The following is a 250165-nucleotide window of genomic DNA, read 5'->3' as shown; positions in this document are numbered from 1 at the left end:
TTGTCACGCTTGTATTATGGAATTTTCTACTTGTTGTGGTGGTATTCATCAGCTAGATGTGCACATGGCCATGAAGCAAAGTGGAGCAGCTGCGCTCCTCTGGCTCCACCCTTTGTGGGCGGAACTGCTCACCTCTAAAGATGATGAGCTTTCAGGGATAAACGCTGAAGAGGATAAAAAATCTAGGCCGAAGCAGAGCAGAGAAAAGATCCAAGAAAAGGTCTGCCATGCTTTTTACTCATAGCAGAAATCAGCTAGTTCCACTGTCTGTGGGTGGGACCAATCTCTTCTGGAGAAGATGATCCCTCAGGGAAGAATGCCGAAGAGGATCAAAACTTCAGGCTGAAGCAGAGCAGAGAAAAGGCCCAAGATGTCTGCCATGCTTCTGACACTGTATTTTATTGTTATTGTCATTTTTCAGTCATCATGGATGTCTTCAGGGATTAGTTTTGGCTTCATGCTCAGGATTACTTCTGTGACAGTGCTCACAGGACCATATGTGATATCAAACTATAGTCAGTGTGTCCATGTCAAGTGCTTATTTGTTCAAGAGACTGAACCTCTTTTGTATGTCATCATTGTACAGGTATTCCAAATTTACTATATGTGCTGCCAAGTGAATACTTATGTACTTTTAAAGCATACAAATTTATCCCCAGTTTTTTTCACTTTTATTGTGCTTGGGAATAAACCCAGGATCTTTTACACTGTGTTTCTAAAAATCTGCCTGGCCTTTATTCTCTAGAATTTTCTTTAATTTGGTTGCAAATTCTAAGAATGTGTGAATACTGTGGCTCTTTCCATCAAGTCTGGCCGGGGATTTGTCATGTAGACCATGTGTAACATAGGTAAAGTTTGACTGAGCTTGTGTGAATGAGTGTGAGACTTTGATAGGCAGAACTCAAAGAGGCAATGAAAGTGTAAGGGGTTTTTCACAGCTATTAACTCTGGACTGGCTTCCCCTAGGAAGCTTTGTGCTCTTTGCCACTAACTATCTGGTGATATTCTGAAATACTGACTTGCCACTCTTCTCAATGGGCTTGTTGTTGAGTGAAAGAACCCTGATTAAGGTAAATATCTTGTTGGAACTGTGTTGCAACATGTCATTTGTTCTTTCTTCTTTGCTCCTTATAATCTGGTGTGTATGTCAATTAGTTTTTCTAGATATTCCTTCAACTTTCCATTCCTGGGTAGAGATACTTAGTAAAGGAGTCTTTTTAAGATTCTATTAAGGCCAAGACCAGAACTGTAGTTGATTTATACATTTATCAGTAAAGCAAAAATCTAAATTGGGCTTGGGATACCACAGCTTATCTTGATTGTTATTTGACATGCCAGCAAATTTCAGGGGTACTATTAGGATTCCATAATGACTCCTACAAAAACAAAGGGGATAGGCAGATCTTAAATATAATGACTCAGCCCTTCTTTGCATTGTTTTGTCTTCCGTCCCCATCTTAGCTGTATCTTCTTAGAAAGGGACTTTTTGATTCTTCTTGTCAACCAGGACCCTTAACAATCTGAACTTAAAATGGGCCTGTTATATTGTCAAGCTGGGAAGAGGAAGGGAAGAGGTATGGGTTGTGCCTGGGGAACAACTATAAAAGGAAGTGTTTGATGGGATAGATGATGGGATAGGCCCTGATTCAATGTATGTCTGAAATCAAAGTATGAAGAGCTATGTAAATCACAATGGTTTATTAAATAAAATAAAATTTAAAAAGTGAGATAAATAATATTCACAAAATCAAGAAAGATAAATACATTGGCTCCATTTTCAGTTGTCTTCTGACTTAAGATTGGTACCTACAGAAACAGTATAGTTTCAGAAAAGTATCATTAGTTCCCATTAAGTTCAGTACACTAGTATCCTCACTAGGGTACAAAGCCTAGTCCCAACTCTAACTACATGTGATTGCATCCCTGTGTGGGTCAAGGAAATCAGTCATAGACCTGTGTAAATAGTGTTCCCTGATATTCCCTGATATTGCATATTACCTTAAGTATGTATATGTCTGGAAAAAGCATCTTTTTATTTTCAGTCTCTGGACAGAGAAGAGTCATCTTCCCTGGTTATACCATTCTTACTCCATTTTCCTTCACAGCTTTTGAAGACTCATGTACTCTTCTGCAGTGACAACTACATACTTAACATTCAACCTCATGAGTTCCTGGTCCATGGATGCTTTGCTAACTTTTGTACAGAGGCCACAGGCTTCTCTAATTTCTTTCCTGGTATCACCCCATATGTTCTCACTCTTGAACCATTTTTTTTTCCTTTATGCAGAAACTACAGCTACAGGTTATTTGGCTCTTAGTTTATAAAGCCAAAGGAAAAATGACTGTGATGGTGGATGGTTGACAGTAAGGGCAGGTCTGTGATTTACTCTAGTCTTATAAAGGTACTGTAAATATTTGACTGGTTTAAAGCTTTCCACTTCTTTGAGAAGGTAGGTAGGAAAATTAGAATTAAAAACTGGCCAATGATCTTTCAGCTTTTTTTTTGCCTACCAGGGCTCTGCTCTGTAAGCTAAAAATAGATTTTCTGCTTACCCAGAAAGGTACAGGAAATACGTTGACTGTAATCATTGGTGGCCTGCCTGAATGTAAATACAGCATTCCAGGCTCTACCACCATATTTTTAAAATTATTTAAACACCATTGTTACAAGAGTTGTTCATAATAGAGTTGTTTTTCACAGATACAAAGGTGTTTATAATTGAGTTTCAGTAATGCAATGTCTATTACCTTTCACCAATGCACATTTCCCACCACAAATATCCCAGTTTTCTCCCATCCTATTCCCTGACTCTGGAGCAGACATGTTCTTCTTTATTCTCTCTTTCACTCTTTTCCTTTCTTTTGTCCTTTTAAACAATATGGTGTACAATATTTTTACTGAAGGGGAGTCATGGCTGTTTATTTCATTTCAGAACCCAGTTCTTGTTCAAAGTGATAATTTACAACTATTATTGCCATAGTGGTCCTTTTCTGACCTCACTGCACTGCACTCCACTATTTATGGCAAGCTTCCTACCATGGACTGGTCCTCCTAGCCCTCATCTTTATTGTCTCTGAATTTTATTACCATACAGTCTGATTTTTATATCCTGCAAATAAGTGTGATTATTTTAAATTTATACCTCCCCCTCTAAATCATTTTGCTAAGCATAATATTCTCCATATCAATCCACGTGTAAGAAAATTTTATGACTTCACTTTTTCTTATAGATGCATAGTATTTCATTGAGTAGATTTACCACAGTCCTTTTAGCCACTCATCTGTTATCAGGCACTTGGGTTGTTTCCATATTTGGCTATTTGGAATTCCAATTGAATTTTCAAATAGTGCTGTGTTAAATAATTAACGATGGATCTGGATGGATAGGGATGGATGGATTTTTCTCTGCCATCCCAGGCCACGTGGCTCCGCAATCCCCATTCAGCTGGCGGATCCCAGGTTTAGGTGAATGGCGGAATCAGACTCATCCAGAGACAGGCATCAGGAGGCATCAACTTTATTCATGCCCTATTCACCACATGTGTCACCTATATCATAACCTTTTAAGCATTTGCTATTCTTAGCTAGCCCTGCATCTTAACTCCTTTCAGCCATCTTCCATTTGACCTCCATGCTGGCCAAAGACCAAAAAGGGCGAGAAAAGCCCTAATCCCCTGGGTCAAAGGCCTTATATAACCTTTCAAGACCACTCCCCAGAATGGAAGGGTCTCAGGTAGGTACACCTACATCCAGAGTGGAGTTACATCTTCCCCTTCTCTGAAATATAAAAGAACCTTTTGTAATCCTGACTCCACCTTTAGCCAAAGGTGGGTTAATATTTTAATAGCAACAACGTAATAAAGTGAAAATTAACATACCAGCCCTTTTCAAAAACATAACATTTTTGCAAAATATACTATACACCTGTAACTTAAAATTTTCTTAATGCTTTTTACCAAGCACTATTCCGGAACTTTCATGTTCTTATACTTTTAAACTATATTGGGGGAACTTTCTGTTCCTATTAACCTTCCCTACACACAAGTACTAAAGCATAAATACATAACATACATTTTAAAAACAGGCTAAGTACATTAAAATGCACACAGTAGTACATTTTGCAATTGACAATATTAACTATGGAAAACAAAACACAAATTATAAAGAAAATGACTTAATCAAGACAAAGATGCAGGCGGTTAGAAATCAGATCTTTAAATGGGCTAAGCTGTTATTACTCCTTTTTTAATTTTTTACACTACTACCTAATTTTTTTTTCATTACCAACACCAATTGTGAAATTCCTTCACCTAAAACCAAATGTCCAGATGATTAATTTGTCCCACGCTGTTCTCACCACATGGTTTACTTCCATAGTTCCAGGCCCTGCAGAGGTTTGCTCATGCTGTTGTTGACCATGTGGTCCCAGGTTCTGCAGCCGGTTTGCTTGCTGTTTCACCTTTCTGATTTGTAGGGCGGATCCCAGGCTCGCTGCTTTGAACCGAATCAGGCACTTTTTGCAGCTTTTCTGCCACAGGTTTGGAGTTCTTGGCTGATTACAGCTGCCGTTTTTCCCCTCTGAGCGGCACTTTGCAAGCTGCCGCAATACAACTTATTTGCAGCTTTTTTTCCAAAGGGCATGTCTGGCTGTTGAGTTCAAACTAAAAGTCCAGTCCGAAATTTTCAAAGTCGAAATCCAAATTCAAGCCAAAGGTCATACTCAGAAAATCAGTCTGCTTGTAGAAGCTTTTTCTTTCTGAACCTTTTTCAATTAAGGCCCTCCATCAGTATCTGAGGAGGCCGAGGTTTTTGGAAAAAGGATTTTCGGCAACAAAGTGTCAGTCCTGAGTCTTGGATGGGAGTGATACAAGTTTTCAACTTTCCTGTTTTACTGATATTTTTGCCCCTAGAAGTGGTCCCAGCCATCTTTGAACATGGTTTCACGTGGCCAAACACTTTGGGCTGACTCCATCTGAAAAGAGCCAAAATGAAACAGAAGAGCAGAAATCTCACCATATTCGCTGTTTCCTTGGGTCCAGGTTTCAGGTCAGAGTTCAGAGCGCCAGATGTTGCGTTAAATAATTAACGATGGATCTGGATGGAGAGGGATGGATGGATTTTTCTCTGCCATCCCAGGCCACATGGCTCCGCAATCCCCATTCAGCTGGCGGGTCCCAGGTTTAGGTGAAGGGTGGAATCAGACTCATTCAGAGACAGGCATCAGGAAGCATCAACTGCCTGGGATGGGAGAGAAAAATCCATCCATCCACCTCCATCCGGCACCATCGTTAATTATTTAATACAAAATAGCTATTTGAATTTTTAATAGTTGTGAATAGTACTGCAATTCCTATGTTCATAAGAATGCAGAGGGCTTCTCTACATTGTGATTTGGAGCTATTAGGGTATATTTTTAGTAGTGATCTTTCTAGGTCTATGGAAGCTCACTGTCTGTTTAGTTGATGAATATCCATGTTGTTTTCCAAAAATGCTGTAACAATTTGCAATACCATCAGCAGTGAATGAGAGTACCTTTCTCATCCACACCAGCACTGGTTGTTTTGTTCTTTTTGAGGTGTGCCAGACTTTGTGGTGTAAGGTAATATCTTTTTGTTGTTTTGATTTGCATCTTACCCATTATTAATAATGTAGAGTGTTTTTAATGTCTTTTGGTTATCTGTATTTATTCTTTGAAGAAATGATATTTAAATGAGCTTAACATCACAATATTCTTGAAGAACCAGCTTTGCTTTATATGCCAAGCCCTCAGTGTAGGTAAGACTTGGTATTATTAATTGAAGCAATTGATTACAAAAACACAACAGGTTAGAAGAAAGGGGTTTTATGGAAAGGCTACCTCAAAAGGGAGATAAAACCTGCTCTGTGTCACAGAAGAACTTGTGTCAGAAAATTCAGGCATTTCTGCTCATGAAGAAAGCCTGTTCTCACAAATATTTACCTATCATTTGGGCAAACCCTTCTAGAAAATATTATTTGGCTACAATCCCAACTAAGGGAGAGCATAAGTTACACTCTGAGTTAAAGGGAGTATAAATAAATGGTATATCCCTTGGATTTTTTTTTATCTTCCTGTGTTTTATACCTTTTGACTTTACAAGAGGGCAACTTGCTCTACTAGTTTGTTTCTTTGATTCCATAGGCAGCCTGGGGTAGAGCATGGAGTCCTCATATTCTACATGGATCTAAGTACATCAAGTTGATGAATATATTACTATTTGCAGTTTATTCTCACTCTATAGAGTCCCTAATGTTCTGGCAATTCAAAATTATGCCTTTCCTCTTCAGGATGGCTCTAATACCAACTTATTTCTTTGGGGAGACAAATCTCACTATTCAGCACAATTATTTTCTTCTGAGGGTTTGATAATTTGCTTCCAGAAATGGGTCCATAGTATGCTATATATCTACCTTGTGCTCTCTACAGGAATGGCCTCACAGAGAACTCCCAGGTCTTTTTTGTTTGTTTGGTTTGGTTTTTTGGGTCACACCCGGCAGTGCTCAGGGGTTACTCCTGGCTCTACACTCAGAAATCGCTCCTGGCAGGCTCGGGGGACCATATGAGATGCCAGGATTCAAACCACTGTCCTTCTGCATGCAAGGCAAATGCCCTAACTCCATGCTATCTCTCCGACCCCAGAACTCCCAGGTCTTTTGCTCTATACTGACCTGCTACTAGAGTAGGTGAGTGAGTCCTTTTGCTGGAAATCTCATATAAGATGTAGGATCCAGTTTGAGGCTGAACCTCATTTCAGAGTGACTAGCTAGGCAGAGTCAGAGAAAGAGTTCTGCCAGGGTTTGAGAGTTGATACCCATTCTGAGAAGTGAGCTGGAAGGAACAATGTTGTTATTATGTCAATTGTTGAATGCTAGGTTGAGCCTTCCAAGTCCCCAGAGAGGAAAGGAGAATTCCATGCCCCCTATTCTGGTAGGATAGGAGAAGTTGGTCAGGTAGCAATCCCCTGCAATAAATAATCCACACAGATATGAAGGTTTTAGCAGGCAAGAAACTCACACTGAAAGTTGTCACCCACAAGACAGTTGCTCCACCACGTGGAACCACAGGTCTAGGTGGCAGCTCAAAGCTCAGGTCTCCTGAGTAGCATTTATTGAGGTAAAAAACAAAGCCTCACCCCAAGGGGAGGTGAAAAGTCAGATGAAAAGGCAATGGGGAAACAAAACCAACAGAAACCAATTGAGATACATATAAGCATAAATTTAAAGGCCTCTAGTTTGTGCAACTTGTAACTAGGTGTTTATGGAATAAAGGCGAATGGGGAAAAAGTTTTCCTTGTAGTATACATGATACAGCCAGTTTTCGGAGATCCGATAAATTATGTAGATCTTGTGAAGCAATCTGAGTGTCACAAGGTAATTTTCAGATAGAGATCTTAGGTAGTGCTGTAAGGAAGTTCGCCTTGCAGGCAAGATGAAGATAATTTCCAGTCATAACCAGGAGGGCAAGAAAGCCCACTTTAGGGCAAGAAACTATCACAGTTTTGAGCCTGTTTCTGGAAGTTATTTGATTCCTGGAAAAAGTGCAGGGAACCATGACAGATCTGAAAATAAGGTACAAGGTTCGGCTGATATGTGAGTGATGAGAGCCTAAGTTAAATTACCAAGACAAGATGTTTCAGGTGGAAAAACCTCCCTGTTTCAAGAAAAATTTGAGGTTACGTCCTTAATGGATAGAAACACCTTTCTGTGCCTTCAATTTTTCCAATTTAGTGCACCCACACAAAAATCCTGCCATAAAATACAAAGGAGACTAAATGGGAAAATGATGATAAATCAACAAAATCAATATATTAGTTTCAACAAAAAACATGCAAGAAAGTGCTATCTAAAGTAAATTCCTATAAGTGAAATTAAAAATTGGGGGAGAACTATAATTACATAAGAAAATAGGACATAGGGGCCGGAGAGATAGCACAGTGTTAAGGTGTTTGCCTTAGACATAGAAGGACGGTGGTTTGAATCCCGGCATCCCATATGGTCCCTGGAACCTGCCAGGAGTGATATCTGAGCATAGAGCCAGGAGTAACCCCTGAGTGCTGCTGGGTGTGACCCAAAAACCAAAAAAAAAAAAAAGAAAAAAAGAAAAAAAAAGAAAATAGGACATAAAGGCATATACAAGTAGAAGAAACACACCTATAGGTTAATATCTTTGAGTCCATTTTAAAAATACCTGGAAAAAAGAATCTGGGAAGCTGTTTAAGCCAACAATGGAGACTTGAGGAGTCCAAACAAATGGTTCATAACTGTCACCGGTAAGCATCACTCTGAAAGTTGTGAGTCTCTTCAAAAAGCCAAAACCAGAAGCTTGTATCAGTCCATGGAGATGATGACTGGAGAAGAGGGCATTTCTGCATAAAGAAAGTTCATGGGTGGAGAAACTGGAGAAATGCTTTCTAATTTCTCCAATATTTGCTGTACCTATGCAAAACAAAACAAAACAAAACAGAAAACCCTTGTCACACCAGCCCTCCTTCCTTTTTCTTTTATTTATTTATTTTTTGTTCTCGTGGTTATTGTTTGGTTGTTGTATTTGTTGCTGTGGTGTTTTTTTGGGTAGGATTTTTGTCTTTTGTTTGATTTTTGTTTTTTGTTATTTGGTGTTTGTTTTGTTTTTTGTTGTTTTTCTTTGTTCCCTTTCTTATATTTAAATTGATATTATAACCTCTCCAGTGATCCTCAAACTATGGCCCGTGGGCCACATATTGTATTTGTATCTGTTTTGTTTCTTCATTGCAAAATAAGATATATGCAGTGTGCATAAGAATTCGTTCATAAGTTTTGTTTTTACTATAGTCAGACCCTCCAATGGTCTGAGGGACAGTGAACTGGCCCCCTGTTTAAAAAGTTTGAGGACCCCTGCAGACGGACTCCTCCCAGTTTTTTGTTTATTTGTTTATTTTTCTTTTTCTTCAAACAGAACCACATAATTTGAATCATCTTGTTCTGCCTCATAAATTCAAGGGGAAATGGATGATACAAGAACCAAACAGTTCTATGAACATTGAGTAGAATTAAAAAATGATCACACCTAAACACCAAACCCAAAGTCAACGACAACAGAATCGATACTCAATGTTCAACAAGCTATATACAGAAGGGACACACACACACACACACACACACACATATATATATATATATATATGTGTGTGTGTGTGTTTCTTCTACTTGTATATGTCTTTATGTCTTATATATAGATGTGTTTCTTCTACTTGTATATGTCTTTATGTCATATATATATATATATATATATATATATATATATATATATATATATATATATATAATAGCTGGCAAGCCAGGTGGAAAAATTATTTCAAATCACGAAAAAATGATCCAAGAGTGGAACATACCTGGAAGAGAATTTTATGAGCATAACAAGCATGGAATATACTTTTAACAATAGTGAAAAGTAAATCTATAATACTTTGAATAATGACAAAGAGCACTGAAGGAATCTATATCAAGAAGTATTGAATCACCAAAATTGTGCCTCTAGATTCCATCCTGAAAACAACCGAAAATAAAGAAATAAAATATATTAGTAGGTTACAATAGATTAAAACTGAATAGCATAATACACACGTAGGCTGGACATTGGAACAACAGTCTATTAAATGCAGAAGCCTTTTCCCGATATCTCTGTGGAGGAAAAACTGTATTTTGCTGTAGACATAATTAAATGCAACATGAATAATATATAAAACGTGTTAGAAAATTACCACAAGAGCCACTGTAGTGGGAGTCCAGAGTTTTCAAACTAATTCTGCAGCTGTTTTTGTGAATAAAACAGACACTGAAAAAGAAAGGGAGTAGTTATCTGGGAACCTGAAAAAAACTAAATTGTTGAATCAGACTTTGTAGGTCTCTGTGAAATATAAAAAAAGAATATAAGCTGCTGAAGATTTCACTGATGAATTGGAGATGTCTATAACTTTCCAGTCAACAAATTTCATCCAACATTGTCTTGCAGCATTTTTACAATAGGATGTACAGTGAATGGTATTAAGTTAACCATAGTGGTTTGAAACTGATGACTAAATTATACTTCTCAGATTTTCTTTTAACTCATTGGTGGTCTGTGACAAACTGACGTCTTCTAAAGGAAAGTCCACATAAATTTGTAGCTTTTTACATTCACTTTCTATCATAGGAAAAGCATATCAAATGTATTAACAGCACAAGTGGCAATTATATATATATATGATTTTTTTTTCAAAAAAAATCCCTCTTTTTGTTGCAAAAATTGCAATAAACCTTATTATTATCTCTCAGATCCTATTTGAAAAATAAAGGCTATCCTGTAATGTAAATTTATCTGTAGATGTTACAGGTAAAGACAAATGAGTAAACACCTCAAAAATCCAAGATTCTTGGTGGCAAGTGAAGCATTGAAATATGGATTTGAACTGACCTTGAAAAAGTGCATAAATAACAGACTCATAAAAAAGTTTGTGTTCCTGTCTGGATTATTTTGAATTCTCACTGTCATAGAGTGATCAGCACTTCCTCCAAAGATCTTTCTTGCCTAGTAACTTTTATCAAATTCTGTGTAGTCCATCTATTAGAAATATTAATATTTCATGAGAATCTTGTTTATTGTGTCCAGCAACCTAGTTATTAAGCTGACCAATAGCTATTTTAAAGTCTTTAGAATTGATATACCTGTGATGTTCATCTCACAAGGTTTTGATAATCTTGCCTAATTTTTCTGCTAATTTGCCTTTATGTCCCAAAGGATTTATCCTGCTAATGTCCTTCTTATAATAGTTATGATAAAAACAATATGCCAAATTTGGAATATCATACAGGAATTACAGTATTACAGTATTGAGTTCATTTAGCAAGAGTTTCCCAAATATTGAAGTCCAGTTAGAGGAGGTTCTACTTCCATATTCTGCACCAAGGTTCGGGAACTGTTCATTATTAACAGTCTCAGTCATATTGTAAGGCGTGAGTTCAGTGTCTCTGTTACCTTTTCTGAACTTCAGAAATTTTACTGTTGCTTTCATTCTCTTGGTCTGAGTTAGATCTGAGGGAGGCATGCAGTTACAGTCTGAGTTTCCTCATTTGTGAATACCCAATTCCTAACTAGGTATAGTGGAACCCAGAATTTTTTGGCAGAGATGTAATCAGTGGAAACATGAGCATATCCTCTTCCTCTGATAAAGAAATTACTAGCAATCCATTTATCATCAGCTTTAATCCAAATAGGAATATGAAATGTATTTTGCACCTGAGCGTCCTCTTTAAAGTATCTCTCAACAGCTGTGTAAGATTCTCCCTGGGATGATTTCAAGTAGTTTAATATAAATAAAGTTAATGGTAAAGGTCTGTCGATGTCAAGCCTCTTTTTCTTTATTTTAATTGAGTTTTTAGAGTCCTGTGTGTCCTTTCTACTATGCCTTGTCTTAAACAATTATGGGAAATGCCCTTGATGAGTTTAATTGCCATTCCTTAAAAAAGACCCCAAAAGTTTTACTGGCGTAGGCAGGGCTATTATTTGTTTTAATGCAATATGAAAGCCCCATCACACACACACAAAAACCTGCTACAATAAAAAGGTAAAAAGTGCATTAACTCTCTACGATTACATATGGGCCATTTATATGGCCCATATAAATCAAGAATATGTGTCCACAACCACCGGGAGTCAGGGTTTCTTTGGAAAAAAATCAGTAGGAGTAAGATTCATTTGCCAAACCAGCTACAGGTTTTTTATGTAAAGGTGCATAAATGGTAAATTTCTTTACAATTTGCCTAGCTTGCTCCCATGGAATATGATAATTCACATGTAGGCAGTGGGCATTTGTATGAAGATATGTATGCTCTTCAGAAGGTGTTTAAATATAGCCATTGTCAATTAATCTGCAGTCTTAATCCTTTGAGCCATTAGTCCTGGAAGACCTGAATGAGCTCTTATGTGGGTGATAAAGATGGGCTCAGAATGTTTCTGGAGAATACACTACAATTGTTTGAGTAAATCCTGTATTTTCTAGTTATTGGCATTGAGAGTGGCTGTAAGTATACCAGGGAATAATCCAACTACATAAGTTGAGTCACTTAGAATGTTACATGGTTCTGTTATGAAATAAATCAGGGTGGCAGTTTCACCTATTGAGGAGACTTGTAATTTATAAAACCTCTTTGTTTTTAGTTAAGATCCAGTTACATTTCCCTATCCCAATGATAATCCATTGATATAAAACACTGGAGCATCAGGTATTGGTGAGGACTGTATAATTAAGGAAATCACAAAATGAGATTTTCTGGGAAAAAAAATATCCCATGCCTCTCCTGATGATAATGGGAAGACATTTCTCCTGAAAAGTCTGAAAAAGTTCTTTGAAGAGGCTTATGGAAGTGTAAGATTGATTCAATTCTTTTTTAGATATTGGCAGTGCTATTTTGTCTGGACCAAAACCCAATAAAGAAAATGCTCTGTGTCTTGCTTGGATGATAAAGGTAGAAATCAGTTCTAAATAGGGCACCACAGTACGAGATTGCTTATTAAATAAATAAACCCATTCCAAGACCCAGGCAGCTGAGTGATAGCATCTGTAAGAGAGACAAGAGTCAAAAATACCAAAAGCCTACCCTGTTCTCTAGGTATAAGCCTGGAAAGATAGGACTTTTGAGTCTAAGAAAAATATCAATTCTTTCAGAGTTACTGGATTTAAGTACCTCAGACTATTCAAAGCGGGGTCTTCCTTCAGGGTTTGGTAAAGATTAGCCGGCTCAGAATATGAGATACCAAGGAAAGAGTGGACTGAATTCAAGTCCCCCAGGAGTTTCTGAAAATCATTGAGTTCTGAGGTTTTTCTGGTTTTTGGAGATCTTTTGAGGGTATACAGATGTTTGATCTAATATAAAACCCAAATATTGGAATGGAGGCATGATCTGGATTTTTCTGTTGCTATTTTAAACCCTGAAGCTTGTAAACAGTAACAAAGGAATACAAATCTTCCTGGGCCTGGAGAGATAGCCCAGCGGCGTTTGCCTTGCTAGCAGCCGATCCAGGACCAAAGGTGGTTGGTTTGAATCCCGGTGTCCCATATGGTCCCCCATGCCTGCCAGGAGCTATTTCTGAGCAGACAGCCAGGAGTAACGCCTGAGCACTGCCGGGTGTGGCCCAAAAAACCCCCAAAAAACAAAAACAAAAACAAAAAATCTTCCAAGTCTCTCTGATTAGATAGGGATAACAAGATGTCATCAGTGTAATGATTTATTAGTGCCTGAGGGAACTTTTCAGGAGCAGGGCTTAGGATCTTATTCACAAAAACCTGACACATTGTTGGGGAATTGCTCATTCCCTGAGGAAGCACTTTCCATTGATTATGGTGAGTTGGGTCATGATTATTGTAAGAAGGAACAGAAAAGGCAAATCTTTTTCTGTCATCTGGATGTATGAGAATATGGTAAAAGCTGTCTTTTAAATCTATTATTATCAAAGGCCAATTCTTTGGGATGACTACAGGTGAAGGTAGGCCAATCTGCAGTTTACTAATGGGGATCATAAATAAATGCACAGCTCTAAGGTCCATTAAAAGTCACCATTTCTCTGTTTTTTTTTATTACAAATATAGGCGAGTTCCACTGAGAAAAGTTTTATATATGTCCCAATTTTAACTGTTCATCTACTAAGTTTTTTTTTTATCTCCTTTAACTTATCTGCTTTTAGGGTCCATATTGGGTTATTAGATCTCCATTCTATCTTTATTGGTGCTGTATCTTTAATGGTAGTGGCCCTTAGTAAAATTTTTGAGTCTCTAAATTAGAGGGTAGATTGGGAGTTGCTGGAGAAAGGGGAAAATGAAATTCTGCACACCACTGCTTCTGCAGGTCATGGCTACATAAGGTTAAAGGAAATGGGCCCACATGTCATTTGATTATTGTTCCTCAGGGTTTTTGCATTACCATGAATCTGGGACTTTGCTCAAAATTCTGCTTCCTTCCTCCAAAGAATATGGGATTTCTTGAAGAGGTCAGTTATGGGCCTCTTTTTTAGAGAAATTATGGTAACTGGTGCTTCCGAAACTAGAAGACCATTAGTATAAGATTCTCATCCTTTAATTTAGTAGTTAATGCTACTAAGGGATTAGTCAATGCTCAGGGGTTAGTATTACCAAAAGGGCCTATTTATTTTCTTTCTGTTTTTCCAGGCATAATAACTGGGCAATTGCTTCTCCCCTATTGAAAGTCCAAGTTACTGGCACCGTTAAAACAGCAATAATCTCTCCGAGAGATTCTGAGTCTATTATTTTATTATTAATCTATTAATTAATCTATTATTATTATTAGATGAACAATAATGCCTTTAATAGTTAGACTACTTCTTATCAAATCAACTGTGCTTGGGTCCCGTTATTCCCGTTTTCATCTTATAAAGACATTGGCTTGGAGTGACAGTTATATCTTCAGGGCAAATAATTTCAAGGGCACTACTGCCAGAGGTAGTATGGTTGAGATAATTTATGAAGTACTGTTTTCTTGGGCTAGACTGGGAAGCATAATTGTTGATGGTAGGGGTACCTTATTTTGATAGGCTTGAGACCAAACCCTTTTCCAATGTCCCTGCATAGAAGGTTTCGGCCCCAAGGGAACAGAATTTAAAAATAATCTTAAGTTTCTAAGTAAATGTCCAGGCTTTCCACAAAGAAAACAGAGAATCTGATTCCAGGGGGCTGTGTTTTGACTGTTCACTTGTAATTTGCAAAACGATTTACAGGTAAAAAAATATCTGGCCCAATGAAATCTTCTGCCACGTATGGGGCAAAATACAGGTTTCCTCACTCTACCTCATTCCCTTGGTACTTGATTCGTGGCTGCAAAAGTCATCACAGGGTTTGTGGGGGAAGGGAACTGAGAAGTCACGGACAAATTCCTACATGCCTTAAGGAAGCCCATTATTTCTTCTATCTCCCTGATGGGCCGCACAATTACCAGCAGGTTTTATTTGCATTTTCAAACACCAGAGACTTTTCAATACCTTTCCTAGCAAGGTAATCTTTCATTTGTATTTTAAGAGCCTCCTGAAGCCTCCCTATAAATTCCACATAAGGCTCAGAATTATCCTGGGTCATTTTGATGTAAATTTTTGCATATTCTTCTATTGTATCTATTCATTCCCAATCCATTAGCACAATGTTCTTTATAATATTCAAAACAGCACAGGATAATGCTTCCTGTTTCTGTGCAGTAGAGAACTCATTTTTCCCCACCTGCATCTTAGAAGATAAAGTAACTTTAATAACTTCTTTTTAGTTTATCTGAACTAAAGAGCTTGGCTTTAACCCCTTCTTCATAAAACATTTACCATTGAACATGCTCAGGTGTTGTCAAGCATAAATTAACAACTGTCTGAAAACATGGAGAGTTTAAGCCAATTTTTCATACCAAAACTGAAGTAGCTGAATACAATACATTGAAATTGGGCCATATTTCAAACATGCCTTTTTAAATTGGGTTGCACAATCCATATCTAGAGGTATATAGGTTGGTTCTTTGTTCGTAAGGAAGAGAACTGAGTCCTGTTCACCAATATTATTCCTGTGAGGGCTCTGTGGGTACAGGGAAAGTGAGGGTGGTAATTCATCCTCTGACTCAGCCCCAGAATGTAAGACAATTAATTTGCCACCACTAATGGACTTTGGACTAACCTGTGGCTTTAGTAATGGTGGCTGTGAGCCAGTAGTAAAAATTGGAGGTGAATTTCCATTTTCTAAACCTTTGGCTTGGGCCTGTGTTTCTACAGGATAAATACCTTTATATTCCAAAATGAGAGGTGTCACAGAACTCTTATTATTTTTATCCTTTAATGCCCAGCCTTTACATATGCCTTACAGGTCAATGTTCACAAATATTGAACTCCAGCAATGATTATGAACATAGGAAGGAAAAGGTAATAATATAACTGTATAATTTCATTGGCATTTTGGACTACAGCCAACTTTAAGCAAAAGCTCTATACCAAAGAGAACCAATCTTTCTACAAAAAGGTGGAATTATCCACAAAATTATCTATACCATCCCTCCAAAAAAAAAACAGATGAGATATTACAGAGAGATATTTCACTCATATATGGTGAAGTCCCTGTTTGGGCACCAGTTGTTGAATGGTAGGCTGAGCTTTACACAGTCCCAAGAGTGGAACAGGGAATACCATGCCCCTATCTGAGTAGGATAGGAGAAGCTGGTCAGGTAGCAATAAATAATTCACACAGATATGAAGGTTTTAGCAGGCAAGAAACTCAAACTGAAAGCTGTTCATCCACAAGTCACTCACTACACCACGTGAAACCACAAGCCTAGATGGCAGCTCACAGCTCAGGTCCCCTGACTAGTATTTGTTGAGATCAAAACAAAGCCCCCACAACGGGAGGGGGAAAAGCCAGACGAAAAGACAATGGGGAAACAAAACCAATGGAAGCCAATTGAGATACATATGAGGATTAATTCAAAGACCTCTATTTACCATCAATGAGTCTAGGGTTATAAAAAATAGCATTACCATGTTACATGTTAATAAATATGCAAACTGAGCTTAGATATCTATTTGCCAATAAGAACTTTCTTTCAGGGGCGAAGAGATAGCATGGAGGTGTTTGCCTTGCATGAAGAAGGACGGTGGTTTGAATCCTGGCATCCCATATAGTCCCCTGAGCCTGCCAGGAGAGATTTCTGAGCGTAGAGCCAAGAGTAACCCCTGAGCACTGCCAGGTGTGACCCCAAAACAAAACAAAACAAACAAAAAACCAAAACAAAACTTTATTACCTATCTGGACTTTATTCTTTCACTAATTGTTTTGATTTGCTTTCTGTTACTTATTGCTTCCTGCCTCATGAGCTTTGCCAAGATCTGCTTAAGGGAAATGTCATGTATGATGGTGCATCAGTTTAACAAACTGAGTTATGAGCCCCTCTTTCCTCAAGCACCTGAATATTTACATCTCCAATAAAAGAGGGGAATATGTAGCTGGGGCCCTTCAAAGACAGTTGTGGAACCCAATTAAGATTGCCACTCTAACAGGGCAGATTATGCCCACTGAATAAAGCTCTGAAAGGATGCATCCTGTAGGCCAAGACTCTGCTCCCCTGCTGAAAGGAGAGGGAAATGAGTGCCGGTTAGAGCAAACACTGGCATGTCACAATGGCGCCTACATCCTGTGTTTCTCCTGGTCACATAAGTCTGATGTTCTAAGACCTGGCATGTTGCATATACTCCTGAACAGTAAGGCCCTCCTTTTTTCTTTGTTCCAGCTTCGCAAGCAGGTCAATCCTATTGACTGTGTAATTGTTTAAATACTCTTTCTCACCTGCTAATAAAGCAAGTGGTCTAACTTCAGTTGCTCCTGGAGGCCTTTCTCTGGACACCTCTGATCCCTATTTTCCACCCTGTACTAAGTCCACCAATCGAGGTCCTGAACTTGCTCAAGATCTCACACCACTGTCCCCAGCTTTTACAGTGATAAGACTTGAGTGTATGCTCTGGTGCACATGGAATATGGGATGTTCTGACAGGAAATTAGACTCCTTCTCTCTGTTGTCCCTTCTCTGGAAGAAATACCTAATTGGTAGGAAGGACTCAAGCAAGTTCAAGAATGGGGAAAAACCTTTATTTGCAAAGAATAGACCATTAATTTACACAAACTTACATCCCATTTTATATACATTATGTATAGTTTATATACACAAATGGATGTTAATTCCCAAAGCAGCACTGGGCTTGCTTCAATTCATATTTATAACAAAGCTCACCTCACCTCCATCCCATCTAAAATTTTTGAGTAAAGAAATGACACAGCCCAGGTCTTTTTGGAGAGAGTCTTGAAATGGTTTAAAAGAAAAAATTCTTCTGTTTTCACTTAGAAACCTCCAGACAGGTATGAGATATAAGGCATTACCAGTGTGGCCTCAGGACTTCCTGATATCAGACTAGTACAAAGGCAGGAGTTGGAAGAGGTTCTGATGAAGGCAGCTGCTTCTTTCTTCCTGCTTGGTAAGGCTTCTGACAGAGACCAAACACTTCTACTGCTTTCACTCTACAGGTTTCAAGTGGAAAAATGGAACCATGAGAACAGGGATTACTCCAGCATCTTACAGCCTGGTATGGAGGTCAACTTGCTCAACTATCTCTGACAGGTTACTTTACCCTTTGAGGAAGGTGTTTCAGTCTCTACTTAAATAATGCAGATCAAAATGTAGTATGAGTTAGAGACCTTATAAGGGCCTTATTAGCTCTAGATTTCTTGGATTTTATTTGAAGGCCTGACCTATTAAATAAAACATAGGTATTCATATGTGGGCCAAAGTCTTTGTTATTTTCTAAGTTCTTTCAAGCTCAGTAAAAAAAAAATATGTCAGAATGAATGACAGTGGCAGTAAGAAAAAACCACAAGAAACAGGGCAAAGACTACAAGAAAATAGCTGCTGAGAAACCCTCCCAAACATCTGTCCTTTGGCCTCATTTGGCTTTTGAAGCCTAAGCTTGTGAAGTTCCCATACTATGCAATTCATCAAACCTTTGTCACTCACTGGCTCACAGATATCCTAGTCATAATCTCCTTGTTAGTCCTGGACCTCTGGTCAGTTTACATCAGCAGAATTTCACACTTTAAATCTATTTCCAAATTCTCTTAGGAGAGAATTTCTTTACCCTTTGCCAGTGCCTTGACTGTCCACAGCGCTTCCAGGTTTACTATTGCTTCCTTCGTCATACCACTCTCCAGCAGGTTCTATTTAAGGATTTATAATGGAATATAATGTACTGTGCGAATCCTATTTCCTCTTTGAATAGGATGGGTCTTAGAATATACTTTAGAAACACTTTTATGAAGCCTTTTCTTTCCCTTTCATTTTAACCATTTGGCTTTAGGACCAGTTTTCTATTAGATTTTCCCTCCATCCTTGAAAATTACTGGTAGTAAAAAAATTCTTAAGGTTGGTACTTATAATTGCTATTGAGAGGATTCTTTTGACTTAAAGTGCTCTAGTATTGGTGCAATCACCCAAATAATTAGTGTTTTCTTTTATTATTTAGTCCTGGTAGCCAATAGGACAGGCATTACAATCAAGAAATGACAATAAGATACTTGGTGGCCAGAGCAATAGCACAGTAGGTAAGCCTTGCATGTGGCTGACCCATGTTCAATCTCTGGCATCCCATATGGTCCCATGAGATGCCAAAAGTGATTTCTGAGTAAGAGCCAGGAGTAACGCCAGGTGTGGCTCAAAAGAAAAAGAAAAGAAAAAAGAAAATGTTCTTAGTTTCTTAAGGATTCTGAGTGCATATTACCACTATTATTTGTATTCTCCAGATTCTGAATTCAATACAATTATTCAGTATAATAGAAAAGGTTTAAAGTCAGACCTGGCAGAAGGCCTAGGTCTGTAATTTAAGTTGGGTAAAGCACTTAATCTCACTGAGTCTCATCTAAACTATAAGATTTGCAATATTATCAATGTGAATGTGTATAATAAGGGATAGTACTTTTTAAACTTTAAGAAGAGTTCTCATCAGTTTCTGTTACAACTAAGGACTATACGGGGTACTATATAGTATTTGTGGCCAAGGATGTCATCAGCAATAAATAAGACAATGGTGGCATAGCACCTGCTCTGTAATTTGATTTCTGGAAGACCAAGCAGTACAATTTCTTTAAAAAGAAAGAAAAATTAGGAAATGAGTATCTATTGTTTTTGATGGATGCTAGCAGCCTGGAAAAACACATCCCCTAGGATTTTAAAAAATTATAGGAGCAGGTAGCTGACTGTAAAAAACCTGGCCCTTTTAGCTTTGGTTAAACCTAGTAGTCAGAAGCCAGGCTTATCCCAGACAGTTGGAATTTCAGCTCTTGAATGGTGTTATTGGAAAGACTGACATAAGGAGTAATGGTACTTTGGAGCTGATTAGAGGCCAGAGCCCTGACCAATGTCCACACAGTGCTTTCTTCTGAAGTTGTATTCAGTGGATCCTATGATGATTTTGCTCTGATATGGCTTTCTAAACCCTAGTGAAGAGATGAACAGCTGGATGAACAGCTTTTATATAATTTATGGGTTGCAGAAAACTTGGAGAAAAATTCCCCCCTATTTCCTCACCTGACTTTCATAGGTCAGGCAGAAAATGTCTACCTTGCCAATTCACATATTCAGTCTAAAGTTCAGGACTGCAATAGACTCTAATAGCCTAAATAATTCAAACTTTAAAAGACTTTCAACACTTTTCCCCTAGAAAAAAATTTAACTGGATTAAAATGTTTGCTTATTAATAAATGAAAAATAATTTGTTCATAGGATAACTGAAAATTATTCTGGTAAACACAGGTCTCAGGTCAGGCATTTTCCTAACATAGCTATACTCTGTGGACAAAGTTTATAATCTGACATGGGGGCAATAGGGGTGGGTTACATAGAGTGTTCTGAGCATGTGCCAAGTAAGGCTTCCTATAATTCACTCAAGTTATAGCCATTCCCTGTTGCTACTCTAAATAAACCAAACTTTCTTTCTCTGAAGAAAGCTTAGCAAGTTTTTGAGACATGGTTTTTAATTTGAATGGGATGAGCCTTCTGGCCCTCTGAGAGACTAAAATAGAGAGTAATGAGGATGCTTCTATTGTTAAGGACACTGATTGATAGCTTTGTCCCTTGATTTCTGTGGTAAATACCTTTTACATAACTTCCTGACTTATTCTTAAGCTACAATGTTTACCTCTCTAACTTCCCCTTTCCCAAGAGAGGAGCAGAAGCCCCCTGGGTAACTGATGTTTACCCTCAGCGTCTGGAGAACATCTTGGATTCCTCCTCACTGTTGCTTTGAACCCTCATTGTATTTCAACACATGATAGCTTTGACCACTGGAATCTTGTAGCAAAACATCTATGACACAGCCAGTCAACATGAAGATGTAGAAGGAGGCTTTGTTTATGTATAGTTCATCAACTGTCCAGTGTACTCAAGGCCATTCTGGAAAAGTCAAGTAAGCCTTGTCTTCCTGGTCACAAGGAATAAATAGCACAGGGCAGATGGGAAGTTTTCTCCCTGTAGTTGCAATACCAATGTGCCTCCTTCACAGCAGCACTTTAATATTCTGGAAGTTCTAGCTCCTAAAATGAGTGGCATGTGCATAGTCAGAGGCACAATGGGAAATCTATGATGCAGGGGCCTCACCCAGCCTGATGGCCCCAAAGAAGGTGGTATGTTTGCTCATATTGATTGAGATGTCAGCATGTACCATCTTCACAGCAATCTTCTGCCGGGCTTTGAGGAGGCAGACACCGGCAGTATAACAAGTGTTGTAGTTGGTCTTGCCTGTCTCAATGCTGCGGGTACACTGTAGGAAGGGCTTCTCATCCACCACCACCTCATAACTGGCAAAGTCAGTAAAGTTGATGTAGTAGACCTGGGTGAGAGATAACAAGAAGGGATTGGGGAAGAGAGAAATGAAAGGGTGTGGCCCTCCCCTATGATGAATAGACAAGAGTTTTTAGATAAGCTGCCAGTACACCTTATGAAGTGGAAAGTGCCATTTGAGGGTACTCTAGTTAGCAAACAGGAAAGGCAGAATAATAAACATGTTCACCTTACTGTCACTATTCCATGAGGTTTAGGTCACTGAGCTAATCTTTCCTTCAACAGCCTACTGATTGTAAACTCTCAGAGTAAGCACCATGACTTATTTGACTCCTTGCTTCCTTATATACCCCCATTTACCCACCTGCTTCACTTCTTGACCCTGGCATGCAATGCACACATTAGATGCTCAATCAGTGCTAAAGACTCAAGTGATTACAAATTAACTATCAATTTCAAGCCATAAGGAATATTTATAAATAAATGTAGAAGTCAGTGATTCCCCTGGAGGGCACAGTAATATAACCTGACAGTTTTTAAACTCTCTAATCATTACTTCAGTTTGTAGTATCCACTCCTCTGCAAATACATTTTTCTCCTGATTCTCACAGTGCTCCTTGGCCCTCTCATTTGAAGATTGAGGAAGCAGATCCAGATATATGGAGAGCTGTCTATAACAAATGAGATAAAGAATTTGGAAGGGCAAAAACTAGGTCCCTATCACTATTTTTTGGACCGAAGGAAGCACAAATTTCTGCTCAAACCCTACTCACAAGGGGATTTTACCAGTTTGCATGGTGCTTAAGGCCTGAGATGACTTCAAGTTGTGTCCTTGGCACATTCTATCCTTTATTGCCCTAACCTATTACATTCCACCTGCCAAATGGAGTTCAGAGGACATTGCAATGACACTCATATGCATCTTAGAAATATTGCTTTCATCTATCATCCTGAATCACTTTATGAAAAGTTAGGATCTTAAGGAAAGAGCAGTGTATTCAGGTGACACATTTTTTTGTGGTTTTTGGGTCACACCTGGCAGTGCTCAGGGGTTATTCCTGGCTCCAGGCTCAGAAATTGCTCCTGGCAATCCCTGGGACTGATGACCTCCTGCATGAAAGGCAAACGCCTTACTTCCATGCTATCTCTCTAGCCCCAACATTTTTTGATATTTACAGGGACCCAATATGCCCAGATGACTTACAAATAAATGTTCATTTATCTGCCTCCACATGAGAATCATCTCCTTGCTCTATAGTTTTTGCATTTATGTGGTTGATATCCGCCTGCTCCACAGAATCCCCAACCTCAATATTCATCTTTTTCTTTTTCTTTTTCTTTTTTTGAGTCACACCTGGCAGTGTTCAGGGGTTACTCCTGGCTCTATGCTCAAGAATTGCTCCTGGCAGGTTTGGGGGACCATATGGGATGCCAAGATTTGAACCACCGTCCTTCTGCATGCAAGGCAAACACTCTAACTCCATGCTATCTCTCCAGCCCCAATGTTCATCTATTTCTAAAGACACTCCAATAGAGCCAAATAATAGGGTGGAAGAAAATGGGTAGTGGCACACCTAGGGAGGGGGCACATGGCAGAATAAGAATTAAAAGTAGTGAAAGAAAAGGGCTGGGAAAATGTCAACTGAAAGGAAGCAAGAATGATAAAGAAATAGAAAAGCTGGAAACATGGGGAGTGGGGAGAAGAGGAATGAAAGACTGTCAAATCTTTGTGAGATGGATAGAAATTTCAAAGGAGTGCTATTCATTGTAATGCCCAACCTAGCAGTATTGGGAAAAGGAAAAATAGTGGAACTGACTTTCAAAGAATATATTGATACAAAGTTCAATTTTGGCAGTAGAATCAAATAATTCCATTTGGGAACAAGAGGATGGACCCTGTTGAAGGTAATCAGATGTAAGATATGTAAGGAACCTCTTTTCATGTTTTGTGATAACTGTCTAGGGAAAAACAAATGAGTCCCAGATTCTCTATTCTCTTTTCAATTTCCTCACCACCCAAAGCATAAAGTTAGCCATAGAATCTTGGCTGTCTCCACAGTGCCCCTATGTGGCCTGCATCAGATCTGCATTCTGGATATAAGAAGAGTTAGGCCTAACCGTACTCACTTCTACCTGACTATAGATGAAGTAGGTGCCGTCCACCAGTACCTCCAGCTCCCCACTTCGGGGATGCAGCTTAAACACTTTGGGGTTCATAATGATGCGAGACCAGTCATTGAGAACTCCACCTGAAAGATCTCAGTATGAGAGAAGGGCAGTCACTCAGTACATGTCAGAATGATCTGGGCAATAATAGAAATGAGAAATATATCAAACAATATACACTCCCCTTTCCCAATAAAGGCTAGATAGATCAGAAGGCTAGCTTTGAGAAAAGCATCTGGAAGCATATAAGTGGTTTGTAGTTATAAACAGCTACCAGACATGCCTTAGGCCACTGCAGTATGCTTCTTCCTTTCGAGAACCAATTCATCTGAAAGGGTCCTTAACTAGCATCTTCTAGATGGATTTGGGAGTGGCGAAGGAAGGAGAGTGGAGATGTTATCCTATTTATTATTTTGGGTTCTGCATAGGCAAAATGCAGACATTGAGTAGAAGGCTTGATTCTTGTTATTGCTTTATTTCTCCCGTCATAACTCCTATTTCCCTATTTCAGATGTTCATGTTTCTTTACTTCCTCTTTAAGAGATCATTTTTTTGGTTATTTTGGGGTTATTCCCAGAAATGCTGGAAGGAGGGTGTAAAAACTCTTTGCATTTCTTAGGGGACCATGCAGTGCCAGGGATTAAATCCAGGCCTCCAAGATGCAAAGCACATGGACTAGCCTTTTGAGTTCACTCTCTGGCCAAAACAAGTTCATTTTAATTGTTCTTTTTTACACCATTCCATTCTGGGAAGAACCCCAGTAAATCAGGAAACTAAAGAAATTGGCCCCTGGAGAACCTTAGGGATTAGAAGTCAGCTGAGGCAATGATTCCTTGAACAAGGCACTACTGGAAAAGAGATGCTCATGAGTCTGAGACTAACAAACTGCATTTGAACTGGCCATGGGCTGGCAAAGCTGTTTGGGAGTGGAGACCTCCTTGAGAAATTATCCAGCTCTCAATCCCACCATAGTCATGGCTACTCTCCCTCGACTGGACAGAGGAAGCCAGCAAATAAGAAAGAGGAAGTTGTAGAGATTTTACTCTCTAGCCCAGGGGTCCTCAAACTTTTAAACAGGGGGCCAGTTCACTGTCCGTCAGATTGTTGGAGGGCCAGATTATAGTAAAAACAAAAATTATGAACAAATTTCTATGCACACTGCATATATCTTATTTAGAAGTGAAGAAACAAAATGGGAATAAATACAATATGTGGCCCATGGGCCGTAGTTTGAGGACCATTGCAGAAATTTTCCTTACCATCATTAGAGAAGAGGGAGTCCAACCTCCCTGCTCTAAGCCCATTCATTGTTTAATCAAGAAATGACATTTTGAATATTTATTCTTGGCTAGTTTCAGGAGGACTGCCTTAGAGATTGCCTCTGAGAAAGCCTCCAGCTTTCTGGGAAAAAAGTCATTTTTGCTTGAGATGATAAATAACCATGAGTTTGATGGATGTTAATTGTTAGTGGTTCCTTGGAGACTGACTCAAGATTGCCATCCTTCATTTTCTGACTCCCTCACTCTGCTTGTGGTGAAACTAGAGGTAAATATAGAATGTTACAGGGGCTTAAACCATAGGGATTGGAATAAGTCTAGTTATGTGGTAGTAAGAACAAAACAAGGAACTCCATGCACAAATTAATTCTGTGACTTCCCATCTAAACATCCTAAGTAACTCTATATTCTGCTTGTCTCATTCCTCCCTGGACAGCTAATAATCATGGCCCACTCCAGATTCTTGTTTCCAAGGTACCTTGACCCCAGTTGCATTTTAGGGATATTATGTTCCTATTTATTATTTCTAAAGCTGTTAATACTGGTGTCAGGTTAGGTTGTAATTAAGCCAATCATTAAGGAAACTCAGTACAGTCAATTCAGACTCACTGGGCTCATAAGCTATTCTCAGGCAGCAGGGTTATTAAACTTGATTCACTGCTTCTCATAGCCCATCCTCTCCAAACTTGGTAAGCCTTTGGTATTTTGGCCAGACTGTTGCTTCACAAGGCTCTTAGAGCTTTGTGCATTTTAGAATTTGTATAACCTGGAGACTGAATATACTTAAAAGGGTTGATCTTTAATGAATGCTCAATTCTCTCTTTGGGAGAAGGGAATGAGCAGAATACTTTAGTGCAGAGTATACATATTTCACTAAAGTTACATAGTACAGAGAAAGAACAAGACAGACATAATTTTGAATCCCAGGTTCTATACTTACATATAATTTGAGGCCAGTTAATTAGCTTTGTGACAGGTTAGGTTGTGGCTAAGCCAGTTATTAGGGAAACTCTTTAAAAAGTATTCTGTCCCTATAAACCCTACCTTACAAGATTGTTGTTAGAACCAGTTAAGAGACAAACATCGAGTGTTATAGACAAAATAGTATGATTTATTAAAGTATTATCTAATCTGTCTGGGACTGTTTCACATCTTTTAAATGTAGGAATTATATTAAATAAGTATCGCTTAACATAAATAAACCTATTCCCCATTTTACTGACATTAGTATTGCAGACATTCTGAAGTATCTAACTTAATTCCACCTACTGGGGAGAAACACCCTTTCCAAGAAATATATACATTATTGAATTTTTACCATAAAAATGTTTCTCATAATACATATAACTTTATGGGAAATTTGATATAGTCTCCATTTCCCAAGAGTCTAGATCAGTGGTTTTCAAACATCTTATCAGTAAAAACAAGAGAAATAAATGTACTTTGAGCTGCTAATAAGAAAAATGACTGCATTTTGTATTTTACTTTAAAAATGTAGCATTACAAAATAAAATATGTAGTTATTTAAGTGGTTTACCTTCTTTTTATTATTAAAGTTTAGGTAAATGTCATGATCATATTAACATTTATGGTTTTGATTACACCTCATATTATCAAATTTTCCCAAATATTTAAATATTTAAAAATATTTTTAGTTATTAAAATTTTAAATAAGCAGAAAGGCAAGAAATCTCTTTATCAGTATCAGATCACAAATTGGTTGTTGAAAAATCACTGGTTTAGATAATGTTTCATGTCTCTTTTAGCTTCCTGGTGCTTCTAAATGTAAGTTAAAAATGAGAGCAATGGGATTTATAAAAGAAATTACTGGGTCAGCCAACAGAGGGCAAAATGGATTAGAAAATGGGTCCCTACTCCCAAGGTTACCTTAGGGGGCTAGAAAAAAAGAATGTTGGGGATTATATTAATACTGAGAGTAAAGAGAAAGAAGATTCTCTTAGGAAGAGAGCCTACATTGATTGACTCTTACCATTCTTGACTTGAATTGCTGACCCCTGACCCTGTAGATGCACCACAGCTGGCTGGGAGAATAAGGACAGAGAAAGTAGTCATTATGAGAAATGCCTGCTTAGTCACTATTTTCCATTATTATATCTCTGACTTGTAGTCTTCTTTCATATTCCAATTCTGATTCCCCATACCCTGTTGCAGAATTCTAAATACTACATTTGTGTTAGAAGGAAATATGATTTTGTAGCTTTGCCACTTTCTAGTTCCATGATTTCAACCAAATGCCTCAGATTCATTTATCTAACTATAATGTGAGGATTACAAGAATTTCTATTTGGTATCTCTTACGGAGTTGTTTAAAGACTAATGAAGCGATAGGTATACAAATGTCCTACAAACCATCAAGCACCATTTAGTAGTATAGATTTATCACTGTATTCCAATGGTTGTACTGAAAGAAACTGAAGAGAAACAAAGCAAGGCAGTAGAGACTGTCAAAAGAGACATTAGGAACCACAAAGCTTAAAGAGAAAGACTTTCTTCTGGTCATTAAAGCAGAAATCCAAGCGTGGCTGGATTGGGGCTAATTGGCTAATGTTCCAGGACACACTCTTAAACTTTCAAGTTCCTGATCCCAGGTGCTTAGAATGCTGACTAGTGTCTGGGTGGATGGGGAGTTGGAGACTCAAGTGAATAGACTTTACTAATAGCAGATTGAATACAGGTATTTTGTGGAGCAAAGAAAAGAAAACTTGCCTGGCAACACTCAGTTTCCTTAGCTAAATTCAGGTCCTGGGCAAAGTTCATAGAAAATGAAGGGAGATATGGAAGGTTGGGGAGTGAAATTAGAACCTCAGGGTATCCTCTCAAAATAAAACCAATAAATTTAATAGGGAGTAAACTCAAAGGTAGTGTGTCCCTCCCTTTCCCCCAGTAGCAGAGCAATTCCCAGCCAACCTGGTTTACTCTAGTTCCAGATTTATCAGCAGCACCTGCAAAACAGGACAAAAAAATCAGGCCATATGATCTTTCTACTTCACTTTCTCCTTACTTAGGCAGTCAGTGGCAATGAGTGAGACTTGCACCTAAAAGTTAAGTACTGTCTGAATTTTTTTCTGCAGAACTAAAGCTCCAAGGAGACTCAATGCAGTGCCATGGGAAGGGAGAGACTATTTCTCCCCCATCACTTCTTAAGACCAGTATCTTCAATGGGTCCAGGATCCAGCAAGGAATTTGCCTACTTGTCAAGGTAAGTCACACTAAACATATCCATCTGTCCATATGAGTGGGCCTTCCATTTTTGTGTAACCTTGAGACAATGGTATTAGTAATTATCCAAATAAAACCAATTTGGACCTTTGATCTCTTTAATTTTATTCACAGAAACCACTAATTAAATTTTTTATTCCTTTTTCCACTATTGTTGTAATGACTAGACACTTAGTTGTGGTGCTTGCACACTTGGTCTTAGGGGATGTCACACATCTTATTATGTTACTTCCACATTTTAATGATGTAGTCACTAGGGGAGCACTCTTTAGTTGCAATGGTCACATACAGTTGAGTGTGTTGTGTCAGAGAACACACACTTTGCTGTATGGGCTAGAAATCCCAAATGGCAGTGCCACTAGGATTATGCTTAGCATATGTGTGGTAATTGCATTGAATAGATTCATGGCTTAATGCTTGCAAGCAGGAACTGTGTTATTCCTGGGGCTTGAACCAATAATCTTTATAATATGTTGCTTTCTTATATCCTTTATTAAAAGAGATTTAACTCTAGGAAATAAATATTATGAGAAAACTTTTCAGCATCTAGATTTAGACAGTAAAGTGTGTAGAAAGCAAGCTCTCCCTCTGCTCAGGTAGCTTTTGTGGAATATTTGGATAAAACTATAACTGTAGCTCTGTGGTATTAGTAACACTGTTGGCCATGTTTGAATTGTGAGTCAAATAATTTTAGTCCTTATATAGAAGTTAAATGTGGAGAATTAACCACAGAAAATCTACTATGTTTTAAGAAAGAAGTACCATGAGAGAAGAAAGGTGCAGGTAAAGGAAATAACAGCTGAATTGACTCCTGATAAATCTTGCTAACTCCAATTAGGCAGTTTGAATTCTGTATTTGTACCTTTTGGATAAACTTCTGCCTCAAGAGAAATGTCAAAAGAAATTTCAACGAGCAATCTGATGATAGTAAGTATCTAGTGCAGAAATGCTTGTTTCCTTCACAAGATGATAGAAGGTACAAAGGTTTGCTTCTTTGAAAGTTTGATCAATTTCTAATGATTGATCATCTTCAGTAATTTGTTAAATTTTCACTTTATAGTTCATGGGAAGAGACTGTTTTAAGTATCATATCCAGATGCCAATATTTCTAACCATAGTATACTTCCAATCGAATATCACCATATATAGTTGAGAATAAGAGCAGAAAAATTCCATGTACAGTCAACAGGTTGACAGGAAGACAGGAATCCCACTACGTTTTCAAATCTTTTTTTCTTTGCCTCCTATGAGTTAACCGGCCCACTATAGGGATATGTAGAGTCAGAACCATTTTTTAATAACTTATGTTTATTTTCTAACATACATCAATTATTAGAGTATTGCTTTGCATGTTAAGGCCCAGGGTTTCATCTCTGGCACCACAAAATATTAGTTATAATAAAAATAAAATGCTCTGTCATTCTTTAAGATATCTGTGCAAAGTTCGACAACAACTTGAAATGTACAAGAAAGTTATTTTTTTCTTAAAAATGTTGATTTGAACAAATACTGTGCCAGTTAAGGCCCCGAACTTATATATTTTGGGAGTACCTCTTTATTATTTTATTTTATTAAAACCAATGTAATTTAGAAAGTTCGTCATAGTTGGGTTTCTGAAATATAATAAACAGAGCCAATCCAACCACCAGTGTCAACCTCCTTCCACCTATGTTCCCCAAGTGCATCCCATACTACCATCCCTGCCCCCCAGCCTACTAGTATAACAGGCCAATTTTAAGTTTAGGTTGCTAAGGTTTGGAACTTTTGATTCCATTGTTGTTGACTTTGACTTGGATATTTAGATCTGTCCTTTTTTAACACCACCAATAAACCTGATACTGCTTGGCCCTGGTCTGCATCTTTTTATATTTGTTTTTCTCCTCTTCCACTCAATTTCTTTCCTTCTCCTTGCTATACTCTGGGGACAAGGGTGTTAGAGACAACTCCCATTTAGACCATTTCATTTTTTCATGCAGTTATTCTAAATACCACATATAAGTGATATCATTTTGCATTTATACTTCTTCTAGGTTACTTCATTTAACATAATATCTTCCTGTTTTATTCATGTTGTAGCAAATTGCATGATTGCATTATTCCTTACAACTACATAGTATTCCATTGCAGTATTCTATCTTCATGATCCACTCATCTGTTGTTAGACATCTAGGTTAATTCTAAGTCTTAGCTATTTTACTGAGTACTGCAATGAACATTGGTGTGCATGCATCCTTTTGAATAAAATTTTTTTCTGTCCTGAGATAGATACCCAAAAGTGTCATTATAGGGTCATATGGCAGCTCAATTTTGAGTTTACTGAGAACTGTCCAACTGCTTTCCACAGGGCTTAGACCAGGCAGCATTCCCAACAGTAGTGGAAGATAGAGTCAAAATAATTTTTGATGGAAGTGAAAGAAAGGGTAAGACTAGATTGCCTTCCATGACAGGTTAGTATAAACAAGAAGTTAGAGCATATTAGACACACTGGATACTTAAATATTTAACTCTCCATTTTGCTAGACTTACTGGATATTATCTATTGAGCTCCAATTTCATTACCATCCTTTGAAACTTCTCTTAATATCTTATTTGCCATATTTAAGTACTTATATGGATCAGAGAGTTAGAAATAGAGAGGAACTCACCAGAAGGTCCCTGAAGTCCAGGTGGTCCTTGAGGACCAGGAGGACCTGGAGGACCAGGTGGTCCCATTACAGTTGTTCCTGGAATCCCAGGGATACCTGGAATCCCTGGTGGTCCCTGAGGTCCTGGAGGTCCTGGAGGTCCTGGAGGGCCATTGGGTCGAGGAGGTCCTGCCTTCTTTCCTGAAAAAATAGAAGGTTTGGTGTTGTTTAAAGTTTTGGAAGGAGAATGTATTGTTAAGAGTTCTATTGACTATTGCTGACACAAGGCTAATACTTTGAGAGTTTCTACTGTTAAATGAGATGCATGGCTGCTTTCATAAGTAATCAAAGTTATGTTGGAAGATACCGAAATAAATGGCCCCATGTTCTTTTCAGTGAGGAAATAGACATAGTGATAGGACAGTATTAGTGGTAAGGAAAAAATGCTTATAAGGTTGACAAAGGTATTTAAAAATAGATTACATTTTAATTGGCTCCAAAGATTCAAAATTACCAAGTAGTTGCACTTGGACCTAAGGACAGTATTGATGTCATGTTTCCCACAGTTTAGTGTACTAGATGCATTTTGCTTGTTCCATTTTGTACCACAGTTTCTGGTACATAGGAGGTATTCCTGACTCTGTGGAATGCTCTGGAAATGCTCAGACCACCATACATAAATCCAGGGATCAAACCTGGATGATGGCATATAAGGCAAGTATCTAATTTCCTGTGCTATCTCTCTGGACTTTAAAAAACTAACTTAGTTGTAGCATATGAAAAAGTTTCCATAAGATGATTCTTGGAATTGTTGTATATAAAAGTGTTTTCTTAGGATTGTTCTGTGACTATTGCCCCACCTAGCCCTTCCAGGTGGGGCGCTGTGGAGTTGGCAATAAATAGCTTGATGGACAGGGGAGAGGGGTCCTTCTGTGAAAGCTGCTGGCTGCAGGAGGATTCTCTGGCTCTCCTTGCCCGATCTTTTAAACCGTATCCTTCTTGTCTGTGTGGATTATTATTTGCTGCAGATAAATATTACCAAGGTCTTCCCCCGAAAGGGGACAAGGGGGTGGGAAGTAATTTCTCATTCTGGGGACTGTTCTTGGATTCACAAATACCCAGCAAAGTTAACAGCGAAGATACATTGCACTTAGTATTATATATTTGCCACTTTAAGCCATGACAGGCAGTGCTCAGGAGTTCTATGCGGTAGTGCTTATGAAATCACATGTAATGTCAGGGATTGAACTGGGGTTGGTGGCATGCAATGCAAATGCCTTGCCCCTGTATAGCCCCTGAGGACTTAATGTGAGTGAGATGAAGGAGCTAGAAGTATAGCCTGACTCTAAGGTTGTAACTGATCTAAATTATGTCATCAGTTACAGAAAAGTTTCCTGTTGGAGTCAGGATGTACAAGAAATAGAAGAGGGACTTAATGAAGGTGATATAAGTTGAGAATGAGGAACAGAAAGATATTTAAGATAAGAAAAGGAGGGATAGGGAAGGAGTAGGAGAGGCTAGTAGTAGTAGTGCTAGGAATTAAACACAGAGCATTGACAATCTAGATATATATTCTACTTGTGCTCTCCCAGACAAATATATTATTTATGAAGACTACCAATTCCTCCACGTTTATCTCATTGTTCTTCCAGAACAGTCTTAGCTCTCAAATTTTCCATTCTGGTTGCTTCAATATTCATACCTGGATGCAGCTATGTTAACTTTAGTTGAAAATTTTAGTTTCCAAGCATTGCAGACAGTTGTCTCCTCCCACGCCTTCACTAATTTTTCAGAATGCTAAAGAAGTTCCAGTAATATGTCTCTTACCAAACTATATCAAAGTTATATATATATAAAAGTGTCTTTTACTTTATTATATATATATAATATGTCTCTTACCAAACTATATCAAAGTTATATATATAAAAGTGTCTTTTAATTTATTACATTTTTGATTTTTAAGTATAGCACTCTGAAATCTTAAACACCTACTAATTGTGACTCCCCTTTCTCCAATTCTTTAGTGAAAGAATCATGTTTTGATTTTAAGAACACAATCCCTATGGTAACACCACCAAAAAGTGCATTTTTATGTTTAATCACATTTGTGTTTGGACTAGAACAACAGAATCATTATGGGGCCAATTTTAAAGGGAAAATGTTAGGAAGGAGGTTCAGAGAGTATCTCTCCCAGACAATGTCCTTGTAGCCTTAACAATTGCAGAAAGAAACTTGCATTTTTCCTGCACTTGAAAGCAAAAGATCGAATCTGCTCAAATTCAAGATGCTAAACAGGAAAGTTTCCAAATCAGGCTTATTCAATACCCACTTCTTAATTCCAGGTAGTGTAGTGGAAAGACCACAGAATGTGTAGGCCCAGATCGTCCATGGTTGTATTTTGGAAAAATCTCTTCTTTTGTTTAGCCTTAGTTTCTCTATCTGTAAAATGAGGAGCTTGCCCTTGATGATTTATCTACGTTTTCTCTGAACACTAAAGTTTTGTAAGGGGAAAAACTAATACCTGGAGGCCATACAATTTTAAAGATTTGCTTTTCTCTCAGGTCTCTGAATATCAGAAATACAAAGAACAGAGATTATGTGGTTGTTCAATGTCCAAGTGTTTCCAGCAGTGATTTTTGAAATGACAGTGTTCTAAAGGTAGCACAAACTTCAGTGTCAAGACTTTGAGGGGCTGGCGAGGTGGCACTAGAGATAAGGTGTCTGCCATGCAAGCGCTAGCCAAGGAAAGGACCACGGTTTGATCCCCCAGCGTCCCATATGGTCCCCCCAAGCCAGGGGCAATTTCTGAGTGCGTAGCCAGGAGTAACCCCTGAACATCAAATGGGTGTAGCCTGAAAAAACAAAAACAAAAACAAAAAAAAAGACTTTGTATCTCCTGTGAGAGCTAGTGTAGTTCTGGAGGAATTATTGCCAGAAACTTTTCTAGTCAAAGAGAATAATGGTTGCAATATAACCAGAATATTCACTTATGAAAAAGTTAATGGTATTTTGGGAAAAGCTCCTACTGTGGTCTAATTCAGCTCTTTGGTGCTCTACAACAAGGCATAGGCAAGTGTGTTTCTCATACTTGCATACTCATAGAAAATGGCCCAAGAGAAGTATGATGCCGGGACCAAGTTTATACAGGATTGAATTTATTCTCAATTTCCTTACTTCCACAGATTATTTTATAATATGAAAGCATAAAAACATTTGTACTAGGGAAAGAGAAATAGCACAGCGGTAGGGTGTTTACTTTGCACGTGGCCAACACAGGACAGAACTGAGTTTGATTCCTGGCATTTTTGTTTGTTTGTTTTTGGGTCACACCCAGCAGCGCTCAGGGGTTATTTTTGACTCTACGCTCAGAAATCGCTCCTGGCAGGCTCAGGGGACCATATGGGATACCAGAATATAAACCGCCATTCCTCTGCATGAAAGGTAAATGCACTACCTCCATACTATCTCTCTGGTCTCATAATTCCTGACATTTTGTATGATTCCCTGAGCCTGCCAGGAGTGTATTTTGAGACAGAGTCAGGAGTAACCTCTGAGCACTGCCAGGAGTGGTCCAGAAACAAAAACAACCACAAAATCTTTTGTGCTTAGAAAGTAATGTAGTGATTTTTTGTGTGTACTCTTTTAAATTAGAAAAATTTTGTACTTAGAACCCTGTGCAGTCTTCTATTTACCAATGACAGGAACTGAATTCAGAGCCTCACACATGCAAGAGGTGCACTTTATAACTGGCCACTCTAAATGATTAGTTGAACAAATATACATTTTTTCAAAGCTGAAGTTTCAAAGAGTATATTCATTAATCTCCTAAATAAAGGCATTGAAAACACATCTAAAAGTGAGAAAACATAATATATATAATATATTATCATATATATCACATATTTTATATATATATTTTTTTCAAAGCTGAAGTTTTAAAAAGTATATTCATTAATCTCCTAAATAAAGGCATTGAAAACACATCTAAAAGTGAGAAAACATAATATATATAATATATTATCATATATCACACACACACACACACACACACACATATATATATATATATATATATACCTCAGCGGTACTCCAAAGTTACTCCTTGCTCTGCTCTCAGAAGTCACTTCTGGAAGTAAGACTGAGTCTGTGAGTGAAAACCGGCTATCAGTGGTAACTTGCAGAAAGGCAGTCCCTTTGTCTATGAAGTCAGGCCAAAGGAATCTGCCCCTGCTCTGTGATTACCAATTGGGAGAGACAGTGCATGTCACCTGTGCATTTTTCTCTATTGTTCTGTGTCCTGATCCTCACTTGAGTGGGCCAAGAAGGGCCCAGCAAAATCACTCTCCTAGGGGCTCTAGAAGAGCATGGCTGCTCCATTTTGCGGCCGCATGCTATTTCTAATGAATGAACCTCACCACAGCATGCAGAAAAAGTCACACTACAAGCGTGACAATGGGGAATCATCACAGGCAAACACCATGCACAGAGAATAAAAATAATAGCTCTGATGAACCAAAAATACCAACCAACTGATCAATCTATCAGATAGTAAGTTTAGAATAGAAATATGGAGGATCCTCATGGAAATCAAAGAAAACATAGCTTTAGCTGAACAGAATACAAACAGAAATCAAAAAACTCCAAACTGAAATAACAGAACTGAAAAACACAGTAGCTCAACTGAAAAACTCAATGGAAAGACTCTCCAGCAGGGTAACAGCAGCCAAGGACAGAATCAGTGAACTGTAAGGTGAAATGCAGAATAACTCCATACAGTAGAAGAGATTGGAAAAAAAACCTTAAGGCAAATGATCATACAATGGAAAAAGTACCCAAAGACTGTGAAAAGATGAAAACAGAAGTCTTTGATAAACTCAAAAGAAACAACATAAGAATCACTGGAGTCCAAGAGGCCCAGGAAGACTCATCAGTCAAAGAAATCATCACAGAGAAACTCTCAGAGCTAAAGACTGCATCCAATCAAATCTTTCATGCCTGAAGAGTACCAGCTAAAAGGGACCCCCCCCAATAAAACACCCCAGGACTCATCCAAGTTACAATGATGAATCCTACAGATAGAGATAGAGCGTCTTTGATCGTCTCTGGCATTCATCCTCTGAGGGCATGCTTAGGCTGAGGTGAGACTTCCTGGGCCAGAGACTGTGGATAAAGCTCACTCTGCTGGGCCCCTTAAGCATGGTAGACATTTTGAGGCTTCCACATCTTGCTTCAGCCTGGGAACTTTCATTGTCTCTGGCATTCATCCCCTGAGGGCTTGCTTCCGCTGAGGTTAGTCTTCCAAGGAAGGAGACTGTGGATAAACCTGACTCTGCTGGGCCCCTTAAGCCCACCTCTTAAGGAGTCAAAGAAGAGGAGCATGGCCAGTCTGCTTCACTTCACGGCCTCGCACTCCCTCTAGCCAATGAATACCACCACAGCATGTAGAAAAACCTACAATACAAGCGTGACAATGAGGAAACTATGCAGACCAAGATCAGGCACAGAGAATGAAGATGGCAACTCTGATGACCCAAAAACGGCCAACCACCTAGTTAGTCTTTCAGTTATGGAGTTTAGAGAAGAAATATGGAGGATGTTCACAGGACTCAAAGAAAGTATAGAACAGAACACTAATAAGAATCAAGAGAGTATGAAGATAGAAATCAGAAAACTCCAAACTGAAATATCAGGTCAAATAATAGGTCTGAAAAAACTCAGTAGACGAATTGAAAGACTCAATGGATAAGCTCTCCCACAGGGTAACAGCAGCTTAGGATAGAATTAGTATGCTAGAAGAGGAGATGCAAAACAATTCCATACAGCAGAAGCAATTGGGAAAAAGCCTTAAAGCAAATGATCAGACAATGGAAAAATTACTCAAAGAATATAAACAGATGAAAATATAAGTCTTTGATAAGTTCAACAGAAACAACTTCAGAATTATTGGAGTCCCAGAGATCAAAGAAGAAAATCTCCTGGAAGAATCAACAGTCAAGAACATCATCACAGAGAAACTACCAGAGCTAAAGAATACATGTGACCAAATCCTGCATGCCTGAAGAGTACCAGCTAAAAGAGACCCCAGAATAAACACCCAAAGACACATCCTAGTCACAATGATGAATCCCACAGATAGAGATAGAATACTGAAAGCATCAAAATCAAAAAGAGAAATTTCATTCAAGGCCAGAAGGCAGTGGAGGGATATAGTGACTAAACTCAATAAAATAAATGCTTCGCCTAGAATACTGCACCCAGCAAAACTCACTTTCAGATTTGAAGGAAGTATACATAGCTTCATAGATAAACAGCAGCTAAGAAACTTTACAGACTCAAAACCAACCTTAAAAGAAAAACTGAAAGGTCTAATTTAAAAACAAGACAGACCAACAAACACACCAAACTTCTACATAAAGATGGCAACAAATCCCATGGCAATTAACTCTATCAATGTCAATAGACTAAATGCACCTGTTAAGAGACACAGAGTGGGGAAATGGATCAAAAAACGGAACCCAACCTTCAGCTGCCTACAAAAAACACACCTGAATAGTCAGAAGAAACAAAGACTCAAAATCAAAGGCTGGAGGAAAATCATCCAAGCAAACAACACCCTTAAAAAAGCTGGAGTGGCCATACTAATATCAGATGATACAAACTTTATACTCAGAAAAGTTGTAAGGAACAAACTTTTCTGTTTGTTAATTTTCTGTTTGTTAATCCTGCAAATCCATTAAAAGGGTATGTGTTTCCATTTCATAGTGTTCTCTCTTATTTCTTGAAGCAGGTGGAGATTTTGTACTAATCAAGGGATATATACAGCAGGAAGAAATCACACTACTAAACATGTATGCACCCAATGAGGGACCAGCAAAAGTATTTAATACAATTGTTGACATCTGAAAAAGGATATCAATAATAACACAATGATTGTAGGAGACCTCAACTCAGGCCTGTCAACACTTGATAGGTCAACCAAAATGAAACCGAACAAAAATATACTAGACCTGAAAAGAGAAATGGAAGAAAAAGGCCTAGTAGATATATATAGGACATTCCATCCCCAGAAACCTGGATACACATTCCTCTCCAATGTACATGGACCATTCTCCAGGATTGACCACATGCTGGCACATAAAACATACTTCCATAAAATTAAGAGGATAAAAATTTTGCAGGCCACCTTTGCTGACGACAAGGCTCTAAAATTAGATGTGAACTACAAAGGAACACAGAGAAGAATGTTAACAACTGGAAATTAAACACCCTGCTACTGAACAACAAGTTGGTCTGAGATAAAATAAAAGAGGAAACCAAATATTTCCTGGAAACAAATGACAATGAAAAAAAAAACTATCAGAATCTATAAGACACAGCAAAGGCAGTACTGAGAGGAAATTTTACAACTGTGCAAGCACACATCAGGAAGGGTGAAGGGGCATATAAATAGCCTAATGACACAGATCATAAAATTAGAAAATGATCAACAAAAGGATCCAAAAATGAGACAGAAGGAAATAACAAAGCTTAGATCAGAAATCAATGAAGTGGAAACCCAAAAAACAATCAGAAAGATCAATGAAAGCAGAAATTCATTCTTTAAAAAAATAAATAAGATTGATAGACCATTGGCCAAACTCACAAAAAGAGAGAAAATTGATAACCCGTATCAGAAATAAAAAATGGGAGATCACTACAGACATTGCAGAGTTTCAATGGGTAATCAGAGACTACTTTGAGAAACTGTATGCCAACAAATATGAGAATCTGGAATAAATGGATGAATTCTTGGACTTCTATAACTTTCCACAGTTGAATAAGGAAGATGTAGCATATCTAAACAACCCCATTACCATCAAGGAAATTAAAACAGTAATCAAATTTCTGCCCCAAAAGAAAAAAGTCCCAGATGGATTCACTAATGAATTCTTACAAAACTTTCAAGAGGAACTACTACCAATCCTGGCCAGGCTCTTTCATAAAATTGAAAAAAGGGTACACTTCCATATAGCTTTTGTGAAGCTAACATCACCTTGATACCAAAAGCAGACAGATGGTGCCAGAAAGAAAATTACAGACCAATATCCCTGATGACCACAGATGCAAAGACGCTCCACAAAATCCTGGTAAGTAGAATCCAATGCCTCATCAAGAAGATCATTCACTACTATCAAATAGGTTTCATCTGAGGAATGCAAAAATGGTTTAACATCTGTAAATCTATCAACATAATACACAACATCAACAACAAGAAAACTAAAAATCACATGATCATATTAATAGACACAGAGAAAGCATTTGATAAAGTCCAACTCCATTCTTGATAAAAACTCTCACCAAGATGAGAATAAAAAGAACATAATATAGTTAAGGACATCTACCACAACCCAGTGGCAAATATCATCCTCAATAGAGAAAAACTAAAAACCTTTCCACTAAATTCTGGTACAAGACAAGGCTGTCCTCTCACCATTGCTATTCAACATAGTACTGGGAGTACTTGCTATAGCAATTAGGCAAGAAAAAGATATCAAGGGAATCCAGATAGGAACAGAAGAAGTCAAGCTCTCACTGTTGCAGATGACATGATACGATACTCTACATAGAAAACACAAAAGAGTCTACCAAAAAGCTTCTAGAAACAATAGATTTATATAGCAAGATGACAAGCTACAAAATTAACACACAAAAGTCAATAGCCATCTTATACACCAATAATGATAGGGAAGAAGTGGACATCAAGAGTAACCCCTGAGCACTGCCAGGTGTAACCCAAAAGCCAAACCCCCCCCCGAAAAAAGGAAAAAAGAAAACAACCCCATTTACATTAGTGCCACACAAACTCAAATATCTTGGAGTCAACCTGACTAAAGACGTGAAGCACCTATACACAGAAAACTATAAAACACTGCTTCAAGAAATAAGAGAGAACACTATGAAATGAAAACACATACCCTTTTAATGGATTTGCAGGATTAACATCATTAAAATGGCAATACTCCCCAAAGCTTTGTACAGATTTAATGCGATTCCTCTAAAAAAAACCCATGACATTCTTCAAAGAAGTGGATCAAACACTTCTAAAATTCATTTGGAACAATAAACACCCTCAAATAGTTAAAGCAATCATTAGAAAAGAATATAAGAGGCATTACTTTCCCCAACTTTTAACTCTATTACAAAGCAATAGTTATCAAAACAGCATAGTATTCGAATAAAGAGAGCCTCAGATCAGTGGAATAGGCTTGAGTAATCAGAGAATGTTCCCCAGACATACAATCACCTAATTTTTGATAATGGAGCAAGAAATCCTAAATGGAACAAGGAAAGCTTCTTTAACAGGTGGTGTTGTCACAACTGGTTAGCCACTTGCAAAAAAAGCGAACTCAGACCCCCAGCTAACACGATGTACAAAGATAAAATCCAAATGGATTAAAGACCTTGATATCAGACCTGAAACCGTAAGGTATATAGAACAATATGTAGGTAAAACACTTCATGACATTGAGACTAAAGGTATCTTTAAGGAGGAATATGCACTCTATAAACAAGTGGAAGCAGAGATAAACATATGGGACCATATTAAGCTTAGAAGCTTCCGCACTTCCAAGGAAATAGTGCCCAGAATACCAGAGCAACCCACTGAGTGGGAGAAACTATTCACCCAATACCTATCAGATAAGGGGCTAATATCAAAAATATACAAGTCACTGACAGAATTTTACAAGAAAAAAATCTAATCTCATCAAAAAATGGGGAGAAGAAATAAACACACTATGATAAAGAAGAAATACAAATGGCCAAAAGTCACATGAAAAATGCTCCACATCACTAATTGTTGCCCCATTTGTGGGGTCCAGTTTACTTCTTTGTTGGGTTTTTGTGTATCCTTAAATATTTTGGAAGTACAAATCTGATTGCTGCCCACAATTCACTGGTGGCCCTGGTTACTACATTGAAATTCACGTTAGTGCTCCAAAGTAAGTATTTAAGGTCTATGTACCTTTCCTTCCCAATAATGTTTTATACTGAATATGCAAGGCAAAGCAGTGATCTGAATCCCTGGCAGTGACACTGCAATTTCTGAGTTATAGTTCCAAATAGTTTAGCTATGCAATTTACTTTCATTTAATACAGCAGAGTGTTCACTCAGTGGTCATTTGTTGAATATATAACACTGAAACTGGCTATTACTCATAGTCACAGACATACTCTACGTTCTGGTAAATGACCATCATATTTATTGTTGCTCCAAATATGACATGCTTTTAAATTCCTTTGATTGATTTAAATATAATAGACGGATATCTGAAATGTCCCCTGCTCTCTTATTTTCTTATACTTCTAATTTCAGCTTAAATAATGATTTTTGGGTGATGTTCACCCAAAGACAACTACTTGTTTTTTTTCTGTGCTAATTTATACCTTTATAAATTTTAATGAAAACATTATTTATTTTACACTTGACAATGATGATTTGAATGACTTCCACACTTCAAATGATAATAGGGCACTCATGAGGACAGAAACCATTAATTCTTGATCTTTGTATATGTATTTATAGAAAACATAGAACTGTTTTTCACTATTTAGTGAATGAGTGAAAAGGACAGAACCCTAGTATAAGTAATTATACAATACTCTCAAATGAGAAAGACGAAAGGAAAGAAAATAAAGGAAGCATGAATAGGTGAACAAGAATTAAAGGGGTAAGTTTCAGAAGCCTTAGGCACATAGGAAGTACAGAGGTGATATATATATACATACATATATATATATATATTTGGATCTCTGGTATATATATACCGTATTATTGGATCTCTGGTATATATATGGTGTATATATATATATATATATATATATATATATGGTGTATATATATACCAGAGATCCAATAATACGGTAAGCATGAAACACAAGCTACAGCTACAAAACTAATATGTGCGTGTAAAGGAGTGGCTCAGGAGTGGAATAAAAACTGGAGGCATTGGTCAAGAGGAGTTTACACTGGTAGTGGAATTGGTGTTAGAATAATGTATGACTGTAATTGTAACATAAACAGCTTTGTAAAATATGGTGTCTTAAAATATGAATAAATAAATAAAAATAAGAAGCACCTTCAAGCTCACCTAGTAAGAGAAGAATTTATAATCCTGAGTTCCAGACAAGTACCAACTAAAAGTAACCTGAAGAAACGCAACCCCAAGACACATCCTAGGCACAATGATGAATCCCATAGATAGGAATACAATACTAAAAGCATGAAGACAAAAAGGGGGATATAATTCAAAGGAGCACCCTTAAGATTTACAGCAGACCTGTCACAAGAAACACCATACAAAGCAAACTACAAAACCGTGATTCTAGAAATAAAACTGGACACAAGGAAATGGAGACAATACCCTGTTCATGAATTGTGAGGATTAACATAATTAAAATGACAATATTACTCAAAGCATTTTACAGATTGAATGCAATCCCTCTAAAAATACCCATGGCATTATTCAATGAAGTAGACCAAACTCTCCTGAAAATCATTTCGAACAATAAACACCCATGAATAGCTAACACTTCAGAATAGGCATATGGGAAGCATCATTTCCCTTAACTTTAACATGTATTACAAAGTTATAGTCATTAAAATAGCATAATATTGAAATAAGGACAGACCCTCAGATCAGTAAAATAGACTTGAGTGTTCAGAGAATGTTCCCCAGACATACAATCAAATAATCTTTGATAAAAAGGCAATAAATGCAAAACAGAGCAAGGAAAGCCTCTTCAACAAGTGGTGTTGGGACAACTGGTCATCTACTTGCAAAATAGGAAATTCAGACCTTCATCTACCACCATGCACAAAGGTCAAATACAAATGGATTTTAAAGACCTTGATATCAGATTTGAAACCATAAGGTATATACAACAACACGTAGGTAAAACACTCCATGAAATTTAGACTAAAGGCCTCTTCAAAGATGAAACAGCACTCTCCAAACAAGTGGAAGCAGAGATAAACAGAATGAGACTATTAAGCTGAGAATCTTCTGCACCTCAAGGAAATAGTACATAGGATACAAATGCCACCTACAGAATGGGAGTACCTATTCACACAATACCCATCAGACAAGAGACTAATATTGAAGATATGTAAAGTACTGACAGAACTTAACAAGAAAAATAATTTAACCCCATCAAAAAATGGGGAGAAGAAATGAACAGACACTTCCTCAAAGAAGAAATACAAATGGCCAAGACATATGAAAAAATGCTCCACATCACTAATCATCAGGGAGATGCAAATCAAAATAACAATGAGGTACCATCTCACACCACAAAGACTGGCACACATCACAAAGACCAAGAACAATCAGTGCTGGCAGGGATTTGGGGAGAAAGGAACAGTCATTCATTGCTGGTAGGAATGTCATCTAGTCCAGCCTTTATGGACAACAATATGGAGATTCCTCAAAAAACTGGAAATTGAGCTTCCATATGATCCAGCTATACCACTCCTAGGGATATACTTTAGGAACATAAAAAATGCAATAAAAAATTCCTTCCTCACACTATATTCATTGCAGCGCTATTTACAATAGCCAGACTCTGGAAACAACCAAGATGCCCTTCAACAGATGAATGGCTAAAGAAACTGTGGTACATATACACAATGAAATATTATGCAGCCATCAGGAGAGATTAAGTCATGAAATTTTCCTATACGTGGATGTACATGCAACCTACTATGCTGATTGAAATAAGTCAGAGTGATACAGAGACATAGAACAGTCTCACTCACCTTTGAGTTTTAAGAAAAATAAAAGTCACTATTTTAATAAGGCCCAGAAATTAGTGCCAGAATGGTTGGCTCACGATATGATGCTTACCATAAAAAGTGGTGAGTGCAGTTATAGAAATAACTACACCAACAACTACCACGACAATGTTAATAATTGAGAGAATTAAAATGCCTTTCTTGAATGCAGGCAAGGGTTAGAGGAGGAGGGAGATGGGGGCATTGGTGGTATGAATATTGCACTGGTAAAGGGGGTGTTCTTTTTATGACTGAAACCCAACTACAATCATGTTGTAATCAAGGTTTTAAAATAAAAATATTATTAAAATAGGTGAATTTATCTTTTTGGTGTCCTTGTCCAAGTGAGGTGAACCTCTTCAGTTTAAATAATTTGTCAGAATTTTGTATACATGTATGTGATGAGTTAAAATCTACATGCCTGAGGATTAGAGATTGTATAAGAGGTAAGGCACACTTGCCTTGAGTTAAGCCTTTGGTTGACCCTGATTCATCTCTAGCACCATCTAGGTCCCCCAAGCACTGCCATAGAATAGAGCCAGAAATTGCTCTTAAGAACTGAATGATGTGTCTACAAAACCAATAAAAACAAAACAAAAAATGCAAGCAAAAACCAACCAACCAAACAAAAAACAAAACAAAACAAAAACTCCTACCTACTTAACTGTACAATTTACATTTTTGTGTGCCAAAGATAATACATGGGATAAGGCCTTTCATGTAACCGAGTCTGGTTTAATTTCCAGCAGTGCCATGTGTCTGTCTAAGCACAAAGCCTGGAATATGCCGTGAACATTGCTGGGTGTGACCATTGCCTCAAAAAAAAAATCCAAGTTTCTTTGTTATAAGACAGACTGTCTTTGAAAATGGCTAGTCCCTACAGAGTAACTTTTCCTCATTAACTGATTTTCTGTCTGTTTTCCAACATTTTTAGGAGGCTAGGTTTATCTTTTTATCAAAGCACCTCAAACTATTATATTTTCTTGCACAGGGAAGTGGCTGGTGATGTCTGATGTAGTTATTTTAAAATATAATATGAGGTTGATAATATATTCTATGATACACCAGAAATCTAAACAGAATCAATTCAGTTAAAGCATTTTCAAGAAAAATAGTCAAATTTACTCTTTTATTCCCAGGTCATAAATCAGAAACAACTGGCTATTTAACCAAGTTTTAAAGCATTTTCTTTCAGTTTTAAGAAGTCAAACATATTGCCTGGTATGGCAATGCCTTTAAATGCCTTTTAAAACATGTTCTCTCTTTGAATTCTATTCTTCATATAAGTAAGTACTTATACAAGCTCTTGGACTATTAGAAATACATTGGGTAGTTTTCCTCACCCTTCCCCAAGCTCTAGGGTGGGAAGGGCACAGGGTGTAGGGCGGGCAGATCCTGACTTCTGGCTCTCTATCGATCCTCTCTTGAGCTGGAGGCTAGCTCTAGCTGGCATGGGGTTTGGGGAGACCCCATGTGGAAGGCCTTCTCCCTAACTTGGGTGCGCTGGGAGCCTTGATAGGCCCCCAGCCTTCCCCTCTTCTGCCCCCGGCCTCCAGGCCTTCTGGGGTGGCAGCCCAGGTGGCCAGACAAGGTGGGTGTGGGGGGTCCCTCCTGGATGGGGTCCCAAGCTTTCCCCGCCCTTCCCCCAGCTCTAGGGTGGGATGGGCACAGGGTGTAGGGCAAGCAGATCCTGGCTTCTGGCTCTCTATCGATCCTCTCTTGAGATGGAGGCTAGCTCTAGCTTGGGTGCACTGGGAGCCTTGATACGCCCCCAGCCTTCCCCTCTTCTGCCCCTGGCCTCCAGGTCTTCTGGAATTCCAGCCCAGGAGGCCAGAAATGGTGGGTCCTAACTTGGGGTGTGCTGAGATTTGCTCGGTTGCACTGTTTGTCACTGGCAATTTCTGACCAGTCTACATATGGAAAACATATGGAAAAAAAGCACTGCATTTATTAAGAGTATTCCTTATCTTTATGTTATGTTTTGCGTATCCAGAATGTCCATTTTGTATTCTGCCCTTTTCCACACCCCTACAAAGCTCACTTTTACTCCTAAACTCTCTCACCCCCCCCAAACATCACTAACCCACATTACTCTTTTTAACTTCAGTACTGCACAATCCTAATCACAGACCAAAGCTATGCATTGGGTGTAACAACCCCAAACTGTTTCAAAAGACATAAAATGGACACGTATTTCTTTAGAATATTTTGTGTTTTTTTCTCTGACAGCTATAAGTCTTACTAAATATTCTCTTATACAGTGACGATTCTAACCACTTTTTATCTTCTCTTTATGAGCTGCGCAACAAGGAATTTTGGTGAAAGAGTCCCCCAGTTTAATGCTTATGATTGAACCATATCATGGGGATTGTTGGACTTGTTCTTATGGCCCTCATATGCGCCAATAACGCCACGTGGCATTGCTCCTTTTTTGCATGGGCACATTAAAATGAGAAAATACTATACATACAAATAAGATCCTATCTAATAGAGATTGGAACACACAAGTCTTGTAGTGCAAAGGGCCTTACACCCTGAACATTGACATAACGACTTGGCACAGGCCTCAGAAGAAAGGGCATTATCCATTCACCCCTGAACCAGGGAAGCCATCCACGAAACATCCAGGTTTGTCTATAACATCACCTGGAAGCAATCCTCTACCAGGGAAGACCCTACCACTGCTCAGACATCGACTTGCTCAAAAGAGACTTCCCTTAACACTGAGAAGACTTAACAACAACAACGACCTGCTTACAGGACAGGGCTCCCTGCATTGCCCTTTAATGGTGAGGTGAAATGAGAGGACGCTTCACATCCTGACTTCAATGTAGGATATGCAGATTCCAGGATCTTTAATACAGAAACATGATACCAACAACAGAGACTTTGTGAAAAATAAAAGTGTGTTGGCGCTACAGATAATGTCTTGGATTGGACGATCTAGCTTGCCTGGAGCCTAGAGTTGTTCTTATGCCAGGAAACTTCAGGGGTAGGGTCTCTTTGTATTTAGGCCAAGGTTATTTCCTTCCGTGCCCCTCATATTTTGTGGGCCTATGCAAACAACAATTGCCACTCTAACACCGTTTTTACTGTGCTCCTTTGACTCTAATTCTTAAAAACACCCACTTAAAATTTGAGGTTAACTTAAGCTAATATGCATGTACATGGAAATGTAAAAAATACTATGCCTCTAATGTTTAAGGAGTTACATAAGTTTTATGGCTTTAGATTGCCTTGTGTGCTGTTAAGAAATAGTATAATGTGTTACAATCTGGGGACTTGAGGGACAAAGTAATTGTACATGGATTCTGTTTTATTTATCTTAATGTTCTTTGGCTGAAAGTTCAAAGTTAAGATATCAGCAAGGGAACTTCTTCTGAGAATTATGTTATGGGTGATTGTCCTTCCACTGTAACTTTACCTTGTCCTCTTTCTTTGCATCTTTGTTCTCATAATTAAAAATAAAAAAATTAAAAAAAAACAAATACACTGGGTACTTTCTGACCCATTATTGGCACAATAGAACCACTCAACAAGATGTCTCCTTGAAAAGACTAAAGGTTAAGGGCAATATTTAGCCTAGTTTTTTCATCACAGAGAGAATTATATTGAAAACTCAAAACAAGAAATATATTTTCATCTGAAAATAGAATTGAAACACCTTTTTGGTCAAACAGTAGAGTACTAGTCTCTTAGGTGTCAGTATACTAATCTCATAAGCTATCTCAGACCTTCATCCATACATTATCTTTGACTTTATAAAAGACAAAAACAGTATGAATCACAAGAGAAGGGAAAAAGGTTACAAAGAATGAAGGGAAAAATAAATGTAATTTTATGAAGAGGAAGAAGGATAGAAAGAATATCAGTTTATACATGTTGCAGAAAAACAACTTAGTCTTCTGCGGTTCATCACTGGAAAATATCTATTTACTTTTGCTTGGAAACTACAGTATTAATGGAGAGCATTCGTATAACAATAAACATCAGTATTAAAAATATAATATAAATGCGTATAAATATATGTGAAAGATATGAGATCAATTTATAAAAGCAGTAATTTAACTTACCCTTTTTCTTGTTTTTAACTGGACCTGTCAAAAAATAAAATGCAAAATCAATTCATGGGAAATTGAAAGTGCTTATACTCTGTAGTGGTCAAAAAGAACTCTCAGGACACTGCAAGTCAGAGAGAACCCTATGTCAAAATTAAGATTACTGACTAGGTTAATTCCAAACTATCATGTATTATCAGTCTTTTTTTTAAAAATAATATCTTTATTTAAACACCTTAATTACAAACATGATTACAGTTGGGTTTCAATCATAAAAAGAACACCCCCTTTTACCAGTGCAACCTTCCCATCAGAAATGTCCCCAATTCCTCTTTCCCCCACCTCCTGCCTATATTCGTGTAGACTTTCTACATCCCTCACTCACTGACATTGTTATGAGAGTTCTCAGCATAATTATTTCCCCAATGCACACACCACTCTTTGTGGTGAGCTTCATACCTTGATCCGGTTCTTCTGGTCCTCATCTCTGGGAATTATTTTAATGTCTTTTATTTTTCTTAAAACCCATAGATGAGTGAGACTAGTCTGTATGTCTCTCACCCTCTGACTTATTTCACTCAGCATAATAGATAATGTGTAAATATACATGTATAGGAAAATTTCAATACTTCATCTCTACTGATGGCTGCATAATATTCTATTGTGTATATGTGCCACAATTTCCTTAGCCAATCATCTTTTGAAGGACCTCTTGATTGTTTCCAGAGTCTGGGTATTGTAAATAGTGCTGCAATGAATATAGGTATGAGGAAGAGATTTTTGTATTGTAGTTTTGAGTTTCTAGGGCAGGAGTCTGCAACCTTTAAGATATAAGGAGCCACTTGGACTCGTTTCTGAAGGAAAAAAAACCTGGGAGATGTAAAACCATTGCAATGTTTAAACCAATAAAGCACTACATATATTGTTTCTTATCTTATGCTATATACAGGATCATGCAGTTAGTCGTCGATCTGAAGACAAAAAGAACTTTTTCACTTAACAATGTAAAATATATTTGTGCAAATTAATAGCTAATTAAAATATTAAATTTACGACTGAACTCTGCTGGATCTCAGATGCCAACACCACTATCTGCCTCTCTTCTGTGCTGTGCTGCATTTTTGGCCTGATTTTATCCTGTGTGTGTGGCTCATCTGCGGACAGCCCACCCTCCCTGGAGCATTCTGTGGAGGTGAGTCGACACGCCCAGAAAGGGAGGAGCCAGAGGAGCACAGCCACTCCGCTTCGCAGCCGAGCACATCATTTAGCCAATGAATACAACCACAACACGTAGAAAAATCCACAATACAAGTGTGACAATGGGGAAACGACTCAGGCCAGCCCAGACATAGAGAATGATGATAGCAACTCTGATGACTTGAACATGACCAACCAACTAGTCAGTCTCTCAGATAAGAAGTTTAGAATCACAATATGGAAGATGTTCAAAGAACTCAAAGAAAGTATAGAAGAGAACACTAATAAGAATCAAGAGAATATGAAGATAGAAATTAGAAAACTCCAAACTGAATTTTCAGGTGAAATAACAGGTCTGAAAAACTCAGTAGATGAATTGAAGAAAATCATGGTTGAGCTTTCCCATGGGTTAACAGCAGCTGAGGATAGAATTAGTACACTGGAAGATGACATGAATAACAATTCCATACAGGAGAAGAAATTGGAAAAAAGCCTCAAAGCAAATGATCAAACAATGGAAAAATTACTCAAAGAATGGGAACAGATGAAAATAGAAGTCTATGGTAAGCTCAACAGAAACAACTTAAGAATCATTGGAGTCCCAGAGACCCAGGAAGAAAATCTCCAGGAAGAATCAATGGTCAAGAACATCATTAAAGAGAAACTACTAGAGCTAAAGAATACATGCGATCAAATCCTGTATGCCCGAAGAGTACCAACTAAAAGAGACCCCAGAAAAAAAACCCCAAGAAACAGCCTAGTCACAATGATGAATCCCAGAGATGAAGACAGAATTCTGAAAGCAGCAAGATTGAAAAGAGAAATTACATTCAAGTGAACATCCTTGAGATTTACTGCAGACCTGTCACCGGAAGCACTCAAGGCCAGAAGGCAGTGGTGGGACATAATGACAAAACTCAATGAAATAAATGCTTCGCCTAGAATACTGCACCCAGCAAAACTCACTTTCAGGTTTGAAGGAACAATACATGGTTTTGCAGACAAACAACAGCTCAGAAACTTTACAGACTCAAAACCATTCTTAAAAGAAAAACTGGACGGCCTACTTTAAGACAATACTGACCAACAGACACACCAAACTTCGATATAAAGATGGCACTAACTCCCAGGACAATTCTTTTTCTTAATGTCAATGGACAAAATGCACCAGTTAAGAGACACAGAGTGGCTAAATGGATCAAAAAACTCAATCCAACCTTCTGCTGTCTACAAGAAATGCACCTAAATAGTCAGAAAAAACATAGACTCAAAATAAAAGGCTGGAGGAAAATCATCCAAAAAAACAACACCCATATAAAAGCTGGAGTGGCCATACTAATATCAGATGATGTAAACTTTATACTTTGGAAAGTTGTAAGGACAAAGATGGACATTTTGTATTAATCAAGTGATATGTACAGCAGGAAGAAATCACTCTCCTAAACATATATGCATTGAATGAGGGGCCAGCAAAATATTTAATACAATTGTTGACAAATCTGAAAAATAATATCAATAATAACACAGTAATTGTGGGAGACCTCAACACGGCATTGACAACACTTGACAGGTCAACCAGACTGAAACCCAACAAGAATATACTAGACCTGAAAAGAGAAATGGAAGAAAGAGGCCTAGTACATATATACAGGACACTCCACCCCCAGAAGCCTGGATACACATTCTTCTCTAATATACATGGGACATTCTCCAGGATGAACTACATGCTAGCACATAAAACATAACTCCATACTATCAAGATGATAGAAATTTTGCAGGCTACCTTTGCTGACCACAAGGCCCTGAAATTATATGTGAACTACAAAGGGACACAGAAGAAAAACTTTAATACCTGGAAGTTAAACAGCCTAATACTGAATAACCAGTGGGTCCGAGATGAGATCAAAGAGGAAATCAAAACCTTCCTGAAAACAAATAACAATGGAGACACAAACAATCAGAACCTGTGGGGCACAGCAAAAGCAGCACTGAGAGGAAAATTCATAGCTTTGCAAGCACACATCAGGAAAGAAGAAGGGGCATACCTGAATAGCTTAATGACGCAGCTCATAGAATTAGAAAGTACTCAACAAAAGGACCCAAAAATTGGGAGGCAGAAGGAAATTACAAAGATGAGAGCAGAAATCAATGAATTGGAAACCCGAAAAACAATCCAAAAGATCAACAAAACCAAAAGTTGTTTCTTTGAAAAAAATAAACAAGATTGATAGACCACTGGCAAAACTAACAAAGAAAGAAAGAGAGAGAAACTTGATAACTCGTATTAGGAATGAAAAAGAAGAGATCACTACTGATATGATAGAGATTCAAAGGGTAATCAGAAACTATTTTGAGAAACTCTATGCCACTAAAAATGAAAACCTGGAAGAAATGGATAAATTCTTGGACTCATAATCTTCCACGGTTGAAGGAAGAGGATATAGCATATCTAAACACACCCATCACTATTGAGGAAATTAAGACAGTAATCAAATGTCTGCCTAAAAACAAAACCCCAGGCCCAGATGGATTTACTAATGAATTCTTTCAAAACTTTCAAGAAAACTTCTACCAACACTGGCAAGACTCTTCCATGAAATCGAAAAAACAGGAAAACTTCCAAATAGCTTTTATGAAGCCAATATCACGTTGATACCTAAACCAGACAGATATGCTACAAAAAAAAAGAAAATTACAGACCAATATTACTGATGAATACAGATGCAAAGATCCTCAACTAAATCCTGCAAAATAGGATTCAATGCCTCATTAAGAAGATCATCCACTACGATCAAGTAGGTTTCATCCCAGGAATGCAAGGCTGGTTTAACATCCATAAATCTATCAACATAATACACAACATCAACAACAAGAAAAATAAAAATCATATGATCATATCAATAGATGCAGAGAAAGCATATGATAAGGTCCAACACCCATTCTTGATCAAAGTTCTCAGCAAGATTGAAATGGAAGGAACCTTTCTCAATATAGTTAAGGCCATCTACCACAAGCCAGAGGCAAATATTATCCTCAGTGGAGAAAAACTGAAAGCCTTTTCTCTAAATTCTGGCACAAGACAAGGCTATCCTCTCTTACCACTCCTATTCAACATAGCACTGGAAGTACTTGCTATAGCAATTAGGCAAGAAAAAGATATCAAGGTAATCCAGATAGGAAAGGAAAAAATCAAGCTCTCGCTGTTTGCAGAGGACATGATACTTTACCTAAAAAACCCTAATTTCTCTATGAAAAAGTTTCTAGAAACAATAGACTCATATAGCAAGGTGGCAGGCTACAAAACCAACACACAAAAATCATTGGCTTTTCTATACACCAATAATAATAAGGAAGAAATGGACATTAAAATAATAACCCCATTCACAATAGTGCCACACAAACTCAAATATCTTGGAATCAACTTGACTCAAAATGTGAAGGACCTATACAAAGAAAACTATAAAACTCTGCTGCAAAAAATAAGAGAGGACACACGGAAATGGAAGCACATACCCTGCTCATGGAGTGACAGGATGAACATCATCAAAATGGCAATAATCCCCAAGGCATTATACAGATTTAATGTGATCCCTCTAAAGATACCCATGACATTCTTCAAAGAAGTGGATCCGGCACTTTTGAAATTTATTTGGAACAATAAACACCCTAGAATATCTAAAGCAATCATTAGGAAAAAGAATATGGGAGGAATTACTTTCCCTAACTTTAAACTGTACTACAAAGCAATAGTTATCAAGACAGCATGGTGTTGGAATAAAGACAGGCCCGCAGATCAGTGGAATAGGCTTGAATACTCAGAGAATGTTCTCCAGACATACAATCACCTAATTTTTGATGAAGGAGCAAGAAATCCTAAATGGAGCAAAGAAAGCCTCTTCAACAAGTGGTGTTGGCACAACTGGCTAGCCACTGGCAAAAAATTGAACTTAGACCCCCAGCTAACATCATGTACGACGGTTAAATCCAAATGGATGAAAGACCTCGAAATCAGACCCGAAACCATAAGATATATAGAACAACATGTAGGTAAAACACTCCAGGACATTGAGACTAAAGGCATATTCAAGGAGGAAACTCCACTCTCCAAGCAATGAAAGCAGAAATTAACAGATGGGAATATATTAAACTGAGAAGCTTCTGCACCTCAAAAGAAATAGTGCCTAGAATACAAGAGCCCCCCACTGAGTGGGAGAAACTGTTCACCCAATATCGATCAAATAAGGGGCTAGTCTTCAAAATATACAAGGCACTGACAGAAATTTACAAGAAAAAATATCTAGTCCCATAAAAAATGGGCAGAAGAAATAGATGACACTTTGACAAAGAAGAAATAGAAATGGTCAAAAGACACATGAAGAAATGGTCCACATCATTAATCATCAGGGAGATGCAAATCAAAACAACTATGAGTTATCACCTCACACCCCAGATATTGGCACACATCACAAAGAATGAGAACAAGCAGTGTTGGTGGGGATTTGGAGAGAAAGGAACTCTTATCCACTGCTGATGGGAATGCTGTCTAGTTCAACCTTTATGGAAAGCAATATGGAGATTCCTCCAAAAACTGGAAATTGAGCTCCCATACGACCCAGCTATACCATTCCTAGGAATATATCTTAGGAACACAAAAATACAATACAAAAATCTCTTCCTTACACCTATATTAATTGCAGCACTATTTACCATAGCAAGACTCTGGAAACAGCTAAGATACCCTTCAACAGATGAATGGCTAAAGAAACTGTGGTACATATACACAATGGAATATTATGCAGCTGTCAGGAGAGATGAAGTCATGAAATTTTCCTATACATGGATGTACACGGAATCTATTATGCTGAGTGAAATAAGTCAGAGTGAGAGATAGAAAGATGCAGAATGGTCTCACTCATCTATTGTTTTTAAGAAAAATGAAAGACATTCTTGCAATAATAATTTTCAGACACAAAAGAGAAAAGAGCTCAAAGTTACAGCTCACCTCATGAAGCTCACCGCAAACAGGGGTGAGTTTAGTTAGAGAAATAACTACTTTTTGAACTATCCTAATAATGAAAATGTATGAGGAAAATAGAAAGTCTGTCTGAAGTACAGGCGGGGGTTGGGTGGGGATGAGGGAGATTTGGGACATTGGTGATGGGAATGTTGCACTGGGTATGGGTGGTGTTCTCTACATGACTGAAACCCAAATACAATCATGTATGTAATAAAGTTGGTTAAATAAAGAATTTTTCCAAATTGCTGAATCTAAAATTGGATTTGTGGGCCAAAGAGATAGTGGATAGTGAATATCCAAATGTTGATAGACCATTTGCCTTTCCTGTGGCTGACCTAGTATCACATGGTCCCATGTGTTCTACAAGGAACGATCCCTGAGCACAGATTCAGGAGGAAACCCTGAGAATTACTGGTTCAAAAATAAAAAACAAAGCAAAATCAAAACAAAAAAGCAAAAAATAAATAAATTTACGTGTTTACTGAGATTTTTGCTCCCGAAGATCAGTCCACAATGTCTGCACATCAGGGCTGTAAGACTTTACCTTCATTTTCACACAGGCTTGTAAGCTATCATCTGCGAGGCGTGATCAATGTTTGTTTTTTTATATAGTTAATGTTGAAGAAGATCTTCTTACATACTTATGTCAAGCCAAAGTTTGGCAAGACTCCAAGTACACTCTTTTTCATGTTTATATAAGTATTTGGGGTGGAATTCCATGTTTCAAATATAAGTTTGTACTGTTTGGGAAGGTTTCATTATTACCCCATTTATAATTTTGAAACAGAATGGCCTTCTGACGTGCAACATCTTCAAGAGTAGCAGTCAAGCATTTGAACTTGGACACCCATACTTCTTTGCCAGTTCCATCTCAAGATCAGGTTGCCTTACACCTGCAAATGCAGTCATATTCAATAAGGATGAATAGATCACCAGGGGAGTAACAGGAAAAGATAATGTTGTTTTTCCTCTCCGAACTCACAGAACAAACGAATTTTGCATTGTGGTGATAGCAGACTTGAAATAATCCAGATTTATCATATTATGACTTTGTTTGAACTCTCTCAAAGAGGGAAAGTGAGACAGGGTACCTCTCTGTAAATCTTTGACAAGCACTCTCAACTTGTGCTTGAATACCAAAACCTCATCCAGCATATGCAGGGCTGTGTTTCCTTTTCCCTGAAGGGTTGTATTTAATGTGTAGATGTGCTGTCATGTCTACCACAAAATGCAATTTTCCCAACCACTTTGGTTGTTCCAGCTCAGCAAAAGTGAGCTTTTTGCTGTCCAGGAAAGTTTTTACTTCTAAACATGCAACAAAGCGTTTTAGCATCTCGCGTCTGGACAGTCACTGGACCTTGTTGTGGAGCAGGCGGTCAGAATATATGCTGTCCACTTCATCCAATAGCAAATGGAAATGGTGGTGGTTTAAACTCTTTACCATTATCTTATTAACTATCTGAATATCTACATCCATCACTTTTGTGCATTCCTGGGGAAATGTTTGAGCACACAATGCCTCTTGGTGCAGGATGCAATGGAATGACAGCAGCGTTCTACCCAAAGCCTTCTGCAGTAGAGCAACAACACCCTTCTGTGCTCCTCTCATGCTCATTCCTATCAGTAACTACTGAGACCAGGTGGTTGGTGTTTATTTTTTAGCACTTAAATAGTCCAAGACAGTCTCACAGATATCCTCACCCTTTGGTGTTTTAGTGGTATTGCTCAATCAGTTCTTCTTGTGGCCCCAAGGAGTTCACATATCAGCAGAACAGAGCTATTCAATATCACCTTTATCTTTGCACTCATCACAGGTGATGGAGTATGCCACAGCTGAATTGATGTCTTGAATTTGCTGTTTGCTAATGTTTTCTGCCATTTTAATGTTCTGTATTTGACAGTCTTAGCAGAAAGAGGCATGTCTTTAATTTTCTGCACAATTTCCTTCTTGTTTTTGAAGTCCTTGTAAAGATGCTATGAAACCTTAACAAATGCTTCTTTTATATACTCTCCATCTGTGAATGACTTCCTGTGTTTGACTATTGCCTGAGTGGCCACAAAAGTAGCATATGTTGTGGAATTTAAAGACTTCATTCACTTCTTGAAATTATTTTTGCTCCTACCAACCTTCCTCATAAGTCCTGCAATGGATTTTTGTCTTTCATCTCCATATGGATATTTTTCAGCAAAGGCTGAAAATGTCTTGCAACATTCAACTTTTTATTATGTGCAAATTTCTCACTACATATTAAGCATACTGGTAAACCAATCTAGTCAGTAGAGAATGCAAATGATTCAGTCCATATATTATTAAACACTCTGTTTTCTTCAGAAATTTTTTTCTTCTTGCCTTTATCCATGGCTGGCATACCGGGGGGGGGGGGCAAAAAGAGAGATGTAATAAGAAATCATAAAATTAACCAGGGCCCCAGTGTGCCATAAATCACAATCAGTGCTTGATGTAAATAATAATGAGGGCCCAATGTCATCCTCAGAGTTATAAAAATAATTTTGCCAAGTTTTAATTATTTCTTTGTTTGACCTCCTCAGAATTACTCCTCATAGAAATAAACAATAAATTAAAAAGTCACCTTTTTAAAAAAAAAACAATTCTTCAGGCCCCCAAATTTTGTAAATTAATTAGTGAGCCATGCATGCCACAAAATGTATCAGGTTCCCCAATATTCTGTAAATTAAATTAAATAAATTGAATATAAAATGTAAACAATAATTTAATTTTATTTAAATATTTTTTATATAATAGCCACAAATGTTCTTCAGTGTCACCTTACAAAAGGACCTGTCTCCCATGCCTAACCAACAAGAAAAATTAGTATCTGTTAATTTTTTTCTCTTTCTGTTTTTTCTCTTTCAGACTTTTGTTCTGTACTCACTGTACTGGCCTGACTCACAGTAACAATCACATTGCAAGCCTTCTGTTTCTCTTACTCCAGTCCTTATTGTCTTCTTTTTCCTTCTCCTTTTTTTCTTGTTATTGCTTTTTTAAAATTATTTATTGGTGTCCTCTCTGTCAGCACTTCTCTTTTCCCTCACAGCAGTCTCTTCCTTCTCAGTGCAGAGTTGCATGCTTAGCGTGCCCTCAGTGACATCATATGCTGTGATGTGAGGGAGGATGCTGTGCCAGGACAGGGATCTTGTGGTGTCTAGTGATGCCAAATTGATGACAAACTGCCAGACAGAGCATCAGAAGGTTGCAGAGGTAAGTGATACCACCCCCCCCCCGTGCTATCTGTCCTGCTGTCAGAGCTTTGGCAAAAAAGAGCTATTTGAGGTTCTGGAGTCAAAGGTTGCCAAAACCCATCCTAGGGTATGTCCCTAGGATGGTATAGTTGGATCAAATGAGAGCTCAATTTCCAGTTTTATGAGAAATCTCCATATTCTTTTTCATAGGGCTGAACTAAATGGCATTCCCACCAGCAGTGAATGAGAGTTCCTTTCTTTCCACATCTCCACCAGCACTGATTATTCTTGGTCTTTGTGATGTGTGCCAGTCTCTGTGGTGTGAGATGGTACCTCATTGTTGTTTTGATGTGCATCTCCCTGATGATTAGTGATGTGGAGGATTTATTCATGTGCCTTTTGGCCATTTGTATTTCTTCTTTGAGAATTTTTTCATTTCTTCTCCCCATTTTTGATGGGTTATATATTTTTTTCTGTCAGTAACTTGTAGAAGTTCTGTCAGTACCTTGTATATATTAGATATTAGCCCCTTATCTGATGGGTATTGGGTGAAGAGTTTCTTCCATTCTTTGGGTGGCTTTTGTATCCTAGGCATTATTTTCTTTGAGGTGCAGAATCTTCTCAGCTTAATATTTTTGGGCCACACCTCGTGATGCTCAGGGGCTAATCCTGGCTATGCACTCAGAAATCACTCCTGGCTTGGGGGACCAAATGGGATGCCAGGGGATTGAACTGTGATATGTCCCAGGTCAGCTGCATGCAAAGCAAATGCCCTAATACTGTGCCATCGCTCTGTCCCCCAGTCTGTTTTTTGTCTGTTTTTAGCAAGACAGTGTAACAAGAAATAGTCTTCCACTGGATGATCTAATTAATTGGTGAAACATAGAGAGACAAAGCAAGGAAATACCATATCAAACAATGATAACAAAAAACAAAAAAAATATTGTGCTTGTATTACAAAATTGATTAACATATACTGGGGGGAGTTGAGGGAATAAAAATAATACCAGAGGTGATATAGTGACAGTGGTGGAGGGTTGTGGCCTCTTTGGTGGTAGGGAGAATATATAACTTTGGGCATGAATACAATAGACTTCAACATTATTGCAGGCATATTACCTAAGATATTTTAAAAAGAAAAAAGGAATAGTCTTTCTAAAAAAATTTATTTCATGCCCAATCTATTTACAAAGGTAAATAAAATCATCTGTCTTCTTTTGTCTTTTTAAAAATCATTTGTCTTCTGACTTACTTCACTTAATATGATAACCTCCAGTTCAATCCAATTTGCAGTGAATTGTGTAATTTAATCCTTGAAGCTGCTTTATATTTATTTGTGTATATATAAACACCTTTATTTTTTAATTATTTATTTTAATTATGAAAACAATGATGCAAAGAAAGAGGACAAGGTAAAGTTATCATGGAAGGACAATTACCAATAAACAGAGTTCTCAGAAGAAATCCCCTTGATGACACCTTAATTTTGAACATAAAGTCAAGGAACATTAAGATGAAATAAAACAGAACCCATGTACAATTACTTTGTCCCTCAAGTCTCCAGATATACATTATAACATTTCTTAGTGGTACACAAGGCAATTTAAAGCCATACTATTTTTGTAACTCCTGAAACATTGAAGGCATAGTATTTTTTACATTTCCATGCATATGCATATTAGTTTTTGTTAACTTCAAAACTGTAAGTAGTTTTTTTAAGTATAAACACCTTTATTAACCACTCCTCTGTCTTTGATTATTTATGATTATATACCCCAATTATTGTGATAAACACTACAACAAAAATGATGTACATCCATCTTTTTGAATGAATATTTGTATGTCCTAGAAGAAGTAGAATTGCTAGACAGATCTAATATTGTCTTTCAGAATAATATCCATACTATTTTTATAAAGGGTGAGCCAGACCACTTTCTCACTTGTAGTGGATGAGAATTGCTCTTTCAGCACATCGCCCAACAACACATTTTGCTCCTATGAATTTTTCTGGTATGTGTCATTTTCACAGATGCAAGATAATACCGTATTGTTGTCTTGGTTTGGGTTTTCCTGATAACAGGTTATAGAGTCAACATTTTCATGTGCATATTGGCTACTTGTCTTCTTCAAATATGTGCCTAACACATACTTTAAAAAAGTATCAGTAGTTTTTTTTTTCTTTTTGGGTCACACCCGGCAGTGCTCAGGGGTCACTTCTGGCTCCATGCTCAGAAATCGCTCCTGGCAGGCTCAGGGGACCATATGGGATGCCGGGTTTCGAACCACCAACCTTCTGCACACAAAGTGCAAGGCGAATGCCTTACCTCCATGCTATCTCTCCGGCCCCAAGTAGTTTTGATAGAAAAACTATAAGCATTTTCTTAGAAATTATTTCTAAAGAAAACAGTTTCTAATAAATTGAGACACATTGGAAAATGAGGTCTTTTCTCATACAGTTAAGTGTAATAACTCCACATAAATGCATAGTGTAGGTATCTCTTAGATGTTTTCCCTTATGAAAATTCAATTTTCTTGAATCTATAGATGGAATTGACTTTAAGTAGTTATTTAAAATATGCCCTGAAATCCTAGCAAGATACTGTTCAATATATTTAACCACTTGCAGTACCCTTTGGAGCTTAGAAAGAGATTCAAGCTATTGTATATTATTGTATAGCATATAAAACATATTTTAAACTGTAATTTCATTTTATCCCTCAACAAATAACTACTTATTGAGTAGTCTCTATCAGAAGTTTTATCTGAGCAAGTTCAGTCTGAATGAAAGACTTAGTAATGTTTCTAATGTGGAGGGCTACAGTAAGGACATGGTGGATTGTGTAGGTCCTTGGAAAAAACACTGTATGTAGACTTACCTGGCAAAGTAGTTTTATTTGCAGCAGCAAATATTATTAAATGCGAGGGATGCTCAGGTTAGATTTAGCAACTTAGTGCACTTAATGTTCCAAATCTCCATATCTCATCCTCATTTATCTTTCTTCTTTCCTCCCAGTCTTTTGCTTACCTTTTCTTTCCTGGCTATCCATTATCTTTATTATTAGCATTGAGAATGTGGTTGGAGGTTCTGCTCTACTTTCCTAAGCATAGAAACATATATATTACTGACCAAGTTTAAGGAACTCAACTTGAGAAGTTCTACCTGCTTCAGTAATAAATGTATCTGGGGAAGGAGTTATGTAGAAAAGTCCATCCCAAATAGTGAGCTTCCAGGCCTGGGAGATTGATGATTGTTACTGAAGCCAAATGCCCTCATCTAGAAGTTTCGCCAGGCCTATTTAGGGTTTCTGCCCCTTTAACCTGATTTATCTGTTACATCTGACATATTTCAAGAAATCAGACCATCAACAGGCAACATGTCATAATGGAGCACTACAATAGAAATGTAACATAATAAATAATAAAACACAACTCTATTTTAAAGAAGTTACAACTGGATGGCAAAATATTGCTGAATAGACTAAAGAAATTATATGGGGTAGGGGCCAGAGTTGTGGCACAAGCAGTAAAGTGTCTGCCTTGCCCGTGCTAGGACGAACAGCAGTTGGTTCCCCCAATGTCCCGTATGGTCCCCAAATCCAGGAACGATTTCTGAGCACATAGTCAGGAGTAACCCCTGAGCACCACAGGGATGTGGCCCCAAAACCAAGAAAAAATAATTATATGGGGTAGATGATAAAATAATATGCACACCAAAATTTCTGGAAGAAATTTGACCTAAATAAATCAAAAGTTAAAAAGAAAAAGGGAAGTTTTAGAAAGTTTAACTTCTATTTTATTTCAGAAATACTAATATTTACATTTATGTAAATGCATGCCTGTATAAATGTACAATTGCTGCATTTTACAAACTAAGATCAAATAAAATGAGAAATTTGTTCCATGCCAATATTTATATTTCTATATTACCAAGTAAAATAAAATTTTATTATTGGCATTCAGGGTTTGCTGCTGGTTACGCATTTAGAAATCACTTCTAGTAGGCTCAGGGACCACATGGGATGCATAGGTTTTTACCTGGGTCCACTGGGTGCAAGGCACTGTGCTATCACTCTAGCCCATTATTATTTGATTTTTATATTTAATAAATATGGTATATATTTATTTGATTTGTATTAATTTTTTTGACTCCACTTTTTATTCATTTTTTTTATTTAAACACCTTGATTACATACATGATTGTGTTTGGGTTAATTTTTAAAGTTTTTTTAAACTATTGTGATTTACCAAATTATTCATAGTTGGGTTTCACACAATGTTTCAGGACCAATCCCACCGCCAGGGTCAACCTCCCTCTACTAATGTTCCCAGAGTTCATCACATGCCTCCATTCCCTCACACCAACCTGCCATCATAACGGAACATTTTTAATTTTGTTTGTTAGATATTAATTCTAATGTTTTAATTGTTGTTGATTCTGGTTTGCATATTTATTTCTATACTTCCTTAAGAACACCAATAATCCTGAGACCCCTAAGCCCCTGTCCCCCATCCTTTCATATTTGTATTTCTTCTCCTCCACTCAGTTTCTTTTCTTCTCCTCACTATATGCTGGGGCCTAGAATGTTCTCAACAACCCCTGTTCAAGAATCTGGTATTTGTTTTATAGTTCGACAAGAAAGTAAATTTTTTATTTTATTTTTCAAAATCACCATGGCATCAAAAGCTTCAAAAGCTGTTATACCTTCAACTTTTTCTTATGTCACAGAAGGATACTTACAGACCTTCTACTCAGTGAACAATTGGCATATCCTTTGGGGAAAATGAGGATGAAAAAGTATAGACAAAGATGTCATTGGAATGTATCACATTATCCACAACTGAAAGTCAGCACATTATCTCTTCAATATAGGTATTCCATCTTATTTAATACATCTCAGTATGACCAGTAAATATTTCTTATTTACTTTATATGATAGACATAGAGTAAGGTACTTAGCTTCTTTTGCTTTAGGTCATTATAATTATTAGTTTCTAAACAGAAAATGAATCCTATTCTCAATAGAAATTATTGGTTCAGAGAAAAAATAAAAATGGCTGCTGAGTTCTAGAAACATATATAGATTTAAGTTTCTATTGGGGATGGAGAGATCTTTATAGAATTAATTTTTATATTGGTTTACTACCACTGTCACATTCATGTTTCCATAGTAACAGGCTATATTTCTTTATCATTAAAATCCAAAATGTTTGTATCCATCTTATTTTCTACAAACACTAGCCACAATGCATCAGAATGCTGTGTAGCACCTTTGACTAATGTATAAGAACTAAAATTAATATATGGCAGATTTTTATCACTGTGGACAGGAAATTTTCTGATAACTATGAAAAGGTATCTTGGGGCCAGAGTGGGTAGGATGCTTGCCTTGCAAACAGCTGATTAAGGATCAATCTCAGGCACTGCATATAGTCTCATAAAATTGCTAGATGTGACCCCTAAGTGCATAACCAGGAGGAAGTACTACCTAGTGTACCACACCCCAGCCCCCCAAATAACATAAAGAAGATTTATTAGGGCCATGAGTGCCAGCAGAACCTTAGTCAAATTTGAGTCTCGACTCAACTAAAAGTTGAACATTAGCCCAGAAACTACTTGTCCCTTAATAGTTTATTTGTTAAATTAGAGAACATTATGTACTTTGTACAAAAAATGGGTATTGAGATGAATAACACAATAACTAAAGCTAACAATTAGTAAATATATGTGAACCCCACTTTGTACTAGTTGCTTTACAAAATGTATTTAGATCTTACAACATTCTAGCAGAGTTATTATAATAATTAATATATATTAACTACATCTAATATATTATATTATTATATAATATAGCTATATTATATATAATATAACTTATTATATTATTTATAATATATTTATAATATAATATAATATAATTTATTATAATATATAGCGATATATAATATAATATCATAATAAATTATATTATCATAATATATTACATATTTAATAATTGATATAGATTGATTATATAATATAGTTATTATATAATTAATCTATATTAATTATTATAATTCTAGCTATTATTATGCTTATTTTACATGTAAAGAGATAAATTGTATATGCTTCACCTGACTATACAATATATACATATTGAGAGGTTAGCAGAAACTTCATAAAAATTCATGTGTATTCTCATATTTATATTAGCACTCCAAATTTTTTATTTGATGTATAAAGATTGGAAGCTATCATTCCACACTCAACATAACAAAATAACTTACAAACTAAACTCAGCACTCCTAAAATCTATCAAATAATTAAGTTCATATGGCAAACCAAGATTCTGAAAAAAGAGACAGACATGTGAATACATAGAATCAGAGCTTACCAGGAATAGTACCATGACGATGAAGCCAGTATTAGTAAGAATAGCTTTCAAATACAGAGTGCTAAAAATATGGAAACAAACAAAAATAGAGGAAAATTAGTGTTCTCACATATTATAAAGTAAAAATTATGGAAGAATCGAAAAAAAAACATTTAAAAAATAAAAATGAGAATATAAATATTTATTTTCATGGCAGTGGTATTAAAGCAAAGTATGAACACAAATAGCCAGAGTCAAAAAAGGACAAGCAGTTAAAAAATTATTCCCTTTTTGTTGCATTACCAGTTGAAAGGACTACAACCAAAACTGCAATCCAAGAAGATATTATGCTTCAACAAATCTTAAGAAAGAGTATAGTCTGCACCAGTAGTAATTGATGGTTCAGATTTTATTCTATTTAATTTTGTTTTAAGTTTTTGGGGTTTTTGGGGGGTCACACCCAGTGGTGTTCAGGGGTTACTCCTGGCTCTGCACTCAGAAATCACTCCTGGCAGGTTTGGGGAACCACATGGGATATCGGTAACTAAACTGATGTCAGTTCTGTGTTCACCACGTGCAACGCAACTGTGCTATCACTCTTGCCCTGATGATTCAAATTTTAAAGGAAAGTATGGAAAGTTATAAGCAGTTAACGTAAAAATCTAAGATACAATTATTTACAAAAATCTGGCTCATCAAGCCACTGAAGGCATCATAGTGGTTCTAGAATCAAGGATTATTACTTACATAGAGACAGTGACATTCTTGGAAAGCAAATAGAATAAAATAAATAACTATTAAAATAAAATTATATGAAGTTAAAAATTATATGAAGCTAGCTATTCTGCAAATCTTGAGATATCTTTCATAATGGAAACAGCCTAGATGTCCCTCAATAGATGAATAGCTAAAGAAACTATGGTACATATATACAATGGAATATTATGCAGCCATCAGAAGAGATGAAGTCATGAAATTTTCCTATACATGGATGTATATGGAATTTATTATGCTGAGTGAAATAAATCAGAGGGAGAGAGATAAACACAGAATGGTCACACTTATCTAAGGTTTTTGAGAAAAATAAAAGACATTTGTGTAATGATTCTAAAAAAAGGAACAGCAGCTGAGGACAGAATTAGTGAGCTGGAAGATGAGATGCATAACAACTCCATACATCAGAAGAGATTTGGAAGACCTTAATGCAAATGAACATGACCATTAACTTTCTCAATGTAAATGGACTAAAAGCACCAGTTAGAGACACATAGCGGCAAATTGGATTAAAAAAAAAAAAGGAACCCAACATTCTGCTGCCTACAAGAAAAATCTGAACAGTCAGAACAAACACAGACTCAAAAACAAAGAATGGAGGACAATCATCCAAGCGAACAACTCCCTTAAAAAAGCTGAAGTGTCCATATTAATATTAGATAACACAAACCATCAGAATTTTTGGGACACTGCAAAAGCAGTACTAAGAGGAAAATTTATAGCTCTACAAGCAAACAAACATCAGGAAGAAGGGGCCTTTATAAATAACTTAATGACCCAACATATAAAATTAGAAAGTGATCAACAAAATGAACCAAAATAGGTAGGCATAAGGAAATAACAAAACTTAGAGCAGAAATTAATAAAGTGGAAATGTAAAGAATAATTTAAAAAATCAATAAAAGCTAAAAGTGGTTCTTTGAAAAACAAAAACATTGTTAAACCACTAGCAAATCTCAGAAAAAAAAGAGAGAGAAACTTAATAAACCAAATTAGGAATGAAAGGGGGGCATCACTACAGATACTACTGAGATTCAAAGGGTAATCAGAGAATATTTTGAAAAACTCTATGTCACAGGAGATCTTGGAAAAATGGGTAAATTCTTGGACTCTTATAATTTTCGAACTTTTAACCAGAATTATTTAACATATTTATACAGGCCCATCACTGCTGAAGACATTAAAATGGTAATCAAAATTCTTCTCAAAAGCAAAAACCCAGTCCCAGATGGTTGAGGCTCTTCCAGGAAATTAAAGAATCAGGCACATTCCAAAATAGTTCTTTTTTTTTTTTTTTTTTTTTTTGGTTTTTGGGCCACACCCGGTAACGCTCAGGTCAGGGGTTACTCCTGGCTATGCGCTCAGAAGTTGCTCCTGGCTTGGGGGACCATATGGGACGCCGGGGGATCGAACCACGGTCCATCCTAGGCTAGTGCAGGCAAGGCAGGCACCTTACCTCTAGCGCCACCGCCTGGCCCCCCAAAATAGTTTTTATGAAGCTAAAATCACCTGATACCAAAATCAGACAGAGATGAAGCAAAAGAGAAATCTACATATGAATATCCCTGATGAACACAAAGACCTCAACAAAATATTAGTAAATAGGATCCAATGCCTCACCAAGAAGGTCATACACCATGACCCAGTAGATTTTATTCCAGAGATGCAAGGACAGTTTAATATACACAAATAAATCAATAGAATAAAATGTCAACAAAAGAATATATAAAACCATAAGTTCATAACAATAGACGCAGAGGATGCATTTAATAAGGTCCAACGCCCTTTCATGATAAAAACTCTCAACAAGATGAGAATGAAAGTAACCATTTCTAATATAGTAAAGGTTATTTACCAAAAGCCAATGGAAATATTATACTCAATCGAGATAAAATAAAGCCTTTTCCCTAAAATCTCATACAAGACAATGCTGCCCCATTCATCATTCCTATTTAATATAGTTCTGGAAGTACATTAATAACAATCAAGCAAAATGTGTGATATCTCATCAAGCCACAGATACAAATACACATAAAAAGATCAAGTGTTGCATCATGACGAGAGAAATTTTAAAATTTCCAAAGGAATATTTCACCAGAAGGCCCACTGAGATGTTTCCTCCTTGTGTTGATTACTGTCTTGAATATTCCCAAGGATTATTCAACCAGAAGGCCCTCTGGATGTTTCTCCACCGCATGGATCATTGGTTTATTTCTTTAGAAAAAATTTTGAGATTCGTGTTCTGGTACTGACATTATATTTTTTCACATCTAATTGCCAATAATTAATTCTCCCTTTTGCTGTGTGTATTACAAGAAAAATATAACCTTAATTAAATTCCCTTTACCTGGATAATTTCAGCACAAATTTAAAAACACTTAGAAACAATATTTTTCTCTGTCTTCAAATTGCCCTTGCAGTTTCTGCTTCTGGGAATCAAAAAGAGTTTGGCCAGGAAATTTCAGCTGTTGAACTCTTACCAGAAATAATAATTGAATTTCCTTAGATATAGCTTGACTCCTTCATTTTGACCTTTAAACAATGAAACCTATATCCTTAGAATAGGAATTTGACAGATAATTCCTCCCCCACTCTGCTTCTCATTAATCCCCTAGCTGGCCTGCCAGGAACTGCTTTGAAATGTTAAAATTAACCTTCTCCTTTGTAACTTAGGACTCTTAATTCTTATCCCCTAACCAGGTGAATTGTTTGTTATATATATCAAACAAAGCTACTGTTAATGTTTCTGTGTATTTACAATAACCAGACTCTGGAAACAACCAAGAGGCCATTCAGCAGATGAATGGCTAAAGAAACTGTGGTACATATACACAATAAATATTATGCAGCCATCAGGAGAGATGAAGTCATGAGATTTTCCTATATGTGGATGTACATGGAATCTATTTTGGTGAGTGAAATATGTCAGAGAGATATAGACATACAATAGTCTCACTCATCTATGGGCTTTAAGAAAAATTAAGGACATTATTTCCCTAACTGCACCACTACTCTTTGTGATGAGCTTCACATTGTGCAGTTAGGAAAATAACTACACTAGCAACTATTATGATAATCTTAATGAGAGGTATAATGCCTGTCTCAAATACAGGCAAAAGTTAGGAAGGGGGAGCATTGGTGGTAGAAATGATACACTGTTAAAGAGGAGCGTTCTGTTTATGACTGAAACTCAACTACAATTATGCTTGTAATCATGGTGCTTAAATATAGATTCATATATAAAAATAAATAAATATAGAAAAAGGAAAAAGAAAATGCAGTACATATCCTCAGTGGAATATTATGCAGCTGTCAGGAGTGATAAAGTCATGAAGTTTTCTTGTATATGGATGAACATGGAAACTATTATGCTAAGTGAAATAAGTCAGAGGGAGAGAGATAGACCCAGAATAGTCCACTTATGTATGGGTTTTAAGAAAAATAAAACTATTGTAATAATGCCCAGAGACAATAGAGATGAGGACTGGAAGGCCTGGCTCACGATATGAAGCTCACCACAAAGAATGGTGAGTGCAGTTAGAGAAATAACTGCACTAACAATTATCATGACAATGGTAATGAGTGAGAGAAGTAGAATGCCTGTCTCAAATACAGACAAGGGGTGGAGAAGGAGGGAGGTGGGGGTCATTGGTGGTGGGTATGTGGCACTTTTGAAGGAGGAGTGTTCTTTTTCTGACTGAAATTCAACTACAAACATGTTTGTAATCATGGTGCTTAAACACAGATATTAGTTTAAAAAAAGAACACATAGGTTAACGGATTGGATAAGGTAACAAAACCCAGACATTTGCTGCTCGTAGGAAACACACTTAAAATCTCAGGATAGGGGCCAGAGAGATAGCATGGAGGTAAGGTGTTTGCCTTTCATGCAGAAGGTCGGTGGTTCGAATCCCGGCATCCCATATGGTCCCCTGAGCCTGCCAGGAGTGATTTCTTAGCATAGAGCCAGGAGTAATTCGTGAACGCTACCGGGTGTGACCCAAAAACAAAAACAAACAAACAAAATCTCAGGATAAACACAAGTCATAGGAAAAGGATGGAAAATAATTATATAAGCTACTGGAAACCAGAAAAAATGCTTGTAAAGCCATCTTTATCTCAACAAATTGCATTAAGATCAGGAAATATTTAAAGACAAAGATGGGCACTACTTATTGATCAGGGAACAGTAGATCAAGAACTACTAACTTTAGTCAATAAATATGCATCAAATATGAAATGAGCAAAGTCTGTAAGGTATTTGCTCAAAAATCTAGAGAAACAAATGGACAGTAACTTGATATAGTAGAAGGTTTTAAAACACTATTTAAAATATTGAATAGATCCACTAGACAGAACATTATCAAGGGTTTAATAACTTTAAATGAGAGTCTAGAATAGCTGGGACTAATGGACCTGGACAGGGCCTTTCACTATCAAAAAGGTAAATATACAATCTTCTCAAGTGTACAACAATGATTTTCTATAATAGATCACATAATGTTTATACCAAGCACTCTAACATACCACAATTCCACCGAGATCAAGATTGATTGTACAAAGAAGATGTGGAGAAAATCTAACACCTGGAAACTGAACAACATGCTGCTCACAATAGATGAATCAAAGAGGAACTCAAGGATGATGTAAAGAGATTCCTTGAGATTAATATTATGGATGAAAAAAATTACCAGAAGCTATGGGACATAGCAAAAGCAATAATTAGGGGAAACTCATAATAATACAGGACTACATAAGGAGAAAATTAGAAGACAAAATCGACCACCTACATGCTTATCTTAAATATCCGAAAAACCAATACCAAAAGAACACAAACACAAGCAGATGAAAAAAATAAATAAAAACCAGAATTCAATCGCCAATATAAAAATAAGGAAAACAATACAAATAATCTTCAAAACCAGGAGCTCTTTTTTAAAGAATAAACAAAATAACTTCAGGGGTAAGGTCTCCTTATTTAGGCCAAGTCTTTTCCTTCCCATGTCCCCTATATTTTGCTGGGCCTATGCAAACAATGGTCACACTAACATCATATTTGCTGTACTCCTTTGACTCATCCTTAATGAAATGATGTATTATGATCATCTGTGTCAACAATGCTATTGCCTTAATGTTAAAGGAGTTACATAGATTTTGTGGCTTTGGATTGCTTTGTGTACTGCTAGGAAATGTTGTAGTGTACTACAATCTGGGAACTTGAGGGACAAAGTAAATATGCACATGTTTTGTTTTATTTTTATTAATGTTTTTGGCGGAAAATTCAAAATCAAGGTGTCAGCAAGGGGATTTCTTTTGAGAATTCTGTTTATGGGTGATTGCCTTCCCACTGTAACCTCACCTTGTCCTTTCTTTGCAACTTTGTCTTCAAATAAAACAAAACAAAACAAAACAAAACAAAGTACAAATGACAACTCTTGCATTTATTCCAAGGATTGATTTAACATTTGTTTATTATTTTACTTCATTCAATGTAGTCTCACTTTTGAGGTTTTGTTGGAAGCCATAAGACTTAGAGAGCAAAATGGAGTCTCTGATGCCTGAGAAACCAAAGGCCTGCGTACCTGACAGGCTGTACTGTGGCATTTCCCCCATGGGCCTAAAGGAAAGAACAGCCACATAGTTCAGTTAGCAATAGCCACAAGATGCTCCAATAAACCTCCTGAGTTGATAAGATATAGATCACATCCTGTTAAGCTACCATTGTGAAAGAATGTCTGTATGATCTAAGGGTATGCTGTAAAACTGGAAAGTCCGTCCTGTACGACCCCCCTACTTTTCTATAGACACCATGGAAAAGTACTGACTGTTACTTCCGTATTTTGCTTAACTATAAAAGCTAGCCCCCTTTCAATAAACCTTAGCTCTTGATCAGCCCGCTTGACTTGAGCTCATTTCTTTCTCAGCCTCTTTCCTCCATTTCAGGTCGGATCCTGCTCATGACCCACGAATTACTCCGTGATCCTCATTCTCACACCCCCGCGGGTCGGGGGTCCCCCATTGGGGGTCACAAGTGGCGCCCATACGAGGGGCACGAGACACGGACCACCGACCGGACGGCAACGCGTGAGCGAATCTCGAGAGCCTGATCGTAAGACGCAGGTAAGACCCAAATTTGGGCGGAGTGCAGATAGGTTAGCCTAACAGTTGCAACTAAACAGAGCCGTCCCATAGTCCCAGAAAAATGGGGACCACTATAAGTAAAGATATATATAGTCCCTTTGAAGATAGGGACCACTATAAGTAAAGAGGAAGCCTTTGTAAAAAACATTAAAAAGGCACTGGCTGAAAAAAATGTTAAAATCAAAAAGATCTCATAAAATTTTGGTAAAGAATTAGCAGACTATTTTGAAAAATATGGAAAAGAAGAGGAGAAGAAGGTCATGCAGTTCTATTGGAATATTTTAGGACAAATAATCACTGATGCAGATTCTGACCCCTTTAAAAAAAGATATAATTCAAAAAATAGAGGCGCATATTGAGGCTGCATCATGAAGCCAGTCCAGTGCAAGTAGCCTAGCAAAAATAGACCCTAAAAAATAATCTCCTAATAATCTCTTATTGGATAATTGTCAGGACTCCAAAAGCCTTTCCAAAGGTTTCTACCCCATTCTTGCTAATGCCCTTCCCACTGATGATCACAGGCAGTACCCTGCTAGGGCAGCCCCTCCTCCTATAATGAGGATTTGACCCCTAAACTCCCCCAAAATATTTCCTGTCCACCGTCCAATATAGACCTTGATTCAAAAAAAAAAAAAAAAAAAGGGGAGTTGGAGGATCGCCTGCTAAAACTAGAAACAATCAAAAAATTACATTTTCAAGTCTCCCAGCTTCAAGCTGGCCTAAAGGGTTGTAAGCTCCAATTCCCAATGTTTGCTTCCCAGGCACCAGTCCCCCCAGATGAACAGGCTGCCGCTGGTGCCACAGGCAACTCAGCTGGGGAAGCCTAACCGGCTAATCCCCCAAACCCAGATAACAGACCCATAATGAGAGCAATTCTCTTTCATGCTGTACGAACTTATGGCATCCAAGCTCCTTTCACCTTGTCCTGCCTTGATGCAGTCAGGAAGGGAGGAGAACTGCTCCCACATGAATGGAGAGAAATTGCTAAAGCCACCCTCGCCCTTTATAATAACCATTTACATAGGGCCGACTCATGCCAATCTAAGACAGACATTGCTGGCAACCCCCTTCCACCCTCACAGGGAAACGAGTGAGGGCCCAGGCCTCGGGCTGACTATGAACAGACAAATGAGGGACACTCAGGATGGCACAGCCCTTTGTGGCTCCTGCCCAAAGCCAATCAAACGCCTAGCCCAAGCACTCCCGCTCCCTCTTAACAGCACTCTTCCAGCACTGTCAGCTACTAGAGGTACCTCCTCCCCTGGGTCCTCTGAAGTTTTTTGGATAAAAGCCATTAGTAAAATTAGACCTTCACTAACTATTACTATCAATGGTCAATCTTTTACTGGATTATTGAATTCTGTGGCTGATACTACATGTATGAGTCCCCAATTTTGGCCCAACTCCTGGCCAGCCCATCCAACCTTAGACAGTGTTTCTGGAGTAGCAGGCACCGTTAAACAGGTCCTTTTAAGCTCTCAACCATTAACCTGGGTAGATATGGAAGGAGACATGGAAACCATAACCCCATACATAATACCTGACCTCCCCATTAACTTATGGGGAAGAGATCTCATGGAACAGATGGGTCTTTATCTAATAAAATGCAAAAACCCTGAAGTAATACAACAAATGCTAGCTCAAGGCTATGATTTACACAAAGGATTAGGAAAATCGTTACAAGGCAAAATTGAGCCTATAAAAACCAAACCCAAATTAGACAGGCATGGATTAGCATTCTCTCCAGAAAAATTACCTTCAAAAATTCACCTTTTTAGTGGCGACCACTTGCACTCCTGCTACCCAAGCGGACAAAATAACCTGGATTTCTAACACTCCCGTATGGGTTGGCCAGTGGCCGCTTTCCTTGAAAAAACTCACTGCTGCCCGACAGTTAGTGCAGGAGCAGTTGGCAGCTGAACACTTAAAGCCCTCCAGTTCTCCTTGAAACACACCTATTTTTGTTATTAAAAAGAAGTCAGAAAAATGGAGATTGTTGCATGACCTTAGATGTGTAGCACAGGTAATAAATTTTGTAAAAAATATTTTGAAAATAAACCTAATTATCCTATTCAACCTTAAAATAAAACAGCATATTAATTGGCTGATGCAAAATACAAATAATTGGCCTTTGGCATGTGCCTCTTTTAAGGAAAAAATTGATATTCATTATCCAGCAAATAAGTTTATACAGTTTTTTAAAAAGATGCATGTGAAGAGAAAAAGAGTCGTAACAAGTGACAACAACAACAACAACAAAAAGAGCTATCTCCAGCGGAGACGGTACTCCCTACCTCCAGGTCTTAAAAGTTCTCATTTTGAATATCAAAACCTCAGGTCAGCACAAACAGAGAAAGATAAAGTCCTGGCCCCCTCAAGGGAAGAGCCATATACCCCCAACTCACTCAAGGTCTATTTTTCTTTAAGATCCCTTAGGGTAGATCCCTTAGGGTAGGAATGCAGCCCTAACTTCCCTTAGGTTTTTATGGTTGTCTCTCTGTTGTGACAAATGTTCCTTTCTCCTGAGTTAGGATGCCTGAGTTAAAATGTTTTTCTAAGATAAAGACCACAGTTGGTAAAATTATAAGGTTTTAAAAGTGTTCAAAAATGTCATAATAAGCCCCTTAATCTATGCAGAGGTAGTGTATATGTGGCATATTCTATACCTGTATTTGAGACAGTAAATTTCTGTGTAGTCAAAATGCAGACAAAAGTTTTGGAGAAAAAATATCACTTCTCTCTTAAAGTTGGTAAATTTGGCTTAAGTTCAGCAGAAATAATGCTAGCCTGTGTGTGTCTTTGTGTTTACAAGTTTGATTGCTCTGCTAAATATGGCAGAGTGTGGCGGGGGTAGAAGTAAAAAGATTCAGGAACTGTTCATGTGAAATTTATAGTGAGAATTATTATCAAAATTTTGTTGTGTCTCATAAGAGGCCTCAAATAATTGTAAAGTTTGTGAATTAAATTATGTGGCATACGTGTGCCTTTTCTAAAAGCATTTGTGTAATTAAGTTTTGTGCATTGGGTGTTGTAAAGTAATTATTAAAACATTGGAAATTAGAAAACCTTTTAAGTTCAGGTCTGTAAGGGTTAAAAAAAATTCTCTAAACAGAAAAAGCAACAGGGAAATAAATGCACTAAACTTTCCTGTTTATGCCTCAGGAATTTTTACAACAAAAAACAAACAAACAAAAAAAACTTTTGGTGTTTTAAAATTCCAAAGGACACAAAAATGTTAAGAATTTGAATCTTTTATATTTATTAAAAATTATTTTTGATCTTAAGAGTATATGAAAAATGTTGTGGTTAGCCTTTTTAAAATAATATTGTTAATTAATATTATAAAAGTAACTAAGTTTTATAAGCAGGACAACTAGCATCAAATATAATTTTGGTCTTAAGCTCTAGGTGTGGAAATGCATCACATGTCTTTAACTATATTTTATAATGATCTAAACATTTTGTTGATTTGGTATATACTATTTTTTTTACAAATTATTCACTTGAAATCTTCAAATTAGGAACAGTTGTTTGTTTTTTTTCAGTTTTTTATACCTTTAATAATCATAGTTCATGCTCTTGTGTTTGATCATAAAAATTTTAACACTTTATTGCAGCTGTCTTACTGTTCTACTGTGAAACTAATTTAAAGAAAACCTGTTCATTTACAGCAAATGATATCATTCGTCAGAGTGGAGACTCCTACAGTGCTCATTAACCATTTTACTTAACAAATTTTTTTAACTGCTTACATTTTACTTAATGTTTTAAACTTCAAATTAGAATTGTTTTAAAAATGTTTTGTGTTAAATCTGAACCTTAAAATTTATTTTCAGCAAAGTTCCACTCCAGCTACATTAAGTACTTCTAAAAATTAAAAGTTTTTCTACAAAAAAATTTTTTTTTCTTACAAACATGCTGGCTAAATATTTAAAAGCGCTTGTCAATTTTTCTAATGCAAGTTTTAAGTCAATCCTTTTGTCTGTTCATGTGTGTGTTGTAATGAATGAAAGTGGCCACAATGTTGTGTTTAGTGTTGTTTTGTTTTGTCTGTTTATTTGTTATTTCTACATTTCATGATAAATACAATTTTTAAAGCCTTATCCATTTTTAAAATTTCAATTAATTTTTTTTCAACCTGGTTCAGTCTGGTCATCTGACAGACTGTGACATCCTGCTAAAAATCATGTGTTAAAAATTATGTGTTAAGCTAGCTTTGTCCTTCTGAGAACATGGCAGAAGTTGTAGGGGATGGTAAACCCCAGATTTCTCAATGGCCATCGGGGATTATTTTTCCCTGGAGAATTTCTGGACTTTGCAATCACCCAGCTTTCCTGCTATGTGTAAATTAAGGCCAAAAGAATATGGATATGTGGCTAGAGAAAGAAGCATCTAGCTTTAAGATAATAACTAAGAAGTTTAAGAAAAATCATTTAGGTTCAGTTTAAAAGTTTTTGAAAAATTGGCGATTGTTAATTATAAAATTTTTTGAATGCTGAAGTCTGACAGAAGTCAGGAGGCATTCCCGTGGCATTCAAAAATAATTTGTGTAATATAAATTGCTAATGTTTTCTGCCTGTAAACCAAGGCCAGAAGACTAAGTAAATTCCTATTTTTTATATGAAGAATTAAATTCATGGAAAATTTTATTGTAAAAAAAAAACAAAAAAAACAAGTAACCATTTTGCCTCCTGCCAAGCAGTTTTCTTATAAACCTCCTGCAGCCTCCCGCAGTCCTGTCTTCATCCACTTCAAAAGAGCCTGTCACCCCTCCTGCTAGCCCACCATTTCTGCCAGACCTGTTTCTGACTGACTCTGCCTAAGGGGAATGCTGGATAATACTCTGCCTGGCAGCCCTTCTATAAACCTTCAGCATGCCCACTGCTACCAACGACCCTGCTGACCTCCACTGGGGAGCTGAGACTCATCAAGGCATACCTTTGACACAGGTCATGGGCATGGGACCTTGCTTACTCGGACCATATATGCGCCCCCCCCTGTCCAACTATCAGACATTTGCAATCAAACCATTGTGGTTAACAACACTTCCATCTTCATTGAAGCCCCCAACTCCACTGGACATTCTCCCCATATTGTTACTGAAATGTTTCTTGCTTATCATGACTATTAGCTTTGTTAATGCCTAGATTAACCATCAAACCTGTTGGTCCAGTTTCCACCTCGAACCTCATCCTGCAAATGGTCAACGCCTCCACCATCACCGACCCTGCCTATCTGCTATTCATCTCAACCACCCTTCTGCTTTGGCGACCCCCTGCCTGTCTCTGACCCCTTCGCTCTGCGATCCAGCCCTGAGCCTCACTTTGGCATCACCTTGGGACAGGTGGTGGGACTTGAACTTTGCCTTTTGGTACCCAATATGCTTCCCCCTATTCCCCTTATTGAAAATTGTAATCAAACGCTTGTTGTTAATTCCTCCTTTCAGTTTATAATTGCCCCCAATTTGACGTTTTTTGCCTGTTCTACTGGTTTATCTCCCCACATTGTTTCACATTTGTTTCTTGAGTCCAAGGACTACTGTGTTTTGGTTGTTTTAATGCCTAAATTAACTGTTAAACCAGTCACTGCTCTTACCCTAGCCTTATTGTTAGGCCTGGGTGTTATTGGTGCGGGCACAGGAATTAATTCATTGGTTTATACTCAAAAATCTGTTAATGCCTTAACTAGAACTGTTGTTAGAGATGTTGAGGAACTTAAAAGATGTTTAGATTATTTGAAACAAACTGTTGGCTCTTTAGAAAAGGTAGTACAGCAAAATTGCTGTGGCTTAAATCTTGTCTTTCTGCAGTAGGGGGGTATGTGCTTTATAGGAAGAATGTTGTTTTTTTAAAGATAAATTAGGTTTAGTCAGAGATAGTATTAGAAGAGTAGAACAAAGCTTGGAAGAAACAAAAAGAAAGATAGATAAAGATGAATCTTGGTACAAAAACTGGTTTTCAACCTCTCCCTAGTTGTCAACATTGTTGCCTAGTTTGCTGGGACCGTTTGTAGGATTTCTCTTGCTCATTTCTTTTGGTCCATGGGCATTTTTCCATTTTACCAGTTTTGTTAAAAATCAGGTGGACGAGGCTACCAAACGCTCGGTCAGAGTCCACTATCTACAGCTCACCCAGCATGAACCCCGCTCTCTAGAATACGATCCTCTAGGAGATGGTGAATCCCACCACCTAGACTTTAAGGAGTTTGAGCACATTGCTAAACGCAAAAAGTTGCTCCTCTCTCGGCTGTGGAAGTGCTTAAGACGGGGATAGCTTGGCGCCAGTGTTTGGGGTCTAACATGACCTACTAATACCCTTTTCTGGACAGAACAATTCGGAATTTACCTTGTCATGTCCAAACCTGGAGGCACGTCAAGTAACCTAAGACAGGCACCCCACCCATCCTCTTCTTTTGTCTATTTTAGAGAAACGGGGGAATTGTTGGAAGCCATAAGACTTAGAGAGCAAAATGGAGTCTCTGATGCCTGAGAAACCAAAGGCCTGCGTACCTGACAGGCTGTACTGTGGCATTTCCCCCATGGGCCTAAAGGAAAGAACAGCCACATAGTTCAGTTAGCAATAGCCACAAGATGCTCCAATAAACCTCCTGAGTTGATAAGATATAGATCACATCCTGTTAAGCTACCATTGTGAAAGAATGTCTGTATGATCTAAGGGTATGCTGTAAAACTGGAAAGTCCGTCCTGTACGACCCCCCTACTTTTCTATAGACACCATGGAAAAGTACTGACTGTTACTTCCGTATTTTGCTTAACTATAAAAGCTAGCCCCCTTTCAATAAACCTTAGCTCTTGATCAGCCCGCTTGACTTGAGCTCATTTCTTTCTCAGCCTCTTTCCTCCATTTCAGGTCGGATCCTGCTCGTGACCCACGAATTACTCCGTGATCCTCATTCTCACACCCCCGCGGGTCGGGAGTCCCCCATTGGGGGTCACAAGGTTTGTGTATTTTGTGTCATGTCCAAAACATGGCAAAAAAAAAGAATAAACAAAATAGACAGCTATTGGCAATACTTACAAAAAAAAAAGGAAAATGCTAAAAAATCAGATCAGAAATGACAGAGGAGAAATTAGAACATAACCTCCATAAATCCAAGTCATCATAAGAGCTTATTAGGAACAACTGTACTTTGTTAAGCTAGAGAACCTATAAGAAATGGACATATTTCTGGAAACATATAATCTCCTAAAACAAGTAAGGAGAAAATAGAAATCCTTTTTTTTTCGGGCCACACCCATTTGATGCTCAGGGGTTACTCCTGGCTAAGTGCTCAGAAATCGCCCCTGGCTTGGGGGGACCATATGAGACACCAGGGAATTGAACCGCGGTCCTTCCTTGGCTAGCTCTTGCAAGGCAGACACCTTACCTCTAGCACCACCTCACCGGCCCCAGAAAATAGAAATCCTAAACAGGCCAATGACAATTGAGGAAATTGAAATAGTAATTAAGAAATTCGCCAAGATAAAAAACAAACAATGTAGGTTTATTGGTGAGTTTTTATCAAACATTTTGAGAATATTTACTACCTTTGATCCTTAGACATTCCAAAATGTTGAAGTAATTGGAAGTCTCCCAAATACCTTCTATGATGCTAAAATTATTCTCATTCCCAAAGCTGGCTGAGATACTACCAAGAAAGTAATATAAAGGCAAATCTCGCTGATGAATATTGATGCAAAAATCCTTAATAAAATCTTAGCAAACTGAATCCAACAATACATCAAAAAGATCATACATCATGAGCAACTGGTTTTCAACTCAAGAATGTAAGAATGGTTCAATATATTCAAATCAATCAACAATAATATAGAACATCAGTGAAAGAAGTGTTAAAGTACATGATCATATCAATCAAAGCATAGAAAGCATTTGACAAGATCTAATACCAATTCACTATTAAAACTGTCAGCAAAATAGGTGTGGAAATAACCTTCCTCAAGATAATAACAGCTATCTATAAAAAGTCCATAGCTAAAATAATTCATTTTTGTTTTATTTTTATATTTTTACAAGTCTTTCACAGTTATATTAAAGGTACAACGTGACAGTGAGTAAGGTTCATTCCCACCACCAGTATTGACATTCCTCGGCCACTGTTCCCAGCGTGCATCCCATACCACTACTCTTAGCCCCCTGGACTGCTAGTGTAACAGGTCCCTTTTGTGTATAGCTTGTTGTAGTTTGCATCTCTTGGTTCTATTGTCATTGACTTTGGGTTGTGTGTTTACGTCTGATTATTTTTTATTTCCACTCAATGCTCATGAGACAGTTTTGTCCTGGTATCATCCACCTTTTTTTCAAATTTATAGAAAGACATAAACATATGAGGCAGAACAAGATGATTCATGTTCTATGATTCTGTTAAAAAAGAAAGAAAATAAGTTGTAGGCCCTATCTAGAAGGTATAAATATAAAATTTAAAGAAGAAAACAATAATATGGCAAGTTTTTTTTGTTTGCATAGGCATAGTAAGTATTGGGGAAATTAGAAAGAAAATTCCCTTGGCCTAAGAGATAGTGTTACTTCACCCTTGAGCATACTGCCATGAGACCAACTATAGGTCCGGACATGTTCATTGTCAAACCCCACGGTCTTTCTTTATGGTGCCAGGAAATGTTCTGCTCAGTTGTAGTTGTCAAAGTCAGTCTTCTGTAATTAGAGATCTTGGTGTTAGTGCAGATCCTAGGACAAAGTCTAAGATAGAGTCTTTCTTTATGGTCCCAGGAGAAGTTTTGCTCAATGGCTGAGATTGTAGTCAGTCTTCTGTAATCAGTGATCTTGGTTTTTGCACAGATTCTAGGACAGAGAACCCTCACAGTTATGTGAAGAGGTAGGGCAACCTGTGCTTAGATCAAGTTGTTGCTGTTTTCTCATCGTCAGAATGTTGTAGGAACTTAGCCTGGCACAAGTTGATGCCAGAGCGGTATTAGGGAATCCCCCAGGGGAAGTTTGATCCCTAGTGCTGTTGCAGGAAAGTGTGCAGATCTAAGGCTGGAATCTTGGGTTTGCAGTTAGACTGTCGATATGCGATCACACAAAGTCTAAGTCGAGTCCCCATGACAAATGTTCAGGGTAAAAGGCACATTTGTATTATAAAATTTTTGGTTTCTTATCCCTGGTAGATAAGAACTTGTGTCTATACATAAAATTTCTCCATTTTAGTGTGCCTATGCAAAAAAGGAATGCTGGCATATTGTATTATTGGTGCATTTGGGGGGAAATGATAAGCTATACAATCTCTTTGCCCTGGTTTTGAGCTGAGCTTTTATACCACACAAGACTTTTCTACTGGAATTTTGTACTAAGTGGAACCAAAACAAGGAAAAAAAGGGACAGAGGGGGCTACCTTTACATTTGAAAATAAACACACTAAAAGGTATAACAATTAAAGATTAAACATTAAAAGAAAATATAGATATACCCATTAAATCTCTTAGGATAGTATGGGGGGGATAAGATTCAGTGCACATTTTTATCTGACACTGTGATCTTATTGAGTCTGAGAAATAGTTTGCAGCAGTAAGCAATAAGGTAGTGTCCTCGAGCTGTGGGTCCCTCTGGAGCTGAATCCTGTAGCATGCAACAATCCATTTTGGGAGTGAGTGGGAGAAAAAGCACTGAATAGAATAAATCAGCAGGAGTGGGGGCTGCAGCTCTTTGCTGGAGCGAGAGACTTTAGAACGGGGTCTCAAACTTGTCACCACGGGCCATTTGCGGCCCTCCATTCAACATTTTGTGGCCCGAGGCCGGCCTTCAAATATTGCAGTATTAACGATTATTCGGCCGGCCTTCAAATATCGCAGTATTCACGATTATTCACCTACTGAATAATTGCAATAAAAATCGCATTAGTAAGAAAAAATCACAAAAACATTTGCATACCCGAGCAGTTCTGTTCGGGGGTATGCAAATGTTTAATGTGATTTTTTGCGATTTTTTTCTTACTAATGTGATTTTTTATTGCGAATATTTGGTAAATGAATAATCGCAAATACTTTGTGCCTAGCGCAGATGTCATTTCCGCTGCTCCTGTCCACTGTCCCTTGCATTATCGGAGGCCTAAGGGAGAGAAGGGAGAGAAGTTTATTACAGAATTAGATTTTGTCATACCTTCATCATGACTTCATCAAAGCCTGCAGTGAAGAGAAAGATTGGTGATGAGCACAGACAATTTGAGGAAAAGTGGGAGATGCAGTATTTCTTTGTTGAGCACAGTGGCATCCACACATGTCTTATTTGCTCAGAGAAAGTTGCAGTGCGCAAGGAATACAACTTGAAACACCATTATTTAAATAAACATGCTGAGGAATGTGCAAAATATCAAGGAAATGAGAGAGCCAAGCGGGTTGCCAGTTTTAAAGCATGCCTAATGAGGCAACAAGATTTCTTCAAGAAAGCAACCAAAGAGAAAGTTGCATCAGATGAAGCTAGTTACATGGTTAGTGAGATGATTGCTAAGGCAGGAAACCATTCACAGAAGGAGAGTTTATTAAAAAATGCATGTTACAGACTGCAAGTATTATCTGTCCAGAAGAAATGAAAGTTCTGACCTTATGGGATGGGTTAGAATGCTAAAAAAATAATTAAATTAAAAATTAAATAAAATGTATATTTAAAAAAGAAAAAGAAATAAATTGGGCCAGCACATCAGAGGGGAAATGTTTTTCAATTTCTTGGCACTTCATCAATGGCGGGGGTGAACTTTACTAAGTGAAACTTTTGGGGTAGATAGTGCATGGAGCATTTTACAATAAACATATTTTTCACTTCTAGAGTACTAAGCAACATGGTAATGAACACTATAAGAGGAGTCTACCCTATGTAGTATCATCAACCATGTCTTTTGCATCAAGGTTCATTTCCTGAAAGAAAACTGACAGTGTGAGAATTATAATAGTAACATAGCTTGAATTGACAAATAAGGGAAAAAGGAGAAATGGGGAAAAAAGGAAAAAAGAAAGGATAATAGAAATTTTTAAAAACATACTCAATGAGTGGGACTTATAACAAAAGTCTATGGTGTGTAGTAGCCTATTTTAGTGGTCTCTATGATATGTTTTAGGTCATAGTAGAAAACATAATCAAGAGGAAATGGATAAATTGGACTTCTTTCAAGACATTTTTATAATGAGCACTGTATATTGAGTCTAATATGATAGAGCACCAAATTGCAAAATTAGTGTGTCCAACCAATATCTCCAATAACCTCTATGGACAAAAAGTTGAGGAGTTATTTTATACATAATAAAATTTAGGCACTAAAACATACTGATAGTGAGCACTGCAGCAGGAGTCCCTGGCATCTAATCATATTCTGCACTAGATTCTGTGGATAAAAACATTAGGATATTATTATAAGCCTTTGTAGTGAGAGGTTGATAGAACGCCTGTTTGATCTTAACAGCTGTTTCTGTTGTTGCAGGTTTCTTTGTATAAAAAAGATTAAAGGTTTTGTGTTTCTCCTCTTCCTCTTGATTTGATTCCTTCTCCTCGCTATACCCTGGCACTTATGGTGTTCAGAGTATTACCATTGAGATGATTGTGTTTCCTCGTGGAGTTATTCTAAATACCAAATATAAGTGATATTTTATATTTATTTTTCTTCTGGCTTATTTCATTTAACATAATATTTTCTAGTTCCATCCATGTTACTGCAAATTGCATGACTGTATCTTAACGCTATGTAATGTTCAATTGTGTATATCTACCACATATTCATGATCCACTCATCTTTTGTTGGACATCTAGGTTGATTCTAATTCTTGGCTATTGTACTGAATAGTGGTGTGCATACATACTTTTAGATGAATGTCTTTATATCCTGGGGATAGATCCCAAGAGAGGAATTGCTGGGTCATATGGCAGCTCAATTCTGTTTACTTAGAACCATCCATTCTGTTTTCCACAGGGCTTGGACCAGGTAGCTTCCACCAGCCATTGTTGAGAGTTCCTTTCTTACCATATCCCCACCAACAGAGATTGGCCCCATTTTTTTTGATATGTGCTATTCTCACGGTTGTAAGCTGGTAGTTCATTGTTGTCTTGATTTGTATTTCCCTAATGTTAAGTGATAATGAATATGTTTCCATATATCTGCTGTCTATGTGTTGATCTTCCTCATAGAATTGTCTGTTCATTTCTTCTCACACTTTTTCAATTTTTTGTTAAGGTTTAGTGGATCTAACCTTTGTGAGTGCTTTGTGTATCTTAGATATCAAGCCTTTATCTGAGGTGTTGATTGCAAAATTTATTCCCATTCCGTTAGCTATCTTCTGGATTTAGCCCATGTTTTTTTTTTTTGTTTTGTTTTTTTTTTTTGCCATACAGAAACCTTTTAGTTTGATGTAGTTCCTTTTATTTAGGTTTGATGCTATAGTTCTTGCCATTGGCATTCTATCATCAAAGACATTTTTTTAGGTATCAGTCTTTGAGTGTTCTGCCTATGTTTTCCTCAGTGAACTTTATAGCTTCAGGCCAGATTTCAAGATCTTTAATACATTTTGATTTGACTTTTGTGTAAGGTGTGAGGTATGGATCAATCTTTAATTTCTTACACATGGATATCCAGTTGTTCCAACAGCATTTGTTGAAAAGACTGTCTTTGTTCCATTTCAAATTCTTGGGTCCTTTGTCAAATGTTAGTTGACCATATATGTGGGGGGATGTCACTGAATATTCTATTCTGACCCGTTGGTCTGAGAGTCTATATTTGTTCCAGTATCATGCTGTTTTGATCACTATGTATGTATAGGAAAGCTTCAGATTAAGTAAAAAAATGCAACCCAATTTCTTTTTTTAATATGGATTTGGTTAACCTAAAGATTTTTTGGTTTTACAAGAACTTTATTTTTTATTTTTTATCATTCTCCCCTTTAAACTTGCTTGCTATATTTATTTTCCAGAAGCATTTTATTTATGATACAGTCACTTCTGACAGCAGTGCTCAAAAGCTGCTTCTTATAGTGCTCAGTGAGATCTGTGGTGATGGGCATCCAACCCTGGGCTTCCTGTGTGCAAAAAAAGATACTCTACCACCAACCCCTGGAAGAGAGAAAAAAGGGGAGAGAGACAGAGAGAGATAGACAGAGAGATAAAGAGACAGACAGAGAGAAAGGAGAGAGAGACAGAGAGAGAGCAGACCTGGACAAAGAGTCAATCAGGTCAATCAGAGAGAGGATTAGAGGAGAGGGTATAGGCAGCAGCAAGGTAACTGAAACAGCGAGTTCAGCCAATAGGTTTTCCAGCGACTCCATCTATGAAATGCAGTCAAAGTCTAGGAAAAACAGGCAGGAAAAGCAGCCATCTTCCCCATTTTACTCCCCTTCTCTAGCAGGGGGACATATACCCCCTTAGCCTCTGGGTCTTTTCTTTTTTTTCTTTTTTTAATATATATTTTATTTAAACACCTTGATTACATACATGATTGTGTTTGGGTTTCAGTCATGTAAAGAACACCACCGATCACCAGTGCAACATTCACATCACCAATGTCCCAAATCTCCCTCCTCCCCAACTGACCCCCGCCTGTACTCTAGACAGGCTTTCCATTTCCCTCATACATTCTCATTATTAGGACAGTTCAAAATGTAGTTATTTCTCTAACTAAACTCATCACTCTTTGTGGTGAGCTTCCTGAGGTGAGCTGGAACTTCCAGCTCTTTTCTCTTTTGTGTCTGAAAATTATTATTGCAAGAATGTCTTTCATTTTTCTTAAAACCCATAGATGAGTGAGACCATTCTGCATTTTTCTCTCTCTCTGACTTATTTCACTCAGCATAATAGATTCCATGTACATCCATGTATAGAAAAATTTCATGACTTCATCTCTCCTGACAGCTGCATAATATTCCATTGTGTATATGTACCACAGTTTCTTTAGCCATTCGTCAGTTGAAGGGCATCTTGATTGTTTCCAGAGTCTTGCTATGGTAAATAGTGCTGCAATGAATATAGGTGTAAGGAAGGGGTTTTCGTATTGTATTTTTGTGTTCCTAAGGTATATTCCTAGGAGTGGTATAGCTGGGTCGTATGGGAGCTCGATTTCCAGTTTTTGGAGGAATCTCCATATTGCTTTCCATAAAGGTTGAACTAGACGGCATTCCCACCAGCAGTGGATAAGAGTTCCTTTCTCTCCACATCCCCGCCAACACTGTTTATTCTCATTCTTTGTGATGTGTGCCATTCTCTGGGGGTGTGAGGTGGTATCTCATCGTTGTTTTGATTTGCATCTCCCTGGTGATTAGTGATGTGGAGCATTTTTTCATGTGCCTTTTGGCCATTTGTATTTCTTCTTTGTCAAAGTGTCTGTTCATTTCTTCTCCCCATTTATTGATGGGATTAGCAGTACTGAGAGGAAAATTTATAGCTTTGCAAGTACACATCAGGAAGGAAGAAGGAGCTTACCTGAGTAGCTTAATGACACAGCTAATATAACTAGAAAGTGCTCAACAAAAGGACCAATAAATAGGGAGACAGAAGGAAATAACAAAGCTGAGAGCAGAAATCAACAAAGTGGAAACCTAAAAAACAATCTGAAAGATAAACGAAAGCAGTAGTGGGTTCTTTGAAAAATTAAACAAGATTGATAGACCACTGGCCAAGCTAACCAAGAAAGAGAGAAACCAAGAGAGAGAAACTTGATAACTCGTATTAGGAATGAAAAAGGAGAGATCACTATTGATATGACAGAGATTCAAATGGTAATCAGAAACTACTTTGAGAAACTCTACACCACTAAAAATGAGAACCTGGAAGAAATGGATAAATTCTTGGACTCTTATAATCTTCCATGGTTGAAGGAAGAGGATGTAGCATATCTAAACACTCCCATCAGCATTGATGAAATTAAAACGGTAATCAAATGTCTGTGCAAAAAGAAAAGCCCAGGCCCAGATGGATTCACTAATGAATTCTTTCAAACTTTCCAAGAGAAACTACTACCAATTCTGGCAAGACTCTTTCATGAAATTGAACAAACGGAAACACTTCCAAATAGCTTTTATGAAGCCAACATCACCTTGATACCTAAACCAGACAGAGATGCTACGATAAAAGAAAATTACAGACCAATATCGCTGATGAACGCAGATGCAAAGATCCTCAACAAAATCCTGGCAAATAGGATTCATTGCCTCATTAAGAAGATCATCCAACATGATCAACTTGGTTTCATCCCAGGAATGCAAGGATGGTTTAATATCAGTAAATCTATCAACATAATACACAACATCAACAACAAGAAAAATAAAAACTACAAGAACTTTATAATTGATTGTTCTAAGTCTTAAAAAAGCATGTGTAAATTTGGATAGAGATTGAATTAAATCTATATAGTAGTTTAGGTAAGATGGTTATTTTCATGATGTTGAATCTTCCTACCCACAAGCTGGGATGTTCTTCCAATTCTTTAGATCCTCTTCAATTTCTTTCTGAAGTGTTTTGAAATTTTTATGGTATAGGTCTTTCACCTCTCTTGTAAGGTTGATTCTTAGGTACTTGATATTTATAGATACTATTTTAAATGAGATGAAATACTTTATCTCTTTCTCCTTTGCTTCATTTTTTTGCATAAAGGCATGCTACACTCTTTTTTGCATTGATTTTGTAGCTGGCCACTTTGCTGTATTGGTTTATGCCAACATTATTTTTTTGGTTTTGTGTCACATCTAGCAGTGCTCAGTTGTTACTCCTGGCTCTGTGCTGAGAAATCGCTCCTGGCAGGCTTGGGGGACCTTTATGTTTCTAGGAATTGAATCCCAGTCAGTCCTTGGTCAGCTGCAATCAAGGCAAATGCCATACCACTGTGCTATCTCTCTGGACCCATTATTCCTAATGGCAAAAAACTGATAGCATTTCTACTAATGTCAGGCACTAGGCAAGAATGTAATTTGTCTCCTGTCTTATTATAGTATTAGAAGTCCTAGCAATATCAGTTAGGCAAGAGAAAGAAACCAAAAGTATCCAAATTAAAAAAGAGTAAATAAAATGATCTGTATTTGAAGATGACATGATGAAGGCCCTAAAGGATCCACAAAAATGTTGCTAGAAATAAAAAACCAATAAAAGTGGCTGTCTACAAAATCAATACACAAAAGAGAGTTTCACTCCTTTATACAAATAATGACTTGGAGAAAAAGGCAAACGAAAAATCTATCCCATTTAAATAGTGTCCAAAATTATCAAGTACCTAGGCTTCAATCTAACGAGAGAGGTTAGAGAACTATACCAAGAGAACCTTAAAACACTTAAAAAAGTAATTGAAGGGGCCGGCGAGATGGCGCTAGAGGTAAGGTGTCTGCCTTGCAAGCGCTAGCCAAGGAAGGACCGCAGTTCGATACCCCGGTGTTCCATATGGTCCCCCCAAGCCAGGGGCAATTTTTGAGTGCTTAGCCAGGAGTAACCCCTGAGCATCAAATGGGTGTGGCCCGAAAACAAAAACAAACAAAAACAAAACAAAACAAGAAAAGAAATTGAAGTAGACCTAAGAAAATAGAAAAACATTCTGTGCTCATGGATTGGAAGAATCAATATTATCAAAGTGACCATCTCACTCAAACTACTACATAAATTCAATGCAATCACAATCCAAATTCAGAGAATATTTAGCAAAACCCAATTTGCTGTGAAGTTCTCAGAGTTGAAGAATGCATGCACCCACATCTTTGGACACCGGAAGAATACAACTAAAAGAGACTCAAATTAAAGCACCTCAAGGCACGTCTTAGTAACAATGATAAAAACCTCAGATAGAAATGGAATACTAAAAATTGCAAGACCAAAATGTGAAATTACATACAAATAAGCAAAATTACTATTTACAGCAGATTTTTTACAAACGAATTCCTAGTTCAAAATTCAGTGGTAAGATATAGTGAAAAAATTTAATGAAATGAAAGCATCACCAAGAACACTTCACCCAATCAGGCTTTCACTCATATTTTAATAAATGATATTCAGCTTCTTAAATAGATAGCACCTCAAAACTTTATAGACTCAATGCCAACTTAAAAGAATTGATGAATATATTTTAAGGCAAGACAGATCCTACAAACTCACCAAATTTCTAAAAGTGGATGGCACAAAATCAAATTTAATTATCTCTCTCCATGTCAATGAACAAAATGTACCAGTTTAGAGTCACAGATTGGTAAAAATGGATCAGAAAATTGAATCTAATATTTTGCCTCCTGCAAGAAACACACAAAGTTTATGATACTGATGTTTTCTAAAATCATTAATGAATATGTATATCTAGATTATCTAGAAGAAATCACATTTTTTCTGTTTTGTTTTTGGGTCACATCCAATGTCATTCCAAGGTTACTCCTGGCTATGTGCTCAGCAATCAGTCCTGGTTTGGGAGACCATATTGGAGACTGGGGATGGAACCCAGGTCCATCCTGGATCAGCCATGTGCAAGGCAAATGCCCTACTGCTGTGCTATCACTCCAGCCCCGAAATCACATTCTTAAACATACAAACAGCCAATAAGGGCCAGAAAAAATATTTAAAATTACCGCTAATAGAATTGCATCAATAGCAAAATTAGAGGAAAAAGCAAAATACTTAAAACCACTGAAAATAGAAAGAAATTATTAACAGCACAATAACAGTGGGAGGTTTCAACACTGTTCTGTGATTTCTTGATAGATCAACCATACTAAGATTTAATAATGATATGCTGGCTGTACTTAGGGCTTACTCTTGGCTCTCTACTCAGGAATTACTTCTGTTTTGTTTTTTATTTTGGGCCACTCCTGGCGATGCTCCAAGGTTACTCCTAATACTGCACACAGGAATCACTCCTGTCAGGTGCAGGGGACCATAAGGGATGCTGGGGATTGAACCTGGGTTGGCTACATGCAAGACAAGCGCCCACCCTGCTGTGCTATTGTTCTGGCTGTACTCAGGAATTACTTCTGTTGGTGCATGGGGGAACATATGGGATGCCTGGGATTGAACTTGGGTTGGCTGTGTGCAAGGCAAGTGCCCATCCAACTGTACTATCTCTTCAGCATGCAAAACCACAAATAGTGATGAGTTTAGTTAGAGAAATAACTACATTTTGAACTGTCCTAATAATGAGAATGTATGAGGGAAATGGAGAGCCTGTTTAGAGTACAGACGGGGGTCGGGTGGGGAGGAGGGAGACTTGGGACATTGGTGATGGGAATGTTGCACTGGTGAGGGGGGGTGTTCTTTACATGACTGAAACCCAAACACAATCATGTATGTAATCAAGGTGTTTAAATAAAATAAAAAATAAAAACAAGTTAGAAAAAAATAATCTTATCAAGAATATACAAAAGATAATTTTACATATAATATATATAATTATAATAGGTCAATACACTAATGCATTTGACTTACTAGTTAAAATCTAAAAATAATATGGCATGTCTAGATATTTTCACTGCTGCATTTTACCAAATGTTTATTGAGGAAATGTACCAATTTTCTACAACCTGTTCCAGAAAAATAAAATCAGATATAACACATTAAAACTAATTGCATTACTTTAACATCAAAATTAAAGGCACTAAAAGAATGGAAAGCTATATCAAAATCTCTCTTTAAAATAGCTGCAAAATCTTCAATAAATATAAGTCACATTCAATAGTGTATTAAAATTTTATAACACAAGCCAGTGTATTTCTAGTAAACAAAGTTGTTTCAACATTCAAAAATCAAATGATCCATTTTATAACAGGCTAAAAATCATGTCAATTCATTTCACATAATACAACATCAATTTATTTCATGAACTATTTAAATTGTGATTAGAAGGAAATATAAAAATTTTATTTTTAAAATGTAAAAATTTTTGTTTTAAAATATTTATCTAATAATTTATTTAATGATGATAAATTATAAGCCCAGAAATGTAACTAAGTGGGAGAATGTTAGCCTTGCACCATAAAGGTATGAGTTCAATCCCAGCACTGCCATACATAGATGAGTGAGCTCTCAATGGCACTGTCATTGATATCCCAGGCATAAGTGTGTAATCTCTATAACCAAGTGTCTAAACCCCCAGACAATACCACAACCTAGTGTGAGTTTCACGAACAAATGTTTAAACTCTGCAACCCCTGAGCAGTGCAACAACAATAATAACAATGGGAAGGAAAGGGGGAAAATGATTTATTGGTGTCAATATACATCCTTTTCTTTTAAGATTGGAAACAGGACTAGGTTGTCCCCTTTTGCTACTGCTGTTCAACATAACACTGGAGTTTCTAATGTAGAAAACCACGTAAATTGTAAGTAAAAAGAAGTAAACAAATTGTGAAGAAAGGAACAAATCTATGTTTATGGATGATGTAATTTTTTTCTTTTCTTTTCATGAAGTAAAGTTGATGTATTTAAAGAAATTTACATAGAGAAATGTGAGGGGAGAGTAGGAGCTTCATTTGTTTATGAAAAATATAGGCTTCTCTACAATGTGGAAAGTCTAGATGATATGATTTTCTAAGTAAAAAAAGACACAAAAATAAAAATCCAAAGAACTGACAAGCAAGTTCCTGGAAATAAACAAATGTAAGTGAGGTTGTGGAATATGAATCTACAATACAATTAAATTGCTTTCCTTGATATCAGCAAAGAACAACAGTAATATGAAACAGAAAAGTATGTTTTACATTATCATTAAAAAGGGAGAAATATTTAAGTATAATTGAAACAACACATGTGTAAGATCTGTATGAAAAAATGATAAAACTCTAATGAAAGAAATATATTATCTAAATAAATAAAAACATATTTTATTTTATGGGTAGAAAGGCACAATATTATTATAAAGTTATTTTCTATAAGTTCTCTAACTTACTTTTAATTAAATAAATTAAAGTTATTTAATTTATATTTTATTTATTTATTTATTTTTGGTTTTTTGCCACACCCAGTGATGCTCAGTGGTTACTTACTCCTGGCTATGCGCTCAGAAATCGCTCCTGGCTTGGGGTACCATATGGGATGCTGGGGAATCAAACCATGGTCCGTCCTAGACTAGCATGTGTAAGACAGACGCCTTACCCCCTTGTGCCACCGCTCTGGCCTCTAATTTATATTTTAATGCAATACTAGTAAAAATCACAGCAGGTTAAAATGTGTTATTAAAGTAATAATGGGCTTATTATTACTAGACTAGAGAATATTGGTAAAGGTCTATAGAAATAGTTAAATTATTTTTGACAAAGAAGCAAATGCAATCCAATGAAGAAACATTAGTTTTTCAACAAATGATACTAGAACAAGAAGACACAACATGCAGAAACAAATAAATCCAGACACTACCTGTATACTGTTTACAAAAAACATCTCAAAATGGAAAATGTACCTAATCTAAATGTAAAACATAAAACTTAGGTTTGGCAATTTTCTTTTAAGGTTGAACCATAAAATCACACTTCCTGAAAAAAAAACAATTTAGCTGCTTTCTATTAAAATTAAAAAATGTGTGCCTTGGGGCCAGAGTGATATCAGTGTAGGGCATTTGCCTTGCATAAGACCAACCTATATTTGATCCCCTGCATCCCATATGGTCCCCTGAGCCTGACAGGAGTGATTTCTGAGCTCAGAGACAGAAGTAACTTTTGAGAGTCACCAACTGTGGTCCATAAAACAAAGAAAAACAAAACGAAACAAAGAAACAAAAACATGTGCCTTGACAAAGTTAAGGGAATATAAAGACACCTGACAAGGAGAAAAATACAAAAAAATAAGATGGTAAAATACTGATCTGAATTGTACATAATATAAAGAACTCAAACTCAGCAATGGGTGGGTGAGATAGGAGTGCATGCCTTGTAAGGGCAAGGAACTGAGTTTGATCCCTGATACCATTTGCAATTGCAAGCACTGCTTAATATAGGCAGGTGAACCTGAGTACTCCTGGGTCCAAGCAATATTGTATCACTGGGATTTAGCAATGCACCTGGTTGGCCAAGAAATATAGGAGTGATCTGTGCCCATCCTCTCCAAGGTTGTTTGATGGGACCTTTCTTAAAAACAAGAAAAAACCATTAACAAATAGGTAAAAATATTAAATAGATTGTAAATAAATATGATGCTCATTGTTATATAAAATGAATAAATGCAAATTAATAAGAGATAGCAGTATATGCATATTTGTCCTGAAAAAATCCAAAATACCAACACGAAATTTTGCAAGGCTTACAGCAAAAAGAATATATTTTCATTGGTAATTCAAAATGGTAATCCACATTTTATGTTCTAGTAAAATTTTGCACAGATCCAGTAATATTTCTCCTATTTGATTGTTTCATTTGCAGGACTGTAACTCCTTGAAAACAATGGCTATGCCTCAGTGATATATCTATTTTGAGCAACTTCTGTAGTAAGTCTTCAATAAACTGTTCATTGAATAAATGACTAAAAGAAGCAGTAAACTTGGAGTTTGAACAAAAATTTTACTAAATCATAGTCATACTAAGAACAGCAGTAAAAATAGCATAAACCTATTCCAAAATGTACATAACTATAACAATTTGCAACCATTTCACAATGAAAATGATGTGCTTGTGTGGGTACATAATAAAAATATATTTTTATTTGTTCATTAGTTATGCAGGTTGTAGTGATCTAATGTTATACAGAAAGGTACATCAGAAGACTTGGTATTTTAAATATTTTTATTACTATAGTGAAGCTATAAGGAAAAGTATTAGCAAGAGGAAAAGCTCTTAAATTTTTATAGGTGTTCCCCAGTGGTGCACAGAAGTTGGGGGTGTAGGAAGACAACTCTCAGTGATTTTAACCTGGTGCTATGAGCCTGAAAATTTTATACAATAAGGATAATGGTTGGAAGATAAAGAGGTAAAATACTTGAAATTTCTCTAGAGGGGTTACTTTAAAATTTTTGGAAGACAGTTGAAATAGGTGGAGGAGTGTGGGAGTTACCAGGGTTAAACTCAATGGTTCTGGCAAAGGTATGTGATACTGTATATCAAACACGGCCTTGTACATGTTAGGCATGTCCTCTACTCTTCCTAGTTCTGAAAATTTCATTAAGGAAAAAATAAAAATCATTCAATATAATTTGTATCACCAAACATCACAACCTTAAATGTTTCTTTCATATTCTACCTCACACTATTATAACTGTAAACAGAGAAAATGCACAAAATATACCTGTCAAGTTCAATATGTTTAAATAACACAGAAGTCATTAGCATCAAGTAAGAGTGAGAATTTTGAATGTAAACCACATAAAAACCCATGTTTATAGTCCATATTACAGTTTCAACATCTGCTGTAATTATGACAGAAAGGCAAGTAAAGGTAGAGTTGTACAGGTTCATTCTTACCCCATCCCACCCCACCCCATTCTAATCTCAATTGTATTTCCAGTTTGACAGCGCTTGGATTCCTTATGCAAGTATTCCATAGCTGGAAAATATTCTGGTTTAGTTCTGGTTTTGTTGGGGAAAGACAACAAAGGTCATCAAGTTCAGGGGAAAATAAAAGATGTGTCACTACTAATAATATTTCCAAACTTTAACTCAATATTCTGTTATATATTCCTAATATATTCCTAAGTAATATATTCTTAATGTAATAGATTGTGTTCCTGACAATAAAATATCATGAAACAGTAAATCTTTAATCACTTAACTACTGAGGATAAAAAAATGGCATTAATAGGAGTAGTTTCTGCAGGGGATTAGAAAGATAAATGGAATTAGTCTGGTCTAATTCAGTGTTTTTCATACTATCTTTTATGGTGCAAAAAAATCCGATGTAATATCACCAAATGTTAGGCAAAGAACTTTTATAATTTTTTTTTTTGGGTTTTTGGGTCACACCCGGCAGCACTCAGAGATTACACCTGGCTCTATGCTCAGAAATCACCCCTGGCAGGCACCAGGCCATATGGGAAGCTGGTATTCGAACCACTGTCCTTCTGCATGCAAGGCAAACACCTTACCTCCATGCTATCTCTCTGGCCCTGAAAAAGAACTTCTTGATTAGAAAGTATGCAGTACACAAAGTTATGAAGAAACGCCATATTTATTTACAGCACATATGTCTATTTTTTTGGTGGTGCTCAGGCTTACTATTAACTCTGTATTCAGAGATCCCATCTAGTGGGGCTCAGGGTTCTGTATGTGGTGCAAGTAACCTACTCTCATTGTACTGTCACTCCTGTTCCTTTATATTTAAATTTTAACAAATAAAAACTAATTTTTCAAAACACAATATGAAATTCAGCATTTCTCCAAAAATTGGCCATAAAAGTTCCTTCTCAAGAAATACCTATTTATTGGTAGGTCCAAAAGCCAAGATCGCGATTTACAGATGACTGGCTGCTAGAACCACGACCAGACTGTATACATCTTGGGACCAATAAAAAAGCCCTAGTTTAGGGTTTGAACTATGACCTGCACAATAAACATGATCCCCAGTCCTAAAGGTCCGGCGGAGACAATTGTAATGGAATGGGGCTTCTGGAAGCACAAAGAAAGACGCTATCCTAGGTGCCATCCTAGGTTCAGTGCAAAGACCAAGATCACCAACCACAGAAGATGGATTAAAATGACACTGAGGGAACAGAACCTCTAGAACCACAAAGACTGACTTCATCATAAGTCCCACCTCAGGATCTGTGCAGATACTGAGACCTCTAAACACAGAGCTCTGATTGTATCACCCTGGACAGAGCAGAAGTCTTCCACACAACACAAAAACACCACCGGGAGAGTAAATGATCCTGAGCAATGTCTAGAGTTGATCCCATGACAATATACTCCAAGGACAGAGAAACCCCATATTTCTTAGGCCAAGTGAATTCCTTTTCGAATGACCCCAATATTTACTGTGCCAGGGCAGGAGGGAAAAAACAAAAATACAAAAAGCACAAAACCTTGGTTATTTATATATATTTTTACCTTCATTTATTATTATTATTATTATTATTATTATTATTATTATTATTTACCTATCTATTTTGGTCGATTTCTCTGTTTGGGTGCAATTATTGAAATTGTTGTCCCCAGTTATACTTATTTTTTCTCTCCCTTTCTTTTCTTTCGTTATGTGCTATGCCATGTTTCTTATTTCAAGACCATGGTGTATTTTTGTTTGTTTGTTTTTGTTTGTTTGTTTTGTTTTGTTTCTTGTTTGTTTTTTGTGGTGATTATCGATATAGCTGGAGTCCTCACTGGATATTTGACACTCCTTTTGGTACTGGTGGATTGTTTCACCTTCTTTTTCTCCTTCATCTCCCAAATCGATGATGAGAGTCTCTAGAGGGATTCCGCCCATTTTGGGGGTATTAGATTCTTACCCCAGTTTATTACTTTTCTCTTTTTCAGGCAAAACCAAGCAACTTGAACTAGCTAGTCCTGCCTCCAGTTAGAGGGGAAAATAAGGGAGGCATCAAGACCAAACAGGTGCAAGACTACTAAGTAGTAGGTTAGATACAGAGGGGACCACATATTCTAGCCGCCCTGGGAGTGAGGGAAGAGGAAATGGGAGGTAAGACAAAAACGGAGGTGTAGGGAGGACAATTTGGTGATGGGAATCCCCCCTGATTTTATGTAAATATGTACCTAAAATATTATTGTCAACAATATGTAAGCCACTATGATCAAAATAAAAATGATATTAAAAAATAAAAATTATATTAAAAAAACAAAAAACAAAAAACAAATTAGATATGAAAAAAAAAGAAATACCTATTTATTGTTAAATATCATCCTAGATTATACTAGTTGAGAAATACTGAGGTGAATCTTCATTATTCTTTCAGAATGGGATTTGAATTCTAGTTCTCTCATTCAATAACTGTGACTTTGGGAAAGTTACTTCACTTCTCTGGATATATATCTTCACTAATGAAAACTGGAGGAGTAATACTGACCTATTGAAGAGGGAAGCCAGAAAGATTAAATGAGATAGTATCATGTTCACTATTCATCACTATTAACTTTTTTTGGGGGGGTCACACTCGGCAGCGCTGAGGGGTTACTCCTGGCTTTATGCTCAGAAATCACTCCTGGCAGGCTCAGGGGACCATATGGGATTCTGGGAATCGAACCATCGACCTTCTGCATGCAAGGCAAATGCTTTACCTCCATGCTATTTCTCCAGCCCCCACCACTAGTAACTTTTAAACTAACTTTTCCTAATTGATTTGACAAATAGCTTCAAAATAGATTGGGCATAATGATTCAAATGGCTATATTTTTTTTGCTGCTTTGAGAAATTAGTTGAGGGAGAAAAGAATAGTGCAAGTTGCACAGAGATTCTCTGACTTATAATTCTATCATATATTTTCTGTGTGAACTTGACTGAATCACTTTACTGTTTTGAATCTATATCTTCTTTTGCCAAATATAGGTATGAAGTAGTTGACTTCACTGTAAAATTTTGTGATATTCAGACTAAGATACTACATATATGATTTGTTTTTTGTTGAAGAATTCTGTGGTACAGGTTAAAGCCTATTAAGAAGGATTAAGAAGGATGCTTTTTGGTATTGGAATAAAGACTGACCCTCAGGTCAGTGGAATAGGCTTAAGTATTCAAAGAATGTTCCCCAGACATACAATCACCTAATGTTTGATAAAGGAGCAAGAAATTCTAAATGGAACAAGGAAAGCCTCTTCAACAAGTGGTGTTGGCACAACTAGTTAGCCACTTGCAAAAAAGTGAACTCATAACCCTAGGTAACATCATGTACGAAGGTAAAATCCTTTTTTTTTTTTTTTGATTTTTGGGGTCACACACGGCAGTGCTCAGGGGTTACTTCTGGCTCCACATTCAGAAATCGTTCCTGGCAGGCACGGGGGACCATATGGGATGCCAGGATTTGAACTAATGACCTTCTGCATGGAAGGCAAACGCCTTACCTCCATTCTATCTCTCTGGCCCCACGAAGGTAAAATCCAAATGGATTAAAGACCTTGATATCAGACCTAAAACCATAAGGTATATAGAACAACATGTAGGTAAACACTCCATGACATTGAAACTAAAGACATCTATTTTTAATATCTTTATTTAAACATCTTTATTACAAATATGATTGTAGTTGGGTTTCAATCATGTAAAAAAACACCCTTCACCAGTGCAACATTCCCATTACCAATGTACCAAATCTACCTCCTCCCCACCCCCTCTCTGCCTGTACTCTAGACAAACTTTCTACTTCCCTCATTCATTCACATTGTTATGATAGTTCTCAGTGTAGTTATTTCTGTAACTGCACTCATCACTCTTCGTAGTGAGCTTCATGTCATAAGCTGGACTTTCCAGCCCTCCTCTCTTTTGTCTCTGAGAATTATTGCAAAAATGTCTTTTGTTTTTCTTAAAACCCATAGATGAGTGAGACTATTCTATGTCTATCTCTCTACCTCTGACTTATTATATATACATATGTGGGGAGCCGAACTATTGGAACCTAGAAAAAAGGTGCCTCAGAAATCCCTGACCTTGTTACCCACGTGACCAGAGGCACACATGCCCTGAGGACAAAGGAAATAGACAAACACTAAAGTAAATTCAAAGCAGCCCAATACATCCAGCCAGAAAGAAAATTATAGAGCAACTTGCCTTTTTGTTAGCAAAAGATTAATATGTTTACAGATGAGGGTTTTTTTATGCTTGCTGAGTAAAATTTATAAGATCCTGTTTGGATCTTGTGCTTTCAGTATAAACATGTGCTCAGGTCTACCTCTTTACCCCTCCCTATTACCTGCCCCCAGCTTATGCTAATGAGTGCTTGCAATTGTAATTGGTGGAAACCTGTAACACCCTCTGACGTATTTCACCCTTAAAAGCTGATCTCCCAGAGGGACTTCAGAGCATAAAAACCGGCTAACATTTGCAAAAGCTGGCTCCCTGTGTGTGACACCAGGCGGGGAAAATCCGCGAAAGTACACCGGCCCAGTGGGGCTCAGCTGTGAAAGACTGTGAGTGTGACCTGTCTATGTCTGTCTACTGTCCTCTTGCGTGAAACTCTTGCGAGTGGGGCAAAAAGAGCCTCCAGAAACCTCGCTCGCCCAGACGCCATTTTCAGGGAGGGACTTCAGAGCATAAAAACCGGCTAACCTTTGCAAAAGCTGGCTCCCTGTGTGTGACACCAGGCGGGGAAAATCCGCGAAAGTACACTGGCCCAGTGGGGCTCAGCTGTGAAAGACTGTGAGTGTGACCTGTCTATGTCTGTCTACTGTCCTCTTGCGTGAAACTCTTGCGAGTGGGGCAAAAAGAGCCTCCAGAAACCTCGCTTGCCCAGACGCCATTTTCAGGGAGGGACTTCAGAGCATAAAAACCGGCTAACCTTTGCAAAAGCTGGCTCCCTGTGTGTGACACCAGGCGGGGAAAATCCGCGAAAGTACACCGGCCCAGTGGGGCTCAGCTGTGAAAGACTGTGAGTGTGACCTGTCTATGTTTGTCTACTGTCCTCTTGCGTGAAACTCTTGCGAGTGGGGCAAAAAGAGCCTCCAGAAACCTCGCTCGCCCAGACGCCATTTTCAGGGAGGGACTTCAGAGCATAAAAACCGGCTAACCTTTGCAAAAGCTGGCTCCCTGTGTGTGACACCAGGCGGGGAAAATCCGCGAAAGTACACCGGCCCAGTGGGGCTCAGCTGTGAAAGACTGTGAGTGTGACCTGTCTATGTCTGTCTACTGTCCTCTTGCGTGAAACTCTTGCGAGTGGGGCAAAAAGAGCCTCCAGAAACCTCGCTCGCCCAGACGCCATTTTCAGGGAGGGACTTCAGAGCATAAAAACCGGCTAACCTTTGCAAAAGCTGGCTCCCTGTGTGTGACACCAGGCGGGGAAAATCCGCGAAAGTACACCGGCCCAGTGGGGCTCAGCTGTGAAAGACTGTGAGTGTGACCTGTCTATGTCTGTCTTCTGTCCTCTTGCGTGAAACTCTTGCGAGTGGGGCAAAAAGAGCCTCCAGAAACCTCGCTCGCCCAGACGCCATTTTCAGGGAGGGACTTCAGAGCATAAAAACCGGCTAACCTTTGCAAAAGCTGGCTCCCTGTGTGTGACACCAGGCGGGGAAAATCCGCGAAAGTACACCGGCCCAGTGGGGCTCAGCTGTGAAAGACTGTGAGTGTGACCTGTCTATGTCTGTCTTCTGTCCTCTTGCGTGAAACTCTTGCGAGTGGGGCAAAAAGAGGCTCAGAGGAGCACGTCCGCTCCGCTTCGCTACGCGGCCGTGCACTCTTTCTAAGGAAAGAACACCATTGCAACAAGAAGGAAAAATCACACTAAGAACGGCGCTATATCACAGAAGCAAACATTTCTCTCTGGACTGTCTTCTCTGTTGCATGCTCGGGCCTAAGATTTGAACCAGTGTGAGGCTTCATCCACGGAGGACTCCCCTCCCTTAGAGGCAAGTCAGCCCATCCAGAAAGGGAGGAGCCAGAGGAGTGTGCTGCCTACATCATATAGACAATGAATACCACCACAACACGTAGAAAAACCCACAATACAAGTGTGACAATGGGGAAACAACGCAGGCCAGCATCAGACATAGAGAATGAAGATGACAATTCTGAGGACCAGATAATGACTGAACAACTAATCAACCTCTCAGATAAGGACTTTAGACTAGCAATATGGAAGGTGCTCAACAGACTCCAAGAAACCATGGATCGAGTTGAACAGAACACTAATAAGAACCAAGAAAATATGAAGGCAGAAATGACAAAACTCCAAACTGAAATAACATGTCAACTAACAGGACTGAAAAAGTCAGTAAACGAAGTGAATGACAAAATGGATAAGCTCTGGGACAGGGTATCAGAAGCTGAGAATAGACTTGGTGCTGTGGAAGATGAGATACATAACAATTCCATACAGCAGGAGAGATTGGACAAAAAACTTAAAGCAAATGAGCAGACAATGGAAAAAATTAGTCAAAGAATGGGAACAGACGAAAATAGAAGTCTATGATAAGATCAACAGAAACAACTTAAGAATCATTGGAGTCCCAGAGACCCAGGAAGAAAATTTCCAGGAAGAATCAATGGTCAAGAACATCATTAAAGAGAAACTTCCAGAGCTAAAGAATATACGTGATCAAATCCTGCATGCCCGAAGAGTACCAACCAAAAGAGACCCCAGAAAAACCACCCCAAGACACATCCTAGTCACAATGACAAATCCCACAGATAGAGACAGAATTCTGAAAACAGCAAGATCAAAAGGGGAAATCATGTTCAAGCAAGCTTCCCTGAGATTTACAGCAGACCTGTCACCAGAAACGCTCAATGCCAGAAAGCAGTGGTGGGATATTGTGACAAGACTGAATGAAATGAATGCTTCACCCAGAATACTATACCCAGCAAAACTCACTTTCCGGTTTGATGGAAGAATACATGGTTTCACAGACAAAAAACAGCTCAGAAACTTCACAGACACAAAACCAGTCTTAAGAGAAAAACTGAAAGACCTAATCTAAGACAAGACTACCCAAAAGGCACACCAAATTTTGAAATAAAGATGGCGTTAAATCCCAGGACAATTCTTTCTCTCAACGTCAATGGACTAAATGCACCAGTTAAGAGACACAGAGTGGCTAAATGGATCAAAAAACTCAATCCAACCTTCTGCTGCCTACAAGAAACGCACCTGAATAGTCAGAACAAACATAGACTCAAAATAAAAGGCTGGAGAAAAGTTATCCAAGCAAACAACACCCATAAAAAAGCTGGAGTGGCCATACTAATATCAGATAATGCAAACTTTATACTCAGGAAGGTTGTAAGGGACAAAGACGGACATTTTATATTAATAAAGGGGTACGTAGATCAGGAAGAATTCACTCTCCTAAACATATATGCACCGAATGAGGGGCCAGCAAAATATTTAATACAACTGTTGACAAATCTGAAAAATAATATCAACAACAACGCAATAATTGTGGGGGACCTTAACACGGCTTTGTCAACACTGGACAGGTCAACCAGACTGAAACCCAACAAGAATATACTAGACCTGAGGAGAGAAATGGAAGAAAGAGGCCTAGTGGATATATATAGGACACTCCATCCCCAGAAACCTGGATACACATTCTTCTCCAATGTACATGGGACATTCTCCAGGATAGACTACATGCTGGCACATAAAACATACCTCCATAAGATCAAGAGGATAGAAATTTTGCAGACTACCTTCGCTGACCACAAGGCTCTGAAATTATTTGTGAACTCCAAAGGGACTCAGAAGAAACACTTTAACACCTGGAAGTTAAACAGCCTCATGCTCAATAACCAGTGGGTCCGAGATGAAATCAAGGAGGAAATCAAAAGGTTCCTGGAAACAAATGACAATAAAGACACAAACTCTCAGAACTTATGGGACACAGCAAAAACAGTACTGAGAGGAAAATTTATAGCTTTGCAAGCACACATCAGGAAGGAAGAAGGAGCTTACCTGAGTAGCTTAATGACACAGCTAATAGAACTAGAAAATGCTCAACAAAAGGACCCAAGAATAGGAAGACAGAAGGAAATAACAAAGCTGAGAGCAGAAATCAACGAAGTGGAAACTCAAAAAACAATCCGAAAGATCAACGAAAGCAGAAGTTGGTTCTTTGAAAAAATAAACAAGATTGATAGACCACTGGCAAACCTAACAAAGAAAGAGAGAGAGAGAAACTTGATAACTCGTATCAGGAATGAAAAAGGAGAGATCACTACTGATATGACAGAGATTCAAAGGGTAATCAGAAACTACTTTGAAAAACTCTACGCCACTAAAAATGAGAACCTGGAAGAAATGGATAAATTCTTGGACTCTTATAATCTTCCACGGTTGAAGGAAGAGGATGTAGCATATCTAAACACCCCCATCACCATTGATGAAATTAAAACAGTAATCAAATGTCTGCCGAAAAACAAAAGCCCAGGTCCAGATGGATTCACTAATGAATTCTATCAAACTTTCCAAGAGGAACTACTGCCAATCTTGGCAAGACTCTTTCATGAAATTGAACAAACAGAAACACTTCCAAATAGCTTTTATGAAGCCAACATCACCTTGATACCTAAACCAGACAGAGACGCTACCAAAAAAGAAAATTACAGACCAATATCACTGATGAATGCAGATGCAAAGATCCTCAACAAAATCCTGGCAAATAGGATTCAATGCCTCGTTAAGAAGATCATCCACTACGATCAAGTAGGTTTCATCCCAGGAATGCAAGGCTGGTTTAACATCCGTAAATCTATCAACATAATACACAACATCAATAACAAGAAAAATAAAAACCACATGATCATATCAATAGATGCAGAGAAAGCATTTGATAAGGTCCAACACCCATTCTTGATCAAAACTCTCAGCAAGATGGGAATGGAGGGAACCTTTCTCAATATAGTGAAGGCCATCTACCACAAGCCAGTGGCAAATATTATCCTCAATGGAGAAAAACTGAAAGCCTTCCCTCTAAATTCTGGCACAAGACAAGGCTGTCCTCTCTCACCACTCCTATTCAACATAGCACTGGAAGTACTTGCTATAGCGATTAGGCAAGAAAAGGATATCAAGGGAATCCAGATAGGAAAGGAAGAAGTCAAGCTCTCACTGTTTGCAGATGACATGATACTCTACTTAGAAAACCCTAAAGACTCTATCAAAAAGCTTCTAGAAACAATAGACTCATATAGCAAGGTGGCAGGCTACAAAATTAACACACAAAAATCAATGGCCTTTCTATACACCAACAGTAATAAAGAAGAAATGGACATTAAGAAAACAACCCCATTCACAATAGTACCACACAAACTCAAATATCTTGGAATCAACTTGACTAAATATGTGAAGGACCTATACAAAGAAAACTATAAAACTCTGCTCCAAGAAATAAGAGAGGACACACGGAAATGGAAACACATACCCTGCTCATGGATTGGCAGGATTAACATCATCAAAATGTCAATACTCCCCAAGGCATTATACAGATTTAATGCCATCCCTCTAAAGATACCCATGACATTCTTCAAAGAAGTGGATCAGACACTTTTGAAATTCATTTGGAACAATAAACACCCTCGAATAGCTAAAGCAATCATTGGGAAAAAGAATATGGGAGGAATTACTTTTCCCAACTTTAAACTGTACTACAAAGCAACAGTTATCAAAACAGCATGGTATTGGAATAAGGATAGGTCCTCAGATCAGTGGAATAGGCTTGAATACTCAGAAAATGTTCCCCAGACGTACAACCATCTAATTTTTGATAAAGGAGCAGGAAATCCTAAATGGAGCAGGGAAAGCCTCTTCAACAAGTGGTGTTGGCACAATTGGATAGCCACTTGCAAAAAATTAAACTTAGACCCCCAGCTAACATCATGTACAAAGGTAAAATCCAAATGGATTAAAGACCTCGATATCAGCCCCAAAACCATAAGATATATAGAACAGCACATAGGCAAAACACTACAGGACATTACAGGCATCTTCAAGGAGGAAACTGCACTCTCCAAGCAAGTGAAAGCAGAGATTAACAGATGGGAATATATTAAGCTGAGAAGCTTCTGCACCTCAAAGGAAATAGTGCCCAGGATACAAGAGCCACCCACTGAGTGGGAGAAACTATTCACCCAATACCCATCAGATAAGGGGCTAATCTCCAAAATATACAAGGCACTGACAGAACTTTACAAGAAAAAAACATCTAACCCCATCAAAAAATGGGGAGAAGAAATGAACAGACACTTTGACAAAGAAGAAATACAAATGGCCAAAAGACACATGAAAAAATGTTCCACATCACTAATCATCAGGGAGATGCAAATCAAAACAACGATGAGATACCACCTCACACCCCAGAGAATGGCACACATCACAAAGAATGAGAATAAACAGTGTTGGCGGGGATGTGGAGAGAAAGGAACTCTTATCCACTGCTGGTGGGAATGCTGTCTAGTTCAACCTTTATGGAAAGCGATATGGAGATTCCTCCAAAAACTGGAAATCGAGCTCCCATACGATCCAGCTATACCACTCCTAGGAATATACCCTAGGAACACAAAAATACAATACAAAAACCCCTTCCTTACACCTATATTCATTGCAGCTCTATTTACCATAGCAAGACTCTGGAAACAACCAAGATGCCCTTCAACAGATGAATGGCTAAAGAAACTGTGGTACATATACACAATGGAATATTATGCAGCTGTCAGGAGAGATGAAGTCATGAAATTTTCCTATACATGGATGTACATGGAATCTATTATGCTGAGTGAAATAAGTCAGAGAGAGAGAGAAAAACGCAGAATGGTCTCACTCATCTATGAGTTTTAAGAAAAATGAAAGACACCCTTGTAATAATAATTTTCAGACACAAAAGAGAAAAGAGCTGGAAGTTCCAGCTCACCTCAGGAAGCTCACCACAAAGAGTGATGAGTTTAGTTAGAGAAATAACTACATTTTGAACTGTCCTAATATTGAGAATGTATGAGGGAAATGTAGAGCCTGTTTAGGGTACAGGCTGGGGTTGGGTGGGGAGGAGGGTGATTTGGGACTTGGGTGATGGGAATGTTGCACTGGTGATGGGTGGTGTTCCTTTTATGACTGAAACCCAAACACAATCATGTATGTAATCAAGGTGTTTAAATAAAAAAAAATTAAAAAAAAAAAAAAAAAAAAAAAAAGATACCCATGACATTCTTCAAAGAAGTGGATCAGACACTTTTGAAATTCATTTGGAACAATAAACACCCTCGAATAGCTAAAGCAATCATTGGGAAAAAGAATATGGGAGGAATTACTTTTCCCAACTTTAAACTGTACTCCAAAGCAACAGTTATCAAAACAGCATGGTATTGGAATAAGGATAGGTCCTCAGATCAGTGGAATAGGCTTGAATACTCAGAAAATGTTCCCCAGAGATACAACCATCTAATTTTTGATAAAGGAGCAGGAAATCCTAAATGGAGCAGGGAAAGCCTCTTCAACAAGTGGTGTTGGCACAATTGGATAGCCACTTGCAAAAAATTAAACTTAGACCCCCAGCTAACATCATGTACAAAGGTAAAATCCAAATGGATTAAAGACCTCGATATCAGCCCCAAAACCATAAGATATATAGAACAGCACATAGGCAAAACACTACAGGACATTACAGGCATCTTCAAGGAGGAAACTGCACTCTCCAAGCAAGTGAAAGCAGAGATTAACAGATGGGAATATATTAAGCTGAGAAGCTTCTGCACCTCAAAGGAAATAGTGCCCAGGATACAAGAGCCACCCACTGAGTGGGAGAAACTATTCACCCAATACCCATCAGATAAGGGGCTAATCTCCAAAATATACAAGGCACTGACAGAACTTTACAAGAAAAAAACATCTAACCCCATCAAAAAATGGGGAGAAGAAATGAACAGACACTTTGACAAAGAAGAAATACAAATGGCCAAAAGACACATGAAAAAATGTTCCACATCACTAATCATCAGGGAGATGCAAATCAAAACAACAATGAGATACCACCTCACACCCCAGAGAATGGCACACATCACAAAGAATGAGAATAAACAGTGTTGGCGGGGATGTGGAGAGAAAGGAACTCTTATCCACTGCTGGTGGGAATGCTGTCTAGTTCAACCTTTATGGAAAGCGATATGGAGATTCCTCCAAAAACTGGAAATCGAGCTCCCATATGATCCAGCTATACCACTCCTAGGAATATACCCTAGGAACACAAAAATACAATACAAAAACCCCTTCCTTACACCTATATTCATTGCAGCACTATTTACCATAGCAAGACTCTGGAAACAACCAAGATGCCCTTCAACAGACGAATGGCTAAAGAAACTGTGGTACATATACACAATGGAATATTATGCAGCTGTCAGGAGAGATGAAGTCATGAAATTTTCCTATACATGGATGTACATGGAATCTATTATGCTGAGTGAAATAAGTCAGAGAGAGAGAGAAAAACGCAGAATGGTCTCACTCATCTATGGGTTTTAAGAAAAATGAAAGACACCCTTGTAATAATAATTTTCAGACACAAAAGAGAAAAGAGCTGGAAGTTCCAGCTCACCTCAGGAAGCTCACCACAAAGAGTGATGAGTTTAGTTAGAGAAATAACTACATTTTGAACTGTCCTAATATTGAGAATGTATGAGGGAAATGTTGAGCCTGTTTAGGGTACAGGTGGGGGTTGGGTGGGGAGGAGGGAGATTTGGGACTTGGGTGATGGGAATGTTGCACTGGTGATGGGTGGTGTTCCTTTTATGACTGAAACCCAAACACAATCATGTATGTAATCAAGGTGTTTAAATAAAAAAAAATTAAAAAAAAAAAAAAAAAAGCTGATCTCCCCAGGCAGTAAACCCCTTTGGAACAGTGTGAGTTATCTTGAGGGTCTTTCTTACTAACTTCTTAAGTTTTCTTCACAGATCAGACCTGCTCGAGTAAACCCACAAATTACTACCGACCCTAGTTTCCACACCCCTGAGGGTCGGGGGTCCCCCACCGAGGGTTGCATACATATATATAGGGGCATATACACTATAGACATGGATCATTTACAATATAGGTTTGGTAGGCAAAGAGGAGTCCACTGTATACAAACTTACACCCACATACAGACACACATTAGACTTCTATTCATAAGTTGTTGTGGGGAGCCGAGCTGATAGAACCTAGAACAAAAGGGTGTCTCAGAAGTCCCTGACCTTGTCACCCACATGACAAGAGGCACTCGTGCCCTGAGGACAAAGGAAATTTAGAACAGCCCAAACACCCAGCCAGAGGAAAGTTACCCATATAGAACAACTTGCCTTTGTGTTAGCAAAAGATTAATGTGTTTACAGCTGATGTTTTATTTATGCTTGCTGAGTAAAATTTATAGATCCTGTTTGGTAACGTTTTATACGACTCGTGCTTTCAGTACAAACAAGATGATGATTAGCATTTTACATGTGCTCAAGCCTACCTCTTTACCCATCCCTATTTCCTGCCCCCAGCTTATGCTGTTAAGCGCTTGCAAGCTGTAATTGGTGGAAAATTGAGTGACGTACTTGTAACACCCCCATGATGTATTTTGCCTTTAAATGCCAGTCTCCCCGAGCAATAAATCCTTTTGAACAGTGTGAGATGTCTTAAGCTCTCTCCTTACTAACCTCTCAAGTTTACTTCACAGATCGGCTCTGCTCGAGGAACCCACAAATTACTAGCAACCTTCATTCCCACACCCCCGCGGGTCGGGGGTCCCCTATCGGGGGTCGCAAGTTGTTGGAACTGACTCTCATAGAGTCATAGAATGGGTCTGTGCAGTTAAGAAATAATTGAATTAAAAGAAAATAAATAGCTAAAACATAGATTAGGAGAGAAAGAAAGGGAAAAAGATAAGAGGGAAGAAAAAAGAGAAAAAGTAAGTTAAAATTGTGCTGGTACCTGAGAGTTGAAAGGTTTTCAAATTTCTGGGCACTTCATCAATGACAGGGGTGATCTTTGCTAAATGAAGGTTTTAGGTTTAGATAGTGGCTTGAACACTTTACCATAAGCATATTTTTCACGTCTAGAGTACTAAGCAAAGTGGTAGGGAGGACTATACTACTCTATGCTATGTAGTATCATTTGCTGCATCTTATGCAACGAGTTCTTTGAACTTTATAGTTTTGGGTCTGATTTCAAGGTCTTTAATCGAATTTGAATTGCCTTTGGTATAAGGTGTGAGGTATGGATCTATCTTTAATTTCTTACACATGTATATCCAGTTGTTCCAACACCATTTGTTGAAGAGATTGTCTTTGTTTCATGCCAAATTCTTGGGTTCTTTGTCAAATATTATTTGACCATATATGTGGGGGGTATGTCACTGGATTTCTATTCTGACCCATTGGTCTGAGACTGTCGTTATTCCAGTACCATGCTGTTTTAATCACTATGCATTTATAGGAAAGTTTCAGGTTAGATAAAGAGATTCCACTCAGTTTCTTGTTTGTAAGTATAAATTTGGCTAACCTGAATCTTTTTTTTGTTCCATATGAACTTTATAATTTATTTTTCTAAGTTCTTAAAAATGATGTCTGAATTTGGATAGGCATTGCTTTGAATACAGTAGATTCCATCTTCAAGGAGGAAACAATACTGTCCAAACAAATGGAATCAAAGATAAACATATGGGACTATATTAAACTGAAAAATTTCTGCACCTCAAAGAAAACAGTGGCTATAGTAAAAAGTTCACCCACAAAATGGGAGAAACTATTCACACAACATCCATCAGATAAGGTGTTAACATCTGAGATATACAAGTTTCTGACAACTTAACAAAAAATTCTAACCCCATCAATAAATTGGGAGAAGAAATGAACAGACAATTCCTCAACAAAGAAATACAGGTGGCTAAAAGGCACAAGAAAAATGCTTCACACCACTAGTCATCAGGGATATGCAAATCAAAACAACAATGAGGTACAATCTCATGACACAGAGACTGATACACATTACAAAGAACAAGAACAATCAGTGCTGGAGGGGATGTGGGGAGATGCCCTCTAGTCCAGCCCATATAGAAAACAATATGGAGTTTCCTCAAAAATTGAAAATTGATGGGGCCAGAGTGGTGGCACAAGCATTATGCATCTGCCTTGCCTGCTCTACATAGGATGGACTGCAGTTCGATCTCTCGGTGTCCCATAGGTCCCCAAGCCAGGAGCAATTTCTGAGCGCATAGCCAGGAGTGACCCCTGAGTGTCACCAGGTGTGGCCCAAACACCAACCAACCAACCAAAAAAAAAACCTGGAAATTAAGCTCCCATATGATTCAACTATACCACTTCTATACCACTTCTAGCAAGGTATATAACCTAGGAACACAAAAACACAAAACAAAAATGCCTTCTACACACTTATATTCATTTTAACTCTATTTACAATAGCCAGAATCTAAAAAAAAAAACAACAACCAGATACCCCAAAACAGATGAGTGGTTAAAGAAACTATGGTACATATACATATACAGAACAATATAATGGAAACTTTTATGGTGAGTGAAATGTGTCAGAGGGAGAGAAATAGACACAGAATAGTCTCAGTCATCTGTGGGAGCTAAGGAAAATAAAATACAGTATTGTTATAATACCCAGACATAATGAAAATGAAAGCTGGAAGCACTGGCCCACAATATAAAGTTTACCACAAAGGGTGGTGAGTTCAGTTAGATAAATAAGTACACTAACAACTATCATGACTATGGTAGTAAATGAAAAATATAGAATGCCTGTCTCAAATACAGGCAGGGCGTGGGGGAGAAGAGAGATCGGGGACATTGATTGTGATAAAGGTTGCACTAGTGAAGGGGATGTTATATTTTTTATAACTGAAACCCAATTACAAACATGTTTTTAACCATGGTGATTAAATAAATATATTAATAAAAAGAAAAGTAAATGATTCATGATCTCTTACTCTTTTCTAGGTTTAGCACATCAGTTATCAATATTATTTCCCCTACAGGCATTACATGTGGATGGGAAAGATTATAGATGAAATGTGTAAGGAAGAATTATAATGCATATAAGCAAGGGTGAAATGAAGTCTCATAGATTTAGTTTGAAAAGGTTTGTTTATGATAAGGATGAAGTTTAAAGAGCTCTTTGGAAAACTTGGAATAGGATATGAAAATTACCCACGGAATGGGATAAAATATTTACACAATAGCCATCTGATAAGGAGTTAATATCTAAGAATCATAAAGCACTGGTGTAATTTAGCAAGAAAAATACATCTAATATCATCCCAAAATGAAAAAAGTGAACATACCTTTTCTCAAAGAAGAAATACAGAAGGTCAAAAGACACATGAAAAAATGTTCCAAATTATTAATCATCAAGAAGATGCATATCGGGGCTGGAGAGATAGCATAGAGGTAAGGCGTTTGCCTTTCATGCAGAAGGTCATTGGTTTGAATCCCTGCATCTCATCTGGCTCCCCGAGTCTGCCAGGAGCAATTTTTGAGCTTGGAGCCAGGAGTAACCCCTGGGCGTTGCCGGGTGTGATACCAAAAAACCCCCCAAAACAAACAAAACAAAACAAAACAAAGAAGATGCATATCAAAACAACAATGGAATATCACCTCGCACCACAGAAAATGGCACACATCACATAGAATAAGAACAACCAGTGCTGGTGTGGGTGCCTGGAGAAAGAGACTCTCATTAAATGATGGTGGGAATATAGACTGGCCCTGGCTTTTGGGAAAACCATATGGATATTCCTTAGAAAAGTAAAGCTTCCATATTATCCAGTAATATGATTCCTAGGAATAGAACCTAGGGGCCCAAAACACAGTGGAGAAAAGCTCTCTGCATTACTATGTTCTGCAACACTATTCACAATAGTCAGAATCTGGAAACAACCCAAGTGACCACGAAAAGATGAGTGGATAAAGAAATTGTTCTTTCTATACAATGGATACTGCAAGTTATTGGGAAAATGAAGTCATTAATTTGCTTATATATGTATGGATATGGCAAGTATTATGATGAGCCAAGTGAATCAGAGGAAGAATAGACATAGAATAATGATGTGATATAATAATAGTATAATAATATCCAGGGACAATAGAGATGAGGGTCGGAGGGACTAATCCATGGTAGAAAACTTGCCACAAGTAATGGGGGAGTGTATAATTTATAGCAATATCTCCTCTATTTATAAGTAGAGACACTGTCTACTCTTTATTTAATTTAAGCACCATGATTACAAATATGATTGTAGTTGAGTTTCAGTCATAAAGAAACATCCCCCCTTCATGAGTGCAACATTCCCACACTATGTACTCTTAATTTATGAGATGGATTACATTTTTGTAATAAACCAGGTGTTCAAAATTTTCAGATTGCTGTAGAATACATACACACAGAGGGTAAATTCTATTTGACAGATGCATTGTTTAAAACTGTACTTTAGGTATGTAGGAAGTCATTTTTTCAGTTCTGTTTGCAAATTCAGAGCATTAGCAGGGATTTTTCTTTCCAAAAAGATGATTAAAGCACTGCTTTTTATAAAATTTTGACATTGTTTATAATCTTAATATTTTTAAATGAGCAAGACCAATTAATCTGTTAGCCACCAACTAAATTCTGGTCTAGTTGCATCTGTTCTCACTTTATTGATACTGTGCAGAATTTTCAATTGAAACCTATTTTGGTGTTATTCATTGTCTAGCATTCCTATTGACTAAGGCTTTACAAAGAAAAAACTTAAAAATTGTGAGTATTTTAAAAGGCAAATCAATGCTTTTTGATAAATTTGACCAGACTCTGTTCATGAGGGTTTATGATGTGACTGAAATAAAAAAATTGTAAAGGATTTATTTATTTTTTTGGTGAGGACCACATCCAGTGCTACTCATCAGCCACTCCTGGCTTTGTAATTATAGGCCACACTGGGCTCTATGCTCAGTGGCTATTTCTGGCAGTGCTTTGTAGTTGAGAAAATTAGGAAAAGCTGGTTTATAATCCGTTTCTCTAATCAGCGTTATCCCCAAAGTCCACACAGTATTTCTGGTATAAAATAGAAATTGATTTTGCTACCATTTAAACTCATTGCACAAATAAAAAACTGAGTCTTCAAAATCACTCCATTTGGAATGAAAAATAGCCATGGAATGTCACATCTTTATGGTTTTATATACTCCAGCTCATTCCTGTTCTCTGCATGAACAAGATCTCTATTATTTTAGTGATATAAAGACCTCTTTGCTCGATTTTCTTTAACAATCATTTTCTGTATATCATACAGAGTCTCAAATGTAGTTATTTCTCTAACTGCACTCATCACTCTTCGTGGTGAGCTTCTTGTAGTGAGCTGTAGTGAACTGGAACTTTCAGCCCTCCTCTCTTTTGTCTCTGAGAATTATTGCAAGAATGTCATTTATTTTTTTAAAACTCATAGATGAGTGAGATAATTCTATGTCTATCTCTCTCCCTTTGACTTCTTTCACTCAGCATAATAGATTCCATGTCCATCCATATATAGAAAAATATCATGACTTCATCTCTCCTAACAGTTGCATAATATTCCATAGTGTATATGTACCATAGTTTCTTTAGCCATTCATCTGTTGAAGGGCAACTTGGTTGTTTCCACAGTCTGCCTATTGTAAATAGCTCTACAATGAATGTAGGTGTGAGGAAGGGATTTTTGTATTGTATGTTTGTGTTCCTAGGGTATATCCCTAGGAGTGGCATAGCTGGACCATATGGGAGCTCAATTTCCAGTTTTTTTGAGGAATCTCCATATAGCTTTCCATAAAGGTTGGATTAGACAGCATTCCCACCAGCAGTGAATTAGAATTCCTTTCTCTCCACATCCCTGCCAGCACTGCTTGTTCTCATTCTTTGTGATAAGTGCCAATCTCTGTGGCATGAGATGGTACCTCATAGTTGTTTTTATTTGCATCTCCCTGATGATTAGTTATATGGATCATTTTTTCATGTACCTTTTGACCATTTACAACATATTGAAGTTGTTCATGGGGCCGGAGTGGTGGCGCAGTGGTAGGGCGTTTGCCTTGCATGTGGCTGACCTAGGACAGACCTAGGTTTGATCCCCCAGCGTCCCATTTGGTTCCCCAAGGTAGGAGTGATTTCTGAGCACATAGACAGGAGTAACCCCTGAGAGTCACCGGGTGTTGCCCCCCAAAACAAACAAAAATGTTGTTCATGATTGAGTTTCAAAAATACAATGTAAAATGCCCTTTATCAATGTACATTTCCTTTCACCAATGCCCTCAGTTTCCTTCTTGCCTTCCTTCCAGCACTCTCTCTTACCCTCCCCTATCTGTCTGCAGGGTAGTCATTTTTCTTTTCTCTATCTTACTTTTTTATTTTTGACACTGTGGTTCGCAATAGTGTTACAGAATTCTTATCGTGCATTTCACTTTATCTTTTAGCACCCAGTCGAGAGTGATCATCTTCAACTGTAATTGTCATAGTGTTCCCATCTCTACCCTATTTGCACTACTCCACTATTCACAGCAAGTGGCAAGCTTCTGATCATGGACTGTTCCTCCTGGTCCTCATCTTTATTGTCCAATAATATTGGATATTATTATCATACTATCTTTTCTACATCCCAGCAATGAGTGCAATTACTCTATGTGTATTCCTCTCCCTCTGATTTCACTCAGCATAAATACAGGTTTACTTGCTTCATCTATAATATACAAATAAAATCTGAGAGTAGAGCAATGAATCTATTTCTAAAAAGCCCCTAGTTGAGTCTTACATACTCACCTCAGCACCAGCATAGGGATTTGAATTTAAGAAAAACAGGAAATTTCTCACTGTAGTATTATGTCTAGACCATATAATGGTGGTCCATACATGACAAGACAGAAGTGGTTATATATATACAACAGTGAATGAGATGTGCCAATATTTTTGCATATCATTTTATAAATAATTTATATTCACTATTTTATTTAATCCTATGAGTTGGTAAAATTATACTTATGTAATCAATTGTGAATGTGCAAAATTACACTCATGTTACAAGGAATAAAAATAAATCTCAAGGAAAATAATATCACTTTCTAGGACCTCTCAAAGATAGAATCAAGATTAAAATTCAAACTATATGATGCCAATCTCTCTCTTAAATTTGGGACCACACCTTGTGCTGCTCAGGATTTACTCTTGTTAACTCTGAAGCCACTCACAGAGGTGCCAGAGATTAAACCAGGGCCTCCATATACAAAGAATATGCTGTCTCTCTAATCCACTGTCTCTCATTTTATCACTTCTTATAAATTTCTTCATAAAAATCTTAGAAAGTGGGCCAGAGATATAGAACAGCGGCAAAGTATTTGCCTTACATGCAGCCTATCCAAACAGATGGTGGTTCAAATCCCAGCATTTCTTATGATCTCCTGAGTCTGCCAGGAGCAATTTCTGAGTGCAGAGCCAGGAGTATCCTTTGAGTGCTGCCAGGTGTGAAACAAAAACAAAAAAAAATCTTGGAAAGCTATTGGTTTCAAAAGGTGTAAAATGATAATTAAATATTCAGTGGTGTTACTATAATACTATGATAAAATCATATAAGTGCTAATAAAAGATAGTAATTATATAGTCAGGTGACTATATGAAACACACTGCTGTACAAAGACTCCAATATCATACTAAAGGTGAACCAGCTTCAGAAATTTCTGAACCTCCATTTTATAACTGATAATCACCGAAATTCATGTCCAAGGGATTGTTCCTAGCACCAGAAGCTAGTCATTTTAGATAATTTTTTCTTTTATGTCCTAGCAGAAACGAAATGATGATTCTATCAGTACTGGTTGGTCACCAGATTGCTGGGAAAAATGCTCTCTAGGTTGTAGAACCCACATACAAAAGACAAGAGGCTGGGTGGCAGATACTGGATTTGGGACCCAGAAACCACAATGACAACACTCAGGTTAAAAACAAAATCCAAGACAAAGAGACAGTGGCTGAAAGTCCTAGACAAAGAAAACTATAACATATTGCTTCAAGAAATAAAAGAGGATACGAAAATATGGACACATACCCCCTTTAAATGAATTGGAGAGTTAACATCATAAAAATGGTAATACACCACAAACTATTTTACAGATTTAATGCAATACATCTAAAGATACCCATGACATTCTTAAAAGAAGTGGGTCAAACACTCCTGAAATACATTTGGAACTATAGACACCAAGAATAGCTAAAGCAACACTTAGGGGGAAAATGGGAGAAATCACTTTCCCCAACTTTAAATTGTACTACAAAGCATGCTGTTTTCAGCTGCCCGAGACTGGATTTCATCAGCGTTCCTGCCGGTGATACTGCCTACTTCAGAGGTGGGTCGAGATGTACACACACTGATTCCTGCTGATTTCTGCTGGAAGTCAGAAGGGCGCAGAAGCCATCTTGGGCCACGTGATTTCCAGCTGCCAGAGAATGGATTTCATCAGCATTCCTGCTGATGATCCTGCCTGTTTCAGAGCTGCCTGAGACTGAATTTCATCTGCGTTCCTGCCAGTGATCCTGCATGCTTCAGAGGTGGGTTGGGACATACACACACTGATTCCTGCTGGTTTCTGCCAGGAGTCAGAAGAGTACAGAAGCCATCTTGGGTCATGCTGTTTTCAGCTGCCTGAGACTGGATTTCATCAGGGTTCCTGCCGGTGATCCTGCCTGCTTCAGAGGTGAATGTCAATTTTCTGGGTGACCGTGGAGACCACAGTGAAGGTTTTGGAGGCTTTAAGCTCTTTCACCTTTGTCAGTAAAAGAATGGAAAGTCCCAACCATCTGAGGGGATTACCTATTTCAGACTAGGATTAAAGTTCTAAAGGATTTCTGGAAACTCAGATGCCAGCACCCCATCTGCCTGTCTTCTGTGCTGTGCTGCATTTTCGGCTTGATTTCATCCTGTGTGTGGCTCAACTGCAGACGGCTTGCCTTCCCTGGAGCCTTCCCTGGAGGTGCGTTTACATGCCCAGAAAAGGGAAGCCGCTGAACTCTGCTGGAACTCAGATGCCAGCAACCCTATTTGCCTGTCTTCTGTGCTGTGCTGCATTTTTGACCTGATTTTATCCTGTGTGTGGCTCATCTGCAGATGGCTCGGCTACCCTAGAGGTGAGTTTACACGCCCAGAAAGGGGAAGCTGCTGAACTCTGCTGGAACTCAGATGCCAGCACCCCTATCTGTCTGTCCTCTGTGCTGTGCTGAATTTTTGACCTGATTTCATCCTGTGTGTGGCTCATCTGCAGACGGCTCGCCTTCCCTGGAGCCTTCCCTGGAGGTGAGTTTACACTTGCAGAAAGGGAGGAGCCAGAGGAGCATGGCCTCTCCACTCTGCTTCGCAACCATGCACATCATTTAGCCAATGAATACAACCACAACACGGAGAAAAACCCACAATACAACTGTGGCAATGGGGAAACGACGCAGGCCAGCGCCAGACATAGAGAATGACAACGGCAACTCTGATGACTTGAACATGACCAATCAAGTAGTCAGTCTCTCAGATAAGGAGTTTAGAGTCACAATATGGAAGATGTTCAAAGAACTCAACAAAAGTATAGAAGAGAACACTAATAAGAATCAAGAGAATATGAAGATAGAAATCAGAAAACTCCAAATGAAATTTCAGGTCAAATATCAGGTCTGAAAAACTCAGTAGATGAATTAAAGAGAAACATGGTTGAGCTTTCCCACAGGTTAACAGCAGCTGAGGATAGAATTAATACACTGGAACATGAGATGAATAACAATTCCATACAGCAAAAGAAATTGGAATAAAACCATAAAGCAAATGATCAAACAATGAAAAAATTACTCAAAGAATGGGAACAGATGAAAATAGAAGTCTATGATAAGCTCAACAGAAACAACTTAAGAATCACTGGAGTCCCAGAGACCCAGGAAGAAAATCTCCAGGATGAATCAACGGTCAAGAACATCATTAAAGAGAAACTACCAGAGCTAAAGAATACATGCGATCAAATCCTGCATGCCTGAAGAGTACCAGATAAAAGAGACCCCAGAAAAATCACCCCAAGACACATCCTAGTCACAATGACAAATCCCATAGATAGAAACAGAATTCTGAAAGCAGCAAGATCGAAAAGAGAAATTACATTCAAGTGAACATCCTTGAGATTTACTGCAGACTGTCACTGGAGACACTCAAGGCCAGAAGGCAGTCGTAGAACATAGTGACAAAACTCAATGAAATAAATGCTTCGCCTAGAATACTGTACCCAGCAAAACTCACTTTCAGGTTTGAAGGAACAATACATGGTTTCACAGACAAACAACAGCTCAGAAACTACAGACTCAAACCCATTCTTAAAAGAAAAACTGAACGGTACTTTAAGACAAGACTGACCAACAGAGACACCAATCTTTGATATAAAAATGGCACTAATTCCCAGGCCAATTCTTTCTCTCAATGTCAATGAACTAAACGCACCAGTCAAGAGACACAGAGTGGAAAAACAGGCTATGAGCAGTACTTTGCAGAAGCCAGGTCCCCTGTTTGTGACGTCAGGCTGGGAAAATCTACGAAACTACGCCTGCCCAGTGGGGCCCTACTGTGAAAAATTGTGAGTGCTGCCTGTGTGTGTCTGTCTACTGTCCTGTCGTGTGAACCTCTTGGGAGTGGGCCGAAAAGAGGCTCCAGAAGAGTATGGCTGTTCTGCTTCGCTATGCGGCCTTGAGCGCTTTCTAAGGAAAGAACACCATGGCAACAAGAAGAAAAATTCACACTAAGAACTGTGCTGGATCACTGAAGTCCAGCATTTCTCTCCAGACTGTGTTCTCTGCTGTGTACTCGGACCTAAGATTTGATCCTGTGTGAGGCTTCATCCACGGAGGATCCAAGCCTCTACCAGGGAAGACCTACCACTGCTTTGGCATTGACTTACTCCAAAGAGTGCTCCTAACACCCAGACGACTCAGCAACTGTCTTCATGCAGGGCAGATCGCTCCACATTTAATGGTATGCTGAAACTAGAGGATGCTCCACATCACCTTGACATCGATGAAAGAAATGCACAGAATCCAGAGTCTTTAAATATAAGAATCTGATACCAACAATAGCTAAAGTGTGAAAAAGTTTCACCGGGACCTTGAGAATGACTCAAGTTGAATGAACTGGTATGCCTGGAACCCAGAGTCGGTCTTATGCCAATAAACTTCTGTGGTGAGGCCTTTTTGTAATCAGGTCAAGGATTTTTTTTCCATTTTTCTGGACCTATGCAAACAACGGTGATTGCCACCATCACATCCTTACTATATTTTTTTTTACTCTTACCTTTAAGGAAAAAATACAACTTACTGAACTTAAAAACAAATAACTGTAGTAGAATGCCTGTTTCGAATGCAGGCAGGGGATAGGAAGGGGAGAGGGGGTAATGTTTCACTGGTGAAGGGGGGGTGTTCTGGTTATGACTGTAACCCAACTATGATCATGTTACTTAAATAAAAATATATTTAAAAATATTTTATTCTTGTTAAGTTCTGTCAGTACCTTGTATATTTTAGATATTAATCCCTTATCTGATGGGTATTGGGTGAACAGCTTCTCCCATTCTGTGGGTGGCTTTTCTATCCTAGGCATTATTTTCTTTGAGGTGCAGAAGCTTCTCAGCTTAATATAGTCCCATTTGTGTATCTCTTCAACTTGTTTGGAGAGTGCAGTTTTCTACTTGAAGATGCCTTTAGTTTCAATGTCCTGGAGTGTTTTACTGATGTGTTGTTCTATATATCTTATCGTTTCAGGTCTGATATCAGGGTCTTTAATGCATTTTTATTTGATCATGATGCATGGTGTTAGCTGGTGTTCTTGCCCCTTTATTAAAGATTAATTGATTGTATATCTGGGAAGCATTCTCTGAATACTTGTGTCTAATATGATCTGAGGGTTCTGTCTTTATTCCAATATCATGCTGCTTTAATGACTATTGCTTCGTAATACAATTTAAAGTTGGGGAAAGTGATGTCTCCCATATTCATTTTCCTAAGTGTTTCTCTTGCTATTCATGGGTATATAATATTCTAAATGAATTTCAGGAGTGTTTGATCCACTTCTTTGAAGAATGTTGTTGGTATCCTTAGAGAAATTGCATTAAATATGTGTTATTTATATCTAATATATTATGTGTAATATGCATTTATGTATATGATATGTGCACATATTACTACAATTAATGTATATATTATGAAGTGTACTATTATATATAATTAGGAATTTTATATTGTTTTATTCTTAAATTTACATCAGGTAATCCAATTCTGAAAAACAGAGAATTAATATAATGTGAAGTGTCACGAATACAAATATAGACTGTAATCTTTTAAAAAGGAGATATGAAAAGTTGCATATATTTCTTTTTTCCATAAAGGTTGCACTAGATGGCATTCTCACCATCAATGTATGAAATGTATGAGAGTCTCTTTCTCCCCACATCCACATGATCATTGTTTTATTTTTTGTGATGTGTGCCATTATCTGTGCTGTGAGATTTTATTGTTGTTTTCATTTGCATCTTCCTGACGATTAGTGATGTGGAGCATTTTATGTGCTTTTGGCCATCTGTATTTCTTCTTTGAGAAAATGTTCATTTCTTCCCTCCATTTTTTTGGGATTAGATTATTCTTTTTTTGTTCTGTCAGTAATACATATATATATTAGATTAGATTAGATTTTATGATATGAATATCTGGTGAATAGTTTCCCCCATTCTGTAGGTAGTATTTCTATCCTAGTTACTGTTTACTTTAAAGTACAGAAGCTTCTCAGTTTAATGTCATCCCATAAATTTATCTCTGCTTCCACTTGCGCTGAACAGTGATGTTTCATCCTTAAATATTCGTTTAGTCTCAACGTCATGGAGCGTTTTGCCTATGTTTTCTCTATGTGCCTTACAGCTACATTCTCAGGGTTAACAAAATCCTGAGACCTAGGAAGGCACCAAGTTTATAAAGGTTCTAAATGCCTAAGGTAGCACTTAAAAAAAAGCTGTCTGCTATTACAGGAAAATTTTCAAAGCAGTCTGTACTCACAGAAAGAACATCTGAAAAAGTAGCACCTGAAAGAAAAGATGCTTGAAAAAAATAACCTGTACTCACAGGTATTAGGGCCCTGAAAACCCTTGGTTGCCTGTCCATGAGGCATTCAGGAAAAAAGAGGATATAGCATAAATATTAGTTGAGACATAACTTCAGCTGACATTACAAAGATTACTCAGATTTAACATTTACATGGATTCAAATATTCTTTGTCTAATAATTATTACATATGTTTCTTAGAGCTTCTCTTAAAATTACTCAAATATATAAACACACCTTATGAGCAACATTTGCATAGATTCAAGTATTTTTATTTAGTCTTCCAGAAAATTACTCACTCTCAAATCTAACTTTGCTTTTAGCCTATGTGCAGTCATTGTAAGGATTAACATTTCAGGCTCAATTCAGTATGCATAAAAGCAAAACAATTCTGAACTGACCTAGGTACTAAGAAACTACTGATAGCAAGAAGTGGACTTCAAAAGTGAACTATCCTGCATTAGAAAGTTGCCCTGATCAATTTCCCCAGGCCCTTTTTTGTAAATTAGCCTTATGATTTATCAAAAAATAAGTATAAATATTCCACGTTTTGTTTTGAATAACGGAACAGAGCTTAAGCCCAACTTGACTTCTTGGCCTTCTTGCACACCTTTCAAGGAACCTTAGAAGATTCCTTTGTGTCAAGACCAATCCGTCTGTGACACCTTGCAACACTTGTGACTAAAGAATTTAGTTCTGAAGATCCAACCAACACCTGCCATCTACAAAACCTTATGGCTTCAGGTCTGATGTAAATATCTTTAGTCCATTATGATGTGACCTTTGTGCCTGGTGTTAAAGATAGGTCTGAGTTCATGTTTTTGCATGTAATTGACCAGTTTTACCAACATAATTTGTTGAAGAGGTTTTCATTGTTCAATCTTTTATTTGTTGCCCCTTTATCAAAGATTAATTGGCTGTATATCTGAGGATCAGTTTTAGAATACTCAAGTCTATTCCACTGATCTGAGGGTCTGTATTTGTTCCAATACTACGCAGTTTTAATTACTATTGCTTTATAGTACAATTTAATGTTGGGGAAAATGATGCCTCCCATTTTCTTTCTTCCAGAGATTGCTTTAAATATTCGTGGGCATTTACTGTTACAAAAAATTTTAGGAGTGTTTGCTCCAATTCTTTGAAGAATGGTCTCTTTTCTGAATCCCTGAAGCTCTCCCCAGAGAGTAGGAAGGGCACCCCAAAAAAACCTGTGTCCTGGAGCTGCTCAGGCCAAGAAGCCAAGAAAGACCCACTGAGTAAGGACTGTCTGTGGGGGTCGCCAGACAGAGAGCTGATTCCTCTGTCTGTGGAGGTTCTGCCCTGCTGTGCCCTTGATGACTGTGATAACTTGAAGGGACCTGTTGGCTTTGCTTGTGTCTCTTTTGTGAATCCCTGAAGGTCTCCTCAGAGGGCTAGGAAGGGCACCCCCAAAAACCTGTCACCTAGAGTCCGCAGAAGAGCACAGCCTCTCCACTTCGCTTCGCGGCCATATACTCTTTCTAACCAAGGAACCCACCAAAACACGAAGAAAAAATCACACCACAAGCATGACAATGGGGAAATCTCGCAGGCAAACACCATGCACAGAGAATGAAGATGATAGCTCTGATGACCCAAAAAATTCCAACCATCTGATTAACCTCTTAGATAAGGATTTAGAATAAAAATATGGAGGATGTTTGTAGAACTCAAAGAAAGCATAAATCTATCTGAACAGACCACAAAGACAGAAATCAGAAAACTCCAAATTGAAATAACAGATCTAAAAAACACGGTAGGTCAACTGAAAAACTCAGTGGATGGCCTTTCCAGCAGGGTAACAATTTACAAGGTACTGACAGAACTATACAAGAAAAAAAAAATCGCTAACCCTATCAAAAATGGGGAGAAGAAATGAACAGACACTTTGAAAAAGAAGAAAGGCAAATGGCCAAAATGCACATGAAAAGATGCTCAACATCACTAATTGTCAGGGAGATGCAAATCAAAACTACTATGAGTTACCAACTCACGCCACTGAGATTGGCACACATCACAAAAAAGGAAAAGAAGCAGTGCTGGCGGGGATGTGGAGAGAAAGGAACTCTTTTTCACTGCTGGTGGGAATACCGTCTAGTACAACCTTTATGGAAAGCAATATGGAGATTCCCTCACAAACTGGAAATTGAGCTTCCATATGATCCAGCTATATCACTCCTAGGAATATACCCAAGGAACACAAAATACAATACAAAAATCCCTTCCTTACACCTATATTCATTGCAGCACTATTTACAATAGCCAGACTCTGGAAACAACCAAGATGGCCTTCAAAAGATGAGTGGCTAAAGAAACTGTGGTACATATACACAATGGAATACTATGCATAGGTCAGAAGAGATGAAGTCATGAAATTTTCCTATACATGGATGTACATGGAATCTATTATGCTGAGTGAAATAATTCAGAGGGAGAAAGACGCAGAATGGTTTCACTCATCTATGGGTTTTAAGAAAAATGAAAGACATTTTTAACAGTATCTCAAAGACAAGAGAGATGAGGGCTGGTAGGTGCAGCTCATGACATGAAGGTCATCACATAGAGTGATGAGTGCAGTTGGAGAGATGACTATACTGAAAACTATCATAACAATGTAAATGAATGAGGGAAGTAGAAAGCCTGTCTTGAGTACAGGTGTGGGGTGTAAGGAGGAGGGAGATCTGGGAAATTGGTGGTGGGAATGTTGCACTGGTGAAGGGGGGTGTTCTTTACATGACTGCAATCATACAACTATAATCATATTTGTAATCACAGTGTTTAAATAAAGATAAATATAAAAAAAGAAATGAAAAGGGTGAGAACATGACAGATATTGCAGAGATACAAAGGGTAATCAGAGACTACTTTGAGAAACTCTGTGCTACTAAACATGAGAACCTGGAAAAAATGGATAAATTCTTGGACACTTATAACATTCCACGATTAAGTAAGGAGGATGTAGCATATCTAAACACCCCCATCACTATTGAGAAAATTGAAACTGTAATCAAGTGTCCGCCTAAAAAGAAAAGCCCAGGCCCAGATTGATTCACTAATAAATTCTTTCAAACCTTTCAAGAGGTACTACTACCAATCCTAGCCAGACAAGAGGACATGTGGAAATGGAAACACATATCCTGCTCATGAATTGGCAGGATCAACATTATTAAAATGGCAATACTTCCAAAAGCATTGTATAGATTTAACGCAATTCCTCTAAAGATACCCATAACATTCTTTAAAGAAGTGGATCAAACACTTCTGAAATTCATTTGAAACAATAAACACCCTCGAATAGCTAAAGCATTTCTTGGGAAAAGGAATATGGGAGGCATCACTTTCCCCAATTTTAAGCTGTATTACAAAGCAATAGTTATCAAAACAGCATGGTACTGGAATAAAGACAGACCCTCAGCTTAATGGAATAGGCTTGAGTACTCAGAGAATGTTTTCCAGACATACAACCACCTAGTTTTTGATAAAGGAGCAAGAAATCCTAAATGGAGCAAGAAAAGCCTGTTCAACAGGTGGTATTGGCACAACTGGTTAGCCACTTTGATAAAAGCGAACTCAGACCCCCAGCTAACACCATGTACAAAGGTAAAATCCAAAAGGATTGAAGACCTTAATATCAGATCTGAAACTATAAGGTATATAGAACAACGTGTAAGTAAAACACTCCATGACATTGAGACTAAAGGCATCTTTAAGAAGAAAACAGCACTCTTGAAACAATTGCAAGCAGAGATATACAGGTGGGACTATATTAAGCTGAGAAGTTTATGAACCTCAAAGGAGATAAAGTCCAGAATACAAAAGCCACCCACTGAGTGGGAGAAATGATTCATCCAGTACTCATCAGATAAAGGACTAATATCCAAAATATACAAGGTACCAACAGAACTTTACAATAAAAAACATCTAACCCCATCAAACAATGGGGAGAAGAAATGAACAGACATCTTGTCAAAGAAGAAATGCAAATGACCATAAGGCACATGAAAAGATGCTCCACATCACTAATCATCAGGGAGATGCAAATCAAACCAACTATGAGGTACCATCTCACACCACAGAGATTGGCACACATGACAAAGAATGAGAACATGCAGTGCTTGCAGGGATGTGGAGAGAAAGGAACTCTTATTAACTGCTGGTGTGAATGCCGTCTAGTACAATCTTTATGGAAAGCGATATGGAGATTCCTCCAAAAACTGGAAATTTTGCTCCCATATGATCCAGCTATACCATTCGTAGAGATATACCTGAGGAACACAAAAATACAATCCAAAAATCCCTTCCTTACACCTATATTCATTTCAATGCTATTTACAATAGCCAGACTCTGGAAACAACCAAGATGGCCTACAACAGATGAGTGGGTAAAGAAACTGTGGTACATATACACAGTGGAATACTATGCATCCGTCAGGAGAGATGAAGTCATGAAAATTTCCTATACATGGATGTACATGAAATGTATTATGCTGATTGAAATAAGTCAGAGGGAGAGATATAGATGCAGAATCATCTCACTTATCTATGAGTTTTAAGAAAAAATGAAAGACATTTTTGCAACAATTCTCAGAAAAAAAAGAGATGAGGACTGAAAGGTGCAGCTCATGACATGAAGCTCACCACAAAGAGTGATGAGTGTAGTTAGAGTAATAACTACATTGAGAACTATCCCAACAATGTGAATGAATGAGGGAAGTAGAAAGCCTGTCTCGAGTATAAGTGTGGATGGGGTGAGGAGGAGGGAGATTTAGGACATTGGTGGTGAGAATGTTGGACTGGTGAAGGGGGTTGTCTTTACATGATTGAAATCATATAACTACAATCATATTTTTAATAACAATGTTTAAATAAAGATAATTACAAAAACAAAAAAGTAGTGTAATTAGTAGTTTTGCGTATATCAACACTTTATCTGATATATTGTGTCAAAATATTTTCTCCTATTCAGTAGGTTATTGTTTTATTATAGCTTGAGTGTTATGCACTGTGCAAAAGCTTTTTAATTTGAAGTTCCCCCTGTTTATTTTTGTTTAATTGTCATCGTTATGTCTGTAATTTTGTTGAATATTCTTCTGCTCTTAATTTCCTGGAAAGTTCTTTCAATGTTTTGTTCAATGAATTTTATGGATTCTGTTCTAATCTTGAGATCTTAATCCACTTTGAGTTTTCTTTTAGGAATGGTGTAAGGTATGGTTATAATTTTATTTTAAAACATGTGGCTATATAGTTTTCAAAACACTGAACTTTGAAGAGATTTTCATTGGTATATTTCTTGTTTGGTTAAATATGGGGAGTTAATTAGTTTTGGGGCCACACTCAATGACGCTCAGAAATTACTCCTTTCTATGCAGTGAGAAAATACTCCTGGTGGTTCTTGGAAAATCATATAGGATGCATCGGATTGAACCTGTGTTGGCCAAATGCAAAGGAAGTGACCTATCTACAAATCATCTCTCTGGCTTTGTGAGGGGGGTGTGTTTAAGTCAGCACTATCAGTTATTTTTCAATGGTCTATAAGTCTACATTTATGCCATTACCATGCAATTTGTATTATATAGCCTTATTCAAAGTTGTGAATACAATGCCTCATCTTTATTTTTCTCCATTAGGAATGCTTTGTCTGTTCAGAAGGTTTTATGGTCTATATTTATATACATATTGTTTTTGAGATATCCAGCTGTGATTAGGACTTATTCCTGGCTCTGAACACAGAAATCACTACTGGAAGGCTTGGGGGACCAAATGGCAAGCAAACTTGTGTCAGCCACATGCAAGGCAAGCACACTACTCACACTGCTTTCACTGCAGCCCCAAACAATATAATTTTATGGCTGAAAGGCATAAGAGAAGCATAAACAAATCCTTAGTTTTCAATTTAAATGTATGTTTTGATGTAGCAGCAAGTTTATTTCATAAAACCAAATGATAACAAACTAATATTTCAACACTCTCAGCAGTGCTAAAGGGGTTATGTATTGATATGGATTAAATCCAGTGCTTTTCCACACATAGCATGCACTCCAGCCCTGTAAGATAACTCTTTGCCCCCTCAGCTAAATGCTTTTGCAATAGCATTCAGTAACTAAGATATCTAGAAAAAGCACAGTTTGCTATAGCCTAAAAGTATCACAAGTAAATGTTACAAAATATTTATTATAGTAAGCCTCTGCAAGCAATATTCAGCTGCTATTAAAGAGACAAAGTAGATATTAAGTCACACATGTATTATTGTGTTGACTATTATCTCACTATATACTTTCAACTGCAAGGAAAACAAGAAGGAAGAGATGAAGGAAGAAAAGAAGGAGGAAGGAAATTAAAAATTATTTAAAACATTGTGATTTACAAAGATATTCATAGTTGGGTTTTAGGCATACAGCGTTCCACACCAATCCCACCACCAGTTTATGCCTAGGTGCACCAATATTCTGAGTCTGTTCTATGCCAACACTCCCCTCCCCAGCCTGCCAACAGAAAGGCTCATTTTAATTTGTTTGCTAAAATTTGAGTCTTATGATTTCATTGTTGTTGACTCAGTGTCTTGACTAATTAGTTCTGCACTTTCTTCATATACCAATACACTTGAGTCTCCTAGAACCCTGTCTCCAATTATTTTTCACATTTGTCTTTCTTTTCCTCCACTCAATTTCTTTCCTTATATTTACTATATGCCAGGGCCTACTATGTTCTCTACAACCTCCATTTGAATCTTTGCATTTATTCATGCAGTTATTCTATTTTTTAATTCTATATTATTGAAATTATTGAAATTTTTACAAAGTTCTTCATAGTTGGGTTTTAGACATACAATGAAGCAGGGCTAATCCTGCCAACAGTGTTCACCTACCTCCACCAATGTTCTCAAAATGCATTCCGTGTCCCACCCCAGCCACCCAGCCTGCCAGTATAACAGGCCCATTTTTAGTTTAGATTGTTAAAGTTTGGGTCTTTTTATTCCACTGTTGTTGCCATGGGCTTGGATATTTAGTTCTGTCCTTTTGTAATACCACTAATGTAGTCAAGACTGCAAGCCCCTAGCCCCCATCCTTTCATATTTGTGTTTCTCTTCTTCCACTGTTTCTTTCAGCCACTTTGCTATACTGTACTTTGGGGCCAAAAAAAAAAAAAAAAAAACAACCATTGCATTTCTTCATGGTGTTATTCTATTTTTAATCATTTGTTTTTTGGGGTGGGGCTCACAACCAGCTATGCTTAGAGCTTACTAATGGCTCTGTGCTCAGAAATAGCTCCTGGCAGGCTCAGAGAAGCATATGGGATGCCAGGAATTCAACCTGGATTTATCCCAGGTCAGCAGCATGCAAAGCAAACACCCTACCACTGTTCTATGCTGCAATCAACATAGGAGTGCAATGAGCATTTTTGTATTGTGTTTTTGTGTTCCCAGGGTAAATTCCTAGGAGTAGTAGAGTTGCATCACATGGAAGCTCTATTTCTTTTTTTGTGGAATATGCATATTGTTTTCAAGAAAGATTGAAATATATGGCATTCCCACCAGCAGTGATTTAGAGTTCTTTTCTCATTTCATTCATACCAGCACTAGTTGTCCTAGATTTTGTGATGTGTGCGCATTTCTGTGGTGCAGGATGATATCTCATTGTTGTATTTATTTTCATATCACTGACGATTAGCAATGTGAAGCATTTTTGGGCCACGCCCGGTAATGCTCAGGGGTTACTCCTGGCTATGCGCTCAGAAGTTGCTCCTGGCTTGGGGGACCATATGGACGCCAGGAAATCAAACCTTGGTCCGTCCTAGGCTAGCACATGGTGCTAGCGCCACCATGCCAGCCCCAATGTGAAGCATTTTTATGTGCCTCTTGGACATCTTTATTTCTTCTTTGAAGAAATATCTGTTCATTTCTTCTCCCCATTTTTGATGGGGTTATATGCTATTTTATTCTGTTAAGTTCTGTCAATACCATGTATATCTTAAATATTGTCTCTTATTTGATGGTTATTTGGTGAATAGTTTCTCCCATTCATGGGTGACCTTTGTACCCTAGTCACTATTTCCATTGAGGAGCAGAAGCTTCTCAGTTTCATGTAGTCTCATTTGTTTATCTCTGCTTCTACTTGTTTGAACAGTGGCACTTCTTCCTTGAAGATGCTTTTAGTTTCGAAGTCATGGAATGTTTTGCTTAAGTTTTCTTCTATATACCTTATAGTTTCAGGTCTGATATTAAGGTCAGACTTTTTGTTTTGACTTTTGTTCATGGTGTTAGATAGAGGTGTGAATTAGATATTTTACATAGGCTAGCCAGTCATCCTAACACCATTTGTTAAAGAGGCCTTTCTTGCTCCATTTTTTATTCTCCCTTTATCAAATGTTGAATAATTTATGTCTAGGAGTCTTTTGCTGGATATTAAAGTTTATCCCTTAATCTGTAGGTCTGTCTTTATTCCAGTACCATGCTTTTTTAATGATTTTTTATGCAGTTTTTCTAAATGTCACATATAAATGATGTCATATTATTTTCTTCTTTTTTTTCTGGCATATATCATTTAACATACCAGTTCCATCCATGTTGCAAAAAATTGCATAATTGCATCATTCCATTGTATATATGTACCACATCTTCATGATCTACTTATCTTTTGTTGGATATTTTTTGAGTTAACACAGGGAGATACACATGTAATTTTGTCTAATTGTTATAATACAGACAAAAAGGATAAATTATGACAGCTACACAGGCTTATGTAGAGCAATTTCAGAGTGGAAAAGTACTCTTGTCAGCTTAATGGCTCTCCCCTAGGTCTAGAAAAGGATTACAAAAACAGAGAGGGTAAAAAAATGAGGGATTATTTGCTTATTGGCAGGAATAAAAAATATGTTACTATTTCCATTGATTATGAGAAGCTAAAAGAAGTCACTCAAAAAAAGAATGAGAATTCTTTCACTTTCACTATAAACTAATAGAGCATTGAGGAAATATAAAAGCATAGATACCCAATATGAAGCATGGAAAAGCATCTTATTTTATTAACAAATATTCCCCAGATAAAGGGATAAAGCTTAAAATTCAGCTATGCTGAAAACATTAAATATAAGCTACAACCACTGACCTTTAAAATGTGCCTGTCAATGTGGCAGGTGGGGGATACAAGCAGGAGGGAGCCTGGAAATAGTGGTGGAGGGAAATTGACACTGGTGTTGTGGTTAGTTTTGAAATATTGTATGCCTAAAACTTAACTATCAATAACTTTGTAAATAATTGTTTTTCAATGAAATGAAAAAAATTAAGTAAGCTTGGGATCCCAAATCCCTTTGAGCGAATTTGTTGATATTGTTTCAAGTGGACTTAACCATCAATAATAAACCAGAAAAGTCAATAAAATCCAAAGGCTCATATGAAAGTAGTGGCTGCCAGCAGTGCTCTGACAACCCAAAGGAATTAGAGAGCCAGGTCCTCAACAAGAAAGTACTTTCAGACCAAGCAGCTAAAGAGAAATAATTCAGCTTCAGAAAAACATAAAATCAGTGCAGAGAATATAGGAATCCATGACTACCAAGTGGACCTTGCCCTAATTTTCATGAAAGGCCATTTGTGTAAGAGGATTGAAGTGGCCAGATCATTGCCAGCTTCAAGCTCCAATCTGCTCTTCACAGCACCTAAGCACCAGGTTCTCTTTGACATGACATGTAGTAATATTAAATTTTAATAGATACAGGAGTCAACTACTCTGTCAGCTAATCCATAGGATTTCTCTAACTCACATTAACTAGTAAGGGCAGGTGGAAATAGAAATTTTACTCTATCACGTTGCAGTTTTGAATATTTTACTCTCTTTTCTTGTTATCTCAGAAATATGCACAAAACATCTGCTAAGGAGGAATATAATGCAAATATTAGGGAACACTATATATCCTTCCCCATCATAAGAAAAAGTCCTTATAGGAATCTTGACCTTCAACCCAAAACCAGGAGTGGCAGATCTCCTTTTTGAAATTAGAGACACTTTAATAATATTAGTAAAAGCTATCTTTTATGGGAAGGGAATAAATAGTAATAGAAGGAACTCAGAGCTTTGCTTTATGTGTTGTTAATGAGCCTAGTCAAATCCTAGACCTCCTTTCCTGGCATTACCTGTTCAACACTTAAAAATATATCAATAGGGAGGACTGAAATCCTGACTTCAGAGAAATGATTTAATGTTCAGGTACACATATTTATTAGTCTATATAGACACTTATACTGGGTGAGTAAACATTCTTCATAACTATAATGAAGAAGCCAGAGACATATAGAAAGTATTATTTAAGAAAATTATACCTAGATTTGGCTTCATCAGGTGTTACATTGGTATTTTCACTTCTAAGGTCACCTAAGATTTAGCATCTGCTTAAAAATAAATTTTTCTGCTACATAAAATCTAGAACCCCTAATTTTCAGGAAGTTTAAAATTAGCCAAGTATTTTATTAACTTAAAACAGGTGCATCAGGAAAGTCAAGATTATGCAAATTATATTATATGAATAAAATTCAATCATGAACAACTTTTTGTTCATGTGAAACTGTGAAAACCATGGTGCTTGAATAAATATATTATTAAAAACTGAAAAACTATATAAACAATCCTTTAAACCATGGTGTTTAAGTAATTTTTCAAAATAAAAAAAGAATATGGAAATGCCAATTTACTCACCCAAATAGAGAATTAACCCCAACCAAAATTCAGCCAGGTAGCTTGGAATTACTAAAATCTGGAAAACTGGATCCCCTTCAGACCATTTATTTCCTAAATGGAAGAGATATTTTCAAGTTATCTTGGCACTCCCACTGCTATAAAACTTAATAGAATTTCTGCTTGTGCTCATTACTTCAGGATATAACTAGCCCCATCTACACCATCAAATGATCAGACTCCTATAGTAAGTGACTCAAACTATAGCTATAAATCTATTCAAGATTGAAATTTCTCTTTTAGAAACCCAACACTAAAAATTAAGTCATATGTCTGTTAACTTTGAATAATTCTTTACATGTGTCAAGTAAAAGCAGAACCTAACATTTTTTTTTATTAACTTGCAAAAGAAAGAAACAAAAGATTGTGCTATGAACATTATTTTTATTGGTTCTTGGTTTTAAACATTCTGCCATCTTTTGATTTTCTCCTGAAGGGCCTAATATTTTTTTTTCCTTTTTGATTCCCTCTATGAGCCATTGGTTGTTGAGCAGTGAGCTGTTTAATTTCCAGGTATTTAGTTTATTCTCTCTGTCTGTAATTTACTTCTATATTACATCATGATATGAGAAGATAGATGATATAATTTCAATGCTTGTGATTTAAAAAATATGTGTAATGGCCCACATCGTCTATCTTGGAGAAGGTCCCATGTACATTGAAAAAGAATGTGTATTCAAATTTAAGGGATAAAAAGCCCCCTAAATATCTAGTAAGACACTTTTCCACTACTTTTTCAGAGCCAGTATATCCTTGTTAAGTTTTTGCCTCTTTGACCTATCAAGGGATAAGATAGAGGTGTTGAGGTCTTCAACTATTATTGTATTGCTATTGGTTTATTTCTTCAAATCTATTAACAATTGTTTTAAATACTTTTGTGGACCCTCACTTGGTGCATACTTGTTTAGAAGTGTGGTTTCTTCATGGTATAATTCACTGTTGATTATTAAGAAGTACTAATTTCTGTCTCATAACCTTTTTTAAGCCTAAATTCTGTGTCATCTGCTATGTCTACTTCATCCTTCTTAAGGGAATTGTTTGCTTGAATCCAACCTTTTACTTTGAGTTTGTTTTCTGCTCTGCCTATTTAGATATGTTTAATACAGACAACAAAAGGTTATACTCATTTTTTGGCCTGTTTTGTCACTCTGTCTCTTAACTGGTGCATTTAGTCCACTGAAATTGAGTTTTTAATTTTGCCTGACAAGTTTTTCAGTCCTATTATTTCAATTTAAAGTTTTCTTTTTCTACTTTCATATTTTCTTGAGTCATAGTTGTGATTCGTTTGGCTTGTTCCATGATTTCTTTGAGTTCTTTAAACATTTTCCACATTTACTCTCTAAAATACTTATTGTAGAGGATATATAGGTGGCCAGTACTTTTTGAATAGTCAGAACCACTATTTTCATTTTCTAAGCATGGTGGGGTTCTGAGTAGCTTCCTCATTTTAACCTTTGCAGTATGGTGTTTTTACATGTTTTTTGAAGTTCATTGGCTAGAAGAAATGCATATCCACAGAGCACAGCAACACCTGGCAGTGCAGGTCTCTGTATGGAGGCTCCCCTTTGCCGGGACATGACTGCACTCTTGGTTCAACTGACCCTGGTCTCTGTGCACTGGCCACATTTGTGGTTCATCTGGTGGCTCTGGTCTCCATCTTGCTTCATCCCAGCCTATGGGCAGTGTCATGCTCAGAGCATCACCTGGAGGCTCAGGTCTCTGTTTTGCAGTGTCCCCTTGTGATTTGATTCACCTGGTGCCAGTCTCCAGGTGAGGGCAGCTCTTGCAGTTCACTTGTTGGTGCTGGTATACAACTTGCTGTGTCCTGTCCAGTGCCTAATATTTGTTTAAAAAACATACTCTAATCTATCTGATTTCTCTTTCAGACAGATAATTCTATAACCCCTGAAATTTGCTTGAACTTTATTAATACAAAGTTGACAAGATTTTTTACACCCTTACATAGACAGGATCTGCATGCACACTTCTGTCAGCATGAAGTTACAGAAGACAGACCATCAAATATGTACAATTAAATATTTCAGAGAGTCAACTTTAAGGCTCTGAAAGTTATAGGAAGAGCGAAACATAGCAGGGAGATCTGGTGATGTGCTTTCTGAAAAAAATAAACTTAAGAAGAAATTGTCAAGACCTGAAGTAACCCAAGGACATAAAGACTACATTCCTTTGAGATGAAAATACTAAACTCTATATATACTAAATATATATAAATATATATATATTTATATATATATAAAATGAGGAAGAAATACAAGGCCCCACACAGAGAAGAATGGACTCCCTCAGAAGAAGGAAAGGGGAAACTCTAGAAGCTGTAGGAACCCTCAATAAAGGAGAAGCTACAGCAGAATCAAAACATTATGATTATGTTTATGAAAGAACCACCAGCAGTTCAAGGATCTCCCTGTGAAAATGCCCAGATTTACTTCCCTGTATGCAGAGAACTCCAGGATAAGACTTTTTGGAGAAACTCTATGTTACCCCTCAAAAGTCATTTGAAGCCTGCTTGCTTTACCAAGTCACTGGTTCTCTCTTGAATACACATTTCTCACTTCTGCTTTTGCACTCTGGAAAATCTCTTATAGTTTCTTAAACATGTATTCTTTTTTTTTCTCCCTTACATATTTCTAAGTAAATTTTTCCAATGAAAATGATCTAACTTCACAAAAATATAACAAGTACTTAACAATCAATAATTAAAGAGCTATGTTTTACTTAGGAGCTGTAAAAATTTCTGTTCATATTTTTAATATATTTATATTGTTACATTTAGATTTTTCTATAAAACATTTTATCTCAATTTTCAAAACGTTAACTATGAGATCATATTTTTGTAAATAATTATTTTTAGTTTCTGGGTCAGACCCGGCTGTGCTCAGGGGTTACGTCTGGCTCTATACTCAGAAATCGCACCTGACAACCTCAGGGAACCATATGGGATGCCAGAAATCAAACCCAGGTCTGTCTTAGGTCAGCCACATGCAAGGTCCTACCACTGTGCTTCACTCTGGTACCCATCTTAAATAAATTTTAATTGTATCTCACATTTGGTAGTTTCTCAAAACAAAGGCTAAAGTAGGTTGTGGATATATTGGAAACTAGAAGTGAAGATAAAAAATTGAATATTCTGAATCCTAGAGCTACAAATGTAATCATATTTGAATAACCTCATATTGAGGAGGCATTTAATTTATAAAGCATCATTATATATTTTTGATAGATTTATTTGGTTAACAAATGTATGACATGATAAGAATGGACATTGTGCCATCCAGAACATAACAATGGATCTGCAGAACTGAGCTAACCAAGGCAAGAGATTTAGGAATTGGGGAAAGGTATACAGACATTGGTGAAAGAAAGTGGACAATGATGTGGGGTATGCTTTTGAAATGTTATAATACATATATATATACATATATATACTATAATAAACAGCACTGTAAATCATGGTGCTTCAAATAATTTGGGGGGCATATCAGTGGTACCTGAGTTACTACTATCTCTGAATTCAGAAATCACTATTGGTGAGGATCAGGTATGCTGTGGAATAATATTCAGGTTGGTCTCATACAAGGCAACCATCCTACCTGCTGTATTCTTGCTCAGCCACCAAATAAATTTTTGATTAAAAAAAATGAAAAGCTAACATACAGATTTTATCACTGACTATTTAAGTCCTTGAAAAATGCCTGAATTTGGGGTGGGAGAGATAGCATGGAGGTAGGGTGTTTGCCTTGCATGCTGAAGGATGGTGGTTTTAATCCAGGCATCCCATATGGCCCCCGAGCATGCCAGGAGTGATTTCTGAGTTTAGAGCCAGGAGTAACCCCTGAGCGCTGCCGGGTGTGTCCCAAAACCAAACAAAAAACAAGAACTAAAAATGCTTGAATTTAAATAGATATTGCATTGAACCTGAATAATATATAAGTAGGATGGTTGTTTTAACAAAATTAATTCATCCAATACATGAAAATAGAATATTTTTCTATTTCCTAAGTTCTATTGCTTTCTTCAGTGATTTAAAAATTACATGGAATGTATCTGTTGTCATGTTTACTCCTAAATAGTTGAAGTTTTGTGACATTTTGATCATTATGTATCTCTCCCTTTCTAATCACTCAGTCTAATATCCGTTCCTTTTGTATACAGGCATATTGTATGATTTTGTTCTCTATTAAGATTGCATCTTATTCAATTGTTTGTATATACCACACTTCTTTTTAAATTTACCTAAAGGAAATGCATCACATAGTTGATCATAGTATATTTGTTTCCAGATAACTGAAAACAAAATTATTGAAAGAATAGAAATAAAAATAAAAAATAAAAAGGAAGAGAAGACAATTTTAAAAAGAAAGAAAAACAGTAAAGGTACAGTAGAAAGCACATTTGTGAAAATTATTGTAGCTCCAATTAAACCATTAATATAATGGCAGAAATTTTAGTAAGTTCTTGCTGGTAGCTCTCCATTTTGTTAAATTGGTGTGTTCCTAGAGGAATGGCAGAATTAAAAATGAAGTTTTCACATACAAGGTTGTCTATAACATCACCTGGAGGCAATCCTCTACCAGGGAAGACCCTACAGCTGCTCTGACATCAATCTACTCAAAAGAGACTTCCCTTAACACTGAGAAGACTTAACAAGAACAATGACCTGCTTACTGGACAGGGCTTGCTGTATTGCCCCTTAATTGTGAGGTGAAACTAGAGGATACTCTACACCAGCCTGACTTCAATGTAGGATGTGCAGATTCCAGGATCTTTAATACAGAAACCTGATGCCAACAATAGGACTGCATGAAAAATAAAACTGTATTGGCACTACAGACAATGACTTGGATTGAATAAACTAGTTTGCCTGGAGCCTAGAGTTGGTCTTATGCCAGAAAACTTCAGGGGTAGTGGTCTCCTTGTATTTAGACCAAGGCTATTCCTTCCTATGACCCCCATATTTTGGTGGGCCTATGCAAACAATATTTACCACTCTAACACCGTTTTTACTGTGCCCTTTTGACTAATCCTTAAAAAAAACCTCTTAAACTTTTGATATTAACTTAAACTAATATGTATGTGCATGAATATATAAAAATACTATGCCTTCAAACTTAAGGAGACACATAAATCTCATGGCTTTAGGTTGCTTTGTGTATTGCTAAGAAATGTTATAATGTACTACAATCTGGGGACTTGTGGACAAAGTAATTGTACATGGGTTCTGCCTTATTTTCTTAATGTTTTATTTTACTGTAAGTTCAATATTTAGGCGTCAGCAAGGTGATTTCTTCTGAGAACTCTGTTTATGGGCGATTGTTCTTTCACTGTAACTTTACCTTGTCCTCTTTGCATCATTTTTCTCATAATTAAAAATAAAAAATTTAAAAAAATGAAGTTTTCAGAGAAGCAAAGCACTATTACTAATACTACAATTTTTAGGGTCGTGTATCCAACATCCAGACCTTCTGATAGGGGAAGATACGGGGCAAGGATGCCTGCACTTGCTCCAAAAGTCCTTAGTGATATCAGCCCAGAAAACTGGAATAACTGAAGTTTGGGCAGATTAGTGTCCCCGAAGATAATTCTAGAGCATCAGTAATCAGGTAGAGCCATCACTAAAACTGCAATTATGGGTAATGGAGGCAGTAGGTGTGGCTTTTGCAGGGAGGGGGCTTGTTTTGCCCTCTCTACTCAAAATAACAAGTCTTGTGCTCTGTGGGCTGGTGTACTCATGATCTTTCACAGCTCTGTTTACATCTAGTTTGAGAAAAAGTCAGTCTATGGAGTTGGCCTGGTCAGAACAAGGTAACTGCATTTGTGGGTGTGGTTACAAATTCCAGGCTTTCTGGAAGATGGAAGATATGGTGAGAGGGTGCATACATTCACTCTAAAAAGCTCTAGTGATATCAGGCATAAAAACCAGGCATGTCCAATGTTTGTACGTATTGGTATCCACAAAAATAGACGGTCAGTGATGAGTTAGTGCTACAAGAAATGGTGATTGTGGATGATGGAGGCAGAAGGCATGATTTTGCAAGGCAGATGCCTGGTGTGCCCTCTCCTTCAAGGTGGTCAGTTTTCTAATACATGGGTAGGTGTGCCCGATACTACACTTTATACTTCATTCACTTGTCTTTGGAAATTTGGGTTGTCTTTATATCTTGTTGATGTACTAAGTCCAATGATTAACAGGCATGCATGTACCTTTCAAATTAAATTTTTTTGCTTTGAGTATAGATACCAAGAAGTGCCAGCTTGGTTTCCTGTCCCCTGCTTGCCTCCATGATGGAGCCCTGAAAGATCCCAACAAAAAAAAAAACTCTGTCCACTTCATCAAGGTAGGCGATCTCCTCCCATGAAGGGGGGAACCTGATTCCTGCTGTGTGTGTTGGCACAAAGAAAACATTTTTAAAACGAATGCTGTTTGCTTTGCACCAGCTTGGTTTCCTGTTCCCTTTATGCCTCCATGATGCAGCCGTGAAAGTCACAGCAAAAAAGTCTCCACCCACATCATCACTCATGAAGGGGGAGCCAGAGGAGCGAGCCACTTTGTAGCTGCACTATAACATAGAAAATAATGACACTACAAGTGTGACAATGGGGAAACAACACAGGACAACACAATGCATAGATAATGAAGATGGCAGCTTGGATGACTGGAAAAGTGGCATCCAGCTGACTCTCAGATAAGGAGTTTAGAGAAGAAATATGGAGGATGCTCATAAAAATTAAAGAAAGCATAGATTGAGCTGAATGCAACACAAATAAAAATCAAGAAGATAGAAATCAGAACATTCAATCTGAAATAAGGTAAAAAAAAACCTCAGTAGATGAAATGAAAACCTCAATGGAAAACCTGTCCAACAGAGTAACAGCAGCTGATGAACTGGAAGATGAGATGCACAACAACTCCATACAACAGAAGAGATTGGAAAAGAGCCTTAAAGCAAATGCTTGGACAATAGAAAAATACTCAAGGAATGTGAACAGAGGAAAATAGAAAGAGTTTGATAAATTTAATAAAAACAACATAAGAATCAAGAGAGTCCCAGAGACCCAGAAAGAAAAACCCCAGGAAGAATCAACAGGCAAGGACATCATTTCAGAGATACTCCCAGAGCTAAAGACTACATGCAATTAAATCCTGCATGCCTGAAGATTACCAGCTAAAAGAGACCTGAAGAATAGCACAACAAGGCACATTTTAGTCACAATGATGAATCCCACAGTTAGAATACTGAAAGCATTAAGATAAAAAAAATTACATTCAAAAGACCATCCTTGGGGCCAGAGGGGTGGTACGTGGTAAGGCGTTTGCCTTGCACGCATCTGACCTAGCATGGACCACGGTTCTGTCCCCTGTTGTACCATATGTTCCCCCAAGCCAGGAGCGATTTCTGAGTGCATAGCCAGGAGTAACCCATGAGTGTCACCAAGTGTGGCCCAAAATTGAAGAAAAAAAAATAAAAACAAGAACAACAAAAAATCACCAAAAGAGCATCCTTAATATTTACAGCAGACCTTTCACAAGAAACCCTTGAGGTCAGAAGGCAGTGGTGGGATATAATGAGAAAACTCAATGAAATACATGCTTCACCTAAAATATTGCACTCACTTTAAGGTTTTTTTTTTTTTTTTGTGGTTTTTGGGTCACACCCGGCAGTGCTCAGGGGCCACTCCTGGCTCCATGCTCAGAAATTGCTCCCGGCAGGCACGGGGGACCATATGGGATGCCGGGATTCGAACCAATGACCTTCTGCATGAAAGGCAAACGCCTTACCTCCATGCTATCTCTCCGGCCCCTCACTTTAAGGTTTGAAGGAAATATATATATATAGGTTCACAAATAAACAACAGCTCAGAAACTTTACAGATTAAAAAGCAGCCTTAAAAGAAAAAACGGAATGGTCTATTTTAGGACAAAAGAGACCAACAGACACAACAAACCTACACAGAGATGACACTAAATCCCATGAGAATTATCTTTCTTATCTTCAATGGACAAAATTCAACACGAGAGACACAGAGTGGGAAATTGATCAAAAAGCTGAATCCAACAGTTTGTGCTGTACAAGAAACACATCTGAGATAAAACCTATACTCAAAATCAAAGGTTGGAGAAAAATCATCCAAGCAAACAAACCTCTTAAAAAGCTGGAGTGGCCATATTAATATCAGATTACATAAATTTTAAACTTAGAAAAAGTATATGGGACAAATATGGACATTTCTTAATAATCAAGGGATATGTAGAACAGGAAGAAATCTCAATATATATGCACCCAATGAGGGATCAGCAAATATTTAATACAATTTTAACAAATCTGAAAGAAGACATCAATAGCAACATAATAATAGTGGAAGACTTCAACACTGCCTTGTCACCCCATGATAGGTCAACAAAGATGAAACCCAACAAAGATGAAAAGAGAAATGGAAGAGGCCTAGTAGATATGTATAGAGAACTCCATCCCAAGAAAACTGGATACACATTCTTTTACAATGCACATGAGACATTCTCCAGGAAGTACCACATGCTAGTACATAAACATATCTCCATAAAATCAATAGGATAAAAATAATAAAGACAAATATTTCAGATCACAATGCACTGAAATTAGAAATTAACTACAAAAGAGACACAGAAGGAAAACTTTTACACCTGGAAATTAAAAGCTCAATACTGAAAAACTGGTGGGTCAGGAATGAAATCAAAGAGAAGATCAAAAAACTCCTGGAAACAAATAGCAATAAAAACACAAATTACTAGAATTTGTGGACACAGCAAAAGCAATACTAAGAGGAACATTTATAGCTTTGCAAGCATACATCAGGAAGAAAGAAGGGACATACATAAATAGCTAATGACAGCCTATAGGATTAGAAATTTATCAACAAAAGGCAACAAAAATAGTAAGGTAGAAGGAAATAACAAAGCTTAGTGCAGAAATCAATGAAGTGAAAATACAAAAAAAAAACAATCTGAATGATCAATGAAAACAAAAGTTGGTTCTTTGAAAAAAATAAACAAAATTGATAAACCATTAGCAAAACTTACAAAGAAAAGGAGAAAGAGGAGCTTCATAAACCAGATAAGAAATGAAAAGGGGGTGATACTACATATACTGCATAGATTCAAAGGGTAATCAGAGACTACTTTGAGAAACTCTACGCCAGAAAACATCAGAACCTGAAAGAAATGGATAAATTCTTGGACACTTACAATCTTCCATGCTTAAATCAGGATGATTTAATATATATAAAGGGACCCATCACTACTGAGGAAATTAAAATGGTCAACAAAATATCTACTCCAAAACAAAAGACCAGGCCCAGATAAATTCATTAACAAATTCTTTCAAACATATCAAGAAGAACGCCTACAATCCTTTTCAGACTCTTTCAAAAAATTGAAGAAACAGAAAAACTCCTAAATAGTTGTAATAAAGATAACATCACCTTCATACCAAAACCAGACAGAAATGCTGCAAAAATACTACAGAACAATTTCCCTCATGAACACTGTTGCAAAGATCCTAAACAAAATCCTTGCAAATAGGAACCAACACCCCATCAGGAAGGTCATACACCATGACCAAGTAGGTTTTATTCCAGAAACATCATTAAAATGGCAATACTTCCCAAAGCATTGTACAGATTTAATTAAATCCCTTTAAGGATGCCCCTGACATTTGTCAAGGAAGTGGATAAAACACTCCTAAATCTTATTTGGAATAATAAACACTCACGAATAGCTAGAGAAAACCCTGGGCAAAGGAATATGGGAGGCATCACTTTCCCCAATTTAAAATGTATTACAAAGCAATAGTCATTAAAACAACAGGTATTAGAATAAAAATAGACCCTCATATCAGTGGAATAGACTTAAGTATGGATCATGAAGATGTGGTATTTATACACAATGGAATCCTACATAGTAGTTAGAAATGATACAATCATGGATCTTGCAGCAACATGGATGGATCTTGAAAATATTATGTTAAACGAAGTAAGCCAGAAGGATAAATATATAATGATAGCACGTCATTGATGTATTTAGAATATATACCACATTTACATATAGTAATCCATGAACAAATCCAAGGGTCGAAAGGGCATAAACTCCAAACACCGTAGGTGCCATCATACAATGAGGAATAGTGTTCAAACAAAGTGGAAGGGGGGCAACACAAAGACACAAACACCCATTATAACCTAAAGAAACCAGAAATGATAGAAACAGCAGTTCAGAGTGAACAGGTATGCAAACAACCTCTAACTACAAAGTTCTATATTATAGATAATATATTTACCTGTATTTATCCACAGAACCAGGTGCAGAATAAGATTGGAAGCCTGGACTCCCACTACAGTGATTACTAACAAGATGCTTTAATGCCTTCATTTTTACCAAGTATAAAATAGCCCTTCATCTTATTTGTCCACAGTGGGCCTTGGAAACAAAGGGTGGGCACCCTAATTTTATATCTCGGTGTTCAATTACAATGGATAGCATATACAGTGCTCATTATAGAATGCCTCGATAAAATGCTCTAATTTACTCACTTCCTTTTGTTTATGTCTTCTATTAGGACACAAAGCATATCATCGTTCAGAGCACCAGAACGGTAAATGGTGCACCACAGACATGTTACAGGTCCCACTCATCGAACACGTTTTTGCAAATCACTACTACTTATTTATCTTTTTTTAAATTTTTCTCTCTTTTTCTCTTTTTGCCTCTATTTCTTTCTCTTTCCTTTATTCTTCCTCATCAATTCAATCTATTTTAAATAAAGCTCTCACTGTCAGTTGCTCCTTAGGAAAGGTGCCTCTATACTTAAGATGCAGCGGACGATCTTACATAGGGTAGCCACATTTTATAGTCCTCACTACCCATTGCTTAGTAATCTAGATGCAAAAACTGTGCCTATCCTAAAAAGCTCCAGCCACTATATAACACTGAAACCTTTATTTAGCAAAGACCACCCTCGTCAGTGAAGTCTTGAAAGTGGAAAACCCTCCAACACCGATGCACTCGCCCAATCTTTTTCAACTTATTTTTTTTTACCATATTTACTTATTTTTCTTTTCTATCCTCTCTTATATTTTGTTTTTCTCTTTCTTTCTCTTCTAATCCTTATCTTAGCCAATTATTTATCTTTTCTTAACCCAATTATTTCTTAAGATCTCAGACCCAGCCTACGAGTGTCAGGCCAGCAACAACAACCTAAGAATAGAACACTAAAGTCTGTCTTTATGTGAGTATGAGTTTGTAGTCATTGGACTCCTCTCTGATTGCCAAACCTAAAATGTAAACAGGCCATACCTAAAGTGTATATAGCCTCTCCTACATATTATCCCTTCTCTCCTTCAGAAATCCTTCTATCTTCTCACCCCCCCAATCCTGATCCACTATCCTTCCTTATTTAACCCTCTTTATTCTCAGTTCTTAACTCATTAGGTACCGAGACCAAACTTTTGCCTCAATAAACCACCACTCAGCTGCCAAACCAAAAGGACACACTCTCAGTTCCACATCTCATACACTGGCATGAAACTACAACCAACACTCCTGCTGACTTATGCTTTATGGCCCTTCTTCTCACCCTCCTAAAGGTGGAATGTTGCATGCTACGGATTCAGACCTAGAGGAATCCCAGGCCAAGGACACTACCTGATCCCTTATGGCTGCAAATCATTCCTCAAACTCAATAAGACACGATGTGTGATGAAAAAGTGCCCTGGATTTCACCCCCACACACAAGAAGAAGACTTAATGGGGAAGCCTATATTTCCTTTATATGTTTAATATCTCTATAATCATATACCCTAGTTTTTTTCCCCTAATATTCACATTACTGGAATCATCAAATCTCATAATTTGAGGGGGAAAATGGATGATATCAAGACCAGACAGTCTAATGAATATTTAGTGGAAATAAAAACTGATCAGACTCAAACCCCAAACCCAAAGTCAATGACAACAGAATTGATACCCAATCTCCAACAAGCTGTACAAGTCGGAAACAGTGACACTAGCATTATGGAGGGTAAAGGAGGGAATATGAGATGCATGCTGGGAACAGGGGTGGAGGCAGGACAACACTGGTGGTGGGAAAGCCTCTTATTCATTGTCACTATCTGCCTCAAATATTACTGTGAGAGATTTGTAATTCACTTTGACAACAATAAAATCAAAAAAATAAATACAGTAATTATGGAAGGCAGCAAGGGCCATACTAAGTAGAAGACTGCCAGACTACATGTGTTTCACCCTCAAAAATATGCAGAAAATTTCCCCAGACATACAATGTACTGATCTTTGATAAAGAGGCAAGAAATGCAAAAAGGAACAAGGTAATCCTCTTCAACAAGTCGTGTTGGGACAACTGGTCAGCCACATGCAAAAAAGAGAACTCAGACCTCTATCTAACACCATGCACAAAGGCCAAATCCAAATGGATAAAAGATCTTGATATCAGACCCGGAACCATGAGGTATATAATACAACACAAAGGTAAAACACTTTATGACATTGAGGCTAAAGGCACAGTGAAGTAGAAAACATCACTCTCCAAACAAGTGGAAGTGAAGATAAAAAGATGGGACTATATTAAGCTAAGAGCTTCTGCACCTCAAGGGAAACAATGTCTAGGATATAAAAGTCACTCAAAGAGTAGGAGAAACTATTCACCAATATCCATAAGATAAGGGACTATTATCAAAGATATACATGGTATTGACAGAACTTAACAAGAAAAAAATCTAACTCCATCAAAAATGGGGAGGAAATGAACAGACACTTTCTCAAAGAAGAAATATAGATTTTCAAGTGGCACATGAAAATATGTTCGATATTACTAATCATCTGGGAGATGCAAATCAAAACAACAATGAAGTACTATCTCACACCACAGAGATTGGCACACATTACAAAGAACAAGAACAATCAGTGCTGGCAGGGATGTGGAGAGAAAGGAACTCTCACTGCTGGTGAGAATGCCATATAGTCCAGCCTTTATGGAAAACAATATAGAGATACCTCAAAAAATAGATATTGAGCTCTCTTATTATCCACCTATACCACTTCTAGGAATATACCCTAGAAACAAAAAATACTATTCAAAAATCCCTTCCTCACACCTATATTTATTGCAGTGCTATTTACAATAGCCAGAATCTGGAAACAACAAAGATGCCTTTCAACAAATGAATAGCTAAAGAATCTGTGGGACATAGACGCAATGGAATTTTATACAGCCATCAGGAGAGATGAAATAATAAATGTTTTCTATACCTGGATGCACATGGAAACTATTATGCTGAATGAAATAAGTCAGAGGGAGAGAGATAGATGCAGAACAACCTCATTTATCTATAGATTTAAAAAAAATAAAGGACATATTGTAATAATGCCTGAGACCATAGAGATAAATGCTGAAATGACTGGCTCATGCCTAGAAGATCGCCATAAAGAATGGTGAGTGCAGTTAGAGAAATAACTACACTGACAACTATCATGACAATATTAATAAGTGAGAGAAGTAGAATGCCTGCCTTGAATATAGGCATGGGTTGGGAGAGGAGGAAGATGGGGGCATTGTTGGTGGGAATGTTGCACTGGTGAATAGGGATGTTCTTTGTATGATTGAAATCCAACTACAAGCATGTTTGTAATCATGGTGCTAACATAAAGATATTAAAAATACAATACTTTATAAAAATTAGCTTTGAGGGGTTGGAGAAATAGCAGAGTGGTAGGGAATTTGCCTTGCAAGCAGCCAATCCATGATGGATGGTGGTTCGAATCCCTGTCCTCTGTGCCTGCCAGGAGCAATTTCTGAGTAAATTTCTGAGGGACAGGAGTAACACCTGAGCGCAGCTTGTTGTGACCCCAAACACTCCAAAAAATAAGATTTGAGCAAAAATTAATGAATTGCAACTACCAAAACCAATCCAAAAGACTAATGAAAGGAAAATTTGATTCTTTGGAAAAATAAACAAGTCTTATGAAGAGAGAGACAATATTAATAAACTAAATCAGAAATTTAAAGGGGTTGTTCTATTTCATAACTGAAACTCAAATACAAACATGCTTGTAATCATGGTGCTTAAAATAAAGATATTATTTAAAAACAGAAAATTAAAGGTAAAGTACTACAGTAATTCAAAGAATAATCAGATATTACTTTGAGAATATTTATGCAAAAAAAGAGAAACTGGAAAAATGATACATTCTTGAACTCCTAAGATACATTCTTCAACTCTCAAGGTTGAACCAGGATGATCTGAAATACCTAAACCCACATATCACATTCTTCAACTCTCAAGGTTGAACCAGGATGATCTGAAATACCTAAACCCACGAAATCAAAATGGTACACATAAGGATTCCCCAAAACAAGATCTCAGGCCCAGAAATATTCTCTAATGAATTCTTTCAAACCTTTATATAGAACCTACTGTCAAAACTTTCAGTTTCTTCCAGGAAGTAGAATAAATACTCATAAATAGCTTCGATGAATATGCTATCACACAATTAACAAAATTAGATACAAACATCACAAAAAAGAGAAATACATGTTGATACTCTTGATTAACAAAGATGAAAAGATCTTTAAAATACTAGCAAATAGGGGTCAGAGAGATAGCCACAGGTAGGGCGTTTGCCTTACATGCAGCTGACCCAGAATACAACTCGGTTTGATCCCCATCTTCCCATATGATCTATTCATTATAGTATTGGAAGTACCTAGCATAGGAATTAAGCACAAAAATATATCAAGATCATTTAGATAGGAAAGAAAGAAGCTAGGCTCTCACTTTTTTTGATGGAATGTTACTGTTTTTTAAAAAAATCCTAACAATTCTACCAAAAAGCTTCTAGAAAAATGTATTTGTATAGTAAAGTTCCAAACTAAAAAATTAATATGCAAAATGTCCTGGCTTGTATATATAAAAATAATGAAAGAGAAGAAAGACATATTTAAAAGCACAATCCTGTTTTCAATTTTGCCACAGAAAATTAAGCACCTTTAAAAACTTAACTAAAGAGGCAAAAGAATTATACAAAGAAAACTAAAAACACTATTTGAAGAAATAAAAATGGGAAGAATGGGGCAGATATTTTGAGGCTTCCCCCATCTTGCTTCAACCTGGGAACTTTGATCTTCCCTGGCATTCATCCCCTGAGGGCTTGCCTCAACTGAGGTGAGTCTTTCTGGGCCGGAGTTGCAGATAAAGCTTACTTTGCTGGGCCCCTTAAGCTTGGCAGACATTTTGAGGCTTCCCCTGGCTTGCTTCAATTTGGGAAATTTGATCTTCCCTGGCATTCATCCCCTGAGGGCTTGCCTTGGCGAGGTGAGTCTTTCCAGGCTGGAGTTGTGGAAAAAGCTGGGTCTGCTGGGCCCCTTAAGCCCACCTCTTAAGGGATTGAAGCAGAGGAGCATGGCCATTTTGCTTCATGGCCGTGCATCCCCCTAGCCAATGAATACCACCACAACATGTAGAAAAACTCACAACACAAACGTGACAATGGGGAAACTACGCAGACCAACATCAGGCATAAAGAATGAAGATGGCAACTTTGATGACCCAACAATGGCCAATCACCTAGTTAGTCTTTCAGATATGGAGCTTAGAGAAGAAATATGGAGGATGCTCACAGAACTCAAAGAAAGTATAGAAGAGAACACTAATAAGAATCAAGAGAATATGAAGATAGAACAAAGAAAACTCCAAATTGAAATATCAGGTCAAATAACAGGTCTGAAAACTCAGTAGACGAATTGAAGAGCAAAATGAATGAGCTTTCTCACAGGTTAACAGCAGCTCAGGATAGAATTAGTGCACTGGAATATGAGATGCATAACAACTCCATACAGCAGAAGAGACTGGAAAAAGCCTTAAAGCAAACGATCAGACAATGGAAAAATTATTCAAAGAATATGAACAAATAAAAATAGAAGTCTTGGGGCCCGGAGAGATAGCACAGTGGTGTTTGCCTTGCAAGCAGCCGATCCAGGACCAAAGGTGGTTGGTTTAAATCCCGGTGTCCCATATGGTTCCCTGTGCCTGCCAGGAGCTATTTCTGAGCAGACATCCAGGAGTAACCCCTGAGCACCGCCAGGTGTGGCCCAAAAACCAAAAAAAAAAAAAATAGAAGTCTTTGATAAGCTCAACAGAAACAACTTAAGAATCATTGGAGTCTCACAGACCCAAGAAGAAAATCTCCAGGAAGAATCAACAGTCAAGAACATCATCACAGAGAAACTACCAGAGCTAAAGAATATATGCAGACAATCTTGGTAGAGATTCCTGGAACTTATGTGAATCCATTATTTATAGTGAAGGCATCATGAATTCTTCACAGCACCTAAAATGCTTCAAGTAACTAATAAAAATGAGTCAGACCTGTATTAAAATTTTGGTAAACTTACAATAGGAGTGAAGCTCTCTCTTTGCAGATGACATGATACTGTATTAAGAAAATACTAAAGACTTCACAAAAAAGCTTCTTGAAACAAGACTTGCATAGTAAAGTGGTACGTTACAAAGTTGATATACAAAAATCAATGGCTTTCCTATATACAAATAATAAAAGAAGAAAACAATATTTTATAAAACAATACAATTCACAATTATGCCTCAGAAAATCAAGTGCTTTAGAATCAATTTACCTAAGTAGATGAAAGAGCTATATAAATATGATAAATAATAAATACAATAAATAAATAAATAATAAAACAAATAATAAGATAAATAAATAAGAGCCATAACTTCTGCTTAAGAAATAAAAGAGGACATGAGAAATTGGAAATAAATTTTCTGCTCATGTATTTTAAGGATTAATATAATTAAAATGTCAATAGTTCCCAAAGCAATGTACACATTTAATGTAATTCCTATAAAAATTCCCATCACATTTTCTAAGAAATGGATCAGACACTCCTGAAAATTCATATGAAGAAAATTTCCACAAAAAGCTAAAGAAATCCTTGGCAAATATGTGGGAGCAAGTGCTTTCCTCAAGTTTAAATTGTACTCTAAAGCAGTAATCATTACACATCATTGTATTGAAAGTACACTCAGATCAACTGAATAAACTTGAATATCCAGAGATGGATCCAGAGGTATAAAAACAATTATTTTTTGATAAATTAAAAATAAATACAAAGAGGAGTAAGGCAAACTTGTTCAACAAAATTTGCTGGAAACATGCATAAAATGAACACAGAACTCTCTTTAAAACATAAACAAAGGTGAAATAAAAATGGATTAAAAATCTTGATATCAGTCCCAAAACCATAAGGTATAGAAGAAAATATAGGCAAAACACTCCATGATATTGAAGCTAACGGCACCTTCAAGGAGGAGACACCACTGTTGAAGCAAGTAGAAGCAAAGATAAACAAAAAGACTATATAAACAGAAGCTTCTGAACTTTAAAGGAAATAGTGAGGAGGATACAAATAAATATGAAAAATAAATAATAAATAAAACAAACAATAAATAATAAGATAAATTAATAAGTAAATAAGAGCTATAAATTCTGCTTACACAGAATGGGAGAAACTGCCCAAAACTCATTAGTTAATGGATTGCTATCTAAGATATACAGGGCACTGATGGAACTTTACAAGTAAAAAACATCAAACCCCATCAAAAATGGGAAGAAAATTGAACAGATATTTCCTCAAGAAAGAAATACAGATGGCCAATACACACATGAAAAAATGCTCCACATCACTAATCATCAGAGAGTTGCAAATCAAAACAATAATGAGATACTACACCACAGAGATGGGCACATATCACAAAAACCAAGAACAATCTCTTCTGGTGTGGATGTGGGGAGTAAGGGACGCTTATTCATTGCTGGTGGGAATATAGACTGGTCCAGCCTTCTTGAAAATCAATATAGTCATTCCTTAGAAAGCTAGAATATGAGCATCTATATGATACAGCAATACCACTCCTAGGGATATACCCCAGAAACGCAAACACAATAAAATAAAGCCCTCCGTACTACTATGTTTATAGCAGCAGTATTTAAAATAGCCAGAACCTGGAAACAACCCAGGTGCCTGAAATACAGTTGACTTCTAAAGAAACTGATATATCTATACAATGGAATACAATGATGCCATTGGGATAAATGAATTTGTAAAATTTGCTTATACATGGATGGACATGGAGCTTATACTGAGTGATATGAGTCAGAGGGAAAAATGTAGGCATGAAATAATCTCACTAATTTTTGGATATAACAAAAACAAGATATAATATGCTAATAATATTCTTATGCAATAGAGATAAGGGTAAGGAGGTTCAGCCCAGGGTGGGAAACTTGACACCAAAAGCAGTGAGAGCAGGTAGAGTAGAGAAGGGTCTACTAGGAAGATTAGAGTTGGAACTCTAATGTCTGAACAAGAACTCTAGTTGGAAATCTAATCTCTGGACAAGAACTTAGTGCTTAAATGGCAGGAAGTGTCATGCAAGGCATCCCTCCTTAACAATAATGCAAATCACAGAGAGAGAGAGAGAGTGAGAGAGAGAGAAAGAGAGAGAGGGAGGAAGGGAGAAAGGCAAATTTCCTGTCCTAGAGACAGGTGGGGAGGAATGGGATACATCAGTGTTGGAAGGGGTGCAGTGGTGAAGGGTGTTTTACATTCTATGTATGAAATCCAATAATCCACAATTGTGCAATCTTGTGCAATCAATAAATAAAGCAATTAATAAAAAAATGAAACGAAAGTATTAGAGAGTACAGCTAGTAGTGCGTTTATAGTGTTTATCTGCATGCGGCTGACCTGAGTTCTATCCCTGGCATTCATATGTTCCCCTAAGCCTGCCAGGAGTAATTTCTGAGTGCAGAGCTAGGAGTAACCCTTGAGTGCTTTCTGGTGTGGCCCAACAGAAAAATAAGCCAAAAACATATATACAAGTCTACTATGTATTTTTATGCTCTTTATCTTTAAACTTATCTCTATTTTTTGGTCTTTCAAAAACTATTCTGTTGTTGAAATAGCTGTCATATTGCTAAATGTTTCTCATGAATGACCTTTTTCTTTATACTTGTGATACAAACGTGAGTAACCCCTGAGTCCCGACGGTGTGGCCCCAAAACCAATCAATCAAATAAAGTAAACAAATACTTCAAGAAAGGATAGAACTAAATGCCAAACCACGGAGTGAACAAAACTGAAATTATAAGACTCAAATTTAATAATCAAAATTAAAATGGTGCCTGTTAAGATCGCAAGCTGGGAGTGGGGAAAAATATGGTATGTACTCTGGAAACATTGGTGGAGGAAGGTATAAACTGGTTGTGAGATTAATACTGAAACACTCTATGTCTAAAACTCAACTACAAATATCCTTGTAAATCACAATGCTTTAAATGTTTTTTTAAAGACAACAAAATTTTGTGAAGATTTTTTTTGTTTGTTTTTGAGTCACACCCCCACCAACACTCAGGGATTACTCCTGGTTCTGTGCTCAGAAGTTACTCCTGGCAGGCATGAGGGACCACGTGGGATGTGGGAATTAGAACCACAGTAGGTCCTGGATTGGCTGCGTGCAAGGCAAACGCCCTACTGCTGTGCTATCTCTCTGGCCCCAATTTGTGAAAATTGTCATATCTTGCAATGAGGTCATTATGTCATTGCTGACATAATAACATTATGTCATTGATATAATGACCCCATTGACTAAGCTCTTTGTTGCTATTTGAGTATTCTGTTGTTGGTTTTGTTTGTTGAAACTTAGGTGACTACATTGCTAATTTTAAATCAAATTTGGTACATTCCTATTGGGCTGTCGGTATGAAAAATATGAGTTATTGCATATTCCCTTATACAGCAGCACTGTCAAGGACTTCAAGGATATGTGGAGATGGGCTGATAAGCTACTATTGCAGTGGCTGTGGATCATGGCCATGACTGCTTGGGCTTCTGGAAGCATAGAAGGCTGAAAAGAGGTGGCTCGCCTTAATTCAAAAAGTTCCCAGAGATATCAGCCCCAAACAAGCATATTTGGAGTTTGTGGTAATTAGTTGTATCTGCAGAGATTAATAGAAAAGTGGGAAGTTTGGCCATTGATTTGACTGGTATTGGGGTGCATGTGTAGTAGTTGAAATAGTTTTGTTGCCACAATAATTTTGAGGGCTTATAGTTGGCTCTATTCCCAGAGATCACTCGTAGTAAGGCTCAGGCAACTGTATGCAGTGCCAGAGATAGAACCAAGGCCAGTAAAACACAAGGCAAGCACCATGCCCACAGTATTCATGATCCACCACATAGTAATTTTTAAGGGGCATAACTCATCTGACTTTTATTTGCTTTTCTGGTTCTACTTTCTCTGTTCAGATCGTTTATAGACTACTTAAATAAGACCTATCTATTTTTTTTTTTTTTGGTTTTTGGGCCACACCCGGTGGTGCTCAGGGGTTACTCCTGGCTGTCTGCTCAGAAATAGCTCCTGGCAGGCTCAGGGGACCATATGGGACACCGGGATTCGAACCAACCACCTTTGGTCCTGGATCGGCTGCTTGCAAGGCAAACACCGCTGTGCTATCTCTCCGGGCCCAGACCTATCTATTTTTATAAAATAGTCAGATGGTTTACGTATTGAGACACAGTGATATACAGGGTAAATTTATATATCTAGCTACCTCCTTCAAGTTACAAAATCAATTGTTATGAAAGGCACATCAATATCAACATAGGTAAAATAATTCGTTACACAGTGTTCTTGCTAACCTGCTCTTTCCCTATATTTATCCAACTCAGAAGCTATGACTACAATAGACTAATTAAAAAGCTATAGTCCAAAACTATATACTATTCTTTGCTCTCCTCTGTCACTAAATAAATTATTTAGTAAATCCAAATATCCTGTCAGCTATTCCTACAAAATTAACTAGATCTGACCACTTCTCATGAACCATACTTAGCCTACATCAAAATCATCTGCTGCATAGATTGTTATACTTTTCTAACAGTTTTCTATGGTTTCTATAATTTTTCCCAGAGCTATTTTCTATTAGAAGTCTAAAGGAGGGCCCAGAGTGATAGCACAGTGGAGTTTGTCTTGCAAGCAGCCGATCCAGGACCAAAGGTGGTTGGTTCGAATCCCGGTGTCCCATATGGTCCCCCGTGCCTACCAGGAGCTATTTCTGAGCAGACAGCCAGGAGTAACCCCTGAGCACCACCGGGTGTGGCCCAAGAACAAAACAAAAAAAAAAGAAGTCTAAAGGATTCTGTTTAAACATAAGTCACATCCATTCCTTTGTTCAAAACCACCCAATTATTCATTACCTCACACAGTCTAAAAGCCACAGTCCACACCTTGGTCCAGAAGGCATTTCATGGGGCCAGAACCTCACTTTTTTACTTCTATTTCCTGCTATTTATATACTATAGAGTAATATTTTAGAGAGAAAATGGACTAGGACTCTCAGGTCTAAGTTTCCACTCAGCCTTCTTAAGACTTATAGGAAACTAGATACATGTGAATTATGTGTCTTTTAAGTAAAACTGTAGTCTTTAATATATAGAAACAGTTTTGGTTTTTTTTTTTTTTGTGCCACACTGGCTGTGCTCAAGAGTTACTCCTGGCTCTGTGCTCATAAATTGCTCCTGACAGGCTTGGGGGACCATATTGGATGCCGGGGATTGAACTCAGGTTGGCTCAGAGTGGGCTGCATGCAAGACAAAGTGTCTTACCACTGTGCTATCGCTCTGGCCTCAATATAAGGAAATATTTTCTATGTGTGAATTTGATCATCAATTGTATGTAGTGTTGACTTTAGAAAATGGCCACACATCTTCAGTTCTCTAATCAATGGTTCAATAATATCCCTGCCTCCTCCATTGAATATAGTCTAGCCCCTTATGGGGTCACAAGGTTGAATCTGGTATCATTTTAGAATAAATTTCTTTGATTTATTACCAGTAAATGCTTTATTTTTAAACCTAGATATTATATATATATATATATATATTTGTTTGTTTGTTTGTTTTTGTTTTTGGGTCACACCCAGCAGCGTTCAGGAGTTACTCCTGGCTCCACACTTAGAAATCGCCCCTGTCAGGCTCGGGGGACCATATGAGATGCAGGGATTTAAACCAATGACCTTCTGCATGAAAGGCAAATGCCTTACTTTCATGCTATCTCTCCGGCCCCTTTATTTATATTTTGAATTTTGGAGTCAGGATTTTAGGGTTTATTTCTGGCAGTGTTCAGGGGACTCTTTGGTGTTACAAGAATAAGTTGAATACAACAGAAGTGCCTTAACCTCTTACACCTTTCCAGGGTTGTATATACCTACATTTTTGGGGTGATATAAATTTATTCTTGTGAAAAAGAATCACAGACTAAAAATGAAAAAAAACTTTAAGAAGCCCGTTTATTTTATTTTTGATTATTTTTATTACAATACCTAGGTAATGAGCTCTTTTTATAGATTTTATTCGTTTTTATTTCTTGCTACTGCTGACAAAATATTGACCCCATCTTTAAATAGTTTATACCTCTGGAACTAACTAGTTGGTTAGTTGGTCTTTACACTGACACATATCAGTTTAAAATATATTTTTTGGGGGGGCCACACCCGCTTGATGCTCAGGGTTTACTCCTGGCTCAGCGCTCAGAAATTGCCCCTGGCTTGGAGGGACCATATGGGACGCCAGGGGATCAAACCGCGGTCCTTCCTTGGCTAGCGCTTGCAAGGCAGGCACCTTACCTCTAGCGCCACCTCTCCGGCCCCTAAAATATAATTTTTATCCTTGAAATTATTTGTTTTATTTTTGTTTTTTTGGGTCACACCCGGCAGCGCTCAGGGGTCACTCCTGGCTCTATGCTCAGAAATCGCTCCTGGCAGGCTCAGGGGACCATATGGGATGCTTGGATTCGAACCACCAACCTTCTGCATGAAAGGCAAATGCCTTACTTCCATGCTATCTCTCCAGCCCCACAATCATGTGTTTTTTTTTAACTGCCAGACATTGGGTCTTCCAGAAATGTAGCTAGAACGATGCTTTTTTTGAATTCATGTGGCATCATGGCATCTCAGAGCTGTGAATTCTATATACTTGTGTGCAAAAAGGTAGCATTATGTCAATTATAGTGATTTTGTATTCTGTTATTTCAAAGAACCTATCAGAACCTAGCTCAACATTTCACTATGTCACATATAATATGCTGCTGAATAATTCAAATTTGTTCACTCTCAATAGAGATTGTTTTCCTGGCATCATAAACTAGTTGAAGGAGCAATTAACATAACTTGTATCACAAATACCAATAATTTACTCATGAATTTATACAAGAAAAATTAATCCCTGATTTCAATGCACTTAGAGTAAGTTATAGAAACTTAGACCCCTATGTTAGTATTATACTATCATTGACACATTAACCTTGGAATTAAAACAGTTTGTAATAGTTAACACTTTTAGTTCCAAAAAAAGGACTGCATGGTGATAAAATCAATGTAAGCATGATATTGGTAAGTCTTTGGACATGTTTAATGGTAAATAACATTGAGAATGTAGTTCTTAGAAGTATATAGTCATTAACTGATGTAAAAAATATCACCCAAGACTTACCATCAGTTCCTTCATTGCTTTTGCTTCTTTTATTGCGTCGAACATGACTAATCTTTTCTTCAGAGAATGCCTCTTCTTCTGGGAAGAAGAAATTCAGAAAGGCCATCTATAAAATGTACAAAGTAGATGTGTCAAAGGTTAACTCAGTAAACAACAGTCAACTTATAAAAATGATATTTTCAGGTTTTTCATCTACAGAAATCTGAATATACATTCTTCTATAATACACATGGAATAGTCTCCAAGATAAACCACATGCTGGGCCATAAAATATACCTTCATAAAATCAAAAGGATAGAATTTGTATCAACTCACTTCACTGACCATGATGCATGGAAAATAAAAGTGAATTTCAAATAGGCAGAATAAACTTCAAAACCTGGAAATTAAATAGCTCACTACTGAAATCAATGAGGATGAAATCAAATGAGGAAATCAATAGATTCCTGAAAACCAAGGAGAATAAAGAAATGGATTATCATAACTGTGGTACACAGCAAAAACAGTATTAAGAGGAAAATATATAACTTTGCAAGCATTCATCAAGAAGAAAGACATGGCCTAGATGAATAACTTAAAAACATAGTTTAAGAAATTGGAAAATAATAAGCAAAATGAGCCAAAGGTAGGCAGACAGAAGAAAATGATAAAATTTAGAGCAAAAATAAATGAATTGGACACACAGAAAACAATCCTAAACTTCACTGAAAGAAAAGTTTTTTCTTTGAAAAAAAAAAAGCAATATTGATAAAGCATTAGAAAGACTCATAAAGAAAGGGAGAGAGAAAATAAAGAGGACAAAAAATGAAAAGGTGTATGTTACTACAGAAAATACAGAAATACAAAGGCTAATCAGAGATAACTTTGAGAATCTTTATGCCACAAATTTAGAGAACCTGGAATAAATAAATAAATTCTTGAGCTCTAATAACCTGCCAAGGTTGAACCAAAATGATCTAGAATACCTGAAAAGACCCATCTCTATGGAAAAATGTAAATGATAATTAAAAGGCTCCCCAAAACAAAAGCTCATGCCCAATGGGTTCAATAGTGAATTATTTCAAACCTTTAAAGAGCAACTACTATCCATTCTTTTCTGGTTCTGTCAGTAAATTAAGAAACAAAAACACTCCCAAATATTTTTTATGAATATATCATCACTCTGATACCAAAATCAGATGGCAAATCCCACCAAGTAATTATATGCATATATCTTTGATGAACACAGATAGAAGGATACTCAACAAAATACTAGAATATAGAATAAAAAAAACTCATCAAGAAGTTTATACACCATTACGAAGTAGGATTCATTAAAGAGATGCGAGGATGGTTTAACATATGCAAAACAATCGATATAATGCACCGCATTTATAAAAGAAAAACACTCATATAATCATATTAAAATATTTGGAAAAAGCATTTGACAATGTCCATCACCCATTCATGATTAAAACTCGCAATTAAATAATAATTTAAAGACCTTTCTCAATAAAGTGTAAAGCATTTACCAGAAGTCTATAAGCAAGCAATATACTCAATGGTAAAATAAAATAAAAGCTATTCCTTTAATGAATAGCATAAAAAGGCTTCCCCCTCTTAACACTTCTATTCAACATAATACTGGATATATTTACCATAGCAATTAGGGAAGAAAAAGATGGGCATTGAGATAGGAAAGGAAGAATTCAAGTACTCTCTATTTGCAGATGACATAAATACTGTATCTAGAAAATCCTAAAGTCTTTTTTAAAAAGGTTCTAAAAATATAGACTTGAATAGTAAAATGGTGAGCTACAAAATTTATATGCAAAATCCATAGCATTCTTTTTCTTTGTCTTATTTCTTTGTTGGTGTTTTTGTTTTGTTTTGTTTTGTTTTTGGAGGCACACTCAGCAGCACTCAGGGTTTACTCTCGGCTTTGCACTCAGAAATTTCTCCTGGCAGTCTTGGGGGACCATATGGGATGCCCAGGATCAAACATGGGTCAGTGCTGGGCCAGCTGCATGAAAGGAAAACGCCCTACAACTGTGATATCACTTTAGCCCCTTATCCATAGTTTTTATACACAAATAATAAAGTAGTAGAAAGGTATATTAAAATAACAATCCCATTCAAAATTGTTCCTCAGAAAATGAAGTATCTCTGAGTAAATTTACCTAAAGAGGTAAAAGACTATACAAAACCCCCCTACAAAACACTGCTTCAAGAAATACCAGCTTTTCATTTTATATCCCCATTTTTTGATGGGACTAGATTAATTTTTCTTGCTGAGTTCTATGGCACTGGTAGAAACCAGCAAGAAAATAAATCATCTAGCCCATTGAAAATGGGGAGAAAAAAATGAACAGACATTTTTCCAAAGAAGAAATATATATAGCCAAAAGGCACATAAAAAAGTGCTCCAAATCACTAATTATCAATGAGATGCAAACCAAAACAACAATGTGATATCATCTCATGCACAGAAACTGGCACACATCAAAAAGAATAAGAACTGCTGTTATTGTTGTGGATGTGGGGGAAAGGGACTCACATTCACTGCTGGCAGGCATGCTGATTACTTCAAACTTTTTTGAAAATAATATTGATAGTCCTCATAAAACTAGAAATATGACCCAGTGATATCATTCCTAGAGAACATTCCTTAGGGACACAAAATACAATAAAAAGGTCCTCTGCACTCTTACGTTTGTCACAGCAGTATTTACAATCACCAGAATCTGGAAACAACCCAAGTGCCCAAGTATAGGTAAGAGGCTAAAAAAACTGGTACATCTCTACATATTGAAGTACTATGCAGCTCATAGGAAAAATGAAGTCATAAAATTTGCTAATCCATAGATGAATATGGAGACTTTTATTATTAGTGAGATGAGCCAGAAGAAGAAGAGGGATAGACAAAGAATAATTGTATTCTTATGGGAATATAAAAGATATATTAAGATATAAATATATATTATAAAAGATATAAAAGATAGTGTGATAATAATACACCAAACAATAGAGAGGGATTCAGGATGTCCACGGTAGGAAGATTGCCACAAAGAGCAGAGCAGTTAGGGTAAAGAAAGGACAACTATGACAATGATAGTTGGAACTGATCACTCTGAGCAATAACTGGGCGTTGTATGGAGATAAAGTGATATTTATGGTACCTTTTTATTAACAACAAAGCAAACCACAGTGAAATGTAAAAACCACAGTAAAAGGAAAAAAAGGAAGAGTGAGAGAGGGAGATCAAAAGAGTAAAAGGAGTAAAATTCCTGTACCAGAGGCAGTCAAGGGGAAACTAGGGAAATTAATGGTGAGAACTGTTTATAAATGAAGGGTGGTGTACATTGTAAGACTAAAATTTAGTCATTAACAACTTTGTAATCAAGGTGTTGAAATGAAAGGGATAATCCTATATTTTTGTAGACAGTTTACTTTCCCCTTAAAAATCAATGTTTCTTACTATTAATTTTATCTCCCCCCTCATTGTACAAATCTCTTTGTTTTCAATGCCATTTAAAGAAATCATGAAGTCATACAATTTTGATTTTTATGTTCCATGTATCTACTGAATAAAAATGTTTTGTACTGGATAATTATATATTGATTTTCCATATGGTTACTTGTGCTTACTTTTTGGCTTCTCCTATAATGCTATATTTTTTGCATTTGGATGATATTATCATATTATTCATATCAACACCTTTCTTAAATTCTGCCATAATAGCAGACAAAATTATATTCTCCTGTCTTGAACTCCTAGAAAACTCCCACAGCATTTTTGTCCTATGAGATACATTTTGTCACTGGATACTATACTATTCTATGATGATTTTTTATAATAGAATATATTCATGAGCATGGTTTCACTAGGGATAATCACATATTAAATAAATGCATGTCGAACTGAACCATAAACTTGTAAAATGGATGGTTCTTTGTTGTTTGAAATTGTGCTTGAGGTTAGCAGTGGTTTTATTTTTTTTAATTTTTATTTTTAATTATGAGAACAAGGATGCAAAGAAAGGACAAGGTAAAGTTACAGTGAAGGACAATCACCCATAACATAATTCTCAGAAGTCCTCTTGCTGATATCTTAACTTTGAAATTTCAGCCAAAGAACATTAAGATAAATAAAGCAGAATCCATGTACAATTACTTTGTCCCTCAAGTCCCCAGATTGTAACACATTATAATATTTCTTAACAGCACACAAGGCAATCCAAAGCCATAAAACTTATGTAACTCCTTAAACATTACAGGCATAGTATTTTCTTACATTTCCATATACATGCATATTAGCTTAAGTTAACCTCAAATTTTAAGTGAGTTCTTTTTAAGGAGTAGAGTCAAAGGAGCACAGTAAAAATGGTGTTAGAGTGACAATTGTTGTTTGCATAGGCCCACCAAAATATGAGGGACATGGAAAGAAATAACCTTGGCCTAAATACAAAGAGACCCGACCCCTGAATTTTCCTGGCACAAGACCAACTCTAGGCTCCAGGCAAGCTAGATCGTCCAATCCAAGACATTGTCTGTAGTGCCAACACACTTTTATTTTTCACACAGTCTCTGTTGTTGGTATCATGTTTCTGTATTAAAGATCCTGGAATCTGCATATCCTACATTGAAGTCAGGATGTGGAGCATCCTCTCCTTTCACCTCACAATCAAAGGGCAATGCAGGGAGCCCTGTCCTGTAAGCAGGTCGTTGTTGTTGTTAAGTCTTCTCAGTGTTAAGGGAAGTCTCTTTTGAGCAGGCCGATGTCTGAGCAGTGTAGGGTCTTCCGTGGTAGAGGATTGCTTCCAGGTGATGTTATAGACCAGCCTGGATGTTTCGTGGATGGCTTCCCTGGTTCAGGGGAGAATGGAAAATGCCCTTTCTTCTGAGGTCTGTGCCAGGTCGTTATGTCAATGTTCAGGGTGTAAGGTCCCTTTGCACTACAAGATTTGTGTGTTCCAATCTCTATTAGATAGGATCTTATTTGTATGTATAGTATTTTCCCATTTTAATGTGCCTATGCAAATAAGAAGCAATGCCACGTGGTGTTATTGTTGCATATGGGGGCCATAAGAACAATTCCATTTATTCCCATGATATGGTTCAAACATAGCATTAAACTGGGGGACTGTTTCACCAAAATTCCTCGTTAAACAGCTCAAAAAAAGAAGATATAAAGTGGTTAGAATCGTCACTGTATAAGACAACATTTAGTAAGAATTATAGCTGTCAGAGAAAAAACACAAAATATTCTAAAGAAATACGTGTCCATTATATGTATCTTGAAACAGTTTGGGGTTGTCATACACAATGCACAAGCAGTGGTTTTATTAGCAGGACTTAGACAAATTTAATTCCAACTCTTCCTCTTAATAATTGTGTAACCTTGAGCAAGTAGCTTAAGTTTTAACTTCCTTGTAAGTAAGTATGAATGATTTAATATAATAACTTTTTCTTAACAGTAGTCATAAAACTAAAACAATAGTATGTAACAAGAGTTCAATATGGAACAGCTACAATAATTAAAGCTAATTGTCTACAAAGACTGGTTGGATAGTTTGGGTGTTTAAAGAACAAAATTAATCTGCATTTCATCTTCAAATTCGTAAAAGAAATAATTTGTGGAACCAAAGGACTTGCTTAAAGAATTGAAGCACATTATTTTCATGTGCAAATATCAGGTTTAATGTTTGACACCAAATGTTCACCCTGCACCACTGCTTTACAACTAATATCCACAGAAAATTCCTGAATTTGCAATGAATATAAACAATTATTCTCAGTAGTATAAAGCCAAATTGCTACTAAAATATTAAATCATTATAAACAGAAGAGTTTACTTCTTAATTTAGAAGCTTATACCTTACTTGAGCTATTTTGCATAGGAATCAGTCAATAATATGATTGAACTCAAGGCTTACTGAACATGTGGATGTCTATTTGCCAATGTGTTAAATTGCCCTGGTCCACTATGGTTTAAATGTTCTGCCTTTGGAAAAATTGCATGAGCATGGTTTCCTGAGTATATCCCAGATTGATACTGAGACAGAAGTAAGCCCTGAGTAGAGATTATGGTGGCCAAATAAAAATTTTAAATTAATTAAAAAAATAACTCAGGGACCAAAGAGATAATATAGCAAGCAATGACCACGTCTTGCATGCATTCAACTCAGTTCCATCACAAACTGCCAAAACATAAGGTTCCTGAGGATAAAACCAGGAGTAGGCACTGAACACCTCTAGTTATGAACAAAATCACAATTAATTAAGAAAAAAAAACAAAAAACAAAGTGTCTTTAAAAATGAGCTTTCTGGAGCCGGAGAAATGGCATGGAGGTAGGGCATTTGCCTTGCATGCAGAAGGGCTGTGGTTCAAATCCTGGCATCCCTTATGGTCCCCCGAGCCTGCCAGGAGTGATTTATGAGCATACAGCCAGGAGAAACCCCTGAGCACTGCCTGGTGAGACCCAAAAACAAAACAAAACAAAAGAGCTTCCAGCAAAAACTATCTCCTAGAGGCTCCACAGCATATGCTCTCTGCCTGTGAAAAGGAGATCAGGATATGTGTGGGATCATACTGTGCTGTGGGATCAGGAGGATCAAGGAGAAGGACTTAAAAATCTCTCCCTGCTTCCTCCTTCTTGCTGTTTGTCCCCTAAAATTCTACTGAAGAGGCTAAGAAAGACCCATCAAAAACTATTTCCCAGAGGCTCCACAGCAGCCAGGGGCTCCAGAATAGCATGAGCACTATGCTTCACTTTGGAGCTGTACAATTTTTCTAACTAATGAACCCCATCATAACATGTAGAAAAAAATCACATAGCAAAGTGGCAATCTACAAAATTAACATGCAAAAATCAATGGTCTGCTTATAGACCAATACTGTTAAAGAAGAAATGGACATTAAAAAAACAATCTGATTCACGTTAGTGCCACAGAAACTCAAATACCTTGGAGTCAACTTATCTAAAGAGATGATGGACCTATACAAAGAAAACTACAAAACTTTGCTTCAAGAAGTAAAAGATACAAGGAAATGGAGACACATACCCTGCTCATGGATTGGCAGAATTAACATTTTTAAAATGGCAAAACTCTCCAAAGCATTGTATAGATTTAATGCAATCCCTCTAAAATACCCATGATATTCTTCAAAGAAGTGGATCAAACACTCCTGAAATTCATTTGGAACAATAAACACCCACAAATAGCTAAAGCAGTCCTTGGGAAAAATAATATTGGAGGATTTTAGGAATTTCCTGAATTTTAAATTTAAATTTAAAATTTAAATTTATTACAAAAGCAATAATTATCGAAATAGCATGGTATAGGAATAAAAACAGATCCTCTGATCAGTGGAAAAGAAATAGTGCCTATGATACAAGAGCTAGCCACTGAATGGGAGAAACTATTCTCCCAATACCTATCAGAAAAGGGGCTAATATATGGCACATACAAGGCACTGACAGAACTGTACAAGAAAAAAACCATCTAATCTCATCAAAAATGGGGAGAAGAAATGAACAGACACTTTGTCAAAGAAGAAATACTAATGGCAAAAAGACATAAAAATGCTCCATATCACTAATCATCAAGGAGATGATGTATCCTGGGCACTATTTCCTTTGAAGTGTAGAAGCTTCTCAGCTTAATATATTTCCATCTGTTTATCTCTGCTTCAACTTGTTTGGAGAGTGCTATTTTCTTCTTAAAGATACCTTTAGTCTCAATGTCATGGAGTGCTTTATCTACGTGTTGTTCTTATGGTTTCAGGTCTGATAGCAAGGTCTTTAATCCATTTGAATTTTATCTTCATAAATAGTGTTAGCTGGGGTCTGAGTTTGCTTTTTTTGCAAGTGTGCCAACACCACTTGCTGAAGAGGCTTTCCTTTGTCCTTTTAGGATTTCTTGCTTCTTTATCAAAAATTAGATGAATATTTGTCTGGGGGCCATTATCTGAGTACTCAAGTCTATTCCACCTATCTGAGGTTCTGTCTTTATTCCAATACCATGCTGTTTCGATAAATATTGCTTTGTAATACAGTTTAAAGTTGGGGAAAGTAGTGTGTTCCATATTTCTTTTCCAAGGAGTGCTTTAGCTATTCGTGGGTGTTTATTGTTCCAAATGAATTTCAGAAGTGTTTGATCCACTTCTTTAAAGAATGTCACGGGTATCTTTAGAGGGATCACATTAAATCTGTATAATGCTTTGGGGAGTATTGCCATTTTAATGATGTTTATCCTGCCAGTCCATGAGCACGGTATGTGTTTCTATTTCCACGTGTCCTGTCTTATTTCTTGAAGCAGGGTTTTATAGGTTTATTTTTTATAAGTCCTTCACTCTTTAGTCAAGTTGACTCCAAGATATTTGAGTTTGTGTGGCACTAATGTGAATGGGGTTGTTTTCTTAATGTCCATTTCTTCCCTATCATTATTGGTGTACAAAAAGGCCATTGATTTCTGTGTGTTTATTTTGGTAGCCTGCCATCTTGCTATATAAATCTATTGTTTCTAGAAGCTTTTTGTAGAGTCTTTAGGGTTTTCTAAGTATTGTAACATATCATCTGCTAACAGAAAGAGCTTGACCTCTTCCTTTCCTATCTGGATTCCCTTGATATCTTTTTCTTGCCTAATTGCTATAGCAAGTACTTCCAGTACCATGTTGGATAGGAGTGGTAAGAGAGGACAGCCTTGTATTGTACCAGAATTCAGAGGAAAGGCTTTTAATTATTCTCCATTGAGGATAATATTTGCCATTACAGCAGAAATCAATGAAGTGGAAACCCTCCCACAAAAAAAAATCTGAAAGATCAACGAAAGCATAAATAGGTTCTTTGAAAAAAAATAAATAAGAATGATAGGCCATTGGCAAAACTCACAAAGAAAGAGAAAAACTTGATATTAGAAATGAAAAGGGAGGATCAATACAGATACTGCAGAGATTGAAAGGGTAATCAGAGACTACTTTGAGAAACTGTATGCCACTAAACATGAGAACCTGGAAGAAATGGATACATTCAACCTTCCACAGTTGAATAAGGAGTATATAGCATATCTAAACACCCCTATCACCATTGAGAAAATTAAAACGGTAATCAAATGTCTACCCAAAAACAAAAGCCCAGGCTCACATGAATTCACTAATTAATTCTATTAAACCTTTCAGGAGGAATTACTACAAATCCTGGCCAGGCTCTTTCATTCAGTCTTTCTATTCAGTTCTGCTACTGTTGGAGAGGCTTTCCATTGAGGTTTTCAGTTCAAATCTGATATTTCAGTTTGGAGTTTTCTGATTTCTGTATTTGTGTTCTGTTCAGCTAGAGCTATATTTTATTTGATTTTCATGAGGAACTTCCATATTTCTATTCTAAATTCTTTATCTGAAATTTTAATCAGATGGTTGGTATTTTTGGGTCATCATAACTATCTTCTTCATTCTCTGTGCGTATATTTTCAGGGACCATTTTTATAGTATGTTAAATTTTTCCTTTTGTAGTTCATGTCGATTTTCAGTGCTTTGTGGTCAGAAAAGGTAGTTTGTACAATTTCTTTCCTCTTGATTTTATGGAAATATGTTTTATGGGTCAGCATGTGGTCTATTCTTGAGAATGACCCATGTGCATTGGGGATGAATGTATATCTAGTTTTCTGGGGATAAAGTGTGTTATATATCTATATGTACTATATATATATATAGATCTAGATCTATATGTACTATATATATATATAGATCTAGATCTATATATCTAAATTTCTATGTATATGTATATATGTATATATATACATATATATAAGTCACTTTCTTCCATTTCTTGTCAGAAATAATATATTCTTGTTGGGTTTCAACTTGGTTGACCTATCAAGGGGTGTCATGGCAGTGTTGAGATCTCCCACTCTTATTGTGTTGCTATTGATATCTTTTTTCAGGTTTGTCAACAGTTGTATTAAATATTTTGCCGGTGCATCATTAGGTGCATATATATTTAGGACTGCGATTTCTTCTTGTACATATCCTTTGATTAGTACAAAATGATCATCTTTGTCCCTTATTACTTTTCTGAGTTTAAAGTTTGTTTCATCTGTTGCTAATATGGCCATTCCATATTTTTAATGGTTTTGTGTGCTTGGATGATTTTCCTTCAGCCTTTGATTTTCAGTCAATTTTGTTTTGATTTTTCAGATGTTTTTCTTGTAGGCAGCAAAACATAGGGTTCAGTGTTTTGATCCATTTTGACACTGTGTCTCTTAACAATGACATTGAGATATAATTGTCATGATTTAGTTTCATTTTTTTGTAGTAGTTTGGTTTGTCTGTTGGTCTTTCCTTCCTTAAATTAGACCTTTCACCTTTTCTTTAAGGGCTGATTTTGAGCCTGTAAAGTTTCTGAACTGTTGTTTTTCTGTGAAGCCATGTATACTTCCTTCAAATCTAAAAGTGCGTATGGCTGGGTGTATTATTCTAAGCGAAGCATTCATTTTGTTGAGTTTTGTCATTGTATTCCACCACTGCCTTCTGGACTGTAAGGTTTCTTGTGACAGTTCTGTTGTAAATCGTATGAATGCTCCCTTGAATGTAATTTTCCTTTTTGATCTTGCTGCTTTCAGTAATGTATCCCCATCTATGCAATTCTTAATTGTCTAGGATGTGCTTTGGGATGCTTTTCATTGGGTCTCTTTTAGCTGGTACTTTTTGGGCATGCAAGATTTGGTTGCATGTAGTCTTTAGCTCTGGGAGTTTCTCTGTAATGATGTCCTTGACTTTTGATTCTTACTGGGGATTTTTTCCCTGGGTTTTTTGGGACTCCAATTATTCTTATGTTGTTTCTGTTTAACTTATTGCACACTTCTATTTTCATCTGTTCACAATATTTGAGTACTTTTTCCATAGTCTGATCATTTGCTTTAAGGTTCTTTTCCAATCTTTTCTGCTGAATGGAGTTTTTGTGCATTTCATCTTCCAGCTCACTAATTCTGTCCTAAGCTACTGTTACTCTATTGGAGAGGCTTTTAATGGAGTTTTTAATTTCCTTTACCGAGATTTTCAGTCCTGTTATTTCAGTTTGGAGTTTTCTGATTTCTCTCTTTGTGATCTGTTCAGCTTGATCTATTTTTTTTGTTTTTGTTTTTTGTTTTTGTTTGTTTGTTTTTGAGTTCTATGGACTTCCTCCATATTTGTATTCAAAACTTCTTATCTGAGAGGTTAATCAGATGGTTGATATTTTTTGGGTCATCAGAGCTGCCATCTTTATTCTCTATGCATGCTGTTATCCTGCATTGTTTCCTCATTTCTGCTCTTGAAGTGTGTGATTCTTTCTACATATTGTGATGGGGTTCATGTTCTATAAGAAGTGTGCAGCACAGACAGCTTTTTTTCTTTCTTTCTTTTTTTTTTGCTGAGGACTTCTTTGGTTGTTGCTGCCTGGAAAACAGGAAGCAGTCACAGGTGCTGCTTTTTTCAGAGTCAGGAATTAGCCCCAGTTTTTGTGGGCAGAGCTAAGCCTACCTGTGTTTAGGCACATGAGAGCTGTTTTTCCTGGGGCCTTTGATTGTCAATCACTGGAAAACAGAAAGAAGTCATAGGTGCAGCTTTTTTTTTCAGAGTGCCTTTTAGCTCAAACACAGGCAGGAATTAGACCCCATCCACGTGGGTAGAGAAAAGCCTACCTATGTCTAGATGCTTGAGTGCTGTTTTTGCTGGGGCCTTTGGTTGTCATCTACTTTCACTGGGAAACCAACAATTAAATTTCTACTTTATGGCATTCAAACGATTAATTCTATCTCTTCTGCAGTGGTCAATGGCTTCATGAATAAAGCAGCAGCGTTCATGCAATTAAGCACAATTAATTGTGGTAGTTAACTGAGAAAAGATGAGAAAAGTAAAAAGTGATTTTATAGGTGTCTGTAATGTTACAGGTGACAACACTAGAGTGTATTAAGAATATACTAAATTATTTCAGATAGTATCTTACTTTAAAATTCACTGGTGTTTCTATAAGGTAGTACTGTAGAAATATTCTGGTACAGAGCAGCATACCATTCTACAAAAGAGTTACTGATGCATTTTACTTAAAATGTGTTTGCAAAAGTTTTCCACCTTAACATATGTAACACACAGAGAAAAAAAGAACAAATACATTTAAACCATTGGGTTTTTTTTGGCATGCTGGGTCATGTTTATGGCAGTGCCTGCTGGTCCTGGGAATGGAACTCAGGATTCCTTAATGCAAAGCAAATCTTGCAGCCCTTTTATTTATCTTCCTGGACCATGATTATACAACCATATTTTATACAAAATATAAAATAGGCAGGTTGGTACACAATTCAGCAATATTTAAATGGAGATATAGAAGAGGTAAGAAGAAGAGGTGGGAAGAGCATGTAGAAGAAAAAAAAGAGAAGCCAAGTATTTGATACAGAGGCAGAGAGGGGGGAACCCAAGGGATGAGAGGGGGAGGATGGAGTGGAAACGGGGGACATTGGTGGTAGAAAATATGCACTGGTAAAGGGTGTTGGACATTGTGTGACTGAAACTCAATCACAAGCATCTTTGTAACTTGTATCTCATAGTGACAACTGAACAACTTATTTAAGAAGTTGAGAAGTTAACAAATGAATATTTGAGGATGATAGCTCTTTAGCTACTTGTGATATGGTTGAAAGCCACGTGAATTACTGCATGTCCCCTTGAAAATTATGTGCAGCAGTTGTTGACAAAGAAAACTACCAATGCTGTCAGTATCATAGAATCTCAGAGTTGAGAGAGATTTTTCGGTCTCATCTAAATTTTGTTTCAATGAAAATTCTTTCAACAGTCAGAAATATGGTAGTTTAATTTATTCTTGATTTAGAAAGAAGCTTACTATTTTACTGGCAAAACTCTATAATTTCAATAGGTAAAATATTTGATATTTTGTCAAAAACTAAATAAAAATCTTTGTATACTTTCAGCACTTTTCTTCATCCTTCCTTAATTCTTATATTTTCCAATAAACATCATTTTTTCAATTACTTAAAGTCCATTACCATGTACAACTAAAGTTTCTTATTTTCCATGCTATTCTGACTTTATTATTGTTTCTATAATTCAACATTTTTTTTGTTTTGGGCCACACCCGGTGACGCTCAGGGGTTACTCCTTGCAATGCGCTCTGAAATTGCTCCTGGCTTGGGGGACTATCTAGGATGTGAGGGGATCGAACTGCAGTCTGTCCTTGGTCAGCCACCTGCAAGGCAAATGCCTTATCACTGTGCCACCACTCCACCCCCTTCTTAATGCTTCTGAAAACAGATTTACCCAAAGTTGAGTTACATCAGACATGAAGACATCCAATAAATAAATAAATTTAGCTAGAGAATTAATAATCTTAGGAGTGGGGCAAAGAGATAATTTAAGAAACTCAATTTATAAATTACCCAAAAGCAGCCACCCACAAAGAATGCTTTTCTGATGGGAATTCTGTATTTCCTCTTTAGTCTATCATCTCTTTCAGAGTAAGAAAGTCTACAGACTTTGCAATAACTTCCTCTTCCCTTCACACATCCCATCTTGAGATATAAAAAACCATTCATGCATGATTAGTATTAGATAGGTATCTATCCTTCATTCCATATTGATTGTCCCTGAAGTATAAATACTGTACGTGGAAGACAAATAGGGCTTTCAGTCCAGGAGTCTGGGAGACCCCTGACCACATGCATTTCTTTCTTGTGTCTGTCTTGTTTTCTTAATCCTCAGAACTCCCCTGCATCAGGCCCATTCACCAGGGACTAGACTCTTACAAAATTATTATTTCAGTCATTGTATGATCTACAAATTTAAAGAATATCTTTAATATATTTGTGTAAGATACTGATTAAATATTTGGGCAGGATAGATAGTGGAGGAGTTAAATTATTTACTTGTCTGTCAAGCCTTGTTTGAAGACCCAGCAACACAAATTGTTTCAATTTTACCATTAGTAGTCACTTCTGAGCACAGAGCCAGAAATAATAACCCCTGATTATTGCTGGATGGGTCATCCCCTCAAAATTATTAAAATGGCTGGAGCCCTGCCAAAAGTTGGTAAATGAGTTTTTCAAGAAATTTCTACAGAGTTCAACAAATTCAATATAGATTCCTATAACTATTATCAAACTTTTCTTATCAGCCTTTTCCATATGTATATCACAATATGTAAGATTAACTATATCACTGGATCCCTATTTTACTATGTCTTTCCTTTAAGGTCTAATTTAGTAAACAGTAAAGAAATGACATGTAAATATTCTTTTCTTAGTGGTTTATTCTTAAAAACCAACTTGGAGATATTAATGACCATTATGTTTACCAATAACCATAAACTATTGGATTGAGAACATTTTAAAATTATACTGTGACAGCTAATACTGATCTTCCTTCAGAGTAATGTGAAAATAAACATATAAATGTAGATTAAAATCCTTTAAAGAAGCAATTGAAACATAAACAGCTGTTAAACTGCCAGATCAAATATCTCTAAATATCAAACATAAATTTTTAATGTTATAGCTTTAGAGAAAATAGAATTCTATGTTTACCTTAAAATGCTCTATTTAAAATTGACAGCATCTTTTTGTTTCATTACCATTTTCCCCATAGTGCAGTATGTTACTTTGTCTCTAATAGGAATTAATCAGGGAACAAAAGTAATAAGGAATATAAAAAATAAAACTCTTGCATCACTTATTAAGAACTAGTGTATTACTACATGATCTGAGGGAAGATAACCTTTAATCAAGTAGGTATCTTCCAAAGTTTTATATAAGAATTGTTGCAAATTGTTTGGTTAGACCAGTGGTGGGCAACCTTTTTTTTTCAACTGAGCCAAATCTCGCCAAAACCACAATTGAAATTTATTTTGAGAGCCACATTTTTAAAACCGAAAATACATAGGATGGTACACTGTTTTTAGTTTCAATAAGTTTTTATTAAGAATATTCTGCATGCAAGTATCCAAATAGGTCAGTAGAATACAAATAACACAACTAATAAAACAAAAACTTTAGAATGATTATTTATCGATAACATTAAATTCCATACAATTTGCCTTACAATGTAGAGAAAATTACATCCTGATAATGACTGACAAAGTTACAAACACTAATGTGAGCATTGGTCTTGCATTTCCTTGGATAGTTTAAGTCAGGTTTGTATATTGTTGTTTTTAATTTTAGGCAAAATTCCAGTTTCTCATCGATGAGATGATTTCTCAATTTATTCTTGATAAGATTCATGCTTGAAAATGATTGTTCGCATAAATATGTAGACCCGAACAAGAAAAGATCAGTAAAAACTAGCTTTTTTTAGTTGATTATATGAATCAGGAATACTATTTCAGGTGTTAAAAATCAACATATCTTCCTTCTCCAGGTCTTTCAAAGCAGACCACTTGTGCTGTGAACTAGGTTTATATTTGTGTTTCTCCAATCTTTCTAAATTAGCACAAAGATGTTCAAATTTCGATCTCCACAGTTCTTTGTTTTTTAAATCCAGCAATTGCATTTCAAAGTTGGCAATGTTGATATTAAAGGGAGAAAAATTTAATTCTGTTACAGTGGCATCCAGAGTTTTTTTTTTTTTTTTTAACAAAGGCCAATGTCGCTTTGCTGTTCCTGAAATCCTGAAACCTCTTGAGAAAAGCTTCCCTCATATTAAAAGTACTGTTTCAAAATAGGTAATGTCAATATCAGAATTATTTTCTTGACGATGTTTCAACAGGCTTGGAAAGTGAATCAAAGTTTCTCTGTTAAAATCTTGAGCAAAAACAGATAATTTGTTTTCAAATGAAATAACTTCTTCTAAGATAGAAAAATTGTGTTTCCTTTCCACTGTGGTTCATGATTAAGCTGATTTAGATGTGAGGTAACATCCACCATGAAATACAGATTTTGAATCCACTGATTGTTAATTCTGGATAGTGAACACCCTTCTCGAGAAAAAATGCTTTGATTTCTGATAATAAGGAAGCAAAACGTTTCAAAACGTTTCTTCTTGATAACCAACAGGGGAGGGGATGGGATGGGGTCCAGGCTGGACAGTGACTCACCAGGTGCACTGATAGAGGCTAGGAGCAGAGTCCTGACTCCTGGAGCAGCCCAGCACACAGCAGAGCCACATTAAAAAGTGTAAAGAGCTGCATGTGGCTTGTGAGCAGCAGTTTGAGAACCACTGGGTTAGACACAAGTCTAAGGTAGAAAGATGTAAAAAAAAAAGGGTTAAATAAAAGTTGTCAACCACTCGACCTAGGCCCCAGTTGATCGGACATCGAACATCCAACCCCAATTCTTGGATCCAACCCCAATTTCTTGAAACCGACACAGTTTCCTGCACTAGCACCAGAAATCAAAGTTCACTGGGGAAGCCTTAATGCCACCCTGGAACCAACATGCTCCAGGGTAAGTTCATATCACACACTGAAGACCAGGAAACAATTTGCTTTCCGGGCAGGTTTCCCTTTGCCGCCATTTAATGGTGAGATAAAATCAGAAAACGCTCATTGACACCTCAGCTTAGACAAAGGTTCTGTGCCAAAATTAAGATCAATAATTATGGAAGCCTAACTTTAATAACCGGGTTTGAGTAGAATTTTTCCTGAGACTATAAAGAAAGACCTTAGGGTTAGACAATTACTATGTTCAGAGCCTGTACCTATTCACTTTAATAAAATAATTTTTATTGAGACCTATGTGAATTACAAGTCTTTCACAGTTATATTTAAGGTACATAGTGACAGTGAATTAGGGCAATTCCCACCACCAGTGTTGACCTCCCTTTGCCCCTGTTCCCAGCATGCATCCCATATGCTTCATAGGTAGAGACAACCTGTTTTTTAAGGCCAAGGGTATTTTCTTTCTAATTTCCCTAAGGTTTGCTATGCCTTTGAAAACAAAACAAAACAAACAAACAAAAAACCTGCCACACCCCTTTTCTTTTAATTTAATTTATTTATTATATATAGGAGCTCCTGTCTTTTTCATAAAACCTTGAAACATAAATTACTTTGATTTATGTGCATCTTTCTACAAATTGAGGGGAAAAAAGAGGATATGGCCCAAGGGCTAAGTGGTTTTAGATGCATTGGTGGAGAAAAAAGTCAGAACTAAATACCCAAGCTAAAGTCAATGACAATAAAATCAAGAGACCCAAACTATAACAATTTAAAATTAAAATTGGCCTTTTATAGTGGGTGCTGAGGATGTAGTTATGAGATGCATGCCAGGAACTTTGTTGGAGGGAGGTCAACATTGGTGGTGGAATGGCCCTAATTCACTGTTGCTGTATGCCTGAAATCCAACTATGAAGAAATTGTAATTCACAATGTTCTCAATAAAAATTTCTAAAAATGGTGTCAACCAGAAGATGAGAAGAGAATGTCTATAGCCAGATATTTTAATCACATACATTCATTTTCTATTATAACATAATTGTGAATTCAATTAAGTTCTAGTACTGTATATCACATGTTTGTTAAAAGATACAAGTTTATCATTTTAATGCCTAAATAAAATGTGTATGAATTCAACTATCATATATTATATTATTTCAACATTAAGTATATCCTAGTTTTTTATTGAAGCAGATAAATCGGTAAGAAACAATTTATGCTCTCTAAAATTTAGCCTAGCAGGGCAGAAGTGATAATATGAAGCACTGCATTATGAAAGAATGTGTGAATACAAGTTAAAATATGGTGGAGTCTTATGAAAATTTTATCACTTTCTTTTCACTGGTATTCTGTGCATAAGCTTAATCCTCACTTCTGCTTTTTTCTTTCCAGTTTTTGGACCACACCTATCAGTGTAGCTAACTTTTGGAAGTGCTCCAGAATGATATGAGCATCATAAATGCTGCTAGAGATGTAACTAGGTCAGTCACCTGTAGGGCATGTGCTTTAGTCTTTAGATTGTCACTCTGGTTTCTCATTTTTTTCATTCTTTGTTGGGATTAATTCTACCTTAAGTAATCATGTATTTTCAAGAGAGGGGGCATATCACTATTTTATGTCATTCTTTAGTCAATTTCTTTTATTTAGCTAAAGATATCCACTTTTTCAATTTCTCAATTATAGCACATAGCCCTAAATGACCATATCCATTGCTGAGAGTAATAAGAGTACCTTTAGTGAGATACCTGCATAAAGTAAAAGAAATGTTGGACTGTAGTAATAGCACTGCATGTAGGACCTTTTCCTGGCACATGAACAATACAGGTTTTATTCCTGACATCTCATACAGTCCCCTGAGCCTGCTAGGAGTGATTTCTGAGCACAACCAAGAGTAACCCCTGAGCATTGCCAAGTGTGACCCAACAATAGAAAAATGGAAAGTCATTCTCTCTGAAGTAAAATTAGAAATAAAACCCGTGTCTTCAACTTCTAATGACTTTTGAAAGTACACAAAAATTGTATGTATAAATAATCTTCCAAAGCCCCTACCTATCTCTTCAAGATCTAAGTGCTATTTTCATTCAAGGTGTTATTATAAATTCAATTTTATATTTGCTTTAATTAATAGTACAGAGAGCATTCTTTCACATAATTTATAAACTGCATATACATTATTTCAGTTTATTACAGGTTAAAACTATTTTGAGCTTAATGTAGGATCTTTATCACCATAAGATATGTTTTTTTAAGAAAACTAACCAGGACAGTAGCAATAGTACAGTGGGTAGTGTGCTTGTTTGATTGCATGCAGTCAACCCAGGTTCAAAGTCTAGCATCCCATATCCCAAATCCACTGAACCATGCTAGGAGTGATTCTAGAATGCAGAGTCAGAAATAATTTCTGAGAACCAGTAGTAGTGACCCCAAAACAAACAAAAAAAGTTAATGAATTGGAGCGATAGGGCTGTGGGTAGAGCATTTGCTTTGCACACAGTAGACCTCAATTCAATCACTCACACATTGTGTAGTGCCCCAAGTACCTTCAGGAGTGATCCCTGACTACAGATCTGGAAGTAAGCCCTGATTATATAGCCTGATGTCTCTACCCCCCCCAAAAAAAAACAAAAAGAAAATGAGCTGTTTACCAACAATCAACCTAAAAATAACCTTTGGAATAAAGTCATGACATAAAATAAATGTTTGAATATGAATTTGTACAGAGTGCAGACTTTAATGATTAATGAATGAGGATAATCAAGGTTACTTTGAGATATTAAGTAAAATGTCTTTCAATTGATTCTACTTTAGTACTATTATATTCAATCTAGAAAACCTTATCCATAATTATAATGATATTACACATTTTTCTCATTGTAGATCCATTTCATTATAGCCTGAAAATGATTACATCACAGCATAAGCAAAGAGAAAAAGAATAATTGGGAAATTATAATTTTGTATTCTTAAAAATAATTTCTCTAGCCTCCAGAATTTTACTTGGAAGGCTATTTAGATCCAGATCAAATAAATTTCTAAAGAAGAACTACCATGACAACCAAAACTCTTGCTTGTGTGATTGTTGAGGTCTGATGAAAGAAATACATATATCATATGCAACACATAATTGACATACAAACACATTGTGGGTCTAAATTTGTAGCCAAGATGGTGAAATTAAAACAAACAGGAATTATCTACAATAGGCACCCAGATAAGGTATTTTTATGGATCAATTAATTTGATAGTCTTAAAAGTATTGAGAGAGCAATAAAGACCTCAGAATACTGAAGTAACTTAGAAAAATCACACAGTGTCATTGATGCAGCTTTTATTTTATTATTGTTTTGTTTTGTTTTAGGGTTTTTTGGGGGGAGGGTTTCTTTTTTTGCCAAACCAATGATGCTCAGGGGTTACTCTTGGCTATGCATTCAGAAATTGCTCCTGGCTTGGGGGACCATATAGGACGCTGGGGGATCAAACCATGGTCCACCTAGGCTAGAGCAGGCAAGGCAGACGCCTTACCCCTTGCACCACCGCACCTGCTCCACAGTTTTTTATTTTAATTTATGCAGTCTACATTCAACAAATAAGATGCTAATCACAATGCTAAACAAAATGCTGTTGCTGATTATATTAAGGGTTGTAGTGTTAAATAAATAAGATGGATCTGGATGGAGAAGGATCTTTCTCTGCCATCCAGGCCACGTGGCTCCACAACCCCCATTCAGCCGGCGAGTTTGGGGTTCAGGAAAGCGATGGGCATAGAACTCACTCACAGGCAGGCATCAGGAAGCATCAACTTTATTCATGCCTTATCCACCACATGTGTGTGGCCTACATCATAACCTTTCAAGCACTAGTTATTCTTAGCCCTGCATCTTAACTCCTTTCAGCCATCTTTCCTTTCACCTTCATGCTGGCCAAGACCAGAAGCGCGAGAGCCAGCCAAAAGCCAAAAAGGGCAAAGACCCTAATCCCCTGGGTCAAAGGCTTTATATAACCTTCCAAGACCACTCCCCGGAATGGGAGGGGTCTTGCAGGTAAGGTTACACCTAATATCCAGTTCCCAAGACCCCTCCCAGAAAAGGGCCGGTCTCAGGTAGGTACACCTAAATCCAGGGTGGAGTTACATCTCCCCCTTCTCTGAAATATAAAGACCCTTTTGTAATTCTGACTCCACCTTTAGCCAAAGGTGGGTTAATATTTTCATACAACATAATAAAGTGAATATTAACATACCAGCCCTTTTCAAAAACATAACATTTCTGCAAAATATACTTTACACCTGTAACTTAAAATTCTCTTAATGCTTTTCTACCAAGCACTATTTCGGAACTTTCATGTTCCTATACTTTTAAACTATATTGGGGGAACTTTCTGTTCCTATTAACCTTCCCTACACACAAGTACTAAAGCATAAATGCATAACATACATTTTAAAAACAGGCTAAGTACATTAAAATACACATAGTAAAACATTTTGCAATTGAAAATATTAACTGGAAAACAAAACACATTTAAATTATAAAGAAAATGACTAAATCAAGACAAAATTGCAGGCGGTTAGAAATCAGATCTTTAAATGAGCTAAACTGTTATTACTCCCTTTTTTTAAACCACTAACTAACTAAAACTTATCCCATTACCAACTATGAGTAAAATATATGACTACCTGTTTAGTTTGTACACCTAAAACCATAAGTTCAGATGCTGGTTTGTTCCATGCTGATCTCACCACGTGGTTTACTTTCATAGTTCCAGGCCCCGCAGATGTTTGCTCACCCTGTTGTTGACCGTGAGGTCGCCGGCCCACTGATGCTGTTTCACCTTTCTGATTTGGAGGGCGGATCCCAGGCTCGCCGCTTTGGGCCGGATTAGGCACTTTTTGCCGCTTTTCCCCTCCAGGCGGCAGTTTGCAAGCTGCCGCAACACAACTTGTTTGCAGCTTTTTATTTCACAGGGCATGTTTGGATGTTGAGTTTAAACTAAAAGTCCAGTCCGAAATTTCCAAAGTTGAAATCCAAATTCAAGTCGAAGGTTGTTTTCAGAAAATCAGTCCACTTTAAATACAGTGTTTTTTCTCCTCCGTTTCCAATCTAGGCTTTTAATCAGTCTTTGAGGAGGCCAAGGTTTTTGTTTCTTGTAACAAAGTTTCCGTCCTGGGATGGAGGTGATACAAGCTCCCATCACCTTTGTTTCAATGGCCTTTGAGCCCCCAGATGGGGTGTCGGCCATCTTTGAAAATTGTGGCACGTGGCCCAGGGTTTTGGGCTTAGTGCATCTGAAAAAAGCCAAAATGAAACTGAAAAGCAGAAATCTCACCATCATCACTGTTTTCTTGGGTCCAGGATTCAAATCACAGTTCGAGCGCCATTTGTAGTGTTAAATAAATAAAGATGGATCTGGATGGAGAAGGTCTTTCTCTGCCATCCCAGGCCACGTGGCTCCGCAACCCCCATTCAGCCGGCGAGTCTGGGGTTCAGGAAAGCGACGGGCATAGAACTCACTCACAGGCAGGCATCAGGAAGCATCAACTTTATTCATGCCTTATCCACCACATGTGTGTGGCCTACATCATAACCTTTCAAGCACTAGTTATTCTTAGCCCTGCATCTTAACTCCTTTCAGCCATCTTTCCTTTCACCTTCATGCTGGCCAAGACCAGAAGCGCGAGAGCCAGCCAAAAGCCAAAAAGGGCAAAGACCCTAATCCCCTGGGTCAAAGGCTTTATATAACCTTCCAAGACCACTCCCCGGAATGGGAGGGGTCTTGCAGGTAAGGTTATACCTAATATCCAGTTCCCAAGACCCCTCCCAGAAAAGGGCGGGTCTCAGGTAGGTACACCTAAATCCAGGGTGGAGTTACAAAGGGTGATAGTAAAAATAATGGCAAAAATGATGACACAACATTGACAACCCAAGGTACTATTAAGCATATTTTTCATATACCAACCCATTCACTCCTCTCTATAAACTTATAAAGCAATACTATAGTTTGTTGTTTGTTTGTTTGTTTTTTCAAAAAGTTTGGCAGGGAGTCAGTCTTATGCCAGAAAACTTCAGGGATAAGTTCTCCTTGTATTTAGGCCATGGCTTTTTATTTCCGTTTTCCCCATATTTTGCTGGGCCTTTGCAAACAACAACCATTGCCACTCTCACACTGTTATTACTGTATTTTTAAAATTATTATCCTTTTCTTTCTATAAAAAAGAAGAGCTTACTAAATTTTCCACTGGTGCTTTAATGAATTCATTGTGATTCAATAATTTTCTTTTTCTTTTTTCTTTTGTGATTCAATAATTTTCAAAAAATATTCTTTCCTTTCTCTTCCATCTCTTTAATTTTTCTTTCAATTTTCTATTTTTTAAATCATGTTGCTTTTCGTCTTCCTAGAACAAATGTATTATCAGTTATGTCAACTATGTAATGCGTTTTCTTTAAATAAATTAATAAAAATAGTTTGGCAAGGAGAGGTTTAATGTTTATTGAAGGTCACACCAATAGAAGTAAAAGATGTGATTTAAGTTTGGCAATCTGATTCATTTTAAAATACTGCCTCTATAACAAAGATAGCTGGGTGTGATAGACAAAAGTAGTTATCATTTTACACTTATAGCAAAAACTGTTTTACATAATATTCTATTTGAAATAAATGAAAATACTACATTGAATTTAAGCCTATGCTGTTTTATTATTATTTTTTTTTTTTTTTTGGTTTTTGGGCCACACCCGTTTGACGCTCAGGGGTTACTCCTGGCTATGTGCTCAGAAATCGCCCCTGGCTTGGGGGGACCATATGGGACGCCGGGGGATCGAACCGCAGTCCTTCCTTGGCTAGCGCTTGCAAGGCAGACACCTTACCTCCAGCGCCACCTACCCGGCCCCTGTTTTATTATTTTGTGAGCATTATGTTATTTTAAACTTTTTATTAAAATTTTTTATTAAAAATGAGAGAAATATGAAGAGAGAGATTGATACATGGTCAAGGAGAAAAAACCCTACATTCTTTTTTTTACCATAGTTCCTTGTTTGTTCATTCATAAATTTAAGAAATTGTTTGGGCTTCTTCCATATTCCATTAAATATTGTATTTCCTGGTGACATGAAGGTCAACAAGATAATCAAATGCACTGCGTTAATTAAGACCAATATACAATAAATGAAAACTCAATGAAACATTATAAATTTAATGAAGAAAACAGAAAATTAGTTTGGAGATTTTTCTAAGAAGGTAGCATGTGAGTGGAACATGAGTGGAGTACCTTTCTGCCTACCCTTGTATAAGTTTGGCACAGAGTTTTATAGGCAAAAGGGAGAGCAATCGCAAAGCCTGAATCAGTAACAAGTTTGTTGGATTTAAGGAAAATAAAAAATGATTCATGTTGCTGGAATATAGCAGCATTCAGAGTAATACAACACTATATGAGATACTATACATAGGAAATGTATTGTATTTGATGCTAGAGAAGATGGAAATAATTTTAACTACAGAAATTACTTATTGAAATATTATAGGAAGGGGAACAATAAATAAGACAGCAGGTTAATTGCTATCACAGGTTTCCTTCTATATATCATGCTGTTAACATATTATAACAGTGTTTGAGAAAATTTGTTTTATAGAATAGGTTCATTGTAGCACAGTTTTGTGTCATAACCAATTTGGTTACATGTTCAGCAACCTTAGCTGATAAATTATTTAACATACTCATAATTTCACTGATCATCTCTTATTTATATAAAAATCCACATTGTTAGCATTGTTTTACAGTAAGTGTGCGAAGCTAGGGAGCTAGTTCTAAAGACAAAAATGCAATGCCTGTTGAGGTACTGGAAAGAGTGGCTAGGAAACTGAAACTTCAGGGCTGTATAGGTCAGCCAAGTATCAATCAAGTGTGATTAGCAACCCCCCTAAATAATTCTTGGTGATCCCCAAAATATAATAAAATAACTTGTAAAACTAAAAAGCAGACATTAATATCTGTCAATAAATATTATTCTCCTAAGTTGATGAAGAAATAAATGCATATCATGTACCTACAAATTAAGGCTAAGTAGTTTAGTAAATTTAGACCGAATTAAAGCAAAGCATAAAAACATCTTTCTCCAAAGTAGTTAACCATGGCTTTATATCTGATCAAATAACTATGTGACATTTTATTTATTTTAATAAAATAAATTTATTAATTGACCCACTATGAGATACAGAACTACAAAGTTGTTGATTGAGTTTTAAACTTTTTCAACATCCACCAGTGTATATTTCTCACTACCAGTGTCCCTGTTTCTCTTATGTTCTTCCCCGTCCTCTCCCCTGCCTGCATCTATGGCAGACATTTTTCTTGTCTTTCTCTCACTGTCTTCCCTTTTCCTTTAAGAATCTGATTTACAACAACATTACTAAATATCATTTTACCTCCTTTCAGTATCCAGATTTTGTTCACAGTGATCATTTCCAACTATCATTTATAGTGAACACTTCTCTGCCTTTAACTGTACTCTCTTGCTATTTGTAGCAAGCTACCTACCATGGACTGGTCCTGCTCGCCATCATTTCAAATACTGCTGAAAATCATATGGAGTAATAAAAACCCTTCACAATTAGCTAAAGCAATTCTTGGGAAAAAGAAGATGAGGGACATCAGTTTCCCCAATTTCAAAATGTATTAAAATGGTAGTAATTAAAACAGCATGGTATGAGAATAAAGAGAAACCATCATACCAATGAAATACTTGAATATTTTGGCATAGACCCTGAGGTCAATTAATAATCTTGGATAAAGAGGCAGGAAGTATGAAGTGGAGAAGAAAAGCCTCTTCAACAACTGGTATTGGGAAAACCTGGTCAGCTACATAAAAAATGAACTCAAACCTATCTTTAACACCAGGCTCAAAAATCAAATCAAAATGCATTACAGACCTTAATACCAGACCTGAAACAATAGATACATAAAGCAAAATGTAGGTAGACATTTCCATGACATTGAAGCTAATAGTATCTTGAAGGATGAAACACCACTAATCAAACAAATGGAAGAAAAGATAAGCAAATGGGTCTACATTAAATGAAGAGGTTTCTGCACCTTAAAAGGAATGGTGACATGGCTACAATTGCCCATGGATTGGGAGGAACTATTCTTCTAATACCTATTTGATAATGGTTTAATATCTAAGCTATATTAGGCACTGGTAGAGCTTAACAAGAAAATAGACCTAATCCCATCAAGCAGAGAAGAGACAGAAAATTCCTCAAAAAAGAAATACAGATGGTCAAAGGGCACATGAAAAAAATACTCCACTAATCATTAGAGAGATGTAATTCAAAACAATTACATAACACATCACATCACAGGTAATGGCACACATAAAAAAGAAACAAATAGTGCTGATGCAGATGAGTGGAGAAAAGGACCCTCATTTCCTGTGAGATTTTACAGTTTTGGATAAAAGAAAGCTTGAATTATTTAGGTTTTACATTCTAAAGCCAAATTATTGCTTTTGGAAGCATTGAAGCTTGGATGTAAACTAAATATGTTAAGGGATAAATAAATTAATTTTACTAAATGGGGAACAGGTGTTGAGTAAAACTAGAAGGAAATGAGCATTTCTAACTTGAATATTATTAGTAAAACTGATATTTCTAAACTAAAAGTAACTTTCAGCTTATTTGTCATTATACTACTGTAATAATTTAATAGAAATTCAATAATTGAATGCATTTATATAATTTGACTTAAAATATCATCTAGGAATCTTCTCATTTAAAATGTCAAATATTGGGATTAATAAATGTACATTTTCCCTTTCATAGTTAGAAGTGTCCAAACATTTTTAATATTGGACTTAATATTTTTCATTGTGTATTATTCATAAAATTAGACTAAAATATGACATTTTCAAAATTAAAATTTGAATTGACAAAAACTAAAATCATAATAGATTTTTGAAAATCTAAATTCTGAAAGGGATAAATATTTGTGCCAAACATAATAGCTTTTAGAACATAAAAAAGTTAAGATATGAAAATAATTTGATATATGATTGAAGAGATAATAGAGTACGTTAGTTCAAGGGTAACTAAGACTGATGTTCAATGAAATATTTGTTGATCCAAAGTGCATGACAAATCCATTAGAGTAGATGAAACAGTATTTCACTCAGAAGTATCTTGATAATTGATAGGAAGAACATATTTTTTATTATAAATTAGACTCTAACATACAGTCAGAGTAGATATATGGCTGTAAAAAGATCCCACATAGACTGCTAAGCTAAGACACTATAGCAAAGAAAGCAGATTTCAAATATAAGATCCAAGGAAATTCAACTTCTATATATTCTTTGAAATAGATCACCATTGTCAAGCTTGAAAAAACATAAGATTCACTTGAAGATAGAATGATAAGATCACATGGGATCAGTTCCTGAGATCTCTTGAAATCTTAATTCAAAGACAACATAATGGAATTCACATAGCTCTAGGTTTTACCAAAGCAGGGCTGGAGTGGTACTTCAGCAGGTAGGGTGCTTGCCTTGCATACAGTTGACCCAGGTTCGATCCCCAGCATCTCATATGGTCCACTGAGCACAGTCCGGAGTAATTCCTGAGGGCGTAGCCAGGAGCAACCCCTGAGCATCGCCTGGTGAGACCCAAAAGCAAAAACAAATCAAACAAACAAACAAAAAACCCCTAGGATCTACCAAAGCAATTTAAACATGCTATAGTAAAGAAAACAGTTAATTTTTCAGAAAACATCAACTCCTTTGGATGACACCTTAGTTTCCAAAGATCTTCATTTTATGCAGAGCATCTCCATAACTATCCTTAACTCACATAGACATGCGCTTTAAAAATTCTGTTTTTGATGAAACGCAGTTGTCACGTCTGTACGCCGCCCAAGTCAGAGACTCACTCTGTTCTAAAAAGAGATATAAATCAAGTGGTGAAAAATCCTGGATACAACATCCATGCAGCTGAAAGCTGGTAACCTCTGGAGGAGAGGGTGGGACAAATCCATGCCCTGCAGAAGCCAGACCTGCTGAACCCATCACCCATAATCGTTGATTTGCCTATGGCCTTACTTCACCATTCCCCTGTGAATTTCTGCAGGAAAACCAATCCGACAATATTCTAGATATGGTAGTATTTAATTGATATCACTATTACTTTTCTGGAAAGAGTGCAGGTACCCTCCCCCATCCCGCTTACTCATGCCAGAGACCTCTCCACATCCCAGGGTTTGAGCAGACATGACTCAGACAAGAGAGGTTTATCTGGAGACTGGGTTTAATGGTGGAATAGGCAGGATAGGGAAGCAGGAGCCTTAAAGTCAACTCTTAGGCAGAGAGAGGGAGAGAGAGAGCTGGGTTATGGACTAGGCCAAGGATTCAATAAAATAGAGGACCAGGGAAAAGAGATAGGTAGGAGAAACAACAGGGCAGTTAAGCCAACAGTATTTCCAGCTAAGCATTCTGTGAAATGCAGCCAGTGTCTGGGGAGAACAGCAGGAGAGATCGCCAGAAGAAACAGCAGCAGCAGCATGCAGCAGCAGTAGCCCTTGCCCTGCACTCGAGTGGGGTGTTTTTATAAGCCCCCTGCAAACTGCCACTAAATGACAGTTACCAGGGAAACATTTTAACGAGATAGATTTCTGTTATATTATGGCAGTATATTCCACGATCTTGTACTTCTTAAAGACCTTGAAGCTGAAAACATGCCCACTAAAGCTGCAGTGTTATACTAATACTGTGAATTCCTGGACCCTGTGGCCACAAATGTGGCCATGAGACAATTTTATTGTTTTAAATGCTGTCACTCCTATAGAAACACACCTATTTAGATACCAATGTATAGCTGAAGTCACTTAATGTTCAGAAACAAATCAAATAACAGAATTGTCAGCTAGAAATAAGAGTTAAATAAAACTTCTGACCATAATTAAGAGTCCTCACTGGATATAAAATCACTTTCAAGAACTTGCTTATCACTGTACTTTTTTCTTCCTAGTTTTTTTTACTTTCTATTCTTTTCTAAAAATAATTTTGCTCAGGGCCGGAATGGTGGCGCAGGCCATAAAGCATCTGCCTTGTGTGTGCTAGCCCAGGACCACATGGTTCGATCTCCCAGTGTCCCATATGGTCCCCCAAGCCAGGAGCAATTTCTGAGGGCATAACCAGGAGTAAGCCCTGAGCATTACCGAGTGTGGCCCAAAAACAACAACAAAAAAATTTGCTCTCACTTATCTGGAAACGTGTTTTATGATCAACTATGTCAACTCTGTAATACATATACTTTAACTAAAGTAAATTCAAAAAAATATTACTGTTATCATAGTTTAGGTAGTTATAATGGCATTTATGAAATTTCTATACAAACTTCTATAAAACCCACCTATCCTCAAAGTGCCCAGAACCCTCTACCACTATATTACATCACCTTTAATCTTGTCTTCTTTGACTCCTTCCCCTCCACTTTTTAGCAACTGGCTTTGTATTTAATGTTAATGGTTAGTCATTTTCTAGTAGTCATTGACTTGTGTCTATATTCCAGAGAAGTGAGATCATTTTAAAAATATATAGATAAAAATTTCAATGGCACATCATTCTTATGAATGCTTTAAATTTCATTCTATTAGAACACTGTCATCATTAATAACCATATCTGAAAACAGGCCACTTTTTGATGAAAACCAAAAAATTTAAATATTATCAACCATGGTCAATCAAAAAACTTATTGATTAATGTAAACCTGAATGTAAAAAAGAGATTTTCAGTCTCCAAATAGCATGTTTTAAACTGCTTTGACAGGAAAATATGCTATTTTTGAAGCACACTTGGCAGTTATCAGGATTTATTCTGGCTCTCTTTTCCAGGACCACTCCTTGAAGTGCTCAGGCAACACATGAAGTGCTGCAGACAGAACGCAGTGAGTCTCATGCAAGCCAAATGATCAACCACTACTCTATGCCTCCCAGATCTCAGAATGACTTTAATACAAAAGCAAACCTATGAGAAAGGATATACATCTATACATATATTTAACAACTATTAGTTCCTACTTACTATAAGACATTGTGATAGAAATTAAGTATGTTTTTAGGGGAATTCCCAAGAGGATTTCTATGTGAGGGTCAGCAGATACAGTGATGCTCAGGCCTTAGGATTCTTGGAGCTACATAGATCACTCTGTCAGGAGCCTGGATGGACATAGCCAGAAGTGTTCAAGTGCTTCCAATGTTTCACTCAACAATGCTCAATGGAACATTTGGTGCAGAAGATTAAACTAGGGTTGGTAGCCTGCACCTTAGATCCTATACTAATTCTTTTTTTCCCTATACTAATTATTTAGCACTAGTAACTAGGCATCAGTGATAACGCCATATTATCATATTTATTTTAATGTAGAACAAAATAATAATTAAAGTCATTTATCTGAAGTAAAACTATGGTAAATTAATAGTATACAGTCAGGGCAAGGTAAAAGTAGACTATTTTAGATAGGATGGACAGGAATAACTTTTCTGAATCAATGACTTTTGAGATATGTGGTAAGAGCAACATGGCTCTTTTTTTTTTTTTTTTTTTTTTTTTTGCTTTTCGGGCCACACCCATTTGATGCTCAGGGGTTAACTCCTGGCTAGGCGCTCAGAAATTTCCCCTGGCTTGGGGGGACCATATGGGACGCTGGGGGATCGAACCGTGGTCGTCCTAGGCTAGCGCTGGCAAGGCAGACACCTTACATCTAGCGCCACCGCCCGGCCCCAACATGGCTCTTTTTAGGGGGAGAATATTACAGGAAGAAGTGAAGAGCTAATAGAAGAGCTAAATGACATATTAGTTGCCATCAAAAATGGCATTATTATTCAAAAAGGGACTTAACTCACTGTTAGACTGTTGTATTACTGGTCCCACACTAATCAATATTTATACTCCACACTAGGGTATGATCTGGTGCTGAGATTATTGTGTTATTCCCTAGTTGGTATTTTTCTCCCACCCTAGGGTGTGGCCTGGTTCTTGTTAATAAAAGCAGGGGTCTGAGGAAGGCAAGTGTTTATTTATTCAGTCTTCCTCCACTAAGCTACTTTTCTTCTTAGGAGCAGAAGGCTCCTGTGGTGAGACTTCTTGCTTGAGTACTGGATTTCCTGAACCTGTTCTTGTACCTTTCAAATGTGTGAATTATTTCCTGCAGATTGCTTCCAGACCCTAGTTTCGTCAGATCATCATTTTGGAGCCTGGAGCTCTCATTAAAGATAGAGTCTGAACTTGGACCTGAGGAATTAAACAGGCACTCTGCTGCCCACTGTTAAGATGTTATTTCATTGCTTCATAAGGGAATTTCACATTTCTTGGTCTTTAAGATTATGGCCTTTTGGTTCAATGTAATGGCATTTGCTTGAGATTTGTTTGAAGAACCCTGGTTTTTCTTCATGGTAATTGCATAAGTGGTGGCTTTCCTTGTTTTTTTCTTTTTCTTTTCTTTTCCTTTTCTTTTTCTTTTTGTTTCGGGAGAATCAAAAGATTTGCACTGAATTCTCTTCCCTGACATTAAAATTTGCTGATGCATGGGCTTATTATTCTAGCCTTGATTTAAAAGTTTCTGAAGTGCTTTCAGGGGCCGGAGAGATAGCATGGAGGTAAAGCATTTGCCTTGCATACAGAAGGACAGTGGTTCAAATCCCGGCATCCAATATGGTCCCCTGAGCCTGCCAGGAACAATTTATGAGCGTAGAGCCAGGAGTAACCCCTGAGTGCTGCCAGTTGTAACCCAAAAACAAAAAAAAAGTTTCAGAAGTGCTTTCTAATAGTTCTAAAAGACCTGTAAAGCCAAATAGTAGAAAAACATTTCTGGTGATCACACATAGTCAAGCCCCAAGCCCTGAGGTTGGTGTTCTGCCACATCTACTGGCATTAGGCCAGTAGAGATTTGGGATGTTTTAATTGATGATATTTGTTCACAGAGTGAATCAAATTATATTAAAATGGCCAAATCAGAAGGCGGATATGTAGGATTCTCAACCACCCACCTGCAACCTGATCCTTTTAGATGATGTGGAATGAACACACCCACCCACAAGGGATAGTTCTTAGGGAAATTAGTAATAATACAGTATCAGGAAAATAATCAAATTTCAAACTATGAGGGTTTTCATATGGATCACCTCTGTAGATTTAAAAAAGTATGCTCGGGGTATGGTCCTCTTTCTCATTTTATATAGCATACTTTGGTACCTGGAGTTATGGTGGTTGTTGGACACAACAGGATTTTAACACTCTAGCAAAGAAATTTTTGAGTTTTTTCAATATTTACAATGGAAGATGAAGTTTGTGGAAGACTAAGAGTAAAATTAATTGTCTAGATAACTCTAGAAGGAGGGTTGCAGGAACCACATATTTTTGGATTACTGATCCTACCCAAATAAATATTTATAATCTAGGGTGGGACCTGATTCTTGTCAATAAAAGCAGCGGTCTGAGGAAGGTAGAGACTTATTCTTCAGTCTTCTTCCACTAGATACACTACATCATAGGAGCAGAAAGATTAGGTGGCTGAATTCCTTGCTTGAGCGCTGGATTTCCTGAACCTATACTAGTACCTCTTCACTGTGTAGATTATTTTCTGCTTCGAAATTTGCTTCCAGGCCTGCATCTAACCAGACCTTCATTTTGGAGCGATAGGCTCCACTAACAAATGCTCCACTAACGGACGGTGCTCAAGCAGGGATCCGAACAGCTCCAACGGGATGGTTAGCTTCTCTTGCAACATCCAGACACTCTCTTCTTTCATTTCAGAATATTGTCACTCACGTCTTTGGTGGCCCAAAATTGTCGGAGGATTGTCTTTGCCTCCCCTTCCTTCTTTTTGTTAATGAGCAAGAATCAAAGACTTTCGGGGAAAAATAGAAGAGTTAAGACTTGGATGATGGCAGGAATGATGGCGAAGGCCAGCAGCATATATCATAACTCCTCAGTTCCCATGATGAATTTTAGACCAAAGATCTAGGCAACCAGATTTCAATGATGATGCCCTGCTAGTTGAGGGTGTCAAAGGCCCCCTGCTGGGCAGCAGAGAAGATCTCACCGATGTACACTGGGACAAAACCCATTCAGAAACTGCAAAAGAATCCAATGATCAGTTGGCCAATGATCATCATTTCAAATGACTTTGCCAGTTTGCAGAACCCCATGAAGCAGCCACCAATGACAGAGAAAATGTTGACAATAAGCATGGAATTATGTCTGCAAAAATGGTTAATGAAGATTCCAACACAAAGTCTATTAGTGGTGCATATATTAGACTGATAATGGCCCCACCTACATCAGTAAAACTTTTGAACTCTTTTGTTAGGAGTGGCAAATTAAGCATATAAGGAGAATACTTGTAAATGTTGTGGGAAAGCCATTGTGGAAAGGACTCACAGGACTTTAAAAACTCAATTACTAAAATACAGAAAAAGAGGTTTGCCACCAACAGACATTTTTTTTTTTTTGGTTTTTGGGCCACACCCAGTAACGCTCAGGGGTTACTCCTGGCTATGTGCTCAGAAGTGGCTCCTGGCTTGGGGGACCATATGGGACACCGGGGGATCGAACCTCGGTCCGTCCAAGGTTAGCGCAGGCAAGGCAGGCACCTTACCTTTAGCGCCACCGCCCGGCCCACCAACAGACATTTTATCTTTGACATTATTTACATTAAACTATCTGACTTTACCACAAGGAGAATCTTACAATGCAACTGACAGATATTTCAAAGAAGACATTCAGGAAAAGGAAACAATTCATGCCCCTGTTTGGATTAAGGTTGATGACAAATGGATTGCAGGTCATCCCCTCATTAGGGGATAAGAATATGCTTATGTTTCCACAGATGACAATTATGCCAAGAAATTCTGGATCTCAATAAGCCTTGTCAGAAACCAGGCAATCATAGATGACAGGGCTCAGACACCAGTGACTGAAAGCCTTCCTTCAGATCAAATACAAACCACTCAAGAGACTGACAACAACAGTATTATTGTGATAACCTCCTCAATAAGTAAAAAGAATTAGCATTCACACCTCACAGCTTGAGTGAGACTGTTAATGGCGATCAACCCCCAAACCCTGGACACAACAGGAAAGACAGAAACTTGCTCTAACTGGACTTCAAAACGTGGAAAACTCATGCTACATGAATTCAATATTGCAATGTTCTTAAAATATTCCAAACATGACACAATATTTTTATCATGATTGTTGCAAAAAGAACATTAACAGGTATAATCCTTTGGGACATAATGGTAAATTAGTGAAAGTATTTCGCCAGATGATCAAAACTATGAGAAATGGATATCACAGATACATTAACCTCAAAAGCTTCAAAATGGCTGTTGGTCAATGTAATGACCAGTTTGCTGGACACAATCAACAAGATCCATACCAATTATTGATGTTATTCAAATCACCAGGATTTGATTAAAGTTAGTAGACAAGAAAAATCTGCGACAGAAATTGCTAGTGTCCATATGGACACTGAAATTTCTAAACAATCCAGGCAAGGACACCAACAGTCTCATGAGATTGTTATTTATGATCTTATTCAAGATCAGTTAAAATCTATACTGCAATGCCCACATGCCACAAAAAATTGAGATTTATGAGATGTTTGTACATTTATCCTGCCAGTAACATCTACAGATAAATAATACTTTAGAAGACTGTCTTAATGACTTTTTCAAAAAAGAAGAGTTGAGAGATGGCAACAAAGTTTACTACAACTTCTACAAAACTAAAAGGAATTTTTGAATATAACATATATATGGAAATTAACACAAGTGCTGATAATATATATAAAATACTTTACTTTTGATGGCAGGCACATTAAAAACTAAAATCTTACATGGAATTTCCTTTAGAAGACTTTAATTCATCAAAATTCACCCCTAAGTCAAAAGACAAGACAGAGAAATAAAATTTATCATCAGTTTCAAACCATTATGGTGAAATTTCTTTCTGACATTGTACATCATATTGTAAATATGCTTCAAGACAACATTGGGTTAAATTTGATGACAGGAAGATTAAAAGAATCTCTGATACTTCAGTAAAGTCTTCAGAATCTTACATTCTTTTTTATTCTTCACGAAGGCTAATTATGATTGATTTGACTTTATCCAGCTAATTTATCCCCTCCTTTTATAGATTCTATTAAAGCTCTACAAATTTTTCCGCAGAAAAGATTGCAGAAAAGGTTTGAAATTTCTGGACATACACTTCAATGATCCTCTTGGTGAACTTCTGTCAATTTTTTTATATTTCCCTCAAATGCATTTATGCATTTACTTATGACTACTATATAATTGTATTTTTTCTCTTTAAGGGATCTCCCAAAAAAGGAAGTCTATATTTGTTGACGATGGTCCATATCTTGATGTTATGATATATTCTTATATTCAGTTATATGTATTATAGACTTTGGCCATTTCTTCTGCCTTTTTCCTCAGTATGGTTTACAGGATAAAAATTGGATGCATAATTTTGATAAAACTATACTTTTTGATAGTGATTCATTTTTCAGTACTCTTCAACAATTCTCAATTTATTATAAATTTATCGTTCACTATTGGGAGTAGTATTTCCATGCCTGTTTGATACATGGAATTCTATTTCAGATCTGTTTTTCATGACTTTTGGAAAAACTTTCGTGATTTTAAAGTAATTATTCTACCTAATATTTCGGTTATTATATTTTGAAGCACTTTTAATCATTCCATCTGGCTTTTTCATTTGTTACCATTGGATCCATTTCAATTGAAACATTGGTTAAATGTGTGTGTGGCAAGGTTGAATGAGGAGGATATAGCATATCTAAACACCCCCATCACTATTGAGGAAATTAAAATGGTAATCAAATGTCAGCCTCAAAACAAAAGCCCAGGCCCAGATGGATTAAATAATTAATTCTATTAAACCTTTCAAGAGGAAATCTTTGCCAATCCTTGCCAGACTCTTTCATGAAATTGAAAAATCAGGACACTCCAAAATAGTTTTTATGAAGCCAACATCACCTTGATACAAAAACCAAACAGATGCTGCCAAAAAAGAAAATTACAGACCAATATGCCCGATGAACACAGATGCAAAACTTCTCAACAAAATCCTGGAAAATAGAATCTGATGCCTCATCAAGAAGATCATTCACTATGATCAAGTAGGTTTCATCCAGGGAATGCAAGGATGGTTTAATATTCAAAAATCTATCAATATAATACACAATATCAACAACAAGATATATAAAAATCACATGATCATATCAATAGATGCAGAGAAAGCATTTGATAAGGTCCAACACCCATTCTTGACCAAACTCTCAGCAAGATGGGAATGAAAGGAACCTTTCTCAATATAGTTAAGGCCATCTACCACAAACCAGTGGCAAATATTATCCTCAATGGAGAAAAACTAAAAGCCTTCCCTCTAAATTCTGGCACAAGACAAGGTTGTCCTCTCTCACCACTCCCATTCAACATAGCACTGGAAGTACTCGCTATAGCAATTAAGCAAAAAAAAAAAAGATATCAAGGAAATCCAGATAGGTAAGGAAGAAGTCAAGCTCTCACTGTTTGCAGATGGCATGATACTATAGTTAGAAAGCCCTAAAGACTCTACCAAAAGCTTTGAGAAAAAATAAATTTATACAGTATTGTGGCAGGCTACAAAATTAACACACAAAAATCAATGGCCTTTTTTTTTACACCAAATGATAGGGAAGAAATGGATATTAAGAAAACAATGCTGGGGCCAGAGAGATAGCATGGAGGTAAGGTGTTTGCCTTTCATGCAGGAGGTCATCGGTTTGAATCCCGGTGCCCCATATGGTCCCCCGTGCCTTCCAGGAGCAATTTCTGAGCCTGGAGCCAGGAATAACCCCTGAGCACTGCCGGGTGTAACCCAAAAACCACACACACACACACTCACACACACACACACACACACACACAAAGAAAACAATGCCATTCACATTAGTGTCAACAAACTCAAATATCTTGGAGTCAACTTGACTAAAGAAGTGAAGGACCTATACAAAAACTATAAAACCCTACTTCAAGAAATAAGAGAGGATATGCAGAAATGGAAACACATACACTGGTCATGGATTAGAAGGATTAACATCATTAAAATGGCAATACTCGGGGCCAGAGAGATAGCACAGTGGCGTTTGCCTTGCGAGCAGCCGACCAAGGACCTAAGGTGGTTGGTTTGAATCCCGGCGTTCGATGTGGTCCCTCGTGCCTCCAAGGAGCTATTTCTGAACAGATAGCCAGGAGTAATCCCTGAGCACTTCTGGGTGTGGCCCAAAAACCAAAAAAAAAAAATGGCAATACTCCCCAAAGCATTGTACAGATTTAATGCGATTCCTCTAAAGATACCCATGAAATTCTTCAAAGAAGTGGATAGAACACTTCTAAAATTCATTTGGAACAATAAACACCCATGAATAGCAAAAGCAATCTTTGGGAAAAGGAATATGGGAGGCATTACGGTCCCCAATTTTAAACTGTATTACAAAGCAATAGTTATGAAAACAACATGGTATTGGAATAAAGACAGATCTTCAGATCAGTGTAATAGGCTTGAATACTCAGAGAATGTTCCCCAGATATACAATCATTTACTTTTTGATAAAGGAGCAAGAAATCCTAAATGGAGCAAGAAAAGCCTCTTCAATAAGTGGTGTCAGCAGAACTCGTTAGCCACTTGCAAAAAAGCGAAATCAGACCCCAGCTAACACCATGTATGAAGGTAAATTCCAAATGGATTAAAGATCTTGATATCGGGTCTGAAACCATAAGGTATATAGAACAACACATAGGTAAAACACTGCATGACCTTGAGATTAAAGGCATCTTCAAGAAGGAAATAGGACTCTTCAAAGAAGGAGAAGCAGAGAAAAACATATGGGAATATATTAAGCTGAGAAGCTTCTGAACCTCAAAGAAAATAGTGCCAATGTGCAAGAGCCAACCACTGAATGGGAGAAGTTATTTACCCAATACTTATCAGATAAGGGTCTAATTTCCAAAATATACAAGGCACTGGCAGAATTTTACAAGAAAAACATCTAATCTCATAAAAAATGGGGAAAGAAATTAACACACTTTGTCAAAGAAAAAATACAAATGGCCAAAAGGCATATAAAAAAACAAAAATAAAGCAAAATAAAAAAAATGTGTCTGACTTTTTCTTGCGGTCCCCATATGCTCTGATAAGGTCACATGGCATTATTCCTTGTTTGCATAGGCACATTAAAATGGAAACTACTATACATAAAAATAAGTTCTTATCTAATAGAGATAGGAACACACACTTCTTGAAGTGCAATGGGACCTTACACCCTGAACATTGACATAATGACCTGGCACAGGTCTCAGAAGAACGGGCATTCTCCATTCACCCCAGAACCAGGGAAGCCATCTATGAAACATCCAAAGTTGTCTATAACATCACCTGGAAGCAATCCTCTACCAGGGAAGACCTTACTGCTGCTCTGACATCAATCTACTAAAAAGAGTCTTCCCTTAACACTGAGAAGACTTAACAACAATGACCTGCTTACTGAACAGGGCTTTCTGCATTGCCCTTTAATTTTGAGTGGAAATTAGATGACGCTCCACACCATACTGACTTCAGTGTAGGATATACAGATTTCAGGATCTTCAATACAGAAACATGATACCAACAACAGAGACTGTGTGAAAAATAAAACTAGTGGCACTACAATGACCTGGATTGGACAAACTAGTTTGCCTGGAACCTAGAGTTGGTTTTATGCCAGAAAATTTCAGGGGTATGGTCTCCTTGTAATTAGGCCATGGCTTTTCATTCCCATGTCCGCCATATTTTGGTGGGCCTATGCAAACGATAATTGCCACTCTAACACCATTTTTACTGTGCCTCTTTGACTCTAAACCTTAAAAAAAACTCACTTAAACTTTAGACAAAACTACGCCTGCCCACTGGGGCCCGACTGTGAAAAATTGTGAGTGCTGTCTGTGTGTGTCTGTCTACTATCCTGTAGGTGAACCTCTTGGGAGTGGGCCGAAAAGAGGCTCCAGAAAACTCGCTCTCCCAGAGGCCCATTCTAGGGCAGGAACGCCAAGGAACTGCTCCATAACGTGAAAACCAGCTATAAGCAGTATTTTGCAGGAACCAGGTCCCCTGCTTGTGACGACAGACTAGGAAAATCTATGAAACTACGCCTGCCCAGTAGGGCCTGACTGTGAAAAATTGTGAGTGCTACCTGTATGTGTCTGTCTACTGTCCTGTTGCGTGAACCTTTTGGGAGTGGGCCAAAAAGACGCTCCAGAAAACTCGCACTCCCAGAGGCCCATTCTAGAACACTAATAAGAACCAAGAAAATATGAAGACAGAAATCACAAAACTCCAAACTGAAATAACATGTCAACTAACAGGCTTGAAAAACTCAGTAAACGAAGTGTATGACAAAATGGATAAGCTCTAGGACAGGGTATCAGAAGCTGAGAATAGACTTGTTGCTGTGTAAGATGACATAAATAACAATTCCATACAGTGGGAGCGATTGAAAAAACAAAACTTAAAGCAAATGAACAGACAGTGGAAAAATTAGTCAAAGAATGGGAACAGATGAAAATAGAAGTATATGATAAGCTCAACAGAAACAACTTAAGCATCATTGGAGTCCCAGAGACCCAGGAAGAAAATTTCCAGGAAGAATCAATGGTCAAGAACATCATTAAAGAGAAACTTCCAGAGCTAAAGAATATCTGTGATCAAATCCTGCATGCTCGAAGAGTACCAACCAAAAGAGACCCCACAAAAATACCCCAAAGATAGAGACAGAATTCTGAAAACAGCAAGATCAAAAAGGAAAATTACATTCAAGGGAGCATCCTTGAGATTTACAGCAGACCTGTCACCAGAAACACTCGAGGCCAAAAAGCAGTGCTGGGATATTGTGACAAGACTGAATGAAATGAATGCTTCACCTAGAATACTGTACCCAGCAAAACTCACTTTCTGGTTTGACGGAAGAATACATGGTTTCACAGACAAAAAACAGCTCAGAAACTTTACAGACTCAAAACCAGTCTTGAGAAAAACTGAAAGACCTAACTTAAGACAAGACTTACCAAAAGACACACCAAATTTCGATATAAAGATGGCATTAAATCCCAGAACAATTCTTTCTCTCTATGTCAATAGACAAAATGCACCAGTTAAGAGACACAGAGTGGCTAAATGAATCAAAAACCTCAATCCAACCTTCTGCTGCCTACAAGAAACGCACCTGAATAGTCAGAACAAACATAGACTCAAAAGAAAAGGCTGGAGAAAAATTATCCAAGCAAACAACACCCATAAAAAAGCTGGAGTGGCCATACTAATATCAGATAATGCAAACTTTATACTCAGGAAGGTTGTAAGGGACAAAGATGGACATTTCATACTAATCAAGGGGTATGTAGAGCAGGAAGAAATCACTCTCCTAAACATATATGCACCGATTGAGGGGCCAGCAAAATATTTAATACAATTGTTGACAAAAGTAAAAAATAATATCAATAACAACACAATAATTGTGGGGAACCTCAACACTTCTTTGTCAACACTGGATAGGTCAACCAAACTGAAACCCAACAAGAATATACTAGACCTGAGGAGAGAAATGGAAGAAAGAGGCCTAGTGGAAAATTTATAGGATTATCCATACCCAGAAACCTGGATACACATTATTCTCCAGTGTACATGGGTCATTCTCCAGGATAGACTACAGGCTGGCACATAAAACATACCTCCATTATATCAAGAGGATAGAAATTTTGCAGACTACCTTCGCTGACCACAAGACTCTGAAATTATTTGTGAATTCCAAAGGAACACAGAAGAAAAACTTTAACACCTGGAAGTTAAACAGCCTCATACTGAATAACCAGTGGGTCCGAGATAAAAATCAAGGAGGAAATCAAAAGGTTCCTGGAAACAAATGACAATAAAGACACAAACTATCAGAACTTATGGGACACAGCAAAAGCAGTACTGAGAGGAAAATTTATAGCTTTGCAAGCACACATCAGGAAGGAAGAAGGAGCTTACCAGAGTAGCTTAATGACACAGCTAATAGAACTAGAAAATGCTCAACAAAAGGACCCAAAAATAGGGAAACAGAAGGAAATAACAAAGCTGAGAGCAGAAATCAACGAAGTGGAAACATAAAAAACAATCTGAAAGATAAATGAAAGCAGAAGTTGGTTCTTTGAAAAAATAAACAAGATTGATAGACCACTGGCAAAACTAACAAAGAAAGAGAGAGAGAGAGAAACTTGATACCTCGTATTAGGAATGAAAAAGGAGAGATCACTACTGATATGGCAGAAATTCAAATGGTAATCAGAAACTACTTTGAGATACTCTACGCCACTAAAATTGAGAACCTGGAAGAAATGGATTAATTCTTGGACTCTTATCATCTTCCACGGTTGAAGAAAAAGGATGTAGCATATCTAAACACCCCTATCACTATTGATGAAATTAAAACGGTAATCAAATGTCTGTCCAAAAACAAAAGCCCAGGCCCAGATAGATTCACTAATGAATTCTTTCAAACTTTCCAAGAGGCACTACTACCAATCCTGGCAAGACTCTTTTATAAAATTGAACAAACTGAAACACTTCCAAATAGCTTTTATGAAGCCAACATCACCTTGATACCTAAACCAGACAGATGTGCTACGAAAAAATTAAATTACAGACCAATATCGCTGATGAATGTAGATGCAAAGATCCTCAACAAAATCCTGGCAAATAGGATTCAGTGCTTCATTAAGAAGATTATCCATTACGATCAAGTAGGTTTCATCCCAGGAATGCAAGGCTGGTTTAACATCCGTAAATCTATCAACATAATACACAACATCAACAGCAACAAAAATAAAAATCACATGATCATATCAATAGTTGCAGAGAAAGCACTTGATAATGTCCAACACCCATTCTTGATCAAAATTCTCAGCAAGATGGGAATGGAAGGAAACTTTCTCAATACAGTTAAGGCTATCTACCACAAGCCAGTGGCAAATATCCTCAATGGAGAAAAACTAAAAGCTTTCCCTCCAAATTCTGGCACAAGATAAGTCTGTCCTCTCTCACCACTCCTATTCAACATAGCACTGGAAGTACTTGCTATAGCGATTAGGCAATAAAAATCTATCAAGGGAATCCAGTTAGGAAAGAAAGAAGTCAAGCTCTCACTGTTTGCAGATGAAAACCCGAAAGACTATAGAAAACCCGAAAGACTATACCAAAAATCTTCTAGAAACAATAGACTCATACAGCAAGGTGGCAGGCTACCACATTAACACACAAAAATCAATGGCTTTCTATACACTAATAGTAACAAGGAAGAAATGGACATTAAGAAAACAACGCCATTCACAATAGTGCCACACAAACTCAAATATCTTGGAATCAACTTGACTCAAAATGTGAAGGACCGATACAAAGAAAACTATAAAACTCTGCTTCAAGAAATAAGAGAGGACACGCCGAAATGGAAGCACATACCCTGCTCATAGATTGGCAGGATTAACATCATCAAAATGGCAATACTCCCCAAAGCATTGTACAGATTTAATGTGATCCCTCTAAAGATACCCATGACATTCTACAAAGAAGTGTATCAGGCACTTTTGAAATTCATTTGGAACAATAAACACCCTAGAATAGCTAAAGCAATCATTGGTAAAAAGAATATGGGAGGAATTACTTTCCCCAACTTTAAACTTAACTGCAAAGCAATAGTCATCAAAACAGCATGGTATTGGAATAAAGATAGGCCCTCAGATCAGTGGAATAGGCTTGAATACTCAGAAAATGTTCCCCAGACATACAATCACCTAATTTTTTATAAAGGAGCAATAAATCCTAAATGGAACAACAAGTGGTGTTGGCACAACTGGATAGCCACTTGCAAAAATTTGAACTTAGACCCCGAGCTAACATCATGTACGAAGGTAAAATCCAAATGGATTAAAGACCTTGATATCAGACCCAAAACCATAAGATATATAGAAACAGCACATAGGCAAAACACTCCAGGACATTGAGACTACAGGCTTATTCAAGGAGGAAACTGCACTCTCCAAGCAAGTGAAAGTAGAGATTAACAGATGGGAATATATTAAGCTGAGAAGCTTCTGCACCTCAAAGGAAATAGCGCCCAGGATACAAGAGCCACCTACTGAGTGGGAGAAACAGTTCAACCAATACCCATCAGATAAGGGGCTAATCTCCAAAATATACAAGGCATTGACAGAGATTTACAAGAAAAAAATATAATCCCATCAAAAAATGGCGAGAAGAAATAAACAGACACTTTGACAAAGAAGAAATACAAATGGCCAAAAGACACATGAAAAAATGCTCCACATCACTAATCATCAGGGAGATGCAAATCAAAACAAGTATGAGGTACCACCTCTCACCACAGGGAATGGCACACATCAAAAAGAATGAGAATAAACAGTGTTGGCGGGGATGTGGAGAGAAAGAAACTCTTATCCACTGCTGTTAGGGATTCCATCTAATTCAACCTTTATGGAATGCGATATGGAGATTCCTCCAAAAACTGGAAATCGAGGTCCCATACGACCCAGCTCTACCACTCCTAGGAATACACCCTAGGAACACAAAAATACAATTAAAAAAACCCCTTCCTTACACCTATATTCATTGCAGCACTATTTACCATAGCAAGACTCTGGAAACAACCAAGATGCCCTTCAACAGATGAATGGATAAAGAAACCGTGGTACATATACACAATGGAATATTAATCAGCTGTCAGGAGAGATGAAGTCATGAAATTTTCTTATACATGGATGTACACGGAATCTATTATGCTGAGTGAAATAAGTCAGAGAAAGAGGGAAAAACTCAGAATGGTCTCACTCATATGAGTTTTAAGAAAAAATGAAAGACATTCTTGCAATAATAATTTTCAGACACAAAAGAAAAGAGCTGAAAGTTACAGCTCACCTCAGAAAGCTCACCACAAAGAGTGATGAGTTTAGTTAGAGAATTAACTACATTTTGAACTGTCCTAATAATGAGAATGCATGAGGGAAATGGAAAGCCTGTCTAGAGTACAGGTGGGGGTCGGTTGGGGAGGAGGGAGATTTGGGAATTTGGTGATGGGAACGTTGCACTGATGATGGTTGGTGTTCTTTACATGACCAAAATCCAAACACAATCATGTATGTAATCCAGGTATTTAAATAAACAAGAAAATAACGTAAATAAATAAATAGATAAATGAATAAAAAAGATTATTTTGTCCTTTTTTTCCCCTGCATAGGCACAGTAAATAATGGGGACATTAGAGAGGGAATTTTCTTGGCCTAAGAGATACAGGGTTTCTCCACCCTTGAAGTATACTGTCACGGGATTAACTATAGACCTCTTGCATATTCATTTACTCTCCCCTCAGTGCTTTTGTGGTGTATGGAAGACTTCTGCTCCTTCATGGGTGATAAACTCAGACCTCTGTAGCTAGAGATCTTGGTATCTCACAGGTCAAGGAATGGAGCTTATGCTGAAGTCTTTCTTTGTGGTTCTAGAAGTTCTGTTCCTTCACTGCTGTTTTAGTCCATCTTCTGTAATTGGTGGTCTTGGTCATTGCTCTGATCCTAGGATGGAACCTGGGATAGAGTCTTTCATTGTGTTTCCAGTAACCCATTCAGTTGTGATTGTCTCAGTCAGACCTCTGGAATTGGAGATCTTGTTTGTTTTACAGATCGTAGAGAAAAGCCTATTCTAGGGCTTTTTTTTTAATCAGTCCCAGGATAAGTACTGACTGGCTTGGTTGTAAGAGTCAGTCATCTGTAGATAGCGATTTTGGCTTTTGCACTGATCAAAGGGTGTCAATTCTTCTGATTTTGTCTTATCGTTGGCTGGTGTGGTAGGACAACCTGCTCTTAGGTCAAGTTGTTCCTATTTCCTCGTTGTCATGCTATCGTATTAGAGCTGGCACATATTGGTGTCAAAGCAGTATTAAGGATGTCCCGGAGCGAATCTGGTTCCTGGAGCCATTATGAAGAACTGTGTCGTTTCTATATCTGGGATCCAAGAGTCAAGGCTTGACGGTAGGTGTCTAGTCCCCTGGGGTCTAAGTTGGGTTCACATGACATATGTTTATGGTGGAAGTTGCCCCTGTATTGTAAAAAAGTATGAGTTCTTATCTCTCGTAGATAAGAAATTGTTTTTATGCATAAGATTTCCCCTTTTATGTAATTATATTTCTGTCCCATTTTAAAAAATATTGTGAGCCACACCCAGTGATGATCAGGGGTTACTTCTGGCTATGAGCTCAGAAATAGCTCCTGGCTTGGGAAACCTTATGACACGCCGGGGAATTGAATCACGGTCCATTCTAGGTCAGCTACATGCAAGAACAATGCCCTACTACCACATCAGTGCTCCGTCCCTCTCCCCTTTTTTAAATTTTAGCTGTAATGCTCTACTTTAGATAACAGTTTTTGGCTTTTTTATTGTTAATACTGAGTTACTGGTTTTCTTTTGATTAATCATCATTATCCAAATTAGTGTCCTTTATATTTTGTGGCAAGATATTTTGCATAGGTGCATTAAATTGCAAAAAATTGTATTTACATAAAGGAGTTTCTATTCATTAAGGATGCAGCCTCACATATTTTCTTGAAACAAGGCGCTTCTCCACATGAAACATCTTGTCTTATTTATTTGACTTGAGCTACCACCAATCAATAGTCAGCTGAACTCCCCTATACCTTGTGCCTCATTTTCAGATTTAACATGGATTTCTGCATGGATTCTGGATAAGAATAAAGAGCCTGAAAAATCCTTTTCTTCTGTGACAAAAGACCCAAGTAACCATTAGTGAGATATTGTAAGTTTATCTCCAGCGACATTTGGGTGCATCTATCATCTTCCAGGAAAAGGCTCAAAACTTTGCCCTCACATTGACTTTTGTGCCACCCTGGATATGAACTGAAAATAAACTTCATCTTTCCTGCTAGGCAGACTTCCTAAGATTTCTATCTGTGGATTACTGTGTCTTTCTCATTGCTTCATATATCTTCATAACCTTCCAGATCCATGATCTCTGAATTCTGGCTTTGTCATCTGTTCTACAAAGGAACACTTTTTAAAGAACTTTAAAAATGTGATTTGGGGACTGTGTAGTAGTCTGGAACCTGTAGTTGGTTCCTTGACTCAGGTTTATGGGTAAAAAAAAAACAAACCTGTTTTTAGTCCTAATTTATTTTCTTTATATTTTTCTTTTTGATATACCTTTGCAAGTTATTGCTATTTCCCTTTAGTTTAGTTTTCCCCTTTTCTTTTCAGGGCATATTACTTATTTTCTATTTTGTTTTAGGTTTTAGAGAATTAGAAAGGGGAAAATATGAGGTAAATTGAGACCTTCGAAATAGTTCCCATTTGTATCAAATAGTTCTCATTTGTATCTTAATTATTTTCTGTTGGTCTTGTTTTCCCATTGCTTTTCATCTGTTTTTCCCCATCCCCTTGGGGACGGACTTAGATTGGATTTCAGTTAATGGAAGGAGAGCTTTGCTAGGAGCTGTCATCTAGGCTTGTGGTTCCCTGTGGTGGAGTGAACAGCTTTCAGTGTGAATTTTCTTGCCTAATAGAACCTCTATATCTGTGTGGATTACTTATTGCAGGGAATTGTTACCGAATCAGCTTCTCCTATCATCCCTAGATAAGGGGTATGGGATATCCTTTTTCCTTCTGACACTGCCCCTCTCTTCTCCTCACCGCTCCTCTCCTCCCTCCCATTTGCTCTGTGCTGTGGTGGGGTTAAAAGATGCGCGTGGCTGCAGAGCAAAGCAGAGTGGCCATGCTCCTCAGGCTCTACCCAAAAAGCAGGCAGGGACCAAGGCAGCAGTCCTTTATAATGGCTCTCTCGGCCCAAACACACGGCAGGAATCAGCCCCCACGTTTGTTGGATGGGGACATCTTACCGGGTTTGGGTCCTAGAGAGATTATGTTCCTTGGTGTCTTCTGGGCTACCTCCCACAGAAAAAAAGACAGAGAGCAGGGCAGCAGTCCTTGATAATGGCTCTCTTCTGCCCAAACACACAGCAGAAATCAGCCCCCATGGTTGTTGGGTGGGGACATCTTACCGGGTTTGGGTCCTGGAGAGATTAGGTTAATTGGTGTCTTCTGGGCTACCTCCCGCAGAAAGAAGAAGCTGCTTTAATTTTTTCTAACAGCTGCATAATATTCCATTTTATAGATGTACAACAGCTTTCTTAGTCTATTATCTTGCATTTGGGTTGTTTTCAGCTTCTGGTTATTGTAAATAACACTAAAATGAACATAGAAGTGCAGAAGGCGTTTTTGTATTGTGTTTTTGTGTTTCTAGGTTATAATCCTAGAAGTGGTATTGCTGGATCAAATGGAATATTAATTTCCAGTTTTTGAGGAATATCCATATTGTTTTCCAGAAGGTTGGACTAGACACCATTCCCACAAGACATAAATGAGAGTTCTTTTCTCTCCACATCAATGTCAGCCATAGTTGTTCTTATTCTTTGTGATGTGTACCAGTGTCGGAAGCATTAGATAATATCTCATTGTTGTTTTGATTTGCATCTCCCTAAGGATTAGTGATATGGAGTATTTTTATTTGCCTTTTGGCCATCTGTATTTCTTCTTTGAGGAAATGTCTGTTCATTTCTTCTTCTCATTTTTGATGGGGTTAGATATCTTTTCTTGTTGCTTTTTGTCAGTACCTTGTATATCTTAGATATTAGCCCCTTTTTTATGGGTATTAGGTGAATAGTTTCTCCCATTCTGTGGGTGGATTTTGTAGCTTAGTCACTGTTTCCTTTGATAACCTTCTCAAGTCAATGTAGTCCCATTTGTTTACCACAGCTTCCACTTGTTTGAACAGTGGTGTATCCTCCTAATGTCATGAAGTGTTTGGCCCATGTAGAAAGCTCTAGTTTTTACTAGAGCTGTGCGCTAATCCCAAATTTGTCATGCTGGGCTTGAACCTACCTTCCTGGAGCTGATTTTGTAATTTCAGTCTTCCAAGCAGAACCCAGACCCATACCAATCTTCCCAGAGCCATAATGACACTATTTCAGTCAGCTGTCTGTTCTTAGATACGATGTACATCATGCTGTGTCTGGAACCAGCTCTCCTGTCATTGAATCTGCATGATACAACTCCCATGCGGAACTCAAGAACCATATAGCTGTTCCACTATCTTCTTCCCAAATGCCAGGACGAGAAACTTATCAGTTATGAGGACTGTCTGCCCTCTGATTGCCTGGTGTGAAATGATGGCTATGGTACCAGCCCTTTTGGAGCTGAATCTTTATCTTGCAGATTATAACAGACCACCCACACTGAAGCTGTGACAGTGTAGTGTCAGAAAATGTTTAGTTCTGAGGACTGCCTTCCATCTGATGTCAGGTTTGAACCCAGCTTACATAAACTAGATCTTCATGCTTCAACTCTCATGCAGAACCATAGTACTTGTACCTGTAGTACAACTCACTACTTCCCAATTCACATGGCAGATCATTTATTTTTTTTATTTTTTTTTATTTTTTTGGTCATGCTTCAACTCTCATGCAGAACCATAGTACTTGTGCCTGTAGTACAACTCACTACTTCCCAATTCACATGGCAGATCATTTCTTTTTTTGATTTTTTTGTTTTTGGGTCACACCCAGCAGCACTCAGGGTTTACTCCTGGCTCTATGCTCAGAAATCACCCCTGGCAAGTTCGGGGGACCATATGGGATGCTGGGATTCGAACCACTGTCCTTCTGTATGCAAGGCAAATGCTTTACCTTCATGCTATCTCTCTGGCCCAGATCATTTCTATTTCTGATGTGCATTTGCCCTCTGATCTAATTTGGAATGCAGTGTTGGTGTCTAGTGCACTTCAGGAGCTGAATTTCTGTGCTCCAACCTAAGTCATTTAGATATGCCATACTTCACTTCCCAGTCTTTAGGGTCTCAAAATCGCCAGTTTTGATGTCGTTCTAACCTCTGATCCAGATTTATTTGATGGTGCTAATATATGCACACCTGGAGCAGTGAATATATGCCACAGCTGCACAAATAAAACCCCAGATTCCTTCAGGTATGGATCTCTACTCTCCCAAAGCTCCAGAGCCTGAAAGTCACCAATTCTTATGTCTGTCTGCACTCTGAAACCAGTTGGGTATGGGATCTGCCATCCTTGAGCTGTATCTGCATTTTGCATTTTTCACAGTACAAGCAGAACAGCCTGGACCTGCACTGCTCCCCTCTGCCTATGCCCTAAGGTCATAAAGTAGACAATTCTAATATACGTTTTAATTTTATTCAAAGGTGCATCATGCTGAGTGTAGGATCTGTACTCCTGGAACAGAACCTGCATGCTGAAGTCTCCTAGCTGAAGCACAGTCCCTTATATATGCCACAGTTTCTCCCTAAACCCCAGTTTTAGAAAGTCATGACTTCTGACATTTGTCTGCCTTCTGATCTCAGGTGTGTCAGTCTGGGTTTAAGACCTGCACTCCTGGAAATGAATCTTTATGCCCTAACCTCCTAGATAGAACACCAGACCCTGTAGCTGCACTACTCCCTGCTTCCCAAACTATAGGTCTCAAAGTAGCCAGATCTAAAGTCGGTCAGCCCTGTTATCCCAAGTGTGTCGTGATTGTGGTAGGTACTGCACTCTTGGAGCTAAATTTCCATGTCACGGCCTTCCAAATAAATCCCAGAGTAATGGATGAGTCACACTTCTCTTCCCAATCTCCATGCCCACAAATTCACCAGTTGTTGTTACAGTCTGCCCTCTGATTCAGATAAACCTTCTGCTAGTGGGTCCTAAACTTCTGGGACTCTATATGCATACCCAGTCTCCAAAGCAGAACTCCAATCCCTTTATATATGCAGCTCCCCTCTTCCAAATCACCAGAGCCTAAAAGTAAAAAGTTGTGGAGCTAAACTCCTGTAGCTGAATTTGCCTGCCTGTTCATACCTGAAAGCAGAATACCCATCCTGGAGATTTGCCAATTCCCTCTACCTATGTCCTAGGTCAGAAACTCGAGAGGTCTGACTTGTGCATGCCTTCTAATCAATCCCAGGTGAGTCATAGTTATGGTGGGTGGTGCCCTCCTAGAGCTGAATTTACATTCCTCAGCCTCCCAAGAAAAACCGCAGACCCTTAGATGCATTGTACTTCTCTTCCAAAGCCACAGGGTCAGAAAATTCTAAGTTCTGACATTTGCCTTCTTATCTCAGATGTGTCATGCTGGGTTTGTGAATAGCAATCCTGAAATTTAATCTTCATACCCCAGCCTCCCAAACAGAAACCCAGACCTTGTAGCTGTACCCATCCCTGCTTTGCAAGCACCAGATCTGAAAGTCTACAGTTCTGAGATCTGTCTGCTTTCTCATCCTAGGTGTGTCTCAACGGCATTGGCTAGAGCAGTCTTGGAGCTGAATTTTTAACATCACCCTCACAAGCAAAACCCCACTACTTTAGATGTGCAGCAATTCTTTTCCCAGGCTCCTGGGCCACAAATTTGCCACTTTTGACATTTGTCTACAATCTGATACAGGTGTCTCAGCTGGTTGTAAAATATGCATACCTAGAGCTGTAAAAGCATACTACAGAGGCCCAAGCAGAAGCCCAGTCTGTGTAATTATGCATCTCATCTCTTCCAAAGTTCCAGGGCCTGAAAGTCACCAATTCTGAGGTCTGTCTATCCTCTAAATCTAGATGTGTCCCTCTGGTGTGGGAACTGCCTTCTTCAAGCTTAATCTGCTTAATGCATAATCCAAACTGAAATCCCAATTTGGAACTGCACCAATTCCTCCCAAGCCTAGGAGTCAGCAAGTAGACAGTTCTCAAGTGTTTTAGCCCTCTGATGCCAGGTGCATTATGCTTATACTGGAATCTGCATTCCAAGATCTAAATTTGCATGCCCCAGTGTCCTAACTGAAACCGTTTTTTTGGAAGTGCCACACTTCTATTCCCAAGCAGAGGGTAAGAAAGTTGCAAGTTTTGATGTTTTTCTGCATTCTTTTTAAAAAATACTTTCTTGGAGCTGAAGAGATAGCGCAATGGTAGGGTGTTTGCCTTGCACGCAGATGGATGGTGGTTCGAATCCCAGCATCTCATTGGGTCCCCTGAGCCTGCCAGCGGTGATTTGTGAGTGCAGAACTAGAAATCACCCTGAGCACTGCCAGGTGTGACCCAAATGTCAAAAAATTCTTTATTTAAGCACATAATTCGTAATTGGGTTTCTGCCATGAAATGCACGCCCCCTTTCATCAGTGCATTTTGATCTCAGGAGTGTCATGCTGGGTTAAGAACCTGCATTCCTATAAATGAATCTCCATGTGTTAACCCCCCAAGCAGAACCACAGACCCTTCTGCTGTACTAATCCACTCTTATCAAGTCCCAGAGTCATAAAATCACCATATCAGTCATCTATTTGTCTTCAGATCCCAGATGTGTAAGAAGGTAAGAAGTTACGTTCCTGGATATGCATCTCCATTGTCTTGCTTCTCAAGCAAAATCCAAGACACTTTATATGTGCAGCTACCATATTACTATTTTAGAGAGAAAGTAGGTGAGTTATGCTAAGTGTGGGAACTACTCTCTTCCAGTTGAATCTATATGTCCTTAACTCCCAACAAGAACCCAAGAATGTGTAGCTAGCTGTCCTGATCCCCATTTCCCAGTCTCAGGTCAAAAAGTCACCAATTATGATGTCTGTCTGTCCTCTAATCCTAGTTGCATCACAAGAGTACTACTTGTGTTCCTGGAGAAGAACTTGCATGCCCCAGATTCCAAAGAGAACCCCAGAGGCTAAAATTGCAGTACTCCATGGCCAAAAAGTCAGCAGCACTAACATCTGTCTGCACTCTCAAACATGGTCCATCATATTAGGGGTGGGACTTGTCCTTCTGGATCTGACTCTACATATGCAACCTCCAAGTACAATCCTCAGACTGTGTTTCATTGTTACCCTCTTCCTAAACCACAAAGTCAGAAACTTGCCTGCTGTGATGAGTGTCTACTCTCTGTTACCAGGTGTGCTACACTGGTCATACCCTCTTGGAGCTGAATATTCATGCTCCCACCTCCAAAGCTGAACCTCAACCCTGTAGCTGAACTGCTACCTTCTTGCCAAGCACCAGGACTAGAAAGTTGCCGGTTCTGATATTTGTCTTTTCTCTGATTCCAGGTACAAAATTTTGGCAGTGGGCCTTCACTTTAGGAACTGAAATTGCATGCCCCAACCTCCCAAGTCAATCCCCAGTCCATTTATCTGCACATTCCCTGTTTCCATGCCCCAGGGCTAGAACATTGCCTGTTCTCACATCTTCTGTACTCTGATACCTATGATTCATGCTAAAGGTGGTCCTGCCCCACTGGAACTGAATTTGCATTCATAGCCTCCAAGCCTTTATCCCCAACCTATAGCTGGGACAGTAAGTTTTCATTTTTGATGACTGCCTTCTCTCTGTTTTTCATGTTTCTCATGCTAACTTCATGCACTTCATGCTAAAACTGCATATGCCAGCCTCCTAAGCAGAAAGCCAGAATCTGCAGCTGTGCCAATCATCAACTCAAAATATTAAGGGACATAAATTCACCATTTCTTATTTCTTTATGCCATCATATCTTGGATGTGTCATTCTGGTTGTGGGATGTGAATTCCTGGAGGGGAATCTGCATGCCCCATTCTCCCAATCATAATCCCAGACCTTTTGCTATGATCTTCCTTATTCCCAATCACCAGGGCCATAAAGTTGATAATTCTGACTTTTGTTTGCCCTCTGATTCTACGAACATAATGCAAAGGATAGGACTGGCCATCTAGAGCTGAATTTGCATGTCCTGGCTTCCCAAGGAGAATCATAAACTCTAATTAGCATGATTATCGAATTTCAATCCCTGTGCTAGAAAATTGCTAGTTCTGATGTCTGCCCTTGCTACCAGTGGTTCAGGGTGTTGGACCTGCTCACATGGAGCTGAATCTGTATATACCTCCTGGCAGAACCACAGTCCTAATATTTGCTTTGTGCCCAAACTCCCAAATAGAAACACAGAATATGTAGCTTAATTATTCCCCTATTCCAAGACCAAGGCACCAAAACTCACCAGCTCTGGTGACTGTCAGCTCTCTGATACCAGGTGTGTCACATGGCGAGTAACATGTGATACATGTCACTCCTAGAGATACATTGCATGATGTGAAGCCTAGAGTAGAAGGGACTCAATTTTGTCAACACAACGCTAAGTTTCCATTTAATGGCTGAGTTTTTATCCCAACAATAATGATGCAGACCCTAAGGTCCTATAAACCAAATATACCACCCTAGAAATCTAGCCAAGAAAGAACATGATGAAACACCCTAGACAATAGCTAATCAACTTAAAGATCAAGACATACTGTGTCTAGCCCTATATAACCTGGATTGTGACCCTTGGGTAAGGCCGCCTTCTGCTGGAACTGGCCCTGATAGGTCAGTTTGTAGCTTGTTGGTAGAAAACTTTATGGTCTCGTCTTTTGATTCCAGAACTTAACACATGACAGAGCCACCTAAGAAGACTCTTTAACTGTGACAATCTCCTCTTTCTAAGCTTCAGGGACAGAACACTGTCAGTTCTGATGTCTATCTAACCTGTGATCACAGGTGTGCCATGCTGGACCTAGAAAGGTCAAATCTGACGCTTAATTTGCATGCCCAGTCTCCCAAGCAAAGAATGAGATCCTGTGTCTGAATAATTCTCTTCTTCCCAATGTACTGGGCAACACATTTGCAGTTTGGATATCTTTCTGCCTTCTTATTCAAGGTGCTTTAAACTACTGTTGGGACCTTCACTCCTGGAGCAGTTCATTCGTGGACCAGCTAGAAAATTGTCAGTTCTGTTAATTCTGTTACCTGGTGTGTCATAGTCTGAGTGGGACTTGTACATCTGGAGCTAATTCTGTATATCTCGGTCTCCAGGCACAACTCCAGTTTGTTACTGTTCTGTGTCCATCTTATCAAATGTAGAGACAGAAAGTCACCCATTCTGATAATTGTTTGTATTGTTATTCCAGGTATATCACAATGGGGGTGGATCATGCACTCCTGAAGCTGAATTTAATTGTCCCATTCTCCAAAACAAGACTTCAGTCCTTATTGCACCATTGTCCTCTTCTTCCCAGGTCAATAAGTTTCCAATTTAATGTCTACCCTCTGATCCATGGTGTGTCAAGCTGAGAGTGGGACTTGTGTTTATAGATCTGAATGAACATGCTCCATCCTTTGAGCAGAACCCTCACACTGTACTTGTGTCACCCACCCCCCGCTCCCTTGACAAACCCAGAATCATAAAGCCACCAGTTCTGATATCAATCTATTCTCAGAAACCAAGTAAAAAGCATCGGCTGTGGCATTGCCCTCTTGGAGATGAATCTGCAAATGCCAGCCTTCCAAACACAATTTCAGTTCATGTAATGGGTTATTCACTTCTTTACAAGTCCCAAGGCCAGAGAGTCTGCTGTCCCAGGTGTTTCATGCTGGATGAGAAATTGCTCTCTTAGAGCTGAATCTGCATGCTCTAGTCTCCATATGCAGAACTATAGACCCCGTAGCTGTGCCCAACCTCTCTTCCCAAGCTCCACGGCCATAAATTTTCTAGTTTTGAAGCAGAAACCCAGACCATGCAGCTTCTCTGCATATATCTTCCCAAGCAACTGATAAGATAGTTAGCACTTCTTATGTCTCTCTGGCTCTGATCTATGGTGAAATCATGTTATGGATGGTACATGCCCACTTGGAGCTCAATCTAAATGCCCCTGCCATTAAGCAGAACCCACACCCTATACTCATACACCCACTTCCCTCTTTCTAATCACCAGGATCATTAAATTACCAGGTCTGACATTAGTCTATTCTCTGATACCAGGTACAAAACTTTGGTGATGGGACCTGCCATCTTGGAGCTTAATTTATATGTAGTAGCCTTCCAAAAAGAAACTCAGTTCTTGTAGCTGTGCCGCCTCCTTTACCAAAGATCTTTAGAAATAAACTCACCATTTCTGATTCTGTTTGCCTTCTTCTCACAGGGAACTTCTTTTGTGGATATGCCTTCCTGGAGCTGATTCTACATGCTCCCTATTCCCAAGAAAATATCAAACTCAAGCCACATAGCAACATTTTCCCGAAGTCTCCATGCTATAAGATATCAAGTTCTGATGTTTATCTGTTCTCTGATCCCAGTTGTGTAATGCTGAAACTAGGACATGCTTTTCTAGAGATGAAACTCCAAACCCAGCCTCCTAAGCAGAACCATATAACTGCATAGTTTACTTCTAAATATGTCACAGGATCAAAAAAAATATCCAGTTTTGATATTTGTATGTCCTCTTATCCTTATGGGTGTATTATGCTGCAAGTGGAACCTGCCCTCATGGAGGGGAACCTGCATGTTCCATTCTCCCAAGCAGAAACCCAGACCATTTAGCTGTGTGCTCTCATATTTCCAAGCCCCAGTATCATAAAGTTGCCAGTTCTGTTAAATATCTGCACTCTTATCTCAGACTATCACATAAACAATAGCAAAATTGCCCTCATAGAGCTGAATCTGCATACCCAACTTCCAAGGAGATCTCCAAACCCTAGGTTGTGCTGCTCCCCTCTTCCCAGGAGGCTATGCTGGAAAATTGCCTGTTGTAATGTTTCTCTAATATCTCTTACCAGCTGTGTCATGCTATGAGACCTCTATATCTGGAGCTGAAACTATGTACCCAAGCCCAGGCAGAATCCCAGTCCCTATATATGCTATGTACCCATCTTATCAAACCCCATAGACCAGTGCTTCTCAAAAAGTGGGGCTCACCCCTCAAGGGGGGGCACGAGTCTCCATAAAGGGGGGCACGTTTGACCTTGGCAAACACTGTCATAACAAGCTAAGCCCTGTGTTTATGCCTCTGTATGTCTCTGGAGTTACTGTGTCCTGCTTCAAACCCCTCTTCAAAAAGCTATGCATTGCACAACGTGCTCATTGTAGCCATTAATCCAGACATCACCTCTGACTTAAAAATCAGCTCAAATTATTTTATATATATTTGTTTTGTAGGTTAAAGTTTTTTTTAATAAAGATACTATTTACAGTCACGCAGGGGGAGCAAAATGTTTTCTTCTTCCTATGGGGGGCATGACAGAAAATAATTGAGAAGCACTGTCATAGAGAGATTTGCCTGTTCTGGTTAGCAATCTGATGGCAGATGCACCATGATTGGGATGGGTCATGCACTCTTGGAGCTGAATTTAATTGACCCAGCCTCCCAAGCAAAACATCAGTCTGTGCTCCTCCCCTGTTTCTGTCTTCCCAAGCACCAGAGTCAGAAAGTCACCAGTACTGAAGACTGTCTGCTCCCTAATCCCTGGCATCACATTGGATCTGTGACCTGAACATCTGCAGCTGAATCTGCATGTCCCATGCTTCTAAATAGATTTCAAAACCATGTAGCTATGCTGTTATCTTCTTTTTAATCCCACAGGAGAGAATCTCACCCATTCTTATGTCTACTATCCTCTGACTCATGCATCATGCTTGGAATGGGACATATACTCCTCAGGCAGTAACTGCATGCCCTAGCTTCCAAGCCAGCACCCCATAGTTTATATGCATCATTTTAGGCAATAAATCTGTCCTTCAATAGCTGAACATGCATGCTACAGTCCTGATGCAGAACTTCAGGTCTTGTAATGTCACTGTTTCCTTTTATCCTGGGTGCCTGGACCAGACAATTGCCATTTCTGACATTTATCTTTCTCTGCTCCAAGGTGAACAATATTTTGAATGGGACATGCCCATTTGGAGCAAAATCTGAATTCCCCAGCCATCCAACAAATTCCCATTCTGTTCCTATGTCATTCAACTCTTTCCAAGCCCCAGGATAAGAAATTTGCCAGTTATGATCTGATACCAAGTATAAACATTGGCAGTAGGACCTTCTTCTCTAGAGCTTAATATGCAAGCCCCATAATTCCAAACATAACCTTAGTATATTTATTCTCATCACTACCCTTAGTACTAAGCCTCAGGTCCAAAACTATGCAAGTTCTAAAGTCTGTCTACTCTCTAATTCCAGGATCTTCATCCTGGGTGAGGGATCTCCTTGAGCTGAATTTGCATGCTCACCTTCATTATTTGATTTCTGTATCCCCTCTGATCTCAGGGGCCTCACACTGCTATGTAAATTAACTTCCTGGAGTTGAATCTCCAAGCTTCCTTTTCTTAAGCAAACCCCAGATCCTTTAGCTGCACAGCTACTCTCTTCCCAAGTCCCCTGGCTAAATGTATCCAAATCTGATATTTGTCTGCCCTCTGATTCCAATTATGTAACACTGGGGCTGGGACTTTATTTCCTAGAGATGAAATTTTATCTGCCAGTTTCCCAAGAAAAAAAAACAGCCCCTGTAACTTCCTCACAAGTCCAAGGTAAGAAAAGCACTGGTTCTGGGGCCGGTGAGATAGCATGGAGGTAAGGCGTTTGCCTTTCATGCAGGAGGTCATCAGTTCGAATCCCGGCGCCCCATATGGTCCCCCGTGCCTGCCAGGAGCAATTTCTGAGCCTGGAGCCAGGAATAACCCCTGAGCACTGCCGGGTGTGACCCAAAAACCACACACACACACACACAAAAAGAAAAAAAAAAGAAAATCACTGGTTCTGACATTCCTCTGCCCTCTGTTCCCAGGGTTGTCATGCTGCAGTGAGACTTACCCTTCTGGAAATCAATCTGCATGCACCATTTCTCTCAAGCACAACTCCATATTCTTGAGGCTTGTTCTCTCCCTTCACAAGCCACATGGCCATAAATTCACCAGTTCTGATATCTTTCTACATTCTGAATCCAGGTGCGTCAAGCTGGGTATGTAATCTGCACCTCTGGAGCTGAATCTATGTATACATTATCCCAAACACAACCCTGTTGCTATTTCTATTTCCTCTTCCCAAGTGCCAGAGAGAGACAGTAGCCAGATCTTATGTACTTGTTCCTCTGATCCAAGGTTTATCATCTTCTGGGTTGGATACACCCATTTGGAGTTGAATCTACACTCCTCAGCCATCAAGCAAAGCCTTAATAATTATTAAATTTTTGGCGGGGAGTTGGGTCACACCCGGTGACACTCAGGGGTTTCTCCTGGCTATGTGCTCAGAAATTTCTCCTGGTTTGGGGGACCATATGGGACTCCGGGAATAGAACCGTGGTCCATCCTGGGTCAGCCGCGTGCATGGCAAATGCCCTATAACTGCGCCACCACTCCGGCTCCAAGAACCTCAAGAATTTTAACTGTGTCACTATCCTCTTCACTAACACCAGAATCAGAAAGTTCTAACATCAACTATTTCTCTGATACCAGGTACAAAATTTGGCATTGGGAACTGATCACCTGGAGTTGAATCTGCAAGCCGCATCCGAGTCCAAAGCATAACCCTACTTGTTTAGTTGCATCGCTCCATACTTAAAAAGCCTCAGGTACAGAAATTCATTAGTTCTAATGTTGCTCTGATCCCAGATGCTTCATGCTGTGTGTAACTGCCCTTCTGAAATGAATCTCCATATCCCAGCCTCCCAAGCAGTACCCCAGTTTGTTTAGCTGCCCATTCCCTCTTTCAAGACTCAGTACTGAAAATTTACCAGATAAAGTCTGTCTAGCCTCTCATACCTTTCTATTACTCATATTAGGTAGCCCTGCCCTCCTGAAGCTGAATATGCATATCCCTGCCTCCAAGTACACCCCCAACCCATAGCTGCCCTGTTCACCTCTTCCAAGCCTCAGGGCTACAAAATTTCCAATTCTGACAGCTGTCTGTCCTCAAATCTTCAGTGCCTCACACAGGAAGTGGGAGCTTCCCTCCAAGATTTGAATTGGCATGCAGCATCCTTCCAAGTAGAAATCCAGTTTTTGTCGCTGTGCCAATTCTCTTTCCCAAGATCCAAGGCCACAAATACACCATTTCTGACTTCTGTATGCCCTCTGATCTTAGGGGACTAACTCTGGTTATATAACTTGCCTTCCAGGGACAGAATCTCCATGCACCTGCTTCCCAAGTAAATCCCAGACTCTTCAACTATATAACTACCTTTTCTTCAAGTAACCAGACTAGAAAATGATGTCTGTCTGCCCTCTGATTACAGTTGTGTTATAAGCTGGTGAACAGATGACCTTTTCTGGAGATAAAACAGGAAGGCCTAGCTTCTCAAATAGATTCTCAGTCCCTGTAGGTGAGTTGCTCCCTTCTTCACAAGTTTCAGGGTCAGAAAATCATCAGTTCTGTCATATGTCATCCCTCTGACCTCAGGTGTGTTATGCTGGGCATGGTACTTTTCCTCCTGGAGATGAATCTGCCTGGCTCATTCACCAAGGAAAACCTCAGGCCACTTACCTGCATCACTTCAATCTTTCCATGTCCAGGGCCAGAAAGCAGTAATTTCTCATGTTTGTCTGAGCTCTGATCCCAGATATTTCATGTTGGGCTCAAGGATCTATCTTTGTGGAGCTGAATATCCATACCACAGTCTCCCAAGCAGAACCTCATACAGTGTAGCTGTGCCACACTCTCTTTCTAAGCCCCAGTGGCAATAACTTTTCTATTTTGAAACCTGTCTACCCTCTGTTTCCATGTGCATTATTTAGAAGATATGGATATGCATTCCTGGACCTGAATATGTATGCTGCTTTATGCAGAACCCCATACCCCGATGCTCCTTTGCTCCCTTTCCAAAACCTTAGTCCAGAGAGTTGTCTGTTCTGACATCTCTCTGTCTCTGAACCAGGGTGTGTCATATTGTAGGTGGGGCATGTCTATGTGGTGTGGAACATCTATTCAAGCATAACCCCACAACCTGTACCTTTGCTTCTAACTTTTCCAAAACCACAAGATCAGAAAGTAGCTCAAAATAACCTCAATTACTAATATTGGAATTTCTCCTCTTATCTTGTCCCAGGGTCTGAATGTCAAAATTTCTAACATTGGTTTGCCTCTCATCCCTGGTGAATTGGGTTGAGTGTGGGACCTGCCTTACTGTAGCTGAATCTACATGCCTTAGCCTCTCAAGAAGATACCCAGCATGGTTAGTTGTACTTTAGCCTCTATAAGACCCAGGGCTTGAAATTCACCAGTTCTTATATCTTTCTACCCTATAATATTTGTGCTTTATGTTGAGGTTGGTTCTTACTTCCTCGAGCTGTATCTTCATGCCTCAGACTCCAAGCACAATCCCCAAGCTGTAGCTGAGCTGCTTCTCTGTTCCATGCCTCAGGTACCGAAAGTTACCATTTATGCCTACTGTCTTTTCTCTGATCCAAGGTGCTGCAGGCTTTGGTTGGAGCTGCCCTCCTGGAACTAAATCTACATGCAGTAGCCACCCAAGCAGAAACCCAGATCCTTTTGCTGTGCCGATCTCCTTTTCCCAAATCCCAGAGCCATAATATCATTCATGACTTCACCTTGACCTCTGAACCAGGAGCCACAAGCTGGGGGTGATACTTTTCTTTTTAGAGCTGAGTCATCATGGCACCACTTCCCAAGTAAACCCCAGGCTCATTATCTGAATGGCTACCTTCTTTCAAAGTCCTTGAGCTAGAAAGTGTTCAGATCTGATGTTCGTTTGCCCTCTGGTCCTCATTGTGTAATGGGGGACCCCATGCTTTTCTGGAGTAGAAACTGCAAGATCCATATCAGAAGCAGAACTCCAATCTCTGGAATTGGGTTGCTCCCTTTTTCACATGACCCAAGGTAAAAAAGGTGACAGTTCTGATATTTTTCTGCACTCTGGTCTCAGGTACATCATCTTTGGTGTGGAACCTACCCTCTTGAAAGGGAATATGCATGTCACACACATTCTCCCAGATGAGAAATCCAGATCTTTTGGTTGTGTGCTTTCCTCTTCCCAAGCCCTCGAGTCATAAAGTAGCCAGTTCTGACAGGTTTGCCTTCTATTTTCTGGTGCTACATGTTGGGTTGGGAACTTGCTCTCTTAGATATGAATATGCATGAACCATTTCCCAAGCAAAATCCCAGGCCCTTTAGATGTGAGTTCTTCACTTCTCAAGCCCCAGGGCCATAAAGTCATCAGTTATAACCTCTCTGCTCTATAATCCCAGGTACATCATATTTTGGTTTGGACCTTCTGTTCAGAGGGAAATCTGCATGCCCCATTCTCCCAAGCTAAAGTCTAGATTCTTTAGCAGCATGATCCCCTCTATTTAATTCTCAGAACTATTATCTGTTCTGACTTTCGTCTGTATTCTGCAGATCTGAGGTACATGTCGGCCCTCTGAACACAATTTTTTAAATCAGGAGTGTCAGGTGGGAGGTGGGACTTCTATTATAGCTGAATCTGCATGGCCTCTCTTCCAAAGTTGAACCCCTATCCCTTATTAGCATGACTTCCCACTTCTTAAGTCCCTATTCTAGAAAAGTTTTAGTTGTGATGTCTTTTTGCCCTCTATTACCTGGTGTGCCATGCTTTAAGTGGGATCTATGCACCTGAGCTGAATCTGTATACCCCAGCTTCCAGGCAGAACTTCAGTCCCTGTATCTGCTCTGTGCCCATTTTGTCAAGCCTCAGAGATGGAGAGTCACCAGTTCTGATAACTGTCTGTATGTATTCCAATCCCAGGTGCAACACAATAAAGTTAGGTCAAGCACTACTGGAGCTGATCTTCTATACTCCAGTCTTCCAAGCAAAACCCCAGTCCCTATTATACTGCCACTCTTCTCTTCTAAAAACAAGGGCCAGAGAGTCACCAGTTGTAAAAATGTCTGGTCCCTGATTCGAAGTGCATCATATTGGGCTTGTGGACTGCACATATGGAGCTAAATCCACACACCACAGCTTACCATGCACAATCTTACTCTGTTGCTCCTCTGATCCCCTCCTCTGAAGCTTCATGGCCAGAAGTTCTCCAGTTCATATAGTTGTCTGCTCTTTGATCCAGGGTGCATCATTTTATGTATAGGATATGCCCTTCTGGAGTTTCATCTGTAAGTCCAGAATCCCATTTGTAAGTACAGACACTGTACTGATGTTATGCCCTATTTTCAAGTCCCTGGGTAGAATGTAAACAGTTATGTCTGTATGTACTCTGATCCTAGGTACTTCACCCTGGAAGTGGGACATGCATTCCTGTACCAGAATTTGCATGCTTTAGCCTCCTACGCAGAGCCCAGAGACTTTAATTGAGCTGCTTCCCTCTTTCAAAAGCCAGAAAGTCACCAGTTCATATACATTTCTGAGCTCTGATCCAAGGTGATTCAAGGTTCTTTATTTGCTCTGTGCCCATCTGCATTCCAGGCGAATATGCTTGTCCCATCTCCAAAACAAACTGGTAGAAATTGTAGCTGTGCTCCATCTCTTTTCTTGAGCTACAGGGCCACAAATTTGCCAGCTTTGTTGTTTTTCTGCCCTCTGATTCCAGTAGTGTAATCCTGGAGCTGGACCATGCTTTCCTGGAAATGAAATTGCATGGCCCAGACTCAGAGAATAACCTCAGTCCCTGTAACTGAGTGATTCTTCTTCTTTTTTTTTTAAAAATCCAAGGTCAGAAAACTGCCAGTTCTGATGTCTATCTGCACTCTGATCCCATGTGAGCCGTATTGGTGGTGGAATGTGACCTTCTTGCAGTGAATATGCATGTCCAATTCTACCAAGCAAAACCCCAGAACCTTGAGCTATGTCTCCACTCTATCCAAGCCGCAGGGCTATAGAGTCATCACTGCTGATGTCTGTCTGACCTCTGTTCCCAAGAGTATCACAAAGAGAATGGGGCATGTCTTCCTAGAGCTGAATCTGCATGCCTCATTTTCCCAAGCATGCCCACAAACACGAAGTTGAGCAGTTTCCCTCTGCCCAAGCTTATATGCTAAAAATTCACCTGTTGTGTTATCTGTCTGCCATCTCTTACCAGGTTTGTTGTGTTGTGAATGGGCCTTGCACATCTGGCACTGAATCTGTATGCCTCAGCTTCCAGGGATTTTTTTCCAGATACTTTATTTGCTCTGTGCCCAGCTTATCAATTCCCAGAGCTGGAGAGTTGCCAGTTCTGATGCTTGCTTGCACTTTGACCCCATGTGTGTCAAGATGGGGGTAGGTCATGCACTCCTGGAACTAAATTTGCATAACTCAGACTTCCAATCAAAACTGCCAGTCACTATTGCTACATGGTTCCTTTCTTCTGAAGCACCATAGTCAGAAATTCACAATTGTAAAGGCTGTCTGCATCATGTTTGGCATGTGTCCTGCACTTATAGATCTAATCTACATGCCCTGTCCTCCCAAAGACAACATTCATCTTGTTGCTCTACATGCTCCATTTTCCCAAAAAGAACCCCAATCCCTGTGACTGCTCTACTTCCCTTTTCCCAAGCTCCAGGGGTAGAAAGTCACCAGTTTGTATGGCTGTCTAACCTCTGATACCAGGTTCATTAACTATGTATGGGACATGTCCTCCAGGATATTACTCTTTAATCTGTAAATTCAGTCCCCCAAGCAGAACACCAGACACTGAACCTGCTGATTCCTTTTTCTCAAGCCCAAGGCTAAATAATCACCAGTTCTGATGTCTGTAAGCTTCCAGGAGTATCACACTGGGAATGGGACCTGCATTCCTGGAGCTTTATTTATATGTTTCTACCTCCCAAGAAGATATCAAAACCATATAATTGTGCAATCCTCTTTTCCTAGAAGCCAGGGGAAGACAGTTGCCAATTCTCACATCTGTTTGTGCACTGATCCCAGGTACTTCATGTTGGTCTAATATTTACCCTCCTAGAGCTTAATCTGCACCCCAGTGTCACAAGTAGATCCTTGGAGCTTTTAACTACTGCACTTACGTTCCTAAGCTCTAAGGCCAAAAATTAACCTATCTTCAAGTCTGTCTGCCCTACAATCCCATGTTCTTCTTTTGGGAAGGGGATCTGCCTCCTACAAGTGAATATGCATGTTTCTGCTCTGAAGCAGAACTTCAGACTCGTTAGTTTCTCTGCTCTCCTATTCTCAAGTTCCTGGGCCAGACTGTTGCCAGTAAGACATCTCTCTGGCATCCGAGGTGCATCATGTTGGTGGTACATGCCCTCTGCCTTCCCCAGCCATCAAGCAGAATTCCCAAGCTTTACCTTGCTGCTCCCTTCTTCCCAAGCACCAGGATCATCTGTGACTTGTGACATCTGTCTATTCTTTGACACCATGTACAAAATTCAAAATGTTGGTGGTGGGACTGCCCTCATGAGCCTCTTATGAAAGCTTTATTCTCAAACATAATCCAGTCAATTTAGCTGCATCACTCTCCTCTTAATAAGACCAGATCATTTTAGTTCCAATATCTATCTGCCCTCTGACTCCTCTAATTTTTGCTGCTAGTGGACTGTCTTCCCTTGCATTCCAGGTATATCATGCTAAGGGAGGTAGCTGCCTTCCTGAAGATGGTTCCAAATGCCTTATGTTTCCAAGCAGAAACCCAAACCCTAAATTGTGCTACTCCCTGCTTCCCAAGTCGTTGTGCTTGAAAAATTCCAGTTGTGATGTATTTTTGACCTGTTACCTGTTGGCTACCGTGACTGACTCAGTGGTTACTTTTGCAAAACTCCCTGCCATTTTTTCAGTGCTAAGTGCTGTTTGCTATAAGCCCATATACCAACAGGAAAAAGGCAACCTTCAAGTAATAAGTAACTTCTCAGCCTAGGGGAGGAAGACACTGCCTGATACCATGGAGCCAAGTCTCCCCTTAACTTACATTCCTGAGTTAATAGCTAAACCTCATCGCCCTATGTAACAGAGCTTGCCCCACCATAAAACCTGCTGAGAGTTCCGGAAAGTGGTCTGCAAACCCTACTTTAGGGTCATAGGGCAATTCCTTGAAAGCTGCTGACTTAGGAATGATTGTAAAATTGTCACTGCTTCTCCCTCCCTTCTGGAAAATGATTTACTACCTTTGTTTCATGGTTTTCATGCCAAAATGTATGATTGACACCACCTTTTACCTGCCCCCTTCTCCTCCTCTATATAAGAGATGCAGGACCCTAATAAAGTCACCTTTGAACAGTCTGATCGCCAAAGGTCATTATTATTAACCTCTCTTAGATTTTTTACAGGTGTGGTTGTGCTTCTAGCCCTGCTAAATAAAGGTGCGGTCGTCCGTGAGCCTCTCGACTGATTCCTGCTGGCCGGGCCCCTCCGGGGGGCTTGCAGGACCCCGCAGTTACCTAGTGGGTCATGTGATGAGTGGGACCTGTATCTATCTAGAGGTGAAAATAGCTGCTGTGCGGAAACCAATGCCCTCTCATGTATCTGCTCTGTTCCCATCTTATCAAACCCCAAAGACAGTTGTAATGTTGTGACAATAATGGTGGAGGGTAATGCACTTTTGGTGCTGAATCTGCATTCCCCAATCTCCCAAGCATAATTGTAACTGTGCTGCTCCTTCATCTCAAGACTCAGAATTAGAAAGTGGCATGGAATCTGCACACCCGAGGCTAAAATGGCATGTCTCAGCTTCCAAAACAGAACACTAAACACTCTAGTTTCACAACTCCCTTCTTCTCAATCCCAGTGCTAGAAAGCCAGCTGTTCTGACATTTCTCTTTCCTCTGGTCCCAGGGGCTTCATGATGGACTTGGATTTGCCCTCCTTGAGCAGAATATTCATGTGCCAGCCACCCAAACAAAACACCAGAACTTAGAAATTTGTCACTCTCTTCCATGGTTTAGACCAGAGTCATAAATTTTGACATCTGTCTGCACTCTGATCCCTCAGGATTCATGATGTTGGTTAGACTTGCATTCATAAAGGTGTTTATTCATGTGAAAAAAATGCCCAAGATCAACCTCAATAGCTGATGCTAGGCAGCTTCCTCTTCCCTAGTCCTTGTTAACAATTATTATGTTGATGTGCCTTTGATCCCCCATGAATCACATTGGATGTGGGACCTCCCTTCCTGGACCTGAATCTGCATACTTCAAACTCCTAAGCAGAATTCAAGTAATGTGTTGCTGCACCATTCCCTCTTCCCAAAGCTCAGAGCCCAAATATCATGCAGGAGTAATACTGGCCTTCTAGAGTTTTCTTCACCTCCAAAACTGAAACCCCAGATGCTGCGCTTCCACACATCCCTCTTACCTCCAGAGAGCTAGAATGTTGTCAGTTCTGTGGACTGACTAGACTCTGATATCAGGTGGCACATTTTTGTATAAGAGCAGACCTCCTGGAGCTGAATTTCTATGCCACAGCTTCCCAAGCAGAAACTCAGTCCCTGGAGCTCCACTGCGCTCCTCTTTCCAAGGTCCATAGGTAGTGAAGTTCTGAAGCTCCACACACCCCAAGCCACAGTGGAAGAAAATCGTCAGTTCTAACTGTCTTCCCTCTGATCCCAAGTGAGTCTTGCTGGGCTTGTAGCAGCCATACTGGAGCAGATCTGCATACCCAAGCACAGAAGCAGAACATAAGATACTGAAGCTAATTTATGCCTTTCTTCCCAATCCACAAGGCCCCAAACCTGACAGTTCAGAGGCTTTTTTACCCTTTTCTTGCTAGAGTGGGACTGCAATGCTTGAGCTATAGTTGGATGCCTTGCCCACTCAAACCATATAACAAGGTCATACCTTCCTAATGAAGCAACAGGATTAGGGACCAGATAGTTTGATGTCTGCCCTCTGATTCCAGGGGCATCATGATTGGCATAGGATCTGCACATTTGATGCTGAGTTTGCATGCCCCAGTCTCCAAATCATAACCCATAGCTGCACAATTCCCTTCCTCTCAATCCTCAGAGTTCCCAAATGTCTCTTCCCAAGCCCAAGGGCACAGTCACCAGTTTTTATGTCTCTCTGACTTCTTAATGCTGGTGAATCACAATAGTGGTCATACCTGCACTCTTGTAGTTGTCTATGTAGGCCCCAGTAGCTCAAGAACAATATAAATCAATGATATTGGGGAGCTTGCCTGATCCCTTATCCCAGGGCTCAAATGTCTACAATTATGGTATTTATCTCCCTCTGATGTCAGGTCAATCATGCTGGGTATAGTACCAACCTCACTGGAGCTAAATCTGCATACCTCAGATTCCCAAGCAGAACTCAAGAATGTATAGCTGCACCATTCTCATTTTCCCAAAGCCCAGGGTTCAAAAATCACCAGTTCTGAAGAATATCAACCTTATCATCTCAGTTGCATTATGCTGTGGGCAGTACACACCTCTTGGAACTGAATTTTCTTGTTTTCTCCTCCACAGCAAAAAACCCAGACTGAGCTGAGTGCCTTCCTCTTAACACACACTAGGCAAAAAAGTCACCACTTAGGTTGACTCGGATTCTAGATGCATCATTTTATGTATAGAACCAGTCCTCCATAAGTTGAATTGCCGCAGCATACAGCATAAATGTCTCCATCTTAGGGGAAGCACACACCAGATGTGTCTATTGGCTTTCCTGGTGCAGTGCCTGATATTTCCCCAAGAAATATTTAGCCAGGGGGCCGTTTGGAGGAAGTTAATCATAACCCCTATGTGGATCACTTGCTATATTTCTGTTATATATATGACATAGCTGTGACATTATATCTCTTTTCTTTTCATTTGGCTTTGTCTCCCTTGCAAAACTACAGACCAAAATTTGGCCTCAGTCAATAAGCAGTCAGAGAAATTTCAGTACCAACAGTTGCTAAAGTTCCCTGCTGGCTAGTATATTTGCAACTCAAAGATGCTTCCTGGTGGTAAACAACAGCTCCTATCTTTCTTGCATTTTACTATTCTGGCAGGCTGCAAAATTGTAGCCAAACCACTTTCTCCTTCTTTTTCATAAGAACCTTCTAAACTAGAACTTCCTCCCTTTTAGCTAAGGATTCTTTTCACCTCTATCAGCTAGTTCATTGATATGTATATTCTAGGGCTTGGTATCATTGTCTTCCTACTCTTAAGATTCCCTGCCCTTAGTTTCCATGGAAATACTTTGCATACCAGAGACTTGTATATATTTTCCAACATGGAGAGTAAAGTTTGTCTCACATCTCTCTCATGTCTGATAGACTCATGTTCCCATACAATGTATTTTGTGTGGTCTCATTATTTCATATTTCATATTCAGCTGCTCGTGTTACCCGTTTTCCTCTCATGAAGGAATTTTCGTCCCCACTAGAAGATTCTAAGACACAAGATGCCTGCAGCATTGAATGAATAACCATTCCTCAGCCTCCTAAACAGAACCAGAGATCCTGTAGCTGCACTGCTCCCATCTTCCTAAGGCCAAGAGACAAAATATCTCTAGTACTGATGTCTGTGTGAACTCTGGCCTCAGGTCATGTTGGGTGTGGGACCTGAGGACTTGGAGTGGAATCTTCATGTCCCAGACTCCCAAATCTAATCTAGAACACTGGAGCTGGACTGATGCCCTCTTCTCAAGCACTTTAACCTGAATGACCACAGACAGGTTTTCCATCTTTTTGTCATTATGATCCCACTTGTATAATTTTGGGTGTTGGACCTCCCCTTATGAACCCCAAAAAGCATGCCTCAATTTCCAAGTAGAATCTCAGACCTTATATGTGAGCATTGGCCTGTGACCAAAACTCAGGGCTAAAGAGTTGGCAGTTTTAATAATATCTACCCAATGTTCAGGGTGCTAATGCTTTCTTAGAGATGAATCTGCATGCCCAAGTCACCCAGACAGAATCAAACCCCCTGTACCTGAACAGCTTCCTGCTTCTCAAGACCCTGGACCAGAAACTCCTTTGTTCTGATGTCTGGCTGCCCTCTGACACCAGGTATGTCAATCTGGCCTGGACCTGCTTAATTGGAGCTGAACCTGTATGCTCCAGCTTCTCAAGCTTAATTCAAAATCTTGTAACTGTGCCAATCCATGATTTCCAGGGTTCAGTGCCTTAAACTCAGCAATTCTGAGTTGACTGCCCACTAATTCTATGGATTCTGTGGATACTACTTAGCCTCATTGACCTAATTGTGAAGTTCATTCATTGCAGTTTTTTTGTATTTGGGCCACACCTGGGGGTACTCGGGTTACTTCTGGCTCTGCACTTAGAAATCAGGCTCGTGGGACATTATGGGAAGTTAGGAATCGAACCCGGATCCATCCCAGGTTGGACGCATGCAAGGCAAATGCCCTACTGCTGTGCTATCACTCTGGCCCCCAGACTCTGAAGTTCTGATGCTCCCCTCTTCCATAGCCCCAGTGAACGAATCTCCAATTGTGATGACAACTGTCTTCCCTTTGTTCTGACATCTGTCTTCTGAGCTTGGATCTGCCATCCTAGAGCTGGGTCTGAAAAGGGAAGTCAACAACTAGTTACAACAGCTCCCACTGCTGTAGCTCATGGAACTTAAAGGTCAGGCTTTGTAACCAAAATTCTGTAATTTTCTATGCTTATACCTGCTTTTTGTATCTAACCCTTTTTATTCTAAAAAGGAAGTTTATAAAAACCCTAAGCTCATGCGCTACCTTAGAATGTCTCAGTGGATGTTATGCCCTTATAAGAGAATCATCCCTCTCCCCTCTCCCCTTCTTATGGTATATAAGGAAGGATGAACAAAGAAAGCCACATGGTCCTTTTGCCTCTGTTTGATTCTGAACAGGCACTGGACCCTGGCCAGCCAGAAGAACCCACTTGAGCTTTTGCTCGAGTGACTGTCTCTTCATTTCTTTTTCTTGTGTGTGTGTGGTTTTTCGGTCACACCCAGCAGCGCTCAGGGGTTATTCCTGGCTCCATGCTCAGAAATTGCTCCTGGCAGGCACAGGAGACCATATGGGACGCCGGGATTAGAACCAATGACTTTCTGCATGAAAGGCAAACACCTTACCTCCATGCTATCTCTCCGACCCCATGTCTCTTCATTTCTCTGCATCGGAGCAGCAACTGGACTACTGAGCCTTTCATTTTGGCGAGCCAGCCAGGAGTCCTTGATCTGTCCAGAGTGGAGTGGTGAACCGACGACTCAGTGGCTTCTAAGCAGTGTGTCTTGTGTTGTTGGTCGTGATTTGATATGTGTTGGAAATAGCAGTGTGTCTTGTGTTGTTGGTCGTGATTTTGATGGTTGTTGAAAATAGCAGTGTGTCTTGTGTTGTTGGTCGTGATTTGATGTGTGTTGGAAATAGAAATAGGGGAATGGTAGTGTGACTGAGGACTTGAGAGTCCCTACTTGACGTGGATTCCAGGTGGTAATGAACTGACGGGTTCAAAAACTATAGGTCACTACCCTGGAGGTGCCCCAGGAGTTCTATTTTGCCACAGTGGGAAGACGTTCCCGGGCTGCTGTGGTGAACCCTATTTTTTAATTGGAGATCTTTGTTTTGAGATTTTTGTTTTCCCTTTTGTGTAAGTGTGTAGGTGTGTGTTGGCTTTATTTCTTTGAACTCTTCTTTCTTTACTTCCTTTGTCCCCTCCCATCTATCCCTCATCTATTCTTTTGATTTTCTATTTCTCCCATTATGGGTCAGCAGAAAACCACCCCTTTGTCTCTTACTCTGGACCACTGGTCAGAAGTAAGGACTCACACACAAAATCTTTCCCTGGTCATCAAGGAAGGAAAGTGGCAAAACACCTGTGCAGCAGAGTGGCCCACTTTTAAGGTTGGATGGCCAGCTTGGGGGTCATTCCAACATGACTTGACTCTAAAGGCTAAAAGTGTTAAGAAATGCATTCGTTGGGAATGTTCCAGTGTGGTGCCATTGTCATTCTGTCATCAGTCTGTCTGTTTTTTGTCTGTGGTTCTGTGTTCCATGTTTTCTTTGTCTGATTTAAACATGGAAGGAAACTCTAGAAAAATGCTACCTTTCCTTAGGCCAAAATTGTGTGTTAAGCTGGCTTTGTTATTCTAAGGACATGGCAGAGGGTGCTGGAGATTGTAAACCCCGGATTTCTCAATGGCCATTGGGAATAAATATTCCCTGGAGAATTTCTGGACTTTGCAATCACCCAGCTTTCTTGCCATGTGTTAGTTAAGGCCAGAAAAAGATGAACATGTGACTAGAGAAAGGAGAAAAGGCTAACTGGCCGCTTTTTGGCTGGAAAAAATAGTGCTTTTTTTTTAACTGCCCACCCTGGAGAGATGGGAGTTTATCTAAAAAAAAGTAGTTCACCCAGCCCCAAGGCAGGGGCTAGTTATTGTCTTCCCAGACTCATCTGGCTGGGGGTATGTGGGTGTAGACAGAGTAATTCCAGTGGGTCCTTTACATATCAAAGGAAGGACTGGAGCTAAGGAAGAAAGTCTTTATTTAGTTAAAGACTGGGAGTCAAAAAGGGAAAAAATTGAGCATAGTTGTTTTTTAAACAATATTGTTAATTTTGTGAAATGCATGTTATTGTTAAAGCAACTCAATTCTATTTCAAGCTTATCTAACCAAACTTAATGGTGGGTCTTAAAATAGCTTTAATGTGAAAATTTTGATGGTACTAGGTTGTAAATATTTAAAAAAATAAACATAACTGTTAAATACCTTTAATAAGTGCCATAAGAAAAATTTGGTCCCGCTAAATGTGAGAATATTTAACAAAGTGGTTCCAAATTGGCAGTAAACAATTTAAAGCTTCTGTTCCTAGGGCCCAAGTGTTGGGTTCTAGACTATTAACTTGGAGCTAATCCTTAAAAAAGGCTGGCTCTAAGTTGGGTGCATGTGGCGGCCGTTGGCAGCAAGACTGCCCCAGAGGATGAGTGAAAGAGAAGGGGCTGTAGAGATAGCATGGAAGTACGGCGTTTGCCTTGCATGCAGAAAGGAAAGTGGCTGAATGCAGAAAGTTTAAGGATGTGCAAAAGAAATTAAAAATGTGTACTAGAAAAAATCTGTATAATCAAACTAAATGATTATTATTGATATGCCTTTAGGTTAACATAAAAGAAGTGTAAATGTTTTTAAGCATGTTATAGTGTTTTCATGCTATTGAGTGAAGAAAGGGGTAATAAGAAATCTTATGAACATCTAAAAAAATTAAAGCTATTTTTAAGGAACATAGTCAAGAATTTAAAAGAATCATTAAGGTTCAGTTGAAAAGTTTTTGAAAATTGGTGATTGTTAATTATAAATTCTTTAAAAGTCTAAATCTGCCAGAAGTGAGCATTCTTCCTGGTATTTAGAATTAATTTGTGTAACGTAAATTGCTGGTGCCTTCTGCCTATAAACTGAGGCCAGAAGACTAAGTAAACTTCTATTTTCTATATGGTTAAGTAATATTTGCCTTTTCTCTTTTCCTAGAACCTTTCAGTACCATTTTATGTCATGGCATCATGTTGCTTTGCACAAGATACAAGCAGATGGCTTTCCTCTCTGCAGGAGGAGTGATCCCCATGCAGACAGGAAATCTTAAAATTAGTGAGGGAACCCCAAAGCCTCTTTCAGAGGAATAATTGGAGTTGAGGTGGTGTGACAAGCAGGCACCCTTAAGTATTTGGCTGTAAATACCGGAAAGATACCGAGATGAATGGCCTGAGTAAGGAAATTGAAGATTTTCTAGGAGATTCTGAAGCAGCACTAACTGGCCACAGTCTGTGGGCCCTGCTCTCACCCTCCACCCTCAGTCTCAAGAGAAGAGGATTCAAGGTCAGTCTCTTCCAAATCTGAAGAGAAGTGGAACAGAGAGGCCACCTCTGGAAGTTCCTGCAAGAAGGTGAGATGCCCACAGCCATCCTCAAGATCATCATGCTAGACTGACCAACTCATAAGCAAACCTGAGTGATTGTGACATGATAAACCTGCTGTGTCTACAACCTATCCTCAGAAAAGCTCTGTAAGTAGTGGGGGTGCCCCAGATGGAGATTTCTCCAACAACGCTGGAAATTGCGCAAAGGAAAAAGCTAAAAGTTATTCAAATATCTGGCAAGGTACAAGGTAATGGTAAAGAGAAAAACTACTTTTGCAGCTAATTAAAATTCTAGTGGGCCTAACTTAAAACCCACTTCTTTGAAGTAACTTATGTGAAAATGATCTTACTAGTTGTATTAGACCAAATCACAAATTGCAAATGCAAGCATTAGTCTGACTAAAGTAACTCAAAACTGTGTTTATTAATAATACTATGATGCTTTAATTACTGGTGTTTAATTTGTGCTATCATTACAGAAAATAAGGACAGCTGTGCCATTCAAGTTGTTCCATTTACTGCTCCAGGGCCTGATTGGGTTAAGTAATATTCCCCTACCTAATTAATCTAATCCTTTTCAGGTGTTAAGACTGCAGAAGTAAACCAGTTAACTGCTCATTTAGGAAAATATGAGATTTCACCCTATCTAGAAATTAAAACTACAGTCCCTTGCCAGCCTGAAGTAGTTACAGAAAATTGATCTTCGACCACGTTCTCTTTAATGACTTCTAGGGTGATGAAATCTCTAGGAAAAATATAAAGCAGAATGGTCATCAGAAAAAGCTACCAGGAAAATAAGGGGAAAAGAAAGGCCACAGAAATTAATAAGCCAAGTTGACAATTAAAAATAATATTATGCCTATCTATCCCAGAGGTTGGAGCAGGTAGCAAAAATAAACCAATCCTAACATTTAACAAAGATGAGCAGTATAAGGAAAGGAACAAAAATTATGCTTCCCTTGGTAATGTTAAGAGTAAGAAAATTATTACTAGATATGAAATTTCTTCATCTCTGTCTGACCCAGTGCAGGAACGGCAACTGAAGTTTAGGGTTCTATTGTTCTCTCTACCCCAACAGTCCTTTATGTTGAGGATTGAAGAAAAGAAGGCAGAAACCTCCTTATCTTCGTGGTGAAATTCACAGCCTGAATAAGAAGAAAGCCCTGAAGATCCAGCTAAGTCAGTTCATAGGACCAGAACAGAAGGCAGACAGTCCTGGTGTTCCTACAGCAGTGACCATAACTGCACAGCAACTAGCAAGAATGACACCCTCTTTCCCAGACTATGGATAAGGGGGTTTGGCCACTGAGGGAGCAGGGCTAGCAATATCAATAGAGAGGCATAACAGGCTCTCACAACAGTTAATTTCAGATGTGAAAATGGTATATATATCTATTAGTGATCTGCAGGACCCCGCACAGCTCAACTCCTTGGCTAAAGTGGTATTACAAAACAGGCGAGGGTTAGATTTAATCTTCGCAGAGAAAGTAGGGTTTTGCGTGGCCTTGCAAGAAAAATGTTGTTTCTATACTAACAAATCGGGAGTAGTGCAAGACAGAATCAGACACCATCAAGAGGAGCTGGCCAAAAGAAAAAAAGGAGCTATTAGATACTCCCTTATGGTATTTATGGGGTGGGATTCTCCCCTACCTGATACCCCTTCTGGGGCCCTTTTGGGCCTCCTACCCCTGGTAGACATTGGGCCATGCATAATTAATCGCCTCACTACATTCATTCGGGCTCAAGTTGGGGAAGTCAAGCTCATGGAATTACGCCAACAGTACCGAGAATTAGCTCACAAAGGCATTTCTAACCAGGAATATCAGGAGATGAAGGCCCTCTATCACAATGGCTTCTAGGATTATAAGGCTTACTACAAGAAGTGGGGATTGAAAAGGGAAGTCAACAACTAGTTTCACCAGGCCCCACTGCTGTAGCTCATGGAACTTAAAGGTCAGGTTTTGTAACCAGAATTCTATAATTTTCTATGCTTATACCTGCTTTTTGTATCTAACCCTTTTTGTCCTAAAAAGGAAGTTTATACAAACCCTAAGCTCATGTGCTACCTCAGAATGTCTCAGCAGATGTTATGCCCTTATAAGGAACTTCTGCCACCTTAGAATGTCTCAGCGGATGTTATGCCCTTATAAGGGAATCATCCCTACCCCCTCTTCCCCTCTCCCCTTCTTTTTTTTAATTTTTTTTATTTAAACACCTTGATTACATACATGATTGTGTTTGGGTTTCAGTCATATAAAGAACACCACCCATCACCAGTGCAACATTCCCATCACCAATGTCCCAAGTCTCCCTCCTCCCCACCCGACCCCCGCCGGTACTCTAAACAGGTTCTCAATTTCCCTCATACATTCTCATTATTAGGACAGTTCAAAATGTAGTTATTTATCTAACTAAACTCATCACTCTTTGTGGTGAGCTTCCTGGGGTGAGCTGGAACTTCCAGCTCTTTTCTCTTTTGTGTCTGAAAATTATTATTGCAAGAATGTCTTCCATTTTTCTTAAAACCCATAGATGAGTGAGACCATTCTGCGTTTTTCTCTCTCTCTCTCTCTGATTTATTTCACTCAGCATAATAGATTCCGTGTACATCCATGTATAGGAAAATTTCATGACTTCATCTCTCCTGACAGCTGCATAATATTCCATTGTGTATATGTACCACAGTTTCTTTAGCCATTCGTCTGTTGAAGGGCATCTTGGTTGTTTCCAGAGTCTTGCTATGGTAAATAGTGCTGCAATGAATATAGGTGTAAGGAAGGGATTTTTGTATTGTATTTTTGTGTTCCTAGGGTATATTCCTAGGAGTGGTATAGCTGGATCGTATGGGAGCTCGATTTCCAGTTTTTGGAGGAATCTCCATATCTCATTCCATAAAGGTTGAACTAGATGGCATTCCCACCAGCAGTGGATAAGAGTTCCTTTCTCCCCACATCCCCGCCAACACTGTTTATTCTCATTCTTTGTGATGTGTGCCATTCTCCGTGGTGTGAGGTGGTATCTCATAGTTGTTTTGATTTGCATCTCCCTGATGATTAGTGATGTGGAGCACTTTTTCATGTGTCTTTTGGCCATCTGTATTTCTTATTTGTCAAAGTGTCTGTTCATTTCTTCTCCCCATTTTTTTTATGGGATTAGATGTTTTTTTCTTGTAAAGTTCTGTCAGTGCCTTGTATATTTTGGAGATTAGCCCCTTATCTGATGGGTATTGGGTGAATAGTTTCTCCCACTCAGTGGGTGGCTCTTGTATCTTGGGCACTATTTCCTTTGAGGTGCAGAAGCTTCTCAGCTTAATATATTCCCATCTGTTAATTTCTGCTTTCACTTGCTTGGAGAGTGCAGTTTCTTCCTTGAAGATGCCTTTAACCTCAATGTCCTGGAGTGTTTTACCTCCATGTTGTTCTATATATCTTATGGTTTGGGGTCGGATATCGAGGTCTTTAATCCATTTGGATTTTACCTTCGTACATGATGTTAGCTGGGGGTCTAAGTTTAATTTTTTGCAAGTGGCTACCCAGTTGTGCCAACACCATTTGTTGAAGAGGCTTTCTTTGTTCCATTTAGAATTTTTTGCTCCTTTATCAAAAATTAGGTGATTGTATGTCTGGGGAACATTTTCTGAGTATTCAAGCCTATTCCACTGATCTGAGGGCCTGTCCTTATTCCAATACCATGCTGTTTTGATAACTATTGCTTTGTAGTACAGTTTAAAGTTGGGGAAAGTAATTCCTCCCATATAATTTTTCCCAATGATTGCTTTAGCTATTCGAGGGTGTTTATTGTTCCAAATAAATTTCAAAAGTGCCTGATCCACTTCTTTGAAGAATGTCATGGGTATCTTTAGGGGGATCGCATTAAATCTGTACAGTGCTTTGGGGAGTATTGCCATTTTAATGATGTTAATCCTGCCAATCCATGAGCAGGGTATGTGCTTCCATTTCCTCGTGTCCTCTCTTATTTCTTGGAGCAGAGTTTTATATTTTTCTTTGTATAGGTCCTTCACATATTTAGTCAAGTTGATTCCAAGATATTTGAGTTAGTTTGACACTATAGTGAATGGAGTTGTTTTCTTAATGTCCATTTCTTCCTTATTAGTATTGGTGTATAGAAAGGCCATTGATTTTTGTGTGTTAATTTTGTAGCCTGCCACCTTGCTATATGAGTCTATTGTTTCTAGAAGCTTTTTGGTAGAGTCTTTGGGGTTTTCTATGTAGAGTATCATGTCATCTGCAAACAGTGAGAGCTTGACTTCTTCCTTTCCTATCTGGATTCCCTTGATATCTTTTTCTTGCCTAATCGCTACAGCGAGTACTTCCAGTGCTATGTTGAATAGGAGAGGTTAGAGAGGACAGCCTAATCTTGTGCCAGAATTTAGAGGTAAGGCTTTCAGATTTTCTCCATTGAGGACAATATTTGCCTCTGGCTTGTGGTAGATGGCCTTAACTATATTGAGAAATGTTCCTTCCATTCCCATCTTGCTGAGAGTTTTGATCAAGAATGGGTGTTGGACCTTGTCAAATGCTTTCTCTGCGTCGATTGATATGATCATGTGATTTTTATTTTTCTTGCTGTTGATGTTGTGTATTATGTTGATAGATTTATGGATGTTAAACCAGCCTTGCATTCCTGGAATGAAACCTACTTGATCGTAGTGGATGATCTTCTTAATGAGGCATTGAATCGTATTTGCTAGGATTTTGTTGAAGATATTTGCATCTGCATTCATCAGCGATATTGTCTGTAATTTTCTTTTTTCGTAGCATCTCTGTCTGGTTTAGGTATCAAGGTGATGTTGGCTTCATAAAAGCTATTTGGAAGTTTTCCTGTTTTTTCAGTTTCATGAAAGAGTCTTGCCAGGATTGGTAGTAGTTCCTCTTGAAAGGTTTGAAAGAATTCATTAGTAAATCCATCTGGGCCTGGGCTTTTTGTTTTTGGGCAGATATTTGATTAATTTCTTAATTTCCTCAATAGTAATGGTGTGTTTAGATATGCTACATCCTCTTCATTCAATCGTGGAAGATTATAAGATTCCAAGAATTTATCCATTTCTTCCAGGTTTTCATTTTTAGTGGCATAGAGTTTCTCAAAGTAGTTTCTGATTACCCTTTGAATCTCTACCATATCAGTAGTGATCTCTGCTTTTTCATTTAATATGAGGTATCAAGTTTCTCTCTCTTTCTTTCTTTGTTAGTTTTGCCAGTGGTCTATCAATCTTGTTTATTTTTTCAAAGAACCAACTTCTGCTTTCGTTGATCTTTTGGATGGTTTTCCGGGTTTCCACTTCATTGATTTCTGCTCTCAGCTTTGTTATTTCCTTCTGCCTCCCTATTTTTGGATCCTTTTGTTGAGCACTTTCTAATTCTATGAGCTGCGTCATTAAGCTATTCAGGTATGCCCCTTCTTCTTTCCTGATGTGTGCTTGCAAAGCTATAAATTTTCCTCTCAGTACTGCTTTTGCTGTGTCCCATAAGTTCTGATAATTTGTGTCTCCATTGTCATTTGTTTTCAGGAAGGTTTTGATTTCCTCTTTGATTTCATCTCGGACCCACTGATTATTCAGTATGAGGCTATTTAAGTTCCAGGTGTTAAAATTTTTCTTCTGTGTCCCTTTGAAGTTCATATATAATTTCAGGGCTTTGTGGTCAGCAAAGGCAGCCTGCAAAATTTCTATCCTCTTGATATTATGGAGGTATGTTTTATGTGCTAACATGTAGTCTATCCTGGAGAATGTCCCATGTACATTAGAGAAAAATGTGTATCCAGGCTTCTGGGGGTGGAGTGTCCTGTATATATTTACTAGGCCTCTTTCTTCCATTTCTCTCCTCAGGTCTAATATATTCTTGTTGGGTTTCATTCTGGTTGACCTGTCTAGTGTTGACAATGCCATGTTGAGGTCTCCCACAATTATTGTGTTGTCATTGATATTATTTTTCAGATTTGTCAACAGTTGTATTAAATATTTTGCTGGCCCCTCATTCGGTGCATTTAGGAGGGTGATTTCTTCCTGCTGTACATATCCCTTGATTAATACAAAATGTCCATCTTTGTCTCTTACAACTTTCCTAAGTATAAAGTTTGCATCATCTGATATCAGTATGGCCACTCCTGCTTTTTTTTGGGTGTTGTTTGCTTGGATGATTTTCCTCCAGTCTTTTCTTTTGAGCCTATTTTTTTTCTGACTATTCAGGTGCGTTTCTTGTAGGCAGCAGAAGGTTGGATTGAATTTTTTTTATCCATTTAGCCACTCTGTGTCTCTTAACTGGTGCATTTAGTCCATTGACATTGAGAGAAAGAATTGTCCGGGGAGTTAGTGCCATCTTTATATTAAAGTTTAGTGTGTCTGTTGGTAAGCCTTGTCTTAAAGTATGCCGTTCAGTTTTTCTTTTAAGAATGGTTTTGAGTCTGTGAAATTTTTGAGCTGTTGTTTGTCTGGGAAACTATGTATTGTTCCTTCAAACCTGAAAGTGAGTTTTGCTGGGTGCATTATTCTAGGCGAAGCATTTATTTCATTGAGTTTTTTCACTATGTCCCACCACTGCCTTCTGGCCTTGAGTGTTTCTGGTGACAGGTCTGCAGTAAATCTCAAGGATGTTCCCTTGAATGTGATTTCTCTTTTCGATCTTGCTGCTTTCAGAATTCTGTCTCTATCTATGGGATTCGTCATTGTGACTAGGATGTGTCTTGGGGTGTTTTTTCTGGGTTCTCTTTTAGTTGGCACACTTCGGGCATGCAGGATTTGATCGCATGTATTCATTAGCTCTGGTAGTTTCTCTTTAATGATGTTCTTGACTGTTGATTCTTCCCGGAGATTTTCTTCCTGAGTCTCTGGGACTCCAATGATTCTTAAGTTGTTTCTGTTGAGCTTATCATAGACTTCTATTTTCATCTGTTCCCATTCTTTGAGTAATTTTTCCATTGTTTGATCATTTGCTTTGAGGCTTTTTTCCAATTTCTTCTGCTGTATGTAATTGTTATGCATCTCATCTTCCAGTGTACTGATTCTATCCTCAGCTGCTGTTAACCTGTGGGAAATCTCAACCATGTTTTTCTTCAATTCATCTACTGAGTTTTTCAGACCTGTTATTTGATCTGAAATTTCTGTTTGGAGTTTTCTCATTTATATCTTCATATTCTCCTGATTCTTATTAGTGTTCTCTTCTATACTTTGTTTGAGTTCTTTGAACATGTTCCATATTGCAACTCTAAACTCCTTATCTGAGAGACTGACTAGGTGGTTGGTCAGGCTCAAGTCATCAGAGTTGCCATCTTCATTCTCTATGTCTGGCGCTGGCCCATGTTGTTTCCCCATTGTCACACTAGTATTGCGGGTTTTTCTACGTGTTGTGGTTGTATTCATCGGCTAAATGATGTGCACCGTCGCGAAGGGGAGCGGAGCAACTGTGCTCCTCTGGTTCCTCCCTTTCTGGGCGTGTGGACTCACCTCCACGGAAGGCTCACGGAAGGCAGGCTGGCAGATGAGCCACACCCAGGTTGAAATCAGGCCGAAAATGCAGGACAGCAGAGTATAGTGGCAGAAGGGTGCTGGCCCCCTCTCCCCTTCTTATGGTATATAAGGATGAACAAAGAAAGCCACGTGGTCCTTTTGCCTCTGTTGGATTCTGAACGAGACTGGACCCTGGCTGGCCAGAATAAAGAACCCACTTGAGCTTTTGCCTGAGTGACTGTCTCTTCATTTCTCTGCGTCAGAGCAGCATCTGGTCTACCGAGCCTTTCAGGTCTGTATGCCCCAGCCACACCAGAGACTGTAACTACCTTATTTCCCTCTGCTCAAGTACTTGAGCTCTACAATGAACAATTCATGCAACTTTCTACTCTCTTCCAGTTGCATCATGCTGAGTGGGAATATCAATTCTAAAGCTGAATTGGCTTGTCCTGCCATGAAACAGCATCCCAGATGTTGTAACCTTTGTTTGTCCCCTGATCTCAGAGTGTCAGGATTGGTGTTGGACTGCACATCTTAGAATTAATTTGCATGTCTCTGCCTCTAAATCAAAACCAAAGACCCTGTAGCTATGCAACTGTCTCCCACAGCCTAGTGATAGAGAGTCCCATGCTCTGATATCTCTCTTTCCTCTGGTTTCAGGGATTTGACTAAATCTATGTAGTTAAATCTGCGTGAAACAGCCACAAAAGCAGAACCCCAGACCTTGCACCTGAACCAGATCTCTAGTCTCAAGTTCAGGGTCACTGAGTCTCCAGTTTGATGTCTATCTGTTCATTGATCCCAGGTAATTCATGATGGTAGTTAGACCTGCAGTTCTGGAATTGCTTATGCCTGGGCCCCAACCCCAAGCAAAACATCAATCACTGATTCTAGGTTGCTCCCCTCTCACCCTGTTTTAGAGCCTGATTATCCACACTTATCATGTTCGTCTGCTTCTGATCTCAGAAGAATCACGATGGTTGTAGGACCTCCCTTCCTGGACTTTAATCTGCATGCCCCAACATACCAAGCAGAACTAAAGTAACATATAACTGCACCTTTCCCTTCTTCCCAAGACAAAGGGCACAGAACTATCTGATCTGTTGATTGATTGCCTTCTGTTCTCAGGTGCCTCAATCTGGGGTCAGGCTGGCCTCGTAGATCTGACTTTGAGGCCTCCAAAGCAAAAATCTGAGATGTTGAACTTTGTCACTTATTCTTACAGTGGTCCAGGGCCAGAAGGTCACCAATTCTGTCAATATTCTGCACTCTGATCCCAAGTCATTTTTTGGTATGAGACAAGCCCTGAAGGAACAAAATACTCATACCAAAGTCTCTGAAGCAGAATTTCAGATCCTGTAATTGTAGTGTTCCCCTCTCAAGGCCCAGAACAAAACTTTACCAGTTCTAATGTCTGACTGCACTCTGATCCCAGGTGCGTAATCTGGATGTAGAACATGAGTTCTTGGAGTGGAAACTGTATTCCCCATACTCGCTAGCATATCCCAACACACTGTACCATAACCTCAAGACTCTGTTCCTTCTTATGTTTCAGCACCTGAGATATGTCAATTCTGCTGTTTGTACTCTGATCTCTCTGGTGTCATTTTGGGTGTAGAACCTAATCTCCTGGAGCAACCTTCAAGCAGAACCCCAAGCCTGTAGTGTTTCCTTACCTCTTCCATGCCCCCATTTCAGAAAGTGTCCAGATTTAATGTATTTATTACCTACTTTATCTCAGTTGTATTACACTGTTTTTTTAGACCTCCCTTTCAGGAGCAGAATCTGCATGCCCAGCCTCCCGTGCAGAACTCAAGAAATGTGTGGCTAGATCGCTCTCCTTTTACCAAGCCTCAGGGCCTGGAACTTGTCTTGTGAATTTCTGCTGTCTGCCTCATGATACTGCTGGATGTAGATCCAAGAATTAAGGGGCTGCATTTTCATGTCTCAGCCTCCAAAACAGAAACCCCAGAATTTGAGCTGCTCTGCTTTACTATTATCACACTCCTGACACAGAAATTCGCCAGTTCTGTTGAACTCCTTGTCTGAGAGTTTAACTTTTTGGTTTGTATTTTCTGAGTCATCAGAGTTGCCATCTTTATTCTCTATGGATGCTGTTGCCCTGCGTTGTTTCCCCATTAACACACCTGAAGTGTGGTTTTTACTACGTGTTGTCATAAGGTTCATGTTCTAGAACACGTGCTCAGCCACGAAGTGAAGCGAAGCAGCCACACTTATTACTTCTTTTGCTGGGGTCTTTTTGGTTGTCTCTCACGGGGAATGAGGAAACAGTTACTGGTGCCACTTTATAAAAATTCCCCTTTATCTCAAACAGGCAGGATTCTGTCCCCATCCTAGTCGGTGGGGACAAGCCTATCTGTGAAAGGCACTTGAAAGCCTTTTTTTTTTCTGGGGTCTTCTTGGTTGAAGCTCACCCGGAATGAGAAAGCAGTCAATCAGAATACCTTTTTATTGGTGTTTGCGGCAGTTCCCTCTTAGAAGATCATATTTGGACAGAACTTCCTATAAAGAAAGCAGCTACAGGGCCAGAGCAGTGATGCAGAGCAGTAAGGAGTTTGCCTTGCCAGCGCTAGCTTAGGACAGACTGCAGTTCGATCTCCTGGCATCTCATATGGTCACCAAAGCCAGCTTATTTATTTTTCAAGTGCTCTGAGCCATCCCATAGGTTCAGGCCTCCAAGTATAACCTATGAATAGATCTCTAATGTCTGTCTATAAGTAGGCATGCATGTGTATGCAGTGGACTCCTCTATGTTTGCCCAATTTGAATTGTGCACAATCCATGCCTATATTGCATATAGACCCTGTCATATATTATCCCTCCTCTCCCACCCCATTAAAAAACTCCTATCCTCTCATGCCCTCAATCCTGATTCATTATCTCTCCCCATTTAACCATCTTTACCCTTAGTTTTTAACTACTTAGGAACTGAGGCAGTCCCTTTGCCACAGTAAGCTGCCATCTGGCTCCCAAAGCAAAAGGACACCCACTCAGACCCTAATCTTTTACCCCAGCAAGAAACTCCAGCCACCACTCCTGCTGACTCATTCTATGTGGCTCTTTTTCTCCCACCCCCTCAATATGGACTGTTGCATGCTACAGGATGCAGCACCAAAGGGACTCCCACCTCAAGGACACTACCTGATCCCTTACTGCTGCAAACTATTTCTTAGATTCAATAAAACCACAGTTTTGCGTAAAAATGTGCCCTTATGATCATTAAGTGGAAATAAAAAATGATTAGACCTAAATATCCAACCCAAAGTCAATGACAATAGAATCAAAGAAACTACAACAAGCTATATACAAAAGAAACCTGTTACATTAGTAGTCCAGGGGGCTAAAGGTAGAAGTATGGGAAGCATGCTGGGAACTATGGTGGAGGGAGGTCAACAGTGGTGGTGAGAATGGCCCTAGCTGTTCTGCTCCTCTCTTATAAAATCCAAGGCCAGATAGTCATCAGTTCTGATGACTCTTGGACCTCTGATCACAGGGATGCAATTCTGAGAAGGTACCTGTCTTCTGGAACTGAATGTTATCGCAGTCTCCTAGCAGAAATGTAGAGGCTCTTTCAGTGATGTTCTCCACAATTCAAAACACAGGGTCAGAATTAGCCAATTTTGCCATCTAACTATGCTTTTATCCAAAGGGATAGACTGTGTGTGGAACCAGCCCTCTACTCCATGACTCTGGATGCCTAGCCTCCAAAATAGAACCCTGTACAACTGTGATCTCCACTTTCCAAGAAACAGTACCACAAAGTCACCAATTATATCTGTTTGCCCTTTGGACCCTGGTGTGCCTCGCACTCTTTTTACTGAATTTTCACTCTCATTTCTCCTTAGCTGATACTAAAAATCTTTAGTTGTACCATTCCCTCTTTACAAAAGCCTAGGCAAAAAAACTGCCAGTTATGACAACTCTCTGTACTCTGATTCCAGGTGCCATTGGTGGAAGCTGCATTCCTGACAATAAAACTGCATGTCCAATCTCCAATCATATCCCTACTCCTGCCACTACTCTTTTCTCAAGAACCAGATTGTAAAGGTAAGGAAACACAGCATCACCTCATACAAAATTAGCTTTTGAAAGTGCCAATGAAAAACTGTCAGGTGATCTTGCACCCTACCAGAGAAAGGTAAGATGTTAATGGATTTCTAAGAGCTTGTCAAAATGTTGCTTCCATTAAACATATGGCTTGTGTCAATGCCATAGATGCCTATTCTGTATGATGAGAGGTTCAGAAGAATTTGGGTGGATCAGTGTATCCCTCCAGAGAATACAGAGCCACCTCCACTTTCTCCCATTTAAGAATACTACTCATACTTTGTTCAAGATGTGGTAAAGAAAATCATTGGTCAAGAGACTGCCACTCATCTGGTAATAGTGCCTTGATAACATGCCTTTATAAATTGGGGCCTCTGTGGTTCAGTGCATTCCACACCTCTGCATTCAGTGAAAATCACACAAGCCTGTGTGGACATCATCGTGACTCTGTAGCAACACAAACTTAAAGGCACTGATAAACTTGGTAGAGGAAAAACTTAAACTGAAAAATACGAAAAGCTCATTTTAGAATGGAACTCTCTTGTTTTTATTATACAACCAAAGTCAGGCAAATGACGGTTGTTAATTGACTTAAGGAATGTTAATTGTACCATGGTTCCCATGGACATATTTCAACCCAGCCGCTCTGCCCTAGCTACTATTCTGAAGACTGGCCTTCGTTGTGATAGACTTAAAAGACTGATTTTATAATATACCCATACATAGTAGATGGTAAGTATTTTGTATTTTCCATCCCTTTCTTAACTACAGAACTTCCATGTACAGATTTTAGAAAGCTGTTTTACTCCAGTAAATGAACAACTCAGTTATCATAGGCGAATATTTTATTGATGTGGTTTTACATCTGCTCATGTTTCACCATGTTTATATTATTCACTATATAGATAATATTTTGCTTGCATTTTCTAATGACAGGGAGCATCAGCAATTATATGAGAATAAGATAATATGACTGCCGCTGGCTGCTTTGCAGGTTTTCACAAAGAAAAGTCAGACACGGCCCTCATATGAATATTTGAGCTATATTCTGGAATGCACTGTAGTGCACACTTGGAAAATAAACTCAGTCTGTCAGAAAGATCTCAGAACACTTAATGATTTTGAAAAACTCCTGGGAGGCATTAAATAGATCCATCTCTTCCTTGAAATTCCCAATTATGAGCTCTGAAAGGAATGTGTCTTAATGTTCTTATTTACAGAAGTTTATGGAAAGGAATCTTGGGTTCTCCAGATTCATAACACAGTGCTCAGTGCTATAGACTCTTGTTACAGTACCAATGTAAGACTATTTAGCAACTTATAAAAATTTTGTGATATGCTTAAGACAGTTATGGAAAAGGTGATTGGCTTGAGAATGATGAATGTACAATCTAACCTATGACACTTTTTCAGCCGAGTTTAAACTCACCAGCAGTGATTTCTAGGAGTTAGCTATTACAATGACTGGCCTAAAATTTCCTCATCACCTTACTTGCTAGCTTTATATTTATGAAGCACTTTGGCACATTTCCATATACCTCTTAGATGGCTCAGTTTTACAGCTGTAAAAGATTGATTGATCTACTATATATGTGTGTGGTGACCACCTTTATGTTAGTTTAATATCCTTCTGGGTCATACATAATGTTCATCTGTGTTGCACATAGTTCTGTAACCTTCCCTGTCCCCCACATGTCACTCTGCAAAATATTTTCTATTGTTTCCCTATGCTCAGTTATCTCAGACTTTTTGCTTTTCCTATTAAGCCCCTTTATCTCTACAGGTCTACACCCATGATACTCTGAGCACTGCCCCCAGATCACCCCTTTTATATCTCATCACCATTGACTGCTGCCCATGACCAGAATCCCTCGAAGCATATCAGTTTTTGAGAGGGCCTTCGCTCAAGGACTTATCTTGGCCCATGACTCCACCCATAATATTTCTGCTGACTCCCTGACAGCTGTCAACAGACAGATGACCTTGTTGAAACAGTAAATCCAGATTCTGCCCACCTTAGACTTATCCAACAAACAATGGGGGATATGTATATTTTAATGTAGATTTCTTTACTGGGATGCAGTATTACTCCTTTGGGCTTGTTCAGTAGAAAATATTAGGGGATATGTATATTTTTGACTTGCATTTCCTTGGGAACAGTGTTGTTACTATACTTATGTATCAGGAATTATAGAGCATGAAATCAACTGAGGGAAAAATACCACAACCTAGTCATAGTCCCCAGGTACCCCTATAGTACTTTGTGGCATTATCCTTTTTTGTTTTAGCATAAAACTAGTATAATGGGGATGTTTTATGTAAAAGAGGAGTTCCTGTCTATTAGGGTTAGAAACTCCAAAATTTACCTCTAGCAGGTCGATCGCCTTTAACCCATAAAATTTGTCATATTGACTAGATGTAAGGTTCATTTGCTCTGAGATCAGCGCACACCCCCAAATTTCAGGTCCCAGAACCAGAACCAAGGACAGAAGTTGAGCCATCCTGGTGGTAAGGAATCTGATGACATGCTTCCAGACAGTTTAGCAACAACTGGCAAACCTGATCTACTTCATGATAACCTGGCAATGACTGGCAAACCTGGGCATGCTTCCTGACACTCTGGCAATGACATAGGACTTGTGAAAAACCCAAGAACTTTAATTAGGCAGCCCAATGACAACAACCACCATGAGAAGAACTTTTCCTGGGTCCAAGAAGAAAACTTTCTGGGGTTAGGCAAACTTAGATCACATATCACTTGTATATTTGATCAAACACTTCTTTAGAAAGGAACCTTGCTCTTAGATGAATTTTATTTCTTTTATTTCTCTCAGTTTTTACTGTGACTATGCAAAATACAGTCACCCTTTAAGCTCCTCTCTCATAATTCTGCATTTTAGTAAATACAGTAGGGGAGATGTTTGATTAATCATCCTTCACCCTAAACTTTTATGGCATATCAACCTTCACCCTTAAAGGTGATGGCTTCCTTTTTTACATGTCAAAGACCTACCTGGGTGGAATGAACTTCTAGATAAGGTCTTTACCTTAACCCCTTCCTCACCCATAGGGGTGGTCCTATCTTCCCAATAAATACTACAGTCCCGACTGTCTTGCACTTGCTCTACATGGTGGAAAGGTTCTCAGGCCTGTGTTTCATCTCTCTTCACCCTGATTTGATTTATTTCCGGTTGCAGCCCTGCTTCAGCCCTGCTTCCTCCTTCCCCACTGAATTACATAATGCAGATTTATTCACACAGGACAGAAACACACAAGTTCTAAGATGTCTGCCCTGTTACCTGGGGCATCACACAGTGGGTGGACCTGACCTCCTGCATTTTATTCTGTATATTCCAGCCTTCCAGGTAGAAACCCTGACCCTGTTCCTGCTCTGCTCTATAAGTGACATTCTGGAAAGTCATCAAATCTGTTATGTCTGCTCTCTGAACTGAGTTCTTGCATGGTGTAAAGAACTCCCTTCCTCCAGCTGAATCTGCATGCAGATTGGATCAGATCATTGGACACTAGCTGCCCTAGTGTCTTGCCTCTTTCTTAGTTCCAGAGTTAGCCCACATGTATCATGCTGGTCGTGTGATCTGCCCTCATAAATCTAAAACTGGATGCCCAGACCAAGCACTATTCTGACCCTGTACCTCTGCAGCTTCCTTCTTCCCAAGAACTAGCCTGAAATTAGCCAGTTACCAACTATCTGCCCTCTGAACTTTGGTGTGTGATGTTGGGCATGAAATCTGCATATATGTAGCTGAATAGGCATGTTATAGCCTCCCAAGTGGAACCCATTAGCTACACCACTATCCTCATCCCATATTCAGGGCCACAAAAAGTCAATTTGGTTCTGTCTGCCTTCTGTTACCAAGTGCATCATATCATTGGTGGGACCTGCCCTCTTGAATATTTTCTGTGTATCCCATCCTTCTAGGCAGAAACACAGACACTGTTCCTGCTCTGCTACCATATGTCAAGTGATAGCCTTTAAAGTTGCTAATTCTGGGGTGTGTTACTAGATGCCTCTTGCTGTTGGTTGAACCTCTATTCCATGAACTAAATCCATACGTTACCTCTTCCCAAACAGAATCCCCAACCCCGTATTTTTACTGTACCCTATTCCTAAGCCTCAGGCAAGAAATAAAATTTTACTGTCTGCCTTCTGATATCAGGTGCCTCACGCTGTGGTTGAGACTTGTCTTCCTCCACATGCACCAGCCCCACAAGCAGAAATCCAGGGTTTCTAGTTCTGCTGTCTCCCTAATTAAAACCTCAGGACATGATAGCCTCTATCATGACTCTATTCTGACTTTACTCTGCTTTGTGAGTCCAGGACCTACCCTCCTCGAAGGCTAAATGCACCCCACTGCCTCTAACCATAGAGCTTCTTGCTGCAATGCTCCCCTCAAACTAAACACCAGTGCTAGGAAATCATCATTTATGAAGTCTCTCTGATACTAGATGCCAGACCTGAACATCTGGTGCTAAAATGGCATATCTTAGGCTCCCATGCTATCTGCTCCACTTGTACCATGATCCAGTGCCAAAAAGTTTCTGCTCTGGTACTGTCTTCCCACTGTTACCAGGTGCTTCATGCCATGAGTGGGACCTCCTCACTTGCAACAGAATCTGAATGACATCTCCTAAATGGAACACAAGACCCTAGAGTTTCACTAATCTACCATTCTCTAAATCCATGGAATAAAGTAGCAAATTCTATTCTCTGCTTTCTCATTTCAGGGGCTTCAAGCTGTGGTTTAGAATTACCCCTTATAGCTAAATATTCATGTTTCTTCTCCAAAAGATAACCCTCAAAACCCGTGTCTGGGCTGCTTCCTTCTAAACAAATGTCAGGGCTTGATAGTCAACATTTCTGGTGTCTCTCTGTCCTCTAATCTCTGTGGCTCATTTTGTGGTTGGAAATCTCCACTCCTAGAGCTGAATCTGCATGCCACCTACTCTTAAACAGGTCCCAGGATTTGCTTTGCTGCCTTATTCACCAATGACCAAGGCCAGAAAATAACAAATTATTTTGTCTGTCTGCCCTCTGATTCTATGTGCCTCAGTGTATATAGGACCTGTTCTCCTGGAGATAATTTTTTTATTTTTTTATTTTTAATTATGAGAACAAAGATGCAAAGAAAGAGGACAAGGTAAAGTTACAGTGGAAGGACACAATCATCCATGAACAGAATTCTCAGAAGAAGTCCCCTTTGAACTTTCAGCCAAAGAACATTAAGATAAATAAAGCAGAACCCATGTACAATTACTTTGTCCCTCAAGTCCCCAGATTGTAATACATTATAATATTTCCTAGCAGCACACAGAGCAATCTAAAGCCATAAAACCTATGTAATTCCTTAAACATTAAAGGCATAGTATTTTTTTACATTTCCATGCATATGCATATTAGTTTAAGTTAACTCAAAAGTTTAAGTTTTTTTAAGGATTAGAGTCAAAGGAGCACAGTATAAACAGTGTAAGAGTGGCAATTACTGTTTGTGTAGGCCCACCAAAATATGAGGGATATGGAAAGGAAAAACCTTGGCCTAAATACAAGGAGACCTTACCCCTGAAGTTTCCTGGCATAAGATCAACTCTAGGCTCCAGGCAAGCTAGTTTGTCCAATCCAAGACATTGTCTGTAGTGCCAACACACTTTTTGTTTTTCACACAGTCTCTGTTGTTGGTATCATGTTTTTGTATTAAAGATCCTGGAATCTACATATCCTGCATTGAAGTCAGGGTGTGGAGTGTCTTCTAGTTTCACCTCACAAATAAAGGGCAATGCAGTGAACCCTGTCCTGTAAGCAGGTCGTTGTTATTGGTAACTCTTCTCAGTGTTAAGGGAAGTCTCTTTTGAGCAGGTTGATGTCAGAGCAGCAGTAGGGTCTTCCCTGGTAGAGGATTGCTTCCAGGTGATGTTATAGACAAACTTGGATGTTTCATGAATGGCTTCCCTGGTTCAGAGGTGAATGAGGAATGCCCATTCTTCTGAGGCCTGTGCCAGGTCATTATGTCAATGTTCAGGGTATAAGGTCCCATTGTACTACAAGATTTTTGTGTTCCACTCTCTATTAGATAAGATTCTATTTGTATGTATGGTATTTTCCCATTTTAATGTGCCTATGCAAACAAGGAACAATGTCACGTGGCGTTATCGGCGCATATGGGGGCCATAAGAACAAGTCCAATAATCCTCATGACATGGTTCAATCATAAGCATTAAACTGGGGGACTCTTTCACCAAAATTTCTTATTGAACAGGTCACAAAGAGAAGAAAAAAATTGATTAGAATCGTCATTGTATAAGAGAATATTTAGTAAGACCTATAGCTGTCAGAGAAAAAAACACAAAATATTCAAAAGACATACGTGTACATTTTATGTTTTTTGAAATAGTTGGGGGTTGATAGTTCCAATGCACGGCTTTGGTCTGTGATTAAGATTGTTCAGTACTGAAGTTAAAAAGAGTAATGTGAGTTACTGATGGTTTGGGGGAGGCTGAGAGAGTTAAGGAGTAAAAATGAGCTTTGTATGGGTGTGCAGAATACAAAATGGACATTCTGCATACGAAAAACATAACTTAAGGATAGGGAATACTCTTAATGTATACTGTGCGCTCGTGGGCGCTAGCCTTCTCGTGGTTTTGAACATGAGGACTGGTAAGAATTGCCAGGGACAACCTTAGTACAACCGAGAAAATCTCAGCACACCCCAAGTTAGGACCCACCAAACACCATGCCGGCCTAGAGCTAGCCTCCAGATCAAGAAAGTATTTGGTAGAGAGCCAGAAGCCAGGATCTGCCCGCCCTCTACCCTGTACCCTCCCCACCCTGTGCCCTTCCCACCCTGTGCTGGGGGAAGGGCGGGGAAAGCTTGGGACCCCATCTGAAAGGGACCACCCGACACCCACCTTGTCTGGCAGTCTGGGCTGGCACCCAGGGAAGGCCTGGAGGCCGGGGGCAGAAGAGGGGATGGCTGGGGGCCTATCAAGGCTCTCCTGGGGATAATTTTGCATGCCTCATCCTCCCAAGCAGAAATCCTCCCAAGACTCTTAAATGTACCATTCCATTCTTACTAAACTCCAGAGCCAGAAAGTCTTAATTCACTATGCAGTGTAGCTCAGGTGTGTGATTCTTGGAGTGGGTCACACTCTTCTGGAACTGACTATACATAGCAGATACTGGAGAGCATCTTTCTGAGACACTTTTCTCTATCAAAATCCCAGACACAGTAAGTAGCCTGCTCTGATTACTCTCTGATTTTTCATCAGGTGCTTGATATTGGTTGTGAGACCTGAACTTTTGGATCTGAATCTTCATGACCAGCCTCCCAAGTAGAACATTAGCAACTCCAATCCCCTCTTCCAATGACTCTGGGCAATAAATTTGCCAGTTCTGACATATTCCTGTACTGTCATTCAGAATTTTTACATTGTGGGTGGGACCTGCTTTCATTGAGCTGAATCTGTGATCCTCATGGTCCCTAGAAGAATCTCAGACCATTTAACTGTGTGACACCTTCTTGCCAAGCCCCAAGACTAGGAACTCTGACAGAAGTTCTGACTTCTGTCTATCCTCTGATGGGCCCTGTTAGTGTTGAGACCTGCCATTCTACATCTAAATCTAAAAGCCCTGTCTCCAAGAAGTATAACAACTTGACCTCCATGCTACCCTCTTCCCATGAAACTGCCTAGAAATGCTACAGTTTTAATGGCTGCCTGCCCTCATACCAGGTTTGGAACATGTTTTCCTGGAGGAACATGTTTTCCTGGAGTTGAATATCATGACCCAACATTCACACACAACACCGGAATTGCTAGCAGTGCCACTCCCCTCATACCAAACCTCCAGGACAAGAAGTCACTTATTCTGATGTCTCTCCATTATCTTTTCCCAGGCTCCTCATGCTAAATGAAGGACACACACATCTGTAGCTAAATATGCATGCCACAGCAACGCAAGCCAAACCCAGTAGATGCTCCACTCTTCTTGTCTCACAAAGCAGGGCCACAGACATCCCAGTTTTGATTCTGCCTATCCATTGTTACCAGCTCCATCATGCAGTGTGTACTGCCCTCCTGTATTTTATTCTTTATATCCAAGTCTTATTGGCCGAACCACAGAACTGCTGCTGCACTACTCCCCTTTTCTTAAGGAAAATTTGGATGTTAATAATTCACATGTCTTTTTGCCCTCTCATGCCTCCACTCCTAGAGCTGAATCTGCATACATTCTCCTTTCAAACAGTACATCAAATCCAAGATTTGCATTGCATTCCCCATTCCAGTCTGAGGATAATCTGCTCTCTGCTCCCAGATGGATAATATTTTATGAAGAACTGGCCATACAGCATGTTACAGCCTTGCAAATAGAATCTGAGACCTGTAGCAGTGCCTCTACCCTCTTACCAAGCCCAGGTACAGAAAGTTGCCAATTTTGAAATTTCTAAGCCTCTACCCTCTTACCAAGCCCAGGTACAGAAAGTTGCCAATTTCGAAATTTCTAAGCCACAGTGTCTCGAGTGTATCATTTTAAGGGTTGAACCTACTCTTCTTGAGATGAATATGCTCCATCCTCCTAAACAGAAACAAAGGTCTTTAAGCTTCAACACTCCCATCTTCCCAATCCCCAGGGCTCAAAACTCACCAGTAATGTTGTCGGTCTTCCCTGTGATCCTAGGTGTGCCATAATCCAGGTGAGAATTTTTCTTGTAGAGCTTAATCAGCATGCTCCCGGTTCCAAAACAGAACCCCACAACATGTAACTGAGCTATGTCCCTCTTTCAAGCCCCAGGGCTTAAAAGTCACATCTTTTTACTTCTGTCTGCCCTCTGATCCCACTTTTATCACTTTGTTTAATTGGATCTACCTTCCTGATGCTAAATATGCTGCCCAATCTCTGAAGCACGAATCAAAACATTATAGTTGTGTTGCTCCCATTTTTCTTTACTCCCAAGTCCAAGGAAGTAGCCAGTTGAGATATCAGTCTACACTCTGAACTCAGATGTATCATGCTGGAGTTGGGTTCTGCTCTCATAAAGTTGAATTGCCTGCTCCAACCTAACAGGCATAACTCAAGATTATGTACCTGGAATGCTCTCCTCATATCAAGTCCTAGAAACAGAGAACCTCCATTTCTGATATCTGTTTGTGATTTCTTACCTTCTCATTTTGTGTTTTCATGCCCCTCCCTCCTAAATAGAGCCCCAGAATTGGGAGCAGTGCCGGTTTTCTCTTGTCAAACCTCACAGTCAGAAGGCCTCAGTTCTGACATTTATGTGATATCTAAACCCAGGTGCATCAAGATAGTATTGTCATGTCCTCCAGATCTGAATATGCATGAAATAGCCTCCCAAGCAAAACTTCAGAAACATTTATCTGCTCTTTTCCCATCTACCAAACCTCAGAGCCATTAAATTGCCAGTTTTGACATCTGTCTACATTATTTTACAAAATGTCTCAGACTGGAAATGGGACATAAACTAATGGTTCTGAATTTGTATACCCCAACCTACCTAGTAGAACCTCAGACAATGTAGCTTCACTTCTCCTGAGAACTCTTTCCAAGCCCTAGGCCCAGAAAATTCTCCAGTTATGACATCAGATTTCCTATGATTCCAGGTTTGTCACATTTTTGTGTGTCCCGCTTTTCTAGAAATAAATCTGCATGCCCAAACCTCCCAAACACAGAGCCAAAGCCTGTAGATGCACAACATTTCTCTTCTCAAGTCCCAGGGCCAGAAAATCTCCAGTTCTGACATCTATGTGAACTATTATACCAGTTGCATCAAGCAGGGGTGGAATATGCTCTTATAAATCTGATTCTCTATGCCAGAACATCCAAAGCAGTAATTACCTGCTTTACTTCTCCGTCCCCAATCCCAGGCCAAAAATTCACCAATTCTGCCCTGAATCCAGTATTGTAATGCCATCATGCCATCATGGAGCAGAAACTGCACACACAAGGTTTCAAAACAGACTATAAAGCCTGAAGCTGTGCTGCTATCCACTTCCCAAGTTACAGGCCAGAAAGTCTCCAATTTTGATTTATGCAAGCCATCTTATCCTATGTGTATCATTTTTGGGGTTGATCATTCATTTTTTTAGCTGAATAAGTATACCACAAACCTCAGAAGCATAATAAGATCATTCAGTTTTACCACTCCCTACTTATCAAGCTCCAGGGCACCAAACTCACCAGTTCTAATGTCAGTATAAGCTTGAACAGATGTGTCATGATAGGATGGACTTTGCTTGCCCCGGCCTCCTAAATAAAACCCCAGAACCTGTATCTTCTTCATTATCCTCTTTCTAAGCTTCAGGGCTTGAAATTAGTCTGTTACATATATTTGCTATCTGTTTTCACTTGTATAATTTTGGCTGTGGGGCATGCCGTCCTACATGCCCAAACTCCTAAGCAGAACTGTAGACAATGTAACTGCTCTAATACTTAGTTCCCAAGCCCCAGGGCCATAACGTTGCCAGTTGTGAAATTGGTCTGCCCTCTTACAATTACATCATTTTAGGGATTGACCTGCATTTCTAGAGCTTAATCTGCATGTCCTTGCCACCCAATCAGATTCCTAGAACCTTTTACGTGCACCACTCTCCTCTTTTCAAGACTTAGGGTAAAATAGTACATCAGTTCTGACTTTTGTTTTTTATTGCTCTTAAGTGCATCACCCAAGGAATAGGGCCCACACTCCTTCAACTTAAATTAAATGATGCAGAACTCAAATTGAATGATTCAGAACCCCAAACATTGTATATGTGCTGCTCCACACTTCCTAAGCACCAGAAACACAAAATCACTATCCAGACAGATGGATGGCCTATGACTTGAGTGTGGCATATTGGCAGAAACTGAACTCATGGAGTTGAAAATGCATGAACCAGCCTCAAGCAGAATATGACTGGTTTGTTGAACCACATCATTCTAGGGACAGAGACAGAAAGTTATAAGTTCTAACAAATTAATGCACTCTGCTCCCAGAAGTTGTATACTAATTTTGGAACAATCCTGAACCTGAATTTGTATGCCCCTGATTCTAAGCAGAACCCCAGAAAATGTAGCTGCAGCACTTACCACATGCCAAATCCAGGGATAACAGCTGATAACTGTGATGTTACTTTCATTTTTGCTGAAAGGTGGTATATTCTGGGCTTGTTTACAATCCTATTAAAGCTGAATCTGCATGCCCCAGCCAATCTAGCAGAACCCTGTAATCTGTAGTTGCTACTCTACCATTTCCCCAATTCCTACAGTCAGAGAATCTCAATTCTGATGTTGGTTTGAAATCTAATACGAGGTAAAACAGGATGGAGTTATTTTGCTCTCCTGGATCTGAATATATATGCTCCAGACTCCCAAGCAGAAGTTCAGAAGAATTAGCTGAACAGTTCCACTCTTCTAAAGCCTGCAGGCCAGAAAAATCTCCATTTCTGCCCTCTGTCCTCTGATCCTAAGAGAGTGAGGCTAGATAGGGTTGGGACCTGCCTTCCAGGAGCTTTATATACATGCAGCATACATCACATTTTAAACCAGAATAAAAGATGCTCTGCTCCGCTTCTCTAAGCCAAAGGCCAAAAAATCACCAGTTCTGACATCTGTCTGTCCTGTGATCCCAGAAGCCTTGGGTAGAGAATGAAACCTTCCTTCCTGGAGCTAAATTTGCATGTCCCAACAAACCCAGCAGAACTGCAAACCTTGATGCTTTACCAATCCCTCTTCCCAAGGCCCAGGTCCAGAAATTTTCCAATTTTGATATCAGTCTTCCAGATTATATTAATTATGTAACTCTTTAGAAGATTCCTACCTCCTGGATCTCAGTCTCCTGGAATCCCAAGCAGAAACCCAAAACTTGTAGATGTACCACTCCCATCTTCCCAATCCACATGACTAGAAATTCTCCTTTTCTGACATCTCTGAACATCTGTTTCCAGATGATTCAAGCTGGGGTGAGACCTGCCCTCCTGGATATGACCTTGTATACATAGCATCCAAAGCAGAATTCAGCTCCTCTAGCTACTCCACTCCCCTCTCCATTATCCCAGGATCAGGAAGTCACAGTTCTGAGGACAGTCTGTCCTCAGATCCCATATTTTAATGCTTAATGCTTAGTACCTGACACCTTGGAGAAGAGATTGCTTGCTCCATATTTCCAAGCAGAATCAAAGACCCTGTGGCTGTACCACTACATTCTTCCCAAGATCCAGGGAAGAAAGTAGCTAATTTTGACATCTATAAGCCACCTTATGTTAAGTGTATCATTTTGAAGGTTGGACCTGCCCTCTTTGAGCTGAATATTCATGATCTATCTTTCTAAGAAGAACCCCAAACCTTTCACTTCCACCGACACACTCATCCAGAGCCCAGGGACCAAATCTCCAGTTCAATGTCTGACTGTCCTTGGAGAATACATGCCTCATAATTGGGGTTGGAACTGCCCTCAGGAGTTTATTCTGCATTCCACAGGCTCCCAAGCAGAACCCCAGAAATGGTAGCTGCTCCACTCCCTCTTTCTAAGTTCAGATCTTGAGAATTGAAATTTTTATTTGCTGATAATCCTAAAACCATCATGTAAGAGTGAGGATTGAGCATAATCTGTATGCCCCAGACTGCCAAGCAAAAGTTCAGATTTTGTAGATATGCCACTTCACACTTTCTATGCCCTAGGACATAAACTCCCTGTTCTGAAAGTCTGAAAGGCCACTGATCTGAGGTGCATCATTCTGGTGGTGGGACCTGCAATCCTGGAGCTAAATATGCATGACTCAGCCTCCCAAACAGAAGATTATACCCATTCGCTGTACCATCCACTCTTCCCAAAACACAGGGACAGCAATTCTCCAGTTCTAGCATCTACCTTCACTCTGATCCCCAGAGCCTAATGCTGGTTTTGACAACTTCACTCTGGAAGCTCAGTTTTCATGTTCTGCCTCCCAGAAGAACCACAGACTATTTTAATACAGCATCACTCCCTTCATCTCAGGTCCTATAGAAAGAAAGTCAAATACTCTGACATCATTCAAACTTTTGATGACATTCAGATCTTTGATTCACACTGGGCTTGGTTCATGTACTCCTGGAAATTAATTTCATGCCTGAAGTATCAATTAAATTAATAAAAGTCCTGGATGAGGCTGGATGATGGTGAATGGATGGTGAGGCCTGCATCTCCTTCCAGCTGGTGGCTCTGTGGGTTCAGGGTAGCAGAGAGGAAATGATCTACAGCAGTCACATTTCAGGACAGATGAAGCTTTATTAATAATAAACCTTAGCCATCATGTGTGGCTTCTAAGCTAACTTTTTAAGCA

The 250165-nt window shown here is 38.3% G+C and overlaps 1 protein-coding gene across 1 annotated transcript; it reads right to left on the bottom strand.

The window, feature by feature from the left end:
* Nucleotides 1–21069: 21069 nt before the first annotated feature.
* EDA (ectodysplasin A) lies at nucleotides 21070–180670 on the bottom strand. Its single transcript, XM_049766908.1, has 7 exons — nucleotides 180535–180670; nucleotides 180111–180146; nucleotides 30717–30896; nucleotides 27760–27794; nucleotides 26822–26873; nucleotides 23522–23646; nucleotides 21070–21437 (listed from the first exon to the last, which is right to left on the bottom strand). Exons 1-7 carry the CDS (start codon nucleotides 180668–180670, stop codon nucleotides 21186–21188), a joined length of 816 nt encoding a protein of 271 aa, XP_049622865.1. The 3' UTR covers nucleotides 21070–21185.
* Nucleotides 180671–250165: the final 69495 nt, after the last annotated feature.

The sequence above is a fragment of the Suncus etruscus genome, chromosome X, assembly GCF_024139225.1.
Source record: "Suncus etruscus isolate mSunEtr1 chromosome X, mSunEtr1.pri.cur, whole genome shotgun sequence".
Classification (NCBI taxonomy): Eukaryota; Metazoa; Chordata; class Mammalia; order Eulipotyphla; family Soricidae; genus Suncus; species Suncus etruscus.
This window is presented reverse-complemented; position numbering and strand designations above follow the sequence as displayed.

What these genes read in the sequence shown, in the direction of transcription:
- EDA (XM_049766908.1), bottom strand. Translation starts at nt 180,670, where the DNA reads ATGGGTTCAGCAGGTCTGGCTTCTGCAGGGCATGGATTTGTCCCACCC. An exon ending in ACCACTCCAGCCCTGCTTTG is followed by an intron (nt 30,897 to 180,110) that starts GTAAAACCTAGA and finishes CTATTTTTTCAG; the next exon opens with GAAAGAAGGCAGGACCTCCT. An exon ending in TGGACTTCAGGGACCTTCTG is followed by an intron (nt 27,795 to 30,716) that starts GTGAGTTCCTCT and finishes CCTGTTTTGCAG; the next exon opens with GTGCTGCTGATAAATCTGGA.